This window comes from Vitis vinifera, chromosome 18 (assembly GCF_030704535.1).
Source record: "Vitis vinifera cultivar Pinot Noir 40024 chromosome 18, ASM3070453v1".
NCBI classification, from domain to species: Eukaryota; Viridiplantae; Streptophyta; class Magnoliopsida; order Vitales; family Vitaceae; genus Vitis; species Vitis vinifera.
Genome location: NC_081822.1, coordinates 9,579,500 through 9,823,292, shown reverse-complemented (window position 1 = coordinate 9,823,292; position 243,793 = coordinate 9,579,500). Strand labels below are relative to the sequence as shown.

The window sequence follows — 243,793 nt, the reverse complement described above, 5'->3', positions numbered from 1 at the left end:
AACCAATTTAATCAAAAAACTTATAGATATAGAAATGATAAATCAATTTACTATTCAACCAAAAGTTAACGAAAACATAGAAATAATCTCAAACGAATCAATAAATACAATAAATGAAGAAAAAGAAATTGTAAATGTAAAAAGTGAAATAGTAAAATACAATAAGTCGTATAGCAAGCCAAAAGGACCTCAATGGAAAACTAAAACAGAACCTTCTAGTTCTTTGCAACCAATATACGAATATGGAACAATATTAGATATAGATAGTGCGCAAGATCTTAGAAAAACCATAGAAAATTGGGAGCAATCTTTAAATTCAGCAGGTGTGGTAGTATCCTTTGAAAACCAACAAGAAATTTATGAATTTTGTAAAAGCACCCTTAGAGGAACCGTACTACAATTTTTTAGAAACATGGAACAAGAAAACAGCAGCTATTTTCAAGAAGTCATAAATAATTTTAGCATATCTGTATTTATAAATCTAATAAAACTTTATTTTTTAGGAACAACACAAGAAGATGTAAAGGAACCTGTAATATACCTTCATAAGTTAGAACAATTGAAATTATGTAACCTTTCATATATAAGAGAATATGAACAAAAATTTAGGAAATATGCAATCCTTGCTAGAGTAGACAGAACCCCAGAATATTTAAATAAATATATATTAAAAATACAAGGACCCGTAGGACTTAGACTATGGAATGAATTTACAACCTCCGAGTATAAAAACTCTCCTTATATAGGTGCTAGAATAGAATTTGTAAAAAATTGGTTAGAAAGAGAATGTGTAAGCATAGGAGAAAGAAGTCAGATAAAGAAACAAGACATAAATCAACAACTTTGTAGAAAATTACATATAGGAGAAAATCTAGATATAGGATGCAGAGAATATAAGTTTAGAAAACCTAAGAGATATAATAAATTTTTAAGAAGAAAGTCAAAAACCTTTTATAAAAAACGACCATATCATACAAGGTATAAAAAACCTGGAAAGCTTTGGATAAAAAGAAAAAGAACCTTAGAAAGAAAAAGACAGTGTAAATGTTATTTGTGTGGTCAGGAAGGCCATATAAGACCTGAATGTCCTGAGCTTAAAAAACCATTAAATGAACGAAATAGAAAAACCCAATTAAAAATAAACCTAATAAATGAGTATCAGCTAGATAGTGAAGAAGAAGAACTTATTAGTGAATTAGACTTTGAAAGTGAAAATTCAAGTGTATATAGTGTAAAATAGTGTAAAATTTTACAAAGACTTATTAAAATAATATAAAATTTTTAAACAACTTAATATTTTAATATAAAAATATTTTTCAACTTAATATTTTAATATAAGGTTTTTGGAAAACTTAATATTATAGTGTAAAATTTTACAAAGACTTATTAAAATAATATAAAATTTTCAAACACCTAATAAAATAATAAAAGGGTTTTGTGCTTATGAACGTATAAAATTTAAGTTTTTTAAATCGGATATCTCAAAAATTCAGGTAGTAAAATTCAATTAAAACATCACTTCGTGTCAAGGTAATACCCCCCTTCTGACCAGACATAGTCTCCCTAAAACGCCAATTTTCCGGCAAAAACGGGTTTGAGGTCAAGGGTTAAGACTAAAGACTCTAGTTTTTAAAACATGATTTTACACCCAAAATTTTCTAAATAACCCGATTTTTTTTTTTTTTTTTTTTTTTTTTTTATGTTGATGAGAACATTATATAAAAAGGATCCATGTATATTACATATATTAACTAGTAAAGAAAACTTAAAAATAATTCAAATAATTTTCATTTCCCTACTTTACCTTTTTACCCCTTTTTACCCCCTAAGGGTAAGAAAAATACATGATAAAGAAATTTAAATGAAGGCAAAAAATTTAACAGAAAATTCTTACTTTCTTATTGATTGCTGATGAATTTACAAAGATGAAGATGATGGAGCTTCTTTTTACAGACAACTTTGCACACTATTGCACACACTTTCTCGGGCACACCTCTTTTCTTTTTCTACCACTAATTTATAGGCAAAGCATTTACAAGTGACAGGTGAGATTACAGGTGAAAATTAATTTCAAGTGGTTGGATGGTAGGAAAAATATTTACGGTGTTCAGAGGTTTGGTAATAAATACAAAGACTTTTGAGACTTTGACTTTTGTTTATTCATCCGTTCTTCTCCCTTCTTGTCTCTTTCTCTTGTCCTTTTTCTTCTTTTTATTGCATGCATAATACGTGGCTTGTGGATGTCTTTACTGCTTCTGAACTTGCACTGTCATATTTAATTTTTGTAGTTGAAGACGCATTTACTGCTTCAATATCGTCATTGCTGACATCATCCTTCCATTGCATTTTGTAGATTATGATAACTTTCATCGTCCAGGTTGTCCCAAAATAATGCGTCATCGCTGAGGTAGGAAGATGGTTCCGGTATATCTACACTGAGTTCGGTTATAAAATCCTGTTCTTCAGAAGTAATAAAAGGGTTTGGAACAATGATGTGTTCTAAAGGTTTTATTCTCCATATAGACATGGTTTTTGTTTCGCCAATGAGATGAAATAATTTATTCCGGGTTGGTATAAGATCATAGATTTGAAAAGCTCTAAAGCGAGTAAAAAATTCTGGAAATTCATTTGAACGGGTCATTTCCCATTCTGGTTCTTGTTGAGGGATGAGTGGTTCTTTATTATGTTTTATATATACATGATGATAGGCTGGTACTACTGATCCATCGGGTTGAAATAAAGGTGGAATGGTTTCAAAAGAAATATCTATATATTTTTCGGCTTTAAAAAGATAAGTTAAAATATCTTTCAATTTTTCTGGGAAATTTTCAGGGATTTGAGATATATGGTTCATAAAAACATTTTTTAAAATTCCCTGATCCATAAGTTGCGGTACCAAATCAAAATTTTCTTTATTTACAACAGACATATTTACATAAGCTAAATATATAACAAAGAAAAATTCAGGGTCGTGATATGCCATATACCCTGTTTTTATCCCGACATTTTTAGTTCTAAAATGTTTATACAAAAGTTCTTGATTTTTAAACACTTTGTTATATTGGTTTTGTAGAAAAAAGGTTTTGACGAAAGAGTAGTTATCAACTCCAATTATGTTTTTAACAACAAGCCTTTCATATTGTTCAGTCAGAAGAGCTGATTTCTTAATTAAACTAATTACTTCAGGTTGACTGTTTAAACAGCTGGTTTGATTGGTTGACACTGTACTGGTTTTCAAATCTTCTATCAGTTTTTCTTGATTTTCTTGGATTTTGAGGTTTTGGAATTTTTGGGTTTCTAAAGCAATCAGTTGGTTTTGAAGGTTTTGTAAATGTTGGGCTAAAGCTGACACTGTTTTTCCATAAGCGTATTCTAAATTTTGGTTCGGAAAACTTTGTGGTTTTAAAGACCAAAAATTATCTACAATAACCTTATGTTCTTCAAAAAGGTTTTGAGAAAATAAAGAGTTAAACCTTAGGTTTGGATTCAACACTTCGTTTAGACATATGGTTCCATATTGAAAGGTTCTAGCTTTCGTAGGTTTTCTTTGAGCCATGTTCCTGTAATCATGAAATCAATCATTAGTATTATCGACATTATTGATTATTTGTCTACTTAACCAGTCTGCTAATATATTATCTTTTCCTTTAATATGTTCAAATTTAGGTTTGAAACCAATTAAAGAGTTTTGAAACTTTATCCATCTTTTGGTGGACAGTTTTGAAGAATTTTTGTTTTCAAAGAATTTTTTAATATTCTCACAATCGGTTCTTAAAGTAAATTGTTCTTGGTTCAAAAATAATTGAAATTTTTCTAAGACTAATATTATTGCTTCAATTTCTAAGTCTGTAGAGCTAAGGTTCTTTTGATAATCATTAAAAGTTCCACTACAATATCTACAAAGTTTTTCTTCTCCTATATTAGTTACTGCTAAAAGTATACCTCCCCATCCTGTTTGACTAGCATCAGTTTGGACTATTTTATATTCATTTTCTAAGGGTAAATGTAAGGTTGGGAGATGTTTTACAAGTTCTTTTATTTTCTGTATAAGTTTAATATCTTCTTAGTTAAAATATCTCTGCCCTGTATTTTTTGTTTTACTATAAAGGGGTCCAGCTAATCTACTAAGGTTTTTAATATATGGCCTAACATAGTTTAATAATCCTAAAAAACTTTGAAGGGTTTTTAAGTCTTCGAGTTTGTCTGGAAAATTATTTATTTTTTGTACTATATGTTCTTGTAATTTTATTTGTCCATCCTCTAGTTCTAATCCTAAAAATTCTATTTGAGTCTTAAATAATTTCAATTTCTTTTTACTTACTATTAATCCATGACTAATTAATTTTTCAAAAATCAATTCTAAATGCTTTATGTGTTCTTGAAGAGTATATGAAAAGACAAGAATATCATCAATATATACAAGAACAAAAGAATATTTTCCAAAAATATTATCCATCATTCGTTGGAATATCTGAGGAGCATTTTTTAGTCCAAATGGCATTACATTCCATTCATATAATCCACAAGGACATGAAAACGCTGTCCATGGTTTACTATCCTCTTCTAATCTGATTTGCCAAAATCCACTTTTACAGTCTAACTGAGAGAAATATTTACATCCTTGAATAGAATTAATTAAAGAATCTTTGTTCGGAATTTTATAGGCATCATCATATGTATTATCATTCAATCTTTTATAATTAATAACCATCCTAGCTTTTCCTCGTTTTTCTTCATTATGGTTCCTAACTAAAAAGGCTGAGGATCTATGGGGACTGAAACTTGGTTTTATGAGGTTATTCTGTAACAATTCTTCTATTTGAATTTTGAATTCCTTTGTATCTATAAGATTACATGCTATATCTGCTGTTTTTATTGTTAAATCTGGGTTTTTAATTGGTATTTTACAGGTTGTCTTATTTTTATTCCAATGTTTTTGTGGGTCTTCTCCTATAATTCCTATTTTTTCTGCTTCTAATATAAGGTTTTTTAATCTATTTGAATTTCTTAATTGTTCTGAGTAGTCATTAATTATGCTATCCTTTTGTGCCTCCACTTTGCTAATTTGATGAGATGTTACATTATGATTTTTATTTAATACATTTTCCATGTTTGTATAAACAATTGTTGTGGTTTTAGGATGAAAACTAACTTGGTTATTTTGTATTGTTATCCCTCCTTGTAAAGAATGTACAAAATTTAGACCTAAAATAAAAGGATATAAACTTATAGTAGGTACAAGATAAGTTTGGGGTAATACTAAGGTTATGTTATTAATTATGATTGGTACGTTTGAAATATACTTGGTTAGTATTAGTTTTTGTTGATTGTATTGGATTAATTCTACTGGTTGAACTAATGTTTGCTGATCTTCTTGAGGTACTAAGGTTTCAAATAAAAGGTTTTTACTGGCTCCAGTATCCAACATTGCGTCTACCTTTAATTCTATGGTTTTTAATTTAATTGTTGTTGGAAAAATAATAGATTTAACTTTATTTGCCATATTTACTTGTTCTATTGTTTGTATGGTTATTTTTTCAGGGTTCCTTGGTTCTTCTATAGGACTTTTTGGTTCTTCTGTGTCCTTAGGTTTTGAACTACTATCTTCTTCTTCTTTTGAAATTTTTCCTTTGATTATTATTTGTAAATCTTTCCATATATTATAAGGTTTTATTTTACTTTCTAAAGGTTGTACAAGGTTTTCTAAATTTAAAGGGGTTTTCTTAGCTTGATTTTCCTCTTTTTCAATAATCATACAAATTTCTTCTTTTTCATTTTCACTATCTTCTACACTATATACACTTGAATTTTCACTTTCAAAGTCTAATTCACTGATAAGTTCTTCTTCTTCACTATCTAGCTGATACTCATTTATTAGGTTTATTTTTAATTGGGTTTTTCTATTTCGTTCATTTAATGGTTTTTTAAGCTCAGGACATTCAGGTCTTATATGGCCTTCCTGACCACACAAATAACATTTACACTGTCTTTTTCTTTCTGAGGTTCTTTTTCTTTTTATCCAAAGCTTTCCAGGTTTTTTATACCTTGTCTGATATGGTCGTTTTTTATAAAAGGTTTTTGACTTTCTTCTTAAAAATTTATTATATCTCTTAGGTTTTCTAAACTTATATTCTCTGCATCCTATATCTAGATTTTCTCCTATATGTAATTTTCTACAAAGTTGTTGATTTATGTCTTGTTTCTTTATCTGACTTCTTTCTCCTATGCTTACACATTCTCTTTCTAACCAATTTTTTACAAATTCTATTCTAGCACCTATATAAGGAGAGTTTTTATACTCGGAGGTTGTAAATTCATTCCATAGTCTAAGTCCTACGGGTCCTTGTATTTTTAATATATATTTATTTAAATATTCTGGGGTTCTGTCTACTCTAGCAAGGATTGCATATTTCCTAAATTTTTGTTCATATTCTCTTATATATGAAAGGTTACATAATTTCAATTGTTCTAACTTATGAAGGTATATTGCAGGTTCCTTTACATCTTCTTGTGTTGTTCCTAAAAAATAAAGTTTTATTAGATTTATAAATACAGATATGCTAAAATTATTTCTGACTTCTTGAAAATAGCTGCTGTTTTCTTGTTCCATGTTTCTAAAAAATTGTAGTACGGTTCCTCTAATGGTGCTTTTACAAAATTCATAATTTTCTTGTTGGTTTTCAAAGGATACTACCACACCTGCTGAATTTAAAGATTGCTCCCAATTTTCTATGGTTTTTCTAAGATCTTGCGCACTATCTATATCTAATATTGTTCCATATTCGTATATTGGTTGCAAAGAACTAGAAGGTTCTGTTTTAGTTTTCCATTGAGGTCCTTTTGGCTTGCTATACGGCTTATTGTATTTTACTATTTCACTTTTTACATTTACAGTTTCTTTTTCTTCATTTATTGTATTTATTGATTCGTTTGAGATTATTTCTATGTTTTCGTTAACTTTTGGTTGAATAGTAAATTGATTTATCATTTCTATATCTATAAGTTTTTTGATTAAATTGGTTTTATAGAGTTGTTCTATTATTTGGTCATCTGTATAGTTGTTACACATTATATTAGCAAAGTTTTCTTGATCCACTTGTTCATCTAGTAATGTTGGATTACTAAATTCCTCTAACATTATATTTACTAACTCTGAGTTTTTGTATAGGTTTTCTACTGTCTCAATGTTTAGTAAAATATCTTCTTGTATAACATTTACATTTTCTATCTCACTATCTGACTCTACCTCTACATTTACAGTTTTATAATTTCCAAAGGTTATACTTGCACTTCCATCTTGGTTTTCATATAAGCTACTGGATGTTGGATATCTTATTATTGGTTTATTTATTTGAGGTAATTCCCACTCTCGTCCTAGTAAATAGTCTATATTTACAGGTTTTGCTTCTATCATATTTACTGTCTTACTTCCAAAGGTTTTTACTATATCATCGAATTCCATCATACATTTTAAACTTAAAGCATTAGTAGTTTTTCCTATAAATCCTATAGCTATGCTAAGGTTTTTACTTCCTACTTCCATATCATAACCTTTAGTATTTACAGTTATTTTTATTTTTTTCTGTGAATTCCTTAAGATCTATACAAAATTGAGGTATACAACCAATAACTGCGTAATTTTGGTTCATATTAACTTCTGCACTAGCTAAAAGAGCTCGTCCTACTGTGTTGTTTCTAGTATCTAAAAGGTTAATATTTATAAGTGCTCCAATTTCTTTACGATGAAGTCCTATTATTCCTATCAAAATTATTCCTAGGTGCATATATTTATCGGTTTTATTTTTTAATAATTTTTGTTTTGTTTCTGGAGATACTAAATCTAAATATACAATATTTCCTATTGAACTTATAGTATGTTGATTTAAAAATCTAGTTATTTTATAATTTTGAACTAATTGTTTTTTGTAAGGTGTTACTTCCTTTACTGCCTTTTTTAATCTTTCTTCAATAAATTATCTCGAGGGTTTATTGCTTCTACTATTTCCATGGTTTTATTGCTAGATTTTTTGGTTCAAAAGGATTTATTTTTCTTTCTATTTTGATTATTGGTTTTTCTCCTAAATTAAAGTTTTCAAATTGTTTTACAAGGTTATTTAATTTTTGTTCCTCTGATATTACTATATTTCTTTGCTCTAAAAGTTTATCTACTTTTTGGTTAATTTTTTCTAAAGTTTCTTTTAAATTTTGTTGTTCTAATTTTATTTGTTCTATTTCTTTTCTAACAAATTTTTCTTCTCTAGCTAATTGTTCTTTAATATAATCTAGGTTATTTTTTAGCAAATTATGGTTCTTAAAGTCTTCCAGCTTTTTTTCTAATTCCTAAGACCGTGTTTAGTTTTTCTACAGATTTTATTTGTCTTTTCTGGATTTCTTTTAAAATATCTATATTGTTTTGGTTTTCTTTCTGAATTTGTTCTTGTAATACTTCGTTTGTTATTTTTAATTGTGTCTCTACTAAAAATTTTAATTGCTTTACCTCTTGGGTTTGTAGATGAGGGTTCATTATCTTTAATATGTTTTAATTAGATGAGCTAGCATATAAATTATCAATATAATATTTTATAATTTCTCTTCTAATTATGGTTTCTGTAGCAAAAAGTTCATCAAAAGCTTCTTGTATAGCTACTTCGTATTCATTCAAATATTTAAGAGAAGTTAAATTTTTAATATCTGTGGTTAAATCTTTTACAGTAGTTCTTAAATTATGTAATTTATCACAAGTTTCTCTAAATTCTTTACGTTGAGAATACAACCTATTATTAAGTTCTTTTACACGATCATAATCTATATTATATATACCAGGAGGATAAGGAATAAAAGACATTAATTCCTAATTCATGTTAAATAAGCAGAGCAAATAAAGATTCAGAATAAATTAAGCAAAATTTAATCAGACTTTATATGGGGTAAGGTAAAGTTCGGTACTCTGAAAATCAATTTGAATTTACAGTCTCCTTTCCTAATTAATATACTGCAATACATAGAGAGAAGCTCTGATACCAACTTTTCCCATCACCAGTTTCAACAACAGTTTGTTTGAAATCTCCGTTAACAATGAGAGTTTGATTAAAGTTTTTTATTGAATTAAAGTGTGAACACATTTATTACTAGTATTAAAATAGTGTAAAATTTTACAAAGACTTATTAAAATAATATAAAATTTTTAAACAACTTAATATTTTAATATAAAAATATTTTTCAACTTAATATTTTAATATAAGGTTTTTGGAAAACTTAATATTATAGTGTAAAATTTTACAAAGACTTATTAAAATAATATAAAATTTTCAAACACCTAATAAAATAATAAAAGGGTTTTGTGCTTATGAACGTATAAAATTTAAGTTTTTTAAATCGGATATCTCAAAAATTCAGGTAGTAAAATTCAAAATTTTTTAAAACATCACTTCATGTCAAGGTAATACCCCCCTTCTGACCAGACATAGTCTCCCTAAAACGCCAATTTTCCGGCAAAAACGAGTTTGAGGTCAAGGGTTAAGACTAAAGACTCTAGTTTTTAAAACATGATTTTCTAAAAATTCTCATTCTCACATTCAATCTCTAAAAGTCTGATCTTCAAATAAACTTTAAAACTCCAATTTTCTAGTGATCTTCAAGGTTCCAATTTTTCAATTGAATTTCAAAAATCTAATTTTCTCTCAAATATTTTTAATTCTATTTTGGTTTTCAAAAGATCTTCTGCTCCTCTTGATTTTAATAAGTAGGAACGAATTTTCCGTAATTCCGAATAATGGAATTTATGGGATTAATTCATGCAATATAGATCGGGCTTTGGTGGGGGTCCAACATATGTGATTTCCTTATGAATGATTGATTGTTTGTTTGATTTAATTGCCATGCATGATTGATTTTATTCTGCTCTATGACATGCTCGAAACTACTCTTTAATTGTGCACTAACCTCACTTCTCGATAGCGCTTCATGGATCACTGCCCAGGTACGCATCCACATCCGCTCTGGTCATTTTCGGTATGTATATTTAGATTCTCACGTGTGCATGATCACTTTGAGTATTCATTGATTCCCTCATCAATTGCCATGATTGCTTCATTTCATTAGTAGAGACCCGACTTTAGGGACTTAAAGGGGTGCTACGGTCTGTACCGTACCTTTCCGATAAGTAACCCGACCCCCGAACCCAATCTGGTTTTTTGCAGACCACATTTTCCAAAATAAGGAGTCACACTTAGGGTTTTTTTATTTATTTTGTTTGCCCTTTAAAAATAAAACAAAAATAAGTGGCAACTCCAAGTCAATTTTTCTTAATAAATAAAATCAATTTTTCAAAATAAAAATCGAGCTTGCCATTCGAGTGGGAAACGCATTGAGCCGAAATGTGGGGTCCACACTAGCACATGTGATGAAATATGTTAAAATATAATTTTTAATATACGATGATATATTTAGATCTACATATACTATGAACATAATATTTTAGTGTAACATATTTAATTGAATATATTGTATTATATTATATTTATATTTAATTTGTGAAATGAATAAAAATAATAAAAAAATATATATTATTTTTAATATTTAAAATAAAAATTATATTATATTCAAATATTTTCTATTTAAAAAATAAAAATTTTGTTATGTTTAATAATATTTATGATTAAAATATTTAAATTTTATAAATGTATTTTTTAATATTATGTTATTAAATATTTAAAAATAATTTATATATCATATATTAATATTATTTTTTAGTTTTTTAATCATAAATTTAATTTATAATAAAAACTTTTATTTTATAATATGTGTATATTAAAAAATAAAAATTTAATAAAAAATAAATTTTTGATTAATAGGATATGTATATTTTATATCTTATCACATGATTAACATATTCTATGAGATAAAAAAAAAATTAAATAATATATTTCATTACTTATCATATCTATATTTGATTGAACATAAGACATGAGAAGTTACTATTAATCAAATATTTGTTTGTTTGTTTTTTAATTTATTTTCTTTTTTCTCCTCATATTATGACAATTGCGCCCATACCCATGATTAAAAACAGCTTTCTTCTGATCCAGCATGAAAGGTTAGATTGCCATAAGTAAATTTATATATAGAAATAAGTCCTCCTCATGCAACTCTATTACCCATGGAAGAACCGACTATACAATATTTATTTTTTTGGAATTGCTTCACGTTATTATAAAATTAATTTATGAGAAATCTTATGTTGGATGCAGGCTTGATTGCCAATGTGCTGTAGGCACTCACTGCCATTCTGAAAATACTCCAAAGAAAATGCTTGGTCTTCTTTTTCTTCTACTAACCTTAGTTGATCATCAATTAGATAAATTACTTAATTAAAAACTAAATTTATATATTATTCATGAGTAAGAGAGGGCACTGGTATATTTATATTTAATTTTAACAAATTTCTATTAATAGTAGAATTTATAATTTAACTAGTTTATAAAATATATATTCCCTACCACATCTAAATGCTGCTTAGGATTAAAATTTCACATAACTAATAAGAATTTATAAATTTTGTTGAATAGGAAAGATCGTTGCAAAATAAATTAAAATTAATATTTGTTTTTCATTTTTTATATAAGCTACCACCAAGAAGTAAAATACAAATAAGATTCATGACATTCAATCTCATATGGAGATAAATCCAAGAATTGTTAGGTCCGCTAGCATGAGCAAAAATGACGTCATGCTGTCTTAGTTTGCTTGTAAAGCAGAAACAGCAAATTCTGAAATTAGCCAATCCGAATATTTATATTTTTGTAAAAGCTGGGAACAATTTTTAACAAAATATCTGGACTTAATTTACAAAGAGTCTAGAGTCGTAGAATGTTAATTCGAAAAGAAAAAGGAAGATTCATTAATTCGAGGATGACCAGCTCTTACTCATAGAGATTAGAAGAGAGGCGAGGAGTGAGGAGAACGTCAAGCGGGGTGGCCTTGAGGTTGGTTAACCCAATGCTTTCAGTCATATCAACCGGTCCATCGGATGCCGTTGCAAACTCAAATCCTTGAATTAAGCTGGCTAGGGTGAATTGCAGAAATTGTAGAGCTAAGGACACTCCAGGGCAAATTCTTCTTCCACTTCCAAATGGAATCAATTCAAAATGCATACCTCTAACATCAACATCCTTATGCGTAGTGAGAAATCTCTCAGGCATGAACTGATCAGGATCCGACCATACACTTGGATCGTGGTGAATCTTCCAAAGATTAATTATCAGGCGCGTCCCAGCGGGTATGTAGCAGCCACCTACAACGCATTCCTCCGTGGACTCATGTGCAGCTAGAACTTGAACAGCTGAATATAAACGCAGAGTTTCCTTGATGATAGCATCGAGGTAGACCAGGTTGCTCATGTCCCGTTCCTCGACTCGCCTTTCCCTTCCCACATGCAAATCTAGCTCCTCTTTGGCTTTGTTCAATACGTGTCGGTTGTTTAACAGTAACGACAGAGCCCATGTTAGGCTAACTGTAACAGTATCGGTGGTCGCTATTAAGACATTCTGCAACATACAAATTTGATGTAACCCTTTAATACACGGTCTTTCTATAGTTAAATACATTTCTCAAAATACATAAATATATATAAATTTTATATTATATCATATCATTCAACTAGTAATTCTCCCTATTTCACATCACTTATTTTTTATTCACAATTAATATATACGCACAATCACAGTATGCTCACCTCTGCTGGGCTTTTTTGGTTGAAGAAAAACATACCAGGCATGTAGCTTTGTTAATGATATCGGCATCGGAACTCTTTATATCTTGGGCCCTGGTCTCATCATCTAAAATGGACAGCATCACATCCATAAAATCTTGGTCCCCAGTGGGCTGCCCAGAAACTCTCTTTCTTTTATGTTCCTGTAACCAGTCTTCAAGTAGATGGTCTAGACTTTTTGCAGTCTTCTTCATGGCCTTCTCATAGCCTCCCAAGTCAAACCACCTTAGAAAAGGGAGAGCATCCGACACCATAAACTTCCCCGTCAACTCAAAAAAACATCTTATTGCTTTGTGGTACTCCACTCCTTCCTTGTCACTAGAAAATCTCTTCCCGGCAGTCATCCTTACAGCCAAATTTAGGGCTAGATCTCCAAACCATCGCCTCATCTCCACTGATACCATGTTTGAATCACTTTTCTTAGAGACCCATAACTCATGTAGCTCTTTTATCGTTGCCTTCACCTCCGATATACGTACCAGTTTCAGCATCTCCAGGCTTCTGTTTGAGAGAAGATGTGTAGTGACTATCTTGCGCATCTGGCGCCAGTAGGAGCCATATGGGCTAAAGCCGAACATGGCGTTGTTGTAGCCCATAACCTCCACCGCTATTAATTTGGGACGATTGGCGAAAGCTTTGTCGTTGGTAGTAAAGCACTCCTTAGCAATCTCCCAATTACTCACCACCAATACTGGTCGCGCACCAAGCTTGATAAAGAAGATCGGCCCGTACTTGTCGGCCATAGCCCCCAAGGTTTTGTGGGGCAGCTCAGAGCCTCCTAACAGATGGAGGTGACCAATCACAGGCCATGCCCCGGCGGCTTCCGGGGCAGTTCTTTTCCTCTCAGAACGCCTTAGCATCTTTAACAAATAATAGAAAGAGAGTAGAAAGATAAACATGCTGGCCGTGGTAATTGAAAATGGAAGATGGAACTCCATGGCTGCTCATCCAATTCGCGGGTGATGATGCATATATGGGATTTTTTTAACTTATGCAAATGCAAAGGGTCAAATATGGATGGCCATGGGTTGCCCTCTTAGGTGGGTCCCAGGGATAAGCTTGAAATTAAAACAAACGGATTAAGGACAAATTTAGATTTTTTTAAAAATCGGGGTAGATTTGGTATCCTGTCGTAATTATACATATAATTAATTTTAAAAAGTAATTTAATTAATTTTTTTATTTTCTTATTTTTAACACATATAAAATAATAAAAAAGTTATTTTTCAAAAAATAAATATATTATATTATAATATTTTATTTATTTATAAAATTGTGGACCCCACATTTTGTTTGATGCGTTCCCATTTAATGGCGAGCTCGATTTTTATTTTGTTTGGTGAAAATTTGATTTTTAGAAAAAAACTTGAAATCGCCACTTATTTTTATTTTATTTTTAAAGGAAAAAACAAAATAAGAAAGAAAAATCATAAGTGTGACTCCTGAAGAAAAAAACGAATCTGTGAAAAATCGAATCTAGGTCCGAGGGTCAAGTTACTCATTGGGAAGATACGATAATAAGTCGTAGCACCCCTCTAAGCTCGTATACGTACGACTTCTACTAAACGAATTGAGGAAATTGTGACAATTAATTAATTAATTAATTAATTATAAATACTAAGAAAAACAATCAATATACAAGTCATGATGAAAATTAATATACACAAAAACAATGTTGAAATCTAATTATAAAAATACACAAAATAAATAATAAAAGGATTATGCAAAATGATTTATTGAATCAAATAGATGAAAGATATTAAAAAAAGTTTTAAAGAAATTTCAAAGGATTTTATTAAAAATGATTTTTGAATTAATAATTTCCATTCATTTACTTATAAAAAAGAATCAATTTTTTTTTTCAATTTCAATTGTATTCAATTTTTAAAAAAAGCTATTGACACTTATTGTATCAAAAAAAATTTATTACAAAGTTTCAATTTAGAGACAAATTATTTTTACTTGCTTTTATTAGAAAATAATGAATTTTTACAATTTTATTTACAAAAGTATTTAGATTTATTTTCATTTAAAAGAGTGATTTTTATAAATTATTTAAAATGACATAAATTTATTTGCAAAAGAAATTTTAATTAAAAAGAAAAACAAAGATTTAAATTCTCTATTTTTGAAAAACACTTTTAATCTCATTTTAATTAAGAAAAAAGAATTCATTTGAAAAAATATTTTTAGACAATTTTACTAAAAATTAATTTTTGGAACAACTTTATTTATAAAACAATTTTTGAACCATTTTTATTAAACAAAGAAATTTTTTAACAATGTCATTAAAAACAATTTTTTTGGATTTTTCTAAATGCATTTTTTTGAACTTTGATATATAAAAAAAATATAAATAAATAAATAAATAAGTAAATAAAAATAAATAAAAAGACTCTTTTATTAAAAAGAATATTTTAAAATTAGTATTTTATTAGAACATATCTATTGAATTCTTCCTATCATTTAAACAGAATTTCTAATTTGTTCGATGTTCAATTCTGCACATAACAAGTAAATGTACACGAATAAATATTTACAAAAATAAAACCAAATAAGAATAGGAAATAAAATATGCACTCAAATAAACTTACAACAAGCTCCACGTGTCATCAATTCGTACTCAGCCAACATTATTGTAGAATGGGTCCATACAAAAACAAAAATAACACAACTGTAAATATCTAGAGATGTATAAAATCCCAAATAAATATTCAAACCTAAATTCCAATTTCAAATTAGTTCCATAAATTTCATCAATTAAAATGAGTCCAAATTACTATATGTCTTAACCCAAAACATCCAAATTAATAACAAAAAATACAAACACAATTAACCAAACCTAAAATTGGGTAAATTAAAATAAATTCTACTAGACCTAAATTTAATATTTCATAATCTACGCCTAGTTTAATATACACCATAATTGTCCCATGTCTAAATTAAACAATTCAAATAGGCCAAGCTCATATCAAATATTCAAATAATCCAACAAATTTCACTCATATTATAGACCCCAAAATTATCATCAATTAACAAACCCACATAAAAAAATACATAGTCAAAAGAAATAACATTTCAAGCCCAATCCAATAAGTCCAAACAAATAACAACTTAACAATAAACCCAAACTCAAATAAACAATATGCAATTGATATAATCCAAATATCGCTCAAATTAATCACTAAATATAATATACCCACAAACCCAAATTAACAAATTTCAAATTAATCTACCAACAATAAATTAACCCAAATTTCATATTAATTCTTCAATAATAAATTAACTCAAATTTCACATTAATTTACTAACAACAAATTAACATAAATTTCATACTAATTAATAAAGCTCAAATATAAAGCTCACAAATAAACATAAATGCACAAGCCTAATTTTAATAAAAATTATTATTAAAATCAAATAAAGAAAGAAAATAATAATAATAATAATAATAATGGAAGGGGGATCCCCGACTGTCAGAAATGATGCCGACGGCGGTAGCTCGTCGGCGATGAATAACCGATTGTGGATATGGAGAGGGGTTTCACGGGGAATAAAAAGAAAAAAAGAAATGGAGGGATGGAAAAATGAGGGGTTGTGTGGCAGTGGGTGTTCTAGAGGAAAAAAGAAACCAGAAAAGAGAATGAAAAAAAAAAAAGATGAGGAAAGAAAAAAACTGGGGGGTTCCCTGGCCGGTTTGTGGGAGTTGGATGGGGGAAAATGGAGAAAGAAAATAAGATAAAAAAAAAATGGAGATGAAAGGAAGGGGAAGAGAGAAGATGGGGGGTGTGTGGCCGGTGCGCCGTTCGGAGAGAGAATGGTGGTCTTGGGCGGAAGACCAAAAAAAAAAATTGGGCGGGCGACTGTTGAGAATGGGAGTGGAGCTGCCGAGAGAGCTCCGTGGAATGGGAAAAAAGGAGAGAAGAAAAAAAATTGGGCCGGCCGTTTTTCTGAGTTGGGGGAGAGAGGAAAGATGAGAGAGGAGAGAAAAAATGGGGGGAAAAGTCTTGGGAATTGGGGGGAAAAGTTGGGGGAAAAAGAAAAATGGGAAGTGGGGGCCGGCTAAAGTGAGTCTTGGGGGAAGAGAGAGAAGAGTAGAAAAAAAAAAAATTGGGGAAAAAAATGAAGAGTGGCCGGTGGTGAGAGTACGGGAGGAGAGAGAAGAAGTTGGTGGGTGAGGGTAAGTGGAGGAGAAAAAGGAAGAGAGAGGAGAGAAAAAAAAAAAAATAATAAATAAAATAAAAATATAATATAATAATAATAATAACAAATAAAATTAATAAGTAAATTTAAAAATAAATAAAATAAAATAATTTATAAAATAATGAAAACTAAAAATTAAAGGGTGAATAAGCTTAAAATAACATATATAATCGGGATTTAAAATTAGGCTCAAAGTTAATATAAAAATAAAATTGAAACAAATTTTGGGGTTTACAAAAATATATTTATTTTTAATATAATTAAATTTTATTACAGATTTAAAAAAACTAAATTTTTTTTTTTAAAAAAACTAAATTTTTTTTTTTAAAAAAAAAAAATTAAACATGGCAATACAAAGCAACTATGAGACAATCTTATATCTTTTTTGTGTGGTTTAATTTTTTTTTTTATTTATTGAAATGATGAGAATTAATTTATATAAGGATGTGGTTGACAGGCAAGAATTCAGTACAAAGCAATTTTTCCCTTATTTTACTGTAAAAAAATATATAATAAGACACTTGATGAGGTAAGGGGTTCATGGTTTAAGGTATATATACAATGAATGAAGAAGTATGAAATGTTTTCGGAATCTAATAATTGTATATGATTTCTATTTCTTAGGTTATGTTTGGTTTCCAAAAAATACTAAGAAAAGAAGAAAAATGCAAAGAAAAATGATTTTTTTTATGTTTGATTGCCCTATGAAAAATATCAAAAAAATTCAAATATAATTAAAAACTTATGTATTTTTAAATTATTTATTTTTATATTGATGAATTAAAATAAATAAAATAAGTTTGAAGTAACAAAAAAATAATTTATTAACTTTTAATATTTTTTTTCTTCACTTTTTTTTTCTTTGTATTTTTTTTTCTTTGTATTTTCTTTCAAATTTTTTGGGAACCAAACATAGCCTTATAATATTTGTTATGATATACTAAAAATTCTCTTATTTGTAAATATAGATATGGTTAGTCTAACTATGTTAAAACTTTATGTAGTTTTGTATTAATTGTTGTATTTATGTGTTATTGAAATAACATTGTTTGCATTAAAATTTTCGCTAACATAACAAACTGGTATTAGAAATTAGGATGAAGATTTTTGGAAGAGCTAAAGAAAGTGGAACTTAAAAGAGGATGACAAAGGGAATTTTAGTTGAAGGTGAAGTTGATTGTTTTCTCGTTCTATGTGATACAAGAAAAAAAGGTTTGTCATGGAGAGATAAAATATTGACTCAATTAAATTCAATCCAATGTGAAAATTGTGGAAAAAATGTTTCAAATTCTTAATTAGTATAAATTCTATTTTATAAAAGAATATTATATAGAATATTTTTTAAGTTGATATGTTATTGTAATATTATATGTTCTTATAAAATAAAGAAAATTATTATAAATATGTTCATAAATATTCTAGATCATAAGAAAAAAAGGTAATTATAAGATGGAGTTGAGTTTGTAACTCATGGTTCAAAATATAGATATAAAAAATGAGAAATTATGGGATGTTTTAAAAATTCAATAATTATATTTGGTTTACATTATTTATAATATTCCTTATAATATAATAAAATGATTATTTTTTATTTATAAATGTAAGTATGATCGACCAAATCATGTTAAAATTTCATATACTTTTATATGAATTATTTTATCTTGATATTCTTAAACTAATATTATTAACATTAAAACATACATAATATAACAAATATTATTTATATTATAAAAATGATAAGATACAACCATGGATTGAAAAATCGGAAAATGTCGCCGATATTTCGTCGAAATATCGGTTATCGGGCGGCATGGAAACGATAAACGGCACCGATTATCGATCGACGGAAAAATCGGCCAAAAATCGACAAAATCGTCGATATATCGGCGAAATATCGGTGAAGCACCGAAAAATCGGAGAAAAATCGCGATATTTCCTACCAGTCCAGCCCGCGCAGTTGTGTTTTTCAGCCTGGCTCAAAAATCGTGGATTTAGGGTTCGTGAAATTTAAATCCAATGGCACAACAACAAAGAGACCCCTAAAACAGATCCAGAAAACACAGGGAGCAAAAGAAAAGCAATTTTTTTGGTTTTCTTTGGGAGTTTTGAATGGATTTTCTCGGAAATCAAACGAGGATGAATTTTCCCGGAAATCGAATGGGGATGGATTTTCTTGGGAATCAAACGGGGGTTGCAAAAAAAAAATTAATAATAACATGATTAGATTAGTACCTGCGAGGATTGAGATTTGAGAGTAGCAGAGGAAAATAGGGCTTTTTAGGGATTCTCTCGCTGGAAGACAACTTCAGAAAAGGGTTCTGGAAGACAACTTCAGAAAAGGGTTCTTGATGCCCGAGAGAGAAGTGGGTGCCTTTTTTATTTTTTTTTATTTTTAGATTTAGGGGAGATAAAAAAATAAAAAATAAAAAATAAAAAAAACATGAGAACAATTTTCTATAAATAATTATTAATTTTCAACTTTTATTTGGATTATTAAATAAATTTATATTAATAAAAAAAGTTGTTATCACATTTTTTAATAAATTTTAAAAATTAAATCTCAAATAAGATATTTTATATAAATTAATTTAATTTATCATTTAAAATATAATAAAATATGTAAAAAAATCATGAGAACAATTTTCCACTCTCTATATAAATAATTATTAATTATCAACCTTTATTTTTATTATTAAATAAATTAATATTAATAGAAAAAGTTATTATCACATATTTTTAATAAAATTTTAAAAATTAAATCTCAAATAAGATATTTTATATAAATTAATTTAATTTTTCATTTAAAATATAATAAAATATGTTTTAATAAAAATATTTTAAAAATTTTAAAATAAATACTGTCTTCAACAAGATGAACTCCCTTCATCTAATAATATATTGAAACTACATCGATATCTTTCTTAGTATAAGGACTATTGCAATCTCATATTTCTTAACTCAATTTTAACTTTATACACTTTCAAAATTCATATATATTATTTTTAAAATTCAAATATCGAATATACCAATATATCTCTATTTATGATATTTTTCTTCTTAATTATATATATATCAATTACACTTACAAGATAACTTTAAGATGTGTATTCTTACTTATGTTATCATTTTTTGAAGTTTTTTCAAGCATTCCTATTAATTTTAAATAATTTTCACTCCACCGATATTTATGAAAAAATATCCACCGATATTTCTCCGATATTTCCGATATATCCGTAAAATTGAAGTTCCGATATATCCGTAAAAACCGATATTTCAATCCTTGGATACAACTTCTTTTCGGTGGTATTTAGCAAGGTTTTATTTATTGGTAGAAAAAGAAATGAAAAACCGAATCATCAAAAGAAGGAGAAAGAAGCACTCAACGTGGGATGTTGCAATTTGCAAAAAGTAAAGTCAAAACGTCAATGAAATAGAAAAGGACAATATGCTAATGCTAAAGGTTGAAGGGAAAGCTAAGGCCCACCAAGAGAAAGGCCAAAATAGACTTTTCATACTCCTTTGAACCAACAAAGGACCTTTCAACTTTTTCCGAAGTTCAGTTTCATCATATAGGTATACAACCTATTCTCAAACAACTTTTTCTAACGGCGTCTTCTCAGTCAAGTTTGCGTATAGAGCTGTGTAAGAGGAAGGTTGGAGAAATCAAAAGAGAGGTTTTATTTGATCATTCGGGGAATCATGTTACCATACACCAATCCCCCCCCAAAAAAAGAGTTTCTGAATCTTTATTTTTTATTTTTCAATTTAAGTGTAAGATAGAAAAAAACAAAAAAAAAAAAACCTTTACACTCAAATAGTGATTTTTCAAAATTATTCTTTGTTTTGTCTCCTGTGTTCACCATTCGCCTCTCCCTTCCTCCCCACTGAAATCGGTCGACACTTTGCTAGCTTCATCACCGGCCGCCATTCACACCTCTCTCCAATCGACAATCTCTCCCTCTCTCTCCCTTCCCCTTCTCTCTTTCTCTCTTTCTTTCCCTTTCCATATCACCACCGCCTCCACTACTAGCGACCCACTGCTCTTGCTGTCTCTCATCGGCGGCAAAACCGGGCAGCACTTTGTCGACGTCATCACCGACCGTCGCTCACATCTCTCTCGGGCCGGCAACCTGTCCCTCTCTTCCTTTCCCTTCCCTCTTTCTCTCTTTTTCCTTCCATTTCCACATCACCATCGCCACTACTGCCAGCGACCCACGGTTGCTGCCGCCTCTCACCGGTGGCGACTGATGCAGGTGAGAGGCGACAGAAGCAGTGGGTCGTTGGCAGTGGTAGCAATGGTGATGTGGAAAGAGAAGGAGAGAGAGAGAGAGGGAGGTTGCCGGCTGGAGGGGAGTATGAGCGGCAGCCGGCCTGGTGATGGTGCTGACAGTAGTGGCAGTGGTGATGTCGAGAAAGGGGGGAAAAAAGAGAGGAAGAGAGAGAAATAGAGAGAAGCGAGAGAGGGGGAAAACTGTACGACCGTTCGATGATGGCGCTGGCAAGGTGACATTAACAGATTTTGGTGTGGTAGAAGGGGCAGAGGGTAATTTTGAAAAAAAAATAATTTAGAATTACTGTTTGATTGTAGGAAAGCATAATTTGTTTTTTTATTTTACGCTTAAATTGGGTTGGTGTATGGTCCCTTTTTTTTCATGCAAGCACGTAAAAGAATTGAGTTAAACATGAAGGTAAAAGACTGCAGCATATTAACTCCAACACTTTATAAGGAAGCTTTCCAACGTTATGTTTGGTTTTCATTTATAAGAATTATAAGGCAGGCGAGGAGCTATGAGAATTTCAAGTGGGGTGGACTTAATGTTTGTTAGTCCAGGAATCTCGCTCATATCGACAGGTGCATTTGATGGAGTTGAGACCTCAAATCCATGTAAGAAACTAGCCAGTGCCAAATGTAGCATTTGAAGGGCAAAAGTTATTCCAGGGCATGATCTTCTACCTGCACCAAATGGCAGTAGTTGGAAATGCTGACCCCTAGCATCAACGTCTCTGTGGGTGGTGAGAAATCTCTCTGGCTGAAACTCTTCAGGGTCTAACCATACACTTGGATCCCTATGGAGCTTTGAGAGGTTCAACACTAGTCGGGTGCCTTTAGGGACATGGTAACCACCAATAATGCAGTCTTCGGTGAATTGGCGTGGTCCTGACAGTGGTCCGGGAGGACGTAGTCGTAATGTCTCCTTAACAATTGCTTGAAGATAGACCAACTTGCTAATATCCGATGCATTAACTAATCTTTCTTTGCCAACATGGGTATCCAATTCCTCTTTAGCCTTCTTCAAGGTTTCACGATTGTTTAATATCAATGAAAGTGCCCATGTTAGGGTAACAGTCATGGTGTCAGTACCTCCTGAAATCAGAGCCTGCAAAACATAAAAGCCAGAAATTGAAGACACATAAAATAAATGGCTGCTTCAGGTTCAGCAATAGGTCTAATATGATCGACTCTCTTCTCAAGTTGTTTTTTACATATTACAACCTTGTGTGTCTTTGAAACTGGTTAAGTAGGGGGTGAACAGGGCAATTTCACGGGCTAGCTAGCTAGCTAGCTAGATTGGAACAAAATGTTAATGAAAATATTGTGTCTGCATTTCAAATTAAACAAACCTTAAACCATAGTGTTTAACATGCCCCTTCCTAACATTTTGACCTTTCACAGGAATTCATTTTAGACCCTGACAATAAGTAATCCAGAAATGTACATAACCTACTTTAAAAGCACTACATTGGGATTGAGAGGCTTCACCATAAGAAAAATGCTTCACTATCAAGGTCTACTCCATTTTTATTAGAAAAAAAATAATTATGTGCAAGCAATTTCAAGAAAATTATGTTTTCTTCTTTTATATATAAAGGGGAAAACTTTGGAGTACCATGGAAGTGGCTTTGTTGATGGTATCGGCATCGTACTCAGGAAGGGCTTTGCCGTCGAGGACTGAGAGCAACACATCCATGAAATCATGCATACCATTATCTTCACCCCAATCTTTCCTCCGACGGTGCTCCTCTAACCATTCTTGAGCAATGCTGTCTATTTCTTTTGCAGTCTTCTTCATGGCCTTCTCGTGTCCTCCCAAGTCCAACCATCCGAGGGAAGGAATCCCATCCTTCACCACAAAGAGCCCCAGCAAACGAAAGAATTCCCTAATGGCCTTCTGGCACCGCCGGGCCTCTTCCTCCTCACCGCCGGCTCCAACACCAAAGTATCTTTTTCCAACAACCATCCTTAAAATCACGTTCATAGACAAGTCACCAAACCATTGCTTCATCTCCACCAAAACATGCCCCAATTCGTTCTTCTTTTCCGCCCAGAGCTTGTACAGTTCTTTTATGGATGTCTCCACCTCTGAGGCTCGAACGTCCTTCAGCAACTCTAGGCGGCGGTTGGAAAGTAGCTCTGTATTGACTATCTTTCGCACTTCACGCCAGTAAGCATCGTAAGGGGAGAAAGCGAACATGGCGTAGTTGTAACCCAGATGTTCTGGGGCTACCAGTTTGGGACGGCCGGATACAGCCGAGTCATTGGTGGTGAAACATTCTTTGGCCACCTCCCTACTACTCACCACCAATGCTCGATGCACCCCGAGCCTGATAGTGAAGATCGGTCCGTACTTGTCGGCCATGGTTCCCAAGGTTACATGAGGGAGCTGTGACCCACCTAAGAGGTGTAGGTGACCGATTATTGGCCATGCACCAGCTGCTTCAGGTGCTATTCTTCTCTTACCAGCTCTGGATCTCCGTACTAATAGATAGTATGAAAGAAAAAGTATGCCAAGCACTCCGATCGTGGTAATATTTAGGTATTGAAGAAGACTGCTGGAGTGTGGCACCGCCATGGTTAGATCGATCTGTCGGTGTTTTTCCAGCTTAAGCATCTATCTATACTACCATATTTCGAGATGTTGTAACGGGCGTGGCCCAGTAGGTTTGACTTTCGTAATCCGTCCAAAATTGCTTGCATCTGCTATGATGTTGTGTAGATTACTTTTATTCAAAGTGTATTATTTTATGAAGGAAACTGCCCTTCTCCTTACGAATGATTGCCAACAAGATCCTCTCCATGATCTTTAAATTTATATAATACGTAGCGGTCAATAAATAGAATGCTATATCAATGGAGCCACGTTACCAAAAGGATCTTCCGTGATCTTTGAAATGAATTAATTATATGCTCCGATGTTAACTTATGGTTCAATATTTAATTGTGTCAAGGTGGTTGAGATTAACGTTCACTTCCGGGATGAAACTTAATATTTATTATTTAATAATTTGATTAAATTAATTTTAAGTTAAATTATTAAATTAAAATTTATTACTTATTTATTACTTTTAATATTAGGATTGTTTAATAGAATTAACTTAATATTTATTTTAAATTATAAAATCTATATATTTATCTTCATTCATTTTAACTAATATTTATATTTTTACTAATCTTAAATAATAATAATAAATTTAGTTGTTAAATATTTACATTTAAAGTATTGTAAATAAATTACAAAAATATTTACTATAAAAGATGAGTTGTAAATTCAAAGTCATAATTGTAAAATATGGTTTTATTGAACATGGATAAGTGAAGGAAAAAAAAATTGAGATAAAGAATAAATTAAGCAAGGGAACCTTAGATGCCGGGTAAGGCCCAAGAAATTCATTTCTCCCAACTGGCTTTGGCTAGAATCATATTTGATCGGCTGGATCATCATGGAAAGCTACTAAGCCTTGCTCGCATGGACCCACACTCTGTGTGTGATAACCTGAATATCCTCTGAGACTGTCCTCGTCTGGATCGCTTCCCCCCCCCCCCCTTTTCTTAAAAAAACAATTTCCCCTCGATAGTGAAAGATTCTGAAATGGATAATATCGGAGATTGTAAACTTAATCCAATATGCTCACTCGCTGTAACCATGACTATCACTTTCTTGCTAGCTAGCCCTTGAGAATTTTGCCCTAAGAAATTCCTATATAGTCTGTCCTTCTCTCTACTTTGAAATCGCTATTTTATTATCGACCTAGAGAATGATTTCCACTTCAATAGTAAGTAGGATGCTTTCTGTCTAACCAAAGAAGCAAGCTTACAAAGCTAAGCTACTAAGCTAATAGAGTCATGGTTCCTTTTCAAGTTCTCTTAATTTCCTTCATTGAACTTGAAACATCGTAACTCGGGCCTTTAGAAGGTTCCACTTCCTTTTTTTTCCCATATAAGGAATATCGAGACTTCTTGTCTTGAATCTCGGTATAAAAATCCTAAGTTCCTGTTTTCGAGACAGCATAAACCAGTGCTGATCGGATAGAAATGAGTCAAGCAATTAGTTAAAGTAAGAGAGTTGCTAGTTTTTTGGCTTTTGCTTTGCATCTGCTGGGTTTAAAGTGGCAAACCTAGCTTTAGAACTCTCAACAAAGAGTCCCATCTGATTGAACGGAAGAAGTCTATCTGTAACCTTATGCTCGAGTTGACCTAGCGCAATATCTCTCCCTTTATGGTGGAAAAACTACTGTTGGTGGAAGCTCCACAATATAGTAAATCACTTTGTCGGCTTCAAAAACTCCATCTGCCTCTCTTCGTTCCGCTCTAGCTAACAATCAGAATCGCCTGATCCTTCTCGTGCTCCTACTCTCCTTTCTCTATCATCTCGAAAGAGGTAGGCGTCAAATCGAATGACTATGCTTAAACTCGCTTGCCCTTCTCAAAATAGGTTACGGGATTCTTCAGTCTCTAGCCTATGGTTGTAGGTCTTCGGTCCTGCCCCTCATTCCTTTCCTTTTTTGACTTACGACCAACAAATACCACTCGAGGGAGCTCCAGATGTAAACTTCTACAATAGAGAAAACATATTCACTTTCAGTCCAATTTTTGGACAGAAATTCAAATGATAAATCAAGTCCCATCCTTTAAGATGGGTATAAATAAGGTAAAGAATTGCCATAAGTACTCAAAGGGACGGTTACGGGAGTAGCTAAAATCGAGTAAGATTTTTAGCTGGGACGTGGTAGCTCATTCGCCCTTCACTCGGTCACGAGATTCTATTGTGTTTCTGAGGCCTAGAAGCTTGAAGACAGTTATGAAGATGCTGATAAAGGGATGCTCCTAGTAACCGAGTGTCTAGTTCGGTTGGTGATTCGTTCACCCGTTTGCCCGCTTGCTCGCTTTCAACACAAGCACGCTATCTTTTCTTGGCCCTCTACCACAAGGATCGGTTCCCTCAAGGGGCAACTAAAACACCATTGGTGCATTACAAACTTTTATCAAAGAACCAATGGTATTACGACTTGATATCTCAGACCATAAAGATATAAAAAAGTCATGTAACAAGGGGCCAAGTGTACCTCCAGTTCAGGAACAAGATAAGAGGGCAGAAGCACTGCACTTGTCGTACGTACTAGTGGCGGCTAAAGTTCCTACTTGTGCACAGCTCTAGCCAGAATCTTGGGTAGTTGTATGTGTTCTCGGCTTGTCTAATGAGTTCATCAACCTATGCTTTCTGTTCTTGAGGGCTAAATTCGTTTATGAAACATGTTATCCCAAATTCTTGCTCGTCTTGCCTTCTTTTGTTTCATTTCTTTTTTGCATGAGACTTTGCTTTGGTATAGTTTGATCAATATGGGTAGAGTTTTTCTGACTTCCTCTTCTCTTTGCCATTTTCACTCAAGAAGGGGCCCAGTTGCGTAATTTTGACAATGTTCGTTTTAACTTCTCCACACCGTTGGATAAAGTGGTTTTCGAGTAGTGGTAGGTACCAGATGGGTTGTCTTCCGTCACACGGATGTATTTCAACAAAATAAGGGTGCCTCCCTCCATTTACATATGTTATTAAATATATAATAATATATTTTGTCTTTTTTTTTTCTTCAGGGGGATAATGGCAAAATCAATTAAAGAAAGTCCTGTATCATCTTCCCCCGCATCTTCTACGTACTGGTAGCTTTGGCTTCTTTTCGATTCTATGTCAAGTATCACTATGGGGATCTTTTTCATTTTCATAAAGTCGTCTTCCTGCTGGATTCTACGCCACAGTGTATAGCCTTGCTATTTGGCCTAATTGAGTGATGAATGATCCGTCCGTAAAAAATTTCTCGCTGCCATGTTTCCTTGTGAATTCGCAACAGGTATGGGTATTGTTTCTCTCTGCATGTTTGCTACTATATTATATAACTAAGAAATGAATCTAGTGGTATTAGGTTTGGTAATAATACACATTTGCATTCGTTGTAGTTGATTAGGGTGACTTCTTTATCCTCTCTCGTTGTACGAAAGCGCTACTTGTTATTTGGCGTTGTATGCAACCCCACAAGGTTTCTATGATCTGATCTGTGCCTCTTCTACAATCTTTTTATTGGAAAAGAATCTTCATGTTTGGAACCTTGCTTGAAAGGGTCCCTAACACACAAGGGAAGTTTATTTGCAAGAATTTTGATTCTTATAAGTACATTTCTTCTTTTTGTTATAATTTGATTGTATTTGGAGTCAAGTCGACATGCCCATCCAGAATCTTAAGGAGTGTGTTAGCATAAGTCGTTCCTGTTTCGGATGCTCCAATGACTGTGCTTCCCGTGTTTGGTTCATGGAACTAAAAAAATACCCATAAATTGTAGTAATCGTGAGCCCCCACGAAGTCATTTCTCTATGAGTTAGCAAAGTAGATTCGGAGCACTTTTGACAGAAAATGGAGAATGATCGTTTTTTAGGTACTCGACTCCTAAAAAAGGAATAGTTGTTTTGATGGGTCTACTAAAAGCAAGTTGATAGGCAATCAAATCAAGCAATAAATAAGTCAGTCTTTTTCCCCCAATTCAATTCCTCAATGTCGTATTCATTGGGTTTCCCATGCTCGTATAAATTCTATTTGACAAGGTGTTCTCTCTTGATGTCTTTTAAGATTTTCAAATCATCGAAAACAGACTTGATCGAGGAATAGAAAGATAGGAACTTTTGCGCAAATACTAAATCCTCATAAACTTGGAACCTATCCTCTTTGTTTGACATCCTATCAATCTTTTTTAGTTTTGTTTCTGTATCGGTCTTCCTATGAATTTTCTTGGCATTGACCCATTCCTTTATTTGGGCGAGGCTTTCTTCCCTCCAAGTCAGAGGTTGTTCGTTCTTTTTAATTGCATAGTCACAAAGAGACCCCCATGCTTTGTTAAACTTTACGACAATCTGGGCCCCATCAAACTCGCTAAACGCTTCTCTGAGCCTTTTTGTCGTCGTATACCGACTGGTAGGCGGTGTTGTTCAAAATTCCAACATGGTAATGAAAGCCCTTTTTGTCTAGGTTCGTAGACATTGCTTAAACATCGCCCATAGAGCATTTGACTTACCTCGTGGAAGTTGGATTAATAAGTTGGGATACAAATCTAAATCTTCCCTCTATCTGAGTGTGATAACTAGAAAAGAATGATGGTTTGAGTAAGAGCTCTATTCGGTAATCTCTTTTGATCACCTGGCATCAAAGCTAAGGGAAGATTTCGCTAAAGATAGAACCGACGGGATCTTGCTTAAATTTCACGTAGCGAAAAGGTTTAAGAACGCGTCCTCTAGGGCTTTAGCTATAAATATTGGGATTACTTGAAGTTAATAACATCTTTTATTATTCCCCAATTGGAATGAATTTAGGAATTTAATAACCTGGAAATCGTATACTTTAAAAGACCAGGCTATCTCTGACAGGCGAGAGTGGCAGAGATCGAAGTGAAGAAAGAAAGCAAAATGAAAGAGTCCCATCTATTCACGAATCAGGAAAGAGGAATAAAACCTCGAACTGAGTCCCGCTAACTGCTTTTTGCTAAGTCAATATGTGCGCCATCTGTCTTTTTTCCCCTATCCCTTGTAATCGCTTCTCTGTCAACTCAACTAGAAAGTCTCTCAATCGCGAGCTGTCAGCTGTCTATTAAACTCTATCGGTCTCTCATGTCGCAATTAGTATAGGTATTCCTGCTTGGTCAACTGGTCAATTCGGGATAGGCTGGCAAGCAGTTAATCGATATCTGATCTACGACCACCCTTCTTTAATTGGTATTCCTTAATCATTCTCTTTCCCTATGAGAGAAAGCCCTTTACAAATGGAGTAGTGCACCTCTATCTTGAAAGCCCACCCTACATATAGGAGTTCCTATCTCTACTGCCTATCCAACCCAGAGACTCTTATTCGTGGTGGAGTGCTTCGAGTAGGATCCTATCCCTTCCCAGCAGTCAAACTCCTTCTTGACCCAGTTCACCTGCCTTTAAAGCTAGACTGCCTTTATAGAGGAGGCTGCCTGAGGAATAAAAAAGTTTGAAGTGGGATGTGGAATGTGATTGGTTGGTGATGGATGGTGGTTATGAAATCGGTTCGAGATCATCTTGCATCTAGATCTGTATCCGCACTTAGCTCTGCTGTTGAGGCGGGAGAGAACAAGAGATGAGGTTTGTTTCATTGAAAAATAAATGCCTCTCTATGATCGACACTAGTTTTAGGCGGCGTCTTGAACTCCGGGACCGCACTCTGAATGTCGGCCTCAAGTTCCTCGGCTAGGCAACTACTAATCCTTTTTCTCTTCCTTCTCGCCCTTATTCCATAAAAGTTTTTTTTTTTTTTTTTGCTTGGTCAAGTATTTAATTTTAAGTACTAAGTTAAAATAATTAATTTATTCTTTAAGTTATTTTACCAAATATTCTTAATCTAGTTAAGACTTAAATAAGTCATTAAGCCATTATATTGATTTACCAAACATCCTCTAATTATGTAATAATAAAATTCTTATATAGGTAATATTTTTGAAAAGACTATGTATTACCTGTTTTGGTGAAAAAAAGGAAAAAAAAAAAGTGTCAATAAACTACACAAAATAGAGAAATAAAGTTAGACTAAGGTTTATATATATGTTCAAATTTATGATGCTAAATTTTAAAAGGTTGGCCAAATAATATATAATACTATACTTTTATTGGAATAGATTATAGTTTAGTTTACCATACATCATTTTCAGTCCAAACTATTTTTAATACACTCCTAAATCTTATCTTATGCATCTTAAGGCTAACTCAAGATGTATTTAAACTAAGACTAGCTAGCTAGGCCTGCTTTGACCTCTTTATTTCAATATTTTAGTTGTAAAGACTATAACAAAGACATGCGTGGAGAAATGAGAACTTCAAGTGGGGTAGATTTCATGTTTGTAAGTCCAAGGCTCTCGCACATATCAACTTGTGCATTTGATGGAGTTGAAAAGTCGAATGCCTGTAAGAAATTGGCCAATGTTAAATGTAGCATTTGAAGAGCGAAAGCTATTCCTGGACATGCTCTTCTACCGGCACCAAATGGTATAAATTCAAAATGTTTTTCTCGAGGATCAAGGTCCTTATGGGTGGTTAGAAACCTCTCTGGTTGGAATTCTGTTGGACTCATCCAAATTCTTGGATCCTTTTGGATTTTGGAAAGATTCAATATTAATCGGGTGCCTTTGGAGACATGGTAACCACCCAAGGTGCAGTCCTCAGTGAATTGACGTGGTCCTCCAAGTGCTGCTGGCGGATATAATCGTAATGTCTCTTTAACAATGGCTTGGAGATAGACCAATTTACTGATATCTTGTTCATTCACTAATCTTTCCTTGCCAACTTGAATATCTAATTCTTCTTGTGCCTTTTTTAAGGTGTCACGATTGTTTAATAGAAGAGAGAGCGCCCAAGTTAAAGTGACAACTGTTGTGTCACTACCTCCTACAATTAGAGCCTACATAACACAAAAGATAACAACTTAAGATTACGCAGGTGATGAGACAAAATTAATTGTTTGATAGCATGTAATGAAACTCTCTTTAGACACTATTAAATAGTATGGCCTAGTACAAAAATAACAGTATTTTTTTTTCCATTTTCTCCTATATATGGTTTAAGAGAAAAATTCTAAACCAACCATCTCTTACATAGGTATATTGCCCAAACGATATATGTCATCTCTTTACAGGATCTTCAAGTTTCTTATTCAAGCAAACATGATTAAACTTTTGATTTCAAGATCTCACTTATTTTCTACGAGGGAAATTAAATATAACTTCGGAAACCTGGATAACCCCTTATTGCCCCTTATTGCTGACCAAAATGAAAATTGGAAGATAAAGTATTTTGCAACTTGCTCAAAAATAAAATTACAAATTAAGCCGTTTTTAAAAACATCATATTTAGTATTCCCTAGAAACATGGCTCAGTTTATCAAAGGAGTTCTCAAAGAATAATTTTCTGAAATCAATTCTTTCAGCGGTATATATATTTTTAAATTTTATTTTTAAAAAATAAAAAATAAAATTTATTTGATTATTGCAGTGTAACACTTCAAAATTAAGAGAAGTACCTATGGAAATAAAGCTAGCCCTGATAATATGCAAATATATATGATATGTGGGTGTTCCAATAATGTATACCAGGCATGTGGCTTTATTGACGGTATCAGCATCGTAATCACCAAGGTTTTTGCTATCAAGAACTGACAGCATCACATCCATGAAGTCTTGCGTACTATTAACTTCACCGGAGTCTTTCCTCCGACGGTGCTCCTCTAACCATTCTTGAGCAATACTGTCCATTTCTTTTGCTGTCTTCTTTAGGGTCTTCTCATGTCTCCCCAAGTCTAGCCATCCAAGAAAAGGAATAGCGTCCGCCACCGCAAAGAGCCCTGACAAATGACAGAATTCCCTGAACACTCTCCGGCACCTCTGCGCCTGTTTATTTTCACTTGCATCTGAAGCACTGAAATAACGCTTCCCTGCCACCATCCTAAGAATTACGTTCAGAGTCAAGTCTCCAAACCACTGCTTCATCTCCACCGAGACAAGGCCCGATTCATTTTTTTTCTCTTCCCAGAGCTCGTATAGCTCTTTTATAGATGTCACCACTTCTGAAGCTCGGACGTCCTTCAGCAGCTCTAGGCGGCGGTTAGAGAGTAGCTCTAGGCTGATTATCTTGCGCACTTCACGCCAGTAAGAACCGTACGGAGAGAAACCAAACATGGAGTAGTTGTAGCCCAAATGTTTTGAGGCTAAAAGTTCGGGACGCGAGGATGCAGCCTGGTCATTGGTGGTCAAGCATTCTTTAGCCATCTCCCAGCTACTCACCACCAAAGCTCGATGCACCCCAAGACGAATTGTGAAGACCGGCCCATATGTGTCGGCCATGGTTCCCAATGTTACATGAGGGAGCTGTGACCCACCTAAGAGGTGTAGGTGACCGATTATTGGCCATGCACCAGCTGCTTCAGGTCCTATTCTTCTCTTACCAGCTCTGGATCTCCGTACTAATAGATAGTAGGAAAGAAAAAGTATGCCAAGCACTCCGATCGTGGTAACATTTAGGTATTGAAGAAGACTGCTGGAGTGTGGCACCGCCATGGTTAGATCGATCTGTCGGTGTTTTTCCAGCTTAAGCATCTATCTATACTACCATATTTCGAGGGGAGAATTGTGTTTTGGGCCCAATTGGGCCCAAAAATTAACATTTGGTCTATATAACTTCCATAATTGATGGAAAGGATATGAGATGTTAAAAGACCAATATATCCTTCAAATTTCTATACATTACCTTTTAAGGACATTAAATAGTGATGGACTAAAATACCCAATGACATTTCACATAAACTTTTTTTTTTGTCTTTATTGCACCATTATTCATGCAACCATAATAATTCTATTTTAACAATTTGGATTTTTCATTATTTTAATTTTTTTATAAATAATTGAAAATCAACATTATTTTCTATTTTAAATTATAAATAAAGAAAAATTATGTTCGAAAGCTATTTTAAAAAATACTTTCTAAAAAATAGTAATATGATTTATATTTTTTATATTTTCTTTTTGAAAAAACATTTAATTAAAAAATGAAAACTATTTTAAAAAATAAAAATTGAAAACCTTATTTAGTACTATTTTTTATATGAAAATAATAAAAAGAACTAAATTTCATTCATTGATTATCCATTTTTATTTTTTTTCATTATTTATTTTAATAATAAAAAAAATAGTATGTTTATGATTAAACAAAGAAATTGATCAATTATATGTTTTTTGTGGGACCATCTTTTACATGAAAAATAATTAAATAACTAAATTATATATATTTATTACTCTTTTTAATTTTATTTTCTTTATTTATTTTTTATCGAAAATTTTAATATATCCATAATTAACAAAGTAATAAATAAATTGTGCACATTTTAATCTATTAAAATAAATTAATTTCTAATTTAATAAATAAAATGAAATAAGTAAATAAATTTGGGGTTATTTCTATTTTTTAATATATCTTATATCAATATTTTTTATGATTAAATAAATTTTTAATTTTTTATTTCTTTAATTCCAAAAATAAAATGAAATAAATAAATAAATTTAAAATTTTCCAACTGATCTTATATTCATATTTCTTATGGTTAAATAAATTTTTTATTCTTTTTTCTTTATTTCCAAAAATAAAAGGAAATAAATAAATAAATTTGGCTTAAATAATAGTTTTTAAGTAATTTCTTTGTCTTATTTTTAATTACATTTTGCATTGAAAATAAAATAAAATAACGTTTTTTTTTTAGTCACTGTACAAGGTATTTACACTAAGTGTACATGACAAATATACTAACTGTACAAGGGTGTACAAGACTATTATTTGTGAAGGATTTTAAGTGATTTTAAAAAACTTGTTTGTTTATTTCCCTTAACCAAAGATAAATGACATTTCTTACACACATTAGTTAAGCATACATTCATCTCATGAATTTTATCTAACTTGTATATGGTCATTTTAATAGGTACCTCACTTATGATGATTGTAAAACAAAATTATACAACAATTTTTTTTCCTTTTTAAAACCAAACCGATGCAAACATGGTTAACCGACCTATTGTTAGATATTCATAAAATGATGTATGAAATTTGAGATATTGTACAAGGGTATTACACTAACTGTACAAGGGTATTACACTAATTGTACAAGACAAATTTACTAATTGTACAAGGGTGTATAAGACTACTTTTTGTTAAGGATTTAAAGTGATTTCGAAAAACTTTCCCATTTTTTTCCACTCAAATATTTTTTCCCCACTCAAATTCTCTCACTCAAGAATTGTTTCGAATTTTATTTTTAAATTTCATCATCAAATTTTTGTAATTGCATATTTTGTTTTTGTAGTTTTAGCAATGTTCTTTCTTTCCACTATTTTTTTTTTGTGAAATTTTATCCACATGAATCTATATTTAAAATTATAATCATATTTATCAAATTTTTTACTAAGATTATCTTTAATTTTTTTAATATATTTATACTCATTTATTTAAAAAAATGAAAAACTAATTTTTTTTGTAAACATGTTCTATTACCTTTCAAGTAAAAAATTAGATAAGTTTCAAAGTCAATAAATAAAAAAATTAAATACCACTTTCAATAATTTTTAGATAAAATTTTATATAATATATTTTATTTGAAACTTAATTTTTAAAGTTTAACTAAAAAATTGTATTGACAATTTTCTTGTTGTGGGTCAAAATACTTTGCATTAGTCTATCTAGATAAGAAAAATTATTAATATAATATTAGAACTTCATATCTTAATTATTTTTTTTCAACAAATTTATCTTTTTAAAAATTTTAAAATAAAAACATTAAAAATTAAAAAGCTAAAAAGATATATATATATATAATAAAGTGAAGTGATAGTTAATTTTAAAAATTTTTAAAATATGGTTAATGTAGAAAATATAAAAAAAAGAGAAAAATATAGATGAAAGGGTAATATAAATTTAAAATAAAAAATGAAAATTAAACTAAAAGATAAATACAAAAAGATAAAAAAATATTTGGATGAAAAATCTCAAAATTTTTATCATTGCTTTTAATAAGAGCAAAAAGATTCAATATCTTTAAAAATGAAAAATAAAAAAATATTATTGTTTTTTATTTGACATAAAATAGAAATATATATTGAAATAAAAAGGAAAAAAAAAGTTAGAAATAAGTAATATTTAATAGGGAATAGAAAAGGAAAAAAAATATAAAAAAAATTAAAATTCACACTCACTTGTAGGCATATAAGGGATAAGGGTATTTTAGGAATTAATGAAAGACAATATCTTTCATCTTAATTTTCATACTTTATTTGGGTCTTGGGCTTAAATATGGGTGGTTGGAGGACCAAATGTTAATTTTTGGGGCCTGGATCAAAAACACAATTCTCCCTATTTCGAGATGTTGTAACGGGCGTGGCCCAGTAGGTTTGACTTTCGTAATCCGTCCAAAATTGCTTGCATATGCTATGATGTTGTGTAGATTACTTTTATTCAAAGTCTACTATTTTATGAAGGAAACTGCCCTTCTTCTGACGAATGATTGCCGACAAGATCCTCTCCATGATCTTTGAATTTATATAATACGTAGCGGTCAATAAATAGAATGCTATATCAATGGAGCCATGTTACTAAAAGGATCTTCCGTGATCTTTGAAATGAATTAATTATATGCTCCGAGGGTCATGCGGGCATATGTTAAGTTATGGTTTAATATTTAATTGGGGCAGATCATATTTAGATGTCAAGGTCGTTGAGATTAACGTTCAGGATAAAACTTAATATTTATTATTTAATAATTTAATTAAATTGATTTCAAGTTAAATTATTAAACTAAAATTTATTACTTATTTATTACTTTTAATATTAGGATTGTTTAATAGAATTAACTTAATATTTATTTTGAATTATAAAATCTATATATTTATCTTCATTCATTTTAACTAATATTTATAGTTTTACTAATCTTAAATAATAATAATAAATTTAGTTGTTAAATATTTAGATTTAAAGTATTGTAAATAAATTACGAAAATATTTACTATAAAAGATGAGTTGTAAATTCAAAGTCATAATTGTAAAATACGGTTTTATTGAACATGGATAAGTGAAGGAAAAAAAAATTGAGATAAAGAATAAATTAAGCAAGAGAACCTTAGATGCCCGCAGGAGAAGGCCCAAGAGATTCATTTCTTCCAATTGGCTTTGGCTAGAATCATATTTGATCTGTTGGATCGTCATGGAAAGCTACTAAGCCTTGCTCGCATGGACCCACACTTTGTGTGTGATAACCTAAATATCCTTTGAGACTATCCTTGTCTGGATCGCTTCCCCCCCCCCCCCCCCCCCCCCCTTCCCCCTTTCTTAAAAAAACAATTTCCTCTCGATAGTGAAAGATTCTGAAATGGATAATATCGGAGATTGTAAACTTAATCCAGTATGCTCACTCGTTGTAACCATTAGACTATCACTTTCTTGCTAGCTAGCCTTTGAGAATTTTGCCCTAAGAAATTCCAATATAGTTCGTCCTCCTTTCTACTTTGAAAGCACTATTTTATTATCGACCTAGAGAATGATTTCCACTTCGACAGTAAGTAGAATGCTTTTTGTCTAACCAAAGAAGCAAGCTCACGAAGCTAAGCTAGTAAGCTAATAGAGTCATGGTCCATTTTCAAGTTCTCCCAATTTCCTTCATTGAACTTGAAGCATCGTAACCCGGGCCTTTGGAAGGTTCCACTTCATTTTTTTCCCATATGAGGAATGTCGAGACTTCTTGTCTTGAATCTTGGTATAAAAATCCTAAGTTCCTGTTTTCGAGACAGCATAAACCAATGCTAATCGGATAGAAAGAAGTCAAGCAGTCAATTGAAGTAAGAGAGTTGCTGGTTTTTTGGCTTTTGCTTTGCATCTGTTGGGTTTAAAGTGGCAAACCTAGCTTTAGAACTCTCAACAAAGAGTCCCATCTGATTGAACGGAAGATGTCCGTCTGTAACCCTATGCTCGAGTTGACCTAGCGCAATATCTCTCCCCTTATGGTGGAAAAACTACTGTTGGTGGAAGCTCCACAATATAGTAAATCACTTCGTCAGCTTCAGAAACTCAATTTGCCTCTCTCCCCTCTACTCTGTCTAACAATTAGAATCGTCTGATCCTTCTTGTGCTCCTACTCTCCTTTCTCTATCCGCTTGAAAGAGGCAGATGTCGAATCGAATGACTATGCTTAAACTAGCCTGCCCTTCTCGAAACAGGTTATGGGATTCTTCGGTCTCTAGCCTATGGTCGTAGGTCTCCGGTCTTGCCCCTCATTCCTTTCCTTTTCTGACTTACGACCAGCTAACACCACTCAAGGGAGCTCCAGATGTAAACTTCTACAATAAAGAAAACATATTCACTTTCAGTCCAATTTTTGGAGATAAATTCAAATGATAAATCGAGTCCCATTATTTGAGATGGGTATAAATAAGGTAAATGATTGCCATAAGTACTCAAAGGGACGGTTACGGGAGTAGCTAAAATCAGGTAAGATTTTTAGCTGGGACGTGGTAGCTCATTTGCCCTTCACTCGATCACAAGATTCTATTGTGTTTCCGAGGCCCAGAAGCTTGAAGACAGTTATGAAGATGCTGATAAAGGGATGCTCCTAGTAACCGAATGTCTAGTTCAATTGGTGATTTGTTCACCCGCTTGCCCGCTTGCTTGCTTCCAACACAAGCACGCTATCTTTTCTTGGCCCTCTACCATAAGGACTGGTTCCCTCAAGGGGCAACTAAAACACCATCGGTGCATTACAAAATTTTATCAAAGAACCAACGGTGTTACGACTTGATATCTCAGACCATAAAGATATAAAAAAAGTCATGTAACAAGGGACCAAGTGTACCTCCTGTTCAGGAACAAGATAAGAGGGCAGAAGCACTGCACTTGTCGTACGTACTAGTGGCGGCTAAAGTTCCTACTTGTGCACAGCTCTAGCCCGAATCTTGGGTAGTTGTTTGTGTTCTCGGATTGTTTAATGAGTTCATCAACCTATGCTTTCTGTTCTTGAGGGCTGAATTCGTTTATGAAACGTGTTATCCCAAATTCTTGCTCATCTTGCCTTTTTTTATTTCATTTCTTTTTTGCATGAGACTTCGCTTTGGTATAGTTTGATCAATATGGGTAGAGTTTTTCTGACTTCCTCTTCTCTTTGTCATTTTCACTCAAGAAGGGCCCCAGTTGCGTAATCCTAACAATGTTCGTTTTAATTTCTCCACACCGTTGGATAAAATGGTTTTCGAGTAGTGGTAGGTACCAGATGGGTTGCCTTTCGTCACACAGATGTATTTCAATAAAATAAGGGTGCTTTCCTCCATTTACATATGTTATTAAATATATAATAATATCTTTTGTCTTTTTTTTTTTTTGCTTCAAGGGAATAATGGCAAAATCGATTAAAGAAAGTCTCGTATCATCTCCCCCCACATCTTCTGCGTACTTGTAGCTTTGGCTTCTTTTCGATTCTATGTCAAGTATCACTACTAGGATCTTTTTTGTTTTCATAAAGTCGTCTTCCTGCTGGATTCTACGCCACATTGTATAACCTTGTTGTATGGCCCAATTGCGTGATGAATAATCCGTCCGCCAAAAATTTCTCGCCGTCGTGTCCCCCTGTGAATCCACAGCAGGTATGGGTATTGTTTCTCTCGGCATGTTTGCTACTATATTATATAACTAAGAAATAAATCTAGTGGTATCAGGTTTGGTAATAATACGCATTTGCATTCGTTGTAGTTGATCTAGGCAATTTCTTTATCTTTTCTCGTTGTACGTAAGCGCTGCTTGTTATTTGGCGTTGTATGCAACCCCACAAGGTTTCTATGATCTGATTTGTGCCTCTTTTACTATCTTTTTATTGGAAAAGAATCTTAATGTTTGGAACCTTGCTTGAAAGGGTCCCTAATACACAAGGGAAGTTTATTTGCAAGAATTTTGATTCTTATAAGCACATTTTTTTTTTGTTATAATTTGATTGTATTTGGAGTCAAGTCGATATACCCGTCCAGAATCTTAAAGACTGTGTTAGCATAAGTCGTTCCTGTTTCGAATGCTCCAATGACTGTGCTTCCCGTGTCTGGTTCGTGGAACTCAAAGAATACCCATAAATTGTAGTAATCGTGAGTCCCCACGAAGTCATTTTTCCATGAGCTAGCGAAGTAGATTCGGAGCACTTTTGACAGAAAATGGAGAATGATCGTTTTTTAGGTACTCGACTCCTCAAAAAGGAATAGTTGTTTTACTAGGTCTACTAAAAGCAAGTTGATAGGCAATCAAATCAAGCAATAAATAAGTCAGTCTTTTTCTCCCAATTCAATTCCTCAATGTCATATTCATCAGGTTTCCCATGCTCGTATAGATTCTATTTGACAAGGTGTTCTCCCTTGATGTCTTTTAAGATTTTCAGATCATCGAAAATAGACTTAACCTAGGAATAGGAAGATAGGAACTTTTGCGCAAATACTAAATCCTCATAAACTTGGAACCTATCCTCTTTGTTTGACATCCTATCAATATTTTTTAGTTTTGTTTCTATATCGGTCTTCCTATGAGTTTTCTTCGCATTGACCCGTTCCTTTATTTGGGCGAGGCTTTCTTCCTTCCAAGTCAGAGGTTGTTCGTCCTCTTTAATTGCATAGTCACAAAGAGACCCCCATGCTTTGTCAAAGTTTACTGTGATCTGGGCCCCATCATACTCGCTAAATGCTTCTCTGAGCCTTTTTGTTGTCGTATACTGATTGGTAGGTGGTCCTGTTCAAAATTCCAACATGGTAATGAAAGCCCTTTTCGTCTAGGTTCGTAGACACTGCTTAGACATCGCCCATAGAGCATTTGACTTACCTCGTGGAAGTTGGATTAATAAGTTGGGATACAAATCTAAATCTTCCCTCTATCTGAGTGTGATAACTAGAAAAGAATGATGGTTTGAATAAGAGCTCTATTCGGTAATCTCTTTTGATCACCTGACATCAAAGCTAAAGGAAGATTTCGCTAAAGATAGAACCGATGAGATCTTGCTTAAATTTCACGTAGCGAAAAGGTTTAAGAACGCGCCCTCTAGGGCTTTAGCTATAAATATTGGGATAACTTGAAGTTAATAACATCTTTTATTATTCCCCAATCGGAATGAATTTAGGAGTTCAATAACTCGGAAATCGTATACTTTAAAAGACTAGGCTATCTTCGACAGGCGAGAGTGGCAGAGATCGAAGTGATTGAAGAAAGCAAAAAGAAAGAGTCCCATATGTTCACGAATAAGGAAAGAGGAATAAAACCTCGAACTAAGTCCCACTAACCGCTTCTTGCTAAGTCAATCTGTGCGTTATCTGTCTTTTTTCCCCTATTTCTTGCAATCGCTCATCTGTCAACTCAACAGGAAAGTCTCTCAATTGCGAGCTGTCAGTTGTCTGTTCAACTCTATTGGTCTCTCTTGTTGCAATTAGTACAGGTATTCCTACCTGGTCAACTGGTCAATTCGGGATAGGTTGCCAAGCAGTTAATCGATATCTGATCTACGACCACCCTTCTTTAATTGGTCTTCCTTAATCATACTCTTTCCCCACGAGGGAAAGCCCTTTCCAGATGGAGTAGTGCATCTCTGTCTTGAAAGCCCACCCTACAAATAGGAGTTCCTATCTCTACTGCCTATCTAACTCGAAGATTCTTATTCATGGTGGAGTGCTTCGAGTAGGATCCAATCCCTTCCCAGCAGTCAAACTCCTTCCTGACCCGGCTCACCTGCCTCTGAAGCTAGACTGCCTTTATAGAGGAGGCTACCCGAGGAATCGAAAAGTTTGAAGTGGGAAGTGGAATGTGATTGGTTGGTGATGGATGGTGGTATGAAATCAGTTCGGGATCATCTTGCATTTAGATCTATATCCACACTTACCACTGCTGTTGAGGCGGGAGAGAACAAGAGATGGGGTTTGTTTCATTGAAAAATTAATGTCTCTCTATGACCGACACTAGTTTTAGGCGGTGTCTTGAACTCTGGGACCGCACTCTGAATGTCGGCCTCAAGTTCCTCGACTAGGCAACTACTAATCCTTCTTATCTTCTTTCTTGCCCTTATTCCATAAAAGTCTTTTTTTTTTTTTTTTTTTGCCTGGTCAAGTATTTAATTTTAAGTGCTAAGTTAAAATAATTAATTTATTCTTTAAGTTATTTTACCAAATATTCTTAATCTAGTTAAGACTTAAATAGGTCATTAAGCCATTATATTGATTTACCAAACATCCTCTAAGTATGTAATAATAAAATTCTTATATAGGTAATATTTTTGAAAAGCCTATGTATTACCTGTTTTGGTGAAAAAAAAGGGAAAAAAAAGTGCCAATAAACTACACAAAATAGAGAAATAAAGTTAGACTAAGGTTTATATATATGTTCAAATTTATGATGCTAAATTTTAAAAGGCTGGCCAAATAATATATAATACTATACTTTTATTGGAATAGATTATAGTTTAGTTTACCATACATCATTTTTAGTCCAAACTATTTTTAATACACTCCTAAATCTTATCTTATGCATCTTAAGGCTAACTCAAGATGTCTTTAAACTAAGACTAGCCAACTAGGCCAGCTTTTACCTTTTCATTTCAATATTTTAGTTGTAAAGACTATAACAAAGACATGCGTGGAGAAATGAGAACTTCAAGTGGGGTAGATTTCATGTTTGTAAGTCCAAGGCTCTCGCACATATCAACTCGTGCATTTGATGGAGTTGAAAAGTCGAACGCCTGTAAGAAATTGGCCAATGTTAAATGTAGCATTTGAAGAGCGAAAGCTATTCCTGGACATGCTCTTCTACCCGCACCAAATGGTATAAATTCAAAATGTTTTCCTTGAGGATCAAGGTCCTTATGGGTGGTTAGAAACCTCTCTGGTTGGAATTCTGTTAGACTCATCCAAATTCTTGGATCCTTTTGGATTTTGGAAAGATTCAATATTAATCAGGTGCCTTTGGAGACATGGTAACCACCCAAGGTGCAGTCCTCAGTGAATTGACGTGGTCCTCCAAGTGCCGCTGGCGGATATAATCGTAATGTCTCTTTAACAATGGCTTGGAGATAGACCAATTTACTGATATCTTGTTCATTCACTAATCTTTCCTTGCCAACTTGAATATCTAATTCTTCTTGTGCCTTTTTCAAGGTGTCACGATTATTTAATAGAAGAGAGAGCGCCCAAGTTAAAGTGACAACTGTTGTGTCACTACCTCCTACAATTAGAGCCTACAAAACACAAAAGATAACAACTTAAGATTACGCAGGTGATGAGACAAAATTAATTGTTTGATAGCATGTAATGAAACTCTCTTCAGACACTATTAAATAGTATGGCCTAGTAAAAAAATAACAGTATTTTTTTTTTCCATTTTCTCCTATATATGGTTTAAGAGAAAAATTCTAAACCAACCATCTCTTACATAGGTATATTGCCCAAACGATGTATGTCATCTCTTTACAGGATCTTCAAGTTTCTTATTCAAGCAAACATGATTAAACTTATGATTTCAAGATCACTTATTTTCTACAAGGGAAATTAAATATAACTACGGAAACCTGGATAACCCCTTATTGCCCCTTATTGCCGACCAAAATGAAAATTGGAAGCAGATAAAGTATTTTGCAACTTGCTCAAAAATAAAATTACAAATTAAGCCGTTTTTAAAAACATCATATTTAGTATTCCCTAGAAACATGTCTCAGTTTATCAAAGGTGCTCTCAAAGAATAATTTTCTGAAATCAATTCTTTCAGCGGTATATATATTTTTAAATTTTATTTTTAAAAAATAAAATTTAAAATTTATTTGATTATTGCAGTGTAACACTTCAAAATTAAGAGAAGTACCTATGGAAATAAAGCTAGCCCTGATAATATGCAAATATATATGATATGTGGGTGTTCCAATAATGTATACTAGGCATGTGGCTTTATTGACGGTATCAGCATCGTAATCACCAAGGATTTTGCCATCAAGAACTGACAACATCACATCCATGAAGTCTTGCGTACTATTAACTTCACCGGAGTCTTTCCTCCGACGGTGCTCCTCTAACCATTCTTGAGCAATACTGTCCATTTCTTTTGCTGTCTTCTTTAGGGTCTTCTCATGTCTCCCCAAGTCTAGCCATCCAAGAAAAGGAATAGCGTCCGCCACCGCAAAGAGCCCTTACAAATGAAAGAATTCCCTGAACACTCTCCGGCACCTCTGCGCCTGTTTATTTTCACTTGCATCTGAAGCACTGAAATAACGCTTCCCTGCCACCATCCTAAGAATTACGTTCAGAGTCAAGTCTCCAAACCACTGCTTCATCTCCACCGAGACAAGGCCCGATTCATTTTTTTTCTCTTCCCAGAGCTCGTATAGCTCTTTTATGGATGTCACCACTTCTGAAGCTCGGACGTCCTTCAGCAGCTCTAGGCGGCGGTTAGAGAGTAGCTCTAGGTTGATTATCTTGCGCACTTCACGCCAGTAAGAACCGTACGGAGAGAAACCAAACATGGCGTGGTTGTAGCCCAAATGTTTTGAGGCTAAAAGTTCGGGACGCGAGGATGCAGCCTGGTCATTGGTGGTCAAGCATTCTTTAGCCATCTCCTAGCTACTCACCACCAAAGCTCGATGCACCCCAAGACGAATTGTGAAGACCGGCCCATATTTGTCGGCCATGTTTCCCAAGGTTATGTGGGGAAGCTGATCAGACCCACCTAACAGGTGCAGGTGACCGATTATGGGCCATGCAGCGGTGGCTTCAGGTGCTATTTTGCTGTTACCTTCTCTAGACCTCCATAATAATAGACAGTAGGAAAGGAGAAGTGTGGCAAAGACTCCGACTGTTGTAAAGTTTAGGTATTGGAGAAGGAAATACATGGCAGCTAGCTTATAATGCCCGAAGGAAGGATAACTATAGTTGAGTCGTGGATAGTTTTCGGTTTGAGCGCAAATATGCATATATAGAATTAATTTCTTTTGAACACATACTTGCTTTTTATCAGCATTTAGTGCTAGGGGCATGACCCAGTAGAATTGTCTTTCATCATAGGTTCAACGTTACTTTCCAATGTAATCAAATGTAATATCAATCTATCAGCTTTATTTGGTCTAATCCTATATAAAGTAGCAGCCCTATTTTGATCCTTAGCTTATCATACCAGAGTTGATGTATAGCCCTCTTTAATTTCAACATTGGAATTAAGATGATGTAGGGCGCCCACCGAATTACTTTGACGAGAATGGAATCTCTGTCGCATGCTGATCAAGATGCATTCAATCCGATTTTGATAAAGCTCTTCGTACATGCGGTTGAAAAATCAATACAATTAATTATTTCCTAAAGTGGTCTGCAGATGAGGTGACTGATCATCATGCTAGGTTGAGGATCATGACTTTTGGGCCAAAATGGCCCATTTAAACTTAAAAGTTGACAACGGGCTAATTTTGAAACTATTGTTCAAAATAGCCCCTTGAAATCACATTAGCCCATAAAATTAATATTTTATACCCTTTTTACTTTATCTTTTCTGTTCAAAATAGCCCTTTGAAGTCACATCAGCCCATAAAATCAATATTTTATACCTTTTTACTTTACCTTTTCTCCAACCATCCCCGAGCTCTGTTCTCTCCCATTCTGCTATCTCTCTGTGCGATTTTTTTTTGTAAACCCTAGCCTCACTAGTGGGCCACTAAAAAAAACGGTGGAGCTACAAAAAAGTTTAAGGTGAGTCATAATCTTCTTTTTGGCTTATATAAAGTTTTTGGCACTTTCCAATTTTTTTTCTCATCTCAAAATCTCGGTTTTTAGAATTTTTTTTGTTGGGCTGTGTTGATTGTGGCTGTGTTGATTGTGTTTTGTTGCTATGTTTGGTTGGTGAGAATTGGCTACAAGGAGAGTAAATTATTGTTGCAAAAAACCGAGGCCCTCCCATTACAGCTGTTGGGCTTAATTAAAATGAGTTTTTAACAAAACAAGAACAGGAAATGAGATAGTTGTTGTTTAAAAAAATGGAGGTTTTGGGTTTGTTTTTTTTTTTTATATTTAAGTCCATGTATACACAAACATATGTATATTAAAATCTGTCATTATTTTTTACTTAAATAAATATAATTTTTTTTATGTAATAACCTTTTGTTATTATTTATGTGAAGGCAATTATGACTGATTCCACAGTAGAAGTGCTATGTTATTGGAATGGAACAATTTTGAGGACAGAAACGGATTTGAGATATATTAGAAATAATGTAGAGATTGAGCCTATAGATGTGCCCATTCATACGACCTTTGTGGAGTTGTTGAAGATGATATATGATATCATTGGTGTTGACAGAGACTATCAATTAGTCTTGAAATGTCATCATCCAACTGAAATGAACAAATTTCAACCATTAGTGGTGAGAAATGATCGGACAGTTGCACGTATGCTACTGGTGCCATCGAAGTATGGAATGTCTTCAGTTCAATTATTCATAGAGCAAACTCCCAACCATTATCATTTGAGTAATGAAATGGGTCATTTGACACGATTATCAACAGGTGATACTGATGTTGATGACGAAAATGAGAGAGATGAGGAAGATGATAGAGATGATGCAATCGACACAGATGAGATTCATTTACCTAATGATGATGAAAATTGTTGTCAAACAGAAAATATTGATTTGGTGATGGTCCAACAAGTTGTGGAATGTGAAAGCACAAGATTTTTGAACCTTGAAGTTGGTGATAGGTCTAATAATCCTGAGGTTGAGTTTGAGGTTGAAAACACATCACTAGTTGCCTCTCCACATGGTACCCAATTTAATATCTCTAATGACAACCTACAGGAAACATTTGTACCCGTTTCATACCATATGCCACCTACACCACAATTTTTAAATATGGATGCGGCAATTAATTGTGTTGTAAGTGATTGGACTCCATGAAAAAAGCCAACTTTAGGAAATGTTGATGGATAATTATTAATTGGCCAAATATTTTCCTCAAAATCAGATTTGCAACATGCTGTGAAGATGTTTTCCATAAAGGCGCACCAAGAGTTTACTGTTTATAGATCAAATGCAAGTGTGTTAGTTCTTCAATGTAAAAAAGCACCAGAGTGCCAATGGCGACTAAAGGCAATGACAGTGAAAGATACGGGTATTTTTAGAATCACAAAGTACAAAGGTCCTCATACATGTGTCAATCCATGTATTAATCAAGATCATTCACAGTTGGATTCTAGCTTTGTATCTAAGTATATTGAAACATTGGTGAAGGTAGAAATGACCATTAGAGTTGCTGCAATTCAAGCTGTTGTTGCGGAACAATTTGGTTACCAAATTTCTTATCAAAAAACAATGAAGGCAAAAAGGAAAACAATGACTCGATTATTTGGTGATTGGTACAAGTCTTATGCAGAGTTGCCTCGTTTCTTCCTTGCCTTGGAGCAGTCAAATCCTGGATGCATTATGTATTCCAAAATGGTTCTTGGAAACAATCCGAATGAAGAAATTTTTCAGCATGTTTTTTGGGCATTCGCTTCATCTATTAAAGGGTTTGCACACTGTCGACCAATTCTCAGTATTGATGGGACACATTTGTATGGAAAATATAAAGGAACTTTGCTGATTGCTATGGGATGTGATGGTAATAACCAATTGTTTCCACTTGCATTTGCCATTACAGAAGTAGAGAATATAGATAGTTGGAGTTGGTTTTTGGCATGTATCCGAGTTGGAGTAACACAAAGGAAAGGGTTGTGTCTGATTTCTGATCGTCATCCTGGCATTATAGCTGCTGTCAATGAAACATATTCGGGATGGACTCAGCTAGATGCTTGTCATAGATTTTGCATGCGTCATTTAGCGAGTAATTTCAACACAAAGTTCAAAGATAAGACTTTAAAGGATCTCATGTGTAGGGCTGCTATGGAGAGTAAAGTTAAAAAATTTATTTCTCACATGGATACAATTGGCCAGATAAATGTCGAGGCTAGAAATTTGTTGGAGCAAATTCCTCTTGAAAAATGGGCACTCTCATATGATGGTGGGAGGAGATATGGGATTATGACAACTAATATGTCTGAAGTTTTTAATGGTGTCCTTAAGGGTGCTCGTAACTTACCAATAACAACTTTAGTCCAGTTAACTTTTTATCGGGTTAACAGTTACTTCACAGTCAAGCGGGAGCATGGTGCTAGTCGGCTCGCTTCAGGTGAAGAATTCATTCCACATATTGACGCCAAGATAAAGGCTAAAGTTGTTAAGGCAGGTGCACATGAGGTTCTTTTGTATGATCATGTGGCGAGACGTTTTCATGTTAAAACTAGACACTCTGTTGGAAGTAGTAATAGGAAACCTCGCACATATCATGTTACCCTTCAAACGGGGTCTTGCACATGTAACAAAACACTTTTGTTAGGATTCCCATGTTCGCACATTCTTGCTACTTGTCATTGTCGAGCAATTGATTTTCGACAATTTGTACATGGTTATTACACCACACGTGCTTACCTATCAACATGGGCTCCCTTGTTTTATCCCATATTTGATGAGTTGGAGTGGCCTCAATATAATGGACCGATAATTGTGCCTTCAGACTCAATGAAACGACTAACTTTTGGTCGACCAAAATCAAGTCGTTTGCATAATGAGATGGATGCAAGGGAAACTAGGACTCCACAAACATGTGGACTTTGCAAGCAATCGGGTCACAATCGGCGTTCTTGTCCTAATAGAGAAACCAATGATAGGAGGAGTTGATATACTTTATGAACATCTTATTGTACTTATTTTTTTTAAATTTACTAGTATTGACCTTAATCGTTTTAAGATATATGTAGAAACTATCTTATTGAACATCTTATTGACATTTGTTTGTTTGAAATTATTATTTTTTGTCAATTCATTCTTATTTTGCTTATATTAGGTTACATGAAAAAAATATTAATCTCTATTATTTAGGGGAGATGCTGTTCAAATTTTTAAAATTTTAATAATGAAATTAATGTTGTTAGAAATTGTCGTTTTTTTTCAATTCATTCATATTTTACTTATATCAGGTTACATTGAAAAATTTTGAATCTCTACTGTTTAGGGGAAATGTTGTTCAATAATATTGAATAATTTGAGACAAAATTATTTTTTTCAAAAATAATTTTGAACAGCTAGCTCACTTTTATTTTTTTTCAAAAATCATACAACATTTCTAATATATATATATATATATATAACTATAACTAATGCAAAATACTTACACAAAAGAGGGCTAGCTCAATTGGTGGCTAGCTCCCTTATGGATCCATAAGGGAGCTAGCCACCAATTGAGCTAGCCCTCTTTTGTGTAAGTATTTTGCATTAGTTATATATATATATTAGAAATTTGGATATAACCAAATACAAAAGTCTTTTTAAAGAGAAAATGTCTATACTTTAAGAATCTGGCTTTTTTTTTAAAAAAAAAGTGTTTACTCTTATTTGAGAAGTTTTCTTGATATCAAGGCAAAAAAATTCTAGATGAGTATTTTATATTTAAGAGCTGTTGAGACAAAATTATTTAAGATTTCTTTATTAGAAAAAAATTATTTATTCATTTTTTACTTTGAAATTGTTTATATCCAAAATCATTTTTTTCCTAGCAAACATGTTATATATATATTCATGCAAGATACATCCAGTTTATGATAGAAACATTAAATTTAGATAACCAAAAAATATATTTAAAAATCACATTATCTATTGAGTCGGTCGAAATTCTTAGCAAACACATTCCCTATTCCACTCAAATTCTAAAAAAAGAAAAAAGAATTAAAAATCATTCCATTCAAATATATTTATCATTATTTACAACTTTTATTTTTTTTTTAAATCTGTTATCTATGGCTATTAATATTATTAATCAATGCCCCATAAAAAATCGCACAGAGGAGATAGTAGAACGGGAGAGAACAGAGGACGGGGATGGCTGGAAAAGGTAAAGTAAAAAGGGTATAAAATATTGATTTTATGGGCTGATGTGACATCAAAAAGGCCATTTTAAACGGAGGACGGGGGTGATTGGAAAGGTAAAGTAAAAAGGGTATAAAATATTGATTTTATGGGTTGATGTGGCATCAAAGAGGCCATTTTGAACAATAGTTTGAAAATGAGTTCATTTTCAACGTTAAGTTTAAAAAATGGGTCATTTTAACCCAAAACTCGAGGATCATTGTGCTCAAACCAATGAAATGTGTACTAATGGGTTCTATATCATTGTCGTAATAGGCGCAGTATGAAAGAAGCTGCTCCCAAATAAGTTAACTCGGTCAATAGTGGGTACCGATAAAGCAAATGCTGATATCGATCGCACTCAGGAAAACTTCAGTGAAACAAGAAAGCAACATCCGGACATTTGGAGCGCAATATCTGTATATCTTCATCGTTACAGCATCGCACAGGGCGGTTGCCTACCATGCACCATGGAGCCTAGAAATATCGACTGAATCCCTAAACAGTGAACAAGTGGTGCACGCTCCTCTTACCAGAGTTTGAACGTAGACCTCTCTGGGCTCTTAATAGTGACAAATTCTTTGGCCTACTTTTGTTTTTTTTGCTGTCACAACTTGAGGGTTTACAGACAAGGGGACAATTTATCTTGTAGCAAATCCTTTCTTTCAGTCAAGCACGTAGGTACATCTGTAGCAGCCTTTAGCCATGTTTTCTAGTTTTCTTGCTTGTGATGACATCCGGCCAGCTCTCAACAAAATTTGGGCCCTATGCTTAAATTTGAGATGAAAGTGCTTTCTACTTCTTTATATTAATATAAATTATGAGTGTATATTCTTGATTTTAATAATTACGGGATTGAATAGGTATTGGTTAAAATTTTATGTTCAAATAAGATATTATAAATTAATAAATTTCAAGTCTATCTCAAATTCATTAATATAATTATATGAAAATGTTTTTAAGATAATTATTTGTCAAATATTTTTTTCAAAAAATACTGTAAGTGAATTTTCATATTCTTAAAAGTGTTTATTAAATTTTGTTAAATACTTTTTTTTTTTTAAAACACTTCTTAAACTAAAAATACTTTTTAGAATCACCGTAAAATGAAATCAAAATTATACATAAACACACAAAATATAAGTTAAAAGTCATCTCCACGTATTATTTCAACCTCTATGGATGTTAAAAACATGTGTTTGTTAATCATAATAAGATTCCATGAACTTTGAAATAAGCGTATATAGATTTACCTAAGTAACACACTATTACCTCTTAGATCTTATATCGATAAATATTTATTCATCTTCTTCACATTTATGACTCAGTACTTCCTCATGCTTCTTAATGGACGACATTAATGAATCATCCAAAATTTATATTGAGGTTTAGTAGTTTAAATTCTTGACCTTTATTTTTTATCCTTGAAAAAAGTTTTATGATTTTTTAATCAAAACCTTTATTTTGAAAGTTTAGATCAATTCACCAATGACATTATAATATTTTTCTTTTGGTGTGTGTATCCTTTGCTAATATTATGAAAAATAATCTATTAAAGTTGGCAAGTGAAAACTAATAATGAAATTACATTTTAAACTTTTGAAGTTTTTAGACTTGTTTTTACATTAAGTTCAATTATTAATTGTGTCATTACTAAACCAAATCGAGAACAATATACTTAACTTTAATTTCAATTTTGTGTCTTTAACTATAACATGGTGGTATGGTAAAATAAATTTGAACCAATAATTTTTGGAGTACAATTGTCATCTAAAATTAATCATTTCTCTCTCACACGGTTTTGGGATAAAACAATAAGATTAAAATAGGATCCTAAAAAACTCGCAAACTAAGATATCAAAATCTAACTTAACCCGATTGATCTTCCTTGTTAACTTAGAAATCCTAGCCAAGAAAAAACCATCTTGGTTTTCATTTATATCATCTTGAGTTTAGACTTTGTTATCTTTAATTAGATTCAAGAGTGAGAATTTTTTTGAATGAAAGTGTAAGAAGGTCATTGAAATTGAGAATTGAGTGTAAAGGATTAACGCTCGATTGAAGCCTTAAATGCTAGTGGAACCTCAACTTGTATTTGGAGCTTGAGGAGAGTATAGGATTGGGCTATATATTAATCGGAGTTCATACTTGTTATCTCTTCTTTTTCATTTATTTAATTATGCATTTAATTGCTCTATTATTGTTACTTGCATTACCTAAGTGAGATTAACTTCACTTCAGAGACTTCTTTCCATTTTGTTTAATGCCAAAATGATAATGCATCTATTAAAATGTAATAATTTATACATGATTGTGGAAAGTCAATTATGACAGCAACACATGTGAATCTCATGATGAGGGGAAATTGTAACTTTTGAGCATACAAAGTTGACAATAATAAGTACAAATATGAATCTCATAAAGCAAAATTCTGCAAAATTATAATTCATGCGTAAACAAAGTGGATAATAATAAGTAAAAATGTGAATCAACTGGGGCAAAATTGTAACTAGATAAATGGACACCCCTTTAGTTTTAGGGTGTACAATTGATAAAATCAATCCAACTTACCCAAATCAAATATTTTTTAAATAATTTTGGTTTTTTAAATATAAAACTAAATTATACCAATTCGATTACCTATTTAGAAAATTAATAAACCAAACTGAATTGAATTGAAAGTTGTACGTACATGCACATACTAATAATGTGCAATATAACTATTGGTTCCATTATTAATTGGTATACATTTTTCTCATTCCATGATCCTCAAATCATACCTTTATAACTTTATCTATGACTGGTCTACTTAATATGATTGACATGGGTTATAATTAATAATATCTATTCTTGTAATTAAGTTATAATAATATGACCTGAAATTAGTTGTAATAATATCATTTGATCAACAATGTCTAATCACGGGCTTTTTTATTTTAGTCCAAATTAGCAAAACAAAAAAGTTGATTTTTGATGTTATAAACTGAAGCAAAATAAACCAACTTATATAGATTATTGTTAATCAAGTCAAACTAATCATTTTTCTCCTTTAAGTTCAATTAAATCAATTCTTCAGTGTATATATACAAACTAATTAGATCAATTCGATTTGATTTTAATACTCAAAGTTGAATCGACCCACCTTGCACATCCCAACTTTTTACAATGAAATCGGAGAAGTCGTAATTTTGGTCTCTATATATTTACTACTTTAATGATGTACAAAAAGGTAGCTGAAATATATCAAAAAAGAGAGACCAATTAATCAACTTGGAAACTCATTAGGAAAAAACATAACAAGAAATTGGGTCATAATTTGTCCTCACGAAAAAGGTGCTGAAAATATTTTTCATTAAATTCGGGCTAAGACAATATTAAAGCAATACACACATTAGTAACTGTTTTAAAATAATACTAAACTTTTGCCACATATATAAAATTTATTTTTATTTTTCATTGCATAGCACTAGGTTCTTTTAAATAGTCTCTCTCAGTGACCTTAAGTTCTACTTATAAAGATTATAAGAAGCTAAGCGTGGGGAGATGAGAACTTCAAGTGGAGTGGATTTGATGTTTGTTATTCCAAAACTCTCGCTCATATCAATGGGTGAATTTGATGGAGTTGAAAGTTGAAATTTATGTAGGAAGTTGGCTAGTGTTAAAGGTAACACTTGAAGGGCAAAAGCTGCTCCAGGGCAAATTCTTCGTCCACCACCAAATGGTGTCAACACAAAATGTTTACCCTTAACATCAACATCTTTGTAGGTGGTGAGGAATCTACTTGGTTGGAACTTTGTTGGGTTCAACCATACTCTTGGGTCTCTTTGGATCTTGGTGAGGTTCAATAGAAGACGAGTGCCTTTTGGGATATGGTAACCGCCTAATACGGAATCTTGGATAAATTGACGTTGTCCTGAAAGTGGGGCTGCTGGATATAACCTCAATGTCTCTTTAACGATTGCTTGAAGGTAGACCAACTTGCTTATATCCATTTCATTTACTAGTCTCTCTTTTCCAACATGAGTGTCCAATTCTTCTTGAGCTTTTCTTAACACATGTGGATTGTTCAATAATAATGAGATTGCCCATGTTAGAGTAACAGATGTAGTGTCGGTGCCTCCTGCAATCAAAATCTGTGAAATATAAACAATTAATAAATGTTAATAAAATTAAAAGTAGTGACATGATTAAGGGTGGAAAAAGACTTATGTTTTCTTTCTTTCTTTCTTTTTTTCAATCAAAATTGATATGTTTAGCTTGAATTTGAAACTCACTTATAAATTTAGCATTTTACAAAAATACAAAAAAAAAAAAAAACATGTAAATTTACTAAGGAAATCCTTTGAAAGGCCCAATTGCCTTAACTAACTCAAGAAGCCCAATCAAAGAGGCCTCAAACTAAGGACCATAATTTCATGATCTTTCTAACAAGAAAATTTTCCATGGTCCCAGCCACCGAGCGGTGCATCGTTCAGGGATGCAAATTGGGCTGCCTCTTCCTAAATGAGAGAACCAGCTATTATAACAGCATAATCTTTTTGGGCCACCCAACTCCAACGTAGAATTGTATCATTACCAGTCCAGCCCAATTATCCTAGCATGAGAGGTTCTACAAAATTCTAGTTATACTCAGATTCTCAGCCCAATTGTACTTCATTCTAATTGCTTTTCTAAGCTGCTCATGTTACTCTTTTGACAAAAACCAACATATAATAAAAGTCTATATGTATCAATTTCTTAGAAAAAGAAGGCTTTTTTTTTCTTAAGTTTAGTACGAGTTTCTATGATAAATTTGTCTAATTTTTATCTAAAAGTTTACAATTTTTTTAAAATTTAATATGAAAATCATGAGAATATTGTTTTTTTTTTTTTAACTCTATTTTTCTCGCATGCAAAAAGTTATTTTATGTTTGAACTTTTATAATACCATTATTATAATTACCTTTTAAAAATTGTGACTTTTGATTAGTTTCAACTTGCAACTAAAGCAAAAATAGGAAGCTATTCCAACCAAGGCCTTAAGTACTCGAATCTGGATTAAAGATGATAAAGCATGAAAATATGGCTTCTTTTTTTTACAAGCAGTAAAGATACTCAAGGAATAATGTGCATACCAGGGATGTGGCTTTGTTGATGGTATCAGCATCATAGCCATTAGGGTCTGTGGCACCCAGAATGGACAGCATCACGTCCATGAAGTCCTGGTCACCATCAGCTTCACCCGAATCTTTTCGCCGTCGGTGTTCCTCTAACCATTCCTGAGCAATACCGTCCAATTCTTTTGCAGTCTTCTTCATGGCTTTCACATGTCCACCCACGTCAAGCCATCCAAGAAAAGGAAGGGCATCCGACACCACAAAGAGTCCCAACAAACGAAAGAATTCCCTAATCGCCTTCTGGCACTGCTGGGCCTCTTTCTCTTTACTTTCGGCTGCATAACCGAAATATCGTTTTCCAACAACCATCTTAAGAATCACGTTCAGAGACAAGTGCCCAAACCATTGCTTCATGTCCACCAAAACAACGCCTGCTTCGCTTTTCTTCTCTGCCCAAAGCTTGTATAGTTCCTTCATGCATGTCTCCACCTCTGAGATTCGGACATTCTTCAGCAACTCTAGCCGGCGGTTCGAGAGTAGCTCTAGAGTGGCTATCTTACGCACTTCACGCCAGTATGCACCGTGAGGAGAGAAAGCAAACATGGCATAGTTATATCCCAAATATTTGGCGGCCACAAGCTCAGGACGGGAGGCCAGAGCCAGGTCATGGGTGGTGAAGCATTCTTTGGCCATTTCCCAACTACTCACAACCACAGCTCTTTTTAATCCCAGCCGGATGCTGAATACTGGTCCATACTTGTCGGCCATGGTTCCAAAAAGTAAGTGAGGCAAATTCTTAGATCCACCTAACAGGTGCAGGTGACCTATTATGGGCCATGCACCAGAAGCTTCAGGTGCCATTCTGCTCTTACCAGCTCCAGACCTCCATAATAACAGGTGGTATGAGAGGACGAGTATTGCAAACGCTCCAACCATGACAGGGTTTAGGCATTGGAGAAGGAAATCCATTGTAGCTCAGAATGTCGTTATTGGATCACTGTGGTTAAACTGTGGGTAGCTCCCCCGTTCAAGCATATATATATATATATATGGTTTCTCATGTACTACAAGGAGTACTCGTGTTTGTTTCTCTCATGTAACATATCCAAACGTTATTAATTTCGGCAAACGTTATTTTTATTATAATACTATATTTAGAAAACAGCCTTTCTAGGGATCACTACAGATCGATGTTGATCCACATCTTTTCAGAAACTGCCTTGATAAAAAAAAAAAAAAAAAAGATAAGCTCCTACAATTGCTTGCTGTCTTCTACATCCTATTATTAGAACAGTGGAGCCTTCTAGGGATCACTACAGATCGATGTTGATCCACATCCTTTCAGAAACTGCCTTGATAAAAAAAAAAGAAAAAAAGATAAGCTCTTACAATTGCTTGCTGTCTTCTACATCCTATTATTAGAACAGTGGAGCCTTCTAGGGATCACTACAGATCGATGTTGATCCACATCCTTTCAGAAACTACCTTGATAAAAATAAAAAAAGATAAGCTCCTACAATTGCTTGTTGTCTTCTACATCCTATTAGTAGAACAGTGGATTGGGATAAGTGTTGCATGCTCACATCATAAAATTTGAACCCTAGCTGGCGCTTATTTCCTTAAGAATGACAAGTTCAAGTCCAGTTTCGCTTGATTTCTTGCCAAGCTGAAGGCGGCGACTTTATGACATGCACCGTATATGAAACATCTGGCCATTTGTACTGTCCATGTTCTGGAAAAATTGAAACACTCAAATTGAGCAGGAAAAATAAAATAAATAGAAAAGACCTGGGAAAGGAAGATAAAATTTATTAATATGCTTCACAAAGAAAATCTTCAAATTCTCTCAACATTTCTCCATCCAAAACTCAATAGACTATTTACCTATTTAAGTTTTCCTCTTTTCTTATTTTTTTTTTCCTTTTTAGTATAAATCTTATTTAAAACCACATATTTGTAAAATCATGTGAATTAACCCTAAATCAATAGTTTCCTGATCTTAGTCAAATTCAAAAGGGTAATTTAGTAAAACATAGACTTTATAAATATTGACTTTTTCAAAAATAAAAAATAAATAATTAGATTCAAATACCAATAATCTCCACATGCATTGACTCAAATCTCTTAATTATACATAATTATGAAGAATAAATACGTGTCATTCCTTCTTTCTGTTAACATGACTCCTTTAGAACTCCACCTATAAGTTGTCTTATTGATTAAGGTGTATAAATTTTTCACTTTTTTCCTTTTCATAGTTGTCAAAGCACTTTATTGATACCCATAATACTATGCTTCACAAAAAAATCACAACCCAAAGTGTCCAAAGCCCTTAAAGAAATTTAAACTCCTCCTCGACTTGGGAACATGCTTAACATTACTCAACATCCTTATAATACCATAAAATATCCTCACCTTTATGATTTAAATCCTAATGATTTTAGAGTCTGAATCATTACCCATTCAAATAGAATTAGCATCGCATTCCTTAAAAGTATCAAGTCCAACCTACTTTTAATACACTTCTAAATCTTATTGTAGATTGACTGAAGCTAACGTCTTCAAACTAAGACTAGCTAGCTATGCCGACTTTGACCTTTTTGTTTCAATGTTTTAGTTGTAAAGATTACAAGAAGACAAGTGTAGGGAAATGAGTACTTCAAGTGGGGTAGATTTCATGTTTGTAAGTCCAAGACTCTCATGCATATCAATATGTGCATTTGACGCAGTTGAAAAGTCAAACACTTGTAAAAAATTGGCCAACGTTAAATGTAGCATTTGAAGACCAAAAGTCATTCTAGGACATGCTTTTCTATTGGCGCCAAATGGGGGTATAAATTCAAAATATTTTCCCCGAGGATCAAGGTCCGTATGGGTGGTGAGAAACCTCTCTTATTGGAATTCTATTGGATTTGACCAAATTCTTGGATCCTTTTGGATTTTGGAAATGTTCAATATTAATCGGGTGCCTTTAGAGACATGGTAACCATCCAAGGTGCAGTCCTCAGTGAATTGGCGTGGCCCTGCAAGTGGTCGTGGTGGATATAACTATAATATCTCTTTAACAATGGCTTGGAGATAGAACAATTTACTGATATCTTGTTCATTCACTAATCATTCCTTGCCAACTTGTGTATCCAATTCTTCTTGTGCTTTTTTTAAGGTGTCATGGTTGTTTAATAGAAGAGAGAGAGCACCCAAGTTAGAGTGACAACTATTGTGTCGCTACCTCCTGCAATTAGAGCCTACAAAATGAAGAAGACAACAACTTAAAAATACGTAAGTGACCACACCAAATTAATTGTTTGATAGTATATAATGAAACCCTCTTCAAACATTGTTAAACTATATGACCTTGTACGAAAATAATGGTATTCTTTTTCCATTTTTCCCTATGGTTTAAGAGAAAAATTCTAAACTAACCATCTCTTACATAGGTATATTGTTGACAAAAATAAAATTTGGAAGATCAATTCAAGGAAAGTATATATCATGCAACATGCTTGAAAATAAAATTACAAAGCAACTATTAAAAGCATCATATTTAGTTTTCTCTGGAACCATGTCTTAGTTTGTCTGAGGTGTTTTCAAAGAATAATTTTTTAAAATTAATTGTTTAAGCAGTATATATTTGTATACATATACTTTTGTTTTTAGTTAAAAATAAAATTTAAAATTTATTTAAATTGTATGTTTAATTATTGCAATTTAATTAAGAGAAGAAGAAAGTGAATATGCATCAATTAAAACATATAAACAAAAGAATAACTGTCTATGGAAAAGAAGCTAGCCCTGATAATATGCAAATCTAAGTAGGTGTTAAAAGAGAAGGAGGTGCATAATTGGGGATGCACAAAGTGTTTTAAACCGGAGACATGCATAATTTAAGTAGTACACAATTCAAGTGATGCATTAGAGGTGCACAATTTAGGTCGTATGTTGGAGATGCACGATTTGAATGGTGTGCATAAAGTGCGCAAGTTGGGTGTGGTGCACCATTTTGCATCATTTTATTTATTGTATAGCACATTGAAGTAAATGTCTGCTTAACTTTAAGTTTGTAATATAAATAATGGAATACCCTCCTTGAATCTAATAAAAATATTTTAGAATTTAATTATAGGTAAATCAAAATTTGATTTTCCAATTTTAATTATAAATTGACAACTTTAGTTAAATTTCTTTTTTTTTTCTTTTTTTTTTTTTTTAAAAAGTTCACCTAAATAAAATTATCAAAAATAAAAAATCTAAAAAATTGAGTATCACCAACATGAAAAGTAACAAAATCTATTATTTCTTATCTTAAATTTTAAAACTTTTAAAAATAGTCTATTTTACATGGTGAAATTACATAACTTAAACAACATACAAGACATATATAAAAACTCTCAATTCATTAGACCATATTATTTCAACTTTTAAAAGAAATAAAATTTTAAATTTAGAAATTGTAAAATAAAATGTTATTATGTTACTATTTGGAAATATATATTTAGTAACAACTTTATAAAAAAAATTACGGTTATTATGTACATTAGAATTAAAATTCATGAATTTGAAAATAATTAAATAATTAGTTTTTTATTTCAAACATTGTATTTTATTCATAAATTTATATATAAAATTTTAAAATTATAAATTAATCATTTGATATTATAATTAAATCATAATTTTAGTATTTAGGGTGTGTAATAGTTGTCTTTCCAACTAAAAGTGCAGTTACTACTATCTCGTACGATTTTGGTAGAAAGCCAATGAAAGAATGATTTGATCTTTCTATCCATCTTAATATCTACACTTAATACCTGGGTATATACTTAATAAATTTATTTATATGACCTCAACATCTAATCCTTCATCCATCTTCTTGGGATGTTGACATATAAATTGTGTATAACTTCTCCCATAAATCATCTTCTATCATGTTCTTTGCTTTCTTACCTTTTTAACACTTTAAGAAGTCTTTGTTATACCAAAACATCTGCCATATGCTAAAATTATTATTATTATTATTTCCATCAAATGATTTAATATCATATTTTATGCTTGACATCCTTTTCAATTTTCCCATGATCTTCCCACCACAAGTTTAATTCCACTTGTTGGGGGGAGGAGGGAAATTGCAATATCAAATGCAACAACAAAAATAAAATAAATGAAAAAGAAGACAAAATATTTATATGGTTTGGCCTAATCGCCCATATCCACGAAAAAAGAAGGTTAAATTTCTTAATAAATTTTAAAAATACACATTTTAAATTCTTTCCACCTTTCTCTTTTTTTTTTTTTTTTTTTCCAATTTATCAAAATCCACAGCTATGAAATGCATTTTCATTATTTTTTCTAAAACCAAAAAAAAAAAAAAAAAAGCAACCATAATTTACGTTTTCATAATTTATATATAAAAAAATTTCAAGAAATGCAGGAAAGAGTATGTTTATTATAAAATTAAAATATAAAAATTTTTTATAAAAAATAAAGGAACTATTTTATTACATTACGATATAATAATTTAGATAATTAAAATTATCGTAAAAGTAATTTATGACAAGTGCACATAAATGGTATCTACAATTCGTGAAAAAAAAAAAAACTATCATGTATTTATTACAATTAAATAGAAATACTTTGGCTTGATTCTTGAAAATTTTGAGGAAAAGAAAATAGAGATGAAAAGTGGAACAAAAAAAAAGAAAAAAAATAATATATATATATATATATATATATTCAAAATTAATAAATTATTTTTATATGTTTCCTCAAATTCATTTCACTTAATTTCCTCAATTATATAAAGATTAAATAATTTTAAAATGTATAAATTTCTAATTATATTTAATTTTCATTAAAAAAATTATAATAAAACCAAACATAAAAAAATCATTTTCTTTTATATTTTTTTTCTTTAATACTTTTTAGAAACCAAATATAACCTTATTATTAATTCTCTGAAATTTAAGTAAATATTTTTTCCTCACATGTAAATATTTATTTTGTTTAAGTATTTCTATTGATATATATATATATATATATATATATATAAAGCCAACATGGCATAGTTGTAACCCAGATGTTTTGGGGCTACCAATTTGGGATGGCCGGACACTGCTGAGTCATTGATGGCGAGGCATTCTTTGGCCACCTCCTTATTGCTCACCACCAATGCTCGATGCATTCCCGACCAGGATCGTGAAGATCGGTCTGTATATGTCTGCCATGGTTCCCAAGTATATATGGGGGATGTTGGGATAGTAAGTCTTGTAATTTGTTAGTTAACAATTTTGTTTAATTTCATTTTGACTTAAAAATCTTTTTAGACGATGACTTACTTTTCAATATTGAAGGAGATTGTTCATTTAATCAACTAAACCATTACAAGTAAGTTTGAAATGAGTAAAGATAAGTTAGTTTTTCTAATAAATTATGTTAGGTTAAAATGGAAGTTTTAATTGAATTAAAATATCTTAATTAATTTGAAAAGAACTTTAAATTAAGAATTTAAAAAAAAATTCAAATAATAAAAATAATTTGGAAATGAATTTTTAAATTGAGAATTTAAAAGATCTTTCCAAATAATAAAAAGATTTTTTAAATTCTCAATTTAAAAATTCATTTCCAAATAATAAAAATAAATTGGGAAATAATATAAAATTAATAATTTTAAAAAGAAAACTATTCCAAATCTTTTTAAAAGTTTAAGTTTCTAAATTATTTTTAGTAAAATATAATTTTTTAATTGATACCAATTCTAGTAGATCTTCTCTTATATATATCATGTTGGAAAATTTTTATATGGGCTAACATTAATTGAATAATTTGTATTTGCAAAAACGGGTTAATAGATAGTCTATTCTATAATGAGCCCAATTAATTAGTGATCACATTTTAGATTGGGTTTTGCATCTTTTGAGTAGAAGCTCAGTTGAGTGGCAAGTGTAGGCTATGGGTCTCATTGAAGCCCATTATGGGAGGGCCCAATGAGAATCCAATTTGAGTTATGCTAGGTCCCCTCTCTAATGTAGATAAATAGGGTTTATCTGTTTTCCCATATAGCCACCATATCTATTATCAAGATCATAGAGAGGAAGACTTGACTACAACAATCAATCACGTTTTTTTTATCATGACTCAAACAGGTATGTTCTTTATAGTGATTTCCTATTGTTAGTATCTTTTAATCATGTATCATTAATCTATGTGATTATGTAAATATTTTTTACATATCATACCTAAATATGTTTTATATTGACACTACAAGAGAATCAACAACTTACCCTATCATTTCCAATTTCTTGAGAAAAAATTCATAGTATTGACTTGCATCTCTTCAACGAGACTAAGAGAAAGGTGTTGCATCGTGAGCAAGTAAATTTGCGTACTTTGATTTCAAACAATAGATAGTAGATTAAAGATGTTATATCTTGTAGTTTTTTTATCTTTATAGTAAATGTGAAAATTTTCCATATAAAAATTTGTGTCCTTTACTTATTTGTTTGATTTTGATTATTTTATTTATCTTTTATATCTTCATTAGGTTAAAACAATTCAATTTTTTTGTTATAATCTTTTTAAATACATGTATTCACCTCTGAATCTTACCTACTAGACAGACGGTTTTTCAGTAAGTTGTGACCCAAAGGAGGTGACCGATTATTGACCATGCACCAGCAGCTTCGGGTTCTATTCTTCTCTTACCAGCTCTGGATCTCCATAATAATAGATAGTGGGGAGAGAGAGTATGCCAAGCATTCCGACCGTGGTAACATTTAGCTATTGAAAAAGACAGCTGGAAAGTGGCACCACCCTGGGTTAGTGCTTTTTCGAACAAGTCGTAAAGGGGTGGCCCGTAGGTTTACTTTCATGATCCGTCCAATTTTGCTTGCATATGCTAAATATTGCATTGATTAATTTTATGTATATATAGTATTTTATAGAGGAAGCTGCAACTTCTTCTGATCATGATTGCCGACATGATCCTCCATGATCTTTGAAATTATATAATATGTAGTGACAATTAGAGAATACCAACTCAAAGGAGCCACTTTGCCAAAAGGATCTTCTATGATTTTTTGAAATGACACAAATTATATATAATATTTAGACCGGATCATGCTGGCAGATACTAAATTTTTATGATTTTACATTTAAAGAAAACTTTAGTTTCATTCACCTCATCGAAAATTTCACGTAAATATGTCTAATAACCATTATTCCCAAATTTTATTAAACATATTTTTTATTTTAAATTAAAAGATATGATGAGTAAAAATAGTAAAGGAAAAAGAAAAAAAAATATATTTAGTGAAATTTCAAGTTAATGATGGATAGGTAAATTTAACTCTAATCTTCTAAAAGATGAATGAAATTATCCCTATATTTGATTAAGGATGAAGATCATATTTACATGTTAAAATTATTGAGATTAAAGTTTATTATAAAGTAATAGTAAAATTCTTATATAACTCGGAACTAACTTTGATTTCAAAAAATAAAATGCTATATATTATTTGTTGTGGTGAAAATGAGGGGAAAAAAATGTAGAATGAATTAGACAAAACAAATAAATAATTATGATGTTGCATTCCATAAGGGTAACCAAATAATATATAAAGTTATACTTTATTGACATAAATAGTACTTTAGTTTATTATACATCATTCTTAGTCCAACCTACTTTTAATACAATCCCAAATCTTGTCATAGATTGATTGAACTTAACTCTATATGTCTTTAAACCAAGACTAGCAAGACCGACTTGACCGCTTCGTTTCAATGTTTTAATTGTAAAGACTACAAGAAGATAAGCGTGGAGAAATGAGAACTTCAAGTGGGGTAGATTTCATATTTGTAAGTCCAAGGCTCTCGCGCATATTGACCTGTTCATTTGATGGAGTTGAAAATTCAAACGCATGTAAGAAACTAGCCAATGTTAAATGTAATACTTGAAGACCAAAAGTTATTCCTGGACATGCTCTTCGACCAGCTCCAAATGGTATAAACTCAAAATGTTTTCCCCGAGGATCAACATCTTTATGGGTGGTGAGAAACCTCTCTGGTTGGAATTCTGTCGGATCTGACCAAATTCTTGGATCCTTTTGGATCTTCGAAAGGTTCATTATTAAACGGGTGCCTTTAGAGACATGGTATCCACCCAAGGTGCAATCCTCGGTAAATTGGCGTAGTCCTCCAAGTGGTCCTGGTGGATATAACCGTAATGTCTCTTTAACAATGGCTTGGAGATAGACCAACTTACTTATATCTTGTTCATTCACTAATCTTTCCTTACCAACTTGGATGTCTAATTCTTCTTGAGCTTTTTTTAAGGTGTCACGGTTGTTTAGTACAAGAGAGAGTGCCCATGTTAGAGAGACAACAGTTGTGTCGCTACCTCCGGAGATTAGAGTCTGCAAAACCCAAAATCCAATAACTCAAAATTATGCAAATGAGACACCAAATTAATTGTTTGATAGCATCTAATGGAACTTTCTAGAGACACCAATGAACAATATGGTCTTGTTCCAAAATAATAGTATTTTTTTCCATTTCCCTTTATGATAATTTCTAAATCAACCATCCACTTAAACGATATACATCATCTTTTACAAGATTATTCAAATCTCTTATTCAAATGAACATAATTAGCTTATAATTTTCAAGATCACTTATTCTTTACAGGGGAAATTAAAGATAACTTCCAAAACGTAGATAACCCTTTCTTGCTAACAAAAATAAAATTTGGAAAATCAATTCAAGGAAAGCATATATTATGCAACATGCTCGAAAATAAAATTACAAAGTAGCTTTTAAAATCATTATATTTAAATTTCCCTCGAAGCATGTCTCAGCTTGTCTGAAGTGTTCTGAAAGAATAATTTTAAAAAATTAATTGCTTAAGCAGTATATATTTGTATATGTATACTTCTATTTTTAGTTAAAAATAAAATTTAAAATTTATTTAATTTTATGTTTAATTATTACAATTTAATTAAGAGAAGAAGAAAGTGAATATGCATCAATTAAAACATATAAACAAAAGAAAAACTGTCTGTGCAAAAGAAGCTAGCCCTGATAATATGCAAATAAATGGTACGTGGGTGTTTCATTAATAACTCATACCAGGCATGTGGCTTTATTGATGGTATCAGCGTCGTAACCACCAAGGTTTTTGCCATCAAGAACTGACTGCATCACATCCATGAAGTCTTGCGTACTATTATCATCACCGGAGTCTTTCCTCCGACGGTGCTCCTCTAACCATTCTTGAGCAATACTGTCCATTTCTATTGCTGTCTTCTTTAGGGTTTTCTCATGTCTCCCCCAGTCGAGCCATCCAAGAAATGGAATAGCGTCCGCCACCACAAAGAGCCCTGACAAATGAAAGAATTCCCTGAACACTCTCCGGCACCTCTGCGCCTGTTTATTTTCACTTGCATCTGAAGCACTGAAATAACGCTTCCCTGCCACCATCCTAAGAATTACGTTCAGAGTCAAGTCTCCAAACCACTGCTTCATCTCCACCGAGACAAGGCCCGATTCATTTTTTTTCTCTGCCCAGAGCTTGTATAGCTCTTTTATGGATGTCACCACTTCTGAAGCTCGGACGTCCTTCAGCAGCTCTAAGCGGCTGTTAGAGAGTAGCTCTAGGCTGATTATCTTGCGCATTTCACGCCAGTAAGAACCGTATGGAGAGAAACCAAACATGGCGTAGTTGTAGCCCAAAAGTTTTGAGGCTAAAAGTTCGGGACGCGAGGATGAAACCTGGTCATTGGCGGTCGAGCATTCTTTAGCCATCTCCCAAGAACTTACCACCACAGCTCGATGCAACCCAATCCGAATTGTGAAGACCGGTCCATATTTGTCGGCCATGTTTCCCAAGGTTATGTGGGGAAGCTGATGAGAACCACCAGCTAACAGGTGTAGGTGACCGATTATGGGCCATGCAGCAGCAGCTTCAGGTGCTATTTTTTTGTTACCAGCTCTAGACCTCCATAATAATAGACAGTAGGAAAGGAAAAGTGTGGCAAAGACTCCGACCGTGGTGATGTTTAGGTATTGGAGAAGGAAATACATGGCTAGTTTCTTCTGCTCAAAGGATCACTGTAGTTAAGCGGTGGATATATAGTTTTTCTCTTTGAGCACTAATGAGTATATATGGACTCAATTCCTTTGGAACATGTACTTGTTTTTTATCAGCATTTAGTACTCAGGGCATGGTCCAGTAGGGTTGTCTTTCATGATAGGTTCAATGTTATTTTCCAATGTAATAATCGATCAGCTTTATTTAGTATAATCCACAACTAAAGTGGCTGCCCTCTTTTGATCCTTAGCATGTCAAAGTTATCTTAATTCCATAGTATATATTTATAATTATAGAATAATATAATGGTTAGTTTCAACATGGAAATTAAGATAAAGTTGGGCCACCGCATTACTTTTATCAAATAGAATCATCAGTCGCATACTGATCAAGATTGGTTAAGATACACTGAATCCAATTTTGATAAAGTTCTTCGTACAGGCAGTTAAAAAATCGCTAGAATTAATCATTCCCTAAAATGGTCTGCGGATGAGGATCATCGTGTTCAGATCAATGAAATTTGAGCTAATGGGTTCTAGATCACTGTGTTCAAACCATTTGTTGTATCACTGTGATACAGCGAATGCTGATATCACGCTCGGAAAACTTCTCAGTAAAACCTCTCTAGTCTCATAATAATGACAAATTCTTTGGCCTACTTTTGTCGTTATTGCTGTCGCAACTTGAGGCTTTACAAACAAGGGGACAATTTTTCTTGTAGAAAATCCTTTCTTTCAGTCAAGCACGGAAGTACCTCTTCCCACACAAGAAGCAAACTTCAGCTTTGTTTCCTAGCTTTCTTGCATGTGATGACATCCGGCTGGCTCTCAGCAAAATTTGGGCCCTAGGCATAAATTTGAGATAAACGTACTTTTTTAATTTTATTATTTTAATATAAATTATGAGTCTATATTTAAAATTTTATGTTCATATAAGATATTTCAAATTAATAATTGCCATGTCTATCTCAAATTCATTAATATAATTTAATTATATCATTTTGATTAGTTCCATGCATGATAATTTATAGTCATAATCAATAATCCAAAACAATATTAAATCACATATAAAAATCATCTCCACATATTATTTCAACCTATATGCACACTGAAAGCATGTGTATATAAATTATAGTAAAATTTCATCAACTTTGACAGAAATGTTTACCTAACTTAGAAAGAAACGTTCACCTCTTAGGTTCTATACTATAAATATATATACATCTTCACATTGATCTGTGATACAGTACTTCCCCCTGCTCCTTGACAATTCACCCCAAATTTATATTGAGGTTTAGTAGCTCAATTATTTTTTTTTCTTTTGCTGTTTGTATCCTTTGTTAAGTTTATGAAATATATATATAAAAGTACAAAAAACTTGTTAGAATAGAATGAGAAATCTATGTTGGCAAGTGGAAACTAATAATGAAATGATATTTTAAACTTTTAAAGTTTTTACACTTCTTTTTACATTAAGTTCAATTATTAATCTTGTCATTACTTAACCAAATCCAAAATAATAAACTTACTTTAATTTCAATTTTATGCCTTTAACTCTTACACGTTGGTATTAGTAAAATAATTTTTAATCAATAATCTTTGGAGTAAAATTGCCATACTAAATTACTGATTTCTTTTTTTGACAATTTTAGGATAAAACAATAAGATTACAATAGAATCCCAAAAAACTCACAAACTAAGATATATATCAAAATCTTACAAAACCCAGTTGATCTTAACTCTTTCTTTTTAATGTAAAAATCCTTATTAACTTAGAAATCCTAGCCAAGAAAAACCATTTAAGTTTTCATTTATATTATCTGTAAATAAATTTTGTGAGATCAATGTTGTTTAAGTGTTACCTTTGAGTATGTTCAAGAGTGAGGAATTTCTTGAATTAAAGTGTAAAAAGGTCATTGAAATTGAGAATCCAAGTGTAAAGGATTAAGGTTTGATTGAAGTCTTAAAAGCTAGTGGAACCCTCAATTTGCATTTGAGAGCTTGAGGAGAGTATAGGATTGAGCAAAATATATAAATTGGAGTTTGTACCTGTTATCTCTTCTTTTTATTTAATTTTTTTTGTATTATTATTACTTGCACTCATTTAAATTAAAATTTATTAAAATTGAGTCAATTAATTCACCTTGTCTTTGGTGATTAACCTGAGTCAGATTAACTTGACAAAATGATAATGTATCTATTAACATAATAATTCATGCATAAATGTGGAAATTCAATTATGGCAATAACGCATGTGAATCTAATTAGGAGAAATTGTAACTTAAGAGCAGACAAAGTTGATAATAATAAGTACAAATGTGAATCTCATGGAGTAAAATTCTGTAAAATAATAAATCATTTGTACAAAAAATTGAGAATAATAAGTACAAATGTGAATCACATGGGACAAAATTGTAACTTAGGAGTACACAAAGTTTATGAATGATAAGTGGACATCCCTTCTTTTAGGGTGTACAATTGGCAAAATCAATGGAATTGACCCAAATCTATTAATTTTTTAAGATTTTATTTTTTTAATAAATTTGGTTTTTAAAATATATAACTCAGTTATACCAATTCAATTACCTATTAAAAAAATTAATGAACCAAACTGAATTGAATTGAAAGTTATACACACAGTAATAATATACAGTATAACAATTGGTTACATCATTAATTTGGTATACATTTTTCACATTGGATGGAACTCCCAATCACACCTTTATAACTTTTATCTGACTTGGACTATTTGATATGATTGACATGGGTTACAATAATACCTATTCACGTCATTAAGTTATAATAATATGATTTGAAATTAGTGGTAATAATATCATTTCAACCGTCCAAAGATGACTTGCTTCAATAATATTATTTTTGTTCAAATTATAAAAAAAAATTGATGTTATAAATAGAAGCAAAATGAACCAACTTAGATTATTGTTAATCAAGTCAAACTAATCATTTTCCTCTTTTGGGTTCAATTCGATTTGATTTTAATGCCCAAAATTGAACTGACCCACCTTGCACATCCCAACTTTTTACAATGAAATGGGAGTTGTAATTTTAGTTTCCATTACTACTTTAATCATGTACAAAAAGGTGGCTGAAATCTATCAAAAGGAGATACCAATTAATCAACTTGGAAACTCATCAAGTCTACTATGCATATATATATGCATATGGTGGAGCACATACTTATTAATTTTTCAATTGTAATGCTATATGTCACTTGTTCTTCTAAATTCTCTTTCATGAAAGAATGAAGAAACATAACAAGAAATTGGGTCATTACTTGTCCACACGAAAAAGGTGTCGAAAATATTTTTCATTAAATTCAAGCTAAGACAATATTAAAGGACACACATGAGTAACTGCTTGAAAATAATACTAAACTTATGCTACATGTGTGAAATTTATTTTTATTTCACATTTCATAGCACTAGGTTTTTTGAAATAAGTCTCTTAGCGACCTCAAGTTCTACTCATAAAGATCATAAGAAGCCAAGCGTGGGGAGATAAGAACTTCAAGTGGAGTGGATTTGATGTTTGTTAATCCAAAACTCTCGCTCATATCAACCGGTGCATCTGATGGAGTTGAAAGTTGAAATCTATGCAGGAAGTTGGCTAATGTTAAGTGTAGCACTTGAAGGGCAAAAACTGCTCCAGGGCAAATTCTTCTTCCACCTCCAAATGGTGTCAACTCAAATTGTTTACCTCTAACATCAACATCTTTATGGGTGGTGAGGAATCTATCTGGTTGGAACTCCATTGGATTCAACCATACTCTTGGGTCTCTTTGGATCTTGGTAAGGTTCAATATAAGACGAGTGCCTTTTGAGATATGGTAACCCCCTAAAATAGAATCTTGGATGAATTGACGCGGTCCTGAAAGTGGAGCTGTTGGATTTATCCTCAATGTCTCTTTAACAATTGCTTGAAGGTAGACCAACTTGCTTATATCCATTTCATTTACTAGTCTTTCTTTACCAACATGAGCATCCAATTCTTCTTGGGCTTTTCTTAATACATCTGGATTGTTTAATAAAAGTGAGATGACCCATGTTAAAGTAGCAGATGTAGTGTCAGTGCCTCCTCCAATCAGAATCTGTGAAATACAAACCATTAACTAATAAAATAAAATTAAAAGTAGTGATAGGATTAAGGGTGGAAAAAAGGCCCCATTTTCTTTCCTTTTTTTTCCAATCAAAATGGGTATGTTTAGCTTGAATATGAAACTCGCGTATAAATATAGCATTTTATAAAAATTCAAGTTGGGCTAAAAAAAATGTAAATTTAGGAAATCCTTTGAAAGGCCCAATTGTCTAACCGACTCTAGAAGCCCACTCAAAGAGGCCTCAAACCATGCGGACTAAGGAACATACTTTCATAATCTACATGTATCTACTTCTAAGAAATCGAAAGCCCTTTTTTGTAAGTTCAAGAGTTCTATGGTTTGACTAATTTTGTTCAAAAAAGTTATGACTTAAAAAAATTAATATGAAGATCAGAAAAACATTTTATATGTATATATAAAAATTCTATTTTGATTTATGCAAAAAGTTATTTTATGTTTGAACTTTTATAATACCATTATTATAATTACCTTTTAAAAATCGCTGCTTTTGATTAGTTTCGACTTGAAACAAAGCAAAAATAAGTTCTTCCAACCCAGGCCCAAGTACTCTTGAGTCTGGACTAAAGATGATAAAGCATGAAATTATGTCTCATTTTTTACTACCATATAAAGATGCTAAAGGAATAATGTGCATACCAGGGCTGTAGCTTTGTTGATGGTATCAGCATCATAATCAGTAATGTCTCTACCACCCAGAATGGACAGCGTCACGTCCATGAAGTCCTGGTTACCATCAGCTTCACCAGAATCTTTTCGCTGCCGGTGTTCCTCTAACCATTCCTGAGCAATACCGTCCAGTTCTTTTGCAGTCTTCTTCATGGCTTTCAGATGTCCACCCACGTCAAGCCATCCAAAAAAAGGAATGGCATCTGACACCACAAAGAGTCCCCACAAACGAAAGAATTCCCTAATCGCTTTCCGGCACTGCTGGGCCTCTTTCTCTTTACTTTCGCCTGTATAACCGAAATATCGTTTTCCAGCAACCATCATAAGAATCACGTTCAGAGTCAAGTGCCCAAACCATTCCTTCATGTCCACCAAAACAACGCCCGCTTCGTTTTTCTTCTCTGCCCAAAGCTTGTATAGTTCCTTCATGCATGTCTCCACCTCTGAGATTCGGACATTCTTCAGCAATTCTAGCCGGCGATTCGAGAGTAGCTCTAGAGTAGCTATCTTACGCACTTCACGCCAGTATGCACCGTGAGGAGAGAAAGCAAACATGGCATAGTTATATCCCAAATATTTGGCGGCCTCAACCTCAGGACGGGAGGCCAGAGCCAGGTCATGGGTGGTGAAGCATTCCTTGGCCATCTCCCAACTATTCACCACCACAGCTCTTTTTAATCCCAGCCGGATGCTGAATACTGGTCCATACTTGTCGGCCATGGTTCCAAAAAGTAAGTGAGGCAAATTCTTAGATCCACCTAACAGGTGCAGGTGACCTATTATGGGCCATGCACCAGAAGCTTCAGGTGCCATTCTGCTCTTACCAGCTCCAGTCCTCCATAATAACAGGTGGTATGAGAGGACGAGTATTGCAAACGCTCCAACCATGACAGGGTTTAGGCATTGGAGAAGAAAATCCATTATAGTCACACCCTATTCAAGGCAACTCAGAATCCGATTAGTGATATCAGGTCAAAGGGTTGACCTTAAATGTTATTCCTATCCAATTTGACGGTCAATGATTTCAGTTGAATAGATCAATATATAATCCCAAATTAACCCAAATATCTACATAAATCTAAGTAAAAAATATTTTACAAAATAACAAATTATAATTTAAATTACAAAAATTCATATAACTCAAATTAGTACATGCCAAAAAGGTACCACCCATGGGTTTAAATGGGTTTAGGTTTTGCCAAAAAGCCATTAAAATGTAAGGCTGGGCTTATTGGGCTTTCACTTGGACCCTATGAAAAAGAGGAGGGGGAGGTTGGACTATTTGGATGAAAGGAAAAATGGGAGGAAGACTGGAGCTGGAATTTAGCCATGCAGTTCATGAAAAACCGCCCCATTCATCGGTCCAATCGTCAATAGCGGTTTATCCAATAATTCTAAACTTACAAAATAAATAAATTATTTCAATCTCTAATAATATATTTAAACATACCATTGATGTCATTCAAGTATTTAATACATGTCCTTCTTCCAAATGAAAACATGGTGCAAATGCTTACATTCAACTATTGTTTTTGGGTTTTCACTTAATGATATGCATCTATATCAAATACACTCACGGGATAAATTTTTGTATTTTTTACACTAGAAATCTCATTTCCTTCTTGATTTATCTTTCACAGGTTTTTACTTTTCATCATTATTTTCTTTTTCCTTTTTCATTTTATAAAATCTTTCATCAATTTTTTTTTTCACATAACCATGATGCATATGAAATATAATAAACTTGCATGTTATTATGCATAATTTTCTAGGACATAATTTTTATTTACTCCAAACATGATCAATAATTCCAATTACAACACAACAATTTTTCTTCAATTAAATCACTACAAATATAAAATATATATATATTCACAATAATTTACATATCATCAAAACATAGTCTCAACCCTAATCATATAAATTTTATTTATTCCCAACATACTAAATAATTTTCAACAATCAACACAACAGTTTTTCTTCAATTAAATCATTGCAAACATAAAAATTTTAAAAATAAAATCATAATAATATGTAAATCATAAAACAATAATAATAATAATAACCTTAAGAATAATCATACTTCAAATAACATAAAGAAAACACAAATAACACATATTTATCTTCCACTAAAAAAATTCATAATATTTTTTCAAGAACAAAATATTAAACAAAAGTTGTAGGATTAAACTATCTTACCACAAATAAAAAAATCCAATCATTGAAACTAAAATCGAACTTTGAAGGAATGTTCCTCGCCTCAAAGAAAATTTTCTCCTTAACTTTCATGCAAAACATAAGTCGTTTTGCTCGTCATACGATCGAACGCCCAAAGATTTGCAGCACCTCCCCGTTCTCCTCTTTTTTTTTTTTTTTTTCGGCCTACTCTTCTCTCTATCCGCCTCTCCTCATCTCTCTCTTTTATATTATTCTTTCTTATAGCCACAAGACAACTTTCTTTCCTTTTTATTATTTGTCATTTTATTATTATTATTCAAGCATATTTTCAATATGCCGCATTTTAAAAAATTAATTTTAAATTTACCGTAATTTTATAAAAAAAAATCCCAGGAAGTTGTGACCCTAAGAGGAGGTGACCGATTATTGGCCATGCACCAGCAGCTTTTGGGTGTATTCTTATCTTACCAGCTCTGGAGCTCCATAATAATAGATGGTAGCTAGGAGACAAAAAGTATATCAAGCAATCCCACTGGGTAACATTTAGATATTGAAACAGACTGCTGGCAAGTGGCACCCCATCAATTTGTGCTTTTTCGAACAAGCCGTAAAGGGATGGCCCGTAGGCTTGACTTTCAGATCCTTCCAAATCTGTTTGCATGTGCTAAATATCGTATTGGTTAGTTTTATACAGGAATCAGCACTTCTTCTGATAATGATTGGTAAATGATCCTCCATAATCTTTGAAATTATGTAATATGTAGTGACCAATTAGAGAATTCCTACTCAAAGGGGCCACCTTGCCAAAAGGATCTTCTATGATTTTTTGAAATGACACAAATTATATATAATATTTAGACCGGATCGTGCTGGCGTATATTAAATTTTTATGATTTTATATTTAAAAAAAAGTTTAGTTTCATTCACCTCTTCGAAAATAATTTCATATAAATATATCGGACAACTATTATTTTAAATTAAAAGATATACATGTAAAAAAAAAGGAAAAAAAAAATATTTAATAAAATTTCAAATTAATAATGGATGGGTAAATTTAACTCCAATCTTAGAAAAAATGATTGAAATTATCCCTATATTTAATCAATGATGGAGATCATGGTCAAAGTTATTAAGATTAAAGTAAAGTTTATTATAAAGTAAAAGTAAAATTCTTATATAACTGGGAATCGAATTTGATTTTTAAAAATAAAAAGACTATATATTATTTGTTCTAATGAAGAGAAGGGAAGAAGAGAAGGGGAAAAAATGGTGATAAATTAGACAAAACAAAGAAATAATTATGATGCTACATTCCTTAAGGCTAACCAAATAATATATAATGTTATACTTTATTGGCATGGACAATACTTTAATTAGTTTATTGTACATCATTTTTAGTCCAACCTATGTTTAATACAGTCCCAAATCTTATCATAGATTGATTGAATCTAACTCTATATGTCTTTAAACCAAGACTAGCTAGGTCGACTTTGACCTCTTCATTTCAATGTTTTAGTTGTAAAGACTACAAGAAAATAAGTCCGGAGAAATGAGAACTTCAAGTGAGGTAGATTTCATATTTGTAAGTCTAAGGCCTCTTGCATGTCAACATGTTCATTTGATGGAGTTGAAAAGTCAAATGCATGTAAGAAACTAGCTAATGTTAAATATAATATTTGAAGACCAAAAGCAATTCCTAAACATGCTCTTCGACCAGCTCCAAATGAAATAAATTCAAAATGTTTTCCCCAATCATCAACATTCTTATGGGTGATGAGAAACCTCTCTGGTTGGAATTCTATTGGATCTGACCAAATTCTTGGATCCTTTTAGATCTTTGAAAGGTTCATTATTAAACGGGTGCCTTTAGAGACATGGTATCCACCCAAGGTGCAATCCTTAGTAAATTGGCATAGTCCACCAAGTAGTCTTGGTGGATATAACCGTAATGTCTCTTTAACAATGGCTTGAAAATAGACCAACTTACTTATATCTTGTTCATTCATTAATCTTTCCCTGCTAACTTGGATATCTAATTCTTCTTGAGCCTTTTTTAAGATGTCGTGGTTGTACGTTTAGTAAAAGAGAGAGTGCCCATGTTAAAGAGACAACAGTTGTATTGTTACCTCCGACAATTAGAGCCTGCAAAACCCAAAATCGAACAATTCAAAATTATGCAAGTGAGACACCAAATTATTTGTTTGATAGCATCTAATGGAACTCTCTAGAGACACTATTGAACAATATGGTCTTGTACCAAAATAATAGTATTTTTTTCCATTTTGGATAATTTCCAATCAGCCATACGATATATATATATATATATATATATATATATATATATATATATATATATATATATATATATATATATATATATATATATATATATCATCTTTTTACAAGATTGTTCAAATCTCTTATTCAAGTGAACATAATTAACTTATAATTTCCAAAACGTAGATAACCCTTATTGCTAATAAAAATATAGTTTGGAAAATCAATTCAAGGAAAGTATATATTATGCAACATGCTCGAAAATAAAATTACAAAGTAGCTTTTAAAAACATTACATTTAGATTTCTCTGGAAGCATGTCTCAGTTTGTCTGAGATGTTCTCAAAGGATAATTTTTAAAAATTAATTACTTAAGCAGTATATATTTGTATCTGTATACTTTTGTTTTTAGTTAAAAATAAAATTTAAAATTTATTTAAATTGTATGTTTAATTATTGCAATTTAATTAAGAAAAGAAGAAAGTGAATATGCATCAATTAAAACATATAAACAAAAGAAAATTTGTCTATGGCAAAGAAGCTAGTTGTAAGCCCCTTAGCCACTTGACTCAAATTTGGAGAAAAGGGCCTCATGGGTAGGCCTTGCACCCATGAGAGCCTAGACGGAGAGCAAGGATAACCAAATAATATATAAAGCTATACTTTATTGACATAAATAGTACTTTAGTTTATTATACATCATTCTTAGTCCAACCTACTTTTAATACAATCCCAAATCTTGTCATAGATTGATTGAACCTAACTCCATATGTCTTTAAACCAAGACTAGCAAGACCGACTTGACCTATTCGTTTCAATGTTTTAATTGTAAAGACTACAAGAAGATAAGCGTGGAGAAATGAGAACTTCAAGTGGGGTAGATTTCATGTTTGTAAGTCCAAGGCTCTCGCGCATATCGACCTATTCATTTGATGGAGTTGAAAATTCAAACGCATGTAAGAAACTAGCTAATGTTAAATGTAATATTTGAAGACCAAAAGTTATTCCTGGACATACTCTTCGACTAGCTCCAAATGGTATAAATTCAAAATGTTTTCCCCAAGGATCAACATCTTTATGGGTGGTGAGAAACCTCTCTGGTTGGAATTCTGTTGGATTTGACCAAATTCTTGGATCCTTTTGGATCTTCGAAAGGTTCATTATTAAACGGGTGCCTTTAGAGACATGGTATCCACCTAAGGTGCAATCCTCGGTAAATTGGCGTAGTCCTCCAAGTGGTCCTGATGGATATAACCGTAATGTCTCTTTAACAATGGCTTGGAGATAGACCAACTTACCTATATCTTGTTCATTCACTAATCTTTCCTTCCCAACTTGGATGTCTAATTCTTGTTGAGCTTTTTTTAAGGTGTCATGGTTGTTTAGTACAAGAGAGAGTGCCCATGTCAGAGAGACAACAGTTGTGTCGTTACCTCCGGAGATTAGAGTCTGCAAAACCCAAAATCCAATAACTCAAAATTATGCAAGTGAGACACCAAATTAATTGTTTAATAGCATCTAATGGAACTTTCTAGAGACACCACTGAATAATATGGTCTTGTACCAAAATAATAGTATTTTTTTCCATTTCCCTGTATGATAATTTCTAAATCAACCTTCCACTTAAACGACAAACATCATCTTTTTACAAGATTATTCAAATCTCTTATTCAAGTAAACATAATTAACTTATAATTTTCAAGATCACTTTGTGGACCCCGCATTTCGGCTCAATGCGTTTCCCACTCGATGACGAGCTCGATTTTTATTTGAAAAATGATTTTTATTGATTATTTGAAAATGACTTGGAGTCGCCACTTATTTTTGTTTTATTTTTAAAGGGTAAACAAAATAAGAAAGAAAAACCCTAAGTGTGACTCCTTATTTTGGAAAAGGTGGTCTGTGAAAAATCGGATCGGGTTCAGGGGTCAGGTTACTTATTGGGAAGGTACGGTATGGACCGTAGCACCCCTCTAAGTCCCTAAAGTCGGGTCTCTACTAATGAGATGAAGCTGACATGACAATCAATGAGAAAATCAATGAATACTCGAATCAATCATGCACATATGAGAGACAAAGCATGTATAAAGAATGAGCAAAATATGAATAGATGCGTACCTGGGCGGCAATCACGAATGCGCTATCATGAAACATGGTTAGTGAACAATGAACATATATAATTAAGCGCATATCAAGGAATAGAGTAAATCAATCATGCATGACAAATAAATCAATCAATCATGGAATCTCATATGTAGGGCCCCCACCAAGACCCAATTCATTTTTGCATGAATCAATTCCATAAATTCCATCACTTGGAATTACGGAATTTAATTCTTACTTATTTTTAAAACATTTTAAAAACAAAGAAAATGCACAAGTGGCTTGCCGGAAGGAAAATGGCAACCAAATTTTATTGAAAATGGGATTTAAGAAGATTATTTTCAAGAAAACAGGGGATGAGAGAATAGAAGGAAATGGCACATGGTCAAGAGCTGCATGCCCAAGGTGGCCATGCAAAAACACTTCCCTCTAAGCTCAGGGTGGAGGGACTGCACTATAAGGATCAGTGGTGCTGCAGAGCTTGTTAGAACAGCTGATGGCATCATAGGTGTTGCTCCTGATTGCCTGAAAGAATTCATCTCTAATGGACGGAATCGATTGCTCTACATGATTATTCCAGAAGGTAATGGTTGAGTCCTTAGCTTCACGAACCCAATTTTTTATGTCATTACTTCCCATCAAACTACCATGACATAGGAGCCATACTGAGCAAACTGATGAGCCCGCTGCCCCACATGTATAGGGAATCCAGTACAAAGTTAATTTCCGCGGTTTACGATGTTCGGAAACAAGGATACTTAGGTAAGAATCCAGTTTATACATGATAAATCACGTTGATGGTCTCTCGAATTTCACAATCTGTCCACTGGGACCCTTCCTGGTTTACGTCTGGCAGTTTCTCAAACACCAGAGGACATGAATAGCTCCCATCCACAGAAGAATCATTCTGACGTGTTGCATGTAGATGGCGCGATTGGGATATATCATTCGGTAAGAAACCTCTCAAGCCCTGGTAATCAAAACCAAGTCCATTAATGACCCATTTGCAATTGCTACTGTCAAATAAACAATCTACTCCACTCCATGGATGTCGTTGAGGAACACAAAGATCACCATTCCACCCAAAACGAAGAGGAAGCCCCGATGCACTTTGCTACCTTTCTTATGGATCAAAATGGCCTGGTGGATGCCGCCTATGATACTAGCCTCAGAAATCATGCCATTGACATCGTTGTGCTTGTTACTATTGCCATCTCTATCTCACATGTGAGAGCCCTTGATGGAATCAATTAAAATAATCCTTGATAGAAACGTGGACTTCATCTCTCAAATCTGGCCTTTCATATCTCCTCATTTGTCCATGTCAACTATTGTCACCAAGCCATAAGCCTCTTGATCCCATGATAACCCCATTATTCAACCCAATACTTCAATGATGATTCTCTTTCATTTGCATTCCTGACCTTCTCTTATCTCCATTACTGATCCCATGGATGTTTACAGGATTGAGTATTTGGACGAGAGCAAACTTTGATTAGAACCCTGTATCATGTTGAGTCTCTGCCAGCCTGGAAGGATAAAAATCACGTTGCCCCATATGATGAGTTTTACTTTGATTTACTCTTCCTCCTTGATTCGTATAATGCAAGAAGGACAGGAGTTAAAATGTCACGGATAGCATGATGGCAATGCCCAAAAGTAGCGTCAGTGTACATTTGAGTCAAACGCGACTCCATATCAAACATTGGCGGCCAACGTCCAAGTCAAAGGGACGTAGTGCCCATAATTCACTGTTGATATTCTTCTTTCTGGGGATGGAACAGATCCAACTTCAAGGATTGGGTGAGTCTCCTAAGAACTTTTCATAAGGATGGATGACTGCCCAACAATGCACTCAGGTTCCATCATTGCAAAGCCTCAACAGACTGCATGCACCATTGAGTGGGGAACGCATTGAGCCGAAATGCGGGGTCCACAAAATGGCGACTCCGCTGGGGATGAGTTAGAGGGTCAAGCTTGAACTTAAGATGAAGCAAACAGGGCATTTGATGAGTCGATCAGCGAGTACCTGTCTCTTGATTGCACATTGAGAGTTTTTTTTATGTATGCTTGGATATTATGTTGTGACATTGATATGATTGATCATCTTGATTTGGGGCTTCGGATGTCGTTTTTTTTGTACTTCATTGCTATATTAGTTTGGTACATTGACATGCCGATTATCATAGGTTGCTCACCTTGTTTTGCTTGGTAAAGCGATTCTGTTTCTTCCTGATTATTCTGCTCACTTCACATGCATAGACTCACTATTGTACATCGTTTGACTTGCTGTGTTGTTTTCTCTGACCTGCATATTATCTAGATCATCTTTTGAGCATGATGTTCATATCACTATTCATCCTGATAGTTGTAGCTTTTTTTTTTGTGTGGACATGAGTGATATATCCTATACTCTGCTTGACCGTATGATGCATGACTGCCCTCCCTCTGTATGATTGCATGTTGCCTGTCTATGTGGGTCTCACTTCTATCCCCCTACCTCCAACTCTCTTGGTTTCGGTCATTCCTTTCATTTCGGTTCTCACTATTGCAAGTGTGAGACCTTCTGTGTGCTTGCTCTTTGACCGAGCCGGAGATTAGGAGTAGGGTCTAGCGATGGGCTATATCGATGCACGGGAGCATTTTGGAGGAGAGCGACACTTTGATGTCGATTGGAGTCCGATCATTGAAGACCTGTATAGCCCGAAGCTAGGTTTCATGGATATTTGTGTGGCCAGTGTGTTTCATATCCTGCTTTAGCTTTTTAGGGTTTCGGATGCACCCACACCATTCACTGTGCACTCTAGTCGACTATTGAGTGTTGAGAGTTTGAGAGGTTTCACCATAGGAAACCCCCTGGGATGCGAGGTAGTGCATGTGTGGAGGTGATGACCACCTTGCATGGAAGCGCCCCGTCTCTTCGGAGACGTGCAGAGGGTTGCGTACCGTCGGAGGGTATAATCGCTTCTGCTAGGGATATTTTAAAGTCCACCCTTATCCATTTAGAGCCACCTTGACCTTGTAGGTTGAGCCGTAGATCCTTCGATTAGGATTCCCTCCCTACACGTGGGTGCATCTGAGGGCTTTCCGTGCCTCTGTAGCCGCAGTTTTGGATCCGATTTTCCCTCTGTTTAGTCTCCAGTTGAGAGTGCACTGAGATCAGGACGAGTTTGAGTACGGTCGGATCGCTCATCTTCACTTGGATGCTTTGCTTGTTCCTGTTCAGATTATCTTTTCTTCTATACGTTCCCCGGGCCATATCCTTATTACGTTCTTCGTGCTTTGTAGGATAGGACATTTGTTCCTTGTCTTGATATACCTTTGTGGATCAGAGCAGAAGAGGAGTACTTTCAGGATCAGGATTTTTACTCTCAGTCTGGGTATAGTTTCGTGGATCAGAGTAGAGGGCAGATTAGTTCGGGTTTCAGATACACCAGATATGGATCAGCAGGTTGTCACGGTCGATCAGTTCACGGCTGCCATGGCTTCTATCCAGGAGGCTTTGGCTAGCCTCAGGCAGGAGATCGGTGGTCAGTAGGGTAGACCACCAGCAGTCCAGGATGAGACGCCATATGACTCACACCCACCTCCACCACCCCCACTCGTTCCTTCAGTGCATCAGGCATCACCATATGTATTACACGGGCATTCTGAGATCACTCCACCCGTAGTCGCCCAGGCCGTTGTCGCTGATGACACGCATGCCCGCATGGACCGCATCGAGCAGTGTATGAGGCAGATGAGAGTGTCAGATGGATCAGTTGTTTGGGATGATTTTGGGGGTATGCCGGTAGCCAGCTTGCCAACTAAGTTCAGGATGCCAGATATTGAGAGGTACACTGGTATTGGTTGTCCGCGCCTCCACCTCAGACTTTATAGCACCGTGATGAGGGCTCATGGACTGGACGAGCCTCAAATGATCACTCTTTTCCCCCTATCTCTGAGTGGGGCAGCTCAGCGCTGGTTTGCGTCTCTGGAGTCCTCGAGACGCCGTACATGGGATGACTTGGCCCAGGAGTTCCTACGACAGTTTTCGTTTAACACTGTTGTAGATGTATCGAGGAGAGAGCTCGAGGCTCTAAGGCAGAGGACAGAGGAGTCCGTTTCTTCTTTCATTTCCCGCTGGCGCGGGAAGATAGCTGAGATAGTGGATAGACCATCAGAGAGAGACTAGATTCAGATGGTTTTGAGGAGCCTACAGCCGGGGATCGCCAGACATGTGGTCGGGGTCCCGTTCACAGATTTTGGGTCTCTGGTTATGGCTTTGTATGATGTCGAGGACGGCATCACGAGAGGTTTATGGGCAGATTCTTCCCCTAGTGATGTTAAGGGGAAGAAACTATTCGTAGGACCGAGACCGACAGAGGTTGGTGCTATCAGTTCATCCAGTCAGAGGCCTCTTAGACGCCATCAGCCGATCCCACAGTTTTTCGAGCCTCATTCTTCCTATGCATCTCATCAGTACAGGCCACGGGCACCTCGTCCGGCTTACGATCAGACACACATGCCACAGACATTGGTTTTACCTTCTTATGCCACTCAGGGCATTGAGAGACCCGCGGTCTCCTACACAGCCACAGGGCAGCCATGCTACGCTGCTCAGTTCACCGCGAGACCTGCGGCGCCTTATCCCCGACCTGGAGCCCAGCAGACTTCTGCTCCGTTTACTTTGAGGACGCAGAGGCAGTTCTCGCAGATAGGCATGCCGTTGAGCCAGGCTCTTCGGAAGCTTACGGAGGCTGGTTTATTGACTGCTCTCACCCCTCGGCCACTACCTCAGCCTATTCCAGCTCAGTTCAGGATGGATTTACACTGTGCTTATCATCAGGGGCCTAGACATGAGACCGATCGATGCACCGCTCTGAGGCACGCTATTCAGGATCTGATAGACCAGGGTTTGGTACACTTGGGTCAGCCGAGTGTGACCACAAACCCGTTGCCGACCCACACCACACATGCAGTTCCTCCACCAGCTTGTGGTATTCATTTCTTGGACTTCGATGAGACTGATGATCATGTCCATATGTTGAGTTGGGATGATCCAGACCCAGAGCCTATCATGCCAGCTGTGATTTACGAGACGAGTGGGGTGACTCTAGAGCCACAGATGCCTGCTCCATTCCGATTAGTTCCTGAGGCAGCATCTGTACAGGCGGCCACTTCCGAGCCTCTGACATTCACACGCTATAGCGTTCAGGCGCCGTACATTCTGATCCCAGATGTTGAGGAGGTTCAGGCTCCACATAGTGATGATCCTCAGACTCCGGACGTTTAGTATATCCTCCGGGGAGGGAGAGTAGTGAGACAGCCACCTCCAGCCGCTCCCGCTAGACCCTTAGGGGGTACGTCATCCCAGGAGGAGGTGAGAGCAGAGGATGACGAGATTTTGAGGCAGTTGCAGAGCACTCAGGCTCGTATTTCTATCTGGAGCCTTTTAGCGTCTTCCAGTACCCATCGGGACGCACTGACTCGAGCTCTGAGCCAGATCAGAGTTGATACCACGACCACTCCCGAGGGACTCCTTCATATGATGACGGCTGGCAGAGCCACTTGTATCGTCTTTTCCGATGATGACTTGCCACCGGAGGGCTCGGACCACACTCGTCCGCTCTACATATCTGTTGGCTGTTCAGGCCGCCGAGTCCCATCTGTCCTTTTGGACAATGGCTCGGCCCTGAACGTATGTCCTCTTGCCACTGCCATCGCCCTTGGATACGCTCCTTCTGATTTCGGTCCCTCCACTCAGACCGTCCGAGCTTATGATAGCACCCGTAGAGAGGTCATGGGTACATTGGAGATCGAGTTGCTGATCGGTCCGGCCACTTTTGTCGCTGTATTCCAGGTTTTGAGGATTCCTACATCCTTTAACCTGCTTCTGGGCCGACCATGGATCCATAGAGCCGGGGCCATTCCTTCTTCCCTTCATCAGAAGGTGAAGTTTATTCACGATGGTCAGGTCGTCGTGGTACAGTCTGTGGGAGACATGTTCATTGTTGCCGAGCCTGTGCTCGAGATTAGTCACACTGATGACGATCTTTTTCTGACTGAATTCACCTTCGATGAGGTGCAGACTGTGGAGATAGAGGATTTCTGCCGGGATTTTGTGGCCATGTCCTTTGACCGGCATGGGAGCACAGTGGTGCTCGATATTATGCGAAGCATGTCCTATCTACCCGGCATGGGGTTGGGTCGATGTCAGCATGGACCGAGCGAGTTCATAGCCATCCCTGATCACGACGTACCGTTCGGACTCGGGTTCATCCCCATTGAGGCCGATTATCTCTACATGGCGCGTTTGCGCAAGGAGAGAGTGACTGACCCACACACCTTTCTACTATCCTCTTCGCCCATACACCAGGAGCTTATCTGATTATTTTGTGAGGGCATCAGAGCCATTGACCCGTGCGGACGTGATCATTGGAGGACTTAGCACCACTCAGGAGGTCGAGCTTCAGCGCCTTGTCCATCAGTTACGATTGAGAGATGGAGCTCCTGGCTCTTCGACTTCTGTGTTGATTGCTCCTTCGTCTCCAGATCGCACGAGCCTTATAACGCTTTGCTTCCCGGACGAGACCGATGAGCATGAGACCTTTGCTGGGGTCGGAGACATAGTGGACGGAGCCGTCCCACACGACGAGTACATCGACGAGATGCTCGCCCTGAGCCTGGGCCCGATCGAGGAGAGAGTTCATCCTGGGCTCACTTCACCATTCGATCTTTTCGGGGTGTCTTTCATCGAGATCGTTGAGGAGATCCAGACAGCCCCTGCTCTGGAGATTACTAAGGATGCTATAGTTTTTTATGATTTGATTGATAGCCATGTTGGCATTGTTGAGGAAGCGTCCGACTTTGTGGACCCACCTCTTTCATTTGACGTTCAGTCGGGGTTTGTCTCCCGTTCTGACATTGTTTCCGATGTTTCATCTATGGATTTGAGCATTTTTTAGTACCTGCCTGTCTCTTGTGATATTGATTTATCTGCACCATCTTCACCCACATCACAGATTTTTGATATTGATGATGAGATTGCACAGCACGACTCAGATGATGACTCATCTTCTGTTTCCGATTCGGATCCCGTTGATCAGAGGGTTTCACCTGCTGTAGGAGACACATAGATTGTTGATTTCGGCACCGCAGATCAGCCTAGGGAGTTGAGGATCGGGTCAGATTTATCCTCAGATGAGAGAGATAGTCTCATCCAGCTGCTCAGATCCTACTTGGACGTTTTCGCATGGTCCTATGAGGACATGCCGGGCCTTGATCCATCCATCGTCCAGCATCGTTTGCCACTTCTGCCCCATGCCAGACCGGTTAAGCAGAGGTTGAGACGATTGCACCCTCGTTGGAGCTTGCAGGTGAAAAAGGAGATTCAGAAGCAGCTCAGTGTAGGATTTCTATCAGTAGTCGAGTACCCAGAGTGGCTGGCCAATGTCGTCCCTGTTCCCAAAAAAGACGGCAAGGTGAGAGTCTGTGTTGATTTCCGAGATCTCAACAAGGCCAGTCCTAAAGATGATTTTCCTCTCCCACACATCGACATGTTAGTTGACAGTACAGCAGGTCACTCGATGTTGTCCTTTATGGACGGATTTTCCGGGTATAGTCAGATCTTGATGGCTCCAGAGGACATGGAGAAGACGTCCTTCATTACCGAGTGGGGTACTTATTGCTATAGAGTCATGCCATTCGGATTGAAGAACGCAGGAGCCACCTATCAGAGAGCAGCGACCACACTCTTCCATGACATGATGCATCGGGATGTCGAGGTTTATGTAGACGACATGATAGTGAAATCCCGAGATAGATCAGATCACTTGGCAGCTCTTGAGAGGTTCTTTGAGAGGATCAGACAATTTAGATTGAGGCTGAATCCCAAGAAGTGCACTTTTGGAGTGACTTCTGGGAAACTCTTGGGGTACATGGTCAGTGAGCGAGGCATAGAGGTAGATCCGGACAAGATTAGAGCCATCCTTGACATGCCTGCACCGAGGACAGAGAGAGAGGTCAGAGGCTTCCTGGGCAGACTTCAGTACATCAGTAGATTCATAGCCAGATTGACAGACATTTGTGAGCCCATTTTCCGACTCTTGAGGAAGAGTCAACCTACTGTTTGGGATGATCAGTGTCAGCGCGCATTTGAGAGGATCCGAGAGTACTTGTTGTCGCCTCCAGTTTTGGCTCCGCCTACACCAGACCATCCTCTACTCCTATACCTATCAGTTTCGGATGTGGCTTTAGGTTGCATGTTAGCTCAGCTCGATGATTCGGGCAAAGATCGAGCCATTTATTATCTGAGCAAGAGGATGCTAGATTACGAGACGAGATACGTCACGATTGAGCGCTACTGCTTGGCATTGGTTTGGGCCACTCGCCGATTGAGACATTACATGACCGAGTATTCAGTGCATTTGATATCTCGTCTTGATCCTTTGAGATATTTGTTTGACAGGCCCGCTCTAGTTGGTCGCCTTATGAGATGGCTGGTACTTCTGACTGAGTTTGACATTCATTATGTCACTCAGAAGTCCATCAGAGGGAGCATTGTCGCAGATCACTTAGCCTCATTACCAGTTTCTGATGCCAGAGCTATTGACGATGATTTTCCAGACGAGGACGTCGCAGCTGCGACTAGTCTGTCGGGTTGGCGCATGTACTTTGATGGTGCAGCCAACCATTCTGGATACGGGATAGGCGTTTTGTTGATATCCCCTCATGGTGATCACATTCCCAGATCTGTTCGTTTGGCATTCTCGGATCGACATCCAGCCACGAACAACATTGTTGAGTATGAGACATGTATCTTGGGGTTAGAGACAGCCCTCGAGCTTGGGATTAGACAGATGGAGGTGTTTAGTGACTCCAATCTGGTATTGAGACAGATTCAAGGCGAGTGGAAGACTAGAGATGTGAAGCTTAGGCCTTACCACGCGTATTTGGAGCTACTGGTCGCGAGATTTGAGGATTTGAGATATACACATCTGCCTAGAGCGCAAAACCAGTTTGCTGATGCTTTAGCTACTCTAGCTTCCATGATCGACATTCCCGCTGATGCCACTGTTCGCCCTTTGTTGATTGAGTCGAGATCTGCTCCTGCGTATTGTTGTTTGATTGATGATATGGAGATAGACGATGGTTTGCCCTGGTATCATGACATATATCACTTTTTGAGACTCGGCATATATCCTGAGGCCGCCACGGCCAAGGATAGGAGGGCATTGAGACAGTTGGCCACCCGATTCGTGATTTGTGGCGAGACGCTATATAGACGATCATTTGATGGGATACTGCTATTATGTTTGGATCGCGCTTCTGCCGATAGAGTTATGCGAGAGGTTCATGCGGGAGTCTGCGAACCACATATGGGGGGCATATGTTGGCCCGTAAGATCATGAGGACAGGATACTTTTGGTTGACCATGGAGACAGATTGTTGCCAGTTCGTTCAGAGATGTCCCGAGTGTCAGATACATGGAGATCTCATTCACGTGCCGCCCTCGGAGTTGCATGCATTGACTTCACCATGGCCGTTTTCAGTATGGGGTATCGATATCATCGAGAAGATTTCACCGAAATCTTCCAGTGGTCATGAGTTTATCCTTGTTGCTATTGATTACTTCACCAAGTGGGTGGAGGTCGCCTCGTATGCGAGATTGACGTCATCTGGAGTTGTCAGTTTCATTAGATCGCACATCATTTGTCGCTATGGAGTCCCTCACGAGCTTATTTCAGACAGAGGGGTGCATTTCAGAGCAGAGGTTGACACCTTGGTGCAGAGATACGGCATCCGGCATCATAGATCGTCTGCGTACAGGCCGCAGACGAATGGGGCAGTAGAGGCCGCGAATAAGAATATTAAGAGGATATTGCGAAAGATGGTTGAGACTTCTCGGGATTGGTCAGAGAAGCTCCCTTTCGCATTGTGGGCATATCGGACTTCTTTTCGCACCTTTACAGGAGCCACACCCTATTCATTGGTGTACGGCATGGAGGCAGTGCTACCTGTTGAGATTGAGATGGGATCATTGAGAGTAGCACTAGAGCAGCAGATTCCCCAGACGGATTGGGCTCAGGCTCGATTTGATCAGCTCAATCTCCTAGATGAGAGGAGATTGAGAGCAGCAGACCACGTTCGTGCATATCAGAGGAAGATGGCCCGCGCTTTCAAAAAGCAGGTCAAGCCTAGACCACTGCATGTAGGTGACTTAGTTTTGAGAGTCATCAGAGGATTGATCAGAGATCCTAGAGGGAAGTTCAGACCTAGTTGGAGCGGACCTTATTTCATCAGGAAGTTGACTCCAGAGGGCGCTGCATGGCTGATGGATTTAGATGGAAACCAGTTCTCAGAGCCGACCAATGTGGATCAGCTAAAGAGGTACTACGTTTGAGTCCATGGTCGCAGGATGGGTGGCCATCATTTCGGTTAGCTATATCCCTTTATCCCGTTTCTGATATATATAGTCCATTGCTAGCCCATTTGAGCCTCACACGCGCATCATAGCCTTCATTTTCTATAGCCTTGCTCACATTTTCACACCGGGATTGGGGCCCTTTAGTGTATGCATGCATTGTTTGAGAGTTTCATGAGCCTTGGACCTAGGGGCACGTTCTTCTCATTATCTGTGCTCACCACTGCATCATTGCATTTCATCTCATCTCACTGTTCGTGTTATTCATCATATTTTCTTTATCTTATCTACTATTCGTTTCATGTCATCTTCTTTCACCCCGAGGGGTGATCCTCCTCATTTCATCACATGGAGGGTAGTCACGCCATTTCCACTATCTATCCCACGGACACTGATCCAGGGATCCTCAGTTTGAGAAGGTCACCTCATCTCATTAGATTGAGTTTGTGATATATTGATATTTGAGGGCATGTTTATTCATTTTTGATCCCGTCTTTGGGTCTTCTTTGTATGCATTCAGATCATGTACAGTTCATTTATATGTTGTAAAAAAAAAAAAAAATGAATGAAAAAAATGAAAAAAAAAAAATGGAAAAAGAAATAAAAATCAAGTGTGTTTTGTTATCCATCACTGAGTGTATGTATTGATATTCGAGGGTCACTTGATCGAGTATGTTTGTTGACGGGAGTTCGTATGTGAGCTTCCCTGGATCCCTCAGGCTTTGTATTCATTTTGTTGCATATTTTGTGAGCGAGATGAGTGACTTTCTCTTAGGAGCTCTGCGTTATTGTACGTTCCATCATTATGTTCGTAGTTGATGTGACATCACTCCATGTCTGATCTGAGTTGATCATCACTCCTTTTGATGTTATTCGCTTCATTATCATCGTCCTCGTTTTCGCTTCTGATTCGTCATTCTCACTTCACTTCTCATTCTTTTCTTACCAGACCCATCTCGGGTTTGATATTCCCTTCGTATCACCATTACATATCTCATTATCAGTTTGATTTGCTTCACTTGTTTCCTCATTGACATCATATTCACATTAGACACCCTCAGGTCCAGGGCTCACAGGATTTTCTGTACATGTTGCATTTCACACACGAGGGCATGGGTTTTGATCATTGGGTATTTGAGCTTAGTTTCCCTTCGTTTCTATCACCCTATCACCCTAGCCTACATTACGTCCTGTGTCTTAAGACCACCCTGAGGCCATGGGATCAGATATCGTCTTCTACGGCTTCTATGTGGACAGGTGTTTGAGATTCAGTTGACATCCAGATATTTGCCATGCATCTTCTTCTGAGAAACACTTCTCAGATGTTTAGATCCGTTTCGACCGTGTTTGGATTACCAGGATCACGTGTTTGATGAGGGATGATTCGATGTCACCTGTTTTTCCTGGTTTGTCGCACGTCAGATGCCATACTGGGGCATATTCCGTTTCGGAGGATCTTTATGGATTTTCGCAGAGGTCACATGTTCTAAGATAGATGATTCCATGCTATCTGATCTCCGACCTATCCTACATTTCGATGCCATACAGGGGCATATTTCCGTTCGGATGAGATTTACAGATCATGAGGAAGTTGCGTGCTTATCCTTATTTGCGAGATGTATACAGGGATGATGATATATTCGCTATCCTCGCGATGATTCCTTAGTGGAGCCTATCGAGAGCCATCTAGCTAGTTGCAGGCATAGATGATTTGAGCTCAGCTGATTTTTCGACATGTTACATTTCCGATGCCACACTGGGGCATATTCCCCATCTTGATCGAGATTTATAGATCCCCACTGGTTTACATGATCATCCACAGTTATGAGATACACGCCAGGTTGATGATTGATTTCATTTTGTCCTGATACTCCGAGGAGCCTCTCTTGACTCGTTCAGCCAGATTCATACTCTTTGATATAGTCGTGATTCCTGGATGGGGTTATGTCGAGTGCTTGGATCCCCATGTCATCATTTCAGTGCGGTACACATCAGGTCTTTTATGCATCCCCATGGTGTTATTCTCGGGTCATCAGGGCAGATCGGGTACATCTGATGCCATACTGGGGCGTATTTCCCTCATTTAGCCATGGAGGCGATCGTTCTCTCACATGTCCGTCGCGGTTTCCATCACTCGGCCGAGATATATTGTATTCGCCTCACTGACCGTTGTTCCTGAGCTCTTCATTGACATGAGCTCTTAGTGGTGCGTCTTTCGAGACTCGTAGAGTCCCTTTTAGCCATTTCTAGCAGTTTGAGATTTGCAGCGGCATGTCACACTGGGGCATATTTCCCCCACATTGTTTCCTTGCAGTCTGGCGTTCAGAGTCGCCGTTCATTCACGGTTTACGACATTCAGAGTCATCATGTCACATTTTTCAGTTCGGCGTTCAGAGCCACTTCTCAGTTTGACGTTCAGAGTCATCATCATCACTTCTCAGTTTCGGCATTCAGAGCTATCATCGGTTTTCAGATCGACATTCAGAGTCGCATCCTCGATTTCGGCGTTCAGAGTCGTTATCACTTTCTCAGTTTGACGTTCAGAGTCATCATCATTGCTTCTCAGTTTGACGTTCAGAGTCATCATCATCACTTCTTAGTTACGGCGTGCAGAGCCATCATCGGTTTTCAGATCGACATTCAGAGTCGCATCCTCGGTTTCGGCGTTCAGAGTCGTTATCACTTTCTCAGTTTGACGTTCAGAGTCATCATCATTGCTTCTCAGTTTGACGTTCAGAGTCATCATCATCACTTCTCAGTTACGGCGTGCAGAGCCATCATCGGTTTTCAGATCGACATTCAGAGTCGCGTCCTCAGTTTCGGCGTTCAGAGTCGTTATCACTTCTCAGTTTGACGTTCAGAGTCATCATCATCACTTCTCAGTTTCGGCGTTCAGAGCCATCATCGGTTTTCAGATCGACATTCAGAGTCGCATCCTCGGTTTCGGCGTTCAGAGTCGTTATCACTTCTCAGTTTGACGTTCAGAGTCATCATCATCATTTCTCAGTTTAGGCGTTCAGAGCCATCATCGGTTTTCAGATCGACATTCAGAGTCGCATCCTCGGTTTTGGCGTTCAGAGTCGTTATCACTTCTCAGTTTGACGTTCAGAGTCATCATCATCACTTTTTAGTTTCGACGTCCAGAGTCGTTACTATCATCTTGTTTAGGCTTCTAGAGTCATTACTATCATCTTGTTTAGGCTTCTAGAGCCATTACTATCATCTTGTTTAGGCTTCCAGAGTCGTTACTGTCATCTTGTTTATGCTTCCAGAGCCATTACTGTCATCTTGTTTATGCTTCCAGAGTCATTACTGTCATCTTGTTTATGCTTCCAGAGCCATTACTATCATCTTGTTTAGGCTTCCAGAGTCGTTACTGTCATCTTGTTTAGGCTTCCGAGCCATTACCGTCATCTTATTTAGGCTTCCAGAGCCATTACTATCATCTTGTTTAGGCTTCCAGAGTCGTTACCGTCATCTTGTTTAGGCTTCCAAAGCCATTACTATCATCTTGTTTAGGCTTCCAGAGTCGTTACTGTCGACTTGTTTAGGCTTCCAGAGCTGTTATTTTCTAGTTTAGTTTTTAGAGTTAGTTTTTTGGTTGGCTTCCAGAGCTGTTTGTTACTTTCTAGTTTAGCTTTTAGGGTTAGTTTTTGGTTGGCTTCCAGAGCTGTTATTTTCTAGTTTAGTTTTTAGAGTTAGTTTTTGGTTTGGCTTCCAGAGCTGTTGTTTTCTAGTTTAGCTTTTAGAGTTAGTTTTCAGTTTGGCTTCCAGAGCTATTATTTTCTAGTTTAGAGTTAGTTTTTGGTTGGCTTCCAGAGCTGTTTGTTTTCTAGTTTAGCTTTTAGGGTTAGTTTTTGGTTGGCTTCCAGAGCTGTTATTTTCTAGTTTAGTTTTTAGAGTTAGTTTTTGGTTTGGCTTCCAGAGCTGTTGTTTTCTAGTTTAGCTTTTAGAGTTAGTTTTCAGTTTGGCTTCCAGAGCTGTTATTTTCTAGTTTAGAGTTAGTTTTTGGTTGGCTTCCAGAGCTGTTTGTTTTCTAGTTTGGCTTTTAGAGTTAGTTTTGGTTGGCTTCCAGAGCTGTTATTCTAGTTTAGTTTTTAGAGTTAGTTTTTGGTTGGCTTCCAGAGCTGTTGTTTTCTAGTTTAGCTTTTAGAGTTAGTTTTTGGTTGACTTCCAGAGCTGTTATTCTAGTTTAGTTTTTAGAGTTAGTTTTTGGTCTGGCTTCCAGAGCCATTGTTTTTCTCAGTTTAGCGTTTAGGGTCAGTCTCGTCATTCAGAGTCGCAGCCCCTAGCGTTCATATTCACTGGCATTGCGCATCTCACCTTCATGGATTTGCACTTATTCTCACTCTTCTCACCTCGTTACCCTGTGCTTATCACCTATTCATCTCATAGTCCACATAGGGCAGTCTCCTTTAGACGCATTCTTGTTCGTACTCCAGGGTGGTTCGACCGTTACTCACTTTTGACATCGATCTTCGGGTCACTTTTGGAGGCATGTTAAAGGGAGCTTGGATCCTTAGTATGGCCTCAGAGGCATTTTGAGACATCATTTTGTTTTAGGATCAGAGCCTTTGTGTCAGTCTGTCAGCCTGAGCGAATTCGTGTTTTGCTAGTGTCCCTATGGGGGTCTCCTTGGTTCTTCGGTAGAGTTCACTTCATTCCACTCACTATTCACACCTACCTTTCATTCCAGTGTTCATTTTCCTTACACTTGTGAACTCTACCGAAAATGGGCATAGTTGTAGACCCCCATTTTGGGAGTCATTCTTGCAGCTGATGCTGGACAAGTGTCACCATCTCGCATGGCCACGTGTCACTCTCGGGTTGGCTACTAGTGGAATCACTATGGTGGAATTGATGGACTAATAAGAGGAAGACACCTGGAAAGTGAAGAACATTCTAGAAGAAGGGAGCGTGCTTTCCGTTAGGAGGTGTTGCCAGTTGCATGCAGAGTGTAGTGGTGCTGGAGGTGGCTACAGGGATTGTTGGAGGGGCAAATCCGGGACAGAAAAGAGATATTGCCTAGAAGAGGAAGGTGGCAGAAATCTTTAGGGGAAGAGCTTTTGTTGGGTTGATTTTGGGAGGCTGCCAGCTGCATAGGGGGGAGTGGAGGCTTGCAGCTGCAAGGCAGGTGGGTGTCGTCTGGCCGTTAGGGAGATATTTCCAAAGGGAGGAAAAGAAAGCTGGTTTTGGCTAGAGAGAAAAAAAGGTGAGAGAGACATGAGAACCGGGGGGGGTGATTTTCTTTTAGCTGGAGGTACCGGGGCTGCTGAGGGGATTCCAGGGAGTTTTTCCATGAGAGGAGTAATTTTGGACGGTGAACTTGAGAGAGGGGGAGCTTTAGAGAGGCTGGTCTGAGAGTTTTTTTTTAGGGAGAAAGAAGTTTCCGAGAGGGGGAGGTGCTTTTGGTTGCTGTTTGTTGGCAGAGAGGTTCGAGGCTGCAGAGGAGGAGGTTTTGGGTGGCTGTGTGACGGAGATTCTGGGCGTTGTTTTTGGCTAGCTGAAGCTTAGAGAATGAAGGAATAGAGAGAGGAGCGTCTGCAGGTGAGTTTGAGGTGAGTTTCTTGCTTACTTTGATTCATATTTTTCTCACCCTTTTCTCATTTTGGTTTGCTCTGCATTGCTCATCAATTTGAGTTGGGTCATACGTACTGAATTTTGTTGATTTCTGGATCGTTTTTATACTCTATTGTTGTTGATTTTACTGCTGTTCTTGTGGTTTGGCTTGGAGTTAATAGAACTCGGTTCCTCATATATTCTGTAACTCTAACTTGAGATCTCCTCACTTGTATAAGCCCATGGATGTCACCTGAAATGAGGCTCTATACACTTATGTTTTACTTTATTCCTCGTTTATCCTTCCTTCGTTCTTTTCTGTTTTGGCCCCATTTCCTACCCTTTTGTGCTTCTGTTGTTGGTGCATCTGAGATGTCGGGTATCAGAGTTGAATCAGTCACTTGATGGGTGGGCTATTTTGGTTGACATGTTTCCATGAGGTAAAGCGGGAGATTGTGGGTTCAAGAACATGCTCACAGAGGATGCTAGGCCTATGGCGAAGAAAGAAGGGTGACATAGTGATTGGAGGTACCGTGAATGGGGATGGTGTGGTACATGTTGAAACTATGCAGGTTAGATCAGAAGGCACTCTGTTACAGATTCGTTCAACTTGCGGGAAAACTTCATAAGCATCCAAAACCTTGGATAACCTCTTCCATGGATGGTTTTGTGCTTGCTTTCTAATTTGGAATCTCTGCCATGGTCACAGCCCGCTCTTATGCTCTGGGTCTTGCTAATCCTACTGCTGCTTTGTGCTCTCTGTAACGGTCCATTTGGATTAAAGGGTTCAGTTTCGCTCCAAATGGGTCTACTGACCAATGGGATTCGACACCCAACTAAACTGAACTCGGCTAAGCCATGCAGACCTTGTATCGAAAGAAGCTTGATTATTGGGAAGTTACCTTCCTTTGTGTCAATCACTGTGCCTGGAAATGGAGGTAGCGAAGTCGGTTGTATTGACTATGGCCTGAATGCAGCTGGCCAAGAAGTGTGATCCATCTGTTCATGACCCGGGTATCGTGCCTCCAAAGATGAATAAACGCCCGGGTTTCCATCATTACATCACCCATTATACCCTCCATCTAACCCATTTGTCTCGTACCTACTAAACCATTCATACCCATCTTCATACCCACTTTGTACTCCCACCTATCAAACCCATTCCACATTACCACCTTTTCTCTCTCTTCAAACTCTTTCATACCCATTTCACCATTACTTATTCATCATCCACCATCCAGCCCTGTTCATCTATCCCATACCTCCTCATGCTCTCCATTATTCATACATCCGTCACTCCCTTTCCATCATGTTCTTGCATGGCCATGGCATGGCCATGCATAACCATGTCATATTCATTTCACCTTATACCCAGGTCTCATACCCCATTCTTCATATCACTCATTAACCCCATCTGCTAATCCGCTTTCCCTCTCATCATTCCCATACGTTTCACTGTTGAACCCATCTTTTACTTCCCTAGCCACCCACATGCATGTAGTCCCTGCACACTTCTCTCATGATACTCCTATGCCCATTCTACCACGCATTTCCACTTTAGCCTATCTTACTCCATGCACCATTTTTCATCACCCTCAAAGGTCTTCACCGCATCCATCCTCCCATACCCGTGACCTTACTCGCAGCTAAATCCATACATCCTTTCTCTCACCACTTCACTCCTCCATCTTTGCATGCATACATGGGTCCAACACCCATTACTTGAATGAGAGGCGGAGGGGTATTCAGACGAGGGCACCAGTGGGTCTCGTTGTGATATTCCGAAGAGGTACGTTATGCATGCTGCTTGGAGTCCTCCTACGGGATTAACCAGACTCACATTTGTCGTGAGGTACGCGACGAATGGTGCATGCAGTCTGTTGAGGCTTTGCAATGATGGAACCTGAGTGCATTGTTGGGCAGTCATCCATCCTTATGAAAAGTTCTTAGGAGACTCACCCAATCCTTGAAGTTGGATCTGTTCCATCCCCAGAAAGAAGAATATCAACAGTGAATTATGGGCACTACGTCCCTTTGACTTGGACGCTGGCCGCCAATGTTTGATATGGAGTCGCGTTTGACTCAAATGTACACTGACGCTACTTTTGGGCATTGCCATCATGCTATCCGTGACATTTTAACTCCTGTCCTTCTTGCATTATACGAATCAAGGAGGAAGAGTAAATCAAAGTAAAACTCACCATATGGGGCAACGTGATTTTTATCCTTCCAGGCTGGCAGAGACTCAACATGATACAGGGTTCTAATCAAAGTTTGCTCTCGTCCAAATACTCAATCCTGTAAACATCCATGGGATCAGTAATGGAGATAAGAGAAGGTCAGGAATGCAAATGAAAGAGAATCATCATTGAAGTATTGGGTTGAATAATGGGGTTATCATGGGATCAAGAGGCTTATGGCTTGGTGACAATAGTTGACATGGACAAATGAGGAGATATGAAAGGCCAGATTTGAGACATGAAGTCCACGTTTCTATCAAGGATTATTTTAATTGATTCCATCAAGGGCTCTCACATGTGAGATAGAGATGGCAATAGTAACAAGCACAACGATGTCAATGGCATGATTTCTGAGGCTAGTATCATAGGCGGCATCCACCAGGCCATTTTGATCCATAAGAAAGGTAGCAAAGTGCATCGGGGCTTCCTCTTCGTTTTGGGTGGAATGGTGATCTTTGTGTTCCTCAACGACATCCATGGAGTGGAGTAGATTGTTTATTTGACAGTAGCAGTTGCAAATGGGTCATTAATGGACTTGGTTTTGATTACCAGGGCTTGAGAGGTTTCTTACCGAATGATATATCCCAATCGCGCCATCTACATGCAACACGTCAGAATGATTCTTCTGTGGATGGGAGCTATTCATGTCCTCTGGTGTTTGAGAAACTGCCAGACGTAAACCAGGAAGGGTCCCAGTGGACAGATTGTGAAATTCGAGAGACCATCAACGTGATTTATCATGTATAAACTGGATTCTTACCTAAGTATCCTTGTTTCCGAACATCGTAAACCGCGGAAATTAACTTTGTACTGGATTCCCTATACATGTGGGGCAGCGGGCTCATCAGTTTGCTCAGTGTGGCTCCTATGTCATGGTAGTTTGATGGGAAGTAATGACATAAAAAATTGGGTTCGTGAAGCTAAGGACTCAACCATTACCTTCTGGAATAATCATGTAGAGCAATCGATTCCGTCCATTAGAGATGAATTCTTTCAGGCAATCAGGAGCAACACCTATGATGCCATCAGCTGTTCTGACAAGCTCTGCAGCACCACTGATCCTTATAGTGCAGTCCCTCCACCCTGAGCTTAGAGGGAAGTGTTTTTGCATGGCCACCTTAGGCATGCAGCTCTTGACCATGTGCCATTTCCTTCTATTCTCTCATCCCCTGTTTTCTTGAAAATAATCTTCTTAAATCCCATTTTCAATAAAATTTGGTTGCCATTTTCCTTCCGGCAAGCCACTTGTGCATTTTCTTGGTTTTTAAAATGTTTTAAAAATAAGTAAGAATTAAATTCCGTAATTCCAAGTGATGGAATTTATGGAATTGATTCATGCAAAAATGAATTGGGTTTTGGTGGGGGCCCTACATATGAGATTCCATGATTGATTGATTTATTTGTCATGCATGATTGATTTACTCTATTCCTTGATATGCGCTTAATTATATATGTTTATTGTTCACTAACCATGTTTCATGATAGCGCATTCGTGATTGTCGCCCAGGTACGCATCTATTCATATTTTGCTCATTCTTTATACATGCTTTGTCTCTCATATGTGCATGATTGATTCGAGTATTCATTGATTTTCTCATTGATTGCCATGTCAGCTTCATCTCATTAGTAGAGACCCGACTTTAGGGACTTAGAGGGGTGCTACGGTCCATACCGTACCTTCCCAATAAGTAACCTGACCCCTGAACCCGATTCAGTTTTTCACAGACCACCTTTTCCAAAATAAGGAGTCACACTTAGGGTTTTTCTTTCTTATTTTGTTTACCCTTTAAAAATAAAACAAAAATAAGTGGCGACTCCAAGTCATTTTCTAAATAATCAATAAAAATCATTTTTCAAATAAAAATCGAGCTCGCCATCGAGTGGGAAACGCATTGAGCCGAAATGCAGGGTCCACACACTTATTCTTTGCAGGGGAAATTAAAGATAACTTCCAAAACGTAGATAACCCTTTCTTGCTGACAAAAATAAAATTTAGAAAATCAATTCAAGGAAAGCATATATTATGCAACATGCTCGAAAATAAAATTACAAAGTAGCTTTTAAAATCATTATATTTAGATTTCCCTCGAAGCATGTCTCAACTTGTCTAAGGTGTTCTGAAAGAATAATTTTTAAAAATTAATTGCTTAAGCAATATATATTTGTATATGTATACTTTTGTTTTTAGTTAAAAATAAAATTTAAAATTTATTTAAATTGTATGTTTAATTATTGCAATTTAATTAAGAGAAGAAGAAAGTGAATATGCATCAATTAAAACATATAAACAAAAGAAAAACTGTCTGTGGAAAAGAAGCTAGCCCTGATAATATGCAAATATAAATGGTACGTGGGTGCTTCATTAATAACTCATACCAGGCATGCATGTGGCTTTATTGATGGTATCAGCGTCGTAACCACCAAGGTTTTTGCCATCAAGAACTGACTGCATCACATCCATGAAGTCTTGCGTACTATTATCATCACCGGAGTCTTTCCTCCGACGGTGCTCCTCTAACCATTCTTGAGCAATACTGTCCATTTCTATTGCTGTCTTCTTTAGGGTTTTCTCATGTCTCCCCCAGTCGAGCCATCCAAGAAATGGAATAGCGTCCGCCACCGCAAAGAGCCCTGACAAATGAAAGAATTCCCTGAACACTCTCCGGCACCTCTGCGCCTGTTTATTTTCACTTGCATCTGAAGCACTGAAATAACGCTTCCCTGCCACCATCCTAAGAATTACGTTCAGAGTCAAGTCTCCAAACCACTGCTTCATCTCCACAGAGACAAGGCCCGATTCATTTTTTTTCTCTGCCCAGAGCTTGTATAGCTCTTTTATGGATGTCACCACTTCTGAAGCTCGGACGTCCTTCAGCAGCTCTAAGCGGCTGTTAGAGAGTAGCTCTAGGCTGATTATCTTGCGCATTTCACGCCAGTAAGAACCGTATGGAGAGAAACCAAACATGGCGTAGTTGTAGCCCAAATGTTTTGAGGCTAAAAGTTCGGGACGCGAGGATGAAACCTGGTCATTGGCGGTCGAGCATTCTTTAGCCATCTCCCAAGAACTTACCACCAAAGCTCGATGCAACCCAATCCGAATTGTGAAGACCGGTCCATATTTGTCGGCCATGTTTCCCAAGGTTATGTGGGGAAGCTGATGAGAACCACCAGCTAACAGGTGTAGGTGACCGATTATGGGCCATGCAGCAGCAGCTTCAGGTGCTATTTTTTTGTTACCAGCTCTAGACCTCCATAATAATAGACAGTAGGAAAGGAAAAGTGTGGCAAAGACTCCGACCGTGGTGATGTTTAGGTATTGGAGAAGGAAATACATGGCTAGCTTCTTCTGCTCAAAGGATCACTGTAGTTAAGCGGTGGATATATAGTTTTTCTCTTTGAGCACTAATGTGTATATATGGACTCAATTCCTTTGGAACATGTACTTGTTTTTTATCAGCATTTAGTACTCGGGGCATGGTCCAGTAGGGTTGTCTTTCATGATAGGTTCAATGTTATTTTCCAATGTAATAATCGATCAGCTTTATTTAGTATAATCCACTACTAAAGTGGCTGCCCTCTTTTGATCCTTAGCATATCAAAGTTATCTTGATTCCACAGTATATATTTATAATTATAGAATAATATATGGTTACTTTCAACATAGAAATTAAGATAAAGTTGGGCCACCGCATTACTTTTATCAAATAGAATCATCAGTCGCATACTGATCAAGATTGGTTAAGATACACTGAATCCAATTTTGATAAAGTTCTTCGTACAGGCAGTTAAAAAATCGCTCGAATTAATCATTCCCTAAAATGGTCTGCGGATGAGGATCATCGTGTTCAGATCAATGAAATTTGAGCTAATGGGTTCTAGATCACTGTGTTCAAACCATTTGTTGTATCACTGTGATACAGCGAATGCTGATATCACGCTCGGAAAACTTCTCAGTAAAACCTCTCTAGTCTCATAATAATGACAAATTCTTTGGCCTACTTTTGTCGTTATTGCTGTCGCAACTTGAGGCTTTACAAACAAGGGGACAATTTTTCTTGTAGAAAATCCTTTCTTTCAGTCAAGCACGGAAGTACCTCTTCCCACACAAGAAGCAAACTTTAGCTTTGTTTCCTAGCTTTCTTGCATGTGATGACATCCGGCTGGCTCTCAGCAAAATTTGGGCCCTAGGCATAAATTTGAGATAAACGTAGTTTTTCAACTTTATTATATTAATATATATAAATTATGAGTCTATATTTAAAATTTTATGTTCATATAAGATATTTTAAATTAATAATTGTCATGTCTATCTCAAATTCATTAATATAATTTAATTATATCATTTTGATTAGTTCCATGCATGATAATTCATGAGTCATAATCAATAATCCAAAACAATATTAAATCACATATAAAAAGCAAGATATAAGTTAAAAATCATCGTATTATTTCAACCTCTATGGACACTGAAAGCATGTGTATATAAATCATAGTGAGATTCCATTAATTTTGAAAGAAATGTTTACCTAACTTTAAAAGAAACGTTCACATCTTAGGTCCTATACTATAAATATATATACACCTTCTTCACATCGATATGTGATACAACACTTCCCCATGCTCCTTAATAGACCTTGATAATTCACCCCAAATTTATATTGAGGTTTAGTAGCTCAATTTTTTTTTTCTTTTGTTGTTTGTATCCTTTGTTAAGTTTATGAAATATATATATATATATATATAAAAGTACAAAAAACTTGTTTGAATAGAATGAGAAGTCTATGTTGGCAAGTGGAAACTAATTAATAATGAAATGATATTTTAAACTTTTAAAGTTTTTACACTTCTTTTTACATTAATTTCAATTATTAATCTTGTCATTACTTAACCAAATCCAAAATAATAAACTTACTTTAATTTCAATTTTATGCCTTTAACTCTTACACGTTGGTATTAGTAAAATAATTTTTAATCAATAATCTTTGGAGTAAAATTGCCATACTAAATTACTGATTTCTTTTTTTGACAATTTTAGGATAAAACAATAAGATTATAATAGAATCCCAAAAAACTCGCAAACTAAGATATATATCAAAATCTTACAAAACCCAATTGATTTTAACTATTTCTTTTTAATGCAAAAATCCTTATTAACTTAGAAATCCTAGCCAAGAAAAACCATTTAAGTTTTCATTTATATTATTTGTAAATAAAATTTTGTGAGATCAATGTTGTTCAAGTGTTACCTTTGAGTATGTTCAAGAGTGAGGAATTTCTTGAATTAAAGTGTAAAAAGATCATTGAAATTGAGAATCCAAGTGTAAAGGATTAAGATTTGATTGAAGTCTTAAAAGCTAGTGGAACCCTCAATTTGCATTTGAGAGCTTGAGGAGAGTATGGGATTGAGCAAAATATAAATCGGAGTTTGTACCTGTTATCTCTTCTTTTTAGTTATTTAATTATGTATTTTTTAACTGTTTTATTATTATTACTTGCACTTAGTTAAATTAAAATTTATTAAAATTGAGTCAATTAATTCACCTTGCCTTTGGTGATTAACCTAAGTCAGATTAACTTGACAAAATGATAATGCATCTATTGACATAATAATTCATGCATAAATGTGGAAAGTCAATTATGGCAGTAACGCATGTGAATCTAATTAGGAGAAATTGTAACTTAAGAGCAGACAAAGTTGGTAATAATAAGTACAAATGTGAATCTCATGGAGTAAAATTCTGCAAAATAATAAATCATTTGTACGGAAAATTGAGTATAATAAGTACAAATGTGAATCACATGGGGCAAAATTGTAACTTAGGAGTACACAAAGTTTATGGATGATAAGTGGACATCCCTTCTTTTAGGGTGTACAATTGGCAAAATCAATGAAATTGACCCAAATCTATTAATTTTTTAAGATTTTATTTTTTAATAAATTTGGTTTTTTAAATATAAAACCAAGTTATACCAATTCAATTACCTATTAAAAAAATTAATGAACCAAACTGAATTGAATTGAAAGTTATACACACAGTAATAATATACAGTATAACAATTGGTTACATCATTAATTGGGTATACATTTTTCACATTGGATGGAACTCCCAATCACACCTTTATAACTTTTATCTATGACTTGGACTATTTGATATGATTGACATGGGTTACAATAATACCTATTCACATCATTAAGTTATAATAATATGATTTGAAATTAGTTGTAATAATATCATTTCAACCGTCCAAAGATGACTTGCTTCAATAATATTATTTTCGTTCAAATTAAAAAAAAAAATTGATGTTATAAATAGAAGCAAAATAAACCAACTTAGATTATTGTTAATCAAGTCAAACTAATCATTTTCCTCTTTTGGGTTCAATTCGATTTGATTTTAATGCCCAAAATTGAACTGACCCACCTTGCACATCCCAACTTTTTACAATGAAATGGGAGTTGTAATTTTAGTCTCCATTACTACTTTAATCATGTACAAAAAGGTGGCTGAAATCTATCAAAAGGAGATACCAATTAATCAACTTGGAAACTCATTAAGTCTACTATGCATATGGAGTACATGCTTATTAATTTTTCAATTGTAATGCTATATGCCACTTTTTCTTCTAAATTCTCTTTCATGGAAGAATGAAGAAACATAACAAGAAATTGGGTCATTACTTGTCCACACAAAATAAGTGTCGAAAATATTTTTCATTAAATTCAAGCTAAGACAATATTAAAGGACAGACATTAGTAACTATTTTAAAATAATACTAAACTTATGCTATGAAATTTATTTTTATTTCACATTTCATAGTACTAGGTTTTTTGAAATAAGTCTCTTAGCGACCTCAAATTCTACTCATAAAGATCATAAGAAGCTAAGCGTGGGGAGATAAGAACTTCAAGTGGAGTGGATTTGATGTTTGTTAATCCAAAACCCTCGCTCATATCAACCGGTGCATCTGATGGAGTTGAAAGTTGAAATCTATGCAGGAAGTTGGCTAATGTTAAGTGTAGCACTTGAAGGGCAAAAACTATTCCAGGGCAAATTCTTCTTCCACCACCAAATGGTGTCAACTCAAAATGTTTACCTCTAACATCAACATCTTTGTGGGTGGTGAGGAATCTATCTGGTTGGAACTCCATTGGGTTCAACCATACTCTCGGGTCTCTTTGAATCTTGGTAAGGTTCAATATAAGACGAGTGCCTTTTGAGATATGGTAACCACCTAAAATAGAATCTTGGATGAATTGACGCGGTCCTGAAAGTGGGGCTATTGGATTTAACCTCAATGTCTCTTTAACAATTGCTTGAAGGTAAACCAACTTGCTTATATCCATTTCATTTACTAGTCTTTCTTTACCAACATGAGCATCCAATTCTTCTTGAGCTTTTCTTAATATGTGTGGATTGTTCAATAAAAGTGAGACTGCCCATGTTAAAGTACCAGATGTAGTGTCAGCGCCTCCTCCAATCATAACCTGTGAAATACAAACCATTAACTAATAAAATAAAATTAAAAGTAGTGATAAGATTAAGGGTGGAAAAAAGGCCCCATGTTCTTTCCCTTTTTTTCCAATCAAAATGGGTATGTTTAGCTTGAATATGAAACTCACGTATAAATATAGCATTTTATAAAAATTCATGTTGGGCTAAAAAAATTGTAAATTTAGGAAATCCTTTGAAAGGCCCAATTGTCTAACCGACTCTAGAAGCCCACTCAAAGAGGCCTCAAACCTTGCGGACTAAGGAACATACTTTCACAATCTTCTGACAAGAATATTTTCTATGGGCCCAGCCACCCAGCGTTGCAAATTCGGCTGCCTCTTCCTAAATTAGAGGACCAGCTATTCAAACAGCACAATCTTTTTGGGCCACCTAACTCCAACGGAGAACTCTATCATTACAAGTCCAACCCAATTATCCTAGCAAGAGGTTGTACATAATTCTAGTTCTACTCAGCTTCTCAGCCCAGTTGTATTTCATTCTAATTGCTTGTCTAAGCTGCTCATGTTACTCTTTTGACAAAAACAAACATATAACAAAACTCTTCATGTATCTATTTCTAAGAAATCGAAAGCCCTTTTCTGTAAGTTCAAGAGTTCTATGGTTTGACTAATTTTGTTCAAAAAAGTTATGACTTAGAAAAATTAATATGAAGATCAGAAAAATATTTTATATATATATATATATATAAACTCTATTTTGATTTATGCAAAAAGTTATTTATGTTTGACCTTTAATAACACCACTATTATAATTACCTTTTAAAAATCGCTGCTTTTGATTAGTTTCAACTTGAAACTAAGCAAAAATAAGAAGTTCTTCCAACCCAGGCCCAAGTACTCTTGAGTCTGGACTAAAGATGATAAAGCATGAAATTATGTCTCATTTTTTACTACCATATAAAGATGCTAAAGGAATAATGTGCATACCAGGGATGTAGCTTTGTTGATGGTATCAGCATCATAATCAGTAGTGTCTCTACCACCCAGAATGGACAGCATCACGTCCATGAAGTCCTGGTCACCATCAGCTTCACCCGAATCTTTTCGCCGTCGGTGTTCCTCTAACCATTCCTGAGTAATACCGTCCAATTCTTTTGCAGTCTTCTTCATGGCTTTCACATGTCCACCCACGTCAAGCCATCCAAGAAAAGGAATGGCATCCGACACCACAAAGAGTCCCATCAAACGAAAGAATTCCCTAATCGCCTTCTGGAACTGCTGGGCCTCTTTCTCTTTACTTTCGGCTGCATAACCGAAATATCGTTTTCCAACAACCATCTTAAGAATCACGTTCAGAGACAAGTGCCCAAACCATTGCTTCATGTCCACCAAAACAACGCCTGCTTCGCTTTTCTTCTTTGCCCAAAGCTCGTATAGTTCCTTCATGCATGTCTCCACCTCTGAGATTCGGACATTCTTCAGCAACTCTAGCCGGCGGTTCGAGAGTAGCTCTAGAGTGGCTATCTTACGCACTTCACGCCAGTATGCACCGTGAGGAGATAAACCAAACATGGCATAGTTATATCCCAAATATTTGGCGGCCACAAGCTCAGGACGGGAGGCCAGAGCCAGGTCATGGGTGGTGAAGCATTCTTTGGCCATTTCCCAACTACTCACAACCACAGCTCTTTTTAATCCCAGCCGGATGCTGAATACTGGTCCATACTTGTCGGCCATGGTTCCAAAAAGTAAGTGAGGCAAATTCTTAGATCCACCTAACAGGTGCAGGTGGCCTATTATGGGCCATGCACCAGAAGCTTCAGGTGCCATTCTGCTCTTACCAGCTCCAGACCTCCATAATAACAGGTGGTATGAGAGGACGAGTATTGCAAACGCTCCAACCATGACAGGGTTTAGGCATTGGAGAAGAAAATCCATTATAGTCACACCCAAGGCAACTCAGAATCCGACTAGTGATATCAGGTCAAAGGGTTGACCTTAAAGTTTATTCCTATCCAATTTGACAGTGAATAGATCAATATTTAATCCCAAATTAACCCAAATATCTACATAAATCTAAGTAAAAAATATTTCCAAAAATATTTTACAAAATAACAAAATATAATTTAAGTTACAAAAATTCATATAACTCAAATTAGTACATGTCAAAAAGGTAATATAAATTAAAAATTATTATTATTATTTTTCTTTTATTTGTTAAGGCTTTTTGGAACACTTCTTGATTTTCTTATGGTTCCTTATAAACTATATTTGTATCTAAAAATTTTATAAAAATAAAGGGGTGAACATTTTCACATTGTTTTGTAAGGTGTTTTACACCCAAATGAATTAAAAAATTTAAGTCAATAGAAAACAATTATATGTCAAAATATAATATTATATAAATTAAAAAATTAAAAATATTTATTTTTTATCTTTGATATTATCAAAATATAAATATAAATATATTAATATTTTGAACTTTATTAAATGGAATATGTAAAAATTTAATTATTTAACTTTAACTAATTTTATAATTTCAGAAAATATTATATTATTTTATTTAATATTATTAATCTTTTTTGAAACACATGCTGATTTTTTTATTTTCTAGACTTGCATCAAATTGTGTTGTAGCTAAGTGGCGTTGCTTTTTCTTTAGACTTAAAATAGCAGCAATCCCACATGGATGTGGATGTGAATATGCGCGTAAAACACAGTTCATTCAAGCTATTTGTGTAACTAATGGGTTCAAAGGTACAACCCATTGAGGGGTTTAAATGGGTTTAGGTTTTGCCTAAAGACCATTAAGATGTAAGGCTGGGCTTATTGGGCTTTCACTTGGACCCTATGAAAAAGAGGAGGGGAAGGTTGGACTATTTGGATGAAAGAAAAAATGGGGGGAAGACTGGGCTGGAATTGAGCCATGCAGTTCATGAAAAACCACCTGGTCCAAGCGGTTCATCGGTCCAACTGCCAATAGTGGTTTGTGGTCGGTTCAACCATCTAGCGGTTTAAAGGAGAGGATGGAACCGGAAAGATCACCAGTTGGCGATTGAACCGGTTGGTCCGATCCAATTTTCAAAACAATGCATTATAGTCATTAAATAAAAAATCAACCATATAAAATTAAACTAATCAAAATTATCACATTTCTTATTCAATTATATAAATAACATATCAAACAATTCTAAATTTACAAAATAAATAAATCATTTCAATCTCTAATAATATATCCAAACATACCATTGACGTCATTCAAGTAATTAATACATGTCATTCTTCCAAATAAAAACATGATGCAAATGTTTACATTCAGTAAAGTAACAAACTATTGTTTTTGGGTTTTCACTTAATGATATGCATCTGTACCAAATACACTCCCCATTTAGAGTTTTCATAAGATAAATTTTTGTAGTTTTCATACTAGAAATCTCATTTCTTTCTTAATTCGTCTTTTACGGGCTTTTACTTTTCATCATCATTTTTTTTTTCTTTTTTTTTCCTTTTTCCATTTCATAAAATCTTTCATCATTTTTTTTCATATAACCATATATGAAATATAATAAACTTACATGTTATCATCCATAATTTTATAGGACATAATTTTTATTTACTCCAAACATAATCAATAATTCCAATTACATCACAACAATTTTTCTTCAATTAAATAACCACAAAAAAAATCACAATAATTTATATATCATCAAAACATAGTCTAAACCATAATCATATAAATTTTATTTATTCTTAATATATTGAATAATTTCCAACAATCAACACAATAATTTTTCTTCAATTAAATCATTGCAAACATAAAAAAAAAAAAAAATCATAATAATCCACCCTAACAATAATCATATTTCAAATAACATAAAGAAAACACAAATAACACATATTTATCTCCCAGTAATAAAATCCATAATATTTTTTTAAGAAAAAATATTAAACAAAAGTTATAGGATTAAACTACCTCACCACAAATCAAAAAATCCAATCATTGAAATTAAAATCAAACTTTGAAAGAATGTTCCTCATGTCAAAGAAAATTTTCACCTTAATTTTCACGCAAAACATAACTCGTTTTGCTCGTCATACGAACACCCAAAGATTTGCAGCATGCACCTCCCTGTTCTCTTTTTTTTTTTTCCTGCTACTCTTCTCTCTATCCGCCTCTCCTCTTCTCTCTCTTTTATATTATTCTTTCTTATAGCCACAAGACAACTTTCTTTCCTTTTTATTATTTGTCATTTTATTATTATTATTCAAAGATATTTTTTAATATGCTGCATTTTAAAAAAATTAAATTTAAATCTACCGTAATTTTATAAAAAATCCCAGGAAGTTGTGACCCACCTAAGAGGAGGTGACCGGTTATTGGCCATGCACCAGCAGCTTCGGATGCTATTCTTATCTTACCAGCTCTGGATCTCCATGAGATAGTAGGAGACAAAAAGTATGTCAAGCAGTCTCACCGAGGTAACATTTAGATATTGAAACAGACTGCTGGCAAGTGGCACCACCATCGATTTGTGCTTTTTCGAACAAGCCGTAAAGGGGTGGCCCGTAGACTTGACTTTCAGATCCTTCCAAATTTGTTTGCGTGTGCTAAATATGATTAGTTTTATAGAGGAAGCTGCACTTCTTCTGATAATGATTGGCAACATGATCCTCCATAATCGTTGAAATTATATAATATGTGGTGACCAATTACAGAATACAACTCAAAGGTGGGGCCACTTTGCCAAAAGGATCTTCTATGATTTTTTGAAATGACACAAATTATATATCATATTTAGACCGGATCATGCTTGCATATATTAAATTTTTATGATTTTATATTTAAAGAAAAGTTTAGTTTCATCCACCTCATCGAAAATTTCACATAAATATATCTGACAACTATTATTTTGAAATTTTATTAAATATTTTTTATTTTAAATTAAAAGATATATGTGTAAAAAAAAGGAAAAAAAATAGATATTTAAGAAAATTTCAAGTTAAGTATGGATGGGTAAATTTAACTTCAATCTTAGAAAAAATGAATGAAATTATCCGTATATTTAATTAAGGATGGAGAACATATTTACAGGTCAAAGTTATTAAGACTAAAGTAAAGTTTATTATAAAGTAATAGTAAAATTCTTATATAATTGGGAATCGAATTTGATTTTTAAAAATAGAAAAACTACATATTATTTGTTTTGATGAAGATGAGGGAATAAGAGAAAGGGAAAAAATGGCGATAAATTAGACAAAACAAAGAAATAATTATGATGTTACATTCCAAAAGGCTAACCAAATAATATATAATGTTATACTTTATTTGCATGGATAGTACTTTAGTTTATTGTACATCATTCTTAGTCCAACCTACTTTTAATACAAATCCCAAATCTTATTATAGATTGATTGAACCTAACTCCATATGTCTTTAAACCAAGATTAGCTAGGTCAACTTTGACCTCTTCATTTCAATGCTTTAGTTGTAAAGACTACAAGAAGATAAGTGTAGAGAAATGAGGATTTCAAGTGGGGTAGATTTGAGAAATGAAAACTTCAAGTGGGATAGATTTCATATTTATAAGTTCAAGGCTCTCTCGCATATCAACCTGTTCATTTGATGGAGTTGAAAAGTCAAATGCATGTAAGAAACTAGCTAATGTTAAATATAATATTTGAAGAGCAAAAGCTATTCCTGGACATGCTCTTTGACCAGCTCCAAATGGTATAAATTCAAAATGTTTTCCCTAAGGATCAACATTCTTATGGTTGATGAGAAACCTCTCTGGTTGGAATTCTATCGAATCTAACTAGATTCTTGGATCCTTTTGGATCTTCGAAAGGTTCATTATTAAACGGGTGCCTTTAGAGACATGGTATCCACCCAAGGTGCAATCCTCAATAAATTGGCATAGTCCTCCAAGTGGTCCTGGTGGATATAACCGTAATGTCTCTGTTAGCCCAAGGGTTCTCCTAATCATGTTTTGATGATAACAAACCATAGTTAAGTTACTAATTGGTTTAAATTATAAAAAATTTCAGGTGTTAATTTGGAAATTCATCAAATGACCTAATGGATGCAAGATCAAGACTTTTGGAAAGACCTTTAATGATAGGAAACATATGTAAGATAAATGCATTGATGCACTTAGGATTTACATATTATTTCATGCATCTTTGAAAAACTCGATTTATGCTTTAAAGTTACATTTTCATCAAAATCCGAGATCTATGAAATGAACCTTAGGCAAAACGTTTCAAAATTGGTATATAATTTTATCTGAAGACATTGTCTAAGTGTTTGAAGCAAAAAGACCAAAAAAAAAAAAGGTTTTCGGGTAAAAAATTGTGAACCGGTCAAGGTTCTGTCCAAACAGGCTCAACTGACTAGGGTACCGATCGACCGGTTCCCCCTTCCCTGTTGATGTCCGACCGAGAGGTGCAAAAAACACTCTCTCTTTTTCAGTAGCCTTTCCTTCCCAGTCGAGGGATTTGTCTTTCCGATCGAGGGTAACTGTCAGCTGTCAAGCATTAATATGCTGCATTTTAAAAAAATTAATTTTAAATCTACCGTAATTTTATAAAAAATCCCAGGAAGTTGTGACCCACCTAAGAGGAGGTGACCGATTATTGGCCATGCACCAGCAGCTTCGGATGCTATTCTTATCTTACCAACTCTGGATCTCCATGAGATAGTAGGAGACAAAAAGTATGTCAAGCAATCTTACCGAGGTAACATTTAGATATTGAAACAGACTGCTGGCAAGTGGCACCACCATTGATTTGTGCTTTTTCGAACAAGTCGTAAAGGGGTGGCCCGTAGACTTGACTTTCAGATCCTTCCAAATTTGTTTGCATGTGCTAAATATCGTATTGATTAGTTTTATAGAGGAAGCTGTACTTCTTCTGATAATGATTGGCAACATGATCCTCCATAATCTTTGAAATGATATAACATGTGGTGACCAATTACGGAATACAACTCAAATGGGGGGCCACTTTGCCAAAAGGATCTTCTGTGATTTTTTGAAATGACACAAATTATATATCATATTTAGACCGGATCATGCTTGCATATATTAAATTTTTATGATTTTATATTTAAAGAAAAGTTTAGTTTCATTCACCTCTTCGAAAATGTCACATAAATATGTCTGACAACTATTATTTTGAAATTTTATTAAATATTTTTTATTTTAAATTAAAAGATATACGTGTAAAAAAAATGAAAAAAAAACAGATATTTAAGAAAATTTCAAGTTAAGTATGGATGGGTAAATTTAACTCCAATCTTAGAAAAAATGAATGAAATTATCTGTATATTTAATTAAGGATGGAGAACATATTTACAAGTCAAAGTTATTAAGACTAAAGTAAAGTTTATTATAAAGTAATAGTAAAATTCTTATATAATTGGGAATCGAATTTGATTTTTAAAAATAGAAAGACTATATATTATTTGTTTTGATGAAGATGAGGGGGTGAAATGGCGATAAATTAGACAAAACAAAGAAATAATTATGATGTTACATTTCAGAATGCTAACCAAATAATATATAATGTTATACTTTATTTGCATGGATAGTACTTTAGTTTATTGTACATCATTCTTAGTCCAACCTACTTTTAATACAAATCTCAAATCTTATCATAGATTGATTGAACCTAACTCTATATGTCTTTAAACCAAGACTAGCTGGGTCAACTTTGACCTCTTCATTTCAATGTTTTAGTTGTAAAGACTACAAGAAGATAAGTGTAGAGAAATGAGGATTTCAAGTGGGGTAGATTTGAGAAATGAAAACTTCGAGTGGGATAGATTTCATATTTGTAAGTCCAAAGCTCTCTCGCATATCAACATGTTCATTTGATGGAGTTGAAAAGTCAAATGCATGTAAGAAACTAGCTAATGCTAAATATAATATTTGAAGACCAAAAGCTATTCCTAGACATGCTCTTTGACCAGCTCCAAATGGTATAAATTCAAAATGTTTTCCCTAAGGATCAACATTCTTATGGTTGATGAGAAACCTCTCTGGTTAGAATTCTATCGAATCTAACTAGATTCTTGGATATTTTGGATCTTCGAAAGGTTCATTATTAAACAAGTGTCTTTAAAGACATGGTATCCACCCAAGGTGCAATCCTCAATAAATTGGCATAGTCCTCCAAGTGGTCTTGGTGGATATAACCGTAATGTCTCTGTTAGCCCAAGGGTTCTCCTAATCATGTTTTGATGATAACAAATCATAGTTAAGTTACTAATTGGTTTAAATTATAAAAAATTTCAGGTGTTAATTTGGAAATTCATCAAATGACCTAATGGATGCAAGATCAAGACTTTTGGAAAGACCTTTAATGATAGGAAACATATGTAAGATGAATGCATTGATACACTTAGGATTTACATATTATTTCATGCATCTTTGAAAAACTCGATTTATGCTTTAAAGTTACATTTTCACCAAAATCCGAGATCTATCAAATGAACCTTAAGCTAAACGTTTCAAAATTGGCATATATTTTATCTGAAGACCTTACCTATGTGTTTGAAGCAAAAATACTAGAAAAAGATAGGTTTTCGGGTAAAAAATTGTGAACCGATCAAGGCTATGTCCAAACAGGCTCAATTGACTAGGGTACCGGTCGACCGGCTCCCCCTTTCCTGTTGAGGTCCGACCGAGAGGTGCAAAAAAGACTCTCTCTTTTTCAGTAGCCTTTCCTTCCCAGTCGAGGGATTTGTCTTCCCGGTCGAGGGTAACTGTCACCTGACAAGCATTAAATGCTGCAATGGCTAGTGAACCGATTGACCCTCAGCTCAACCGATTGAGACTGTTTTTTTGGTTTTTTGGCTTATAATGTTAAAAACCTATAAATAAAGAGTTCCACTTCATTTATGAGTAAGAGAACACATGCATTTATTTGCTTACCTATTTGTTCTTGCCTTAAAAGCTCTCATTTCTTTTCTTGGTGCATTAAATCTCCATTTACATATCCTTTAGTGCACCTTTGTGATTCATCCTAGCTTTGGGTTGTATTTGAGTCATTGTTGAGCTAAGTTGAGAGATTCATACTTGTTAACTTAGTGTTAAAGTCTTTAAGTGAGTTGAAACTTGAAGAGATTGTGTAAGAGCCCATTGGAGCCGGAATCTAAGTGTAAATGTAATTAGAAGTTTGGTTGAAACTTCATGTTAGTGGAACCCTCACTCGGTTAAGAGCTTGAGGAGAGTGGATGTAGGTAAGGAAGTGTTGAACCATTATAAAATCTGAGTTTGATTTCTCTAACCTTATCTTTTTATATTTGATTCTCTTATGCTTAAATTTGTTGTGTTTAAAAATAATTTTTAAAAACTCAATTCACCCCCCTCTTGGGTGTTTTTATCTTTTAAGATTAGCCTTTATTTTCTCAATTTCTTTAAGAATGGCTTGAAGATAGACCAACTTACTTATATCTTGTTCATTCACTAATCTTTCCTTGCCAACTTGAATATTTTTTTTTTTTAGCTTTTTTTTAGGTGTCGCGGTTGTTGAGTAAAAGAGAGAATACCCAGGTTAGAGAGACAACAGTTGTGTCACTACCTCCAGCAATTAGAGTTTGCAAAACCCAAAATTCAACAACTCAAAATTACGTTAGTGAGACACCAAATTAATTGTTTGATAGCATCTAATGGAACTCCCTAGAGACACTACTAAACAATATGGTCTTGTACCAAAATAATAGTATTTTTTTCTATTTCCCTTTATAGTTTAAAGGATAATTTCGAAATCAACCATCTGCTTAACATCTTTTTACAAGATTGTTCAAATCTCTTATTCGATCAAGTGAACATAATTAACTTATAAGTTTCAAGATCACTTATTCTTTGGAGGGGAAATTAAAGATATCTTCCAAAACGTAGATAACCCTTATTGTTGACAAAAATAAAATTTGGAAAATCAATTCAAGGAAAGTATATATAATGCAACATGCTCGAAAATAAAATTACAAGGTAGCTTTTAAAAACATTATATTTAGATTTCCCTAGAAGCATGTCTTAGTTTGTCTGAGATGTTCTCAAAGGATATTTTTTAAAAAAATTAATTACTTAAGCAGTATATATTTGTATATGTATATTGTTGTTTTTAGTTAAAAATAAATTTTAAAATTTATTTAAATTAGAGTTTTAATTATTGCAATTTAATTAAGAGAATAAGAAAGTGAATATGCATCAATTAAAACATATAAACAAAAGAAAAACTATGGAAAAGAAGCTAGCCCTATGCAAATATAAATAGTATAGAAGAAATAACATTGTTGTTTTCAATGAAAATTTTCACACTTTTATTGATGTAATAAGAGTTTACTTATATGCATAGCTAAGAAAAACTATTTGCGGCAATGTACATCAATTTGCCTACAACTATACAACAGTTACAGAATTGTTCAAGTCAACACATCAAATAACGGTTACAAAAATATACAAAATTGATTTTGAATGATCTTGTTTAATCATAGGTTATTTGTTCGATCATTGCCTTATCCTTGCAATTTGTCTTTATCAATGTTACGTGGGTGTTCCATTAATACTCATACCAGGTTGTAGACCCTCAATTTTGTTCCTTTAGCACATGTCTTTAAGTTCACTTCCAGTGCTCCACAGTAGTTCCTTAGTGGCCCATAGCTACTCATACTACTTACCTTTTTTGAGCCACCTCGGAGACTTTGGTAGAGGGATTCATTTAACCCTATTGTGACTCTTAGTAGCCCTAATTTAGACTTAGGCCCATTTAGGCACTTTAGGTTCACTTAGATCCACTTAAACACTTTAGGTTCACTTAGATCCACTTAAGCACTTTAGGTTCACTTAGATACACTTGGGCACCACCCTAAGCCCACTTAGACCCTTTAGGTCCATTAGGCACCACCCTAGGCCCACTTAGGCCCATTAGGCACCATCATTGGTCCACTTAGACCCTTTAGGTCCATTAGATACACCCGAGGCCCATTAGACATTCTTTGCATGACTTGAGTTGCTCACATGATTGCATGGTTGCATAGATTGCATGACACTTTACTATTATTATTATTATTATTATTATTATTATTATCATTATTTACTTAATTATTTTGTTAATTTATTTTATAATTTTCTAAAACACCTTGGGATTCATTCATTAAGTCTAATTTTCTTTATATTTTTGTAGAGAAACTCACCAAAGGAATCATCACTGGAGAGAAAAAGGAAGGTTGAAAACGTGTATTGGCAAGGATATTCATGTGTGAGTCTTTCAGGAAATAGAGGATATTCAGTCAAAAAAAAAAATTAAAAAGAGGAATTTTCATGTGTGATTATGGAAAGGAAATATTCAGCGGGTTAAAGGATGGATTCAAGGTGGTTGGAAGAGGACAGGACGTATGGAAGAAAATGAACTAAGAAGGAAAGCAAGTATGCACCCATGCATGTGTTGATTGTGCTTCTAATGGAAGGAAATGAATGAAGAAAGAAAATTACCAAAGTTCTTTTGGCATGGAAAAAGGAAATGTTCAATGGGTATTTGGACGGAATGAAGACTATGTTCAGGAAGGAGAGTCCTGATGATGCTAGACTGACGTGGATGATTGAGGCTCTCCGGGCTGGTGAGTTGTCTTCCCATGTTGGCAGAGTACTGGAGAGGAAGGTTAGAAAGTGAGAGGGGGGAGAGTTTTTTTTGGAGAGGGGTGAACGACCAGCCGCACCATACTTAGGACGCTTTCAGCACGCATAAGAGGGTCTGACGCCTTTGGAGAAGCAAGAACGACCAGCTGCACCATTCTTGGGACGCTTTCAGCATGCATCAGAAGAGAGGGTGACACCAAACGGGAAGGAGATCAACAGCCGCACTAAAGGGGATCCAGGTGGGAGGAGTAAGATTATTTTCTGGAATGTGAGAGGGTGTAGCCGCACCATTGAGAGGAAGATTTCCGAAACAGCCGCACCATTGAGATGACGATTTCTGAATCAGCCGCACCGTTGAGAGGACTTCCGGAGCAGTTGCACTATTGGAAGAAAGGAAACATTCAGCCATGCTCCTAGGTTTCAAAGACCACCAAGAAGAAGTCTTCAGCTACAGTGCATGGGCAGCCACCACACCATGCATCCTTGGCAATGATTCTTTTAAAATAAAATAAAAAATAGAAATCCTACTAGTGGAAAGTGACCTACACGTTTCGGAAAATGTGAATTTATCCTTCCTATTTCAATTTTGATTCAAGAAATATTCAATTCAATGCATAATCGTTTTAGAGTTTTATCTATATAGTTTAATTATTTCTAATATCAATATATTTCCTGATGACAATTTATTAGTTTTAAAATTATTCCCATTCAATCTTTGTATTTTAAATTTTTATTGTAAATTCATGTTTAGCTTAGATGTTAATCTTTAATTTATTTTTTTAATTTTTCTTATCTAAATAAATTAATTATTATTGATTCATTATTCTAGCTTGAAGATTATGATTTTTGTTTAATGTAGTTACAATTTATTATTCTTAGTTTGACAAATTAGATTTTTTAAATATTGGTTTAGGCAATTTTTGTTGATAATGGAAAGGTTAGGATTTTTTAAGAGTTTGGGCAATTCATGATGATGGTTTAAAATTTAGAATTTTGATTAGATTTATTACTATTATTATTTTTTTTCTCAATTAGGAAGTTCATAATTTCATTTAATTTAGTTTTAATTTATCTTTTAGTTTAGATGTTATTAAATTTTAGTTTATTATTTCAATTGATTCCATGCCACTCTTTTCATATCCAAAGGTTGTTAATTTTAATTCATGATTTATCCTTTTAGTTTTAGAATGTAAGTTGGTTAGTTTATTTCGTTTCGTGTTGATGTATTCGTGTTTTAATAAATAAATAACTAAAAATAAAGATATATATATATATATATATATATATATATATATATATATATATATATATATATATATACACGCTAATTTTGATTGATCTTGTTTTAGTTGATATTTTTTAGAATTTTAATTAGTTTGATTGGTTTTTTAGTGGAATTATTATTATATTGTGTCATTTGACTTTATTTACTAACTCCATGCATTTTTTGTTTTAATATGGCAGAATGAGAATTGTGTTTAAGTTTAGTTTGGTATATTATATTAAATTCAAAAAATACAAATTCATGTAATTCTACTTTTGAAAAATAAAAAAAATAATATAGTTTGATCTTTATTTAGTTTAGTTGTGATTCATTTAATTATTAGTTGTTTATTTATTTATTTGCTACTAAGCTAATGCTTTGTAACTTATTTATTTATTTATTTATCAATGAGATTGAATCTATGGGTTAAAAATTCAGTTTAAAATAAAAATAAAAAAATCTATTGAAGGTTGTTTGAATTGACTTTAAGTTTAGTTAAAATTATAGTTTGTTGAAATGATTGATTTTTTATGTGTTAAGTATTATATTTTAAACTTGCCTTAATTAGTGATAAAAATGTTTGTTAAGCTCAAATTTATTTTACTAACATAAGTTTATTAAAAAAAAGAAAAAATTATTTAATTCCTTGTGTTCGTATTTCATTTCATTCATATTTTATTTTATTCATATTTATTTGTCTGTGTCATCAACTTATCCATTTGATTATGAGTTTAATTTTATAGGTTAGAAATTTAGTCTCAAGTAGTTTTTTAATTTAATTTGTGGTTAAGGTAAAATGTTAGTTTGTTAAAATAATTGATCATGTGTGTTAAGAATTTAAGTTTAGATTGGCTTTAATTAGTGTTTAATAGTTTTTAAGCCTAGATTTCATTTTAATAATGTAAGTTTATTTCGAAATTAGATTCCCTGAATTCATATTTTGTTTTAGTTTCCTTTCGTTTAAATTGATTCATTTTAATTATTTTAGGAGTTTGTATAATTTTAGGTCATTAATAAAATCAATTCTATTTTTGAGAATTCATGCCTTTAGTTTACTTTGATTTAGTTTTGCACATCTATTCGATTTAGGTATTTTATATAATATTAGTTCATTAATAAAGTTAATTCTATGTTTGAAAATTATTGTTTGCTTTGATTTAATTTGGTTCATTTTAGTTAATCTAGATGCGTTTGTGTGTTTAATTGATCTCATGCTAATTCTTGATTGTTATTCTTAGTAGATGTGTTTCTTGAATTTTCGTCATTAATTCTTGGTGGGTATTTCGTTAGCTTATTTGATCCAAGTTTGAATAGTTTATTGCTTTGGTAGTCTCTAGTAAAATTTACTTTTTGGAGACCATCGAAAAATAGTGAAGATTGGCTTCCATTCTCACCACTTCAATTTTCTTGGTTGTCAAAAATTCTACTTTGTGATTTTGTTCTCTTTTGTTTTGCTTGGTATTTGATTCATACGTTTTATTGTTTTGAAATTAATTTCTTTTATTTTTAAAACATAACACTATTCTAAAAAAAATCCCTTTAAAAATCCATTTCAAAAATTCATTTAAAGTTCTTAGAATCAAAATCTCATTCCCTTTAGGAATCCATTTCAAAAATTCATTTAGAGTTCTTAGAATCGAAATCTCATTTTCTCAAATAATGTGCAACCATGTTTTGATCTGTTTGCATCTTTCTTAAATTTCAAATAAAATTACAGTTTTGAGTAAGACATGAATCCAAGCTTGTGGTCCCAAACAAATGGGATAATTCTAAACTAGATTTGTGTATATCAATCGGGGAATTGGTGAAGCCCCTACATAAGGAAAATTTTCAAAACTCATCTTTGTTGCCCCCTTTGCTATTTAAGGAAATCATGTCTATTTATTTTTTAGAAATTATACAGAAGATATAAGTGATAATTGATGGTTTCATATACTATGATAATTTTTTTTTTCTATGCTAATTAGATAACAAACATGCTAGGACTTCTTATTTTATTGTTTGTTATCTAACCTCTCATGTCTTGTGAAAGCACGTTACAAGTTATCTATGCTATCCAGGTACGTCTCCTGTCACCTACCTTCCAAATTTTGTAAATATGATCGTCATTATGATTTATACCTATGTTTGAGAATGCTTGGGATGTCTTGATATTTGCTACATTGTTTGATCATTCATGATAAAACACATACTGAGTGATATATTATCTAAACTAACCATTGATGTTTTATGATAGCGCTTAAGAAGTGGTCCAGGTACGCATCCTAACTTTCCTTTATGGGCGTGATTGGTTTTTCTTGTTTAGCATGCTAGTTTTGAGATCACCTTAGCCTACCTAGGTACCCTCAATTAATCAGTTGATTGCCACATTTCCTTCAACATAGTCAGTAGGGACCTTTGTAGGGCTTAGAGAGGTGCTATCTCCTGGAGGTACCTTCCCAATAAGTAACCTGATCCCCGGACCTAGACTCGGGTTTTTCAAAGACATGCTTTTCCAAAAAACTATGGAGTCATTTTTTAGGGTTTTATTTCTTGTTTTATTTTCCCTTTAAAATAAAATAAAATAAGTGGCGACTCCGACTTTTCCAAAAACAACATCTTCACCAAAAAAAAACGAGTCTCGCCGATTGAGTGGAGGTGCACGTGAAAAATGCGGGTCCACACAAGCATGTGGCTTTCGTACTCACCAAGATTTTTGCCATCAAGAACTAACAGCATCACATCCATGAAGTCTTGCGTACTATTATCATGATTTCCAACGGTGCTCCTCTAACCATTCTTGAGCAATATTGTCCATTTCTATTGTTGTCTTCTTTAGGGTATTCTCATGTCTCCCCCAGTTGAGCCATCCAAGAAAAGGAATAGCGTCCGCCACCGCAAAGAGCCCTACCAAATGAAAAAATTCCCTGAACACTCTCCAGCACCTCTGCGCCTGTTTATTTTCACTTGCATCTGAAGCACTGAAATAACGCTTCCCTGCCACCATCCTAAGAATTACGTTCAGAGTCAAATCTCCAAACCACTACTTCATTTCCACCGAGACAAGGCCCGATTCATTTTTTTTCTCTGCCTAGAGCTTGTATAGCTCTTTTATGGATGTCACCACTTCTGAAGCACAGACGTCCTTCAGCAGCTCTAGGCAGCGGTTAGAGAGTAACTCTAGGCTGATTATCTTGCGCACTTCACGCCAGTAAGAACCGTATGGAGAGAAACCAAACATGGCGTAGTTGTAGCCCAAATGTTTTGCGGCTAAAAGTTCGGGACGCGAGGATGAAACCTGGTCATTGGCGGTCAAGCATTCTTTAGCCATCTCCCAAGTAGTTACCACCAAAGCTCGATGCAACCCAATCCGAATTGTAAAGTACTTGCCTTAGCTTCAATTTTTGTGTTTTCAACTCAAACATGCTGGTATAATAAAGTATTAGTTTCAAACCAATAAACTTTGGGAGGGAATTGTTGTCCTAAATTACTACTTCCCTCTTAGGCAATTTTGGAATAAAATAATAAGATTATAACAGGACCGCTTAAGATCTCAAACTAATTAGATCCTACAATCTCACTTAACTGAATTGATCTTAACTCTTTGTTCTCAATGTAAAATTCTTGATTAACTTATAAATCTTATCTAAGACAAAACATCCTAATTTCCTCTTGTATTTTCTCAAGTTTAAACTTGTACTAATTAAGATTTAGAAAGATTAATTTTGTTCAATTGTTAACAACTTGTGACTAGTGTATTCAAAAGTAAAGAATCTATTGAGGCAAGTGTAAGAAGGTCTTTTGGAATCAAGAATCAAAATGTAAGAGTTTAAGATTGGCTTGAAGGATTAGAAGTTAGCAGAATTTTAAAGTTTGAGGAGAGTGCATATAAGTCAAGACTATGACAAACCAATAAAATTAGAGTTTGTATACTATCTTTGTTTTTTATTTTATTTCATCATCTACTTCATTGTTCTAGTGTTGTTGCTCCCATTCATCTAAATTGAAAAATGATTAAAATTGGTGAGGGTTTGCTTGAGTACTTTAAAGACGAGTCTTCTTGTTTAGCACCAAAATGGTAATACAGTATTGAAATGTAATGATTCATGAATGCATGGATGTAGAAAGTCAATTATGATGCTAGCAAATGTGAATCTAGTGGGGTAAAATTATAACTTATGACCACACAAAATTAGCAATAATAAGTACAAATGTGAATCTCATGGTGCAAAATTGTAACTTATAAGCACACAAAGTTGACAATACGAAGTGGACACTCTTCTTTTTGGGGTGTAGACAGAATCAATGAACTAACCCTAATCCACTAATTTTTAGCAATTTTTCTTTTAATAATATTGGGTTTTAAAATATAAAATTGAATTAGACCAATTCGGTTACCTATTTAAAAAATCAATAGTAAAACAAATTGAACTTATCTAGAAGTTCTATATTTACATCAATAATATGAGTATTGGTTATATTATTAATTTGATGAAAAGCTTTCACATTCGATACAACTTCATATGCACATTTATAGTTTTTATCTAATCATGGTTTTTTTTTTTTAGTCCAAATTAACCAAAAAAAATGATTTTTATTGTTACAACAAACCAAAACAAATTGAAACAAAATAAACCGACGAATCAATTATTGTTAGTCAAACCGAACCAACCATTTTCTTCTTTAAATTCAATTAAATTGATTTTTAATTGAATGGGTGAAGTTATAATTTTCGTCTTTATCTTCTACTTTAATGATGTACAAGAAGGCAACTAAAATCTACCAAAAGACAGATCAATTATCAACTTGCAACTCATTAAGTCTATTGCACACGTATGCATATGGTCAAGTGCATACTTATTTTTCACTATCTATACCGAAAGAAAAATGCTATATGCCACTTTTTCTTCTACAAGGAGAAAAAAAAAACACCAAAATTCAAGCTAAGATAAAATTAAAAAAGTATAGTACTCATTAGTTATTATTTTAAACTTGTACCACATGTACAAATTTTATTTGTATTTTTATTTCCTATATATAATACTAGGTTTCTTGAAATAGTCTCTCTCAACATTCATTGGTTTTACTCATAAAGATCACAAGAAGACAAACGTGGCGAGATGAGAACTTCAAGTGGAGTGGATTTGATGTTTGTTATCCCAAGGCTCTCGCTCATATCAACTGTTGCATCTGATGGAGTCGAAAGTTGAAATTTGTGCAAGAAATTGGCTAATGTTAAGTGTAGCACTTGAAGGGCAAAAGTTGCACCAGGGCAAATTCTTCTTCCACCACCAAATGGTGTAAACTCAAAATTTTTGACCCTCATATCAATGTCTTTGTGAGTAGTGAGGAATCTTTCTGGTTGAAACTCTGTTGGGTTCAACCATATACTTGGGTCTCTTTGGATCTTAGTGAGGTTCAACACAAGACGAGTGCCTTTTGGGATACGGTAACCACCTAAAATGGAATCTTGGTTAAATTGGCGTGGTCCTGAAAGTGGAAATGCGGGATATAACCTCAATGTCTCTTTAACAATTGCTTGGAGGTAGACCAACTTGCTTAAATCCACTTCATTTACCAATCTCCCTTTACCAACATGAGTGTCCAATTCTTCTTGGGCTTTTCTTAACATACATGGATTATTCAATAAAAGTGAGATCGCCCATGTTAGAGTAACAGATGTAGTGTCACTGCCTCCTGCAATCAAAATCTGTCAAGTACAAAACATTAACTAATGTTAATAAAATTATAACTACTAACAGGATTAAGGAGGAAAAGGCTTCAATTTATTTATTTATTTATTTTCAAGAGTGAGTGCCCCTTAGAAACCAATAGGAGTCTGCTTCTAGAGTTAGAGTTTAGTGTCCGTCGATCAAAAGTAGCTTGAATTTGAAACTCGCTCATAAATTTAGCATTTTATAAAAGTTCATGTTGGCCTTCAAAATTAAAATAAAATATAAAATATAAAAATCCTTAAATTTACGAGGGAAAGCCCCTGTATTTATTATGACGAGGAGTCTTTGAAAGGCGTAATTGTCTAACCAACTCAAGATCAAGAAGCCCAGTCAATGAGGCCTCAAAGCATGAGGAATAATGAACACACTTTCATGATCTTCTGACAAGAATGGGCCAGCCACCCAGAGGAGAGTTGGATCATTACCAGCCCAGCCCAAACACCCAAGCCAGAGGTTCGTCATAATTCTAGTTACGCTCAGATTCTCAGGTGGGTTGTATTTCATTATAATTGCTTGTCGAAGCTTCTCATGTTACTCTTTTGACAAATAACAACGTATAATAAAACACAATATGAAATCAAAAACGTTTTATTTTTAAGTAAAAAAATTCTATTTGCGCTGATGCAAAAAATTCTTTCATAATTGATAAAACTTTTATAAATCTAATATTATCTTTTAAAAAGTATTGACTTTGACTAGCTTCAACCAGCAACAGAAAGTTATTCCATTGAAGGTGTGAGTACTCTCGAGAGTCTGAGAGTCCCGACTAAAGAGGATAAAGCATGAAATTATGTCTTGAGAAGAATGTCATTTTTTTTAGTAGCATATAAAGGTGCTCGAGGAATAATGTGCATACCAGGGATGTGGCTTTGTTGATTGTATCGGCATCATAGCCGGTAGGGTCCGTGCCAGCCAGAATGGACAGCATCACGTCCATTAAGTCCTGGTTACCATTAGCTTCACCCGAATCTTTTCGCTGTCGGTGTTCCTCTAACCATTCCTGAGCAATACCATCCATTTCTTTTGCAGTCTTCTTCGTGGCTTTCAGATGTCCACCCACGTCAAGCCAGCCAAGAAAAGGAAGGGCATCCGACACCACAAAGAGACCCAACAAACGAAAGAATTCCCTAATCGATTTCTGGCACCGCTGGGTCTCTTTCTCTTGACTTTCGGCTGTATAACCGAAATATCGTTTTCCAGCAACCATCATAAGAATCACGTTCAGAGTCAAGTCCCCAAACCATTGCTTCATGTCCACCAAAACAACGCCTGCCTCGTTTTTCTTCTCAGCCCAAAGCTTGTATAGTTCCTTCATGCATGTCTCCACCTCTGAGATTCGGACGTTCTTCAGCAACTCTAGCCGGCGGTTCGAGAGGAGCTCTAGAGTGGCTATCTTTCGCACTTCCCGCCAGTATGCACCGTGAGGAGAGAAAGCAAACATGGCATCGTTATATCCCAATTGTTTGGAGATTACAAGTTGAGGACGGGAGGCCAGAGCCAGGTCATGGGTGGTGAAGCATTCCTTGGCCATCTGCCAACTACTCACCACCACAGCTCTTTCCAATCCCAGCCGAACGCTGAATACTGCTCCATACTTGTCGGCCATGGTTCCCAAAAGTAAGTGGGGCAAATTCTTAGACCCACCTAGGAGGTGTAGGTGACCTATTATGGGCCATGCACCAGCAGCTTCAGGTGCCATTCTGCCCTTACCAGCTCCAGACCGCCATAATAACAGGTAGTAGGAGAGGACAAGTATTGCAAATGCTCCAACCATGGCAGGGTTTAGGCATTGGAGAAGGAAATCCATGGTAGCTTAGATGTTGCTATTGGATTACTGTGGTTAAACTGTGGGTAGCTTCCCTGTTCAAGCATATGCATAATACCATGGACATGTCCAAACGGTATTTTCTTACTATGACCACATTTTTTTATTATATTACTATATTTAGAAAACAGCCTTCCTAGGATCACTACAGATCAGAAAAAAGTTATGGCAACTGTTTTTTTGAGCAGGCTTTTTGTTCTTTAAAACAAAAAATATAAAATAAAACTTTTGATAATTAAAAGTTATTAATAACATAAAATAGAATGTTTTTTTTTAAAAAAAATTTATTTGTTTTTACTTGTTTTCTAACCGTTGTTTTAAAAAATAATTATATAAATATAAGAATTAAAAATATATAAAAATTATTTTTAAAATATATTTAAAAAATTTAAAAACATGTTATATTTTAGGTTTTCTAACATATTTTTATTTTAAAAATTTTAAAAATAATTTTCAAAAATTGACCTCAAAAAACTATTTTTTAAAACAATTACTAAATTGATCCTTAGGTCGTAGAGAACAACTTCGCCTTGGGATGCGTGTCTACACCGCCTCAAGATGCATGCAGGAGGTGCTTGGTGTCTTCTACATTCTATTATTAGAACGGCAGATTGGTATAAGTCTTGCATGCCCGCATCATAAAATTTGAACCCTGGCTGGCACTTACCCCCTTGAGAATGAACAGTTCAAGTCAAGTTTTAATAGCTTGGTTTCTTACCAAGCTCAAGACGGCTACTTTACGGCATGCACCATCTATGACTAAAGATCTGCCTATTTGTGTTGTACGATGCATGAGTCCTACTTTTTCCTTCGCTTCTGATAAAACAAGGAGACTATTAATTTAGTTAATTTGTAGGGAAGCATTCCAATTGTCAAAAGATAAGTACAAAAGTTCCGCAGATAAATTTGAGTTTTGACCGGCTTCTGAATAAATTTTATTCCGTATAGCTTCGCAACAAAAATGTTCCCCCTCTAGTCTTCTTCCCACGTGAGTTTTGAACCAAAATACAACTAATTTAATAATTAAAAAGAAAAAAAAAAAAAAAAACATGCCTTACGTAGGTTGGGTTTGAAAATAATGTCCGAATTTGAAAATAATGTTCGGTGTAATGTGTTTCATAGACATGGACATGTGTGGATGAATTTGACTTTTTAATGCAAAACGCATCATATTATGCTTCTCATAAAAATAGCATCCTCTACCTACCCTCATAATTATCTTAAGATATTTTATTCTTATAAATAAAATTTAATATTAAATTTTATTTATTATTTTTTAAAATTATCTTAATAAATCATATCCATCTCATAAAAATTTATAATTATTAAAATCTTTTTTCATCTAAAGGGATTCTATAATTTATTTTTTACTCGTTGTTATATCAAACTTACATGCTTAAGTCATATATTAAAATTTTCATGGTTTTGAAAATTGGATTGCACCAATCGATTCAACCGTTGACCGATCGTATTTCCAATTTGATCTTTTTTTTGGGCCATTTGGTCATTCATGGATTTTACCCTAAAATAGCTTATATGCTTTGCGTTTCACATTTGCATTTTGTTTTACATTATAAACTCTAGCAATATTTTTCATTTTCCATGACAAACACAAATGCAGCTATATGTAGATTTCTCTTTTTTTTTTTCTTTCTTTCTTTTCTGTAATTTATAAAAATTAAGGGTCTCCAAAAAGCTCGCGGCCCGGCCCAGTAGGCTAAAGCCCGACCCGAGCCCATTTTTGGATGGGCCCCAATTTAAGCCCGGCCCGGCCGTGGGCCCACCCGTAGGCCCGCCACTTAAAAATATATATATATATATATAAAAATATATTCAAAAAATAGAAAATGCTACATTAATAAAAATATTCATTGCTAACTATTTTATTCATTGAATATATACATTACATTTGAAAATGTGGAAAAAGTTTACATCACTACAAAATAAATACATCTCAACTAGGTTGGCACCTACTTATTTGTCAATCATTTGTACTTTTCAACCACAAAAATAAAAATAAAAATATGACATACATTTAGTAAAATATTTTAATCATTATCTCTTAGCGGTGATGGCTAACTATCGCAAATCCATGAAGATCTGATGATTTTAGTTTTTCCATATCGACAAGCATATTTTCTTCTTGAATAGAATCAAATATCCTTTTATCTGCTATTGCCCAGTCTTTCAGACATATATTTGCTTCAATAGAATCCGGCGCTAAGCTGCATCGTTTATCACTAACTACTCTTCCACCTGCACTAAAAGCAACTTCTGATGCAACTGTACTCACAGGAACTGTTAGTACATCACGAGCAATGATAGAAAGCACAAGATATTTGTGTTGTTGTGATTTCCACCATATTAAAATATCAAAATCTTCATCATCTTCAAATGAAATTAAATCAATATTAAGATATCTATCTAAATCAGTTGTGTTGTTTGGAGAACTATTTGTTGTCTTCTTTCGACTTTTTAACATTTCTATAGCTCCTTTATAAAAAGATGAAGAACTTATAGATGTAGGTGGTAATTTAATATGTAATGATTGGATGTTGTGGGATTGAGTATAATATTATATGTTAAATTGTGTGACTTGATTTATATTGGTAAACTGTTGTGTTTGGGTTATTGAAATATAGTAATCCCCCATTAACCCTTTGGGTGTTAGGCACCCTACTGAGCAATGTGGAAATGCTCACCCTTTTTTTTTATATATATATTTTTAGATGCAGATATCACTCCTGAGGATCCACAGGTGGGACAGGGAGGACTTCAGGATGCCCTTGGAGCGGTTTAGTGGAATGTGTTTTATTTTTTTATTATGTTTGTGGTATTGAGATCTTGTAATAAGTGAATTATGGATAATGTAATAAGACCTTAATTCGATTAAGGGGATTTTTATGAAATTTTATTTTGGAATGCAATGATATTTATTAAATCTTAATGTGTTTGAGTAAGGGTTGAAATATTGTTAGTTGGTGAGAACCTAGTGAGACTTATATGTGAGAAAAAAAAAAATTTCAGAGTGTTTTAGTTGACTGCCAACGTGGAATAGGAGTAACCCTTAGGGTCAAACCTTTGACCTGGGGTCACGGGCCAAATTATGGGTCACCCGGAATTTGGGTCGTGACAATGCAGCAGTAGCTTCAGGTGCTATTTTTTTGTTACCAGCTCTAGACCTCCATAATAATAGACAGTAGGAAAGGAAAAGTGTGGCAAAGACTCCGACCGTGGTGATGTTTAGGTATTGGAAAAGGAAATACATGGCTAACTTCTGCTCAAAGGATCACTGTAGTTAAGCGGTGGATATATAGTTTTTCTCTTTGAGCACTAATGTGTATATATGGACTCAATTCCTTTGGAACATGTACTTGTTTTTTATCAGCATTTAGTACTCGGGGCATGGTCCAGTAGGGTTGTCTTTCATGATAGGTTCAATGTTATTTTCCAATGTAATAATCGATCAGCTTTATTTAGTATATATAGTCCACTACTAAAGTGGCCGCCCTCTTTTGATCTCAGCATATCAAAGTTATCTTGATTCCATAGTCTACATTTATAATTATAGAATAATATAATGATTACTTTCAACATAGAAATTAAGATAAAGTTGGGCCACCGCATTACTTTTATCAAATAGAATCATCAGTCGCATACTGATCAAGATTGGTTAAGATACACTTAATCGAATTTTGATGAAGTTCTTCGTACATGCAGTTAAAAAATCGCTAGAATTAATTATTCCCTAAAATGGTCTGCGGATGAGGATCATCGTGTTCAGATCAATGAAATTTGAGCTAATGGGTTCTAGATCACTGTGTTCAAACCATTTGTTGTATCACTGTGATACAGCGAATGCTGATATCACGCTCGGAAAACTTCTCAGTAAAACCTCTCTAGTCTCATAATAATGACAAATTCTTTGGCCTACTTTTGTCGTTATTGCTGTCGCAACTTGAGGCTTTACAAACAAGGGGACAATTTTTCTTGTAGAAAATCCTTTCTTTCAGTCAAGCACGGAAGTACCTCTTCCCACACAAGAAGCAAACTTTAGCTTTGTTTCCTAGCTTTCTTGCATGTGATGACATCCGGCCGTCTCTCAGCAAAATTTGGGCCCTAGGCATAAATCTGAGATAAACGTACTTTTTTAATTTTATTATTTTAATATAAATTATGAGTCTATATTTAAAATTTTATGTTCATATAAGATATTTTAAATTAATAATTGCCATGTCTATCTCAAATTCATTAATATAATTTAATTATATCATTTTGATTAGTTCCATGCATGATAATTCATAAGTCATAATCAATAATCCAAAACAATATTAAATCACATATAAAAAGCAAGATATAAGTTAAAAATCATCTCCACGTATAATTTATATGCACACTGAAAGCATGTGTATATAAATTATAGTAAAATTTCATCAACTTTGACAGAAATGTTTACCTAACTTAGAAAGAAACGTTCTCTTAGGTTCTATACTATAAATATATATACATCTTCACATTGATCTGTGATACAGTACTTCCCCATGCTCCTTAATAGACCTTGACAATTCACCCCAAATTTATATTGAGGTTTAGTAGCTCAATTTTTTTTTTCTTTTGCTGTTTGTATCCTTTGTTAAGTTTATGAAATATATATATATAAAAGTACAAAAAACTTGTTAGAATAGAATGAGAAGTCTATGTTGGCAAGTGGAAACTAATAATGAAATGATATTTTAAAGTTTTAAAGTTTTTACACTTCTTTTTACATTAATTTCAATTATTAATCTTGTCATTACTTAACAAAATCCAAAATAATAAACTTACTTTAATTTCAATTTTATGCCTTTAACTCTTACACGTTGGTATTAGTAAAATAATTTTTAATCAATAATCTTTGGAGTAAAATTTCCATACTAAATTACTAATTTCTTTTTTTGACAATTTTAGGATAAAACAATAAGATTACAATATAATCCCAAAAAACTCGCAAACTAAGATATATATCAAAATCTTACAAAACCCAGTTGATCTTAACTCTTTCTTTTTAATGTAAAAATCCTTATTAATTTAGAAATCCTAACCAAAAAAAACCATTTAAGTTTTCATTTATATTATCTGTAAATAAAACTTTGTGAGATCAATGTTGTTCAAGTGTTACCTTTGAGTATGTTCAAGAGTGAGGAATTTCTTGAATTAAAGTGTAAAAAGATCATTGAAATTGAGAATCCAGGTGTAAAGGATTAAGGTTTGATTGAAGTCTTAAAAGCTAGTGGAACCCTCAATTTGCATTTGAGGGCTTGAGGAGAGTATAGGATTGAGCAAAATATAAATTGGAGTTTGTACCAGTTATCTCTTCTTTTTATTTATTTAATTATGTATTTTTTTACTGTTTTATTATTATTACTTGCACTCATTTAAATTAAAATTTATTAAAATTGAGTCAATTAATTCACCTTGTCTTTGGTGATTAACCTAAGTCAAATTAACTTGACAAAATGATAATGCATCTATTGACATAATAATTCATGCATAAATGTGGAAAGTCAATTATGGCAATAACGCATGTGAATCTAATTAGGAGAAATTGTAACTTAAGAGCAGACAAAGTTGATAATAATAAGTACAAATGTGAATCTCATGGAGTAAAATTCCACAAAACAATAAATCATTTGTACGAAAATTTGAGAATAATAAGTACAAATGTGAATCACATGGGGCAAAATTCTAACTTAGGAGTACACAAAGTTATGGATGATAAGTGGACATCCCTTCTTTTAGGGTGTACGATTGACAAAATCAATGGAATTGACCCAAATCTATTAATTTTTAAAGATTTTATTTTTAAAAATATAAACCTAAGTTATACCAATTCAATTACCTATAAAAAAAAATTAATGAACCAAACTGAATTGAATTGAAAGCTATACACACACAATAATAATATACAGTATAACAATTGGTTACATTATTAATTTGGTATACATTTTTCACATTGGATGGAACTCCCAATCACACCTTTATAACTTTTATCTATGACTTGGACTATTTGATATGATTGACATGGGTTACAATAATACCTATTCATGTCATTAAGTTATAATAATATGATTTGAAATTAGTTGTAATAATATCATTTCAACCGTCCAAAGATGACTTGCTTCAATAATATTATTTTCGTTCAAATTAAAAAAAAAATTGATGTTATAAATAGAAGCAAAATAAACCAACTTAGATTATTGTTAATCAAGTCAAACTAATCATTTTCCTCTTTTGGGTTCAATTCGATTCGATTCGATTTTAATGCCCAAAATTGAACTGACCCACCTTGCACATCCCAACTTTTTACAATGAAATGGGAGTTGTAATTTTAGTCTCCATTACTACTTTAATCATGTACAAAAAGGTGGCTGAAATCTATCAAAAGGAGATACCAATTAATCAACTTGGAAATTCATTAAGTCTACTATGCATATATATGCATATGGTGGAGTACATGCTTATTAATTTTTCAATTGTAATGCTATATGCCACTTTTTCTTCTAAATTCTCTTTCATGGAAGAATGAAGAAACATAACAAGAAATTGGGTCATTACTTGTCCACACAAAATAGTTGTCGAAAATATTTTTTTATTAAATTCAAGCTAAGACAATACTAAAGGACACACATTAGTAACTGCTTTAAAATAATACTAAACTTATGCTACATGTATGAAATTTATTTTTATTTCACATTTCATAGCACTAGGTTTTTTGAAATAAGTCTCTTAGCGACCTCAAGTTCTACTCATAAAGATCATAAGAAGCCAAGCGTGGGGAGATAAGAACTTCAAGTGGAGTGGATTTGATGTTTGTTAATCCAAAACTCTCGCTCATATCAACCGGTGCATCTGATGGAGTTGAAAGTTGAAATCTATGTAGGAAGTTGGCTAATGTTAAGTGTAGCACTTGAAGGGCAAAAATTGCTCCAGGGCAAATTCTTCTTCCACCACCAAATGGTGTCAACTCAAAATGTTTACCTCTAACATCAACATCTTTGTGGGTGGTGAGGAATCTATCTGGTTGGAACTCCATTGGGTTCAACCATACTCTCGGGTCTCTTTGGATCTTGGTGAGGTTCAATATAAGACGAGTGCCTTTTGAGATATAGTAACCGCCTAAAATAGAATCTTGGATGAATTGACGCGGTCCTGAAAGTGGGGCTGTTGGATTTAACCTCAATGTCTCTTTAACAATTGCTTGAAGGTAGACCAACTTGCTTATATCCATTTCATTTACTATTCTTTCTTTACCAACATGTGCATCCAATTCTTCTTGAGCTTTTCTTAATATGTGTGGATTGTTCAATAAAAGTGAGATTGCCCATGTTAAAGTACCAGATGTAGTGTCAGTGCCTCCTCCAATCAGAATCTGTGAAATACATACCATTAACTAATAAAATAAAATTAAAAATAGTGATAGGATTAAGGGTGGAAAAAAGGCCCCATTTTCTTTCCTTTTTTTTTCCGATCAAAATGGGTATGTTTAGCTTCAATATGAAACTCGCGTATAAATATAGCATTTTATAAAAATTCATGTTGGGCTAAAAAAAATGTAACTCTAGGAAATCCTTTGAAAGGCCCAATTGTCTAACCAGCCCTAGAAGCCCACTCAAAGAGGCCTCAAAGCATGCGGACTAAGGAACATACTTTCATAATCTTCTGACAATAATATTTTCTATGGGCCCAGCCACCCAGCGGTGCAAATTCGGTTGCCTCTTCCTAAATTAGAGGACCAGCTATTCAAACAGCACAATCTTTTTGGGCCACCTAACTCCAACGGAGAACTCTATCATTACTAGTCCAACCCAGTTATCCTAGCAAGAGGTTGTACATAATTCTAGTTGTACTCGATCAGCTTCTCAGCCCAGTTGTATTTCATTCTAATTGCTTGTCTAAGCTGCTCATGTTACTCTTTTGACAAAAACAAACATATAACAAAACTCTACATGTATCTATTTCTAAGAAATCGAAAGGCCTTTTCTGTAAGTTCAAGAGTTCTATGGTTTGACTAATTTTGTTCAAAAAAGTTATGACTTAAAAAAATTAATATGAAGATCAGAAAAATATTATATATATATAAACTCTATTTTGATTTATGCAAAAAGTTATTTTATGTTTGAACTTTTATAACACCACTATTATAATTACCTTTTAAAAATCGCTGCTTTTGATTAGTTTCAACTTGAAACTAAGCAAAAACAAGAAGTTCTTCCAACCCAGGCCCAAGTACTCTTGAGTCTGGACTAAAGATGATAAAGCGTGAAATTATGTCTCATTTTTTACTACCATATAAAGATGCTAAAGGAATAATGTGCATACCAGGGCTGTAGCTTTGTTGATGGTATCAGCATCATAATCAGTAGTGTCTCTACCACCCAGAATGGACAGCATCACGTCCATGAAGTCCTGGTCACCATCAGCTTCACCCGAATCTTTTCGCCGTCGGTGTTCCTCTAACCATTCCTGAGCAATACCGTCCAATTCTTTTGCAGTCTTCTTCATGGCTTTCACATGTCCACCCACGTCAAGCCATCCAAGAAAAGGAAGGGCATCCGACACCACAAAGAGTCCCATCAAACGAAAGAATTCCCTAATCGCCTTCTGGCACTGCTGGGCCCCTTTCTCTTTACTTTCGGCTGCATAACCGAAATATCGTTTTCCAACAACCATCTTAAGAATCACGTTCAGAGACAAGTGCCCAAACCATTGCTTCATGTCCACCAAAACAACGCCTGCTTCGCTTTTCGTCTCTGCCCAAAGCTTGTATAGTTCCTTCATGCATGTCTCCACCTCTGAGATTCGGACATTCTTCAGCAACTCTAGCCGGCGGTTCGAGAGTAGCTCTAGAGTGGCTATCTTACGCACTTCACGCCAGTATGCACCATGAGGAGAGAAAGCAAACATGGAATAGTTATATCCCAAATATTTGGCGGCCACAAGCTGAGGACGGGAGGCCAGAGCCAGGTCATGGGTGGTGAAGCATTCTTTGGCCATTTCCCAACTACTCACAACCACAGCTCTTTTTAATCCCAGCCGGATGCTGAATACTGGTCCATACTTGTCGGCCATGGTTCCAAAAAGTAAGTGAGGCAAATTCTTAGATCCACCTAACAGGTGCAGGTGACCTATTATGGGCCATGCACCAGAAGCTTCAGGTGCCATTCTGCTCTTACCAGCTCCAGACCTCCATAATAACAGGTGGTATGAGAGGACGAGTATTGCAAACGCTCCAACCATGACAGGGTTTAGGCAATGGAGAAGAAAATCCATTATAGTCACACCCAAGGCAACTCAGAATCCGACTAGTGATATCAGGTCAAAGGGTTGACCTTAAAGTTTATTCCTATCCAATTTGACAGTGAATAGATCAATATTTAAACCCAAATATCTACATAAATCTAAGTAAAAAATATTTCCAAAAATATTTTACAAAATAAAAAAATATAATTTAAGTTACAAAAATTCATATAACTCAAATTAGCACATGTCAAAAAGGTAATATAAATTAAAAATTATTATTATTGTTGTTCTTTTATTTTTTAAGGCTTTTTGGAACACTTCTTGATTTTCTTATGGTTCCTTATAAACTATATTTGTATCTAAAAATTTTATAAAAATAAAGGGGTGAACATTTTCATATTGTTTTGTAAGGTGTTTTACACCCAAATGAATTAAAAAATTTAGGTCAATAGAAAACAATTATATGTCAAAATATAATATTATATTTACATTAAATCAATATTTTCAAAATCAGACCGGTTATTGAATCAGAAAAGTTATCTATTCATGATTCAATGGTTGGACCGATGATCGAATAGTCGAACAAATAATGTCATAAATATATAACTTATATATTATTAAAATAAAAAATAAAAAACTATATATATATATATATATATATATATATATAGATATATAAATTAAAAATTTAAAAATATTTAATTTTTATCTTTGATATTATCAAAATATAAATATAAATATATTAATATTTTGAACTTTATTAAATGGAATATGTAAAAATTTAATTATTTAACTTTAACTAATTTTATAATTTCAGAAAATATTATATTATTTTATTTAATATTTTTTTTTTTTTTTGAAACACATGTTTTTTTTATTTTCTAGACTTGCATCAAATTGTGTTGTAGCTAAGTGGTGTTGCTTTTTCTTTAGACTTAAAATAGCAGCAATCCCACATGGATGTGGATGTGAATATGCGCGTAAAACACAGTTCATTCAAGCCATTTGTGTAACTAAGGGGTTCAAAGGTACAACCCATTGAGGGGTTTAAATGGGTTTAGGTTTTGCCTAAAGACCATTAAGATGTAAGGCTGGGCTTATTGGGCTTTCACTTGGACCCTTTGAAAAAGAGGAGGGGAAGGTTGGACTATTTGGATGAAAGAAAAAATGGGGGGAAGACTGGGCTGGAATTGAGCCATGCAGTTCATGAAAAACCACCCGGTCCAAGCGGTTCATCGGTCCAACTGCCAATAGTGGTTTGTGGTTGGTTCAACCATCTAGCGGTTTAAAGGAGAGGACAGAACCGGAAAGATCACCAGTTGGCAATTGAACCGGTTGGTCCGATCCAATTTTCAAAACAATGCATTTCATTAAATAAAACCTCAACCATATAAAATTAAACTAATCAAAATTATCACATTTCTTATTCAATTATATAAATAACAAATCAAACAATTCTAAATTTACAAAATAAATAAATCATTTCAGTCTCTAATAAAATATCCAAACATACCATTAATGTCATTCAAGTAATTAATACATGTCATTCTTCCAAATGAAAACATGATGCAAATGTTTACATTCAATAAAGTAACAAACTATTGTTTTTGGGTTTTTACTGAATGATATACATCTATATTAAATACACTCCCCATTTAGAGTTTTCACAAGATAAATTTTTGTAGTTTTCATACTAGAAATCTCATTTCCTTCTTAATTCGTCTTTTACGGGTTTTTACTTTTCATCATCATTTTTTTTCTTTTTTTTTCCTTTTTCCATTTCATAAAATCTTTCATCAATTTTTGTTTTTCATATAACCATATATGAAATATAATAAACTTACATGTTATCATCCATAATTTTATAGGACATAATTTTTATTTACTCCAAACATAATCAATAATTCCTGTTACATCACAACAATTTTTCTTCAATTAAATAACCACAAAAAAAAATCACAATAATTTATATATCATCAAAACATAGTCTAAACCATAATCATATAAATTTTATTTATTCTTAATATATTGAATAATTTCCAACAATTAACACAATAATTTTTCTTCAATTAAATCATTGCAAACATAAAAAAAAAAATCATAATAATCCACCCTAACAATAATCATATTTCAAATAACATAAAGAAAACACAAATAACACATATTTATCTCCCAATAATAAAATCCATAATATTTTTTCAAGAAAAAATATTAAACAAAAGTTGTAGGATTAAACTACCTTACCACAAATCAAAAAATCCAATCATCGAAATTAAAATCAAACTTTGAGGGAATGTTACCTTACCACAAATAAAAAAATCCAATCATTGAAATTAAAATCAAACTTTGAAAGAATGTTCCTCATGTCAAAGAAAATTTTCACCTTAACTTTCACGCAAAACATAACTCGTTTTGCTCGTCATACGAACACCCAAAGATTTGCAGCATGCACCTTCCCGTTCTTTTTTTTTTTCTGCTACTCTTCTCTCTATCCGCCTCTCCTCTTCTCTCTCTTTTATATTATTCTTTCTTATAGCCACAAGACAACTTTCTTTCCTTTTTATTATTTGTCATTTTATTATTATTATTCAAAGATATTTTTTAATATGCTGCATTTTTAAAAAATTAATTTTAAATCTACCGTAATTTTATAAAAAATCCCAGGAAGTTGTGACCCACCTAAGAGGAGGTGACCGATTATTGGCCATGCACCAGCAGCTTCGGATGCTATTCTTATCTTACCAGCTCTGGATCTCCATGAGATAGTAGGAGACAAAAAGTATGTCAAGCAGTCTCACCGAGGTAACATTTAGATATTGAAACAGACTGCTGGCAAGTGGCACCACCATCGATTTGTGCTTTTTCGAAAAAGCCGTAAAGGGGTGGCCCGTAGACTTGACTTTCAGATCCTTCCAAATTTGTTTGCGTGTGCTAAATATGATTATTTTTATAGAGGAAGCTGCACTTCTTCTGATAATGATTGGCAACATGATCCTCCATAATCGTTGAAATTATATAATATGTGGTCACCAATTACAGAATACAACTCAAAGGTGGGGCCACTTTGCCAAAAGGATCTTCTATGATTTTTTGAAATGACACAAATTATATATCATATTTAGACCGGATCATGCTTGCATATATTAAATTTTTATGATTTTATATTTAAAGAAAAGTTTAGTTTCATCCACCTCTTCGAAAATTTCACATAAATATATCTGACAACTATTATTTTGAAATTTTATTAAATATTTTTTATTTAAAATTAAAAGATATATGTGTAAAAAAAAAGGAAAAAAAATAGATATTTAAGAAAATTTCAAGTTAAGTATGGATGGGTAAATTTAACTCCAATCTTAGAAAAAATGAATGAAATTATCCGTATATTTAATTAAGGATGGAGAACATATTTACAGGTCAAAGTTATTAAGACTAAAGTAAAGTTTATTATAAAGTAATAGTAAAATTCTTATATAATTGGCAATCGAATTTGATTTTTAAAAATAGAAAAACTACATATTATTTGTTTTGATGAAGATGAGGGAATAAGAGAAAGGGAAAAAATGGCGATAAATTACACAAAACAAAGAAATAATTAGCTAGGTCAACTTTGACCTCTTCATTTCAATGCTTTAGTTGTAAAGACTACAAGAAGATAAGTGTAGAGAAATGAGGATTTCAAGTGGGGTAGATTTGAGAAATGAAAACTTCAAGTGGGATAGATTTCATATTTGTAAGTTCAAGGCTCTCTCGCATATCAACCTGTTCATTTGATGGAGTTGAAAAGTCAAATGCATGTAAGAAACTAGCTAATGTTAAATATAATATTTGAAGAGCAAAAGTTATTCCTGGACATGCTCTTTGACCAGCTCCAAATGGTATAAATTCAAAATGTTTTCCCTAAGGATCAACATTCTTATGGTTGATGAGGAACCTCTCTGGTTAGAATTCTATCGAATCTAACTAGATTCTTGGATCCTTTTGGATCTTCGAAAGGTTCATTATTAAACGGGTGCCTTTAGAGACATGGTATCCACCCAAGGTGCAATCCTTAATAAATTGGCATAGTCCTCCAAGTGGTCCTGGTGGATATAACCGTAATGTCTCTGTTAGCCCAAGGGTTCTCCTAATCATGTTTTGATGATAACAAACCTTAGTTAAGTTACTAATTGGTTTAAATTATAAAAAATTTCAGGTGTTAATTTGGAAATTCATCAAATGACCTAATAGATGCAAAATCAAGACTTTTGAAAAGACCTTTAATCATAGGAAACATATGTAAGATGAATGCATTGATGCATTTAGGATTTACATATTATTTCATGCATCTTTGAAAAACTCGATTTATGCTTTAAAGTTACATTTTCATCAAAATCCGAGATCTATGAAATGAACCTTAGGCAAAACGTTTCAAAATTAGCATATAATTTTATCTGAAGACCTTGCCTAAGTGTTTGAAGCAAAAATACCAGAAAAAGATAGGTTTTCGGGTAAAAAATTGTGAACCGGTCAAGGCTATGTCCAAACAGGCTCAACTGACTAGGGTACCGATCGACCGGTTCCTCCTTCCCTATTGATGTCCGACCGAGAGGTGCAAAAAACACTCTCTCTTTTTAAGTAGCCTTTCCTTCCCAATCGAGGGATTTGTCTTTCCGGTTGAGGGTAACTGTCACCTGTCAAGCATTAATATGCTGCATTTTTAAAAAATTAATTTTAAATCTACCATAATTTTATAAAAAATCCCAGGAAGTTGTGACCCACCTAAGAGGAGGTGACCGATTATTGGCCATGCACCAGCAGCTTCGGATGCTATTCTTATCTTACCAACTCTGGATCTCCATGAGATAGTAGGAGACAAAAAGTATGTCAAGCAGTCTCACCGAGGTAACATTTAGATATTGAAACAGACTGCTGGCAAGTGGCACCACCATTGATTTGTGCTTTTTCGAACAAGTCGTAAAGGGGTGGCCCGTAGACTTGACTTTCAGATCCTTCCAAATTTGTTTGCATGTGCTAAATATCGTATTGATTAGTTTTATAGAGGAAGTTGTACTTCTTCTGATAATGATTGGCAACATGATCCTCCATAATCTTTGAAATGATATAACATGTGGTGACCAATTACAAAATACAACTCAAATGGGGGGTCACTTTGCCAAAAGGATCTTCTATGATTTTTTGAAATGACACAAATTATATATCATATTTAGACCGGATCATGCTTGCATATATTAAATTTTTATGATTTTATAGTTAAAGAAAAGTTTAGTTTCATTCACCTCTTCAAAAATGTCACATAAATATGTCTGACAACTATTATTTTGAAATTTTATTAAATATTTTTTATTTTAAATTAAAAGATATACGTGTAAAAAAAATGAAAAAAAATAGATATTTAAGAAAATTTCAAGTTAAGTATGGATGGGTAAATTTGACTCCAATCTTAGAAAAAATGAATGAAATTATCTGTATATTTAATTAAGGATGGAGAACATATTTACAAGTCAAAGTTATTAAGACTAAAGTCAAGTTTATTATAAAGTAACAGTAAAATTCTTATATAATTGGGAATCGAATTTGATTTTTAAAAATAGAAAGACTATATATTATTTGTTTTGATGAAGATGAGGGGGGGAAATGGCGATAAATTAGACAAAACAAAGAAATAATTATGATGTTACATTTCAGAATGCTAACCAAATAATATATAATGTTATACTTTATTTGCATGGATAGTACTTTAGTTTATTGTACATCATTCTTAGTCCAACCTACTTTTAATACAAATCTCAAATCTTATCATAGATTGATTGAACCTAACTCTATATGTCTTTAAACCAAGACTAGCTAGGTCAACTTTGACCTCTTCATTTCAATGTTTTAGTTGTAAAGACTACAAGAAGATAAGTGTAGAGAAATGAGGATTTCAAGTGGGGTAGATTTGAGAAATGAAAACTTCGAGTGGGATAGATTTCATATTTGTAAGTCCAAAGCTCTCTCGCATATCAACATGTTCATTTGATGGAGTTGAAAAGTCAAATGCATGTAAGAAACTAGCTAATGTTAAATATAATATTTGAAGACCAAAAGCTATTCCTAGACATGCTCTTTGACAAGCTCCAAATGGTATAAATTCAAAATGTTTTCCCTAAGGATCAACATTCTTATGGTTGATGAGAAACCTCTCTGGTTAGAATTCTATCGAATCTAACTAGATTCTTGGATATTTTGGATCTTCGAAAGGTTCATTATTAAACAGGTGCCTTTAAAGACATGGTATCCACCCAAGGTGCAATCCTCAATAAATTGGCATAGTCCTCCAAGTGGTCTTGGTGGATATAACCGTAATGTCTCTGTTGGCCCAAGGGTTCTCCTAATCATGTTTTGATGATAACAAATCATAGTTAAGTTACTAATTGGTTTAAATTATAAAGAATTTCAGGTGTTAATTTGGAAATTCATCAAATGACCTAATGGATGCAAGATCAAGACTTTTGGAAAGACCTTTAATGAGAGGAAACATATGTAAGATGAATGCATTGATACACTTAGGATTTACATATTATTTCATGCATCTTTGAAAAACTCGATTTATGCTTTAAAGTTACATTTTCACCAAAATCTGAGATCTATCAAATGAACCTTGGGCAAAACGTTTCAAAATTGGCATATAATTTTATCTGAAGACCTTGCCTAAGTGTTTGAAGCAAAAATACCAGAAAAAGATAGGTTTTCGGGTAAAAAATTGTGAACCGGTCAAGGCTATGTCCAAACAGGCTCAACTGACTAGGGTACCGGTCGACCGGTTCCCCCTTCCCTATTGTGGTCCGACCGAGAGGTGCAAAAAAGACTCTCTCTTTTTCAGTAGCCTTTCCTTCCCAGTCGAGGGATTTGTCTTCCCGGTCGAGGGTAACTGTCACCTGCCAAGCATTAAATGCTCCAACGGCTAGTAAACTGATTGACCCTCAGCTCGACCGATTGAGACTGTTTTTTTGGTTTTTTTGGCTTATAATGTTAAAAACCTATAAATAAAGAGCTCCACTTCATTTATGAGTAAGAGAACACATGCATTTATTTGCTTACCTATTTGTTCTTGCCTTAAAAGCTCTCATTTCTTTTCTTAGTTCATTAAATCTCCATATACATATCCTTTAGTGCACCTTTGTGATTCATCCTAGCTTTGGGTTGTATTTGAGTCATTGTTGAGCTAAGTTGAGAGATCCATACTTGTTAACTTAGTGCTAAAGTCTTTAAGTGAGTTGAAACTTGAAGAGATTGTGTAAGAGCCCATTGGAGCCGGAATCTAAGTGTAAATGTAATTAGAAGTTTGGTTGAAACTTCATGTTAGTGGAACCCTCACTCGGTTAAGAGCTTGAGGAGAGTGGATGTAGGTAAGGAAGTGTCAAACCATTATAAAATCTGAGTTTGATTTCTCTAACCTTATCTTTTTATATTTGATTATCTTATGCTTAAATTTGTTGTGTTTAAAAATAATTTTTAAAAATTCAATTCACCCCCCTCTTGGGTGTTTTTATCTTTTAAGATTAGCCTTTATTTTCTCAATTTCTTTAAGAATGGCTTGAAGATAGACCAACTTACTTATATCTTGTTCATTCACTAATCTTTCCTTGCCAACTTGAATATTTTTTTTTAGCTTTTTTTAAGGTGTCGCGGTTGTTTAGTAAAAGAGAGAATACCCAGGTTAGAGAGACAACAGTTGTGTCGCTACCTCCAGCAATTAGAGTTTGCAAAACCCAAAATCCAACAACTCAAATTACGTTAGTGAGACACCAAATTAATTGTTTGATAGCATCTAATGGAACTCCCTAGAGACACTACTAAACAATATGGTCTTGTACCAAAATAATAGTATTTTTTTCTATTTCCCTTTATAGTTTAAAGGATAATTTCGAAATCAACCATCTACTTAACATCTTTTTACAAGATTGTTCAAATCTCTTATTCAATCAAGTGAACATAATTAACTTATAAGTTTCAAGATCACTTATTCTTTGGAGGGGAAATTAAAGATATCTTCCAAAACGTAGATAACCCTTATTGTTGACAAAAATAAAATTTGGAAAATCAATTCAAGGAAAGTATATATAATGCAACATGCTCGAAAATAAAATTACAAAGTAGCTTTTAAAAACATTATATTTAGATTTCCCTAGAAGCATGTCTTAGTTTGTCTGAGATGTTCTCAAAGGATAATTTTTTAAAAATTAATTACTTAAGCAGTATATATTTGTATATGTATATTGTTGTTTTTAGTTAAAAATAAATTTTAAAATTTATTTAAATTGTAGGTTTAATTATTGCAATTTAATTAAGAGAATAAGAAAGTGAATATGCATCAATTAAAACATATAAACAAAAGAAAAACTATGGAAAAGAAGCTAGCCCTATGCAAATATAAATAGTATAGAAGAAATAACATTGTTGTTTTCAATGAAAATTTTCACACTTTTATTGATGTAATAAGAGTTTACTTATATGCATAGCTAAGAAAAACTATTTGCGGCAATGTACATCAATTTGTCTACAACTATACAACAGTTACAGAATTGTTCAAGTCAACACAGCAAATAACGGTTACAAAAATATACAAAATTGATTTTGAATGATCTTGCTTAATCATAGGTTATTTGTTCGATCATTGCCTTATCCTTGCAATTTGCCTTTATCAGTGTTACGTGGGTGTTCCATTAATACTCATACCAGGTTGTAGACCCTCAATTTTGTTCCTTTAGCATATGTCTTTAAGTTCACTTCCAGTGCTCCACAGTAGTTCCTTAGTGGCCCATAGCTACTCATACTACTTACCTTTTTTGAGCCACCTCGGAGACTTTGGTAGAGAGATTCATTTAACCCTATTGTGACTCTTAGTAGCCCTAATTTAGACTTAGGCCCATTTAGGCACTTTAGGTTCACTTAGATCCACTTAAACATTTTAGGTTCACTTAGATCCACTTAAGCACTTTAGGTTCACTTAGATACACTTGGGCACCACCCTAAGCCCACTTAGACCCTTTAGGTCCATTAGGCACCACCCTAGGCCCACTTAGACCCATTAGGCACCGTCATTGGTCCACTTAGACCCTTTAGGTCTATTAGATACACCCGAGGCCCATTAGACATTCTTTGCATGACTTGAGTTGCTCACATGATTGCATGGTGCCATAGATTGTATGACACTTTACTATTATTATTATTATTATTATCATTATTTACTTAATTATTTTGTTAATTTATTTTATAATTTTCTAAAACACCTTGGGATTCATTCATTAAGTCTAATTTTCTTTATATTTTTGTAGAGAAACTCACCAAAGGAATCATCATTAGAGAGAAAAAGGAAGGTTGAAAACGTGTATTGGCAAGGATATTCATGTGTGAGTCTTTCAGGAAATAGAGGATATTCAGTCAAAAAAAAAATTAAAAAGAGGAATTTTCATGTGTGATTATGGAAAGGAAATATTCAGCGGGTTGAAGGATGGATTCAAGGTGGTTGGAAGAGGACAGGATGTATGGAAGGAAATGAACTAAGAAGGAAAGCAAGTATGCACCCATGCATGTGTTGATTGTGCTTCTAATGAAAGGAAATGAATGAAGAAAGAAAATTACCAAAGTTGTTTTGGCATGGAAAAAAGGAAAGGTTCAATGGGTATTTGGACGGAATGAAGACTATGTTCAGGAAGGAGAGTCCTGATGATGCTAGACTGACGTGGATGATTGAGGCTCTCCGGGCTGGTGAGTTGTCTTCCCATGTTGGCAGAGTACTGAAGAGGAAGGTTAGAAAGTGAGAGGGGGGAGAGTTTTTTTTGGAGAGGGGTGAACGATCAGCCGCACCATACTTAGGACACTTTCAGCACGCATAAGAGGGTCTGACGCCTTTGGAGAAGCAAGAACGACCAGCTGCACCATTCTTGGGACGCTTTCAGCATGCATCAGAAGAGAGGGTGACACCAAACGGGAAGGAGATCAACAGTCGCACTAAAGGGGATCCAAGTGGGAGGAGCGAGATTATTTTTTGGAATGTGAGAGGGTACAGCCGCACCATTGAGATGACGATTTCTGAATCAACCGCACCGTTGAGAGGACTTCCGGAGCAGTTGCACTATTGGAAGAAAGGAAACATTCAGCCATGCTCCTAGGTTTCAAAGACCACCAAGAAGAAGTCTTCAGCTACAGTGCATGGGCAGCCACCACACCATGCATCCTTGGCAATGATTCTTTTAAAATAAAATAAAAAATAGAAATCCTACTAGTGGAAAGTGACCTACACGTTTCGGAAAATGTGAATTTATCCTTCCTATTTCAATTTTGATTCAAGAAATATTCAATTCAATGCATAATCGTTTTAGAGTTTTATCTATATAGTTTAATTATTTCTAATATCAATATATTTCCTGATGACAATTTATTAGTTTTAAAATTATTCCCATTCAATCTTTGTATTTTAAATTTTTATTGTAAATTCATGTTTAGCTTAGATGTTAATCTTTAATTTATTTTTTTAATTTTTCTTATCTAAATAAATTAATTATTATTGATTCATTATTCTAGCTTGAAGATTATGATTTTTGTTTAATGTAGTTACAATTTATTATTCTTAGTTTGACAAATTAGATTTTTTAAATATTGGTTTAGGCAATTTTTGTTGATAATGGAAAGGTTAGGATTTTTTAAGAGTTTGGGCAATTCATGATGATGGTTTAAAATTTAGAATTTTGATTAGCATTATTACTATTATTATTTTTTTTCTCAATTAGGAAGTTCATAATTTCATTTAATTTAGTTTTAATTTATCTTTTAGTTTAGATGTTATTAAATTTTAGTTTATTATTTCAATTGATTCCATGCCACTCTTTTCATATCTAAAGGTTGTTAATTTTAATTCATGATTTATCCTTTTAGTTTTAGAATGTAAGTTGGTTAGTTTATTTCGTTTCGTGTTGATGTATTCGTGTTTTAATAAATAAATAACTAAAAATAAAGATATATATATATATATACACGCTAATTTTGATTGATCTTGTTTTAGTTGATATTTTTTAGAATTTTAATTAGTTTGATTGGTTTTTTAGTGGAATTATTATTATATTGTGTCATTTGACTTTATTTACTAACTCCATGCATTTTTTGTTTTAATATGGCAGAATGAGAATTGTGTTTAAGTTTAGTTTGGTATATTATATTAAATTCAAAAAATACAAATTCATGTAATTCTACTTTTGAAAAATAAAAAAAATAATATAGTTTGATCTTTATTTAGTTTAGTTGTGATTCATTTAATTATTAGTTGTTTATTTATTTATTTGCTACTAAGCTAATGCTTTGTAACTTATTTATTTATTTATTTATCAATGAGATTGAATCTATGGGTTAAAAATGCAGTTTAAAATAAAAATAAAAAAATCTATTGAAGGTGGTTTGAATTGACTTTAAGTTTAGTTAAAATTATAGTTTGTTGAAATGATTGATTTTTTATGTGTTAAGTATTATATTTTAAACTTGCCTTAATTAGTTATAAAAATGTTTGTTAAGCTCAAATTTATTTTACTAACATAAGTTTATTAAAAAAAAGAAAAAATTATTTAATTCCTTGTGTTCGTATTTCATTTCATTCATATTTTATTTTATTCATATTTATTTATCTGTGTCATCAACTTATCCATTTGATTATGAGTTTAATTTTATAGGTTAAAAATTTAGTCTTAGGTAGTTTTTTAATTTAATTTGTGGTTAAGGTAAAATGTTAGTTTGTTAAAATAATTGATCATGTGTGTTAAGAATTTAAGTATAGATTGACTTTAATTAGTGTTTAATAGTTTTTAAGCCTAGATTTCATTTTAATAATGTAAGTTTATTTCGAAATTAGATTCCCTGAATTCATATTTTGTTTTAGTTTCCTTTCGTTTAAATTGATTCATTTTAATTATTTTAGGAGTTTGTATAATTTTAGGTCATTAATAAAATCAATTCTATTTTTGAAAATTCATGCCTTTAGTTTACTTTGATTTAGTTTTGCACATCTATTCGATTTAGGTATTTTATATAATATTAGTTCATTAATAAAGTTAATTCTATGTTTGAAAATTATTGTTTGCTTTGATTTAATTTGGTTCATTTTAGTTAATCTAGATGTGTTTGTGTGTTTAATTGATCTCATGCTAATTCTTGATTGTTATTCTTAGTAGATGTGTTTCTTGAATATTCGTCATTAATTCTTGGTGGGTATTTCGTTAGCTTATTTGATCCAAGTTTGAATAGTTTATTGCTTTGGTAGTCTCTAGTAAAATTTACTTTTCGGAGACCATCGAAAAATAGTGAAGATTGGCTTCCATTCTCACCACTTCAATTTTCCCGGTTGTCAAAAATTCTACTTTGTGATTTTGTTCTCTTTTGTTTTGCTTGGTATTTGATTCATACGTTTTATTGTTTTCAAATTAATTTCTTTTATTTTTAAAACATAACACTATTCTCAAAAAAATCCCTTTAAAAATCCATTTCAAAAATTTATTTAGAGTTCTTAGAATCAAAATCTCATTCCCTTTAGGAATCCATTTCAAAAATTCATTTAGAGTTCTTAGAATCGAAATCTCATTTTCTCAAATAATGTGCAACCATGTTTTGATCTGTTTGCATCTTTCTTAAATTTCAAATAAAATTACAGTTTTGAGTAAGACATGAATCCAAGCTTGTGGTCCCAAACAAATGGGATAATTCTAAACTAGATTTGTATATATCAATCGGGGAATTGGTGAAGCCTCTACATAAGGAAAATTTTCAAAACTCATCTTTGTTGCCCCCTTTGCTATTTAAGAAAATCATGTCTATTTATTTTTTAGAAATTATATAGAAGATATAAGCAATAATTGATGGTTTCATATACTATGATAATTTTTTTTTTCTATGCTAATTAGATAACAAACATGCTAGGACTTCTTATTTTATTGTTTGTTATCTAACCTCTCATGTCTTGTGAAAGCACGTTACGAGTTATCTATGCTTTCCAGGTATCTAACCTCTCATGTCTTGTGAAAGCACGTTACGAGTTATCTATGCTATCCAGGTACGTCTCCTGTCACCTACCTTCCAAATTTTGTAAATATGATCGTCATTATGATTTATACCTATGTTTGAGAATGCTTGGGATGTCTTGATATTTGCTACATTGTTTGATCATTCATGATAAAACACATACTGAGTGATATATTATCTAAACTAACCATTGATGTTTTATGATAGTGCTTAAGAAGTGGTCCAGGTACGCATCCTAACTTTCCTCTATGGGCATGATTGGTTTTTCTTGTTTAGCATGCTAGTTTTGAGATCACCTTCGCCTACCTAGGTACCCTCAATTAATCAGTTGATTGCCACATTTCCTTCAACGTAGTCAGTAGAGACCTTTGTAAGGTTTAGAGAGGTGCTATCTCCTGGAGGTACCTTCCCAATAAGTAATCTGATCCTTTGACCTAGACTCGGGTTTTTCAAAGACATGCTTTTCCAAAAAACTATGGAGTCATTTTTTAGGGTTTTATTTCTTGTTTTATTTTCCCTTTAAAATAAAATAAAATAAGTGGCGACTCTGACTTTTCCAAAAACAACATCTTTACCAAATAAAAGCGAGTCTCACCGATCGAGTGGAGGCGCACGTGAAAAATGCGGGTCCACACAAGCATGTGGCTTTCGCAATCACCAAGATTTTTGCCATCAAGAACTGACAGCATCACATCCATGAAGTCTTGCGTACTATTATCGTGACCGGAGTCTTTCCGACGGTGCTCCTCTAACCATTCTTGAGCAATACTGTCCATTTCTATTGCTGTCTTCTTTAGGGTATTCTCATGTCTCCCCCAGTCGAGCCATCCAAGAAAAAGAATAGCGTCTGCCACCGCAAAGAGCCCTACCAAATGAAAAAATTCCCTGAACACTCTCCGGCACCTCTGCGCCTGTTTATTTTCACTTGCATCTGAAGCACTGAAATAACGCTTCCCTGCCACCATCCTAAGAATTACATTCAGAGTCAAATCTCCAAACCACTGCTTCATCTCCACCGAGACAAGGCCCGATTCATTTTTTTTCTCTGCCAGAGCTTGTATAGCTCTTTTATGGATGTCACCACTTCTGAAGCACAGACGTCCTTCAGCAGCTCTAGGCGGCGGTTAGAGAGTAGCTCTAGGCTGATTATCTTGCGCACTTCACGCCAGTAAGAACCGTATGGAGAGAAACCAAACATGGCGTAGTTGTAGCCCAAATGTTTTGCGGCTAAAAGTTCGGGACGCGAGGATGAAACCTGGTCATTGACGGTCAAGCATTCTTTAGCCATCTGCCAAGTAGTTACCACCAAAGCTCGATGCAACCCAATCCGAATTGTAAAGTACTTGCCTTAGCTTCAATTTTTGTGTTTTCAACTCAAACATGCTGGTATAATAAAGTATTAGTTTCAAACCAATAAACTTTGGGAGGGAATTAATTGTTGTCCTAAATTACTAATTCCCTCTTAGGCAATTTTGGAATAAAATAATAAGATTATAACAGGACCGCTTAAGATCTCAAACTAATTAGATCCTACAATCTCACTTAACTGAATTGATCTTAACTCTTTGTTTTCAATGTAAAATTCTTGATTAACTTATAAACTCTTATCTAAGACAAAACATCCTAATTTCCTCTTGTATTTTCTCAAGTTTAAACTTGTACTAATTAAGATTTAGAGAGATCAATTTTGTTCAATTGTTAACTTGTGAGTAGTGTATTCAAAAGTAAAGAATCTATTGAGGCAAGTGTAAGAAGGTCTTTTGGAATCAAGAATCAAAATGTAAGAGTTTAAGATTGGCTTGAAGGATTAGAAGTTAGCAGAATTTTAAAGTTTGAGGAGAGTGCATATAAGTCAAGACTATGACAAACCAATAAAATTAGAGTTTGTATACTATCTTTGTTTTTTATTTTATTTCATCATCTACTTCATTGTTCTAGTGTTGTTGCTCCCATTCATCTAAATTGAAAAATGATTAAAATTGGTGAGGATTTGCTTGAGTACTTTAAAGACGAGTCTTCTTGTTTAGCGCCAAAATGGTAATACAGTATTGAAATGTAATGATTCATGAATGCATGGATGTAGAAAGTCAATTATGATGCCAGCAAATGTGAATCTAGTGGGGTAAAATTATAACTTATGACCACACAAAATTGGCAATAATAAGTACAAATGTGAATCTCATGGTGCAAAATTGTAACTTATAAGCACACAAAGTTGACAATACGAAGTGGACACTCTTCTTTTTGGGGTGTAGACAGAATCAATGAACTAACCCTAATCCACTAATTTTTAGCAATTTTTCTTTTAATAATATTGGGTTTTAAAATATAAAATTGAATTAGACCAATTCGGTTACCTATTTAAAAAATCAATAGTAAAACAAATTGAACTTATCTAAAAGTTATATATTTACATCAATAATATGAGTATTGGTTATATTATTAATTTGATGAAAAGCTTTCATATTCGATACAACTTCATATGCACATTTATAGCTTTTATCTAATCATGGTTTTTTTTTTTTTAGTCCAAATTAACAAAAAAAAAAAATGATTTTTATTGTTACATCAAACCAAAACAAATTGAAACAAAATAAACCGACTAATCAATTATTGTGAGTCAAACCGAACCAACCATTTTCTTCTTTAAATTCAATTAAATTGATTTTTAATGCATAAAAATTAATTGGATTGATTCAATTTGATTTTGACGTTGAAAATCAAACTAAGAGCCCAACGTTCTACAATGGAATGGGTGAAGTTATAATTTTCGTCTTTATCTTCTACTTTAATGATGTACAAGAAGGCAACTAAAGTCTACCAAAAAGACAGACCAATTATCAACTTGCAACTCATTAAGTCTATTGCACATGTATGCATATGGTCAAGTGCATACTTATTTTTCACTATCTATACCGGAAGAAAAATGTTATATGCCACTTTTTCTTCTACAAGGAGAAAACAAAAAAAAAACACCAAAATTCAAGCTAAGACAAAATTAAAAAAGTACCGTACTCATTAGTTATTATTTTAAACTTGTACCTCTTCAAATTGATAAATGGTAGTTTTTTCCATTCATACTTTCATTCGTTCATATATAAAGTATATATAGAGGGTAATCACCATTCTAAGAATGGGAAGGAATGATATAAGGAAATAACAACTAATATCCTAATTTCTCAACTTTCCTAATATCTCAATATTCCTAATATCTCAATATTCTTAATATCTCAACTTTCCTAATATTTAAACATTCCTAATATCTCAACACTAAATAATATAAGGAAAGAATGATATACGGAAAGCATTCCTAATATCTCAACACTCCCCCTCAAGTTGGTGTATATATGTCACACATGCCCAACTTGTCTAAAAATTTTGAGAACACTTGACATGAGACAGCTTTGGTGAGGATATCGGCCAATTGATCTTCTGATCGAATCTTAGTCAATTCCACAATCTTATCATCCAACTTTTCCTTAATGAAGAATCTATCCACCTCGACATGCTTTGTACGATCATGTTGTACTGGATTATGAGCAATATCACATGCGGCTTTATTGTCACAAAACAATCGGATTGGTTGCCTAGATAGGTAACCTAAATCCTGTAAGAGAAGTCTTAGCCATAATGTCTCACAAAGTCCTAGAGTCATACATCTAAATTCTGCTTCTGCACTTGAACGAGCGATGACATTCTGCTTCTTACTTTTCCATGTCACAAGATTACCACCTACAAAGGTAAAGTAACCAGATGTAGATCGCCTATCATCCATTGCACCGGCCCAATCAGCATCAGTATATACTTCTATACTCTGATGATTAACATTTTTAGCGAACAAAATTCCCTTCCCATGAGCATTTTTCAAATACCTCAAAATACGCATAACTGCATTCATATGTTGCTCTCCAAGATTATGCATGTATTGACTCACTACACTCAATGCATAAGCAAGATCTGGTCTTGTATGAGCTAAGTACATTAATCTCCCCACAAGTCTCTGATATCTTCTCTTATCAGTTGATACTTGATTAGACTCAACACACAATTTCAGACCTTCTTCTATTGGTGTATTAACAGGTTGACATCCCGACATTCCAGTCTCCTGTAAAAGATCTAAGGCATACTTTCTTTGAGAAAGAAAAATTTCTTCACTTGATCGAGAAACTTCAATCCCAAGAAAGTATTTCAGATAACCTAGATCTTTCATTTCGAATTCTCTAGATAGATAATTTTGCAGAGCTTTTCTTTCTTCAGGATCATTTCCTGTAACTACCATGTCATCCACATATACGATGAGTGCGGTAATCTTACCATGTTGCTTTTTCAGGAACAAAGTGTGATCTGAATTACTTTGATGATAGCTAAAAGCTCTCATTGACTTTGTGAACCTTCCAAACCATGCTCTCGGGGATTGCTTCAACCCATACAATGACTTCTTCAATTTGCACACCTTCTAACATTGTTTTTCTGACACCATGCATCCTGGTGGAAGATCCATATATACTTCTTCAGATAACTCACCATGCAAAAAAGCATTTTTCACATCGAACTGTTGTAACGGCCAATCTAGGTTTGCAGCTAAAGACAGTAATACTCGAACTGTGTTGATCTTAGCTACAGGTGCAAATGTCTCTGTGTAGTCAATTCCATAAGTTTGAGTGTACCCTTTTGCTACCAGTCTTGCTTTAAATCGTTCAATACTACCATCTGCCTTGTACTTTACAGTATAGATCCAACGACACCCAACTTGCTTCTTTCCTGGTGGACATTCTACGAGTTCCCATGTTTCATTCTTCTGCAATGATTTCATCTCTTCATTCATAACTGCTTTCCACCTTGGATCAGCTAAGGCTTCCTGCACACTGTTAGGAATAGCTACAGTAGATAATTGATTTACAAATGACTTATTTGATTCAGACAAACGATGGTTAGACACATAGTTGCTCATGGGATATTTGAGTTTGGTAGACAATTCAGGTTCATATGTGGGTTTAAGATACCTCTATTATGACGGTGTGGTAACCGTTTCATGAATGGATCGGGTTCCAAATTAAGAACACCTTCAACAGACGACGATTGGTTTGGTATTTCAGTGAAGACATCTTCAGACCTAAATTGTTGACCACTCATATCCAACTCACCCGCTTCTTGGTTCACTAGTTCAGATTGTCCAGATTCATTCTCCTCAGAGATATGATAATCATAATCGAGAGTCTGAATTTCCTTATGGTACTCCCCCTGAAGTTCAAACTCAGATGAAAAATACATCGAATCTTCATGAAACACCACATCCATTGTAATATACATTTGTCGAGTTGGAGGATAGTAACATCGATATCCCTTTTTGTGCAATGCATATCCAACAAACACACATTGTAATGCATGAGAAGTTAACTTGGTGCGTTGGTGTTTGTGTAGATGCACAAATGCCACACAACCAAAAACACGAGAAGGTAGATTTGGGATAGTTGGGCCAACTACGACATTAATAAGAGCTTGGAGAGGTGTTTGGAAGTTAATTGAGCTGGAAGGTACCCGATTGATCAAGTATACGGCAGATGTGATTGCTCCTCCCCAATAAGATATCGGTGTTTTTGCTGCTATCAAGGAAGCACGAACAACCTCTAACAAGTTAGCAGAATTTTAAAGTTTGAGGAGAGTGCATATAAGTCAAGACTATGACAAACCAATAAAATTAGAGTTTGTATACTATCTTTGTTTTTTATTTTATTTCATCATCTACTTCATTGTTCTAGTGTTGTTGCTCCCATTCATCTAAATTGAAAAATGATTAAAATTTGTGAGGATTTGCTTGAGTACTTTAAAGACGAGTCTTCTTGTTTAGCGCCAAAATGGTAATACAGTATTGAATTGTAATGATTCATGAATGCATGGATGTAGAAAGTCAATTATGATGCCAACAAATGTGAATCTAGTGGGGTAAAATTATAACTTATGACCACACAAAATTGGCAATAATAAGTACAAATGTGAATCTCATGGTGCAAAATTGTAACTTATAAGCACACAAAGTTGACAATACGAAGTGGACACTCTTCTTTTTGGGGTGTAGACAGAATCAATGAACTAACCCTAATCCACTAATTTTTAGCAATTTTTCTTTTAATAATATTGGGTTTTAAAATATAAAATTGAATTAGACCAATTTGGTTACCTATTTAAAAAATCAATAGTAAAACAAATTGAACTTATCTAAAAGTTCTATATTTACATCAATAATATGAGTATTGGTTATATTATTAATTTGATGAAAAGCTTTCACATTCGATACAACTTCATATGCACATTTATAGCTTTTATCTAATCATGGTTTTTTTTTTTTTAGTCCAAATTAACCAAAAAAAAATGATTTTTATTGTTACAACAAACCAAAACAAATTAAAACAAAATAAACCGACGAATCAATTATTGTGAGTCAAACCGAACCAACCATTTTCTTCTTTAAATTCAATTAAATTGATTTTTAATGCATAAAAATTAATTGGATTGATTCAATTTGATTTTGACGTTGAAAATCAAACTGATAGCCCAACGTTCTACAATGGGAATGGGTGAAGTTATAATTTTCGTCTTTATCTTCTACTTTAATGATGTACAAGAAGGCAACTAAAATCTACCAAAAGACAAACCAATTATCAACTTGCAACTCATTAAGTCTATTGCACACGTATGCATATGGTCAATTGCATACTTATTTTTCACTATCTATAGAGGAAGAAAAATGTTATATGCCACTTTTTCTTCTACAAGGAGAAAACAAAAAAAAAAACACCAAAATTCAAGCTAAGACAAAATTAAAAAAGTACCGTACTCATTAGTTATTATTTTAAACTTGTACCACATGTACAAATTTTATTTGTATTTTTATTTCCTATAATATAATACTAGGTTTCTTGAAATAGTCTCTCTCAACATTCATTGGTTTTACTCATAAAGATCACAAGAAGACAGACGTGGCGAGATGAGAACTTCAAGTGGAGTGGATTTGATGTTTGTTATCCCAAGGCTCTCGCTCATATCAACTGTTGCATTTGATGGAGTCGAAAGTTGAAATTTGTGTAGGAAATTGGCTAATGTTAAGTGTAGCACTTGAAGGGCAAAAGTTGCACCAGGGCAAATTCTTCTTCCACCACCAAATGGTGTAAACTCAAAATTTTTGCCCCTCATATCAACGTCTTTGTGAGTAGTGAGGAATCTCTCTGGTTGAAACTCTGTTGGATTCAACCATACACTTGGGTCTCTTTGGATCTTAGTGAGGTTCAATACAAGACGAGTGCCATTTGGGATACGATAACCACCTAAAATGGAATCTTGGTTAAATTGGCGTGGTCCTGAAAGTGGAAGTGCGGGATATAACCTCAATGTCTCTTTAACAATTGCTTGGAGGTAGACCAACTTGCTTAAATCCACTTCATTTACCAGTCTCCCTTTACCAACATGAGTGTCCAATTCTTCTTGGGCTTTTCTTAACATACATGGATTATTCAATAAAAGTGAGATCACCCATGTTAGAGTAACAGATGTAGTGTCACTGCCTCCTGCAATCAAAATCTGCCAAGTACAAAACATTAACTAATGTTAATAAAATTAAAACTACTAACAGGATTAAAGGGGAAAAAGGCTCCAATTTATTTTTTTATTTTTTCAAGAGTGAGTGTCCTTATGTCTAAGGGGCACGAACAGATAGGAGTCTGATTCTAGACATAGAGTTTAGTGTCCGTCGATCAAAAGTAGCTTGAATTTGAAACTCGCTCACAAATTTAGCATTTTATAAAACTTCATGTTAGGCTTCAAAATTAAAATAAAAAATAAAATATAAAAATCCTTAAATTTACAAGGGAAAGCCACTGTATTTATTATGACGAAGAGTCTTTGAAAGGCGTAATTGTGTAACCAACTCAAGATCAAGAAGCCCAGTCAATGAGGCCTCAAACCATGAGGAATAAAGAACACACTTTCATGATCTTCTGACGAGAATGGCCCAGCCACCCAGAGGAGAGTTGGATTATTACCTGCCCAGCCCAAACACCCAAGCCAGAGGTTCGACATAATTCTAGTTACGCTCAGATTCTCAGGTGGGTTGTATTTCGTTATAATTGCTTGTCGAAGCTGCTCATGTTACTCTTTTGACAAATAACAACGTATAATAAAACACATTATGAAATCAAAAACGTTTTATTTTTAAGTAAAAAAATTCTATTTTCGCTGATGCAAAAAATTCTTTCATAATTGATAAAACTTTTATAAATCTAATATTATCTTTTAAAAAGTATTGACTTTGACTAGCTTCAACCAGCAACAGAAAGTTATTCCATCGAAGGTGTGAGTACTCTCGAGAGTCTGAGAGTCCCGACTAAAGAGGATAAAGCATGAATTATGACTTAAGAAGAATGTCATTTTTTTTAGTAGCATATAAAGGTGCTCGAGGAATAATGTGCATACCAGGGATGTGGCTTTGTTGATTGTGTCGGCATCATAGCCGGTAGGGTCCGTGCCAGCCAGAATGGACAGCATCACGTCCATTAAGTCCTGGTTACCACTAGCTTCACCCGAATCTTTTCGCCGTCGGTGTTCCTCTAACCATTCCTGAGCAATACCATCCATTTCTTTTGCAGTCTTCTTCGTGGCTTTCAGATGTCCACCCACGTCAAGCCAGCCAAGAAAAGGAAGGGCATCCGACACCACAAAGAGACCCAACAAACGAAAGAATTCCCTAATCGATTTCTGGCACCGCTGGGTCTCTTTCTCTTGACTTTCGGCTGTATAACCGAAATATCGTTTTCCAACAACCATCATAAGAATCACGTTCAGAGTCAAGTCCCCAAACCATTGCTTCATGTCCACCAAAACAACGCCTGCCTCGTTTTTCTTCTCGGCCCAAAGCTTGTATAGTTCCTTCATGCATGTCTCCACCTCTGAGATTCGGACGTTCTTCAGCAACTCTAGCCGGCGGTTCGAGAGGAGCTCTAGAGTGGCTATCTTCCGCACTTCCCGCCAGTATGCACCGTGAGGAGAGAAAGCAAACATGGCATCGTTATATCCCAATTGTTTGGAGATTACAAGTTGAGGACGGGAGGCCAGAGCCAGGTCATGGGTGGTGAAGCATTCCTTGGCCATCTGCCAACTACTCACCACCACAGCTCTTTTCAATCCCAGCCGAACGCTGAATACTGCTCCATACTTGTCGGCCATGGTTCCCAAAAGTAAGTGGGGCAAATTCTTAGACCCACCTAGGAGGTGTAGGTGACCTATTATGGGCCATGCACCAGCAGCTTCAGGTGCCATTCTGCCCTTACCAGCTCCAGACCGCCATAATAACAGGTAGTAGGAGAGGACAAGTATTGCAAATGCTCCAACCATGGCAGGGTTTAGGCATTGGAGAAGGAAATCCATGGTAGCTTAGATTGTCGCTATTGGATTACTGTGGTTAAACTGTGGGTAGCTTCCCTGTTCAAGCATACATATATATGCATAATACCAGGGACATGTCCAAACGTTATTTTCTTACTATGACCACATTTTTTTTTATTATAATACTATATTTAGAAAACAGCCTTCCTAGGATCACTACAGATCGGAAAAAAGTTATGGCAACTGTTTTTTTTAGCAGGCTTTTTGTTCTTCAAAACAAAAAATATAAAAAAAAAACTTTTGATTATTAAAAGTCCTCGTATATATGTTATTAATAACATAAAATAGAATATTTTAAAAAAATAATTTTTATCTGTTTTCATTTGTTTTTTAATGATTATTTTAAAAAATAATTATACAAATACAAGAATTAAAAATACAATAATAAATATAAAAAATATTTTTAAAATATATTTAAAAATGTTAAAAACATGTTATATTTTAGGTTTTTTAACAGATTTTTATTTTAAAAAATTGGCCTCAAAAAACTATTTTTTAAAACAATTACTAAATTTATCCTTAAGGTCGTAGAGAACAGCTTCGCCTTGGGATGCGTGTCCACACCGCCACAAGATGCATGCAGGAGGTGCTCGGTGTCTTCTACATTCTATTCTTAGAACGGCGGATTGGTACAAGTCTTGCATGCCCGCATCATAAAATTTGAACCCTGGCTGGCACTTACCCCCTTGAGAATGAACAGTTCAAGTCAAGTTTTAATAGCTTGGTTTCTTACCAAGCTCAAGACGGCTACTTTACGGCATGCACCATCTATGACTAAAGATCTGTCTATTTGTGTTGTACGATGCATGAGTCCTACTTTTTCCTTCGCTTCTGATAAAGCAAGGAGACTATTAATTTAGTTAATTTGTAGGGAAGCATTCCAATTGTCAAAAGATAAGTACAAAAGTTCCGCAGATAAATTTGAGTTTTGACCGGCTTCTGAATAAATTTTATTCCGTATAGCTTCGCAACAAAAATGTTCGCCCTCTAGTCTTCTTCCCACGTGAGTTTTGAACCAAAATACTACTATTTAATAATTTTAAAAAAAAAAACATACCTTATATAGGTTGGGTTTGAAAATAATGTCCGAATTTGAAAATAATGTTCGGTCGAATGTGTTTCATAGACATGGACATTTGTGTGGATGAGTTTGACTTTCTAATGCAAAACACATCATATTATGCTTCTCATAAAAATAGCATCTTCTACCTACCCTCATAATTATCTTAAGATATTTTATTCTTATAAATAAAATATTTTAAATAAAAATTAATATGAAATTTTATTTATTACTTTTTTAAATTATCTTAATAAATCATATCCATTTCACAAAAATTTATAATTATTAAAATATTTTTTCATCTAAAGCGATTCTATAATTTATTTTTTACTCATTGTTATTTCAAACTTACATGCTTAAGTCATATATTAAAATTTTCATGGTTTTGAAAATTGGCTTGCACCAATCGATTCAACCGTTGACCGATCGTATTTCCAATTTGATCTTTTTTTTGGACCATTTGGTCATTCATGGATTTTACCCTAAAATAGCTTATATGCTTTGCGTTTCACATTTGCATTTTCTTTTACATTATAAACTCTAGCAATATTTTTCATATATTTTCCATGACAAACACAAATGCAGCTATATGTAGATTTCTCTTCTTTTTTTTTTCTTTTTTTTTTTTTGTAATTTATATAAATCCACAGCAATGAAATGCATTTTTATTATTTTTTCTAAAACTAAAAAAACTCGACCATGATTTACATTTACATAACTTATAAATAAATAAATAAATAAAATCAAGAAATGCATGAATGGATATGTTTATTATAAAATATTTAATCAAAATTGAAAATTAATTTCAAAAATATTTAATTATATTTAAATTTGATTTAATAAAAAAAATAATTTATGTATAAAATAGAAACATTTATTTTTTTTAATAAGATTTGAATTTACTGATAATAAAGATAATTAAAATATAAAACTACATTATAAAAAATAAAATAAAAGAATTATTTTATTGCAGTGTGATATAATAATTTAGATAATTAAATTTATCATAAAATCAATTCATGTCAACCGCCTATAATTCGTTAAAAAAAAATTAGTTATCATGTATTTATTATAAAAAAATTAATTGAACAAATTACTATTATTTACTAGTTTTATGCAAAAACTAATTGTTAATTAATTCTCCGAAATTCACGTAAATATTTTTTTCTAGCATTTAAAAATTTATTTTTTTATTTAATAAATTAATTATATTTCAATATTCAATATTTCGTATATTCCTATTTTATATAAAAGAAAATTAGAATATTAAAATAAAATGAACGGCAAACTAATAAAGAATGTACCAAAGGATTTTTAATAATTTTGCATTTGTGTTCTTTTTTGGGACTCCTATTTAATTTACCTAAACATTTTAATGTCAACAGAAACAATTTTTTTTCTTTTTAAATTTTCTGAACACATAAACACTAAAGGCATTATAATCACTTTAAGACATTTTAGTAACAAAATAACGTTTATATGCAGTATGAATTAACTTTTTTTTTTTTTTAAGACATGAACAGTGAAGACAAAATAATCACTTAAAAATATTCTAGTAACAAAATAAATTTTTATATAAAGGAAATATATTTGTTGGTGTTAGTGTATTTTATCTAATTAATAATATTGTTACTTTTTTATTAATTAGATGCAAACTATTTTCTTGGGTCTTATCTATTTCAAGACAACATATTATCTGAAATCTTAAAATTTAAGGTAAGTATATATTTATGATTGGTAAAAAAAAATTAATGAATAATACAAGAATTAGAAAGTGAATACTTTCTATTTTCTAATTTGGTTTCTATTATATTTTTAATTCTAAAAATATTTTTGATAAGTTTCAAAATTTTAAAATTATGTTTATCTCTAAATTTGTGTTTGATTCTAAAAAAATATTAAAATATTTTTTAATAAGTTTTAAAATTGTGTTTATCTTTAAATTTGTATTTGATTTTAAAAAGAATTTTTCAATATCTTAGAATTAGAAAACTCTCTATAATTTTAAAAAACAAATGTAAACTTTTATGATCCTCTACCTTTCAAACTTTGGAAATCTTTCTTAAAAATAACTTTTGACTTCAACGTAGAAAAGAAGTCTTTTCGAGATTTTAAAGGATTCACTAAGGAGTAAAGAATAGTGTGTCAAAAATATGAAAAATGAATGTAGATATTAATGAGATAAAACATTAAGCAGTAAGTATATCCAATTAAGTAAAACTGCATACCTTTTTTTTATAATTAATGGATTATTTAATAATATTTATTGGTACGTTTTACTTTATTTATATTTACATGAGATTGACTATTTTTAATAAATAATTAATTACACTCTCAAAATTGATAATAAAATATTAATTTAGAAATTGCATTTTCATCCCTCTTTCTAAAATAAAATTCATATAAAAAGTTGGCAAATTACCTTCATCTTTAATAATCCATTTCTTCCTCCTTTTTCTTTTATTTTATTCCTTTTTTTTTCCCCGTTCATTTTCATCCTCAAATCGTTGCCAGGCGCCTCTGCTGGTCGTCGCTAGGTGTTGCAGCGATCACTGTCGACTAGTCTGTACTCTTCAGCCCCTACCATAGGGGGAGAAAATAAAAGAAGAAAACCAGAAGAAAAGAAAACATATAAGAAAAATATTAGAGTTTTGGAGGGGTAGTTGAAGAGAGGGTATTTTGGGTATTAAATGTACAAAATTATTTTCTTTTTTTTAAAAAAGAAAAATGTGGATGCAGGGACAGTTTAGGTTGATGCATTTAAAAGCTCTCTTCACTATATCAACGCTAGCATTAACTTTCTTTTGATTGGAACAATCTAGAATAAGCATTACATAAAAATAACAAATAAATAAGAATATGTTGCTTAATTAAAACTTTTTTTTATAACAAATACATGATAATAACAAACAAAAATTATGTACATAAAAATAACCAATATAGAAAACAATTAATAAAAAAAAAAAGAGATGAAGGCAACAAGCTTAATATTTAGGTGTTTTCTAAGCTTATGCGTGATAGTTAGACGATTCAAGGTGTTTGAAATTGCTAAATCCATTTTCCTCGAATTTAGCTTGTAATACTTGTACAAATCAAGGAACTAGATATAGAATTGGAATATGCTAATACTTCATCAGCCTTTTGCCCAACGTATAATCCATTCATAATTGATTCGCAAGCACCTTATTTGAATCATAAATTGACCATTGAACCACACGGCCATTCAAGTTTAGAATCATGGCCTGAGCAAGTTTTTTGTCAGTGGCATTATTAATTAAGCATGATTTTGGCATGTTATTCACTTAATTATTTAAGTATATATGTATGCAACATGTAAAATAAAAGCTCCCGGACAAGCGTAAACCATCTAGCAATTCCCTTGACCTCCCCACACTCGATGTTATTGATCAATACACGCTTCTTAAAAAGCATAGAGCTTGGAGTTCAGGCGTGGAGTCAAGAGGACCTCTAATGGGGTTGCTTTTGGAATGGTTAAACCCGAGCTCTCAGTCATGTCGACCGGCTGATCCACTGGCGTTGACAATTCAAATGCATGAAGGAGTCGTGCGAGGGTCAAGTGCAGGACTTGGAGTGCAAATGAAACTCCAGGGCACGATCTTCTGCCAGACCCAAAAGGCATCAGTTCAAATTGTTGGCCTTTAACATCAACATCAGCATGAGCATTGAGAAATCTCTCCGGTTGGAAAGCACAAGGATTTGTCCAAACACTTGGATCCCTTTGAAGCTTCCATATGTTCACTATTAAGCGAGTGCCAGCAGGGACATTGTAGCCAGCGACTGTGCAATCGTCCAACGCCTCTCGGGGTCCTAGTAGGGGACCTGCTGGGTAGAGGCGAAGGGTCTCCTTGATGATTGCTTGAAGATACACAAGGTTTTTAACGTCTGACTCTTCCACTTGCCTTTCCATGCCAACACACAGATCTAGTTCTTCTTGTGCCTTTTTCAAGGCGTGGCGATTGTTCAGGAGTAAAGAAATGGCCCACGTCAGTGTGCCTGCTGTGGTGTCACTGCCACCTAGGATTAGTGCCTGCGTAGCCACCATTATATTCAAAGATATCCAGTATGGTTTCTTTTTCTTCTAATACAAAATTGGGTGTTATTATTGTAGAGATCAATTTGAAAAAGCTAACTTCTGTGCCCAAGCAACAGCATTAGTCCTCAATTTTTCACAAATTCTACTCCGTATTCATGGTTTGGGTGTTAAAAGCATACCAGGCAAGTGGACTTGATGCTTGTTTCGGAATCATACTGAAAACCAGAGAGGCGCCCTTCCTCCTGAAGGGACAACATGACGTCAATGAAGTCTTGCTCACCCTCGGCCTTGATCAGACTAGAAACTCTTCTTTGGCGATGCTCCTCAAGCCAGCCTTCAAGTATGGAATCCAATTCTTTGGCCGTCGTCTTCATTGCCCTCTCATGCCCCTGCAAATCCAGCCACCATAGAAATGGAAGTGCATCTGAAACCACAAAAATGCCGATTAGACGAAAGAATTGGCTAATTGCTTTCTGGCACCGTCTTGCCTCACTGCTGTCGGAGGCAGCGGCAGCACCAAAGTATCTTTTTCCAGCCACCATTCTAACAATCACGTTAAGTGTCATATCTTCCAACCATCGATTAAGTTCAACAAGCAATGGACGGGAGCTGTTTTTGACCCACAAACCGTACAGTTCCCTAATCCCCATGTCAACTTCTGAAGTTCGAACATGCTTTAGAATCTCAAGCCGACGATTTGAAAGAAGTTCAAGTGTTGCAATCTTCCGCATCTCACGCCAGAAAGGGCTGTAGGGTGCAAAACCAAATACCGCATAGTTGTAGCCCATGTGCTTTGCGGCTACTGTAGTGGGACGCGTAGCAAGTGCTTTGTCATTAATGGTGAAGCATTCCTTCGCTACTTCCCAACTACTCACCACAAAAGCACGGCGACTGCCGAGGCGGATATTGAATGCCGGACCATACTTATCAGCCATGGCTCCAAGTGTACGGTAAAGAAGCTGATCACCTCCTCCTAGTAGATGGAGGTGGCCAATAATTGGCCATGCACCACCTGGTTCGGGAGCGTCCCTGCTCTTACTACTTTTTATTATCTTTTTCCTTCCAAGCATTGCATAGAAGACATAGATTAAAGAAAGAAACACAAAAAATGCAGGCAAATGTAGAGCAGGATCCATTGTTGATGGCCGTGACGAACAGGCATGCATGTTAATTTATAAGCCCATTCCAACAGTAGGTAAACCTAATAGACAGCATGCCGCACACCAAAAGCTAGCCTCACGGTTTGGTAAAGGGGCATGGTTTGCATTGCCCTTGTCTACTTATTTATATCACTATGGTTACATATGACGGATATATACTACAGGCCAGTTGCTTATTCAGTTCTATCTTAAAAATCCATGCCATGCCAAATTAAATAAAAGAATTATCTAGCCACCATCATTAAAATTTCTCTGACCATAGATTTTGTTCCTCCCTACATTATAGCGGTTGGTGGAAGAAACTCGATAGCTCTCCATTTATGTAAAGCATGCTTTGTCTGTTTCGTCTTATCTTGAGTAGCAGGAAGCTACTTGGACGCCTATGATGTTGAGATTGACCTCATATATATTACCAATGACAGAGGGATGAGATAAGTCAACTCTTTCGTGTATGTATATATGCTTACACGCCACTAACATTTTAGGTATGACAAAGAAATATGATAAAGGGACTCATATATAAGTTGACTCTACATATATTTATTAGGTTTATAGATTCGTTATATGCTTGAGGTGTTTTCTTGTGTAGTGAAATCTGGTTGTCGAGCATCAGTTAATTATGAAGTACAGATCATGCCACTTTGCCACCTTTCAAAGGCATAGTGCTCCAAGTCCATGGTTTATAATATAATGCATCATCTGTACTGCATAAAAGTTGCTGTAGAAACCTGGATGCATCATTGATTCATTCAAGCCATGAGTGCATATCTAGTGCCCTGGACAATATCCGGAAACATGTCCAGCTCAGCCATTAGTCTTACACGTATGGTTAAAAAGAAATCGGTGTCTTGGTGAATCAAAGAAGAACTACTTTTTCGCATTCAATCTGTTCACAGTACATAAGGGATACTTTAAAATGCGTTCCACAGGAAAGTGTTTTGCTGGTGGTGGCCCGTCGCCCGTGGCCCTTTGACTGCCGCTAATATGATTCATGGTGATGAATCCACGGCCACCACTAAAGGCCATGTTGACTGGGTTTAATTTATTTGGCCAATTTGGTGTCTGCCATCTTGAATCACAAACTTAAAAACTGTATGATCATGGTTAGGGTCTTGAGTTGCTCCCTGAACACTTAGTAATGTTTGGTTCTTAGAAAAGCTTTAAGGAAAGTTTAAAAGAAAAATATAAAAAATTAATTAATTAATTTAAAAACAATAAATTATTTTTAATGTTAGCTCAAATTCCTTTGAATTTATTTTGATTTTTTTATTTAAAGATTAAATAATTTAAATATATATAAGTTTTTAACTAATTTAAATTATGTGTGATTTTCTTTTATATTTTTAATAGTAAAAAAATGCACAAAATATTTTCTTTTCTTTTTTTTCTTTTTTTTATACTTTCATGACGTGAACAAGAGGGGCTGGGCTGATTGCAAATTTTTCCCAGAAATCATTTCAAAAATTATTCAACTCAAAACAAAATATTTGAAGATGGTGTTGGTGAAGGCCCACGATCGACCTGGAGGAGATGGTCCAAGATTTAAGCTGCTAGCTGAATTTGACAACTTAAAAGAATGAAATGAATAGTGGGCATTATTGCAGGGTCCATTACTCAGAGGTATATTCAAAATTTCTATTCGGTTTCAAACTTTCAAAGCCCATACATGTTTGCCATATCTGCTAACAAATGTTACAAGTAGAGCTGGCGCTTAACTGATAAAGAATGTTGTTGATCTATGGTCGGCTCCCAAATTTTTGTTCCATTCTGTCTTCCAAAGTTTTGAATATATATAAAACACAAAATGTTTGTTTTGGTTCATGGGTCCTCCTACACTCTAGTGATTTTTCTTATTTTTGTGTTTTGAATCTTTTGATTGCATGTTAGATGAGTCTGGTGATTTTTCAAGACAGCTGTCAAAGTAATGAGTGGAGACAACTTGTCCTTATTGTATGATTATCATCATCATCATCAATTTTGGTAATTTTGAAGACTTGCTACTTTATATGGGCGTGTTGAATTAATATTATATATACTTAAAACATAGTGAATTATGTCATGTACATATATACAGAAGATATCCAATCCTACCATCTTAAGTGAGACACGACCCCATCCAAAGTACCCTTCCCTTCCAAACATCAATTTAACTCCTAACTTCACCCCTATATGGCAAGCCAAATAGATAGTTATATAAAACATATTTCAATTTTTTGGCCACATAGGGAAGGGCTTTAGCACCACTAACTAAGCATAGGACAATCGCATTTATGTAACACAATCATAGTGATTTTTGGTTTTGTTATGTTTATCCATAGCCCATGCCGCATCGCACAAATACAAGGCCAATGAAGTTATATTTGAAAGGCCCTCCGCATAATTACACGGTAACAAAAGACATAAGATGGCCACATTGCAGTCTTATCCCACAACAAGTTCTATGATGAGTCAACTAATGGATTCCAATAAATTCGGATTCAGTACGGAGAACTAGAGTAATTAGAGTACTAATGAACTTTTTCTTTCAAATGCTTGGTTGAGAAAGGGAGGTTTTGGAAAGAGAAAAATCAAAGCAATTGATTTTAGTAAAGGCTTCCAGTCATTCAAAAATCGAAAAGAAAAAAGCTCAACCTCCAATCAAATTGGAACTCTTGAAAATGCAACTCAAACAGCAAATTAAGCAGAAAATTATCGGAAGAACGTAGGAACTGACTTAGAAATTGGGATGGAGATCCATCATCTTAAAAAACAAAGAAAAGGGAAAACAATAGGAAAATATATGGTGGAGGATGTCGGTGGAACAAGGCATCATAAGCTGTACTGTGACCCATGGCAAACTCATGTTCTAACATCATCACGGCGAGAAAGACAGCCTGATTATTCAATCAGAAAGCTGGACTACTCATGACGGGCTATCAGAGATGTGGGAGATCTAAGTAATGATAATACAACAAAATGAAATGAAAAAAATGGCATTAGTCAATTCCAAAAGGGGTTTAAGCACTAGAAGAAAAGCCTAGAATAACGTAAGATTGTACAAAGAAAGATGAAAAGTGGCCCAAGCATTTGTAGTGGGAAATGGATAGTGAGATGGAAGGGACATTTGTCCAGAATCTTTAGAATGATGAGGAGCCTGAAAGTGGTAGGGAGTACCTAAAATTCTGAGGATCCTAATTTGTCAAAACCCTTTTCGCGCTTCAATTATCTGTTGGTGGACTTTCTCCGGACAAGCGACAAATCATAATGATGATGGACCAATCACTCTTAACTTTCTGCACCTTTGCTGCATTACCAAACTGCAAAACCACCCCTCTGTCCCCAGCTAGAGGACGCTCTTGGACCCAACACTTCAGATGGATTTTTTAGCCCTGCCCTTTTGGCCCGCCTGGAAAAAGAGAATACGTACACATTCAGCGCATTAGAAACATCCTTGGTCTCCATCGGAGACCAGATGGGCCACCTTGCCCTGCCTCTCTATCGACTGATTGCCCTTCCCAAATCCGGACCGCTCAACTCACCTGCATCCATTATGGTTTTAAAGGTTGAGATTCAACTTGACCGTTCCCGAGTTGCTATCATGGGGATGCCTTTGAATTGAAGCCTCTCGTGCTGATGTCCCTTGGAAATAAGAACCATTCCACGAACCGCCATTATTTTTCAAGTTGTAAATCGCATTAATTGCATTGTTGCAAAGTGGCCAACTATGCATGCCTATTCAAATTTTCATGGAGAATACGGTAGAAAGCAGATTTAATGCTCGAGCGTACGTGTAATGAGGAAATCTCTAGACTCAAAATTATTTCGATAGAGTCCAATAGCATCAGTACATGCCAAGCATGGCATTCAGAATCCATCATTTGAAGATTGAAAACACAAAATGGTCACGAGATCTGGTAGTAGATCCTGGGATATTTTGACCCTTGTTGAGAGGTAATGATGTTGGGAAGAAACTGACACTGATGTATCAAGATCTTGCAATATAACGACATTTAATTTCAATTGTTATTTCATATAAATCAATGCCAGTAGATATGCCCATGTTATTTGTTTATTTTTTATTTTCTTTGAATTGCGATGGCCTCAACTCTCAAGACCATCTAGTGCTTTTGGACCAAACTCATGGTCAGATATGATGAGGAGGCAGGTGATATAAATACCAGCTTGACTTTCAAACCAAGGGAAAAATGATTGACAAGACGCAGCCACAAATACTTCACACCGGGTTCCCATTGATGGGTACCCCATGGCCCCAGTACTGGCCATGAAAAAATTAATTGCCATGACCCTTAGGTCCGTTCGAGCCTAGGAGGAAATATTGGACCAATGGGTTAAGGATGCCTTGGAACTCCTACACTCCTAGGAATGATTCAAATGAGAGGGTTATGGCCATTAATGAATTCCCTTCTCTTTTTTCCCTTTTTTTACTTACTCAGGACAAAATTTCGAGAACAGATTTCATGCATACTAGAGATTTTCTCTCTCTGAAAACACATTATCTATGAAATTCATAATACTTAACACTTGAGAAGAGCTAGCTCATTCGGAGATTGATCCGCGTAGTCTATTTGCCAACTTGGTCTTCCAAGGGTGAACTCGAGATTAAGCAACATATCCGAAGGTGACAAGGCGCTAGAATCCACCCTCTCTTTTGGTCCTTCAGCCACATGGAGGGCAACCTTATGTCCTTCCATCTATGAAAGGATGATAAGCAAACCAGATTATTAATTATGAGGAAGCTAACAATTTGCCTAAATTGTTTCAACATGTTTGATTTTGTTTGGTGACACAAGCATACCTTGGTGTCATTTGCCATGAGATGAGAATATTTTAGCCCATTTTCATGACTGAGGCGGCCTTCATCGTTTGTCTCCATTGATAATGACCACGAAGATCTGATCCCCAAGTTAACGAGAGAACAAGATTAGAGTACAACAAAATTGAAGTTATTGAAACAAGAGTAACTTTGCAAACCCTTATTTGAAACTTTCAGTGGTAGGTAAAGTTGGAGTTAATTTCAGTCAGGAATAATGGTAGCTGTTAGCAAATATTCATCAAAATGCTATAGTTTCTAAATAAAGTCTGTCTTATCCAATTTAATACGACATAAATGAGCATTGCATTTAAATGAGCGTGTATGCTTTCAAATATCCAAGCTAATATAAATGGAGTGGTCGGATCAGTGTTCAAAACTTAAATTTGGTCACACAGACCAAGTCATCCTCTTTTTGATAGGGTATCCGTAGCCGTCCGTGAATGAAGTCAGCAAAGTAATCCAGCCATCCAGGAACATTAAATACTAGTTAAACTAGGCACAAGCCTACATTATCGCATCCCTTGCCTTGCAACTGCATTGTGATTTGAGCCAAGTCCTTGACTTCTAGTCTATCTCGGGATCTGTACATTCACAATCCAACGGAGGTCCGGTTGGGGACACTTTTTAATTGTTCTTAGAAGGTGGGGTGGGGGGGAGAAGGGTTGTGGGGTGGTGAGGGAAAAGGCTGAAGAAAAGCAAAAAGGAGGGGGTAAAAGTTGTTTTCTGTAAGCGCAAACGTAAAATCACCAGTCTAACTTCAAACACCATGTTCGTCAAAATCAATGTGCTGAAATTTGTTTTTCTTTTCTTTTTGTTTTTCCCAAATAAATCGGTACTATTCTCTACAGCATGAACAAAGACTAGAAAACTCCAGCGTCTAGGCATTTTGAGTATATGCTTGTTTTCCATATTTCATTGATTTAATGCTTCCAATTATCAGTATGTCGCAGTGACGATGTGTAGGATGAGATGGAAGGCAAGAAGTAAAAAAGAGTGGGGAGGCGAGGATGGAGATGCACTCACCGTGAGATTTTTTGCGGTGTTGAAGGTTGAGGTGTATTGGAAGAAAAAGAAGGGGTGGCATCAGCTTTATCACAAGATAATCCTCCTAGCTCCACTTGACCGATCCCTGTCCTTTGGTTCAAACCCATATCTGTTTGCCCTTGACCTGCAATGCAGAGAGCCATTGCTCTTGCTTTATCAGACACCCAGCAAATAATTCACATGGAATAAAGTCAGTCCAATCTCAAGCATTTTTGTTTTAGTTGGTGAACAGTATACCGAATGATACAAGATCTGTCACCATTTGATCACCAAGCTTTCAAACAAAGAGAATAATAGAAGAGAAATAGGGATGGGGTCATTGAAGGCTAGAGACATTCTAATTACCTGTTCCTTTGTCAGTGCTCTTCACTGTTCTATACATCTGCATGAACACCCACAGGAAAATTTTAGATAAAGTCCACACTTCTAAGATTACCCTCTAGATGCCCTTTTGTCCTTACCCTTTGTTCTCCACTCCCCACTACATATGAATCATTGCACTATACTTATAGTATATGATAAAGGTGCAAAAACAGCCCTGGTGTCGCCCCCTAAGTTCAAAGCAACGGAGAATGAAGTCAGTATTCTCACCTGCAAGTGACTCTTCACGTGAGCTAAAGTTAGATCTTTCACATTCATCAACTCTAAGACTGATTTTGGTGTTGCTCCTGTGACATTTTACCAGGAGAAAGATAGTGGAGCCCAGTTAAGCCATGATAAACGAATAGATTTCAGCCTTAATTTGTATTTGTATAAGAAAATAACTCAAAATCAATACAAAATTAAGATATAAATGTGAAAACAATCTTGAGTTTGTTTTTGACATACTCTCATGGCCGCCAAGAAGCTGGACTGCATGGACGAAATGGGCATGGAGGGTTGTAGTCCATCTCATTCTAGGAGCTCTGATGCTTCTTTTGCTGCCATTCATCATTCTTGAATTTCTCTTGAACTCACGCCCGTAGATTTGAGGTTGGTGGTTGTGGTGGTTATGATGAAGGTTTCTTGGTAGTTCTAGGGGTGGAGGATTTAGAGCTGCCATCTCTAAACCTAAGCTCAACATGGGCTCAACAGGTCCACGATTAAAACCACTCTCTGGGCTGAAGAATCCGTTTTCATGGCTTAAGTCACTTCCGCTGCTTCCGGAATCAGTGGCTGAGCTCCTGTCACTGTAGAATGATTTCTTCATGAAACCGTCATAGCCCACTTCCTTCACCTCACAATCTGAAATGGATGGGGGGCTGATCTGCAAGGAGAGATCAGGCAAGGGTGATGTGGTTCCCATTATAGGGTTTGAGCTAAAGAACATAAGAATCGTGGGGAAGTAGTCTAGTCAAAGACCCACTGGGTTTCTAATCAAAGAAGAAGTGAAGGATGAATCAACTCCACTAGGGATACATAGAGGCTGAAGACAAAGAAGGAAAAGAAAAGATAGAAAGAAAGAAATGGGATGAAACTCTGAAGGATATGAGAAGAGGTGAAAAGGAATGGCTTTTTGAGTTTTGAATCGTGACTAGTGATTATATCATGAGTGGCTTATGATTTGCACTGCATGGGTGTTGAGAGAGAGAGAGAGAGGGGGGGGGGGGGCAGAGAGAGAGACCTAGACAGAGAGAGAAGACAGGCTTTTTAGTAGGGATGCCTCTAGGGTTGATAGGAAACAAGAGGAAATGCATACATAGAGGTAAGGAAATTGCAGAGACTCGTAGTCAGATAAAAAAAAATGCAGGAAAAAGAAGTTAACAGAGTTTTCTGGGGACGAAGCTTTGAAGGAAAAGTTAGTGAAAAGGGGAAGTTGAGTATTTAAGGATGCAGAGGGATCAGAGAGCTTTCCTGAGAGAGAGAAAGAGAGAAAAAGAGAAAGAGAGAGGTGTCCGTTTTCCTTATGTTTATAATGGAGAATGAAAAGGGGGAAGGTGCAGTGATATAATGGTGGATTTGCAGGGAATGGTTGGAATTCGAGAAAACAAATAGAGTAGTACTGTTCAATGGAATATTGGAACGGGAATTCAGTCTCTCTCTCACCCCACCCCTCCCAATCTCTACGTCAATAGATCGCGACCCTTTTCAATTCCTTCTCTTTTTGTTTCTTTTCACATTTTTATTTTTCTTCTTCCCTTTCCCTCAATTAGAATATTCCCATTTTTTTTCATGAACCAGGTTTGAGTGCAGGCCAAAATATCCCTGTTCAAACCTTCCTTTATTGCTCTCTCCCATGCTCCCCTGCCACCACTCCAGCTTCTCCGTGGCAACCTCCACGCTTTCTCTCTCCTATCATCCATTCCACCATTTTGAAACAAAAAAATTCCTCCATTTTGGACCATTTCATATTTTCACAATTTAAATTTTTATTTTTATTTTTAAAATAATTGTTTCGCTCTGGATTGTTCTACTTCTCTCATATGTTTTTTGATGATGTTATTAGCTGCCATATTTCCTCTTATGGATCAAGATATTAATCGATCCTCTAAGTTATATATCATGACCTTTTAGAATTAATAAGAAAATAAATTGGTCAAATGAGGGTCCACGTGGTCCTTCCATGCGGCGACATCTGGCAACGTTGTTAGAACTTTGGACGTTAAGGCACAACAACCTGTGTAAGGCCTGCGCAAGTCAGGTAGATTGAGCAGTAGCGATGGCTCAACCAGCAACCATGTACTCTTATCCCACTTTTCACCTGCTCCTAGAGAAATGGGTAAAAGGAACTGATATTATTATGCCAGTAAAATGTTTCACCGTGACCTTCTCCCTCTTTCTGAAGGGTTGCACCCTATTGATGAAGTCGCCACTCGCCATCACCTTTGTCACACAGCTATAGTTATTTAATTTAATTTAGAGCTGTCATTATTGGGATTCATTTATAAAAAAAAAAATAATAATTATAATAACAATGATACATATACTTTTCCAATGAAGATAACTCACTGATTTTAATTTTCTTCCTTCATTGATTAGACTAAGTTGGCGTGCATCACGTCGTACATTTTGTGAAAGAATGAGATGGGTCAAAAGACAAGATGAATGGGACCTCAAATGAAGATATTTAGCTGGAGGCTCCCATTGATAGGGTGGGTGGGTGGGTCAAATTCGAGCTATTACAATGAACCCTTATTGCCAGCTCTAATCTATTCACCCTGTTTTTTGTTTATTAACAAGGAATGTGGCATAGTGTGAAGTGTAGATGAGCACGTAGGGATTGGATAAATAAGGAGGCTTACACGTGGGAAAGAAATATAGAAGAAGAAATGAGGAAGGAGAAGGCGAAGGAATATGGAGGAAAGCAAGTGTCAGAATGGCTGGGGTGTCCGGCGACACTAGGGCTTCAGACCCACATGCACCCGACCCCACCTTACTCAACCCCATTTTAATTTCCCCAGTTTCCCTCCCACGCGCTTTCCCATCCCCTCTTTCAATCTCCCCATTTCCTCACTACCCCATTCTTCAGTTCTTCTCCATCAAAGCTAAACAAGGATTTTCTATATTTTATTACTATTTGTGAATGAAATAACGACAAAAAAACTAAAGCATAACAGTTTTTCTTTTTCTTTCCAAATATTTTTATTTATTCTAAATTTGTTGCGTAGTAATTTATGAGTATCAAATATAAGGTGTATAGTATAGGAAAATCAATGGCAAAATTATCCTAATTAGAAGAAAAAAAACTTAGAACTAGGGAGAAAATTGTAGTAGTCTGGTTGGGGAAGGGGGGGGTGATGAGAACGTGAAGGGAAGAGCGTGGGATTAGTTGGAAAAAAGGGAAGGCCAAGGTTGAATTCAATGGCTAGCATTTGTCCAGATTATAAAGAAACCCAGCTCCCCAATATTCCCTCTCCGTGTCCAAATATTCCAAGGCTAAAACAAAGGTGTGGAGCCCCACAGGCGCGTGGAAATCCACGAGGGAGGACCATAATCCTCGGCGTCAACTTGGTTCCATCACGTGAGGTGTGGACGTGACCCTGTCGAGGCGATAGGTTCCTCTTTGTTCTCTTCCCTTGTTTTTATTTTCTCCGACCCCATTTATAATGTTGTATTCTTTGTTTATTTTTATGCTCACTCCCCCAAGCTTTCTTTATTGATCATTGATCAGCCCTTTACAAGCCCCCTTATAATAACGTCAGAAGAAAATGTTAAAATCATTTCTTAATGGTTTTCGAAGCCCCGGTCAGCGCCTGATGCGCTCTAGATTCTCCGGGAAATGTAAGATTGTATTATTCTCTTATTTTATTCTACTCCCTTCCTAATAAAATCCATTTCTCCCTCTCTCAATCTCGTGCGTTGGATTAAGGAATAATATGCTAGCAGTCTGCTAATATCCGGTCAACATGTCTCTCTATGGCTCATTTTCAATGTTTTCAAATGCTTGGGTTATATTCCATATTCCATGTGTTTGTCTTGTTGAACACTCCCAGCCCAACTCTCTTTGTCCATCCTCTTTGCCTTCTGCTTCTTTAGTTTTACTCTGAAAAAGACACTATTCAATTCTACTTTGAAATAATCTCTTGAGGTACAAGTGGGGACCCTCACCCCCACCCTCACCCTCACCCTACTAAAATCATTATTTTCCCTCTTTTCTCTCTACATGTGATGGGACTTTGGAGCCAATGCACACCGGCCAACAATATACATACACATTGCTTGTTCAATATTAGATGCCAAAAATTTTGTTGGCCATTTCCCCTACCTTCCTTATACGTTATTTTTAATGATTAAGATTTGATCCAAAAATGATCATAATCCAATTGGGTTTGTACAACTCAGTGTTAGGTCAAGCTAGGGCATCAAACATGGTATAAAACTACTTCCAAGTCAATCAGAACATGATTTAGTCCCATACTTACATGGCTGATCAGCTACAAACTCAAATAGCAAAACATGACATGTGCCAGCCAGGCTACCGAAGCCATTTGTGTGTTCAATATGCAATTGAATCTTCATGATATCAAGCATTAGGAAGCAATTCCTAAATCATCAAACACTCGTGTTTTGTCTTAAATAAGTATAATAATGAGAAGAATATTAGCTTCTTCATGGTTTTTCGTGTAATCGGCATATAGGCATGTGTAGTGTAGCTTTGAAATCCGAATATATTTCCTCTCCACTCTTTTGAGTATGGAAGTAAGGACAAAAAAGAAAGAAAGGAATCACCGAAATCAACGCCGTTTAGACTCATGTGCACCGCGAATAAACATGGTTGCTATTTCCACACATTTTCTGCTGGTTCGGTGAAGTTTCCTTTTTCGTGTTGTATGATCTATATGACGATTAAAAAGAGTTTCTGTTGCCAGTCCAAGACTCCAGCTGAAAGAGAGAAAAAGAAAATGAAGGCAGACAGTAGTAGTACTAGTGATTCCCTGATCACAGTAATAATGAGTTAATGAGTAAAATCACGGTCAAACCCCAACATGCACCAATATCTTAAAATAATTGACGACTTCTATTCAAAACACACAATTGACAGCAACATTTTTCCCAACAGCACGCGCAACCAGAGGCCAGCACGGCAGCTCCCAAGCCACCGTGGACAAGAGAATCGAAGTCAAACCTCAATCGAATATTGCAAGTTGAAATTTCAATTTTCTCAGATTACAGTAGCTCACCATTGAGATTTTATTCATTTTTTGATATACGAGTACCAAGCTAGGCTGTTGTAGTCCACGTCTCTTTTGTTGTCCCATCACCCATGATCATCATTGTTTTTCGCTGCAATTAAGAAGGTTATTATAGATGAATCATGAACAGGAGCCCATCCAAATCCATGGTAGAATTCTTTTCAATGTCGGTCAGAAAGATGTGTTAGATTCTATCTCCTCGTGGCACCATCACGCCCTCAATTTTCCAGAGTAAGGACCACTGATAAACATTTTTATATTTGGCCTGAAGCTTGGTTTGCTTCTTTTGTTCCTTTCCAACATTGTTACAAACAGTGCTTATTTTGGCTGTCAATTGTTAGTGCTGATCCTCAATACTACATAAGAAAATTAAACCCTCCAAATGTCAACATCTGCACACTGTAAGTAAGAAAAAAAAAGGGCCTCATTTCCCTTTCACAAGGAATAAACTGCCCGCATGACGTATACCATAAAGGTTAGAGCCAAGGTAGCTGCTCAATAACTCATCCCTGACCCTGCACATCAATAATTATTCCTTTACACCATATAATTAATTCTCATGAATATGACATGCAATGGTCACCTTTTTTTTCCCTTTTTTTTCCCTCGCTTGGCTAGCTAGAGGTTATCCTCGTGCAGCTGGAATGGCTTTAAGATTAATTATGTGGAGGGGAATATGGATTGATTAATTCCAACTTGGTGGGTCAACAAGAAACAAAGCAATGGAAAATTGGAAACAGTAAAGCCGTGGAAGAGATGAAAGAGTAGAGTGCATCCAATGCAGGCAGCGGGGGGTGGCTCATAAAATAATGGGAAGGCATGTGAGGTCATGGAGAAGAGATGAGAGGTTGGGAATAAGAATGGTTCCAATAGAGATTAGGTAGATAGAGGAAATTGCTAGAAAAGACAGTGGTGGAATCTTGTTACGGTCGTCTTTAGTGTGAAAATGAGTGATGGAGCCATTCCGCAAAATAAGGAGAGAACCACATTATGCAGCATCTGATTGTTACCGAGTAATAGCTTAAAATATATTAACATGGTTTAAATCATTTCATTGTTAATACACGTGTTGGTACTGTTGTTTGTATGAGCCCTTGTGCCGGACTAGCTCATGCTAAGTGACAAACGAAAAATCCCCCACACGGTTGTTTTGGTTTAAAAACCGACAGTTAAATTGAATTAATTTAAAAATTATGGGAGTCCATATACTCAATTCAATTTTTTATTTTAAAATAAAAAATTTCCTAACAACTTAAACTTGATACATGACTGGAAAAACAAGTCAGAAAATAAACATGCAAATTACAGAGAAATAGCTTAAATCCATAACCTTCCGTTAAACTAAACTTTGATATCACGCTGTACTATCAATTTTCTTAAAAATTTAAATTTGTAGGATTTAGACTCAATATACATATTATATTCTTTAATAATTTAATATGGTATCAAAGCTTGATGAATGGTCATGGATTTGAGTCACCTCTTCACAATTTGCATGTTTATTTTCCCTTTTCAATTCTTTGATATACATCTTTCCCCCTTAATTTACAATTCTTTGTCTATATCTATTTCTCCACATGTGGGTATGAGATTGTAAATAAGAGAGGATGTTAAGAAGCATGATATATATATGAACTTTATTAAAGAAGTACATTATTATTATAATTAAATTAATTTTTAAATACATCTATTATATTTTGAAATAGAATTTTAAAGTACATTTTGGATTTCAAACTGAAATGAATTTTAAATAGTTTTTTTAAAAAAACTTATTAGACTGGTTTAAATTTGCTTATATTCAATCAATTATCTAAATTAAATTAAAATGATCTTAAACAATTTTATTTTGATTCCATTTTTCTATTGCCAGAAGTTTGATTTGAATTCGATTAAACATAAATTGGTGGAACCAAGCTTTTAACACCCTTCACTGAGAGCGCATGATGGGCCTGCACTTTTGAGGAGTTGGATACTGGCCTTAGGAACCAAAATCCAGTCCAGTTGTTTTCAAAGTTAGGCACATATTGAAGTCCAAATAATTGGGCGAGGCCTTTGAGGCGAACACAAAAGTGGGCCTCTAATTTTCGCTCGACTCCTAATCCAATCAAGCCCTTGTTAATTCACCAAAGAAAATTGGAAGTCTCTGCTGCTGCTGCTGCTCTCTCTCTCTCTCTTGGGTGGGGTTTGGGCAGTGGATCTGGAGCTGCGGAGAGAAAGAGAGAAGCATGACGGTGTTTCACTTCTTCAACTGCGCGATTCTGACGTTCGGTCCTCACGCCGTCTACTACTCTGCTACGCCTCTGTAAGTCTTCTTTTTTATTCTCCTCATTCTACGGTTCATCAGATCCGCCATGACGGGAAGGCGTAATCCATCTCCCATATCTCTCCGTAGAAATTGAAACCCTAAGTGATGAGTTTTTTTTGTTTTGTTTTTTAATCTAATGTGACGATTTTAGGATTTGTTTTTTTCGTCTCTCTTAATTTTAATTTTATCAAATATAAGTTCATTTAGGTAAAGAAATTAGCGAAATACTGAAACGAATCTGGATGTTATGACTATAATCTTTCTGGATGATGCAAATTCATTGCCTCTTATTGATATATTGCGTCTCTGGGCGCTTGGTTGGCGCTATGTAGTTTTAATACTTCTTATGACGTCTTCTTCACTAGCATACTTTCTATCTCTTATAGTATGTGGTCTAAATGAAAAAGGCCAGAAAAATATAATGAACAAAAAGATTGTCCTGATCATTTGTGAACTTGGTCCATCAAACAAACTTTATCAAGTGGAAAATACTCATTCTTTATCTATGATAACCTGGTAGCTTGATCATTGGGAAACCTTGGCGGAGAGTGGCAAATTTGATGCTTTCTCAATGGGGTGCAATCCACCATGATTTGATCTTTTGGAACCTTGAACATGAGTCCATGACTCTCACGCACCCAGTGTCTTCATTCACATTAGTGTCCTTGTCAAATTTTTGTATTTCTCATCCCATGGAGTATTTAAATTCCCTGCAAACTTGTCATACTACAGAATCTGGAATCTTTATAGTGTTTCAATCTGTAGGTCCATTGTTAACATGGATTGGATATTTTAAGAAATTTAATCAAGCACCTAGTTTTCTAAGTTTAGATATTCAGGCCGCTTTTCACTTTTGAATTTGATGGCTTCTCACCTTCCTTTATGCCTCAGTGATGTGAGAAGACTCGGTGTACTTTTACCATAAGTAAAAATAAAATTATTAAGGGAAGAGGGCATAAGTCATGACAAGTTCTCATGCCTAATGGACGTTTGCCTTCCAAACAATAGGTGATGTCATCTTTGCTCTATAATATCTTTAGGAAGGACTGAATCAGGTGTAGGGCAGAGTATTGAACAATGGGGCTCTTGGTTCTAATTTTAGTAATCCTGAGAAAAATGAACACACACAAATGAGGATTTTGGGTTGAGGGTGAAATAGCAAATAGAAGTAAATAGTATGGTGATTGCTGATCTGTAGGGGTGATGTCTTTGGTTGGCTATGTGATTGAAACCTATAGCTGTGATGATGATTGAAGGTAAGGGATTATCTCCTCTTTGATGATCTTTTCTATAGGTAGCTTTGACTGTATTGCAGCTGATAGTGTCATTTGCTTCATAGCCTTCATGTCATTTTCTGGTGTCTGAAGTCAATGGTTACAAAAGGCATTTTTGGTGCTGATGGCTGATAATTGGTCACTGGGGTTAGGATCAGAGATAGAATGAGTGGGGGAGAGAGAGCTGCATGGGTATCAATAGTGCTAGTGATGCCTGTGATTACAGATGAAGGTGATTGCAGTGTATCAGGTAGTTAGTTTGTGGATTCCCCCCATCCATCTTCGAAGACACCAATAGTGCTGCTGATGCCTGTGACCTGTATGAAGGTACTGGCAGTATAGCAAGTGGATGATTTGTGGATTTCCCTACCCCACATAGATATGACATAAACAAGAAAAAAAATTAAGTCAAATCAGAAGCAAAAAAATAAGATATCCTTGATAGAATCATATAAAAACTCTTTCTTCTCTCCTTTAGCCCTTCAAAAAGATCAAATTAGTTAATATGCCAAGCAAAACAGGATTATCCTACAAGAATCTCACACCCACACCCTTGTCATGTCATATTAACATGGGTAGGTTGGGTGAAGTTGAAGAGTTTAGGCATCATAGTGACAATGGCATGCTGAAATATTGGAATTTTCCATTTTCATTGGTTTCCTTTTCTTCACTGGTCCATCCTTACAAACCAAAATGTCAAGTTGTTGTACTGCATTTTTTTTGCCTCTTTTTTTTTTCCCTGTAATTAAATATTTAACCACTTGTACTGAACTAACTTGTGTAAAGTATGCCTGACTTTATCTGGGATGTTTTAATGGAATCATTATGAGAGGTCTTTCTTTTGTGATATATGCATTATGTCAGTATAAAATGGATTTGTAGTGATAAGTATACATGTGCAGATCTGAGTATGATACGCTTGGTACTTCTGTTAAAGCTGCTCTTGTTTATCTTGGAACAGCTTTGATAAAGGTACGCATGGTTGACAAACAGAACTCCAGAGCTTGAATGCATGCCATAAAATGTTTTTTTAAGGCACTATAGCAGTAGAGTCACCTACCTTGCATTTGATTTACCCTCAGTCACTCATTCCACCTTCTGTGTCATGCTTCCATTATGAATTAACATGTGATTATTTTATTTTTTGTTGGCAGCTTGTTTGTCTGGCAACCTTTCTAAACGTATCCGAAAATGACAGCTTTGATCCATATCAGGTAGTTCTGTTTTCAATTTTCACAATCCTTTGAAATGGGTTTTACACATTTACACGGAGGACTAGATGAAGTCCTCATTTCCTTTGTTTACAGAATTTGTTTCTGACAGCCTTCACTTGTTGAGTTATTATGAAAAGTTACCATGTTTATTTTTTATTCATTTTCAAATGCATCTATATTCTCTCAGCTAGCTGAATAGTTGCACATGGAAGTAAGTCTGATGATACCTGTGATCATATTTTAATGGCTTGTAAATGCTAAATCTTGAAGAATTAGTGAGGACTGTGAGGTATAAACAATTAATGGATAGTGCTTTATTATACAAACTGATCTTACTAGTAAACTCATTTTTAGTTACACATTAAACCACCAATGTCTTATTAATTTCTAAACTGACATTTTCGCAACACATTTATAAGATCTATGAAGGACTAGTATGAAAAGCATTTTCCATAATTAATTAATCTTGTTTTTATTTTCAGGAATTGTTGAAAGCTTTAATTGGTTTTATAGATGTTGCTGGGCTTTACTTTGCCTTGACCCAGCTGACTCACAGGAACATCTCTCAAAACCATAAGTTCCAGGCTGTTGGACTTGGTGAGTAAAAAGACTCGAATTATTTGAAAATTTTAATTTTTTAAGCAGATCCCAGATGATTCTATCATTTTGGTTTATTTAGGTTATTATTTTCTGTATCTTCTGCTCATTTTTCCTATACAGATTTAGAGTCCAGAAAATATTATGTATAAATGTTACATCCTTTCAATATTACTTCCAAAAAATATAATGAATATGAATTTTCTATTGGTTTTAATTCCTAGCACTCTTTTTTGTTCAAGTATATATAGTAGTGGAAATTGAAATTGATCTGCATCTCTAGAAGTTCTCCCATCTCTGTTCACTTGGCAGAGGTAACTCCATGTTTTCATGTTCTGGCACAATGAAGCTATCTTTTTCCCCATTGGCAGGATGGGCTTTTGCTGATTCTGTGCTGCATAGACTGGCACCCCTTTGGGTTGGTGCTAGAGGACTAGAATTTACTTGGGATTACATTTTGCAAGGCCTGGAAGCAAATGCTAATCTGGTATGTTCATTTCATATTTCCGATGCTTTCTGTGACAATATTTCTAATTCTTGGCTGGAAGGTTTGGGCAAATAATATTTAGTCTGATAAAAAAAGGCCATAAATTATTGCTTTAATTGGATATTTATAGAATCACAAATATGTCAATTTGTTGACATGGCAAGCTGGATGATATTTTTGCCTTTTGTTTTCTAAGAGAAAAACATGTTTGTTCTTTTGCTGATGTTAGCTTCTCTATGTTTTGAATTCAGGTGTTGAGTATATCCCTTGCTGCATTGGGATCATTGATGTGGCTTCGAAAAAACAAACCCAGGACTTTGATTCCTATAATATACATTTGTGCAGGGATTGTGGCGACCATGCCTTCTATTACCAGGTCTACTTCTTAACAAAGCTCAAACATTTTCCATTATTTATATGCATATTTTGCTTAACTAAGATTTAGGCATTATTTAGATTCTGGTTGGAGCAATCAGTCCTGTCTCTTAAGAACATTCATCTTTCTAGTATGATTCATGAATGATATGAAACCAGAGGGGCTAAGCAAAATGTTTCTATATCACACATTTCTGAAACCTTTATAACCCTTAGTTTCAAATTGGGACTAGCATGTTCTCTGGATGTAATTAGCATGCTTCATTAGATTGTTTTTTACATTACATAACATACCACCAAAGATGGTTCACCATCTATGAAACTATCAAGTTTTTAATGCAAGAATCGGATGTACTTTAGATAGGTGGTTAGATATATATTTGCTGCTTTAGGTCATCTTTTTCCCTCTTTGATAAATTGTGGATCTTGCAGCTACCTGAGGCGAGGCTTGGGGTGGCACCTTCCAAAGGTGGTGGGCTTCGAACTGTTTACCTCTTTGGTGATGGCTTTCATTAGCTGGCAGCTCTTTGCAACATGTCAAAGACCATCTACATGAGGACACCCAGAATTACTCCTCATCCTGTGACAGTTGGTCAGAGAAAGGTTGTTTAGGGCCGGTGTAGGAGATCCACGCTTAGTTGCTTTATCAGGGAAGCTGCGCTGCCCTGTTTTTTAAATAGAGTTACGGATTTTTGTTTAAAATGTGGTTTGTATAATTTAATGGAACCCATTTTTCATCTGCAGACAATTTTTAGCATTTAGGAGCTCAGATTTGGCATATTTTTTACATCTAAGTTTTTTTTCAAAAAGAATTGATCTAATTTAGTGCATTTTTCCTTGAAAGTGTATGATACTATTGAGCTGGAAATCAGTCCTTTTATGAGTTCATCAGCTAAAAGCTTATCGAGGCTCAGGCCACTATTCGGACTGCTCTCTTATTTTGTATGCTGAACTGAATCCAGATTGTGTCATTTGCGAAAATAAGATACAGTTTGGCATAAAGCATTGAATTTCTTTAATTCCTTGTTCCCATAACCCTGAATTGGCATATCCTCAAGTTCCTGTTGGTTCCACAGCGTGGCCTTCTTCCAGGCCTTACCTTGGGTGCACCTGCAACTTGACTCTCATGAATTTTCTGTCCATTTATTGTAGCCCTCAAAAGGACTGAGGGGAAGCATTTACGCTTATTTTGTGTCAAAGCATACGAAAAATGTTATTACCATTCTGTGTGGGTATGTTTTCCCATTAGGATGTTGTAACCAGCGGATAGGCCCACGATGACACATCACATGGAAGGACAAAATCCAATGCTGTTTCGTTTTATGAAGCTTCAATTAAACAAACCAAAACAATGTAGATCTACATTGGAAAAAGAAGAATCAAAGCCACAATCTCGATAGAGAAGAAGGCTGATTTGATTTCTCTTACTGTGAAGAAGAGTGTAGTCACTCAGATTCCTCCACAGATGCCTCTATTCGGAGAAGAACGAATCCAACAGCAACCCCAATGAGCACAAGGGCGTTCATGATGGCAGCAATCCTGAATATTTCAGAAGCAGCGCTGCATGTGGAAGATAGGGCACCACCGCCACCTCTTCCTTTTGCTTTCAAGGAGCTCACCACATTTGCAAAGCACTGTTCAGTGCACATCGGAACGCCCATTGCTACCACGCTGTTGTGGGCTTTTAGGCCCCCAAAGCTGTTCAGCCCTGCTACGTACACCACTTTCTTCTCTCCCTTCTGGGTTTTGCTGCCGGAGCTCCTGACTCTGGCAGTCACCGTGGCCGGACAAAGTATTGCTGATGCTGTGGCCATTTACAACCCAACTGCGCTGTAGGAGCTGAAATTTTGGTAAGCCATATAGACAAAGTGAATTGAGAGAAAATTTAAGGATGCTAGAAATTGAAATGGGAATGAGTTATTCTGGTGTTACCTCTTTCTGGAATTGCAGGGTTTGGAAACGAGAGGGGAGGCATCAAATGAGAATTTTGTAGTGAAAGGGGATGAATGAGTGCGGATAAGGTGAAATGAATTATGGTTGGCTGAAAATCAATGACGATGGGATAGGAGTCAGGAGTCAGGACTCGCTTCTCCCCGAAACAAAGATGTGGGGCCTCTTCTCACTCCACTTCTATACGCTTCTAGCCACACGCTTGTCCGATTAAATCACTAATTTAAACGTTAATTACTTCTTTGGATATTTTTTGCATGATAAGGAAATGGAGGTTTTTTTTTTCTTTTTTCCATTCCTTGTATCAAATGATTTGGGATTTGACAATTTTTTACAACTTCATCAAAAATACATCCAATCCTTCTTTTTTGCTAAAATTTTCGTAGCAAAGACAAAGACAAAACAACCAATGATCGAGGTTTAAGGAAAATAGGAAAGTTGCAAGTGTTCAAGTGGTTTGAGACTTGGGTTACGAAATTTGATAATGAAATAATGATCTAGATTTTTTGTTTTTTTTTCTTTAAAAATGTTGGGTTTTCAATTCCCAACTTTAATAAGATGGAATGGCTACAAAGTAATATTTCTTCAAATTTTTAGAACATAATAGTACTTCTAAAGTAACTTCAAGGGGTTTTAAAAATGATTTAAAAGTAATTTTTAAATGTTAAATTTGTAAGAACAATGTTTTCTAGCATTTGAAAATGTTTATAAATCTCTCGAGTAGACTCTAAATACAATGGTTTTATAATATTCTCTTAATAAAGTATTCAGATAAAATATATATACCATAAAGTAATATAATGGTTTCATGATATTTGTCAAAATGAAATCCCTTAATAGACCAATCAAATCAGATATACATACCATAAGGTATTATTTTTAATTGGATACAATATTTTTTTAGTATTATATTTAATAAATAATAATGTTTTAAGATAGTATAGCAAATAAAATTTATTATATAAATGTTTGATTTACTAAAATGATAGAAAAAAAATGAAAAATACTATGCAATTTATATATATAATCTCTTTCATATTGGACATTATTTGAAGATCTTTTCGTAATTTATTTCTCAATAAGTAATTTATTTTTATTTTTATTAATAATTAGAATATTCAAAATTTTATAAATAAAAATATTTTATGTTTTAAATTAAAAAAAATCATAAATTAATATGAAAAAATTTACAAAAATAAAAATAAAAATTTATGGTAAGCCCTTGAAGTTAGCTCTTTAAGATGCATGGATAACAACGCGCACAGAGTTCTTTATAGGAAAAAACCTAACTCTTAAGTCATTATAAGAAAATGAATAAATCATTTTTAACAAAACTCCCACTACTTTTCTTAATGAGTTCATACAAAGAAGGTCTAAAAAGACACTTTATACAAGCACCAATTCTACAAAAGGATTGAGGAATCAACTCATTAACCCTACCCACATGTAGGTAGCAATTTGTCTCGTGGCTTCAGTCATTCCCATCTTCAACAAGAGTTGATTGCTTGCTTCTGCCCTTAGCACCTATATCATGCTCAATAGCTCACTTTCTTCTTCGGGAAAAGTGGGTTTTGGGCTTCTGATATCTAAATATTATGAAAATTACAACTTATTTCAGAATGGACAAGCCAAAACGTACTTTTCCTTCTTCTAATATCACTTGTCCAGGTCTTGTTGTAGCATTTCATGTCACCTATCTCATCATTGCAAGGATTTGTTTGGTTCATACCACATGTCTAGAAAGCACCACGAGCCATCACATATCCCACATGATATGTCATTCAACATCCCATGTCAACTGTCATCTCCTTGATGCGTCGAAGCTTTGCTTGGGCTTCCCCCAATGGCAAGATATCACATCCTTATTCCTCTTGACTGATATTTTCATAAATCTAATTGCCCTTGTTTGGTGTTTCACCGGTGCTGAGTAATGCACCAAACGTCTCATATTTTTAAAAACCTAATAACCTAATTTGATCTTTCACCAATGCCAAGTATTGCACCAAATTGAGCCAACGTATATCACTCAACCCACTAACGTGTGTATATATGATGCATGTGTGACAAACATCCTCTTAGCCCCCCATCATTGCTACAACATTGCCCACATATGCTGAGCCTCTGTTTGCCTATATCGGGCGTATGCATGTCAACATTGCCTAACCTGTATCAACCTTGTCGATTTCTTCTTTTTAAGGCATGCATAGCCTCTGTTGTTTGCTACAAATATACCCCCATGGCATTGGCCCCTTTGGTTGCATAACACGCATTATTCCCATGCGTGTGGTCCTACAATGCGTGCCCCCAACCCCAACTCGCGCATTAAGTTTTGTCACCCTCAACCTCAAGTCACCACCAAGCGACCTCCAGTTGCTGACGATATGTCATTCCATTCTCAACTAAATATACGATTATCTTATTATTAGTCTTATGATCGGGTCGTATATTACGTACCTTGCATCCCATATCATATCCGAAACATCAAACATAACCTAACAAAACTTACCAATATAAGCAATTGCATCTACAAACAATTGCAACCTAGAGTAGGTTTAAATAATCTTGTGGCAATGATGATTCCGACCAAGCTACCCGACTCCTTTTGACTCGAAAACTGAAAGGTTCTAACATACAGCCGAACATCTTTTAACTACATGCTCAACTGTTCAGATGTTATAGACGCTTCAGTTCGCTGCTTGTTCTCCATAAAACATGTACAACACAAACACGTGATTGTCATCTCATTTCATCTCACTAGTCACGTGCAGAGGGCATCCGCCACCTGCACAAACATTTCTGGGTCACATGAAAACCAAATTCACCAGAAAAATAGAAAATAAGAATGATCATAATTCATTATATGTAAGTTAAAAATAAAAACTTCACTCAATCAAACCTACAAATGAAATACAAGGAATTTCTGCACCATTAGGATAAATTATAAAATTGGGCAGAATCCCAACATAAACATCTTCTTCTCTCATTCTTTATCCCTTAATTAAGCCAATCTGAAATCAGCCATTACTCGAACTTACCATATTAGAAGTTCACTCCAAATTGTGCCAATTCTAACTGGTGTTTATGAAGATAGTTCCAGGAAATGGCACTCCAAAACCCCAATCATTGTTGTGTTCACAGATCAAGAAAAAGGATGTTTGATGATAAGAATTGTACACATCTTCCTACTTTTATGTAGCATGAAAAGAGGCAAATGTAAGTCTATACCTGCCACCATTTTACTCTGGCTATTTTCCAAGTGTTTTTTTATTGTAATAACCAGAGACCAACTTTCAAATAAATCAGTTGAACAAGTTAAACCCATGATAAATAGTAATAAAGATTCAGGCTCAGTGTGCCATATACCATTAGTTAACCAACAATAATAGATTGAAAATTAAGTAAGAAGCTCTATTATTGTCCAGGATGCTTGGTCTCCAATTTCTCCCCATGATATCTAGCAAGCAACAGGGTTTCACACTTTATGCTGAAGTTAACCAAAATTGAAATTTTCAAATCCATATAAATTGGCAGGACAAAATAAAAGGGTTTGCATAACAATGCTCACCAGAATCTAAGTTACTGTCCAACATCTTCATATGTCTTCAAATGCAATGGCTGTGGGTGGATGATCCTAATTAGTTAGAAGCTGCTTTTCCACTCTGATGATCTGACCCTTTCTTTCCAACCCCAGATATATGTACAAGCATTTCACTTTTGCCAACAAGTTCGAACATGCAGATATCTCCCATCTTGACATCATTGCCACGAACAAAGGCCATCCACCCTCCACAGAAAGTATGCACCATTCGCCCCTTTGTATCTGGGACTGAATTTACAGTCCAACATTCTCCTTTTAAGTTACGAAGAACAATCTCCGTCTTGCATTTTGGAAGATGTGCCATTGAAAATTGATATGGAATTTTCTGCATTATGGAAACTGGTCAGTAAATGATAAGTGACAATATAAACAGTTTGTAGAAAGGTAAGATCTCCAAGCCTTGCAATTCATGCCAAGTGGAGAACAAACCAATAAATCCCTCAACTGGCCAAGTTGAAAATGCCCCAGAACTGGTGCAGGGAATAGAGAGAGGTGAGTCCAAATGTTATCAGCTTCAGCATCCCAACAAGGCTAGGAGACAGGATCATCGTAAGCCAGTAAATAGGCTTAATGATGCCAGTTCTTTAGAACAGCCCAAAAGTACTCTTACAATCTGTATAGATGCAAGGCCAACCCCAACATGACAGCCTACAACATAGATCTGTGTTCCTTCATCTTGAATGAGCATGTAAACAGTGGTGGAATTGTGGTAGGTAAGGTAATGGTCAAAGGTTCAGGGCCAAGTAGGGCCCATAACCAAAGAAAACATGTGACCACTGATAAGGTGAGATGGGAGAATACAAAAGCAAGAGGATCAGTAACAGTTTCATCAAGAAAACCGCTCATTTACCCTGTTTATTTAGCAGACCCTTTTTTTTTTTCACTTTTTAATAGGGATCAAACAACAGTTCAGGACAAAGTTTTTATTCCTTTCATTTTCCACTTCATATAGTTTTTTTTTTTTTTACTTTTTTAGTCTTCTTTATTTTCATTTGGTTTCTTTTAATCTTGATCCAAATTAGTATTCAATTATTCACTGATGATGCAATAATGGGTTTCATTCATCCACGGCACAGCAAATAAACCTGACATGAACAAATACAAGTTAAAACAAAACAAAGATACGATTAGAAAACTACTCACTAGAGTATATGAACCACTGATATTGAACTTCTTCATGAACCTCGCAAAATAAGGATAACTAGAAGTAAAAGAACGCACTGCTTTTTCTTCTTCAGCTGATATTGTTGAGACAAAACTTTTAGCTTGTGATCTTAGATCATCTGCTGCACTGGTTGTGTTCTGGATGGCTGACTCTATTTTATATTTCAGAAGCTCATTTGGGTTAGGAAATGGAATAAGTGATAATTTGACAAGTAAATCAAAATTATGGTTAACCATTTTAAAATTGGAAAAGGCGGGAATATGACTTCATGAATTACCCTTCTACATAGTAAAAATCCAAAAAAGTGATATAACTTTTCCTATTTTCCTAGCCCTCAAGGGCAGACCCCAGTAGCAAGGGGTTCAGGTGGGGAAGGGGGGAGGTTCCAGGTTCAAATCCATGCAATACCAAAAAAGGAAGCAAATAAAAAATAAATAAATAAACTAAAATAATAATTAAAAATAAAAAACACAATCCATTAAAGAGGAAAAAAAGGAAGAAAACTTTTCCTACAGTCCTTAATAAAGAACCCAAATTATGCAAACACAGGTAAGCTCTGTGCTTTCTGTTCAACAAGAACAGAACAGCACCCAGGGCATTAGAAGATGAAAAAACTAATAAATCAACAGCACTACCAATGTTTTAAAAGGCTATTGAGACTTATGCCTTGAGGCTCACCTAAAGGAGATGCTATGAAAATTAGCCCTAAGGCTATAGCCTCAATATGGGGTAATCAAGACTTATGTCATACCCTGTTGAGGCATAAGCCTTAAGGCTACAACCTCGAAGCTAAAGAGACTTAATCTTTGAATATTCAAAGGGTTTTAATAGGCTCAAGGCCTTTATGGACTTTTTATACATATTTTATAAGATGTTTATGCCTTAATATTCAATGGTTTTAATGAATTGTGCTTCTGTGAAAAGACACCATAATTGATGGATGAAGAAGAATGAGTAAACATTAACATTGATAAGGTCCATATGGAAAATAAGAAAGCAATTGGATATGATTATGATTCCTTGAATGATCCTACTATTGGTAACAAAGAAAATGTTAGAGATTATTTGATGAAGTCATGAGAAAAGTTGGATTTTAGAAGAGAGAAGCTTATAATGCATTGTATGGTTTTCTTATTATTCAATTTTTATAGCTATTATTATTATTATTTTGTTTTAAGCTGAGGCTCACCACATTTAGGCAAAACGCCTCAAAACCGCCTTTAACCTTTTAAAACATTGAGCACCTTATATTAGAGAAATAGACTCTTGACTGCAAAGCCCAAGAAAGGAATTATTAGATGCTTACCAGGCTTTTCATTGCAAGCTTTTGATGCAGAACTGACAGAGCTCTTTGATGAACTACCATGTTTTTTCATTTCATTAGGAACAGTATCTTGATGTGTTTTAGACCCTTTCTTACCAGATACACCCAGCTTGGTTATATGTTTTAAATGGACCTTTGAAGAGTTCCCTTTTGGTTTCTTTGGTAAACCTTCAGGATTTTTATGTGAAGTGGCAGCACACCCTGGAGTAAACCCATTAGACATAGTTTTCCCACTTTGGCCATCTATACCTTCCTTTCCAGCCCCAAGAATGTGAACACGCATTTCACACTTGCGCACAAGTTCAAAAATGCAAATATCTCCCATCTTGAGGCCATTACCACGGACGAAAGCCATCCACCCTCCACAGAAGGTATGAAGAGTGTGAACCTTTGTAGTTGGGACTGAATTCACAGTCCAACAATCTCCTTTTAGATTACGAAGGACAATCTTTATTTTGCACTTGGGAAGATGTTCCATTGAGAACTTATATGGGATTTTCTGCACAATGGAAACCAGTTGGTAAAAGACAATTGACAGTAAAAACAGTGTGCAGAAGAGCAAACAAATCTGGTGAGCCAGGCAAAATCTGGTGATCTTTCAAAGCCTCTAAGTGGCAAAGCTTAAAAATACCAAAGGAACTGCCACATGAAAGAGATAGAAGCCATCTCAACTAGGCTAGGAGGCCATTGTAGATCACCACTAGGGCTTTAATTATATTCGATTCCTAAGTGAACACTAAGGCTATGTTTGGTTCCCAGAGAATTTGGGGGAAATTGTAAAGGAAAGAAAATAGAGAGGAAAAGTAGGAAGAAAAAGAAAATAAAAAATAAATTTAAAGTCAACAAATTATTTTTATATACTAACTTCAAACTCATTTCACTTACTTTAACTTTTCAATATAAAGATAAAATAATTTGAAAATGCATAAGTTTTTAACTAATTTTAATTATATTTTATTTTCTTTGGTATTTTTCATTGCACAACCAAATATGAGAAAATCATTTTCCTAAGAATTTTTTTTCTTTCCTTAGTACTTTCCGGGAATCAAACATAACCTAGAAATAATCTTATTCCCTTGATCTATATTAATACTAAGTGATGATGCACTAATAGATTGTATTATTGAAGTAATCAGACACAAAAGAAATCTTATATGAATAAAATATTTCAGTCAAAACTCAAAACCAAAAAATGGAAAATGTAACTATTTACCAGAGTATATGAACCACTGATGTTGAACTTTTTCATGATCCTCACAAAATTAGGAAAAGAGGAAGTAAAAGACTGAGCTACTTTTTTCTCTTCAAATGTTGACAACAGAGAAGTGCAACCACAACCTCTAGCACGAGAATCGAATTCATCATCTGCTCTGCTCTGGATGGCAGCCTCTGTTTCAAAATTAATTTAGAAAATGGAAGGTGTTTAATTTGTCATGTCTAAATTAAACACATGTGTACTCAAGATTGCAAGCAAGAAAACATGATTTCATGAATTGCTCTTATATGTAGCGGAGATTACAATACAGAATAAAAATAAAATGCATCTATGTGCATAGAGATCAGAAGCTGATAACTGACTGCAAAATCCAGATGCTGAAAAGTAAGGGACTGTTACCTGGTTTTTCATTGCAAGCTTTTAATTGAGAAGGCATAGAACTGAGGGAATCCTTTGATGGACTCCCGCATTTCTTTGTTTCATTGGAGAAAACTGCTGCTTGACATTTTTCGGTCATAAATAAATCTTCACACTTGCATGCTTCCTTATCAGATTTATCCATCTTGTCTTCCAAGTTCTTAGTTATGCATTCTGAATGCACATGACAAGAGCTCCCTCTCATTTTCTTTGGCACACCTTCAAAAATTTTATCTTTAGAGACAACTGGGCTCTCCCTTTCTCTTTTTTTTCTTAGCGGATCATCCAAACCTCCTGGATCTTGGCTGCATTTAGCATGAAATGCAGCTTCTTTCTCACATGAACTTCGATCAAAAACTTGCACTGTGAAATGCAAATTGCCATCATATCTAAATACCAAAGAGTCACCACATTCTATGCAGTGATCTCTCACAAATACTGGCCATCCATCATGCAATAATAAGTCACTATTCTGCTGAATCAAGTCAACATGCCAAGTGTTATCACTAGGGCCCACTAATGAAACAAATCCAGATGTTCTGCCTTCCATGTGTTTGATGAATCTTGATGGAATTTTCTGTAATGGAAGGATTTAAATTGTGAGACCATCCAATAACTGAAAGGAGAGTCCAATAAGGAAGAGGTTGAAAACAGTCAAAATTCATCTGATCAAACTCCAAAAAAACATCATGCAAATCCATCATCTTGAAGCGGATTATGAAATTGAACACCAGATTTCCAGTCTTCCAGATTACGTTGTTTGGTGGTTCAAGGGAGAAAATCATCCAATTACTACTGAAATGACATCCAGCAGCATAATCAGGGCAATCAGGGCACATATTTAACCCTTAGAATTACCAAGAAGAAAAAAAAAATGCATGTCATATCACTTAAAATAAGTTAATCTTAACAGTCAGCATCTGCCAGCAGAGTGAGCCACCCTACAATCTTAACCAGAGCAATCAGGGCACATATTATCTCTCAGAATTACCCCAAAAAAAAAGGCATGTCATATAGGGAAGTTACTCTAACAATAGCAATCTGCTGGCAGAGTGAGCTACCCTACAACCTTTCATTTATAGGCTTTATTCTGAAATATCTACCGCGTTCCTTTTAGCGATTACATGGCATTAAATGTAAAAATAGAGAAATGAAAACTAGAAATGACCCAACAATATGGGGGCAGAGAGTGCCTACTTGATGACCACAGCTTCTCTTTCCTTTTCCTTTGTTTTTTAACAATCAAACAAACCACATACAAGGAAGAAATAATGCTGTTAATTTCACCAGCCTTTAATTTAAATAAACCACATAATGTAATATATACTTTGGATAACAAGAATCTTACTTCTTGTTTATATGGAGTGCAAATAGAAAGTTAGGCTTCCATGAAATTTCACATGCTATACAATCTTTATCAGTTGATGCTGTGACACAATTTCACCACATTGTTTTCCAATTAAACCTAAACCATACAACATATGCAACTTAGATGATGTTAGCTTTATAATCAATTTTAAGGTATTGACAAAATTATTATAAGATAAAATTTAAACTTGGAAAATTATTGAGAATAATTTTTAAGTGGCTTCTTTTAAAGCTTTTTTAATTGTCTTTTGCTTGGGAAAGACTACACTAAAGGAAAAAACAAAATTCTTAAAGATGCTTAAGAAGAAAGCCACTTTTAACCATTTTCTTTCCCTTTCCTTCTACTTCGTAAATAGAAAGGAAATTTTCTTTTAGTTTTCTGGGAACCAAATGGAGAGTAAATCAAATCACTCAAATCATGCAATACACAACTATTTTTAGGCATAGCATATATTTGGAAAAAAATAAAAATAAAAAACCACCTACAAAAGCTTATGCTCCATTTGATAATGATATTAGTGGATTCTTCTTTCTTTATTTATGCCTTAGAATCTTTCCTGGAACCAATCATATATTGCTCTCTGCTTCATCCTCCTTACTTTCTATAGATGTCTTGCTTTATCATTTTGCCATTCTCCAACGTGAAAATGTATCTCAAAGATACAAGAACATGATTTAAGACGAACACAGATACAAAAGATACAGTTTAGGAGTAGACAGCCATGACCACACATCCCTAGGATTACAAGCATTTCCGTCTCTACTCTCCTTTTTTTCCACCTCTATGCACGTGTTTAGGCCTGAGGCTAACATCCAAACGGCTACCAATACTTTTACGCCCTAATACAACAAAATAAACACTCAAATTTCTAACATTTTTCCTTGAGAATCTCTATGCATAAATAACGGTGCAATAACCCTAATTTATTGTCCTTGATGGAGAGCAATGTGGAAAAGCAAAAAAGCAAAATTGGCAGTAAAAGACAAAATAAGAAAGAGAAGAAGAAATTACCAGTCGCTCGGAGCTCGCGTCAGGCTGGAAAACCTCAAAGAAATGAGGCCGCTTGGAGTTCTTCATCTCTCGTTGTCCTGACAATAACTCCTACTCAAAAAATTTAAGAAACGCCCTAAACAAACACCAAGAAAGTGAACATTTTCCTGGAAAATTACGAGAGCCGAGAAAAGAAACTGTGGGGGATGAGAACACAGTTTAGAATCTCAGATTAGCTTAGCTCCATGCTGACTCCCTCGCTCTGAGAACGTGCCTCCTTATAGGGCTCAGCTTCTGAGGCCTCAGGGGAGGGGTTTCATCTGTTTATTGGCTCTGTGCACGCTCCTCATTAACGCGTGGGTGTTGTCTCCCATTGGGGGGTAAAGACCAGTTTTAAGATACATGAAATACCAGCGGAAACGGTTGCAGCATGATAATCTCCCGATGAGAATCAGTTACTCTTATACTACCGAGACCAATTGGAGACTGCCACGCCCGCAAGGAGGTGCATTTAGCTTTGAAACGAGTTTATGCCATCAACGGTCGGGGTTGCTCCATCACTCTCACTCGCTCCGATCTCTTCATTCATTAATCCACTTAGACTGTTGAGCCTGACTCATATGGGCTTGGGGTCGAATGGGCCATTATCGGCCCAATTCAAAACAAAAAATTTTCAGTTCTGATTGAGATTTTATTTAATCTAGGGTTTTCAAAAGATGAGTTAGTTTTAAGCAAGGATTGAAATATCGGTTTTTACGGATATATCGGTACTTCAATTTTACGGATATATCGGAAATATCGGAGAAATATCGGTGGATATTTTTTCATAAATATCGGTGGAGTGAAAATTATTTAAAATTAATAGGAATGCTTAAAAAAACTTCAAAAAATGATAACATAAGTAAGAATATACATTTTAAAGTTATCTTGTAAGTGTAATTGATATATATATAATTAAGAAGAAAAATATCGTAAATAGAGATATATTGGTAGATTCGATATTTGAATTTTAAAAATAATATATATGAATTTTGAAAGTGTATAAAGTTAAAATTGAGTTAAGAAATATGAGATTGCAATAGTCCTTATACTAAGAAAGATATCGATGTAGTTTCAATATATTATTAGATGAAGGGAGTTCATCTTGTTGAAGACAGTATTTATTTTAAAAATTTTAAAATATTTTTATTAAAACATATTTTATTATATTTTAAATGAAAAATTAAATTAATTTATATAAAATATCTTATTTGAGATTTAATTTTTAAAATTTTATTAAAAATATGTGATAATAACTTTTTCTATTAATATTAATTTATTTAATAATAAAAATAAAGGTTGATAATTAATAATTATTTATATAGAGAGTGGAAAATTGTTCTCATGATTTTTTTACATATTTTATTATATTTTAAATGATAAATTAAATTAATTTATATAAAATATCTTATTTGAGATTTAATTTTTAAAATTTATTAAAAAATGTGATAACAACTTTTTTTATTAATATAAATTTATTTAATAATCCAAATAAAAGTTGAAAATTAATAATTATTTATAGAAAATTGTTCTCATGTTTTTTTTATTTTTTATTTTTTATTTTTTTATCTCCCCTAAATCTAAAAATAAAAAATAAAAATAAAAAAGGCACCCACTTCTCTCTCGGGCATCAAGAACCCTTTTCTGAAGGTGTCTTCCAGCGAGAGAATCCCTAAAAAGCCCTATTTTCCTCTGCTACTCTCAAATCTCCATCCTCGCAGGTACTAATCTAATCATGTTATTATTATTTTTTTTTTTTGCAACCCCCGTTTGATTCCCAAGAAAATCCATCCCCATTCGATTTCCGGGAAAATTCATCCTCGTTTGATTTCCGAGAAAATCCATTCAAAACTCCCAAAGAAAACCAAAAAAATTGCTTTTCTTTTGCTCCCTGTGTTTTCTGGATCTGTTTTAGGGGTCTCTTTGCTGTTGTGCCATTGGATTTAAATTTCACGAACCCTAAATCCACGATTTTTGAGCCAGGCTGAAAAACACAACTGCGCGGGCTGGACTGGTAGGAAATATCGCGATTTTTCTCCGATTTTTCGGTGCTTCACCGATATTTCGCCGATATATCGGAGATTTTGTCAATTTTTGGCCGATTTTTCCGTCGATCGATAATCGGTGCCGTTTATCGTTTCCATGCCGCCCGATAACCGATATTTCGACGAAATATCGGCGACATTTTCCGATTTTTCAATCCATGGTTTTAAGGCCTTTTGATAATTATTTTAAAGAATAATTTTTTACAATAGTTTTTGAAATCTATTTTTATTTTTAATATTTTTAAATATATTTTAAAAATTATTTTAATAACTAGTATTTTATTTTTAATTATTTTATATATTTATATAATTATTTTTTAAAATAATTTTCACCAAACAATTAAAAACAACTAAAAGTCCTTCTATAAAAAATTTCCATTTTTTGTTCTTAAAAATAGAAAATAATTTTTAATTATTAAATATATTTTCTATGTTTTTTATTTTGAAAAATAAAAAATTATTCTAAAAAAGAGTTCAAAAGAAAAAAACTTTAAAAATTATTTAATTTAAATCGCACTATTTTTATTTCTATAACCAAACAGATCATAAGCCACGCCCAATTTGCAAACGAATGCCTCGTGGGAGTCAAAGGGGCTTTCCACAGCATCAAATGCAAAAAACTAAAATAACGCATGTACACAGGTAGACAAAGCAACCAAATTTCATCTGGGAAATGATTAATAAGGCAGATCAGAGAATCTGCTCGAGCAAACACCACATGTTTTTTCCAAATTCAAGAACATTCATAACCAAAAACCCAAAACAAAAATTCAGGGAGAATAAACCATCCAAGATATAAGTAGTATCTACTTCTGTGGGGGAAGGGTCCGAACATCCAGAACAGGATTTGGAGTTTCCGGTGAGGTGGGATTGAGCTCAAAGACGCAGACGTCTCCTGCCTTGAGCTTATTGGATTCAATAAACTCATGCCAACCAATTCCCAAGCTTAACCGACTGCCCCCGCCTTGTAATCTAAGTTTCACTGGCCACAACCTATTCAGTGGATCCCTGAGTGCTATGCTGCCTTCCTTAGTTATGATATCATTTGATCTCCAAAACCCTCTGGGGATATTCTGCCACACGCAACTCAAATATTGATTAGGTCATGTCTCAGTGAATATATACCAATCTTTGATATGATTTAAACACAAAAATAAACCCTGAGATGGGAAAAGAGAAGGCAAAAGCTGACCAGATAAGGGTAACCACGAACGCAGTTGGCTGGTGTGATTGTTGCTGTAAAAGAGGGTCTCCTGAGGGCAGAGGAAGCAGTTGCTGCTGCATGTGGCCTTTTGTCAATTGCCAAGTCGAAAAATTAAACAGAAAATACAAATAATAATTTAGAACTCACCTTTGAGCTGCTTGACATGGTCATGGGAGTTGTTGTTTCCCTGCGCCATGGGTGGAGAAAGTTCCCTCTCGCGAACCCTTGAATCAGATTCTAGTTTGACGAGCTCCACATGATGATCGCAGCTGTCAGCTTGCTTGGCTGTTCTCCCCCTCTTATTGCCCAACCTGTTAGAAAGTCTTTTCTCACAAGCACTTGAATCAAACACCAACACATCAAACCTCATACTTCCCTTGTGTTCAAACACAACAAAATCTCCAACATTGAGATTGTGGTTCCGCACAAACTCTTCCCATCCCTCTTTGAAATGAAAAAGTTGGCCACATTTACCAACTTCGATAACCCATGACCCCTTGTAACTTGTAAGCACCGCTTTCTCCATTTTCTCGCCATTTAACTTCCTAGAAAACCCTGGTGGTATTGACTGTTCGCAAGAAAAATACACATCATGTATCAAACCACAAGGTTGATTCAGAGTAAAACTTTTTAGCAGTGCTTGTTGAAATACTTCTAAAACATATATGTAGAGGATTGAAAAAAGGGAACGTTGACATACCAGTTGAGTACGGAAATCATTGATCATAACCTTAAAGAAATGCCTGGGACAGGGGCGCTCTGCAACCATGGGAGACGAAGGCATGTACAGATACACTACATACAACTCCAAGCAGACCCTATCTCAGAAAACATAAAGCAAACTCCTTTCCCGCTTCTTCTTCCTATTTCCCACACACTCCAGACTGCGATTAAAGAGGGTGAGCGAAGGCTCGTCCCAATTTCGAAATGACCCTTCAATTGCCTTTACCCTTCTCCGTTGAACACTCAACTTCCCACTGCTTTCATTACTAACCGTAATCATTGCAGATGACAAACGGGTAGCTCCTCTGACACCGGCGGCTCACTTTTGAATTAATAATTTGGATATACAAAGGAAACAATAGTCTCCTACCCCTTATCTTCATTAATTTAAAAGAACTGTTAACAAAATTAAGCATGTGACCATTTAATGTTTCATTAAATGTACGTGTAACCTTTTGCATTTTAGGTTCGGAACTTTAAGTTGAATTTGAATCGATCATATGCTCATTTAAGTCTGGTCTTATTTTCATTTGAGTTAGTTTTTTTAATGTTAATTTATGTTTTTTGAATTAAGTTTGAGTACTATAAAAAATAAAAATATAATTTTACTTTCTATAAAATAATAATTAAAAACTTTTTTTATACCTTTTATATTAATTCCCTTCTTTATAAGTATTATCGGTTTTAAATCCAACGGATCATTATGACTATGTTTGGTTCTCGAAAAATTTGAGGGAAAATGCAAGGGAAAAAAAATTCAAAGGAAAAGTAGAAGGAAAGAAAAAGTGAATGAAAATAAAAAAATAGATTAAAAGTTGATAAATTATTTTTTTTGTTACTTCAAACTCATTTTATTTATTTTAACTCATCAATATAAAGATTAAATAATTTAAAAATACATAAGTTTTTAATTAGTTTTAATTATATTTTATTTTCTTTGATATTTATCATAGGACAACCAAATATGAGAAAATCATTTTCCTTAGCATTTTTTTTCTTTCCTTTGTACTTTCCGGAAACCAAACATAGCCTATAACTTTAAAATATATTTATAAGATTAAGAGAAATTCAAATATGATTTTTGTTGTATATCACGAGATTATGAAGTTATTCAAACAAATATGAGGCTAAATAAAGTTTCACACTAAAGTAGGAGATCAATTTTAACATTATTTTATAATAATATTACTCCTCTCATATGAATATTAAGAGTATATGTGTCTTATTATGTAGGTATTAACTTCATATAGATATTAACTATACATTTGTTGTCTCATATCATATAGATATTGATTGTGAAAACTATAATTTTAGAATGAGAAGTTCATAATAACTTTTTCTATTATTTGATATGGAATATCATATTCACCTCCCATTTTATGATATAAAATTCTCGTTGTGTTTTATGAAATTGAGAAGTCATTTAAACATATGACCACCCTTTACAAAGTTAAGATGTAATAATAGCATTTGTAATTCTTAAGCTCGTGGATGAATCATCAAAATGATGACGGTGAATACTACACAAGACTTAGCTTATCTTCAATGAATATCAATTTGTTTTTAAATGAGATAATCAAAGTTTGATCTAAGCTTTAATATCACAATTAAAATCATGGGTTTGAGCTATGGAAGCCTCCTTATTTATCATTCCTGGAATAAAATTTTTAGATTTTTGAATAAAAAATCTAGATATCAAATCTAAGTAGCTAGACAGTGAAGTTAATACTATATCTTTTTCAAACACATTGTAGGATGTTATTGCTTATTTTAGCATTGTCAATTAATCAATAATTCGGTTTGTGATTTCTTATTTAAGACATTTTAATTATAATAGAAACTAATAGAAACGATTCTATTGATATTACTTGTTCTTATTTATTTAATATACTTTTATCATTAATGATTAGCCTAACTATGATTTGACTTATGATTTTAATATAGTTGAGATAAGCTTTTGGGTGGATTCATGGGTCAACAAAAAATGATAAATAATTTTTCCATATTTTTCCTTATTTTGTTGAAAAAACCACTATTATGGAATTTTATTATCTTAATTTTTAGTTTTTTTTCTTTTATTATCGTTAATAAGATTTTGATGGCATGTATTAAAAGTGAAGCATGGATATAATACTGGTATTCTGAATTAAAAATTTTGGATATTAAATAAAAAGTAATTAATTTTTTATTAAATTAATTAATCATAATGAATATAATTACACCTAATTGAATTTATTTTTATTATTTAATAAACAAATATACATTATCATTTGTTGAAATTGGTGGTGGTGAATATAGTCTAATTAAATAGAATTTATTTGATGAGATTTTTCCTCAATTTTTTTTTTAATCTTTTTAAATAGTATTTCTTAGACAATATATTTTTAAAAAACTAAAATAATAATCATATTAAGATAAAATTTATAACTTATATCTTAACTTAAAAAACAAACCTTAAATTTAAAATTCAAATAGTCATTTGGATTTTGAAATCAATCTATTCTTATTTATAATTCTATATAAATGAAGAAATTATTAAAAAAAGAAAAAGGAAAACAGTTATATTGAATTTTTGTAGTTTTATTGTAAGCGTGATGGGACATCGACAAAGTCTATCTCAAGAACATCTTTATCTTGGAAAATTGAATTTGAGAATTAGTTTTTTTTTTTTTTAAATAGCAAATGGTTGATATTTTCTTATTTTTTAATTTCATAAATTGAAAAAATATCTTTTAAAATAAAAATAATAGTTCGAAAAAATTATATTGATATTGGAATTTTTTGGTTTTAAAAAATATATTATTTTTATCCAAATAAGTGTAATTATCATATACCTTATAATTTCTCTATTTTCCACCCTCCAAACATATTTTGAGAAAATTCTAATTATGTTAAACTTTGTGCAACCTTTGAAAGACTTTATCCTTTTTAAAATCCTCAAATGTTCCTAATTACTCTAGAATTCTTTAGAATATCTTATGTAAAAGCTATATGGAAGGTATATAGGAACTCCACTTTCTTTTGTGGAGATACGGGCGTTTCGCCAATCTTCTATGGAAGCTTTAACTCTCTTATAAAAGCCAGGTGCCAGTAATGAAAAGTGCACTACCTTCCTGGATGAAGTCCTAAGCTCGTAATTGAAATATGAGTTAACCCTATAATTTCTTTTAAGTCATTATATTTAAATATGAAAAAAATTTAAATAAAAAAATCTCCTAAAAAATGTTCACCATATGTACTATGGTGTTGGTACATCCAATTTGTTAGTTTATAATACCGAAGAAGTAATCAACAGGCCAAATTGATTAAATAGGTTTCAGTGAGTGTTGATAAATATAAAATTGATAGGATATATTTTCGTGAAATTAATTTATTTGATCAATCTAGGTGTACTAAAATCCTCTAGTGAGTCTGAGAAAAAAAAAAATCATAACTCATGCTTGAGAAATTATTTTTTAATATTTTATGTATCTAAAATCAAATTTAAGAAGTCTACTTTATAGGGAAAATGTCAAAAGAAATTAAAGAATTCATTTGATAATTTAATCTTGTGAAACAAGTTTAGATGTCAAAAACACAGTGAGAAATAAGCATGATAAAAGAATGATTTTTATCTTTTATTTTAAAAACTATTTTTTTACTTGAACTAAATCCTACTAACATATTTAAAGAGTTTATAATACTATCCAAGCATTGAAATAATTTTGAGGGAGCTCTAAGTAATTTGATTTTAATTTTTCATTTCAAACGTCCAGCAACTATTTAGTGAGTTTATGTGTGAATCCTAATGAACTACTATGAATTCTAGTAGCCTAAGCAAGAATTAAAAATGTCCAAATTAAGATCCAAAAATGTCCTAAGCATAATTTCCTACATTCTCATGCATTAATTTGAAACATTGAACAAATATTACACATCTCCATTGCCCTTCTTTTTTTTATTTCACGTAAACATCACTAACACTTGCATCATTTCTATTGATTCTTCATCTTATGCAAATATTTCCTGTATTCATTCATTGGACTCTTTTTATTCAAAAACAAGCATGCCATTAGCTCCATTTTCCAATTCACACTCCAGAAGCAGGCTGATTCATGAACTGTTGGTACAAGCCCATCAAATATACAAGCCCCATGCCCTACACTTACAGGGAGTTGGATGCTTCCATGGGCTACCCAATGCAAGATTCCCCTTAGGGTAATTAGGCTTTCCTGGATCATGTGGCTGTCCATTATCGCTACCACGTGTGATTAATAGATGTAAAGGGCATGACGATGTGCAGTCGTCTTTAGAGGCTTTTGAGAGCCCCATGGGTAACCTTTTGAGGCATGTGGGCAATCGACGTCTCCTCAACCATAGGTTGCTGAGGAGGTCATTAAACTATTTTAAAATATTTAATAGGTTATAATTTTTCAAATTTATCCGAATAAATCCTAGAAGAATCCACGCAAAACCAGATGGATTTGAGACGTGTTCAGAAAGATGGACAATTTGGACAATTTACTATAAAAATATTTTCATGATAAAAAAGTTTCATTTAAAAGGGTGGGAAGAAAAGAAAACTCAAAAGACTACAAGTAAAATCAGCCAGGCATAGTAGTGATAACTGATAACACCATCTGTTTGGATATAATTGTATACTAGTCATGTTTGGACCATATGGAAAAGGAATTCGATCTAGATTGGCCAGTCATAAGATCACCACCATGCCAACCAAACCCAGTTTGAAGATTGAATTCATGGGGGACCATTCGATTTTTCGCTGCGGGTGTCTTCTTCCTCCTGGATATAAATCATAGTCTAAGCATTTTGGCCAACATATGTAGAATGATTCATTGACTTGGTATGAAGATAATGACATCCCGTTTTAGTGTCTTCTTGTTCCTCTGCATTTGTGGTGTGGTCTATTTTATGTTTGTTTTGAATCTCAGATGGATGATCAGCCCAGGAAGGAGCACATGCCGACTTAGTCCCAACTCCCAAGATAATATAAGGGTCCGTTTGGTGTTATTGAAGACGACAACCATTTTCCGTCTTAGTATCTACAAGGATAAAACACGCTTTCTAAGGTGTCTTTTATTTAATACATAAAATATCAAATTTCAAATACATTTTTTTATTTTTCATTTCTGACAAATCAACCGCAGCATTTAACAGATCCCTGATTAGAACGCAGTAGCAGACTCTTTTAGAAGTAGGAAGCGTCAAAAGGTAGGTCACTAATATTTTAGAAAAGGGGGTCCACCCGCAACAATGGTCAAGAGCTTGCATAGATTGGAATCTTAATCTGGACATGTGGTAGAGACGGTAAAAATGAGAAGGAATATAATAAACCATTAAAAGAGGCTGCCAACTAAATCAGATGTGGATGACTGAATCCATGTTTGTATGTATGTTACAACCATTTTTGATGTAAGAATCCTTGAATCCGGACTTTCATGGCTCAACAAAGAGGAGAACCCTTTTCATATTCGATTACCGAGAATGGATGCTGAGTGGAAATGGATCCATATCCCACGACAAAAATCAAGACGAAAGGCAGAGTAAAACAAGGACAGGGATTCCAGGCTTGGGTTGGAAGATGCATGAATAGTCACTGAATTAAAAGAGATTTTATTCTCCAGAGAAGGTGGACAAGTCAAAGCCAACCGCTTAATCCACATGATATGACAAAAAATGGAGTCAGAATTCAGAAAGCCCTCCCTTAAAACATAAAACACACCTAGTCTTAGGGCCAACCACCCAAACCAGTATTTGCAGACAAATGGTTGCTGTGGCCTGACGGAAAGAATCAGAGTTGAAAATAGATTTATGACCGTAAACAACAGCTCCAATAAGAGAACAAAAAAGAGAAAAAAACCTAGATCTCAAATAGGGGAAGCTGTGTTCAGTACAATATTTGGTTCTACTTTGAGTTCATAACTTCCTGTGCTGATATATCTCTCTAGAGCAAACTCTACATTAAACTATAAATAAGTTTAAAAAGAAAAAAGAAAAAAAAAAAAGAAAATACATTCAAAGAAATGACAACAAGAATAAACAAATTCATCTATTCCCAAAGAAAATCTCCCCAGGAAGAGCAAAAGAAACAGACCGCACAAAACCGCACCTTTGCCTACTTTCATGTTTGCTTCAGCATCTCATGCCAATTTTGGGCCTCAGAATTTGAAGAACTCAGGCCAGTAAGCACAAGTACACCAGCATTCAAGGATTTGCAATGGCAGCGGTGGGGTCCGTCTTCCTTCAAAATGGAAACAAAAACATTCATACAACCCTCCAAGTTTTTTTACATTTCAGAACCCTCTGGCACTGTGGATAATCCATCCCCTTCAACAAATGATGAATTGAGAAACTTAGCCACAAAAGCCCACATCTTATACACGTCTTCAAAGTTAGTCAGGAAACTGAGTGATGCTGTAACAACCTCAACTCGGAAGAACATGTCTTTACCATCTTGCCGGCAATTGGCCATTGACTTGCACAAAGCTGTATCTTCAGGATCTAATCCTCCTCGGTGCTGTTTTGGGCTGTCTACAATCCGGATATGGCTGAGGAAACCGATACCAAGAGATATTCCATTTTTCTCAGCCAATCTCTGAACAACTTCCGGGTGAATCATCCCTCCATGGCTGTTTCTCACGTTAAAGGCTACAGCTGCACCCCTCTCATACTTGATCTTTGGGCCGTATATTTGTACAAGAGGCACTCCCATATCTAAGTCTGAACTGGATAAACGAAGTTGAAGCAATGAAGTCACAAGCCAATTGATCAGATACCGCAGTCTGAGGGTAGTTTTGTTAAGACCCAACATGTTAATGTGATCAAGATGCCGGCAAATTATCTCAGGCTCCCTCCTGCCCCACTCTAGGCCATCACCATAATCTCCTTCACTCATGGACTCATCGTCACCAAGGGTAGTTAGAGAAACTTCACCAGGCTCCAAGAATTGGCTCAAACTTTCTTTCCGGTTATCTTCCATGGTAAAAGATACCCTGCGGCCCATGCTTGCAGCTAAATCAGTCTCTTCCAAACCAAAAAATCTGCCACCAGCAAATCTATTTCCCTCCCTTCTTCCCAATAGTCTAAACTCACCCTCTGTCTCTCTTCTTATGGCACTTTCTTTTGTTTCTTGGCAACTTTCAGACATTGAAGTGTTCTCAAGGTTACCCCGTAGAGAGGCAGAAGTCCGGTTCCTGGTTCCAAATCCATTTACCGTGGGACTCAACTTACAACCAGTCAGCATGGTTTCTTCTCTACCATCAGGTTCTTCTTGAATCTCTCCAACATGCTGTGAATCTGCTTTTTTCCCACTAGTTCCAAAAGCTGGGTTCAATTCTCCAAAATGTTCCTCTTCTGGGATCCCCTTAATCAGGTCTAGCTCCTGTGACACTGATAATACAGCCGCATCAAAAGATAACACAGGGTCATCATGCAGTCTGAGATTTATCCTCCTGTCATCATATATTGGACTCTTCGACATGTTTAATGCTGGTTTTGGAGAGAGGTGCTTATTGTTTCTCCTGCCCGAAAACCATGAGGGTGGTAATGGTGAGCCTGCTTTCTGTTTGGTCAACTGGCCAGAATTATCTGAACCAAATGGACTCTGACCCAAATCAATCCAGTATGAGTTGTCTGATAACTCATCTTCACTGAAAATTGGACTTTTCATAACCTCACCAATCGAAATGCTTTCAGCTTCCTCAATAATAGTGCTTGCTCCATCCCTGTCTGAGCTGTTATCTTGATCCAACTCTGTCTCAAAAACATCCCTCACCTGAGTAGAAGTGAACACACCTGAAAAGGCAGGCATCTGTGAAGAGCCCCCATGAGTTTCAGTCATCAATTCTTCATCATCATTGCTTGCATTGTCGTTGTGCCCACCCAGTCCATCCAAACCATCCATAGAATCACTCAGGTATTGGGGAAAAACTGGTAGGATCCTCACCATTCCAGACCCAGTTCGCCCACACTGATTTTGCAGGCTTCCCATCACAGACTTCTTGATCAAGAGGCATCCAAATCCAGTAGGGTCAGACCCAAACACCCTGTAAAATGACGTGATTATAAAATCTGGCCGGAAGAGAGACAAGCCAAGTGAATCCATATCCTTGGGACCTAAGGATCCAGCGTCAAGCAAAACATGCCAATTGTTTTGTTGAGCAAGTGCCATCCACTGGTAAGAATACTTGGCCCCAGTAACCCTAGACTGAACAGGGAACACAAAAAGCCCAGCTGCAGAGTCCTTCTTCCTTCTCTTCTTGTTTGAGATCTGCTTTCTCAGTTCCCTCGAGCAGAGTTTCAGGGTTGGCCATCTAAACCAGGCACTGTAAACCTTTGCACCTTTCTCTTTAGCACTTTGAGCCATCCAATTCACAGACTGGCTCTCATGATCAAACATGGTCAACAGCCTTCTATTTGTTTGGAAAGGGTAAGATTCAGCGAGCAATTTAAATGCAGATCCTCTACTAACAGTAAAAACAAGGCCATACTCATTTTCAGGTATGTTCAAATAGTCCATAATCCTAGTCTTGATATCGTGCTCTACGGTACCTTTCTCGGCACCCCCATAAAGAGCATGGTTGCTCAGATTTGCAGTTATCTCTGATAAGCTAAATGCCGATGATTCCCAATTATGATGAGTTTGAAGGTAAGAAAATAGCCCAAAGCCACAGAAATCGAGGCATACCTTCGCATACAATTCAGCCAAGTGCTCGTACTCGTCTGACCTCAGCTGATCAATCTTTTCCGTGGATTGGAACTTGGGGTACATAGTGAGGAACTTGGAGAACGCATCACGTAGATTAGGAATGGAGTCTGCCGAGCAGAATACTCGCTCTGCTGCGAGAGCAGTGGCTCGCAAGAACTCCTTCTGAGCATGGAGCCTAGCAAGAGATCTCGAGCGCCCAAAGTTACCATCTTGATTAGCGGACTCAGAGTCGATATCTTGGGATTTTACGAGAGACCCATCTTCAGATGCCTCTTCAAGAGCCTCCCTGAGCTTGTTCTCCTGCAATTGCCGGAGAATCGAGGGCTTTCGCTTGACGTCCTCTGTCAAACCAGAACCATCTCTCCTCCTGCCCTTCTTGACCAAGATTAGGGCCGCACAGTGTGATATCGGTTTCCATAGTGAAATATGCATGAATGCTCTTCAATCTGACAGAAACCAAGAAAGCAAAACCAGCAGAGGGCTCAGCCCACAACCCCAAACTTTCTTTTATCTCATCTAACTGCCCCGAGTAAAGCGGATTGATTTCGAGTTTCAAAACACCGAAACAGAAAGCAAAAGTATTTCTGATAGTCCCAGAAATCAAATGTCTGCTTTTGAAAATCAAATCGTCAACCGCAGAGAATAAGATACATTCCGAGCTTTAGCCGTTCTTACGGGAGTCTCCTTTACTTTAAACCTAAAGCATTCAAAACAACCACCAAAGAAGAGAAAGAGAAACAAAACAGAGAATCTTCGATTAAGACCCATAAATTCTGCAAGATCAGTAACACTCAGTCCAAAAGAAAAGAAAAGGAAAAGAAAACAAAAGCATGTTTGATTAGTGTATAACCTTTATTGCGATCAGAGAAACCCTAGCTTTAGCATCCTTGAAGGGCCCATAATTGAGAGTTTCAATTCGAATTCAACAACACCCCACTTGCAACACAGAAATTAAACAACATCCAGGCCTCAACCCCACCAAAGACGCACCACTCAGATTCAATCACATCAGAACAAAACCAGAAATTCGGTTTATAAATCCAACACTCGAAAATAAAAGACGAAAGTATCTCCCAAAAAACCCCAACATCCAACCACATTAATTATTGAAACCCTAGATTATACCCAGTACAGTTTTTTTTTTTTTTAAATAAAAAGAAAACAAGAAAGCGTCCCAACCAGACCCAGTCAACACAAGAAAAAGAAAAAACCGAAACCCTAGAAAAATGACAAAGAATGTAGTAGAAGAAGAAGAGAAAGAGAAAACAAAAACAAGGCCTCCAAATTAGAAGAAGGAAAATCCCTGAAAACAGAGCAGAGAAAACAGTTCCAACCGCCCATCATCTTATTTCTCTCTTCCCCTCACCAACTCCTATATGCATTCACCTACATCTACAACTGCAGAGGAACACTACCCCTGTGGGCGGAAGGCAGCTGAATAATAATAAAATTAATAGAAGGCAAAGCCTTCAGCCTTGCAATTCCATCAATGTCTCATTTACTGCGCTGGTGAATCCAGACATGTCCGTATTGAATGCTCCACTCTTAGTCCCCACTCCCCACCATTTATTACTCCCTCCTCTGCCCCCCTCCCTCTCTCTTCTTTTTTCCCAAATTAACCCCCTCCCCCGCTCCTCCTCCCTCTCCCTTATTTTTACTCCCCTCCCTTGCTCAATCCTCATTTACTGCTGTCTGAATCCCCACCAAATTCCTATGCTTTTCAGAAAAAAGCTTACTCCCTTTTGACTTCACCCACCTACCTGTTCTTCCATCCTTTCTAGCACTAATTGTGGTGAAGAAAAATGAAAAACTAGCTTCTGGGTATTTCAGAAATACAAAGAAATCTTACGAATGAAAAAAAAAAAAAAATTAAAATGCATGGACAACAACAAAGAAAACTGAAAATTTCCATACATCAAACGTCAGCCAAAATCTATTTCATCCATAATTTTTTATATTTAAAATATTTCTCACTTATGATTAGATAAAGCATCATGACTGCCGGTTGAAAAATTGAGATGCGCATCTTGCAAAAAGCTGATGTTGAAGTTGCTCGATTCCAATTCATTCATAATTTACTCTCTCATTTATTATCACTGACAAGGATATTCACCTTATCTCCACTAACCTCACTTTCCTTGCCATTATTATCCCCTTTATCACAATGTACGCTAGGTTGAGGATTTTAATACTTCTCAAGAGCTTATTAATTCTGTTTGGTTATATAAAAATAATTTTTTGTTTTTAAAAATAAAAAATTATTTTTAAAATTTTCTAACATTAATCTTATTCTGAAAATAATTTTTAAATATAAAATGATTTTTAGATAATAAATGGAAGTGATTTTTACCTATTTTTAAGAATAAAAAGAGTATATGAATTCATTTGATGAAACTTGTTTTTAAAAATTAGTTTTTATTTTTTAATTTAAAAATTAGTTTTTATTTTTTAATTTAAAAATTAAAAAAAAAAAAAAGACAATTTCATGACCAAACACACTTGGATTTTATCATATTTGTTTTTTCGTATTTCAATTTAAAGTGTAGATGTTCTATTATTATTCAAAAAAAAAAAGAAAGAAAAAAAAATGGCATTTGGGTAATTTCACCCCTTTTTGACTTTATCAATGGCGTCGAAGGCTCCAAATGGATACATCCAATGGGGTTAAGATTAAGGTTAGCATTGACTTGTTGCTTTCACTCCTAATTACGGTTCCGCCCTCCCTCGTCTTTGGATTCCCACGAGTTTCCGAAGATTTTCAGTTCCTCGCCTCGGCCCGGGAAACGAAATGGAAGGTGAACGCCATTCCGATAATTTGGCCAGGTTAACCTCGAAACTTACGTTGAAATATCAAATTATCGCGGCAACTTTACGAGAGGAAGTTGGTTTGACGAAGCCTACGAGATTCAAATGGTTGATAAGTCATGTGCGTCGCCAGAGGAGGTGGTGATGGTCTATGCGTTGACCATGAGGGGCACGTGATGGGTTTCCTTCCAGTGCGATATCCGCCCATCGCATTACGGTGGGGATCTTTTTCTATTTTTATTTTCACTAAAAATTAAAAAATGTATTAAAATGCAAATAATTATATCAAATCAAACAGCTCAAATAATGAATTTCATGGTCTCTGCCCTACACTAATGGTGGGCCTTCCCACACCATTCTTGTTTTGTACAAATTAATTTTTAATTCAAATATAATATTTATTTAAAAAAAAAAGAATTATTATTTTTTGCTTTTTCTCTCCATGTCCAAACTGTCGTATCCAATCTATTTTTATAGCAAACGTAAAAAATGAGTTTAGCAATATGAAAGTTACATGAGCCTAACAAATTGGTGATAAATCGACGATTTGGACGAGATATTGGGTACAAGTTAGCAGTCTTTTTCTGTTGGTGATTAATGCATTTGCAATAAATGTGGGGTTTTTCAGTTCTTGTGGTGGGCAGGATTGCAGCAAACCTTTTAATTCACCCTCAACCAGCTCTTTCCATTCCATTATTGACTAGCATGGCTCATTTTTTCTGTTCTCTTTTTGGGTAGATCATAGACATGTTTCTTTCAATTTTGTTACAAATCCCTTTCCCTATCCAAGAAGGTGAGATAGTATTTTAGCTGTGGACTCTGTAAAAATATTCATATCCTTGATTTGGTCAATGCTTGAGAATCAACAAGCTGTATTCAAAGCCAAGTAAAATATATTTTTAGGGTTTGTCAGCAGATGTGTTTCTGTGGAGTTTTGATAGTTTCAACACTATCTTCCACCCAAAGTCACTGCTTGATTGAGTTACACTTTTGAAGCATTTTTGGGAAGAGGATAAAAATATCTCAACAAAGAGGTTTTTAAAATTTTTGCATTGAAGTTTGGAGATTGTTTGGCCTCAACCCAAATCCGTTTTTAGTATTTACACTCCCCAAAACAAGATTCCCCCTTTTTTCTTTTAGTTTGTGCTTTGGAGTTTGGACTTTGCCCTAGTCCCAAACACACCCTTGGATTGTGCCACACATCCTTTCTTTTGCCTGCATATCCCAAACCATCTCTCAGCAAAAACCTACAATTCTGACATTCAACTTTGCATTTTGATTCACTCTTTTATTTTAATTTATTTATTTAATGCAAGAGAAACAGAGCAGCAGCTGAAACAAGGCACTGGCATGCTTAGTTTGTACTTATATGCAACTAACCTTCCTTTGTTTTCACAATCAATTAATAAAAAAATCACATGTGGAGTGGACGTAATCATCCACTAATAAATGAATTTGGGTGGACTTCCATAAAGTCTAATTGCAAACTGATGAATTCCATAATGTCACTTCTTTCTAATGAGGAAGTTTTCATTAAGGGCTTTTACTTGCCTTTTATTTTATCACATGATTCATAGCATCGAGGGTCATTTATCAATGTTATCATATCAGTACTGGGTCTGAATGAATGAACGAATGTAGCCATTATGTAGGTGCCCCAATTAATAACCGAAATTGGGGATCCATGCTGTGTGGCTCGAGCCACGATGCTTCAGTTCCTCACTTAGCATGCGCATGGCCCCTAATGTCCAAGTGGATCAATTAGATTTTGGAGCAGAAAGGCATCACCTTTCGCAATGGCGAATGCCGAGTGTTGAGTAATTGAGTAGAGTGCCTTTTTATTTTTTTATTTTTTATGTGGATGTGTAGGGTTTTTTCTTTGGGTGCTTTAGCCCTTTTGTTTTTGGTTGAATCGCTTTTCCTATGATGTCGATTCCATTCAAATTCTGCTTTGGTATATAAAGTTCACCAATATCTAAGTGAGTGAGGATAGTGGGGTCACAAAAGCTCAATATCCATCTTTGATTCTCGAGACGAGACAGCCATGCAAGTTTTTGTGGGTGATGTCTTTTCTTATGGAGCAACTAAAAGATGGATGTAATTTTCAATGGGTTGTGGGAGTGGATTTTCATGTATGCCACTGTGGGCAATGTGAGTTGGCAAGTCCTGGGTTGGGTGGTCCAAGTCCTCATTCCATACAAAAATAAATCAATGAATGGATGACGCTTCATACGAACTACGTTTTAGATCATGTTAGACCAATCATCCACATTAGGTCAATCAATTAAGAACTATGAACAACTTGTAGCCTCACTCCATACTGCAAACTCTGAGCCCATTGGCTAGTTGTCAAGTGGCAGTTGAAAGATTCCAAATTTTACAATGAAAAACACAGGTTGACCAATGATAACAGGAGGAACCAAACTCTTGAAATGGAAAGCAAAGAACTGATGATGGTGACAGAGAACTTAAGAAAGCTCAGTCATCCTAGACATCTCAAGAAATTAGAGTCTTAGACTCTGCATTTTATACGTACGTTTAGGTGTTTCTTGCGAATTTGAGTTCGATTCTCTGAGGATTAGATGTTCTGTAGGCAATACTGTATCGATACGTCCAGATTGTACGAGTCTTGCCTCTCGAGTCATCAGTCATCATTCATGACTCTGTAGGAGGGACGAGGTGGTCCAAACTGGGCCAGCTCGCAGGCTTGCATTGAGCCATAGTCACCTTCGGATGGGCCCAAATCCAGCCACATCCAAAGGAACAGACCAGACCCAGTCCAAATTCCTACCTCCTAAGTAAAATTTAAATTGTTATTATTACTTACATATTCTGTAGAAGTTTATTCTTTAAATGGATTTTATTTTTGAGAAAACTTGCTGTGGAACGTCTAGTTGGGCTACGGACTTTAAGCAATTTCCCTATATTTACCCTGTAGCTTCTCTAGACACAAGATGACTAACCAATATCCGCCAGTAGCAACCAGAGGAACGGTCGCCCCATGATCATAGGTTCCTTAAGATAGGTCTCACCTCAAAGCAAAGGAGGCATTGGTCCATGAAAACATTTTGGCAGTTGGTGGTTGACTTGGTCGTTGGTTGTTGGTTAGTTTATTAACGGTTAATTTTATATTTAGGCAATGACCAATATTGAAGGGCTAAATTGCTAAACCGTACTTAAAAATAAGGGGGTACCTCTAAATCAAACAAATTATTCGAAACCCGCGAAATGTATTGTGCGTAAGGGACAACACCTTGTATTCTGGTGCCAGAGAGATTGTTGCAAAGCCTCTTAAAAGCTACCAATCCACGTGGGTGAGCCCCAAGTTTTGAACCAGTACCCCACATTGATCGTCTCTTTCCTATAAGCAGCTCTGGGCATCTCCAAGGTGGCGCCCTATTGCAGTCCCTCCAAAAAATGCAGGCCTCAGGCTGCTTCCTGTTGCTCTCTCTTCTCCTCTCGTCTCCCTTGTCATCATTCTCCTTGGCTCTATCTGATGAGGAAGCCTCTCTTATTGCTCATCGCCAACTCTTAGCCATTCCTAAAGATGGTGACTTGCCCAATGACTTTGAATATGAGGTAGATCTTGTAGTAGCCTTTGCCAACGCTAGGCTGCGGCAAGCCTACATTGCACTCCAAGCTTGGAAACATGCTATGTACTCTGACCCATTTAACACCACCTCCAACTGGGAAGGGGCCAATGTTTGTGCTTACAAGGGCGTTTTCTGTGCACCAGCACTTGATAACCCGAAATTGAGTGTGGTCGCTGGCGTGGATCTTAACCATGCTGACATTGCAGGGTATCTCCCAGTGGAGTTGGGTTTGATGACTGATCTTGCTCTTTTCCACATTAATTCCAACCGGTTCTGCGGGATCATTCCCAAGAGTTTCTCTAGGCTTACAATTCTCCACGAGCTTGATGTTAGTAACAATCGGTTTGTGGGTCCTTTTCCAGCAGTGGTTCTATCAATTCCTGCTCTCAGGTACCTTGATCTCAGGTATAATGAATTTGAAGGGGAATTGCCTCCTGAACTCTTCGATAAGGATCTTGATGCGTTGTTTGTGAACCATAACCGGTTCACATCCAATATTCCTGAAACTCTGGGCCACTCTCGGGCCTCCGTTATTGTGTTTGCCGGCAACAAATTTACAGGCTGCATTCCACGCAGCATTGGGCAGATGGGGAACACTCTGAATGAGATTATATTTGCAAGCAATGATATGTCGGGATGCCTCCCAACTGAGATTGGAATGCTGCGAAATTTAACAGTTTTTGATGCGGCATCGAACTCATTTACGGGCATATTGCCGAAAAGCTTTAATGGGCTTAAACAAATTGAGCATTTGAATGTTGCCCATAACACGCTGACAGGATTTGTGTCAGATAGCATATGCAACTTGTCTAGCTTGTCCAATTTCACATTCTCCTACAACTACTTCAAAGGTGAAGCCAAAGCATGCGAACCGCCTTCCAGGACAGACATCACGCTGGATGATACAAGCAACTGTTTACCAGACCGCCCAAAACAGAAGTCCGCAGCAACTTGCAATCCGGTGGTTAGCCGGCCAGTTGATTGTAGCAAGGCCAAGTGTGGGGGTGGTGCATCAACACCCTCTCCCTCTCCATCAAGTCCTCCAGGCGACAAGGCCTCACCCCCACCACACACTACGCCTTCTACCACTCCAAAACCATCTCCCACGCCATCTCCAAAGTCAACACCATCGCCTTCAAAGCCATCTCCCACACCATCTCCACCAAAACCCTCACCCTCATCCTCACCTCCAAAGTCAACTCCCGCACCATTTCCACCCTCACCATCGCCCCCAAAACCATCTCCAGCGCCATCTCCAAAATCATCACAGACTCCATCTCCAAAACCCTCACCTTCACCGTCACCTCCAAAGTCAACTCCTGCACCATTTCCACCCTCACCATCACCCCCAAAACCATCTCCAGCGCCATCTCCAAAATCATCACAGACTCCATCTCCAAAACCCTCGCCTTCGCCACCAAAGCCATCTCCAGCACCGTCTCCAAAATCATCCCCGTCACCGCCAAAGCCCTCACCGTCTCCAGACTCATCCCCATCACCCCCAAAACCATCACCGTCACCACCAAAACCATCACCGTCACCGCCAAAACCCTCACCGTCTCCAAACTCATCCCCATCACCCCCAAAACCATCACCGGCACCACCAAAACCATCACCGGCACCGCCAAAACCCTCACCGTCTCCAAACTCATCCCCATCACCCCCAAAACCATCACCATCTCCAAAATCATCACCATCACCTCAAACACCATCTCCGAAATCATCTCCATCACCCACTCCAAAAGCATCCCCATCTCCATCTCCAAAATCTTCGCCGTCACCACCAAAACCGCCTTCTCCTGCTGCAAACCCTCCTAAACAACCTTTTGCACCGACTGAAGCACCAGGGCCATCCCCCGATCCCAATGCTCAATCTCCAGTTCCAATGAGGCGTCCCCCTCCAAGATCTTGGCACTCCCCTCCACCTCCACTCCACTCTCCACCCCCACCACCCCTCCACTCCCCTCCACCTCCACTCCACTCTCCACCACCACCAAATCTCCAATCCCCTCCACCGCCACTCCAATCTCCACCACCACCGCCCTTCCACTCCCCTCCACCTCCACTCCGCTCCCCCCCACCACCCGTCCACTCCCCTCCACCACCACCTCCTCCTGTGTCCTCCCCACTATCCCCTCCACCGGCTGACGACTTCATTCTTCCCCCACATCTTGGCTTCGAGTACTCCTCCCCACCACCACCAATGTTCCCAGGTTACTAAATGGTTGGGCGCTCTCCTATTAGTTATACAATCTTACAACCTACACCCACTTTTGTTAGTAGTTTGTAGTTAGTGATACAAGCAGGGATACAACAAAACACACTTACCTGCAGATTGTAAATCTCATATCCACAGCGGAAAGTGTTTGCAATGTCCATTTCCCCTGTTAATATTCTTGTAATTTCTCTTTAACGTGTGTTGTGCATGGACCAAATCAGCCCTTTGTCCGCTACGTCCTCATGCATGCGCGTCAACTTCCAACTTGAATTGCTCAGAGGGGACATCATCTGTATATCATGTCATCTTGTAGCATATCAAGGAATTGGTTTTCTTTTTCAGTTTTAATTTGGTTTACAATCACAACAAATTGTAACTATTGTAGAAAGAGAGTATGTGTTTGATGGGAATCATGGGATGGTATCAAAATCTTTGGTCTTTTCGATAGGAGTGAGACTATTCTCGAGTGAACCTAATGGGTAACAATTAAATACTCCTCATATTGCACCAAAGTCTTTCATCTTTTTATTAGGAGTCACAATACATTTGAGTAAACCTAGTGAGGTGATTATATCAGAATAATTTAATATTAAAAAATGTCAATATAGCCTTCTCAGAAGAGTCAATACTTAATTACCACAATGAGCAAAATAAAAAAAGAATGATGGCTCTAATTTTGTGTCTCATGTTATAATTAGAGAATGATTTAAGTCTTATATTCAAATAAATTATTTTTTTTAATTTTGAAATCGCAATAAGATTCATGTTCTTATTTATAATTCTCTATAAATAGAAATTTTTGCCTTTCTTCTCCCTGCAACTCTCCACCCCAACACCCATTCTCACTTCTTAACCTATTTTTTTCACTTTATTTTATTTTCTTTATTATTATTATATTTATGTTTGTTTGTGGGCTGAAATTAGGCTTGTGCATTTATATTTATTTGTGGGTATTATTATTATTATTATTATTACTATTTTTTCTTTATTTTTGGTGATTTGATTTTAATAGTAATTATTATTGAAATTAGCTTGTTCATTTATGTTTGTTTGTGGGCCTTATGTTTGAGTTTTGTTAATTAGTATGAAATTTATGTTAATTTATTATTGGAAAATTAATATAAAATTTGGGCTAATTTATCGTTGGTGAATTAATTTTGAATTTGTTAATTTGGATTATTAAGTTAATAATTTATATAATTTTACTCATTTGAATTATTTAATTTAGATATGATATAATATTGTGCTATATTTTGGATGTGAGTTTGCATATTAAATTGAGTTGATTTTGGTTGTAAATTTAAGTTTACACATTAAATTAGGCTTAGATTATAGGATATTAAATTTAGAAATTTAGATCATGTTTTGAGTTTGATTAATTGAACTTAAATTTTGGCTATTAATTTAGAAATTTTAGATTAAGGCCTATGACATGTGAGATATTTTTTGTTGGGTTATATTTGCTAATTTGAGCCAATTTTTAATTGGTGAAATTTATCGGATTAATTTGAAGTTTGGATTTAGGTTTAAATATTTGTTTTGGACTTCGTATATTTTTGGATATTTACACTTTGGACTATTTTTGTTTTTGCATGAGTTTATTCTGCAATTCTGTTAGCTGAGTACAGATTTATGCCACGTGGAGTATGAAATTTCATGAAAGAAAGTGAGATTCGAAAATATTTTAAATGGAACATTGAATTTGTTGTAAGTTTATTTGGGTACGCATTTTATTCTCAACTTTTATTTGGTTTTATTTCTATTAGTTATTGTAAATATTCGTTTGTATATATTTATGGAGTGTGTACAAAATTGAATATCGAATAAATCAAAAAAAATTTTAAATAAGAAGAATAATTCAGTAAATATGTTTTAATAAAATAATAATTTTAAAATATTATTCTTATTATTAATAAAATTTTAGAAAAATCCAAAAAAATGTTTTTAATATAATTTGAAATTTTTTTTAATAATAATTGTCCAAAAAATTCTTTGTTTAATAAAAATTGTCCAAAAATTGTTTTGTAATAAATTTGTCCCAAAAATTAATTTTTAATTAAAAATTCTTTTGCAAATAAAGTTATATTTTTTTTTAATAATTTGTTTAAGTCACTTTTCTTAAATGAAAACAAATTGAAATATTTTTGTAAATAAAATTGTAAACATTCGTTCTTTTTTAGTAAAAGTAAATAAAAATAATTTTTGTTATCAAATTGAAATTTTGTAATAAATTCTTTTGATATAATAAATGCAAATAAAATTGAATCAAGTCAATAATTGAAAATAAATTGAAACTCTTTTTTGTATATAAATAATTGAAATCATTAATTTAAAATCATTTTTAATAAAATCCTTTAAAATTTCTTGAAAACTTTTTTTTTTTTAGTTCAATAAATCATTTTGCATAATTCTCTCATTATTTATTTTGTATATTCTTGTAATTAGATTTCATCCTTATTTTTGTATATATTGATTTTTATTATGACTTGTACATTGATTATTTTTCTTGATATTCATAATTAATTAATTAATTGTCACAATTCCCTTAATTCATTTAGTAGAGACCATATGTATACGGGTTTAGAGGGGTGGTACGACTCATCATCTTACTTTCCGAATAGGTAACCTGACTCCCGAATCAAAACTCGATTTTTTACAGATCCGTTTTTTCCTTTAGGAGTCACATATGGTTTTTTTTATTTTTTTATTTTGTTTTCCTTTAAAAAAAAACAAAAATAAGTAGTGATTCCAAAGTATTTTCTAAAAATCATATTTTTCACAAATAAATAAAAAACGAGTTTCGTCGTCGAGTGGGGACTCACGTGAAAAACGCGGTCCACACATTACCTCATCCTCACATAATATTTCTATCAATCTAATGACTCACAACATGTTGGTGTATACTCATTTATTAATACTTGCAAAGTGAACAACAAACATCAACTAATAATTACTTTAGCCTCATTATAGGTAAGGAAACAAGTTTCTCCTAACACGAAAGAATTGCTATTATCACCAAATGATTCAAGAAAGAAATCCCTTCACTACATTTTCGGTGCTAAATCAAGTAGAGGTTCAAAGTCCAATTTATCCAATTCAAAAAGGAAACATAAAGTTTCATCTAAGTGTTCAAATTCCTATATTTCTCCTTATTCAATGGTTATGCTTGTCATGACAATGTTGCCTCAATAGAAATAAAATTGGTTCAAATGACATTAGATAATTGTTGTGCTCATTAAAACTATTAATGAAAAGGATTTTTATATATTGTTTCTCTCCTATGATTTTATGCCCAAGGAGGATATGCATGATGACTCCATGTTGGCACAAGGTCAACGACAAGCCAATGAACTTGCTTTAGTGGCTTTGCTATTAATTTGTTCAATAGTTAACAAATATTATTAGAGCATTTTTTATTATGTTGAAGCCTTCTAGTAAAAGAATTGACAACTTAAAAATAACTATTGTTATCAACTTCTTAAGTTTCTATAATTTTGATGAAAAAGGCAATGCTAAGTACGCATTTTTTATTATGTTGAAACATGCAACAATGTTAGCACCGAAGGTAACTTTCTTATCAAGTATTTTGTACACTTTGTTTAAGAAAACACTTTTGGTACACAAATTTAGATCCTAAATGCATCGACAATTGAGATCAAATGGAACATGAATTCTTGAACCGTTTTTACAACACTCGTAAGATTGTAACCATAATGAAACTTAGTAACGTAAAGTAGTGGAAATATGAACTTGTAGCTTACAACATCAATTATTAGTGCTTGTTGGGTTTTGACCCTACAGATGAGATATGAAAAATATTAGGAGTAGAAATTTACATACTCTTGTATAATCCTCATGGAATTAAGCCTTATACCTTTGAAAAATAAGTCTTACAAACTTGTGACATGGAGGTCAACATTACTAGTTATACTGCAAAACAAGATTTTAATACAAAAACACAAATATGTTAAATCTACTTGACTTCTACATGCATGTATTTTCCTAAGAATCAATTGTACTTTTATACACAAACAATCATAATTCCCTATTTCTTTAATACAACAACCACCCATAATTTTATACTTCTTCTCTTGGCAGGGTCTTGGGTCGACTTCTTTCTTATTTGGCCCTAATAGTTATTTAGCACTATCCTCTTTTATAATTTAATTTACCTTAATTTAAAAATTCAATAATTAGCTCTCAGGAATTTATTTATTTTTAATAATAATATAATTAAACAAGTACTTAACGTTACTAACTAATCTCATTTATTTTTAAAAATTTTCTGCACCTCCCATGGGTTGGGTGATCCTATTAATTAATCCAATTCATATCAAATTATTTCCAAACGGGCCTACATTGATTTGCTTAGAATCCCAATACCTTTGGGCCACTTTCAATTTTGTGCCTCACATTGAAGGAGTGGTCTCCATTGTTTTACCAATAATTAAAATTCTTCTCTCTGTCCACTTTATCCAGGATTAATTTGATAGTCATAATTTTTAATTACATCTGATTTTATTTATTTATTTATTTTTATGGTACATTTGATGCCCATGCCATTTTTCAAAAACTAAGTTTTTATGGAGATTAGAAAATAAAAATATTCCATTTTTAAAAATATTTTTATGATTAGTTCAATAATATATTATATTTTTTTTATCACATTAAAATTTAGGTTAATTTCATATACACCTGACATAGTAAAAGGATTTAGAGTGTGTTTAGGAGTGATTTTAAAAAGTGTTTTTACCATTTTTAACACTTGAATAATAAAAATTTTCAACTATTAAAAGTATTAAAAACACTTTGTAAAATTATTACCAAATGAGATCTTAATGTAATTGTATTTAATGATTTTCTAAAAAATAAATTTTATTTTTTACGTATTTATATAAATGTTATTTGACAAAATTTGAAACTAATAATAATTAAGAGCTTGTTTGATAGTACTTTTTAAAAATGTTTTTAGTTGTAAAAATACTTAAAATTGTTTTAAAGGTAAAAAAATAAGTGTTTGATAATATTTTAAAAAACACTTTTGAAAATTTAGAGAAAACACTTAAAAGTGTATTTGAGAGAAGCACTTGGGGGGGTTTCTTTAAAAAAATTTCATATATTCTTAAAATACCTTTTCCAGCTATCCTCCATTTCTTTTTCACTATTCGCTTCCTCCTCATTCTCTTCTTCTTTTTTCACTTCCCCTTCGTAAAAATGATTTTTTGAGTTTTTTTTTTAATTATATAAATGTTTATATATATTTTTTTTGTAATAAAACTTTTCCATTTATTATGATATTTTCCCTTTTTAATAAATATCATTTTTAGTAATTTACTATTAAAAAATGATTTTATACTTATACAATATATTATCAAAAACACTATTTTAAATTTTCATAAAAGAGTTTTCACATAAGTATGATAAAAAGAACACTTTCAATAAAAACACTTCCTTTAAAAGTAGTAGGACCGTAAATATATTTATGTCAAATCTTGGGGGATATGAGTGAAATATATTAAATACCTTTTTTTCCAAAATTATCCGATTCCTTTTCTCTTCTCTTTTTCTTATTTTTTTTTTAAAGAAACTGACCTTTCCCTTCTCTTTTCCTTATTTTTCCTAAAGGAACCGTTCATAATGTGGGTTTCCTCATCCTTTCATGTTTATGTTCTTTAAAGCATGAGAATCATTTGAAAATTGGATTTAAATGCACTTCCACATGTTAATGGAATGACATGACATTTTAAGGCGTTTTAGGTCAAAATGACCTATTTATTAAAAAAAATATAACATCTAACCACTTTTTGAAACTTATGTTTAAATTGACATCTTTGGTGCTACGTAGGCGCCGTGTCATTAATTATTTTTTTCATCATTTTAGTTAAAGCCTCAGTTGACAACTAAGACTTCAATTTTGAATTAAAGCCTCAGTTGGCAACTGAGGCTTCATTTTTGAACTAAAACTGTAGTTGCCAACTAAGGTTTTAGTAATTTTTTTTTAAAATTAAAAATTTAATTAAAAATTATTAAATTATAATTTATGATTAAAATTTTAAAAATATACTTAAATAATAAATTATTTATATTTAAATTTAAAAATCTAGTATTACTTTAACAAACATAAATTGATAAATAGAAGATATTATAAATGAATATTTTATTTATTAATAAATTAATAATCTTAAAGGTTATAAATAAATTGTAATTAAAAATATTATTACAATATATATTTTTAATTTCAATAATAAATTATAATTTAATAGTTTTTAATTAATTTTGAAAGTAAAAAAAATAATTATAATTGAAATCTTAGTTAGCAACTATAGCTTAAAAGTATACTTTTATTTCGATAAAGATAAATTTGTCATAATACAAATAAATTAATATCTTAAAAAACAACAAATTAAATATCTTAAATTAATAAATTATACAATTTTATATATTATTTATATGTTATATAAATTTATTATTTTAAGATTATTAATTTATTAATAAATAAAATATTCATTTATAATATCTTTTATTTATCAATTTATGTTTGTTGAAGTAATACTAGATTCTTAAGTTTAAATATAAATAATTTATTATTAAAGTATATATTTTTAATTTCAATAATAAATTGTAATTTAATAGTTTTAAATTAAATTTGAAAGTAAAAAAAAAAATTATAATTGAAATCTCAGTTATCAACTACGGGTTAAAAGTATACTCTTATTTCAATAAAGATAAATTTGTTATAATACAAATAAATTAATATCTTAAAAAACAACAAATTAAATATATTAAATTAATAAATTATACAATTTTATATATTATTTATATGTTATATAAATTTATTATTTTAAGATTATTAATTTATTAATAAATAAAATATTTATTTATAATATCTTCTATTTATTAATTTATGTTTGTTGAAGTAATACTATATTCTTAAGTTTAAATATAAATAATTTATTATTAAAGTATATATTTTTAATTTCAATAATAAATTTTAATTTAATAGTTTTAAATTAAATTCGAAAGTAAAAAAAAAATTATAATTGAAATCTTAGTTGGCAACTACGGCTTAAAAGTATACTTCGATAAAGATAAATTTGTCATAATACAAATAAATTAATATCTTAAAAACAAAAAATTAAATATCTTAAATTAATAAATTATATAATTTTATATATTATTTATATGTTATATAAATTTATTATTTTAAGATTATTAATTTATTAATAAATAAAATATTCATTTATAATATCTTCTATTTATCAATTTATGTTTGTTGAAGTAATATTAGATTCTTAAGTTTAAATATAAATAATTTATTATTTAATTATATTTTTAAAATTTCAATAATAAATTATAATTTAATAATTTTTAATTAAAAAAAATTAATTAAAACCTTAGTTGACAACTGGCTTTAGTTCAAAAATGAAGTCCTAATTGGCAACGATGACATGGTGCTTATGCTGGCATCAAAGAGATCAATTTGAATATAAGTTTTAAAAAGTGGTTAGATATTATATATATATATATATATTTAATAAATGGGCATTTTGACCCAAAACTCCATTTTAAGAATGTTATCTTTATGTAAAGAAAGTTTTTTCTAGTGGATTATTTGATAGGAATCATAAAATGGTATTCTTATTAAGTAAGATATTCTTATTAACTACTCCCCAACTTTTCCTTTTGTGAAAGCACCATTTAAATGCATTACTATAAAACTGAAATATTTAATAGTTTGTGTAAGTAAATTTTGGGATTTTTTTTCTAAAAATAAAATATAAATATGCTAAAAGTGATAATAATTCTTAATATAAGAATTAATATATTTTAAAATTTTCAAATGCAAACCAGAAAAAGCCATTATCGAGAAACTTATTTGATAAGATATTAAATAAAAAATTAAAAAAATTCTAATCTTATTTGACAATGAATAATGAAAAAGAGTTAAAAAAAAAATTCAAATATATTAAGGTAGTAAAAAATATGTTAGGATAATAATTTCATTAAAAAAGTGAAAATAAAATAATAAAAGGAACAAATAAGTTTGAATGTTTAATAGATGTGATAAAATCAACAAATATAAATATTAATTAGATTTTATAAATTGTTTTATTTATTTTATGAAATCTTAATGTAATTATATTTGTGAGTAAAATTTATTAAAAAACCAAATAAAATTTATAAATATTTTTTACCTTATATTTATTTATAAGGAAATGCAATAACTTGTCGTTTTTTTTTTTTTGTGAAAATATTTTTTTTTTAAAAAAAGTACACGTAAATATTTAAAATAATTAAGGATGGTTAGGTGAAAAATATTTCTTCCCATTCAAGCAATTAGTTCTTTTCTATATACAACGTATGGGGGGGAACTTGGGCAGATGGCAACAGCCATTTGAAAAGTGCCAAATTTTTTTCCCCTGCAAAAATTTACAGATAAGCCTGGAATCCGAAGGTGGCCGCCAAACCCACCGCCTAATTGCTGTTGGAGACATAAACTAAGAGTCCCGAAGAGAAGAGACTAGCAACAGGGAATCGGCTTGCAGGAGAACAGCAACACTAGAAAGCAACAAAGGGACTTGCTCAAATAGGATTGGCTGTCTTGGAGGCATATTCCTGGCCTCTTCTTCCATTACAAAACGACAGAGCTCCGTTCTCTTTGGGTTATTTATTTATTTATTTATTTTATCAGCTGAGTGCTTCAGCGCCCTTACTGTTTTATCATTTTATACAGTGAAAAAGTTGTATGATTAGCGAGCCATTGCAAGTACCATAGGCATAGCAACAATCTCTATCCCCTGAAAAAGCGATGGATATGATGGGTATTGAAGCTGTGCCTTTTGCCACTGCGGTGGTTTTGGGTGGTATTTCGTTGGTGGTACTGATCTTCATCAGAAGATTTGTTTCTAACCGGAAAAGAAGTGTTGAAGGGCTTCCACCTGTTCCCGGTACTACTGGGATTTTCTTTTGGGGATTTCTTTTCTTTTCTTTTCTTTTTGAATTTGTGTCGCATTTTAATCTATAGATGTTGATGTTGATGAATGGGTATTGGTTGATGGGGGTTGCAGATATCCCAGGGCTGCCGCTGATTGGGAATTTGCTGCAACTGAAAGAGAAGAAGCCACACAAGACTTTCGCAAGGTGGGCTGAGACTTATGGCCCAATCTTTTCCATCAGGACCGGAGCTTCTACTATGATCGTTCTGAATTCCTCCGAAGTTGCTAAAGAGGTTGGTTTCTCTCCCTCTTCCTCTCTCTCATAGGATCTATCCTTATTTCCTTGAAAAGGCCCCAACAAGTTTACATGACTTTGAAAAGAACTCTTTAACGTTGGGGTGCCGGTGCCACACTGCCCTTTGGGGCGGTTTAGCCAAAAGTTTTGGGGTTGAAACGTCCTATCTGTTCTATGATTGAGTTGGAATCTTAAAAGAGAAGGCTTTATTTCGTTCATTGACTCTTCCAAATGCTCCTGGGAGAGATAAAATTTATATCATTTTCTAACATTTCATGTGTCAGTATAGAGAGGCATTTTGGTGAGATCTCCATGAGGGCTGACCTCAATTAACTTGTATTTGTCCAGTCCAAAATCAGAGATCGGGCCCCTTCTTAGATATACATCTTCCTAAAATTGACACCACTTGACGGTTTGAAGTCAAGTGTTTATCGGACTATAAACCAAGAGAAAATCCACTATACTGTCATTTACTAAATTTTGTTTTGCTGCCATGGATGTTTTGTGTTGAGTTACTATTAACCAACTTACCTTTTCTTGAAGAGATCAATGAACCAGAAAGGATTTGCTTTGATCTTTCTTTTGTTTATTGCTTTGGTACTTCAATCAATCCAAGGTTCTTTTGGTCTTGGATTTAAATTTCAAGTTAAATAGGATTTCTAAAAGAGATTTTATTAAATACATCCACCTTTACGTCCTTTCATATCCACGTCCTTTTGTTCCCCTTTTTCAAATTAAGTGGGTGCAGGGAAAGAAAAGGTACCCACCAGGAATTCTTTCATGTACTTGCCATAATTTTTTGATACCCCTTTATCTCTAATGTTTTTTAAAAAGGATGAAAGTAAAATAGCATTTTGAAATGACTTTTTTATCCTTTCATTATTTGAAAGAAAAAATGGAGGTTTATGCTGAGACTTAATTCACTTTTACTTGGTCTGGAAACACAAAATTGAACTCCAGTTCCTTCCTCCATCCCCAGTTTTCTGAATCAACCTTGATTCAGCAAAAATTATAGACCAAGCCACCATTACATGGGAGAACTGGTTCTATTTAAACATTGCAGCATGGAGGGTCTGAATCCTGTGGTTGTTTCAGGCAATGGTGACCAGGTTCTCATCCATCTCAACAAGGAAGTTATCAAATGCCTTGAAGATACTTACCTTCGATAAATGCATGGTTGCCACAAGTGACTACAATGACTTCCACAAGATGGTCAAAGGGTTTATACTCAGAAATGTTTTGGGAGCCCCCGCTCAGGTTGGCTGCTAATTTTTCTTTTGGCATCGAGCATGTGTCTATGTGAACGTCTCTTTTGGCCTGTACATTTACAAGCATCTCTGTTTAATTTTCAGAAGCGACACCGATGCCACAGAGACACCTTGATTGAAAATATTTCGAAATACTTGCATGCCCATGTGAAGACCTCTCCTCTTGAACCAGTGGTTCTCAAAAAAATTTTCGAGTCTGAAATTTTCGGATTAGCGTTGAAACAAGTGAGTTTCTTTCCTCATTGTGAATAGGTGGCATCCCATACTTTTCACTTTTAGGTATTTTAAAAAAGAAACGAAAAATTAAAGGATATTTAAAAAGTGGGTTGGAATTTCAGGCTTTGGGCAAGGACATTGAATCCATTTATGTGGAAGAGCTTGGCACCACTTTGTCAAGGGAGGAGATATTTGCGGTTTTGGTTGTTGATCCGATGGCAGGGGCCATTGAGGTGGACTGGAGAGATTTCTTCCCATATCTGAGTTGGATTCCTAATAAGAGCATGGAAATGAAAATCCAGAGAATGGATTTCCGCAGGGGAGCATTAATGAAGGCCCTTATCGGGGAGCAGAAGAAAAGGATTGGTTCAGGAGAGGTAATCTTTCTTGCCAAATCTTTTTACGGGTCTTATGGCCTAGTAGTTGTTCTAACTTGGCTGGGATTCAAAACAGGAGAAGAATTGCTACATCGATTTCTTATTATCCGAAGCAACAACACTCACGGAGAAACAAATAGCCATGTTGATTTGGGAGACAATCATCGAGATATCAGATACTACTCTGGTCACATCTGAATGGGCCATGTATGAACTTGCTAAGGATCCAAACCGGCAGGTTGTTCAATTTTAAAATTTTCCATTTCTCCTTTGTTATTCAGTTTGCTGGTACCTGATTCTGATACCTTCTTATTATCTAACAGGAAATTTTATATCGGGAAATCCGCAAATTTTGTGGCTCCAATAAGGTTACAGAGGAAAACTTGTCTAAGCTTCCGTACTTAAATTCTGTTTTCCATGAGACTCTTAGGAAGTACAGTCCAGCTCCCATAGTCCCTGTTCGGTATGCGCATGAAGATACCCAATTGGGGGGATACCATATTCCTGCTGGAAGTCAGGTAATTGATCAGTCTTTCCATAGTACGTACCATATTCTTTCTAGCTATTTTGACTATGACCAATGTTGTGCAGATCGCTATAAACATATATGGGTGCAACATGAACAAGAAACAATGGGAAAATCCTGAGGAGTGGAAGCCTGAAAGATTTCTGGATGAGAAATACGATCTAATGGATTTGCACAAGACGATGGCCTTTGGAGGAGGAAAGAGGGTGTGTGCAGGCGCTCTTCAGGCAATGCTAATAGCTTGCACATCAATTGGTAGGTTCGTGCAGGAGTTTGAGTGGAAACTGATGGGAGGGGAGGAAGAAAATGTGGATACCGTAGCACTCACCAGTCAGAAACTCCATCCCATGCAAGCGATCATAAAGGCAAGAGAGTGATGACAGAAATGAGATCCAGCATCTCACATGCCTCCTGTCCGTGCTCCTTGTGTAGACCTTTTGGCTACGGCATTTTTCATGGGCAATAACAGTAATAATGTATGTGGATTGTGGAGTTTGTGAACCATTTCTAGATATATCTGAATAAATTCATCTCAGGACATGTGGGTATTGCAGAGCATTTTCCAGACCTTTCCTTGTAGCCCCAAACTGGTTTTCCTAGACAGCTGAATAAGTGGGTGAAGAAAAAAATGCCCAAAATCAAATTCAATGTACAAATGTGAAAGCGAAGGTTTGAAATGGAGGGAGGGACGGGCCGCACATAGTAGGAAGTAAGTTGATTTTGAAACGCGCATTCCTAGGATAGAATTTGAAAAGATGGGTTGTGGTCGGCCATTGAAAATTTGGTCACCCTTAAACAGGTTGTTGGGGGGTGTTGCTGCCGCTTATGGCTCCAATTCTGTGCTACTCACGAATGGTCAAACCGACCCACTTGGTTGCGTCCACATTTTATTGTACCTCCACTGCATTGGATCCCAGTCACTAGTCAACGAATTTCGATTCGAATTTGCTTGTAATGGTGCTCTGGTTGGGATCACAATGGTTTGAAATTTCGGAGATTTGCCCAAATGCATAAGGGTGTGAATCAAGTGTAGGTCCGGAAGACACGTGGCAATGTACGTGAAACGGATGGAGTGGGGGGAAGAGAAGTGGAAGTGGAGGTGGAGGAGGAAGAGGAAGAGGAAGAGGAAGAGGAAGGTGGGTTCCTTGTAGTCAGGCGAGATAAGAAAATCTGGTCGGGGCACTGTCGAAGAAGCTGAAAACGACACCTGTGTATATCGTAGTGTATATAACACAAATAGAATTAAAAGAGAATCTGTAAGACTGGCGGCATCTGACCCCAACCCAACTGGGGTCGGCTAGGCTGATGGTGAAGCCGTCGCGCGTGCTGGGCAATAGCAGTAAGACCTAGCATTGACCGACGCGTGTCGACCACATGGCCAGTTTTGAAAAACTGAAACCCTCTCCACTTCCGTCTCTCCACAGTGGCTCAGGTCAGGTACAGTACTGAAGCGGAGGCCATGCATATGCACCCTTGGATGTTTCTGGGGATAATACAAATCAGATGTGAGTCAAATGGACGACAGTTTGAAACGTGATCGGACAGAGAGAGTGGAGAAGAAGGCGCATACATAAATTTTGAATTTTTTATATGCCAAGAAGTAAGAATTTAGGAAGAAGAAAGAATATGAAAAAAGAAACCGAGAAATCCGGCGAGAGTAGGAGAGAGTGGAGTGAGCTACTCATACCAATTATTGCTTCCCACGCTGCCCGACATCAATCATCTTGTCCCTTCTTACCTTCCTCCTTGCCTTATTATCCACTTACGCATGAATTGCATCGATCATAATCTAAGAAAATATGAGAGGATTAAAATTAAAGTTAATTCTTCGGATTGTGGGTATAATTTTGAACTTATTAGGGTGGACTATCACAAAGAAATTTCTTTTCTAATTATGATTGATCATTATAGTCGATGCCCAGAAAAATCCTGAATCTTATCCGTTGAGTGACAATAACTCACATGATGAACTGTTATGTCAAAGGGTGGGGGGGCGGGGGTGTTTGATAGCCGACACCACATAGGAATGCAACAGTGAAAGGTCAGTCCAAGTGGGCTGGAGCCCTATCAACCTCAACCTAGGCTCCTATGAACCCATCACTTCATGTCTACGTCCAATTAGTATTTTATAACCATATCAAAACTATCGTAGTTTTATTTAGTTGGGATTGAAATGGCATGTTCTTACTTCTTCCACTTCCATTTTGTCGATAAAAGGCGAAAAAACAATGTTTGATGGATTCAAGTGAAATTAATTTTTTTTTTTTTTTAATTTTGTGTGGGGAGCAAACCAATTTGTCCTACCCCCAGAATCAACTACCTGCTTCACTTGCCTGATCTCAAATGAAGGGCTGCCACGTCACTGGACAGGTTAAAGATCCATTCGACACCATAATAGCAGATGCTGTTCTTTAATGAAACAGCAATCTTAAATGATAAACAAAGCCAAGTCTGGGCCTGAGCCGGCTTCAAACGTTGTACACGAGTAACGGAACCCAGAGTTTTTTTTTTTTTAATTTTTTTTATTGGATGGGGTTAAAATTCTCAAACGTCCCAGCTTTTTCTCTCTCCATTCGCATATTTAGCGTCAGAAATTGTCTAATCTCTCTCTCTCTCAATAAAAACCCAAAACCCAATATCTACTTCCAAAACTTTTCCCCCTTCATTCTCTCATACATTCTTCTCTATATATATTTCTCTCCCAATCTTTGTCTCATTCCTCCATTGTGCTGAACCATTCCCCACCAAGAAGCCACATCTCTGAAAATGCCATCAGAGTCCGGGGAGAGGCGCGTTGCGAGACCCCAACAAGTGGGTGGGCATCCGCCGCAGTCTGAGCACCTTCCATGTCCCCGCTGCGACTCTACCAACACCAAGTTCTGCTACTACAACAACTACAACCTCTCTCAGCCTCGCCACTTCTGCAAATCCTGTCGCCGCTATTGGACCCAGGGAGGCACTCTCAGGAACATCCCCGTTGGTGGTGGTACTCGCAAGAACTCCAAGCGTTCTCGCACTGCTACTTCTTCCTCTTCATCTACCCTAGAAACGACGCCCGCCAACCCCATTTCCGTCTCGCCAGTCCTGAAAGCCGAAACGGAGACGCCGCAACGGAATGGATTGAGTCTGAATGGGGATGTGTCTGGGGGTTTCACCTCACTGCTCAACTCTCAGGGACCTGGGTTCCTTGCGCTGAATGGGTTCAGCCTAGGGCTTGGACCAGGGTTCGATGAAATGGGGTTCGGACCTGCGAAAGGGGTTTGGTCTTATCCAGATGTCGGTGATGTTGTTCTTGGTGGCGATGGCACTGGCAGCGGCGGTGGTTCGGCGTCGTCTTCTATATGCAACACGTGGCAGCTAAGCGGCGGGGAAGTCGGATTCGTTGATGGAGATTGCTTTGCTTGGCCAGACCTCGCGATTTCCACGCCTGGACAAGGTTTGAAGTGAATGGCTTTTAGCATTTACTGGGAAAAGTTTCTCTCCTTCTTTTCCTTATGGTGGAATTTTAATTTCCTGGTTACACAATGAGTTTCAGCTGTCGTTTTCTATTTCTTTTTGGTTCCCGTTGCTTGGTGGTATAGATATTAGACTACAGATTACAGGGTAGATGACTCAGATGAGAGTGTACCTTGGATAATGTTACTTTCGATCCATGTTTAGGGTTTTGTTGCCTGTATGTTCTGTAAATGTTGAAGTCTCTGTTGAAAATATCGGTGCAAGAAACTTGAGAACAATACTCGGTGTTCGATTGATTTTCACAAACAAAAAAAAGAAGTTCTGGGAAGAAAACTTGGCAACAAAGTCTGGTGCTTGATTGGGTTCTACACAAAATATGTGGGGTTCGTACGCGTTTTCTCTGGATGCATGAAATTTCAGTTTCAAAGAATGTCTCAAATTTCCAGGGCGTGTTTTGGCCGCTACCAATAATAATCCAATAAATCCCACCAAATAATAATTGCCCTCTTGTTTGGAAATCCCTGGGAGGGCTCACCATTTCGCTAGGCCGACCCTTTGTTTGGCCCAATTTGAATTGTGAAATAGGAGCGCTACCAAACATGACCTGAGCTTCTACGGAGGCTGCTGCCCTAGTACCGCTTTGATCATAGGTAGCAAATGAATAGCAAGAAGCCTTGAATGGCGCAGCCCCCTAAGCTATGACTATGAGGGTCGCCCATGGTCAAATCGACGCTGACATATCAACGACATGCCACCGACCATGGGACCCACTTAATAGATCATCTTCTTCAATACGCTTCTTTGGCTGCATTGAACGCGAACCCAATCCCTTTTTATCCGCATGGCCTGGATCAATTTTACTTGAAAACGCCACTCATTTACAATGATGGTGTTGGTCAATTTTGCTTCAGAATCATTTTCCCTTGTGCTTTTCTTGAGTGGGCAGCCGAAGGCCAATACAGCAAATTAACCTAAGCTTGCTTATTTGCATTCATTTCATGTTAAGAGTTGCATCCAATATGTAACGCGTTGTGCCAACTTTAAATGGAAGATACACATTGTCAGGTGGATTCATGATGGGTGCAGCGAGAGCTGTGAGCCCCACTTACCCACCCACCCAACAGCACGCACACGCACACGCACACGCACTTATCTTTTATGTTTGAATCCTGAGTCGGCTGTGACGCTGACTGGATTCAGCGTGCATGGAGATGGAGCCAATGCCTCTCTTTCTAGGAAGCATCCTCCATCTCTGTTGCTGCCCCCCCCCCCCCCCCCATTTACTGTTGTACTTGTTTGGGAAAATGAGCAGTTGAAGTCTCTCTTTCTCTCGAATCTCATGAATTTTGCAATTTCCTGGCTCAAACAGGAACCTTCACCCTCACCATTTTGGCTGCCTTGAAACTTCCTCTGGGGTGGTGGGTGACTAACCAGGCCCATCCCCGTTAAAGAAGTTGAAACTTTACCCCATCTAGCGGTTTAAGATTTGAATGGACCAGCGTGAGAGTGATTGTTTGATTACTTAGTAGGAGTTATCATTTTTTGCTTACTTATGCTTTCTATACTCGATGACGTAGGTAACACTCTCAGGAGGATCATAAATTCATGGAAGTTGTTTATTCATTTTCCTTTTCTCTTAAAAACTAGGGTCATCGCCATTTATTTCCTTAATGCAGCAATGGTCCTTTCACGGCAGGGCTAGGTAGCAGGGGTACAAACATTAGTACAATGATGAAATAGACACATGGTGCAGTAAAGCACTGCAAATAAGGCTTTGTTCAAATCATTATAACATCTACCAAGTTCATTACTAAATACAACGGATACCTACCTTGAGCCATTGTCAACTCCTACTCACTCAGCACAGTTGTATACTCAAGGGGTTTTGAGCCAAGGGAAAACAAATATCAGCAACTTGGTAATAATTCAATTAGGCAAGTTTGAAACTTATGTCCACTAGCTTTAGTGAACTTACCTGCATTAGAAGGTCATTGGTTTTATCCTGGGTTCATTTTAAACCGAGGGAAGAAGACATTACAAATTTTCTTTACAATCTAACCATTTTTTTTTTCGAAACTTAATAATAAGCGAGCAAATCAACTCAAGAGAGAAACCAAACTGTTTGACAAAGAGGAAAATTACATAAATTCTTGAAGTAGAACTCAATAAAAAGCTATGTGCCATAAGTAACAGATGCATACATTAAGGGTTGAGTTTGCAGCCACAACTGGAACAACAAATATAATATAAGTCCTACAGAATAAAGTCTATAGAATGCAGAAGCCTCTTATGGCTATTCTTGATTATCTGATCTTAGCTGGGCTTAAAGAATTTCAGCTTAAGTCCACTGTTCACCATACTCCACACACCTCCAATGGAAAAGGCCAAGCTAAAAGCAATCCCCAACCACCCCAGGATCCAGTTGAAGTACCAATTGAAGCTGAACTTCGTAGGTTTTTTTATAAGAACCCACATGAAGCAAGGGTATGCAAATGTGACTGGAAGAGTAAGTCCTCCTAACAGACCAGCAAGACTAGAGAGGAAAGGCAGTGCCACACCAATGAAGAAGGAGATGAACCCATAGAAAACCCGGAAACCAGATCGGACCCAGATTGAGCAAGGGCGATTGGTTCGGCTGGTGTAGCCCGCTTCAAAACTGTCAAAAACAGGCATTGAGTATATTTGGAAACTACTCAAGCAGTTGAACACAACCAGAAGGAAGGTCATTGCAAGAAGTCCTCTTGGAATATCGTGACTGTGAAATCCATACAAGGCATTGAGAATTCCTCCCGATGGCATCTATAATAAGACAAGAAACTGATTACTAAATCCGTCATCCACAGACATGCAAGATTAAATAATATACTTAATATACAATTCACAAGACCATCAGAACCAGCAGTTAATGAGTACAGACATTTTGTTTGACTACATGTACCATAAACTAGAAGAAAGACCAACTACCACGTGAGATTCTTTGATTCATTTCTACCACCTTCTCAATATTGCATTAATGTATCTTTTTTGTTTGAGAAAGCATACGGTTTGCGTATAGAAAATTAATAATGTCATATAATAATAGTTGCCAACTACCTCAACAAAAGAGGAAGGAGAACTACCTTAAATAAGGAATGCTTGAAGACATGCTGTTTTCACCATTTGAGCAAAAGAAATCTCAAATGAGGCTAGTATAGAAGTTTGGGAATTACTTCCCTAATATTTTTTTTTTCTTTCTTTTTCTTGAAAGAAGAAAAATGATTAAAACCAAGAGACTGAAAGTTGGTGGGAAAGATTCACAAATCTAGATTTTCAAGCGCAAGAAAAAATTAAGAATGAGAACATGAATAAGAATAGAAAAGATTATAACATAAGACAACTGTGGTTCACCCCCGGCATGAAGAAAATCAGGCCTCTATATTTTTCCTGGGGAAAAAACTTCACCAGTTAAAGGAAAATTCCTAGAAACATAGGGTACACATGAAATGTTCTGAAAGAGAGTAAAACCCCAACCCAGATATAATCAACAGTTGTGGCCCCTTCTCACTGACCATATTGCAAGGACTGAAATACATGTAGATCTAATTCTTACCATACGGTTTTGCACATAATGAAGACAGCAAAACATCAGAAAATCTAACAAGTTCACTTGATTTCTTGAAAGTTGTGCCCTTTTCGATAACTATCAATTCATAGCTTTTTTGTTCTGCTTTTAGATTTATTATTTGTGTTCTTGTAAATTTCTTCCCTTAAAAATATTCCTATTTCATTACGTGCACACGTACTGAACAGAATAAAGAAGGCTTCTGCTGGCAGACTTACAAGGTTTCCATAAGCCCAAAAACCTCCAATGGCGACAGGAAATATGCACATGGCAATCAACACATAGGCAACTTTAGCCCCCCTCCACATAGGAACATGAGCAGGGTGCTTAAAGGTTGACGGCATTGTTGCCTGAAAGAAATCAAATGAAATCCCCTTTAGTGACTAACCGGACACCTTCAATAATAAATACTTTGGAGGTTTCTTAAGAGAGAGGAAGAGAGAATCTAACAATTTAGAACTCAAACAGAACGTACCTGGATCTCCATGGCTAAATTGTGACCTCTGAATGCAAAGGCCACAATTCCAAGGGCGTTCATGACTGAGAAGACGGAAGCAGAAAAAGACGGGGATGAAAGGGGTTGGTAGGAGATTGGGGGTGGTCTTTGTTGGCTTACAGAGAGTACCCACACCATAGTAGAATAAGTGATGGCTGTCACTGCCCCTATGAGAGAGAGTCCTGCAATTGAGTTGAGGTTTGGCAGCTGGGATAAAACAATGCATAGAGATGTGAACACCAGATACCACTCTACTGTTGTTAGAGGGTTTGATGTACAGAGTGGGCCACAAACTATCTGGAAGAATAGTTTCATGGTTTCCCCTCCTATGAGAATCAGAGCTGTTGCAGTTCCTGCTGACAAATAAACAGTTGGGAAGAGAGCAAGCCAAACGCCCAGTCTTTCTCCTGAAAATAAATAAATAAATAAAGTATTAGATCAGAAGCCAAAATCTTAAAAGACCTTCCTCGAGTCCTATGTCCCCTAAATCAAAAGCATCAGCTATGTTAATATTATATGTCAAACTTTTGTAGGCAATGCTCAAAATACAAAGACCAGATATCAGAGACTTGACAAATCCTCATCAGTTTAAGTCCTTATTTCTTGAAGCTTGATGAAAAGGACAAATTGAGAGAAATAGTGAAATAGACACTAAGTATAGCTGATCAATAGAATCCTTTATACAATGGTTTTAAGTATTAGGTGGTATGAGCGAAATAATTCATATGGCAAATGACAAATAAATTTTTCTAGACCATTCACCTTTTCTTTACTTGCCCATGAATGTCCACTCCATATGATTTCGATTATTGAAGAAGTGTAATAAATATAATAGTTAAAATTATCCATGCAATCAATATCAATAAAATTAGAGAATGTTGGACTGGTTTAACAAACCGTACAAAACCCAGCATATTTTCCCATGCAAGTGATCTATGATGCATATACAGCATGGAATTTCTCAATTGAAAGTTGGGGTCTAGAATGCAGTCTCACCAAATGCTGCTTGTGCAAGTTCCACATATCTATTGTACCTCTTCCCTGGAACTGCTTCATGTAGTTGAACTAGAATCCACAATGTATAAAGTTGCCAAAAGTAGGCTATGGTTAAGGAAAGTATTCCCCAACTCCTGCATTTTCATTTACAAAAATAATTAGTGAAGGCAAGCTAAGTTCATCAAACTAATTTTCCTTCACATTTTTATCTTGGCCCAATGCATTTTTTGTCCTGGATATATAATTGGTAGAAAGTGCTTGTCATAATATAAAGGCAAGCTTTCCTCAATTCCTTTTATCCTTGTCTGTTTCTGATTTTTTGTCCTAATGTAAATGAAGTTTGAAGCACCTTTAAGAAGTATGGATATGAGTAGAAGTTTGAAACTAATGTGATTCATCAGTGCGGAATTGAGCCAGTAACCATTCGTGATTACATGAAGGATAGTCCTTTCAAATGTAATAAACAGCATAAGGTTTGTCTTATAATAATTTAAAGGTAAGCAACTATAAAACAAGTACAGTGTCACTAAAAACAAACACAAGTGGCAAAATTCAGTGACAAGGATGACGAAATGTGACAAAAGCCACAGAAGGCTCCACATTGTAACATGGAAGGAACAAAAAACCAAATATGGATAGAGAGCATCTTGGATGGGCCTGTTACTGAACGCATTTGGCAAGGGTGTCAACCAATTCAAACTCAATTTGTGTTGAAACTTTTGACCAATAGTCCTGCCCCATACAGCCAATGAGAACTTCCCCAGCCAACTTTTATTTGCAATTTTTTGGCAACTACAGATGACTTATCCGCATTATGGAGGAATCTACTACAGGTTATGATAAAGCTGCAACAATCTTTTCCAGGGAAGCTCTACACTCTCATGAATCAAATGAAAAATCCAGCCTCCAGTGAAAACAAGGAGGCCCCATCTGGAACAGAGTTATGACCCATTAACAGAGAACTTAATAATGAAGTGGTTAATTTTTCAATTGGGTTCCAACCAGATGTTTCTCGTGCATGCTGCCATATGTGTAGCTGTAGCCCCATTCGTAAGTGTCATTTTCATGAAGTTACCTAATTGAAGTTTATTACTATTAATCAGCATTCGAAATAGGGTTATATGCTTCATCCACATTTGTAAAATACTTTCATAGTACCCCACCAGATTTGTTCAAACCACTAATCTAGTTGAGTAGACATCATGGCGTCCAATGTGACATGAAGCACCTGGGTTCTTGCCAGGGCGGAGAATCCCAACAGAAATGCAGAAATAACTTATATATCAAGTATTTGTTAAAGTCTTGCCACATTCACTCCATGACAGGAGACTAGCATTTGGTACATAAACATAAAAGTTTGAATGGAGTAAAATTGGAGTGGAAATAGACCCACCCACGTGAATGGGAAAGGCAAAGCAACCCAGAAAACAATCAAGTATAAGGGGCCCTCTGGTCATAAATCTCTGAAGGAAAGAAAACAAAATTATAAGTGGCCCCAGTATGGGTGGCAATGGCATATCTATGGACTAAATGAAAGTTGTGGGAAAGGTAAAAGATGAAAGGATTGAAATGACTTGCCTCCAGGATGTTTCTTTCTTCTATTCAAATAAACTCTATGAGGTGATTTAAAGATGGAGAACAGAATTAGCTCATAGCCCCACAAACCCCCAGAGGATAATTTAGCCGGTCGTGACCTACATGCGGGGGCAGGCATAGAAGGAGGATATAGATGATTCCCAAAAGAAATCATAGTTCTAGAGACCAACGTTCAATTATAGAATCTAGGATCAGTAAATATTTTTAAAATGAGAAAATAAAAAAGATAAAATAAAGGACAAAAACTAGATAAAGAAAAGACTCCATAATACATATTCAGTAATAGTAGGTCTTGTAAGGCCATTTCAGTAACTGGTACTTAATTCCAAATGTAGCTCCAGGAGGAATTTCTATTAGTAAATTTACACCATGACTAAAGCAAAATATGGGTATCCTTCGTCCTTTTTAATCTCAAACGTTTGCTTTACTTTTCATTGCCAAGAAAACTAGGGGAAGGATAACAAACCAAAACTTTTGCTTTCCGCTTTTTCTATGTCAACAGACCTAGAGATAGGAGAAACTCAATTTGATTAGGACCAACATTTGTGTTAGACTAAGCTCAGTTGCGATTCTGCTTCCCTGAATCTAGATAATGAACAAAAAGAGTTTCAAGATTCGATTCTGAGTTCACTTTGTTTTTCCCTACATTTTCTGAGGATCCGAACCAGCTTAAGCACCCAAAAAATTGACTGAGTAAGAAGAGAAATCAAATAATAAACTGCGCAATGAAGCTAAGAAAAAATATAGGATGGAGCAGTGGTAGAAATCATACCAGCCTAGAAAAGCGAAAGCAACAGGCAAAACGAGGGCCTGAAAGCCAACCCCAGCATTGAGGTTATGAAACGCAGCGTAATGAGCGTTCCCATTGCGAGACTCAGTAATAGGAAGCCATGCATCTTGTGGGTTGAGTTTGGTGAGATGACCCACCTCCTCCAAGTAGCCCTTCATGTTTATCAGCACCCTCTTCATCGGCGTCCCTATTGGGCTCAGAAACCGGGGCGATATAAAGGACGTGGGCGTCCACGCCTTGGAAGCCGGCCTCGGCGACCTCTGCCCCGAGGGCGTCAGTATCTCCGGCGTCGAGACACGTGGAGTAGCCGGAATGGAAATGAGCTCCGTCTCTGGCCTCTCCTCCATTGCTCACTGCTGCTGATGCAAATATCTTGGAGTTTTTGTTTTAGTCTCAGTGTCTGGGACTCACTCACTGTCTATGACTCAAAAGAGAAGGGATACGAGAAGAAACAATAATGGAGACACCTCTCTCTTGTTTCTCACTCTTTCTCTTCTCTCTTTTTCTTTCTGCCTTCAGTCTGTCGGGGTCAGTCAATATCAGTGCCTGAATGGGAGAGCTCCACCCATACTAATCATCCACCCTTGGTTGGTCTAAAGTGGACCCCACTGAGCGTTTGACGGTGTTGATGGGCCGGTGGTTTGAAGGCAACACTATCGTTGAATGTAACCTCCAATCAGACACGAAGTGGACTGCTCTGATTTTGATTGATGTGGCAAAAAAGTAAGAGGCTCAAGAGGGGTAGCGATCGTCTGTGGAGGGCAGTACAGTTGATTCCGCGATGGCGTGGACTAGGACTCGGGCCCCTGAATCAAAGAGTCGATCCATCATGATTATTCCCTTTGGTGGGACCCTTCTGAAGCTGGAAACATCAATATACGACGTTGGCGTGCGAAACGATGCTGGCGGGGAGAGCCCTAGGGCAAACACCGTTGTTGACCGGGGAGTTCTTGATCGCCCATTGTTGACATGGCAAGCGCGTCGGTCCTCCGATGCAAAAGGCGCGTGGGGATGAAAATGTGTGGGCTTTGAACTAGGATTTCGGACGGGTCCCACCACCACCACCTCCATCGATTTCTGCAGTGGCGGTAACTTTGAAAAAGTGGGGAAATACAAAACAATGTGTCAGCCGCTCACTGGACAAATTTCCACATGCGAAACTGGCGTGCCACCTTGCGATCATCACCCGTGCGAACGCGCATTCTATATTCCCCTCTCAACGGCTATGATATCATGCGCCGTGAGTGAACCCAACATCATTCCACGTTTATTCTCTCGGTCACGCCTGGCTTCCAACTGAAGCCTCCAAACCCAAATCAGTTGTTTCTTGGCATTCATTCACATTCATGTCAAAGTGGTGTAATGTTGCTGAAGGATGATGATGGACCACAGCCAGGATTCATCATATTTTTCGGCCCGCCGAAAGTGGAACCCGATTCTCCAGCAGCCCGATTCGTTTAACCTGAAATTCTTATTATTTATACTCTGGATATGGGTCTTCACAATGTTGCCTTTGCTTCTCTTTTCCACTCCTTTTCTGGGGTTCCTGCATTTTATACTTGGCCTTTCATGGCAATCATCAAGTTGGGACACAGCAACTCTGTGGAGTCCTTTTTGGAATAGACAATTGCCTTGGTGACCTTAAACCACCGAATTATTCCAGGCTTAAATAATGGTTTCAGCTTGCTGTTTCCACGGACCGTTTTTCTCATCCAACGTTTGTGAGGCTCCGATTCCATTTACTTTGAGAATTTTCTGACACTGCTATCAGCCAACAAGCTATTTTCCAAATCCAATCTCCCACTCTGACCTCTTTGTGGCTACTTTATTTTTCCTATCCTCTTTTTTTTTTTTTCTTCCTTTACCTTAAGGGCAGTTCCATGATTCATAGAGTTAAAAAGCGATGGTCACTGGGTGAGCTGTGTGAACCAGGCTCTAGGTTTAGGCTCTTGCTGTGATATCAAAATAGCTTCACCTCCTCGAATTCCAAATGATTCCCATTATTTTTCTCGTGAGTCTGAACACTGCTACCTGATATATTCATACTGAATTCCAGACGATTCCCATCATTTCGAGGTGTCATTACGTGTGGACATCTCACATTGAGGATCCATGGCTGTTGCAATATGTAGGACTCAAAAACTTTGTTTCTAGCTTACCCCTACATTGTCCCATAAGAGTGTGGTTGTCTTCTGGCGCTGAAAACATGCATCTTGTGCTTACCCCTATATACACTGGTTAGAACTCAGGTCTTAGGTCAATTGTCGTAAGCAATACTCTTACAATCACTTTGGCTACCTGAATGAGTAGTACTACTGGCAGTTGGTAAAAACAGAGCCGTAATAGTACGGCAGTTGGTAAAATACCCCGAAGATGGTTTCTTTAAAAATTGGACGTGGAGTCGCTGATGCTAGAAATAATTGAGGTAGCAATTACTAAATGGAAAGGAGACCAAAGTAATTCCCAACTCTGAGTGCTTAAAATTTCATAAACTTCAAAATCCCTGCCTTAAAACTTGAGACTTCTGTTGTCTGCAAGCGTGAATTTGAGAGAAAATCCTCAAATTTCAATCGCTTGTACTCGTCGATCTACCATCATGAATCTCCATCTTGTGAAAATCCTAGCGTTGGTGGTAGAGTAAAAGGGAGAGTATATTTCAAAGTCATCTCTTGACCAACGAGTGTTTGAATATGTGCTATATTATACTCTCCTTGTTTTCCCACAATTATAGTGTTGTAAAGGAAGAGTTGTGCTGTTCATCTTCGCTTACATTTTTGTATAAACATTGGATTATATACATTGTTGGGACTCTGACTTGATTGCACATTAGAAAAGATTGCTTGCATATCATAAGGGAAGTCAGTTCTGGTTGCTAAGGACATTTTAATCTCCAAAATGAAATAAAATAAGCATTTCAAAGTTCAGAGGATGTTTCGTTTAATTTTTGAAAAGTGCAAATTTGGTTCTCCCAATAAGATAACATAAAACTAAAAACACGTATAATAGTGATTTTAAGAAGCATTTATAATATTTTTAAACTTAGAAAATTTTTATTATTAAAAATATTAAAAATATTTTCTAAAATTATTATCAAACACTCTAAGAACCTACTTGGTAGAGATTTTAGAAAACATTTTCAACTTTTTTAATACTTTAAAATTTTTATTATTCAAGTGTTAAAAAAAATAAAAACGTTTTCAAAATTCAGTATCAAACATACTTTAAGTGTGCTTTTGATAGTATTTCCACTCAAAATATTTTTAATGAAATTATTTTCTTTAAAAATATTTTTAAAAGAATCGTCTATCAAATGTTTTTCCAAAAAAATATTATAAGTGATTTTTAAACATTATAATTGATTTTTTAGGTTTTCAAAAATGTTTTTAAAATGTTGCTCAATACCCTATTTTTGCTTTAAAACAATTTTTAGGTTAAAAATGTTTCCTAAAATCACTATCAAATGTATTCTAATTCTATTAGCAAATTATGAACATTTAGATAAGTTCAAAATAGGGGTTAATTATCATTTTTTCATCATCGAGGTTAATGGTTCAGATTTGCTAATGACACTATGGTATTCTATTGTTTGGGATGGAAAACAAGAAGTAAATTGTAGCCTATCTAGATAGAAACAATGTTACAGTGTTGGGAATATCCATGTTCTGTAATTAACAGGGCAATACTAGATGTTTTGGTTTTGCAGGTGAAGAAAGATCTTTAGTACAATACCTACATAACACATTGAGATGTTCATCATTAAGGTGTAATTTTAGAAGACGTTTATGGGCATATGTTCTAAAATTTTTTGCCGGCTCATGCTTTATTGGATATTAAATTTTGGGTCGGTTGATTCACTTTGTTGGAAGCTGTGTGGTGAAGAAAGTCCATGGATTTAAAAGATGAGATCAATACATGGTTTAGATTGTGGCATTGGGTCTGAATTTTACTATTGTATGGTGTTTGTTTCATTTCGATAGTAGTTATACATATGCACACACATTTCCTCCAACAATGATATGGTAGCAATGCTTCAAAATAATCACAAAAAATTGTTCAATTTTTTGAGCCCTGACCTAACATTTTTTTTTTAATGTAATTTTTTCACCATGTTATATCGTTTACATGCATTACGAGAGTGGGTAGCATCTTGAAATTTCACGATCATACAATTGAATCATAAAAAAACTTAAGTTTAAGCAAAGCAAATAATTTGAATTTGGTCCATGAATGTAAATTTTATGTGTACTTGGTGTGAATTCTTTATATAGTGCTACTAAAAACCTCATAATGGAAGACCTTGCTTAAGGGAAACTCATAAATCATTGTTCTAATTGCTAAAATCATTTTACAATTTATATCATTTGTATGGTTTGACCTTTATGCCTGTATACTTAACTGTAAATTCATTGTACAGTGGTATAGGATCCGTGAAACTCAGAATCAAAGTCTACATAGGGGTGTGTTAACCATCTTCTAGGAAAGTGCACGATTATATAACATAAGATAAATTTTTATTACAAAGCTGACTCCTAACATTGGGTTATTGGGTTTTTAAAATTTTAATTTAAAAGTTGACAAATGTGCCTTAGATTAATGTGTGCTTTAGGTAGGTGTAAGAAAATGATTTTAAACTCTTTGGTTAAGGGAAATAAGAGAGGGAGTACTTCAAAATTGCTAGTATTACACCACAAATGATAGTCATGTACAGTTAGACAATAGGAATTTTACACTAAGTTTAAATTGCTTGTACAATTTTTCATATTTTATATAAGCTTAGTGGAAGTGTGCAAAGGGGTATGTATTGAGAGAAACAAACAAAGTAAGATATTCAAAACTACAAAGGCTGCACTTCTACAACAATTGTACAAGTACATGCCCTCAGACTCTAGTCTCATAACAATATGTTCATATAAATGAAACAAAGAAAAATGTGATAATTATAGGTTTATATAAGACAATTTGATATAAGAATCAACTTTTATTAGTACTTCAGTAGCATCCATTATTAATCTAAAGACCAAGGTTACACACAAAAGCTTCAATCTTTAAGGTCCTACTCAATGTGACCATCATTGCCTACATATTTTGTAGTAACTTGCTACTTTCTTTTCTTACTTGTAAGGTGAAACCATGGTTAACAAATTTGCCATGCACTGAATAGACATTTGAAATTTTTAAGTACAAAGTTTCACTATTACAATAGCATTCTATTGTATTACCATGCTACGAAAATGGTCTTCCATGTTAATAAAAATTTAAAATGAACTTCTCAATTATGTATTTCATCTCCCCATAGTAGTGATGGTTTTACCATCTTACTAGTGTATGTCATAGTTAGGTTAAAACCAAACGTTAACCAAGTCATATTAACATATGAAACATGAATTTGCAACATATATGACCTTAAGTTAATATGTTAATTTATTTTATAAATTTACCCCCTTTTTTTAACTTTCAAACTCCAATTGATTGCTTTCAACTTATCATAGCTTCATCACATTTCATTAATAAATAAGGGTTATATCCAATGTCCTTATCAAGGTTATTAAGAAGGGAATGAAATAACCAAAACTTTACACATAAAATCATAAATAACTAAAAATATCAATGAGATGCATATAATCAAAATTATCCATGCTTATGTCAAATACTAGTACTTGGAAATTATTTGCAATGGATAAACTTCAATGAAAAATTTCTCAACAAATAGCATAAACCCATTCATGTTCTTGCATTAAAACAAGTACTTAGATATATTAATGAATTTATTTCCCAAAAAGTTTAGGTTTCAATTTTGTATGGTGGAAATCCGTGGATTCACAATTGTATTTCATTGTCTCCTTATAACTCTTTATTTGTTATTATTTCTAAAATTATCATTTTGAAATATAGTAACAAATTATAAATGATTTTTTTAGTATCAGGAATTTAATTTGAAAAAAAAAGAACACATCTTAACAAAGTGAAAAAACTATATTCAATATCACCAACTAAGAATCATACGTATATCATTATTATCTCATTTAAAATCATACATCATACCTATTAGAATAAAACTCTTAAAAATATAACATAATATAATAAATTTAAAATTCATTATTTATTTATAATAATGAGGCATGCTTGTAGTACTCTCAGATGCCCTAAGTCATTCAATTCATGAGAATTTAATATTCTAAGGGATTTGTTTAAGGATTTACATTTCAAAATTTATTATTATTTTTCTTCACTTTCTCTCATCTCTCCGTGTGCTCCACCTTTCCTAAAATGACATCTCGCAATTGACATGACCAACTTCCTCTTATAAAAAAATTAAGTATAAATAAATATAATTCATTTAATAATTATTCAACTTTTCTTGACACAAAGATAACTTGTTTATTATAGGGATAATATGACATGATTTATGTAGCCTATTTCATAAATATGTTGAATTAAGTTAAGTTAAATTATATTAAATTAATATAAAATCTAAGTATATTGTCTAAACTTGATGATGACCCTCTTAAAATTATAATTCATTTGATTTATTCAAGACGTTAATTTTATATGAATTATAAACTAACTTATTTTAAAAATAATTCCAAAAAGATAGTAAACTAATTTTATTTATTAATAATAAAACAATATTATTAAAACTTATAATCATTCGAATAAGCATATCATACATAAGTTAGAAGGTTTTTAGCAAAGCTTTAAAATGAAAACCTGCTTAGTAAGCTATGATATTTTACGGGTGACAAACACCTACTCCTATCAAAATGACAAATAGTAAGTTCCAATCGAAGAAGCGAACCCTCTTAGAGAAAGCCATTTGTGTGCTAGCCCCTCACTTGGTAAAGCTTGGAAGAAAGTTTCAACCAAAATATAATTCATTTAATAACGGATTAACATGCGGTCAACTCCAACCAAGAATTACCACCACTAATAATTATAGTTACATAAATCGAATACTAACGGACTAAAATTGTTTGAGTCTGACTAAAGCTTACTAAATCCAACCAGTCCTGCAAATTTGGTCCACGAGCTGAACTCAGAAGAAGTGGGTGGTTGTCTTGCTTGCCAATTCCGATGATACCCATATTTAATTGAATAAGACGCAAGTAACGGTAGGGTTTGGAGTCAGGACAAGGTTTTCTTAATCTTTTCTAAGCTCCATTTTCAGCTTCATTCCTTATTAGATCGGCAAAACTTCAATCCCCCAATGGTCAGGTCATGTCTCATCAAGAACTTTGATTGGTTCTACCCATTCAACCAGCAAAAGGGATGCTACTCCTGCTCAACCACTGGCCAATATTAATATGAGTGATATTATTGATTTTTAGAGGTCAGGAGATTTTATATTGGGAAATCCTTGAACTCATCCAAATTTTTTTTTAGGCACATGTACCATTTGACTTTTCAACAACCTGGGTGGCTGGTGTATGCACTTACGTCACTGAGTACCTCACCTTGTAATCCTTTTTGTTGTTTTTCCAAAACTACCCCTTCCTTTTTATCATTCTCCTAAACATCCTTCTTCTGCACCGAACGGAGAACTCTCTGCGGTTCAAAAACTTTAGGTGAAGTCGCCCAAAAGCGAAACTTAATCCATAAGGCTTTTCAGCATTTGCCCACTTGTGGGGCTACTGATGTCTTTTCAGCATCTGCATCTTCCTAGTTTCCCTGAATGGAAACAGATCGAAGGAAGGACGAAGGTTGGAGGAAAGGTTCTCGCTGGGTCAAAGTCAAATAAATTGATTAAATAGAGTCAAATTACGATGGCATCCTTTTTAGAATGACCAGATTGCCCTTCCCCCTTTCTTCAATTCTTCGCCTGCCATCCTCGCCCTCCATGGAAGGCAATCTCCTTGACCGAATAATGCAAGCCCGAAACAAATTATATTTTTATTTTTAAAATAAGAAATAGATAATTAAATGAAACATCTACCAAAATATGTCTATTCGATGTTAATGGAGTTTCCTTGGAGTCGAAAATGTGAAGGATGGTGGCATTTTCAGAATTATGTGAAGAGTAGAGGGCATTTTAGGTACAAGGATGTAGCCGCCTTCCCTTAAAAGGCCCTCTTGCGTTTTCTTGGGTTTTCGCCTCTCGTTCCAAACATTTTGCTCTCTGATCTGAGCCTCGCTTTCTCCGCGGGGAGCTTGGGAACTAACCCTAGCTTTTCCATCTCCTCTGGTATCTTCTGATCTGCTCATCCGCTCCTTGATTTTCTCCTAGATTTTGCTTCCGATACCATTACGGCTCTTTGTTTAGGTTTCAATTCGACCATTTAGTTTCCGATTTACTGATTGGTTAGCGAGAAATGGTACTTCTTGGATTGTAGGGTTTCTTATATCTGAATCGCCGGTCACCGTAACCACTCTGTACCAGATCTTTATCTTGTTAATCAGGATTGCAAATATGGCGATTAAACTCACCGTCACCTATTCCGGCTATGTCGCTCAAAACCTAGCGTCATCGGCCGGAATTAGGGTTGGCAATTGTCGTTCTATTCATGAATGCTGGGTCCGATCTCGGTTCTTCTGCCCCAGTCAGAAGCCTGAGGTCGATTCTCCTGTTCCGTCAAGGGCTTACCAGGCTGATTATCGGAGGCCTAAGGCGAATTGTTGGGCCAAGGTATCGACGTCGGCCTATAGCACTCTCGCTGGGGAAGTTTTTGGTGATAGTTGTAGAAACCCTCTAATCGTGGGTTTGATTTCGCTGATGAAGTCTTCGACTGGCGTTTCTGAATCTAGTGTGGGGGTTTTTGGGGTTTCGCCCTTAAAAGCCACTTCGATCCTTCCGTTTTTGCCAGGATCGAAGTGGCTTCCCTGTAATGAGCCGATTCAGGGTTCTGTTGGTGATGAAGTGGATAAGGGCGGAACACAATGTTGCGATGTCGAAGTTATTTCGAAGCCCCTTGATCGGAAGGTGCTGGAAAGGAGCAATTGGCTCTCCAAATTACTGAATTGCTGTTCAGAGGATGCCAGGGCTGTTTTTACGGCGGTGACTGTTAGTTTACTTTTTCGGTCGCCCTTGGCTGAACCAAGATCAATTCCGTCCGCGTCCATGTATCCCACTCTGGATGTGGGTGACCGCATATTAGCGGAGAAGGTAAAAAATCTTGTCTATTATTGTCTGATCTTTTAATTCCAATATACATTACTATGTATTCCTTATATTTTGAGGAATAAGGAAGTAGGTAGAGTAGCTGTTGAAGTAAACATTTTTTAGCTTCTTCTGTATAATAAAGATTACTCAATTTTATTTTATTTTTAAATTATAATTTAGGAGGGTGAATTATTTGGTATGACGGGGGAAACTTGAAACCTATTTAGACAGAATCTTGTGCTGACTTCTGATACCTATAGCTAAATGAAACTTTTGGACATGATGCAGCTTCATTTTCTTAAGATTGAAAATCAAAACCGTCTTGCACAAACCAGGATCCCAAACTATGCTGTTTTGCAAAATGTAATCAGAACCCAAATTTTTTATATGGAACTTGGGGAAAAAAAAAACCAATTCTCAAGCACATGACATGAAGTTATCAGGTGTCCTTTCAAGATTTTAGACAATCCTTACCCTTAACCCATGCCTTTTCCTTGAAAGGTGATTGTAGCCGTTTGGTGAGGTTGTTGTTTCTTATAGTGTTTCATTGTTTAAGATTACACCCTTTGAATGGATGCAGACTGTCATGTTGGAACTTAT

The 243,793-nt window shown here is 34.9% G+C and overlaps 24 protein-coding genes and 3 pseudogenes across 31 annotated transcripts in view; 6 read left to right on the top strand and 21 right to left on the bottom strand.

Annotated features, from left to right (window-relative positions):
• Window positions 1-11,766: 11,766 nt before the first annotated feature.
• LOC100248962 (cytochrome P450 CYP82D47) lies at window positions 11,767-16,810 on the bottom strand. The gene is made up of 2 exons (XM_010666323.3): window positions 12,769-16,810; window positions 11,767-12,545 (listed from the first exon to the last, which is right to left on the bottom strand). The coding sequence occupies exons 1-2, from the start codon at window positions 13,705-13,707 to the stop codon at window positions 11,922-11,924; spliced, it is 1,563 nt and encodes a 520-aa protein (XP_010664625.1). The 5' UTR covers window positions 13,708-16,810; the 3' UTR covers window positions 11,767-11,921.
• A 4,866-nt stretch (window positions 16,811-21,676) lies between these two features.
• Window positions 21,677-23,823, bottom strand: LOC100266133 (cytochrome P450 CYP82D47). The gene is made up of 2 exons (XM_002281999.1): window positions 22,861-23,823; window positions 21,677-22,350 (listed from the first exon to the last, which is right to left on the bottom strand). Exons 1-2 carry the CDS (start codon window positions 23,821-23,823, stop codon window positions 21,727-21,729), a joined length of 1,587 nt encoding a protein of 528 aa, XP_002282035.1. The 3' UTR covers window positions 21,677-21,726.
• A 6,261-nt stretch (window positions 23,824-30,084) lies between these two features.
• Window positions 30,085-32,350, bottom strand: LOC100260929 (cytochrome P450 CYP82D47-like). Its single transcript, XM_019216318.2, has 2 exons — window positions 31,388-32,350; window positions 30,085-30,699 (listed from the first exon to the last, which is right to left on the bottom strand). The coding sequence occupies exons 1-2, from the start codon at window positions 32,348-32,350 to the stop codon at window positions 30,085-30,087; spliced, it is 1,578 nt and encodes a 525-aa protein (XP_019071863.1).
• Window positions 32,351-41,448: 9,098 nt separating this feature from the next.
• On the bottom strand, window positions 41,449-43,794 carry LOC109121471 (cytochrome P450 CYP82D47-like; annotated as a pseudogene).
• A 1,542-nt stretch (window positions 43,795-45,336) lies between these two features.
• Window positions 45,337-47,571, top strand: LOC104882609 (uncharacterized). Its single transcript, XM_019216317.1, has 2 exons — window positions 45,337-45,619; window positions 45,821-47,571. Exons 1-2 carry the CDS (start codon window positions 45,337-45,339, stop codon window positions 47,569-47,571), a joined length of 2,034 nt encoding a protein of 677 aa, XP_019071862.1.
• Window positions 47,572-52,110: 4,539 nt separating this feature from the next.
• LOC100245555 (cytochrome P450 CYP82D47) lies at window positions 52,111-54,949 on the bottom strand. Its single transcript, XM_019216231.2, has 2 exons — window positions 53,910-54,949; window positions 52,111-52,928 (listed from the first exon to the last, which is right to left on the bottom strand). Exons 1-2 carry the CDS (start codon window positions 54,858-54,860, stop codon window positions 52,302-52,304), a joined length of 1,578 nt encoding a protein of 525 aa, XP_019071776.1. The 5' UTR covers window positions 54,861-54,949; the 3' UTR covers window positions 52,111-52,301.
• Window positions 54,950-62,477: 7,528 nt separating this feature from the next.
• LOC109121583 (cytochrome P450 CYP82D47) lies at window positions 62,478-65,203 on the bottom strand. Its single transcript, XM_019216291.2, has 2 exons — window positions 64,008-65,203; window positions 62,478-63,295 (listed from the first exon to the last, which is right to left on the bottom strand). Exons 1-2 carry the CDS (start codon window positions 64,959-64,961, stop codon window positions 62,669-62,671), a joined length of 1,581 nt encoding a protein of 526 aa, XP_019071836.1. The 5' UTR covers window positions 64,962-65,203; the 3' UTR covers window positions 62,478-62,668.
• A 3,077-nt stretch (window positions 65,204-68,280) lies between these two features.
• LOC100252330 (cytochrome P450 CYP82D47) lies at window positions 68,281-72,176 on the bottom strand. The gene is made up of 3 exons (XM_002283916.5): window positions 71,971-72,176; window positions 69,742-70,704; window positions 68,281-69,075 (listed from the first exon to the last, which is right to left on the bottom strand). The coding sequence occupies exons 1-3, from the start codon at window positions 72,067-72,069 to the stop codon at window positions 68,449-68,451; spliced, it is 1,689 nt and encodes a 562-aa protein (XP_002283952.3). The 5' UTR covers window positions 72,070-72,176; the 3' UTR covers window positions 68,281-68,448.
• Window positions 72,177-74,870: 2,694 nt separating this feature from the next.
• LOC100262475 (flavonoid-6-hydroxylase-like) lies at window positions 74,871-98,099 on the bottom strand. The gene is made up of 2 exons (XM_019216253.2): window positions 96,909-98,099; window positions 74,871-75,674 (listed from the first exon to the last, which is right to left on the bottom strand). Exons 1-2 carry the CDS (start codon window positions 97,864-97,866, stop codon window positions 75,655-75,657), a joined length of 978 nt encoding a protein of 325 aa, XP_019071798.1. The 5' UTR covers window positions 97,867-98,099; the 3' UTR covers window positions 74,871-75,654.
• Window positions 98,100-101,229: 3,130 nt separating this feature from the next.
• Window positions 101,230-106,197, bottom strand: LOC100257363 (cytochrome P450 82A3). Its single transcript, XM_002282075.5, has 3 exons — window positions 106,042-106,197; window positions 102,973-103,996; window positions 101,230-102,018 (listed from the first exon to the last, which is right to left on the bottom strand). The coding sequence occupies exons 2-3, from the start codon at window positions 103,921-103,923 to the stop codon at window positions 101,392-101,394; spliced, it is 1,578 nt and encodes a 525-aa protein (XP_002282111.2). The 5' UTR covers window positions 103,924-103,996; window positions 106,042-106,197; the 3' UTR covers window positions 101,230-101,391.
• A 1,316-nt stretch (window positions 106,198-107,513) lies between these two features.
• Window positions 107,514-119,684, bottom strand: LOC100854973 (cytochrome P450 CYP82D47-like; annotated as a pseudogene).
• Window positions 119,685-119,848: 164 nt separating this feature from the next.
• Window positions 119,849-122,449, bottom strand: LOC100252231 (cytochrome P450 CYP82D47). Its single transcript, XM_002282082.4, has 2 exons — window positions 121,459-122,449; window positions 119,849-120,577 (listed from the first exon to the last, which is right to left on the bottom strand). Exons 1-2 carry the CDS (start codon window positions 122,407-122,409, stop codon window positions 119,951-119,953), a joined length of 1,578 nt encoding a protein of 525 aa, XP_002282118.1. The 5' UTR covers window positions 122,410-122,449; the 3' UTR covers window positions 119,849-119,950.
• A 6,589-nt stretch (window positions 122,450-129,038) lies between these two features.
• LOC100855129 (cytochrome P450 CYP82D47) lies at window positions 129,039-134,235 on the bottom strand. The gene is made up of 3 exons (XM_003634314.4): window positions 134,090-134,235; window positions 130,786-131,809; window positions 129,039-129,835 (listed from the first exon to the last, which is right to left on the bottom strand). Exons 2-3 carry the CDS (start codon window positions 131,734-131,736, stop codon window positions 129,209-129,211), a joined length of 1,578 nt encoding a protein of 525 aa, XP_003634362.2. The 5' UTR covers window positions 131,737-131,809; window positions 134,090-134,235; the 3' UTR covers window positions 129,039-129,208.
• Window positions 134,236-135,384: 1,149 nt separating this feature from the next.
• Window positions 135,385-145,951, bottom strand: LOC100247108 (cytochrome P450 CYP82D47-like; annotated as a pseudogene).
• Window positions 145,952-151,684: 5,733 nt separating this feature from the next.
• Window positions 151,685-154,170, bottom strand: LOC100241969 (cytochrome P450 CYP82D47). Its single transcript, XM_002282097.4, has 2 exons — window positions 153,220-154,170; window positions 151,685-152,328 (listed from the first exon to the last, which is right to left on the bottom strand). Exons 1-2 carry the CDS (start codon window positions 154,168-154,170, stop codon window positions 151,702-151,704), a joined length of 1,578 nt encoding a protein of 525 aa, XP_002282133.3. The 3' UTR covers window positions 151,685-151,701.
• A 4,424-nt stretch (window positions 154,171-158,594) lies between these two features.
• Window positions 158,595-160,516, bottom strand: LOC100247206 (xanthotoxin 5-hydroxylase CYP82C4). The gene is made up of 2 exons (XM_002283995.4): window positions 159,482-160,516; window positions 158,595-159,296 (listed from the first exon to the last, which is right to left on the bottom strand). Exons 1-2 carry the CDS (start codon window positions 160,466-160,468, stop codon window positions 158,670-158,672), a joined length of 1,614 nt encoding a protein of 537 aa, XP_002284031.2. The 5' UTR covers window positions 160,469-160,516; the 3' UTR covers window positions 158,595-158,669.
• Window positions 160,517-164,825: 4,309 nt separating this feature from the next.
• Window positions 164,826-168,415, bottom strand: LOC100259077 (probable transcription factor KAN4). 2 transcript variants are annotated; one of them, XM_010666321.3, is made up of 6 exons: window positions 167,148-168,398; window positions 166,911-166,987; window positions 166,665-166,701; window positions 166,299-166,443; window positions 165,258-165,354; window positions 164,826-165,153 (listed from the first exon to the last, which is right to left on the bottom strand). In XM_010666321.3, the coding sequence occupies exons 1-6, from the start codon at window positions 167,626-167,628 to the stop codon at window positions 164,977-164,979; spliced, it is 1,014 nt and encodes a 337-aa protein (XP_010664623.1). In that variant the 5' UTR covers window positions 167,629-168,398; the 3' UTR covers window positions 164,826-164,976. The 2 variants fall into 2 exon arrangements, with proteins under 2 accessions (XP_010664623.1, XP_059590916.1); XM_059734933.1 differs by lacking the exons at window positions 164,826-165,153; window positions 165,258-165,354 and adding an exon at window positions 165,362-165,856 and having other exon boundaries at window positions 167,148-168,415.
• Window positions 168,416-173,983: 5,568 nt separating this feature from the next.
• Window positions 173,984-179,114, top strand: LOC100242067 (uncharacterized). The gene is made up of 7 exons (XM_002284000.4): window positions 173,984-174,233; window positions 176,413-176,482; window positions 176,665-176,724; window positions 177,207-177,321; window positions 177,693-177,808; window positions 178,060-178,184; window positions 178,616-179,114. The coding sequence occupies exons 1-7, from the start codon at window positions 174,157-174,159 to the stop codon at window positions 178,737-178,739; spliced, it is 687 nt and encodes a 228-aa protein (XP_002284036.1). The 5' UTR covers window positions 173,984-174,156; the 3' UTR covers window positions 178,740-179,114.
• A 361-nt stretch (window positions 179,115-179,475) lies between these two features.
• Window positions 179,476-180,363, bottom strand: LOC100264352 (uncharacterized). Of its 2 annotated transcripts, none has more exons than XM_002284018.4 (2): window positions 180,116-180,363; window positions 179,476-180,022 (listed from the first exon to the last, which is right to left on the bottom strand). In XM_002284018.4, exon 2 carries the CDS (start codon window positions 179,995-179,997, stop codon window positions 179,629-179,631), a length of 369 nt encoding a protein of 122 aa, XP_002284054.1. In that variant the 5' UTR covers window positions 179,998-180,022; window positions 180,116-180,363; the 3' UTR covers window positions 179,476-179,628. The 2 variants fall into 2 exon arrangements, with proteins under 2 accessions (XP_002284054.1, XP_010664621.1); XM_010666319.3 differs by having other exon boundaries at window positions 179,476-180,013; window positions 180,116-180,240.
• A 2,214-nt stretch (window positions 180,364-182,577) lies between these two features.
• On the bottom strand, window positions 182,578-190,655 carry LOC100253936 (B3 domain-containing protein Os01g0723500). 5 transcript variants are annotated; one of them, XM_019216820.2, is made up of 7 exons: window positions 190,234-190,651; window positions 187,836-188,430; window positions 187,434-187,609; window positions 186,203-186,719; window positions 184,953-185,047; window positions 183,699-184,056; window positions 182,578-182,915 (listed from the first exon to the last, which is right to left on the bottom strand). In XM_019216820.2, exons 1-6 carry the CDS (start codon window positions 190,297-190,299, stop codon window positions 183,769-183,771), a joined length of 1,737 nt encoding a protein of 578 aa, XP_019072365.1. In that variant the 5' UTR covers window positions 190,300-190,651; the 3' UTR covers window positions 182,578-182,915; window positions 183,699-183,768. The 5 variants fall into 5 exon arrangements, with proteins under 5 accessions (XP_019072365.1, XP_010664617.1, XP_002282159.3 ...); XM_010666315.3 differs by having other exon boundaries at window positions 182,578-182,929; window positions 184,875-185,047; window positions 190,234-190,650; XM_002282123.5 differs by having other exon boundaries at window positions 184,875-185,047; window positions 190,234-190,650.
• Window positions 190,656-192,945: 2,290 nt separating this feature from the next.
• LOC104882540 (putative B3 domain-containing protein REM15) lies at window positions 192,946-194,525 on the bottom strand. Of its 2 annotated transcripts, none has more exons than XM_010666313.3 (4): window positions 194,201-194,525; window positions 193,648-194,068; window positions 193,489-193,574; window positions 192,946-193,369 (listed from the first exon to the last, which is right to left on the bottom strand). In XM_010666313.3, the coding sequence occupies exons 1-4, from the start codon at window positions 194,282-194,284 to the stop codon at window positions 193,103-193,105; spliced, it is 858 nt and encodes a 285-aa protein (XP_010664615.1). In that variant the 5' UTR covers window positions 194,285-194,525; the 3' UTR covers window positions 192,946-193,102. The 2 variants fall into 2 exon arrangements, with proteins under 2 accessions (XP_010664615.1, XP_010664616.1); XM_010666314.3 differs by having other exon boundaries at window positions 193,489-193,571.
• Window positions 194,526-200,057: 5,532 nt separating this feature from the next.
• On the bottom strand, window positions 200,058-204,515 carry LOC100259174 (uncharacterized). Its single transcript, XM_002284046.4, has 2 exons — window positions 203,781-204,515; window positions 200,058-203,627 (listed from the first exon to the last, which is right to left on the bottom strand). Exon 2 carries the CDS (start codon window positions 203,360-203,362, stop codon window positions 200,510-200,512), a length of 2,853 nt encoding a protein of 950 aa, XP_002284082.1. The 5' UTR covers window positions 203,363-203,627; window positions 203,781-204,515; the 3' UTR covers window positions 200,058-200,509.
• A 1,339-nt stretch (window positions 204,516-205,854) lies between these two features.
• LOC132253081 (pollen-specific leucine-rich repeat extensin-like protein 1) lies at window positions 205,855-211,879 on the top strand. The gene is made up of 2 exons (XM_059734348.1): window positions 205,855-205,952; window positions 209,107-211,879. Exons 1-2 carry the CDS (start codon window positions 205,855-205,857, stop codon window positions 211,547-211,549), a joined length of 2,541 nt encoding a protein of 846 aa, XP_059590331.1. The 3' UTR covers window positions 211,550-211,879.
• An 8,075-nt stretch (window positions 211,880-219,954) lies between these two features.
• On the top strand, window positions 219,955-223,722 carry LOC100255742 (ent-kaurene oxidase, chloroplastic). Its single transcript, XM_010666311.3, has 9 exons — window positions 219,955-220,154; window positions 220,281-220,494; window positions 220,615-220,775; window positions 221,873-222,034; window positions 222,130-222,270; window positions 222,384-222,638; window positions 222,715-222,876; window positions 222,962-223,156; window positions 223,230-223,722. Exons 2-9 carry the CDS (start codon window positions 220,356-220,358, stop codon window positions 223,539-223,541), a joined length of 1,527 nt encoding a protein of 508 aa, XP_010664613.1. The 5' UTR covers window positions 219,955-220,154; window positions 220,281-220,355; the 3' UTR covers window positions 223,542-223,722.
• A 2,024-nt stretch (window positions 223,723-225,746) lies between these two features.
• On the top strand, window positions 225,747-226,898 carry LOC100254056 (dof zinc finger protein DOF3.4). The gene has a single exon (XM_002284072.5). The coding sequence runs from the start codon at window positions 225,931-225,933 to the stop codon at window positions 226,609-226,611; it is 681 nt and encodes a 226-aa protein (XP_002284108.1). The 5' UTR covers window positions 225,747-225,930; the 3' UTR covers window positions 226,612-226,898.
• A 1,823-nt stretch (window positions 226,899-228,721) lies between these two features.
• LOC100248950 (lysine histidine transporter-like 8) lies at window positions 228,722-234,627 on the bottom strand. The gene is made up of 5 exons (XM_002284078.5): window positions 234,082-234,627; window positions 231,714-231,847; window positions 230,697-231,124; window positions 230,440-230,571; window positions 228,722-229,419 (listed from the first exon to the last, which is right to left on the bottom strand). Exons 1-5 carry the CDS (start codon window positions 234,444-234,446, stop codon window positions 228,934-228,936), a joined length of 1,545 nt encoding a protein of 514 aa, XP_002284114.1. The 5' UTR covers window positions 234,447-234,627; the 3' UTR covers window positions 228,722-228,933.
• A 7,393-nt stretch (window positions 234,628-242,020) lies between these two features.
• LOC100243802 (probable thylakoidal processing peptidase 2, chloroplastic-like) overlaps window positions 242,021-243,793 on the top strand; it is a 3,421-nt gene continuing 1,648 nt past the window's right edge. The window contains exon 1 of the mRNA XM_002284084.4: window positions 242,021-243,196. Coding sequence (XP_002284120.1) covers window positions 242,504-243,196 — 693 coding nt within the window. The 5' untranslated portion in view covers window positions 242,021-242,503. The remainder of the gene's footprint in view (window positions 243,197-243,793) is intronic.

Bases quoted from the DNA above. Each gene is read 5' to 3' on its own strand.
- LOC100252330 (XM_002283916.5), bottom strand. From the start codon at position 72,069: ATGTTTTGCATGAAAGTTAAGGAGAAAATTTTCTTTGAGGCGAGGAAC. The intron at 70,705-71,970 runs GTAAGATAGTTT...TGCCTTGAATAG, and splicing joins ATTGGATTTTTTTATTTGTG to GGTGTGACTATAATGGATTT. The intron at 69,076-69,741 runs GTATGCACATTA...TGTATTTCACAG, and splicing joins TCAACAAAGCTACAGCCCTG to ATTCTGATTGGAGGAGGCAC.
- LOC100252231 (XM_002282082.4), bottom strand. From the start codon at position 122,409: ATGGATTTCCTTCTCCAATGCCTAAACCCTGCCATGGTTGGAGCATTT. The intron at 120,578-121,458 runs GTATGCACATTA...TGTACTTGACAG, and splicing joins TCAACAAAGCCACATCCCTG to ATTTTGATTGCAGGAGGCAG.
- LOC100262475 (XM_019216253.2), bottom strand. From the start codon at position 97,866: ATGTATTTCCTTCTCCAATACCTAAACATCACCACGGTCGGAGTCTTT. The intron at 75,675-96,908 runs GTATGAGTTATT...TGGGTTTTGCAG, and splicing joins TAAAGCCACATGCATGCCTG to ACTCTAATCTCCGGAGGTAA.
- LOC100242067 (XM_002284000.4), top strand. From the start codon at position 174,157: ATGACGGTGTTTCACTTCTTCAACTGCGCGATTCTGACGTTCGGTCCT. The intron at 177,809-178,059 runs GTATGTTCATTT...TTTTGAATTCAG, and splicing joins TGGAAGCAAATGCTAATCTG to GTGTTGAGTATATCCCTTGC. The intron at 178,185-178,615 runs GTCTACTTCTTA...TGGATCTTGCAG, and splicing joins ACCATGCCTTCTATTACCAG to CTACCTGAGGCGAGGCTTGG.
- LOC100248950 (XM_002284078.5), bottom strand. From the start codon at position 234,446: ATGGAGGAGAGGCCAGAGACGGAGCTCATTTCCATTCCGGCTACTCCA. The intron at 231,848-234,081 runs GTATGATTTCTA...ATGAAAATGCAG, and splicing joins GCTTTCGCTTTTCTAGGCTG to GAGTTGGGGAATACTTTCCT. The intron at 231,125-231,713 runs GTGAGACTGCAT...ATTTATTTTCAG, and splicing joins ACTTGCACAAGCAGCATTTG to GAGAAAGACTGGGCGTTTGG.
- LOC109121583 (XM_019216291.2), bottom strand. From the start codon at position 64,961: ATGTATTTCCTTCTCCAATACCTAAACATCACCACGGTCGGAGTCTTT. The intron at 63,296-64,007 runs GTATGAGTTATT...TGGGTTTTGCAG, and splicing joins TCAATAAAGCCACATGCCTG to ACTCTAATCTCCGGAGGTAG.
- LOC100259174 (XM_002284046.4), bottom strand. From the start codon at position 203,362: ATGCATATTTCACTATGGAAACCGATATCACACTGTGCGGCCCTAATC.
- LOC100266133 (XM_002281999.1), bottom strand. From the start codon at position 23,823: ATGGCGGTGCCACACTCCAGCAGTCTTCTTCAATACCTAAATATTACC. The intron at 22,351-22,860 runs GTACTCCAAAGT...TATGTTTTGCAG, and splicing joins TCAACAAAGCCACTTCCATG to GCTCTGATTTCAGGAGGTAC.
- LOC100254056 (XM_002284072.5), top strand. From the start codon at position 225,931: ATGCCATCAGAGTCCGGGGAGAGGCGCGTTGCGAGACCCCAACAAGTG.
- LOC100255742 (XM_010666311.3), top strand. From the start codon at position 220,356: ATGGATATGATGGGTATTGAAGCTGTGCCTTTTGCCACTGCGGTGGTT. The intron at 222,639-222,714 runs GTAATCTTTCTT...GATTCAAAACAG, and splicing joins AAAGGATTGGTTCAGGAGAG to GAGAAGAATTGCTACATCGA. The intron at 223,157-223,229 runs GTAATTGATCAG...AATGTTGTGCAG, and splicing joins ATATTCCTGCTGGAAGTCAG to ATCGCTATAAACATATATGG.
- LOC100257363 (XM_002282075.5), bottom strand. From the start codon at position 103,923: ATGGATTTTCTTCTCCAATGCCTAAACCCTGTCATGGTTGGAGCGTTT. The intron at 102,019-102,972 runs GTATGCACATTA...TGTATTTCACAG, and splicing joins TCAACAAAGCTACATCCCTG to GTTATGATTGGAGGAGGCGC.
- LOC100259077 (XM_010666321.3), bottom strand. From the start codon at position 167,628: ATGTTCTTTAGCTCAAACCCTATAATGGGAACCACATCACCCTTGCCT. The intron at 166,988-167,147 runs GTATGTCAAAAA...AAAATGTCACAG, and splicing joins GCTTCTTGGCGGCCATGAGA to GAGCAACACCAAAATCAGTC. The intron at 165,355-166,298 runs GTGAGTGCATCT...CTTGGGGATCAG, and splicing joins ACACCGCAAAAAATCTCACG to ATCTTCGTGGTCATTATCAA.
- LOC100253936 (XM_010666315.3), bottom strand. From the start codon at position 190,299: ATGAAGAACTCCAAGCGGCCTCATTTCTTTGAGGTTTTCCAGCCTGAC. The intron at 186,720-187,433 runs GTAAATAGTTAC...TCCATTGTGCAG, and splicing joins TCAGTGGTTCATATACTCTG to AAAATCCCATATAAGTTCTC. The intron at 184,057-184,874 runs GTGAGTAGTTTT...TCCATAATGCAG, and splicing joins TCAGTGGTTCATATACTCTA to AAAATTCCATATCAATTTTC.
- LOC132253081 (XM_059734348.1), top strand. From the start codon at position 205,855: ATGTGCGTCGCCAGAGGAGGTGGTGATGGTCTATGCGTTGACCATGAG. The intron at 205,953-209,106 runs GTGGGGATCTTT...TCCTATAAGCAG, and splicing joins TATCCGCCCATCGCATTACG to CTCTGGGCATCTCCAAGGTG.
- LOC100247206 (XM_002283995.4), bottom strand. From the start codon at position 160,468: ATGCATGCCTGTTCGTCACGGCCATCAACAATGGATCCTGCTCTACAT. The intron at 159,297-159,481 runs GTATGCTTTTAA...GTGGCTACGCAG, and splicing joins GCATCAAGTCCACTTGCCTG to GCACTAATCCTAGGTGGCAG.
- LOC100855129 (XM_003634314.4), bottom strand. From the start codon at position 131,736: ATGGATTTTCTTCTCCATTGCCTAAACCCTGTCATGGTTGGAGCGTTT. The intron at 129,836-130,785 runs GTATGCACATTA...TGTATTTCACAG, and splicing joins TCAACAAAGCTACAGCCCTG to ATTCTGATTGGAGGAGGCAC.
- LOC100260929 (XM_019216318.2), bottom strand. From the start codon at position 32,350: ATGGCGGTGCCACACTCCAGCAGTCTTCTTCAATACCTAAATGTTACC. The intron at 30,700-31,387 runs GTATACATTATT...TGTGTTATGTAG, and splicing joins TCAATAAAGCCACATGCCTG to GCTCTAATTGTAGGAGGTAG.
- LOC104882540 (XM_010666313.3), bottom strand. From the start codon at position 194,284: ATGCCTTCGTCTCCCATGGTTGCAGAGCGCCCCTGTCCCAGGCATTTC. The intron at 194,069-194,200 runs GTATGTCAACGT...TCTTGCGAACAG, and splicing joins ATGATTTCCGTACTCAACTG to TCAATACCACCAGGGTTTTC. The intron at 193,575-193,647 runs GTGAGTTCTAAA...GGCCACATGCAG, and splicing joins CCATGTCAAGCAGCTCAAAG to CAGCAACTGCTTCCTCTGCC.
- LOC100248962 (XM_010666323.3), bottom strand. From the start codon at position 13,707: ATGGAGTTCCATCTTCCATTTTCAATTACCACGGCCAGCATGTTTATC. The intron at 12,546-12,768 runs GTATGTTTTTCT...TGTATGTTGCAG, and splicing joins TTAACAAAGCTACATGCCTG to AATGTCTTAATAGCGACCAC.
- LOC100245555 (XM_019216231.2), bottom strand. From the start codon at position 54,860: ATGGATTTCCTTCTCCAATGCCTAAACCCTGTCATGGTTGGAGCGTTT. The intron at 52,929-53,909 runs GTATGCACATTA...TATATTTCACAG, and splicing joins TCAACAAAGCCACATCCCTG to ATTTTGATTGCAGGAGGCAC.
- LOC104882609 (XM_019216317.1), top strand. From the start codon at position 45,337: ATGGGTCATTTGACACGATTATCAACAGGTGATACTGATGTTGATGAC. The intron at 45,620-45,820 runs GTACCCAATTTA...CCTCAAAATCAG, and splicing joins ACTAGTTGCCTCTCCACATG to ATTTGCAACATGCTGTGAAG.
- LOC100264352 (XM_002284018.4), bottom strand. From the start codon at position 179,997: ATGGCCACAGCATCAGCAATACTTTGTCCGGCCACGGTGACTGCCAGA.
- LOC100241969 (XM_002282097.4), bottom strand. From the start codon at position 154,170: ATGGATTTCCTTCTCCAATGCCTAAACCCTGCCATGGTTGGAGCATTT. The intron at 152,329-153,219 runs GTATGCACATTA...TGTACTTGGCAG, and splicing joins TCAACAAAGCCACATCCCTG to ATTTTGATTGCAGGAGGCAG.